Source organism: Homo sapiens, chromosome X, assembly GCF_000001405.40.
Source record: "Homo sapiens chromosome X, GRCh38.p14 Primary Assembly".
NCBI classification, from domain to species: Eukaryota; Metazoa; Chordata; class Mammalia; order Primates; family Hominidae; genus Homo; species Homo sapiens.
Genome location: NC_000023.11, coordinates 107,372,016 through 107,623,067, shown reverse-complemented (window position 1 = coordinate 107,623,067; position 251,052 = coordinate 107,372,016). Strand labels below are relative to the sequence as shown.

Sequence of the window (251,052 nt, the reverse complement as noted above, 5' to 3'; positions counted from 1 at the left end):
CGAGAGCTCTGATGGAGATGTACAAGGAGATTAAAATTGTTTTCATGCCTGCCAACACAACAACCATTCTGAAGCTCATGGATCAAGGAGTCATTTTGACTTTCAAATCTTATTTTTTAAGAAATATATTTTGTAAGGCTGCCATAGATAGTGATTCCTCTGATGGATCTGAGCTAAGTAAATTGCAAATCTTCTGGAAAGGATTCACCATTTTATTTCAGTTATTTTTGTGATTGAAAACAACAACTATTTTATTTATTCACAATTCTGCAGTCAGGAATTTGGGCAGGGCTCAGCTGAAATGTTTTTATGCTTCATGTGGTGTCAGTTGGGATATCCTATAAGGTTGCAGTCAGGGTCAGCTTCACAGGCATGCAAGCTGTGTAGCTGCAGAGAGTCCCACACTCAGAGGGACCTTGCAGTTAGTTTAATGCTCTGCTATTGCCATCTTAAAATTCTAAATAACTTTTGAACAATGGATTTTTCATTTCTATTTTGCACTGGGCTCCACAAATTGTGTAGCTGGTGTTGGTCATAATCAGATGGTGGCTGGGGCTGGAATATCCAGGATAGCTTCATTCACAAATCTAGGGTCTTAGTAGGGTTGGCTGGGAGGCTGGGACCTCTCTGTCTCTCTCTCTACATGACTAGCTTGGGCTTCCCCACATGGCAACTGGATAAAAATATTCATAAGCCTTCCATGTTATGAGTTTTTTCCTGTTGTCACCTCCTCCTTTTTCCAGGGTACATGCTGCTGCTGGATTAACCCCATAGAAAGTTTCAGTTCATATAGGCACACCAGATTCACAATTTTAGATACCATTAACATTCATGATTCATGGGAGGAGGCCAAAATATTAACAGGAGCTTGGAGGAAGTTGATTCCAGCTCTCCCAGATGACTTTAAGGAGTTCAAGACTTTAGTGGAGGAAGTAACTGCAGATGTGGTGGAAATAGCAAGAGAACTAGAATTAGAAGTGGAAACTGAAGATGTGACTAAATTGCTGCAATCCCATGATAAAATTTGAATGGATGAGCAGTCATCTCTCTCTCTCTCTTTTTTTTTCCTTTGCTTATGGATGAGCAAACAAAGTGGTTTCTTGAAGTGGAATCTACTTCTGGTGAAGATGCTGTAGGCATTGTTGAAATGACAACAAAAGATTTAGAACATTATATAAACAGTGGCAGGGTTTAAGAGGATTGCGTCCAACTTTGAAAGAAGTTCGGCCGGGCGCCGTGGCTCACGCCTGTAATCCCAGCACTTTGGGAGGCCGAGGCGGGCAGATCATGAGGTCAGGAGATCGAGACCATCCTGGCTAACACGGTGAAACCCCGTCTCTACTAAAAATACAAAAAATTAGCCGGGCATGGTGGTGGATGCCTGTAGTCCCAGCTACTCAGGAGGCTGAGGCAGGAGAATGGCATGAACCCAGGAGGTGGAAGTCGCAGTGAGCTAAGATTGGGCCACTGCACTCCAGCCTGGGCGACACAGCGATATTCCGTCTCAAAAAAAAAAAAAAAAAAAAAGAAAGAAGTTCTGCTGTGGCTAAAATGTTATCAAACAGCATTTTATGCTACAGATAAATCTTTTGTGAAAGGAAGTCAATCAATGTGGCAAATTTAATTGTTGTATTTTTTAGAAAATTTTTATAGCCAACCCACCCTTTAGCAGCTGCCACCTAATCAGTCAGCAGCCCTCAGTGTTGAGGCAAGATCCTCCACCAGCAAAAAGATTACTACTTGCTAAAGGCTTAGATGATCATTAGCATTTTTTAGCAATAAAATTTTTTTGTTTGTTTGTTTTTGGTTTTGGCTTTTTTTTTTTTTTTTTTTTTGAGACAGAGTCTCACTCTGTCACCCAGGCTGGAGTGCAGTGGCATGATCTTGGCTCACTGCAACTTCCGCCTCCCGGGTTCAAGCGATTGTCATGCCTTAGCCACTTGGGTGGCTGGGATTACAGGTGCGCACCACCACTATCGGCTCATTTTTGTATTTTTAGTAGAGACAGGGTTTTGCCATGTTGACCAGGCTGGTCTCAAATTCCTGGCCTTAAGTGATCTGCCCACCTTGGCTTCCCAAAATGCTAGGATTACAGGCATGAGCCACCATGCCCAGCCTACCATAAAGTATTTTTTAATTCAGGTATTGATATGGTTTGGATATGTGTTTCCTCAAAATCACATGTTAAAATGTAATCCCCAGTTGGAAATTGTTCTGGTGAGAGATGTTTGGGTCACTGGGGTAGATCCCTCGTGAATGGCTTAGTGCTGTACTTGCAATAGTGATTGAGTTCTTTATTCTGAGTTCATGGGAGATCTGGTTGTTTTAGAGTGTGGCACTTTTCCCCTTTGTTCCCTTGCTTCTGCTCTTGCCATGTGACATGCTGGCTCCCTGTCACCTTCTGCCATGATTGGAAGCTTCCTGAGGTCCTCACCAGGAGCAGATGCCAGCACCACACTTCCTATAAAGCCTGCAGAGCTGTGAGCCAATTAAATCTCTTTTTCTTTATAAATTACCGAGACTCGGGTATTTCTTTATAGTAATGCAAAAAAACAGCCTAATATAGGCACGTACTTGTTATTTTAGACATAACGCTATTGCAGACTTAACAGACTACAGTATAGTGTAAACGTAATTTCTATATGCACTGGGAAATCAAAAAAATTCATGTGATTTGCTTTATTGCAATGTTTGATTTACTGTGGTGGTTTGGAACTGAGCCCACAATATCTCCAAGGTATGCCTGTAAATTATCATAGAAGCTTGGACTCATTAGTTTAAAACTAAACACAGGCTGGATGCAGTGGCTCACTCCTGTACTGCCAGCACTTTGGGAGGCCAAGGTGGGCGGATCACAAGGTCATAAGTTCAAGAGCAGCCTGGCCAACAGCCGGGCATGGTGGCATGCACCTGTAATCCTAGCTACTTGGGAGGCCGAGGAGAAAAATTGCTTGAATCCAGGAGGCAGAGGTTCCAGTGAGCTGAGATTGCATCACTGCACTCCAGCCTGCGTGACAGAGCAAGACTCTGTCTGGGCAGTGGGGCGGGTTGGGAACTAAACATTCCATTACGGCAAAAACTAAGTGCTGTAATCTGATTTGCTAACTGTAGAATGTAAACGTGTGTGGAAAGAATGTTATCTTTGCTCCTTATTTCTCTCTAGAAAGATAAGCACAATCAGGGTATGTGGGCAAGGAATTACTCTTTGAGAGATTTAATTTTTTATTTTTATTTATTTATTTAGTTAGTTAGTTAGTTGAGACAGAGTCTGGCTCTTGTCACCCAGGCTGGAGTGTAGTGGTGCAATCTCGGCTCACTGCAACCTCAGTCCACCTCCCAGGTTCAAGCGATTCTCCTGTCTCAGTCTCCTGAGTAGCTGAAATTACAGGCACCCATCACCATGCCCGGCTAATTTTTTGTAGTTTTAGTAGAGACAGGGTTTCGCCATGTTGGTCAGGCTGGTCTCAAACTCCTGACCTCAAGTGATCCACCCGCCTCAGCCTCCCAAAGTGCTGGGATTACAGACATGAGCCACCTCGCCGGGCAAGAGATTTAATTTAAATCTCTTTGAGGAGATTTGAATTAAAATACTTTAGGAAAAAAAAATGTCCTCAGCCAGGCATGGTGGCTCATGCCTGTAATCCTGGCACTTTGGGAGGCCGAGGCAGGTGGATCACCTAAGGTTAGGAGTTCGAGACCAGCCTTGCCAACATGGTGAAACCCCGTCTCTACTAAAAAAAAAAAAAAAAAAAAAAAAAAAACCAGAATTAGCCGGGTGTGGTGGTGCATGCCTGTAATCTCAGCTACTTGGGAGGCTGAGGCAGTAGAATTCCTTGAACCCAGGAGGTGGAGGTTGTAGTGAGCTGAGATTGTGCCACTGCACTCCAGCCTAGGCAACAAGAGCTAAACTCCGTCTCAAAAAAAAAGAAAGAAAAAAAGAAAGAAAGAAAAAGAAAAGACGGCCGGGCACGGTGGCTCACGCCTGTAATCCCAGCACTTTGGGAGGCCAAGGCAGGCGGATCACGAGGTCAGGAGATCGAGACCATCCTGGCTAACACGGTGAAACCCCATCTCTACTAAAAATACAAAAGATTAGCCGGGCGTGGTGGCGGGCACCTGTAGTCCTGGCTACTTGGGAGGCTGAGGCAGGAGAATGGCGTGAACCTGGGAGGTGGAGCTTGCAGTGAGCTGAGATTGCGCCACTGCACTCCAGCCTGGGCCACAGAGCGAGATTCTGTCTCAAAAAAAAAAAAAGAAAGAACGAAAAAGAAAAAAAACTCCTCAAACCTTTAGGGATGGATGAACATGGACAAATTAGACCATCAGAATAAGAACAATGTATGTGTCAGGTAGACATTAAGTTCGTAAGAGGTTTTTAAAAACTGGCTGAGTTACATGTAAATCATGGTGAGTTCTGTAAATTTGATATACTGTCATTCAAAAGAAATATGCTGAGTACCTATATACCAGGGCCTCTGGAGGGTGCGCCTACAGAGAATTAACACTACACTATCTTTTCCCTTGAGTGAAGCAGGCAAGACAGATACTTACAGAAATAAGGTTAATAATGGGGGCATGAGAAACATGATCATATTGAAAGAATCTGGGAAGAGTCTTGCAGAAAATGGGTGAGGTAAGACCAAAGATATTAACCTGAGGATACAGAGCAGGGAGAAGAGCTTTAACAAAGGCCATGGGCAGGTGAATGTATGTGTGGGGTGAAGCAAGGAAGGGTGTGTTGAGAGCTCAGGCAAGAAAGACAGCTAGAAGCCTGTGATGGTCAGTTTTTTTTTTTTAAGACAGGGGCTTACTATGTTGCCCAGGCTGGTCTCGAACTCCTGGGCTCAAGTGATCCTCCTGCTTCGACCTCCCAAGTAACTGGGACTACAGTCATGTGCTGTTGCACCCAGCTGATGGTGAATTTTATGTGTCAACTTGAGTAGGCTGTGGTCCCAGTTATTGAATCAAACACTGGTCTAGGTGTTGCTGTAAAGGTATTTTGTAAATGTGATTAGCATTCATAATGGGTCGACTTTAAGTACAGGAGATTTTCCTAGTTAGTCTGGGTGAGCCTGATCCAATCAGTTGAAAAGCCTTAAGAGTGGAACTGAGGTTTCTGTAAGGAAAAATAAATTTCACGTGTGGAGTGCAGCTTCAGCTACTGCCCAGAATTCCAGCCTGCCCTTCCTGATGGCCTGCCCCACGGATTTCAGACCAGCCTAGCCAGCCCCCACAATGATGTAAGCCAAATCCTTACAATAAATTTCTTAATATATGTCTCATACTGGTTCTCCTTCTCTCTCTCTCTTTTTTTTTTTTTTTTGAGATGGATTTTCGCTCGCTCTTGTTGCCCAGGCTGGAGTGCAATGGCACGTTCTCGGCTGACTGCAACCTCTGCCTCCCGGTTTCAAGCGATTCTCCTGCTTCAGCCTCCCAAGTAGCTGGGATTACAGGCGTGTGCCACCACGCCCGGCTAATTTTGTATTTTTGGTAGAGACAGGGCTTCATCTTGTAGGTCAGGCTGGTCTCGAACTCCTGACCTCAGGTGATCCACCCACCTCGGCCTCCCAAAGTGCTGGGATTACAGGTGTGAGCCACTGTGCCCAGCCTGGTTCTCTTTCTCTAGTTGACCCTGACTGATATAAAACCAGATTGTGGAGGGCTTTGAATGCCAGTTTGAGAGTGCTGAGTGCAGTCCAGATGAGGGGAGCTCTGATCTAAGACCTAGAAGGAAAGGGAAGGGAAGAGCATTGATAATTCTAGAAAATGCTGAGGGATGCCCTCTTGCCCATATTTCATATTTCCAACTAACTCCAAAGCTCAAGGCCTCTGGGAAAATTATGTAAACACCCTTCTCAGTGGAAGGGCTCCCACCCTCTCCCCACCCCATGGGGTGTTTCGGTCTGGCTGGCTGTACCTCCCTTTGAGATCCCAGGCATTATAGGAGAGTCTAAATTCATCCACTTGTTCCAGTCAGTCATTTCTTCTGCAGGCATTTCTTTTTGTTGCTGTTTATTTACATTTTTTTTTTTTTTTTTTTTTTTTTTTTTTTTTTGCTGGGGCATGATAATTTTTATTTATTTATTTATTTGACAAGGTCTCACTCTGTTGCCCAGGCTGGAGTGCAGGGGCGCCATCTCAGCTCACTGCAACCTCCGTCTCCTGGGCGCAAGCAATCCTCCCACCTCAGCCTCCCAAGTGGCTGGGACTACACACGTGCACCACCACACCCAGGTAAAATTTTTTGTATTTTTTTGTAGAGACGGGGGTCTCACCATGTTGCCCAGGCTGGTCTCGAACTCCTGGCCTCAAGTGATCCACCCACCTCAGCCCCCCAAAGTGTTAGGATTACAGTTATGAGCCACCGCACCCAGCATTCTGCAGGTATTTCTTTCTTTTCTTTTTTTTTTTTTGAGAGGGAGTCTCGCTCTGTCACCCAGGCCGGAGTGCAGTGGCGCGATCTCGGCTCACTACAAGCTCTGCCTCCCGGGTTCACGCCACTCTCCTGCCTCAGCCTCCCAAGCAGCTGGGACTACAGGCGCCCGCCACCACGCCTGGCTAATTTTTTTGTATTTTTAGTAGAGACGGGGTTTCACCATGTTAGCCAGGATAGTCTTGATCTCCTGACCTCATGATCTGCCCGCCTCGGCCTCCCAAAGTGCTGGGATTATAGGAGTGAGCCACCGCGCCCGGCCTTCTGCAGGCATTTCTTGGGCAGCAACTGTGGACAAAGTACTGTACAGTGCTCAGCTTCCAGATTACAGAAATGAATAAAATGTGGCCCTTACCTCCAAGAAGCTTTACAAACAGACTTGTCGAGCACTAACTTTAACAGCAGACAGAGAGAAAGAAGCCCCCTCCTCTCCTCCCTGCAGGACCAAATCATCCTTTTCTGAGCCTGCCACTTTGATCCCTAGCACAGTGGGCTTCTTGCAGCCCAGTGGAAGATTTGACTAGCTGGGCTTCCTTTTCATCTTCAAGCAACCTGGCCCACTCCTGGGTATTAGCATTTCTTTCAGGGTATTTTCTCTTTTCTATCTCCTATGTCTGCTCCAGTTTTTCCCTCTCGAAGCTAGTGTGACCTGCTCTCATTGTTCATATTCCCTCCTTGGCCTTGTCAGCCAACCCCCAATTCAATGCCAAGTGGTGAGCTTTCAAAGGCCACCACAAAGTCTATCACAGATACAGAGACTGCCCACGCTGCAGCCCATGCCGACCTCACCGCCTCTCAGGAGTTGGCCCTTCTATTGGGGCACAGACTCCCAATCTTTTTTTTTTTTTTTTGAGACGAAGTCATGCTCTGTCACCCAGGCTGGAGTGCAATGGCGGGATCTCGGCTCACTGCAACCTCCGCCTCCTGGGTTCAAGCGATTCTCCTGCCTCAGCCTCCCGAGTAGGTGAGACTACAGGCACGTGCCACCACACCCAGCTAATTTTTTGTATTTTTAGTAGAGACGGGGTTTCACTGTGTTAGCCAGGATGGTCTCGATCTCCTGACAGACTCCCAATCTTACATTCTGAGTCTTCAGCAAGAGTGCAGGCTGTCTGAGGGAAGAGGCTATATAGCTCTTACAGTCTCTAGCATAGATCGGCCTCAGAGAAGATGCATTTTAAACACTTAAGGATTTGAATTGAAAATCTGGATTGACACTGACAGATATCTCAGGAGGTGACTTTATATATATATATTTATTTATTTATTTGAGACAGAGTCTGGCTCTGTCGCCCAGGCTGGAGTGCAGTGGCACAATCTCAGCTCACTGAAACCTCTGCCTCCCAGGTTCAAGCAATTCTCATGCATCAGCCTCCTGAGTAGCTGGGACTACAGGCACGTGCCACCACACCTGGGTACTTTTTGTATTTTTGTTTTAGTAGAGACAGGGTTTCACCAGGGGTAACGGGGTTGGCCAGGCTGATCTCGAACTCCTGACCTCAAGTGATCAGCCTGCTTCAGCCTCCCAAAGTGCTGGGATTACAGGCGTGAGCCACCATGCCCTGCCAGGAGGTGACTATTAATGGTTTCTCCAAAGACTTCAACGTAGGAGTCCTCTGAAAGAGCAGAGGACTTATACATGTAAATCATAGTTTTATTAATATAAGTCTATCTTAAAATGAGTCCTGTTCTGGAAGATTTATTTATCTCATAAAGTGAAGCTGGCTTGTTTTACCTTAGATAGGATTTGGCTGAAACCTTTAGATGTGTCTCACTCTTCAAGGGTTCCCTCGAGTTGGTTTCTTGTGAATGTAGGTGTTATTGTACAAGGACAGTATGACAGGGAGCTAGAATCATGTAGGGATTTAAAATATGGGAGGTTTCAGTCCTTCTTGACAGGTGATTAGATAAAAACAGCAGGGCCAAGTGAGCTTTGTAGTTTGTTCTGGTGCTTAAGTTTTATGAACTGGGGAGTTCTCCCAGTTTAATTACTGACTTGGGGGAATGTTGGTGATGCTGGAAGTACTTGCCTTTGTTTAAAAATGCTTAAGTGAAAGTATGATGAGAAAAGGTGCTTTTTAAAAGCTAATAGACCCTTTAGTTCAACCCATTCATTTTATATAGTAAGAAATTGATAGCCAGAGAGGGGAAGTGAATGCCCAAGGTCACACAGCTAGTTTTTGGAAGAGCTGCAAGTCGAATCAAAGTCTTCTGGCTCATGGTGTAGGGCTTTCGCTTGCAGCTTTGTTACAGAGCCAAGCTAATATGGGCTCAGGGCCGCAGGAACTGCAAATCAAATAAAAGTCTCTTTCATTGTTCAGCAGGAGAAAATCTGTCCAGTTTCTTCTTAGTTCCTTGAGTCTTTTCAGGTCCCTGGAGGCATTGTACATTCCTGCTGCGCCAGGTTAGGAAGGGGCAGGGATGCTTGTCTTTGCTGCCTTGCTTTACTACCAATTCTGTCCTTGGTGACCAAGGCCATATCGGCTTTTTTGTCTATAAGTCAAACTAAGAAGCAGGAATTGCATTTACTTCCAAGAAACTGCAAACGGCTTGCCCATAATGCAGATTTATTCTCAAATTTATATGAGTGAATCAGGGAGGGGCAGTTGGGATCCTTAGTTTATAAGGGAGCAGGCCGAGGGATTGAGTGAGTAGGGCTCTAGAGAAGGCAGAGAGAACAGATGTTACCTCAGTGGCTTGGGCACTCCCCACTGTCATAATCACATAATTGAGAGAAGGGATTTCTGAAGCCACATTACCAAGGTAACACAGGATGCATATCAATTTAAGAACATTCCATGCTCATGGGTAGGAAGAATCAATATCGTGAAAATGGCCATACTGCCCAAGGTAATTTACAGATTCAATGCCATCCCCATCAAGCTACCAATGACTTTCTTCACAGAATTGGAAAAAACTACTTTAAAGTTCATATGGAACCAAAAAAGAGCCCGCATCGCCAAGTCAATCCTAAGCCAAAAGAACAAAGCTGGAGGCATCACACTACCTGACTTCAAACTATACTACAAGGCTACAGTAACCAAAACAGCATGGTACTGGTACCAAAACAGAGATATAGATCAATGGAACAGAACAGAGCCCTCAGAAATAATGCCGCATATCTACAACTATCTGATCTTTGACAAACCTGAGAAAAACAAGCAATGGGGAAAGGATTCCCTATTTAATAAATGGTGCTGGGAAAACTGGCTAGCCATATGTAGAAAGCTGAAACTGGATCCCTTCCTTACACCTTATACAAAAATCAATTCAAGATGGATTAAAGATTTAAACGTTAGACCTAAAACCATAAAAACCCTAGAAGAAAACCTAGGCATTACCATTCAGGACATAGGCGTGGGCAAGGACTTCATGTCCAAAACACCAAAAGCAATGGCAACAAAAGCCAAAATTGACAAATGGGATCTAATTAAACTAAAGAGCTTCTGCACAGTAAAAGAAACTACCATCAGAGTGAACAGGCAACCTACAACATGGGAGAAAATTTTCGCAACCTACTCATCTGACAAAGGGCTAATATCCAGAATCTACAATGAACTCAAACAAATTTACAAGAAAAAAACAAACAACCCCATCAAAAAGTGGGCGAAGGACATGAACAGACACTTCTCAAAAGAAGACATTTATGCAGCCAAAAAACACATGAAGAAATGCTCATCATCACTGGCCATCAGAGAAATGCAAATCAAAACCACTATGAGATATCATCTCACACCAGTTAGAATGGCAATCATTAAAAAGTCAGGAAACAACAGGTGCTGGAGAGGATGTGGAGAAATAGGAACACTTTTACACTGTTGGTGGGACTGTAAACTAGTTCAACCATTGTGGAAGTCAGTGTGGCGATTCCTCAGGGATCTAGAACTAGAAATACCATTTGACCCAGCCATCCCATTACTGGGTATATACCCAAAGGGCTATAAATCATGCTGCTATAAAGACACATGCACACGTATGTTTATTGCGGCACTATTCACAATAGCAAAGACTTGGAACCAACCCAAATGTCCAACAATGATAGACTGGATTAAGAAAATGTGGCACATATACACCATGGAATACTATGCAGCCATAAAAAATGATGAGTTCATGTCCTTTGTAGGGACATGGATGAAATTGGAAACCATCATTCTCAGTAAACTATCGCAAGAACAAAAAACCAAACACCGCATATTCTCACTCATAGGTGGGAATTGAACAATGAGATCACATGGACACAGGAAGGGGAATATCACACTCTGGGGACTGTGGTGGGGTCGGGGGAGGGGGGAAGGATAGCATTGGGAGATATACCTAATGCTAGATGACACGTTAGTAGGTGCAGCGCACCAGCATGGCACATGTATACATATGTAACTAACCTGCACAATGTGCACATGTACCCTAAAACTTAAGAGTATAATAAAAAAAAAATTAAAAAAAAAATAAAAATAAAAATAAATTTAGCTTCCAAAAAAAAAAAAAAAATCATGACCGGGCATGGTGGTTCACGCCTGTAATCCCAGCACTTTGGGAGGCTGAGGCAGGCAGATCACCTGAAGTTAGGGGTTCGAGACCAGCCTGGCCAACATGGTGAAATCCCGTCTCTACTAAAAATACAAAAGTTAGCTGTGTGTGGTGGTGGGCTCCTATAATCCCAGCTACTTGGGAGGCTAAGGCAGGAGAATTGCTTGAACCCAGGAGGTGGAGTTTGCAGCGAGCAGAGATCGTGCCATTAAGAGAAAGAACTGCACTCCAGCCTGGGTGAAAAGAGCGAAACTCCGTCTCAAAAATTTTTTTCATTTTTTAATACAAAAATTAGCTGGGTGTGGTGGTGCATACCTGTAGTCCCCGCTACTTGGAAGACTGAGGCAGGAGAATCACTTGCACCCGGGAGGGGGAGGTTGCAGTGAGCTGAGATCGTGCCACTGCACTCCAGCCTGGGCAACAGAGCCAGACTCCATCTCAAAAAAAAAAAATCAGATTCATTGCATTCTGCATTGGATATGAGTATATCTGACATTGTAGGAAGCCCTTATGCCCAGCACAAAGTGCTTTGTTCAGTTAATCAGATGGCTGAAGTTCATTACGTTGCCCTGGCAGAGAAAATGGGGAGATGTAGTTCAAAAGATACAAAGTAGCAAATATGTAGGATGTAGGATGTAGGATGAAGTCTGGAGATCTAATGTACAACATGTAACATGTCCATGCTACCAGTTTTTGCTTGGGGAGAGGAAGAGAAAAAGGTGGGTTTTTGTTGTTGTTGTTTTTTTGTTTTTGTTTTTTGAGACAGAATCTCACTTTGTCACCCAGGCTGGAGTGCAGTGGCACGATCTCGGCTCACTGCAACCTCTGCTGCCCAGGTTCTGGCGATTCTCCTGCCTCAGCCTCCTGAGTAGCTGGAATTACAGGCATGCACCACCATGCCCAGCTAATTTTTGTCTTTTTAGTAGAGACAGGGTTTTGCCATGTTGTCCAGGCTGCTCTCGAACTCCTGACCTCAGATGATCCATCGGCCTTGGCCTGCCAAAGTGCTGGGATTACAGGTGTGAGCCACCGTGCCTGGAATGAATATTCTCTTTAAAAAAAAAAAAAAAAAACCAAAACCAAAACCAAAACCCTTTCCTATTAAGCCTAAATGTTGAGGAAAAATTAGAAATTCAAGCTCCCTTTATTACAGCTGCTTTTAGCAAGGAGGATGAGGATGGAGGAAGAGCAGGAAGATGTCAGAGAAACATGTGAGGGGTATTGGCCAAAGGCCAAGATGAGCTTCGTGTTCACCAGACTGTGTCCACTGAGGACAGGGATTCTCCATTGAGGAAGTGAGCTGGCTTAGCAATTTCGAAAAAAAGGCCCAGGGAAAAAGAGGTCTTGCAGGTCCTTTTTGAGGGAAACTAACTGAAAATGGCTTTGCCTGGGAGCAATGGATATTTGGAGAAAACAGTCCCCCAAAGCTCTGCTGGCCAAGTTTCTAGTTCCAGGCCTTTGGTGCAAGCTTAATTAGTTTCTGTGGACCAGCTGCAAATGGGGCAGTTCTATTTGTACTTGTTAAGTTGTACAGCTAAGACTCAGGATTTTTACAGCTGCGTTTTCAGCACCACCTCATTAATCCTCACAGCCATAGAGGGAGGCTGAAGACTCAGTCATCTTCGTTTTAGAGGAGAGGCCCAAAGAGGTAAAATGACGTATACCCCATCATATGGCAAGTCAGTGGCTGGGCTGAAAAATAGAAGTGAGCCCTGATTCTAGGGTGAGCTGCTCAGCCTAGCCCACACAGCTTCCCTGCTTTGCTTGCTCATTGCAGATGCAGAAATCTCCGGCTGGTTCCCCTCAGTCTGGGCTTGGGGCTGACCTGCTGCTAAAGTGTGTAATAGGCAACAGTTGGGGGGCAGGGGCAGGGAAGGGGAGGGAGCCTTTGATAATGCTGCCCCATCTCCTCTTGGGGTCCCTTTCTGACACCCTGTCACTTCAGGTCTTTCTCTTTTTTTTAGATACAGGATCTTGCTCTATCGCCTAGGCTGGAGTGCAGTGGCAGTGTGACTTCCTGGGCTCAAAGGATCCTCCCACCTGAGTCTCTTGAGTAGCTAGGACAACAGGCGTGTGCTACCATGTCTGGCTAATTTTCTTTAAAGAGATGGGGTCTTGCTATGTTGCTCAGGTCTCCAACTCCTAGGCTCAAGCGATCCTCCTGCCTTACCTCCCAAAGTGTTGGGAAAACAGGCATGAGCCACCCTACCTGGCCATTCCAGGTCTCATATCCCTGAACAAGCACTTGACCCCCACCCTGTGCCCAGATCCACGGAAATAGACGGGTCCCAGCTATCCTCCCCTTAAGGCTTATGCAACCAGCTGGCTCATCTGATGGGCCCCAAGTGTGTCAATACTTCCATCCAAGCATGTCTATTAGTCGAAGAGAGTGAACTTGGATGCTGGGTAGATGGCTATGGGAATGTCACCAAAAGTATCAGACATAAGACTCAAGTGTCTTTGAAATGATATGTATCTTTAAAAGGCATTCATGTTTGCATTCCTCACATGATGCTTTTAGATAAAAATATTTAATGTGGGCCGGGCATGGTGGCTCACGTCGGTAATCCCAGGACTTTGGGAGGCCGAGGTGGGCAGATCACCTGAGGTCGGGAGACCAGCCTGACCAACATGGAGAAGCCCCGTCTCTACTGAAAATACAAAATTAGCTGGGCGTGGTGGTGCATGCCTGCAATCCCAGCTACTCAGGAGGCTGAGACAGGAGAATTGCTTGAACCCAGGAGGCGGAGGTTGCAGTGAGCCGAGATCACGCCATTGCACTCCAGCCTGGGCAGTGAGAGTGAAACTCTGTCTCAAAATAAATAAATAATAATGAGTCATCAGAATGATATTTTCCTCCAAAATCTTGGAGAAAAATTCAAATGTGTCAGGAGTATGGGCCACATTGTAACTGTGGCTTTTTGTGTCTGCCAGCACATTGCCACATACTCTGGGGGGCTCAGACCCCAGGTGGAGGAGCACAGGGAGTCCCATATCAGTGGGCAGATGGTAGAGGATGAGGGGACCACCTGAGAGCCACGTGCATATTTTGAAGGCTGCTTTTTGGACATAACGCTCAGCCCACAAATTTCCATGCACATATACTGTTTCATCCCTGGCTCCCTCAAAGAGGCATGAGGCACAAGGGCAGACCAGAGAAGATAGGTTAGGGGACAGGTGGGCTTGCACTCACATTTCAATGTCACAGGCCACCTGTTACACACAGGCCGCCTGGACCCTGAGCAGCAATTACAGGTCATCTTCTGATGAGTGTGGCTGCATCCATGCCTCTGTTTCCGGGAGAAGTGATTAGCAGGTAAGGTTGAAGTCAGGAGTGGTGGCTCATGCCTGTAATCCCAGCATTTTGGGAGGCTGAGGCAGGGAGATCACTTGAGCCCAGGAGTTTGAGACCAGCCTGGGCAATATGGCAAAACCCTGTCTCTACAAAAAAATAAATAAATAAAAATAAAAATCAGTTGGATGTGGTGGTGGGTGCCTGTAGTCCCAGCTACTTGGGAGGCTGAGGTGGGGGATCACCTGAGCTCAGGAGGTCTAGGCTGCAGTGAGCTGTGATTATGCCACTGCACTGCAGCCTGGGTGACGGAGTGAGAACCTGTTTAACAACAACAACAAAAACCCCACAAAGGTAGGTTCCTCCCTGCACTTCCAGATGCTGCGGAGAATGACCCTGGGTCCACAGAAAGGTGGGGTCAGGCTAAGTACTGTAGGGTAGTAGTTGAAAGCATGATGGGCTGGGTTTGAAAACTGATAGGCTTACCATTTACCAGCTGTGTGACCTTGGGCTAGTGACTTGTCTAGGCTTCAATTTCCTCCTCTGATAAATGGAAATGATAATAGTACCTCTCTCAAAGGATTATTGTGAAGGTTAAATGAGATCATGTGTGTAAAGTACTTAGCAAGGTATCTGGCATATGGCAAGTGTTCATACACAGTTGTTTTTGCCTATTTAAGGGCAAGGTTCAATTTTTCTGTGTTGTGGAAGACTCCCAACATAGTACAGATGCATATTCCTTTTAGCCAAAGCCTTGAAAATGAGAATGAGGTATCAATACCCAGAGGGAAGGACATCACAGACAGGAGAACAGGAAAAGCTAAACCCGAGCTTATTCCTAAGTGGTAGGTAAAAATCCTGCAGCTGAAAACATCACACAGACACCAGAACATGTCCCTGTTATGCTGGGGTGTGGCATCAACCAATGACTTGGTGCGTGGATGCGTAGGCCTTTGTGGGTGTCACTAGAAACGCTCATGTGAAACAAGAAGTTCTGTACCTGCAAGAAGGCAGCCTTCATCATTTCCACTTTACAGTGGCTTCCAGCCGGTCAGGACATTGAACCCAAGAAACCCGCCTGGAGTCCAGGACATTTCTCCAGGGACCAGGACTGAATCCTCAGAGGTCATTTCCTCCGACTCCATGGAGGACTTCCTTCTCGCTCCAGATGTACACCCACAGTCTGGCTTCCAGGCTGCAGGATGAGGAATGGGATGTGGCTATTACCTTGGAATCAGATGTGGTTATTACCCTTACCCTACTGGCTGTTCGGAGGAATTCGATCCTAAGACATAAATGTATGCCCCCTCCCAATGCTGGCAGTTGACCCTCCCCTACCTCTTTGGCAGCAAAAATTCTGGCGGAGGCAGGTTCTTTCAATTCATTGCTGATGAAATTACCTATTATCCACAGTGCCTTCACAACAGCTTGAAAAAAATGTGATTGTGCCAGCACCCACTGGCATTTTGGGTCCACGCCAACAGTATGAACCCATTTTCCTTTAAGTGGCTGAAGTCAGAAAGGCAGGAATCAGGCTCTGGGACACTTGGATGGGGTGACTGGAGAGCATCAGCTTCAGGTTCAGGTTGAGGCCAAAGATGGCAAGGAAGACACTGGTGGGAATATGGCCTTTCCCTGCACTCCCAGATACTGCAGATAATGACCCTGGGTCTGAGGTGACTGTCAGTCACCTCAGGAGAGTTTCAGGAGCTTTTGGAAAGTAGTTGGTGAAACTCAGCTGAGTTGGTGGGGCATGGAATGATGGCCCCAACTCCTCATCTTTTGATAGGAGGATGCCAGGCTGTCTAGCCATGTCCAGCTACACTGCCCCAAATCAACCACTCCCAGAGGAGACAGAGCCCTTTTCACTCACACACAAGTCTGGGATGGCTCTCTCATGACAGTCATCTCCTTCAACACTCATTTATTCTACAAATATGTGAATACTACTATGTGCCAGATACTGTGTGGGTGGGTACCCAGGGTGTAAAACTAAATAAGAATGTTTTCTGACCTTAAGGAGCTACCAGTGTAGTTAGTGCAGGGCCTTAGGGCTCCTGAGTTTTCAGACTGTCCAGTTGGGTCATTTTGAGTGGCAGTGGGCTTCAGTTTATCATGGCATTGACTCGCACTGAATCCCAACCTTAGTGCTGTGGGACAGTATGCCTGGCAGGCAGCACCCAGAAGAGCTCTGCCTGTAGTCCAAGGGCTGCTGCCTGTGGTTCCCTCCCATGTTTAAAGAGGAGCTTTGGCTTGGTGTTGAGGAACATGCAGAGAATCCCAGCCTGACTGTGCTGCCCCTGACTGTGCTGCCCCTGGCTCCTCTTCAATGCTTTGCTTCCAAACCTCTTTAGCCATAACCTTTGCAGACATGGAAAAAAAGGAGTCTGTAGGCCGAGTGTGGTGGCTCACGCCTGTAATCCCAACAGTTTGGGAGAATGAGGTGGGTGGATCACCTGAGGTCAGGAGTTCGAGACCAGCCTGACCAACATGGTGAAACCCCGTCTCTGCAAAAAAAAAAAAAAAAAAAAAAAAAAATTAGCTGGGCGTGGTGGTGGGCACCTGTAATCCCAGCTACTTGGGAGGCTGAGGCAGGAGAATCACTTGAACCCTGGAGGCGGAGGTTACAGTGAGCTGAGATGACGCCATTGCACTCCAGCCTGGGTGACAGAGCGAGACTTTGTCTCAAAAAAAAAAAAAAAAGAGTCTGTTATCAATCTTTGGAAGTGACTAAGTAGGATCACTGTACACAGTTGGGTAGCTTGTATACATAGCCAATGAGGCAAGTCGGGCTGGACAGGGCTGAAATTACCAAGCCATGTGCCCATCACACAGAGGGTGTCATGGTGGGGGCATGGGCAGCAGGAAGAACCTTTTTCTAATTTGGACAAAGATGCCTCAGGCTAGTGAAGAACTGTAAGTACCAGAAGAAAGTTAGGAAACAGGAGAAACAAAATAATTTCTCACCCTTGGGTAACTCTGAAGAGCCAGAAGGGTTAGCTCTGATTAGGGTCCTAATGCTTCCATACTATGGAAACAATCCCTCCTTCCCACCCCACTACATGGCCAGAGGCTGTTGCAAGGGATTCCATAGCCTAAACTGCGAGGCAGTCAGGCTGCACTCTGAGAGCAAGAAGGCACAGTTCAGAGGGAGAGGCCCCATTTCCCAACCCCAGTCTGAGGAGTGGCCTAAAATCCTAATTCCCAGGCCATCTGATACACTAGGCACAGAGCACACTGTGTTTCTCCACACAACCCCCCACACCACCTCCAGCCCTTCAGCTCTGAGGTCACAGCCATGGGGGCCAGGTGAGCCAGAAGCCTCGTGGTCAAGAGAAAGAGGTAGACAATTTCCAACTCCCATGAGAAACAGTAGGCTTCAAAGAGGAGCAAAGGGGATCCCCTGTGTGTTGGGGAGGTGGGAGGAACAGGGTCCTTAGCTCTCATCACCCACCAGTGCCCAGTACATAAGAGCAGGGGCCCAGGATGAGCACACAAAGGGCCACCACCAACCAACAATTCAAGGACACAAGGACACCCACAAAGAGGCACCGCAAAGACTTATTGGGATAGTAAGATGAATAGATTTAATCATTCTTGTTTGAAAAACAAGACATAAATTAGTATATATATAATTTATATATTTTATGTAGTATATATACTATATACAGACATTAGAAAATGTTTCCTCTCCATGAGGCTGAGGGAGAGGTGAAGGATGGCGGTGGAATGACACAGGCAGGGGCTGAGTGGCGAAGTTGGGAGAAAAAGAAGACCATATCAGCACTCCAGCTTGCAGTGGCTGAGGGGAAAAGGATTCCCCACTGGCTGCATCTCTGGCCCATTCAACAACTTGGTCCTGGGGGAGGAGAAGCAAGGAAGTGAGGGGCTGGATTCTGCAGAAGAAACTCCCCTCCTCCTTGCCGGGAGAACTCACCACTCAGGGAGACTTTATTGCACTAGGGGCTACCAAGGATGGGCAGGGATTAAGCACAGTGTACATCTTTATAAAACTCACATCAGAATGAAAGATTTCACATGGGCCTCTGACACAGTGATGAAACAGAGGCAGACACAGGGCACAAGGGTGTGGGAAATGGGGAGATATGGAGAGGCGGACGAGAAGCAATCTATACAGAAGAAACATTGGCTTTCTTTGTTCCCTACAGTGGGACAGTTGGTAGGGACTCCGTGTCTTCACTCCCAGGAAGGTTGCGGGGGTGGGGGGCGTGGGGGGAGGGTTGGCAGCGGTGGTGGCGGTGGTGGTGGCAGCGGTGGTGGCAATAGGAGGTGTGTGTCAAGGTGGATGTTAAACAGTGTGAATTCCCTTCCAGATGGCTCCAGAGAGGGAGAAAGGTGCAGGACTGCACCGGGTAAGGCGCTCAGCTTCTTTTCTTAGAGAGACAAATCCACAGGGTCAATACACAGCCAAAAGCATATACTCAGGATTAACATATCACGCTAGCTTCCAGAAGTTTAAGATATAGTCATCAACACCCCCCACCCCTACCCCTTTCCCCCCTCCCCCCACCCCCCTCCCCGATCCACAGCTAAGTCAAACTCCCAAGGACAGTCTGTCTGGTAGAGAGATGTTGAGAGAGAAGCCTCATGCCTGCAGCAACAGCCCCTGAGCTGGGCTGGGCCGGGCTAGGCGGGCTCCTAGGCCTGCACTGGGTCTCCCCAGGCAGACGTTTTCATCAGGTACCTTACCCAAAATGAGTGGGGTGATCCCAGATGCTTGCTCCCTAGTGGACTGAGCTGCCCTGCCCATCAGTGAGGGGCAGGGCACTTTGGGGATGGCTGGTGTGGAGCTACTGGACCTGGAGGTGAGGGCTCACCAGGCTGCCGGCCAGTTGGGCCGCTGCAAACAGCCTAGTGTGGCTGTTTTCTGCAGACATCTCACCCAGGCACAGGCCCTCAGGGTGGCATCTACCAGGTGAGTGTGAGCCCAAGGTGGATGGGGACATCTGGACTGAGCGCCCTCTCCCCTCGGCACGGCAATGTGGCCTGCTGCTACTGCCACTGCTCCCAGCAGGGGAGCCGATGCCACGAGGAGCTCAAAGCCTGAGGGTCCGCTTGCTTCAGGCCCTGGCTCCCCCAGCGCCCAACACGGATTGAGCAGGAAGTGAGCCTGATGTCACCTCTCAGCCCCAGAGAAGAGATAAAATACAGCTCTGCTGTGAGCAGAGTGAAGAGGGGCCTTTGCCCTCACAGTGAGGCCCAGAGGCCAGGGAAGGGGTGAGGACACCCAGGGCGGCAGCTAAGCCTGCAGCCCTTAAGAGAGAGCCTCAATCAAGAGAGTTTCCACTCCCCGGAGACTGATGGGCTCTTGGACCCTGACTGGCCCAGCAGACACACACACACTCACCACAAGATGCAAGGACCACAAAGCTCAAACCTGGGGCCATGGTTGGGGAAGGGGGACAGGTGTGGGCAGATGCCCTACTTAATAAGGGTTTTTAAGGAGTGGGTGAATGTGCTCATAACAGTCGCCGAAGTTGGGGAGCCTGGTGGATGCTCTGTGGCTGCCCCTGCAGCTGCTGCCACCTGCTGCTGCTGCTGCTGCTGTTGTTGTTGCTGCTGCTGTTGTTGTTGCTGCTGCTGCTGTTGTTGTTGCTGCTGCTGCTGGTTAAGGTTACGGGCTGTGGACTCCTCAGCTGCACGCAGCAGGAAGGTGTAGTTCCTCACCACCTCTTCTACCTTGGCCAGCAGCTCTTGGCGCTGGGCCTCGGAGCGCACAATGAACACCAGCCGCACGAAGGTCTCAATGAGGCTGCTCAGCACCTGGAAGCTGCCCGTGATGGCTGCCAGCATGTGAGTTGGGCTCTTGTCCACATTGGCCACACGGCGGCAGGAGGCCCGGAGCTCCTTGAACTTGAGAGCTAGCTCAAGCTTATACTCGGAGATCTGAGACACATAGGGCTTGGGGGCACGGGCCTCGGGGCTGGCCACACACTGCCGCAGGACTGTCAGCAGCTCGTTGGTGTCCAGCCGGGCAGCCAGGAAGCCATCAGGGAGGCCATAGGCATGGGCCCGCAGGGCATTGATCTTGGCCAGGCTCCCCTCGAAGGTGGACACACGGAGGTCAATCTCCTGAGTGCGGGAGGCCTCAGGGCTGCTGCTGCTGCAGGTAGCAGCATCCAGCACCTGCAGGGTCCTGCTCACCACAGGCACCACCTGCTCGTCCAGCTTCATGCCAGGCAGGATCTTCATGGGGATAGAGTAGGAGAGCTCATCCTTGCCATCACTGGCATCATCTGCCATGTCACACTTGCGGTAGTAGAAGCAGTAGCGGATGGAGCAGCACTTGCTGCTCTCACTGTCCTCGTCTAGCTCGGCAGGCTTCCGGTACACCTCCTCGGGCAGTGAGAACACGGCCATCTGTCTGGGGCCTTTGGTCTCTGGGGCAACCTGGACGTAGGAGGGGTCTCCCAGCGTCGGTGACTCCAGAGACCTGCTTTTGGGACCCAAGGCTATGGGGAGGCTTGCCTCTACCTCCTTGGCCTCCCTGGGCAGCATGCCCAGGGGAGGATGTGGGTAGACATCCGAGGTCAGCGAGGCCCTGTCACCCTGGTCCAGCTCACTGATACTGTAGCGGCGCATCAGTTTCCTGTAATTGGGAGCTCCCAGACACTCGCCCCCCGAGGCACACGTGGTCAGGCACGAAACACCACTCTCAGGGTCCGATCGGCACTCTCGGGACTCCAGGCTGGTAGAACGAATGCGCTGGACATTGATGGGGCTGCTGAGGCTCACGCCTGGGCCAGCCTCTGGCTGCCTCTGGCTAGGGAGGACTCTGTCCCTTTCCCTCCCCCGGAGGCTGGGCACTGGTGTCTGGGTGGCTTGTGGCCGGCCCCCCCGGCAGATGCGCTTGCAGTCACAGCTGCGCCTCTGCTCACGGGACATGCCAGGCCCCTGCTGCACAGGGCTGCTGCGGAGCTGGCAGCTGCAGCGGCCAGGTGCTGGAGGTTGCAGGTACTCGGTGCCTGGCAGCTCCCCCTGGCTTGGTGGCTTTAGAAGTTCCTCAAGGAACTCCAGTTCATACTGCTTTACCTTCTGCAGTTGGGCCTGCCGCTCATCTGTCTCCTTCTTCTGGCGGGTTGGGAAGGTGGCAGAGAATAAATTGCGTAGCCGGAAAGGACCTCGGGATGACTTGGGTTTGGCAGGGCCTTCAGAGGTCGAGTGGGCTCCATTGAGAGTTGTTTCAAGCTTCCTAGAGGGCATGGTGCTCACCTGCCGGCTGGCAGCCTGAGACCTCAGTGGGCTCTGGCCTCGAGGTTGGCAGCTGGGGCTCTGACCTCGAGACTGGCTGCTGGGGCTGTGGCCATGAGGCTGGCAGCTGGGGCTGTGGCTTCTTGACTGGCAGCTGGGGCTCTGCAGAGCCATGGGGTAGGTAGCTCGGGGAACCAGGCTGGTCTCTTCGAGCTTGCTTCTTTTGGGTGTGCTCTCCAGCTGCGCCTTCTCCCCTTGGCTGGAGATGGTGCCCTGCTTCTGCAGGGTGGGCTTACCACCCACTGGCCCGCCTTTGCCTGCCACCTCCCCTGTAGCTTGCTTGCCCACTGACTCTCGGCTTGTTCGCAAAAGATAGCTTTTGGGAGGGAAATTTTGAACAGGCAGACTGTCCTCTTGTTGGGAGAGGTGCAGGCTGTCAGCCCGGCTGCCTGTGGGTGCTCTGGGGCTGGAAGAGACCTCTGCACCCAGCTGATGTTGAGAATTCCATGAGGTCTCTGGAGCACTGGGGCTAATTTTGAACTTCAGATTCTTACTGGCACTGCTGCTCATCATGCTAACCTCTGGCCTCCCCATGCTGGCCTCCAGCCTTCTCTCACCCCTGCTGGGGGGGTTCCCCAAAGCCCCACCAGCAGTGACTAGACTCTTATTGTGAACCACTTGCTGTAGGGCGGCCGAGATGATGGCAGGGGTCACACTGCTCTTTGGGTCGAGGATAAGCTTGGGGCTCAACCTGACCTCCTTGGGCAGGTTGTCCCTCAGCTCAGAGACCTGCTCTTCACTGAGGGATGATGTGGCTGCCCTCAGTGACATTTCTAGGCCTGCCCTAGTGTGGCCAGGCCCTTTGTCCTCAGGAACTGGGGACAGCAGACTCAGATTCTTCTGTTCACTAAGCTGTGGGGACAGTGCTGGGTGCACTGCCAAGGAGTATGTTCGTTCTCCCTGTACCTGGCCCTCTGACTGGGGCAGCTTCCTCCGAGCGCCAGGGGGGCCAGGACTCTGGCCTGTGGCAATGGGTTGGAGAGATGGGTTGGGATCCGGGCGCCCAAGAGAGTAAGGGGCCGTAAGAACGGCCTGGGCTGCACAGCTCTGGATCCGGAAGGGCAGGTCCTTGCGGGCAAGGAGGCTGTCCTTGTTGAGGTGCTGGGCCAGGAAGTAGGTGGTGTTCTGGTGCTGCTTCATGGCCGACATCATCTCTGACATGTCTGTGAGCTCTGAAGAGTTGGTTTCATGACCTGAGTCCAGCGATGATTCAGGAGTGATTGTGGCCAGCACAATCAGACCTGGAGGAACAGGGATAGGGCTTGTTATGCTTACTGAAATCAAGTTCTTTTCCAGCTCTACACGGTTGTCCCTCGGTATTCATGGGCGATTGGCTCTAGGACTCCTGAAGATTCCAAAACTTGCAGATGCTCAAGTCCCTGATACGAAATGGCATAGTATTTGCATGTAACCTATGTACATCTTTCCATGTACTTTAAAGCCTCTCTAGATTACTTATAATACCTCACACAATGTAAATGCTATGTAAATAGTTGTTATACTGTGTTGTTTAGGGAATAATGACAAGAAAAATCTGTACATGTTCAGTATAGACATATTTCTTTTTTTCAAATATTTTTGATCTGCGGTTGGTTGAATCAGTGGATGCAGAACCCTCAGATACAGAGGGCTGACTATATAGGAAGTGCATAGAAGCCAAGGTTAGCCAGCAGTATTTCCAGCTGGAGAAAAACAGACAGGCCTGGCGAGAATGCAGGGCTGAGGGTGGGAAGAGTGGAGGGGAGGGGACAAAGAGGGGCAAGCTATAAGAAGGGGATGAAAGGCCGGAATCCAAAACAGAAACAAAAGAGGTGGCGAGAGGATCTGGGCAGTTTTATGGCAAATTACCATGTGAATCACATGCAAAACAGCATGCTAATCACAACTATTTTTAGATTCAACAGCTAGGAAATTTTTGTTAATTGTCCTAAAGAGGGGCTGGCAAAGAGAGGTCTCTCTCTATCCCTCCTCATCTGGCCAGGCCCGCCTACAGTCATTGCAGCTGAGGCCATTTAGCTGAGCTTGTCCTCTCTCCAGCAGCCACGTGGGACTCAAGCCTGGGAGCAACTAGCACTCTCTCCAGACTCTAAGCAAAGAGAAATGCCAGCCCTGGGGGCCAAATACATGGGGGTTGTCCAATGTCAAGGGTGTCCTCACACATGGAAAAGGCAGGCTCTCTCTGACCCCAATCCCTCGTGGTCCCTATTCCTCCCTATTCCTTTTCTGTTGCTGTGTCATTTACCTCTTCTCTTTCTTTTTTCTTCTTTTTTTTTTTTAGAGTCTCACTCTGTCACCCAGGCTGGAGTGCAGTGGTGCAGTATCGGCTCACTGCGACCTCTGCCTCTCAGGTTCAAGCGATTCTCCTGCCTCAGCCTCCTGAGTAGCTGAGACTACAGGTGTGCACCAGCCCACCCAGTTAATTTTTGTATTTTTAGTAGAGACAGGTTTTCACCATGTTGGCCAGGCTGATCTCGAACTCCTGACCTCAAGTAATCTGCCCACCTCGGCCTCCAAAAGTGCTGGGATTACAGGTGTGAGCCACCACGCCCAGCTCTCTTCTCTTTTTTTAAGGTGTATGTATATGGAGGGACATATGTGTGACTATGGGTATGTGTCTGACATGTGTTTGTCTACAAGATGGACATACATGTGTTTATAACAGGGAACAGCATGCATGTTGTACGGTTTTCCTGTGAACTAATACTTAGTTACAATAGCTACCACTTACTGAGGCCTTACTGTGTGCTAGGCAGTGCTTACATGCTTTGCATGAATGATCTCATTCAATCCTTGTGACAACCCCATGTGATAGAACTACTTTTATAAAACCCATTTAAGATGATGGAATGAGGTTCAGAGAGAGTAAGTGCCTTGCCAAAGGTTACACTGACAATGATTGAAGAAACCAGGACTTCGGTGCATCTGATTCAGAGCCCATGTTCTTAGGCAGGATAAAGACCTCAGCCATGAGCAGTGATGGCCCTTGGCTCCCCTGGTCCCAGGTCACTAGGTAGTGAGTTGGTCGTTTTCCTTTTCTTTCAATCATGTGCATGCTGGATGTTCTGTTCTTCACCTGTCTTCTACATCTCTCACAGTTTTTCTCTGATCCTCTATCCTGGCCTGCATCCATAGCTGTCATGACCCCAATCCCTGGGATCTATCTGTAAGGCATTTCCAAAGAGATGCAATGACGAGAGCCAGAACTCTAGCTAGAGCTGAGCAGCTGCTCCCTGCTGTAACATCATTGCTCCTCTGACCCTATCTAAAGAACCTTTGGTACATCCACTGCCCTGACATACCTCAGTGACTCTGACACCTATTTGGGAAGACACAATGTTACCTACTGGCCCTTGTTGGACAAGAGAAGGGGGTGGAAAGAGGGAGAAGGAATCGGTCATTACCTGCAGTCTGTGGGGGTGGTGGGTGTGGTCCATCCTCGGATGCAGCCAGGGCTTCTAGAGCCTGCAGAGTGGACACCAGGGCATCATCTAGCTCCTGGGCATGATCTCGAACTGTCCGGGTCTGCACACTGTCAATCAATGTCACTGGAATCTCATCGTACAGAAGCCCACGCAGGTGGCGTCCTTGTTCCTGGCTCTGGACAGCCCGGCGCTTGGGGTCATCCTCATCAGAGCTGTTGTCTCGGAAACCAGGGGGTGGGGCAGCAATGGCTGGCAACAGAGAAGTTGTCTCATCTTCCTCCTCCTCCTCCTCCTCACTCCCAGGTGGTGGGAGGGACATCAAATCTACTATATTGTCACGAGAGGAGCCAGGCTTCCCACCTTTGCGAGGGCCCAGCTGCTCCTGAAGTTTGGCTTTGCAAGAGTCACAGTAGAAATTCAGGGCTTCAGCCCCAAGGGAATTGTCCAAGGTGTAGGACCGGGCCCTGCTGGCACAAGGCTCGTGGTCTAGGCTAGCTGCATCAAAGTCATCAGGGACTACCTCATAACCTTGGCCAGAGCTTTTGGATGTGGGGTCAGACTTGGTTCGGGGCCTGGTCTCCTCAAAGAAGATTAGGTTCTCGTTGACATCTGTCCGGCTTTCCTGCTCCTTCCTTTGTTCCCGCATATGGAGGTAGCAGAAGCTGACAAGCTCAGAGTCGGCAGGTGGGGGCGTGCAGCGGCTCGATTTCCTGGGGCTGGTGCCCACGCTGCCCACATAACTACTCTCCTTTTTCCCCAGGTGGCCCCCAGTGACAGGGCGGTGGGCGCTGTGCATGTAATCTAAACCCAGAAAGAGAATCAACAGATGAGCCCTGGTGCCAAGGATTGTGAATGAGCTCCCTTGTTGTCTCTGGCCCATGTCTCTGTAGCACAATCAAGTGGCAGGTCCCAAGACAAAGCATTACCTGGCTGCCAAAGATTAGAGGTAGGGAAGTTGATGAGCTATGTTACTGCTGACCCTGAAAGTAGAGTGAATAGAGTCTAATAACCTGAGCTGCTAATAGCCCCATCACCTCTGAAATGGGAAAAGGCATGGGGTATGGTAGGGGTCGGGGTGAACACCCTGGTTTAGGGCCTGGTATCTGGGCACAGCTGGACTCTTACATGGATACCCTCTATCTGAAAGTCAGCTGTAAACGTATGTCCCACTTGGAACTGTTCCTACCCCTGTCCCCACCCCTTTTCAGAGCTTTTCCACCAGTGCTCTGTTGTTCTTGTTATCTTGAATCTCTTCTAGCAGAAGGAAATAAATCTGACAAGTTACTAATGCTTTAGTCAGAACCTGTTAAACAGGCTACATATAATGCCGAAGAGTTTGCATTTCAAAGAGGCCTGTTGATGGAGGGATCCTAAAAGAATAAGGCTCTATATTAGAATTCCGGGGTCTGAATGTGTAAAGTATATGGGAGATATGCTGGGATGTGCATATGTGGGAGGAGGGCAGGGGAAGCATTCTTATAATTCTTCAAATTTTATTCTTTTCTGCATTCATGCAGGGCCAGCCCTACCTGCTACACATACATATGGCAAATGCTCTCGTCAACCGCTCTTAATGATGGTAGGTGTGTGCATCTGAGAATTATCTATAGCAAATGCTTTATCTGTGAATACCTTCTCTCACTGTTTTTGGAGCTCTTCCCCATTTTATCTGTGAGAATATACTCGGACAGCAGACAGACAGATAACAAACAAGCACTAACTTAGGCTAAGGTCCTAATATACATGATCCTACTTATTCTTCATAACAACCCAATGAGGTAGTTATTATCATTATTCACATTTTAAGGATAAAGAAACTGACTCACCTAAGGTTACATAGACCAAGTGGTAGACTGGATTTCCGCCTAGGTCTGAAAGACTTCAAAACCCATGTTTTTAGCCATTACCCTTATAACTCATCATGGTGGTCAAGATGCTGGAAAACAAGCCTTCAAAATGCCACTCAAACTCCAGTTTGACAGAGTCAATATGCCAGTGTTGCCTTTCACTAGAGATTACATCTATGACAAAAGTACAGCACTGGCACCTAACAACAAAACTCCCAAATACAGGAAGAAAAAACTGACAGAATTGAAGGGAAAAATACACAATTCAACAACAGTAGTAGGAGACTTCAATACTCTACTTTCTTTCTTTTCTTTTCTTTTCTTTTTTTTTTTTTTTGAGACGGAGTCTCACTCCGTTGCCTGGGCTAGAGTCCAGTGGTGCGACCTCGGCTCACTGCAGCCTCTGCCTCCTGGGTTCAAGTGATTCTCCTGCCTCAGCCTCCCGAGTAGCCAGGATTACAGGCGCCTGCCACCACGCCCGACTAATTTTTTGTGTTTTTGGTAGAGGCGGGGTTTCACCATGTTGGCCAGGCTGGTCTCAAACTCCTGACCTCAAGTGATCCACCTGCCCTGGCCTCCCAAATGCAGGGATTACAGGCGTGACCCACCGCACCCGGCCAATACTCCACTTTCAATAATGGATAAAACAACTAAGCAGAATATCAACAAGGAAACAGAGGACCTGAACAATACTATAAATCAAACTAGACCTAACCGAAATCTATAGAACCATCTACTTAACAGCAGCAGAATATACATTATTCTTAAGTGCATATGGAACACTGTTGTGAATAAACCGTATGTTAGGATATAAAATAAGCCTTACTAGATTTAAAAGGAATAAAATCATACAAAATATATTTTCTGAGCACAACATAATTAAATTAGAAATCAGTAACAGAAGGGAGTCTGGGAAATTCACAAGTAGAAATCAAACAAAACACTTTTTTTTTTTTTTGATACAGGGTCTTGCTCTGTCACCTAGGTTGGAGTGTAGTGGTGCAATCTTGGCTCACTGCAACCTTCACCTCCTGGGCTGAAGTGATCCTCCCGCCTCAGCCTCCCAAGTAGCTGGGATTACAGACACCTGCCACCACGCCCAGCTAATTTTTGTATTTTTGGTAGACATGAGGTTTCACCATGTTGGCCAGGCTGGTCTCAAAATCCTGGCCTCAAGTGATCTGCCTGCCTCAGCCTCCCAAAATGCTGGGATTACAGGCATGAGCAACCGTGCCCAGCCAAAACACTCTTAAATAACCAGGCTGTCAAGGAAAAAAATCACAAGAGAAATTAGAAAATACTTTGAGATGAATAAAAATGAAAATACCACATACCAAAATTTATGGGATCTAGCTAAAGTCGTTTTTTTAAATTTTTTATTAATTTATTTTTTGAGATGGAGTTTTGCTCTTATTGCCCAGGGTGGAGTGCAATGGCACGAACTCAGCTCACTGCAACCTCCACCTCCCGGGTTCAAGCGATTCTCCTGCCTCAGCCTCCCAAGTAGCTGGGATTATAAGCATGTGCCACCATGTCTGGTTAATTTTGTATGTTTAGTAGAGATGGGGTTTCACCATGTTGGTCAGGCTGGTCTCGAACTCCTGACCTCAAGTAATCTGCCTACCTCAGCCTCCCAGAGTGCTGGGATTATAGGCGTGAGCCACCGCGCCCGGCCTAAAATAGTTCTTAAAGGGGAAATCTGTAGCTGAAAGTGCCTACGTTAAAAAAGAGGAAAGATTTCATATGAATTACCATAAACTTCCACTTCTACCTTAAGAAACCAGAAAAACAAGAGCAAACTAAGTAGAAAGAATGAATAAGACCTACTATTTGATAACGCAATAGGGTGACTACCGTCAATAATAACTTAATTGTACTTTTAAAAATAACTAAAAGAGCCAGAGTAATCAGACAAGAGAAATAAATAAAGGGCATCCAAACTGGTAAAGAGGAAGTCGAATTGTCACTGTTCACAGATGATATGATCATATACTTAGAAAATGCTGAAGACTCATCCAAAAAGCTCCTAGATCTGATAGATGAATTCATTAAAGTTTCAGGATACAAAATCAATGTACACAAATCAGTAGCACTGCTATACACCAACAGTGACCATGCTGAGAATCAAATCAAGAACTTCACCCTTCTTACAATAGCTGCAAAAAAAATAAAACACCAAGGAGGTGAAAGACCTCTACAAGGAAAACTACAAAACACTGCTGAAAGAAATCACAGATGACACAAACAAATGAAAACACAGCCTATGCTCATGGGTGTGTGCAATCAATATTGTGAAAATGACCATACTGCTAAAAGCGATCTGCAAATTCAACGCTATTCCCATCAAAATGCCATCATCATTTTTCACAGAACTAGAAAAAAAAATCCTAAAATTTATATGGAACCAAAAAAGAGCCCGCATAGCAAAAGCAATCCTAAGCAAAAGAACAAATCTGGAGGCATCACATTATCAGATTTCAAACTATACTACGAGGCATGGTACTGGTATAAAAATAGGTACATAGGCCAATGGAACAGAATAGAGAACCCAAAAATAAACCCAAATACTTACAACCAACTGATCTTCGACAGAGCAAACAAAAACATAAAGTGGGGAAAGGACACCCTTTTCAACAAATGGTGTTGGGACAACTGGCTAGCCCCATGTAGGAGAATGAAACTGGATCCTCATCTCTCACATTGCACAAAAATTAACTCAAGAGGGATTAAGGACTTAAATCTAAGACCTGAAACCATAAAAGTTCTAAAAGATAACATTGGAAAACCCCTACTAGACATTGGCTTACACAAGGATTTCATGACCAGGAACCCAAAAGCAAAAGCAATAAAAATAAAGATAAATAGTTGGGACTTAATTAAACTAAAGAGCTTTTGCACAGCAAAAGGTACAGTCAACAGAGTAAACAGACAACCCACAGAGTGGGAGAAAATCTTTGCAAACTATGCATCCAACAAAGGACTAATATCCAGAATCTACAAGGAGCTCAAACAAATCAGCAAGAAAAAAACAAACAATCCCACCAAGAAGTTGGCTAAGGACATGAATAGACAATTCTCAAAAGAAGGTATACAAATGGCCGAGCATAGGGAAAAATGTGCAACATCACTAATTATCAGGGAAATGCAAATCAAAATTACAATGCAATATCACCTTACTCCTACAAGAATTCACCATAATGGCTGGGCGCGATAGCACATGCCTGTAATCCCAGCACTTTGGGAAGCTGAGGTGGGCAGATCACAAGGTCAGGAGTTCGAGACCAGCCTGACCAACATGGTGAAACTCCGTCTCTACTAAAATACAAAAATTAGCCAGGCATGGTGGTGCATGCCCGTAATCCCAGCTACTCAAGAGGCTGAGCCAGGAGAATGGCTTGAACACGGAAGGTGGAGGTTGTGCCACTGCACTCCATCCTGGGTGACAGAACAAGACTCTGTCAAAAAAAAAAAAAAAAAAAAAGAATGGTCATAATTTAAAAATAAAAAAAAAATATGTGTTGGTGTGGATATGGTGAAAAGGAACACTTTTACACTGCTGGTGGGAATGTAAACTAGTACAACCACTATGGAAAACAGTATGGAGATTCCTTAAAAAACTAAAAGTAGATTTACCATTTGATCCAAGAGTCATTATATGAAAAAGACACTTGCACATGCATATTTATAGCAGCACAATTCAATTCACAACTGCAAAAATATGGAACCAGCCCAAATGCCCATCAATCAACGAGCAGATGAAGAAAAATGTGGTACAGTTGGGCACAGTGGCTCATGTCTGTAATCCCAGCACTTTTGGAGCCAAGATTGCACCACTTCACTCCAGCCTGGGTGACAGAGCGAGATTCCATCTAAAAACATTAATAAATGAATATTAAAAAATTTTTTTAATGTGGTTGATGAGATTGGACACATTCAGGGAGGTATGGCTGTAGACTAAAATGTGGTAAATATATACAATGAAATACTACTCAGCCATAAAAAGGAATGAAATAATGGCATTTGCAGCAACCTGGGTGGAGTTGGAGACCATTATTCTAAGTGAAGTAACTCAGGAATGGAAAACCAAACATCATATGTTCTCACTTACAAGTGGGAGCTAAGCTATGAGGATGCAAAGGCATAAAAATGATAGGCTGGACCTTGGGGACTTGCGGGGAAGGGCGGGAGGGGGTGAGGAATAAAAGATGATTACACACTGGGTACAGGGTACACTGTTCGGGTGATGGGTACACCAAAATCTAAGAAATCACCTCTGAAGAACTTATCCATGTAACCAAACACCACCTGTTCCCTAAAAACTATTGAAATAAAAATAAAATAAAATAACTAAAAGAGTATAATTGGATTGTTTGTAACACAAAGAAAGGATAAATGCTTGAGAGGATGAATACCCCATTCCCCATGATGTGCTTATTTCACATTGCATGCCTGTAACAAAACATCTCGTGTACCCCACAAATATATACAACTACTATGTACACACAAAAATTAAAAACAAAACAAAAATAAAGGCAAAAAAAGAAGAGCAAACAACCCAAAGCAAGTGGAAGGAAATACATAGAGGATAGAAAAAAGATAGAGAAAATCAATAAAACTAAAAGTTGGTGTTTTGAACAGATTAGCTGGAAAGATCAAACAAAAAAGAGAGAAGACTCAAATTACTAAAATCAGGAATGAAAGAAAGAATATCACTACTGACCATACAGATATGGAATTGATTATAAGGGAATATGAATAAGGATATATCAACTGGATAACCTAAACGGTATGGACAAATTCTTAGAAATATACAACTTAGGCTGGGTGCAGTGGCTCACGCCTGTAATCCCAGCACTTTGGGAGGCCGAGGTAGGTGGATCACTTGAGATCAGAAGTTCAAGACCAGCCCAACCAACAGGGTGAAACCTCGTCTCTACTAAATACAAAAAATTAGCTGGGCATGGTGGCACATACTTGTAATCCCAGCTACTTGGGAGGCTGAGGCAGGAGAATAGTTTGAACCCGGGAGGTGGAGGTTGCAGTGAGCCAAGATTGCACCATTGCACTCCAGCCTGGGCAACAAGAGCAAAACGCCATCTCAAAAAAAAAAAAAGAAAGAAAGAAAGAAAGAAAGAAATATACAATTTGCCAAAACTGATTCAAGAAGATAGAAAATCTGAATAGACAGTATCAGGAAAAGAAATTGAATTAGGATAGGAATTAAAACTCCTCCCTCACCCCCGAAAAAAGTCCAGGCCCAGGTGACTTCACTAGTGGATTCCACCAAATGCTGAAAGAAGCACTTATACCAGCCTTTCACAAACCCTTCCAAAAATCAAAAGAGGAGAGAACACTTCTTAACTCATTGTATGAGGCCAGTACTACCTTGATACCAAAACCAGACAAAGATGTCACAAGAAAACTACAGACAAATGTCTTTCATGAATACAGACACAAAATCCCTCAACAAAATACCAGCAAGCTGAATTCAGCAACATCTAAAAAGAATTATACACCATGACCCAGCAGTGTATAAATACTAACAAACTGAATCCAGCAACATATAAAAAGAATTATACACCATGACCAAGTGGGATTTATTGCAGTAATGCAAGGTTGCTTTAACATCCAAAAATCAATGTAATACACCATGTAAATAGACTAGAGGACAAAAACTACATGATCATCTCAATAGATGCACAAAAACATAAATAAAAACATAAATCTAACACCCTTTCATAATAAAACACTCAATAAACTAGGAATAAAAGGGAACTTCCTCAATATGATAAAGGTTACCTATAAAAAACTCACAGCTAACATCATACTTGATTTGAATGAAAGGATAAAAGCTTAGATCAGGAAGAAGACCAGAATGTCTGTTCTCACCATTTCTTTTCTTTCTTTCTTTCTTTCTTTCTTTTCTTTTTAGTCTGGGGTCTGTCCAGATGTTCTCACCACTTCTATCCAAAACTGTACTGACTGAAAGTTCCAACTGGGGCAATTAGGAATTAAGATGAAATATAAGACATCCAGATTGGAAAGGAAAAAGTAAAACTATCTCTTGCAGGATACAAGCTCAATGTACAAAAAATCAGTTTTTTTTGTATTTTTATTTTTTGAGATGGAGTCTTGCTCTGTCGCCAGGCTGGAGTGCAGTGGCATGATCTCGGCTCACTGCAACCTCCCCATCCTTGGTTCAAGCGATTCCCCTGCCTCAGCCTCCTGAGTAGCTGGGACTACAGGCGCACGCCACCACCCCACCCAGCTAATTTTTTGTATTTTTAGTAGAGACAGGGTTTCACCATATTGGCCAGGCTAGTCTTGAACTCCTGACCTCAAGTGATCCACCTGCCTTGGCCTCCCAAAGTGCTGGGATTACAGGCGTGAGCCACCATGCCCGACCTCAATTCTATTTTTATACACTAGCAATGAACAACCTGAAAATAAAATCAGAAAGCCCTTCTATTTACAATAACATAAAAAAGAACAAATAGTTATAAATACACTTATTTTTTATTATTTAAATCTTATTTTACTTAATAATTTGTCTTTTTAAAATTTGACTTTGTCTTTTAACTAGTTATGAATTTAAAAAGGAGGACAGCGCAGGGTCAAGATGGCTGACTAGAAACAGCGGCAATCAAGTTTCCCATGGAAAAGAACCATAAGCATGTGAATCCTTTAACGGCAACCAACATATCCAGGTTCTCTCATCAGAACTGACTAGTAGGTTGGCATGATCCATGGAGAGGAAGGAAGAATAGTGTGGTCAGGTGGCCCACCTGAGAGCCACACAAGGCAAAGGAGCCCCCATCCCCCAGCCAAGGGAGGCGCCTCCTTGAGTGACATCTCCAGGTGCAGGAGTGAACCAGATGAATAGGGCCTGACGTGAACCCCCAGCAAATAGCAGCAGCCGTACGGAAGAGGGACCTGACCATTGAAAGAAAAACAAACAGAAAGCAACAACAGCATCAATAACAACAGCATCAACAACAACAAAAGCTCCCACCAAAACCCCATCCAAGGGTCTTTGAGGCTTCAAAGATCGAAACTACACAAACTCATGAAAATAAGAGAAAAACAGTGAAAAAAAGCTCAAAACTCAAAAGGCCAGAGTGCCTCTTCTCCTCCAAATGATCACAACATCTTTCCAGCAAGGGCACAGAACTGGATGGAGGATGATAAGAACGAATTGACAGAAGTAGGCTTCGGAAGATAGGTAATAAAAAACTATGCTGAGCTAAAGGAGGATGTTTTAACCCAATGCAAAGAAGCTAAGAACCTTGATAAAAGGTTAGAGGAGCTGCTAACTAGAATCAGTTTAGACAGGAACATAAATGACCTGAGGGAGCTGAAAAACACAGCACAAGAACTTCATGAAGCATACACAAGTATCGATAGCTGAATCAACCAAGTGGAAGAAAGGATATTAGAGTTTGAAGACCACCTTGCTGAAATAAGGCATGCAGACAAGACTAGAGAAAAAAGAATGAAAAGGAATGAACAAAGCCTCCAAGAAATATGGGACTCTGTAAAAAGACCAAACCTACAATTGATTGGAGTACTGCAAGGAGACAGGGAGAATGGAAATAAGTTGAAAAACACACTTTCGGATATTATCCAGGAGAACTTCCCCAACATAGCAAGACAGACCAACACGCAAATTCAGGAAATACAGAGAACACCACTAAGATACTCCATGAGAAGATCAACCGCAAGGCTGGGTGCAGTGGCTCACGCCTGTAATCCCAGAACTTTAGGAGGCTGAGGCAGGCAGATCACCTAAGGTCGGGAGTTTGAGACCAGCTGGACCAACATGGAGAAACCCCATCTCTACTAAAAATACAAAATTAGCCAGGTGTGGTGGTGCATGACTGTAATCCCAGCTACTCGGGAGGCTGAGGCAGGAAAATCACTTGAACCTGAGAGGCGGAGGTTGTGGTGAGCTGAGATTGTGCCATTGCACTCCAGCCTGGGCAACAAGAGTGAAACTCTGTCTCAAAAAAAAAAAAAGAAGAAGAAGATCAACCACAAGACACATAATCATCAGATTCTCCGATTCTCCAAGGTCAAAATGAAGGAAAAAATGTTAAGGGCAGCCAGAAAGAAAGGCCAGGTCACCTACAAAGGGAAGCCAATCAGACTAACAGCAGACCTCTTAGCAGAAACTCTAAAAGGCAGAAGAGACTGGGGGCCAGGCTGGGCGTTGCGGCTCACACCTGTAATCTCAGCACTTTGGGAGGCCGAGGTGGGTGGATCACTTGAGGCCAGGGGTTCAAGACCAGCCTAGCCAACATGGTGAAACTCTCTCTCTACTAAAAATACAAAAACTAGCTGGGTGTGGTGGCATGTGCCTGTACTCCCAGCTACTCAGGAGGCTGAGGCAGGAGAATCACTTGAACCCTGGGGACAGAGGTAGCAGTGAGCCAAGACTGTGCCACTGCACTCCAGCCTGGGCAATGGAGTGAGACCCTGTCTAAAAAAAAATATTGAGGACCAATATTCAACATTCTTAAAGAAAAGAATTTTCAACGCAGAATTTCATATCCAGACAAACTAAGCTTCACAAGTGAAGGAGAAATAAAATACTTTCCAGACAAGCAAATGCTGAGGGATTTTGTCACCACCAGGCCTGCCTTATAAGAGCTCCTGAAAGAAGCACTAAATTTGGAAAGGAAAAACCGGTACCAGCCACTGTAAAAACACACCAAAATATAAAGACCAATGACATTATGAAGAAACTACATCACCTAGTGTCCAACATAACCAGATAGCATCATGATGACAGGATCAAATTCACACATAACAATACTAACCTTAAATGCAAATGAGCTAAATGCCCCAGTTAAAAGACACAGACTGGCAAATTGGATAAAGAGTCAAGACCCATGGGTGTGCTGTATTCAGTAGACCTATCTCATGTGCAAAGACACACATAGGCTCAGAATAAGGGGATGGAGGAAAATTTATCAAGCAAATGGAAAGAAAAAAAAAGCAGGAGTAGTAATCCTAGTCTCTGACAAAATAGACTTTAACACAACAAAGATCAAAAAAGACAAAGAAGGGCATTACATAATGGTAAAGGGAATAATTCAGCAAGCAGAGCTAACTATTCTAAATATATATGTACCCAAAACAGGAGCACTCAGATTCATAAAACAAGTTCTTAGAGACCTACGAAGAGACTTAGACTCCCACACAATAATAGTGGGAGACTTTAACACCCCATTGTCAATATTAGACAGATCAAAGAGACAGAAAATTAACAAGGATATTCAGGACTTGAACTCAGCTCTGGATCAAGTGGACCTAATAGACATCTACAGAACTCTCCACCCCAAATCAACAGAATATATATTCTTCTCAGTGCCACATGGCACTTATTCTAAAATCAACCACATAATTCGAAGTAAAACACTCCTCAGCAAATGCAAAAGAACTGAAATCATAACAAACAGTCTCACAGACCACAGTGCAATCAAATTAGAACTAAGGATTAAGAAACTCACTCAAAACTGCACAATTACATGGAAATTGAATAACCTGCTCCTGAGTGACTCCTGGGTAAATAATGAAATTAAGGCAGAAATCAAGAAGTTCTTTGAAACCAAGGAGAACAAAGAGACAATGTACCAGAATCTCTGGGACACAGCTAAAGCAATGTTAAGAGGGAAATTTATAGCATTAAATGCCTACATCATCAGAAAGCTAGAAAGATCTAAAATCGACATCCTAACATCACAATTAAAATAGCTAGAGAGGCAAGAGCAAACTAATCCAAAGGCTAGCAGAAGACAAGAAATAACTAAGATCAGAGCAGAATTGAAGGATATAGAAACACAAAAAACACTCCAAAAAAAAAAAAATCAATGAATCCAGGAGGTGGTTTTTTGAAAAAATTAACAAAATAGACCACTAGCTAGACTAATAAAGAAGAAAACAGAGAAGAATCAAATAGACACAATAAAAAATGATACAGGGGATATCACTACTGACCCCACAGAAATACAAACTGCCATCAGAGAATACTATAAACACCTCTATGCAAATAAACTAGAAAATCTAGAAGAAATGGATAAATTCCTGGACACATACACCCTCCCAAGACTAAACCAGGAAGAAGTTGAATACCTGAATAGACCAATAACAAGTTATGAAATTGAGGCAGTAATTAATAGACTACCAACCAAAAAAAGCCCAGGACCACATGGATTCACAGCCAAATTCTACCAGAGGTACAAAGAGGAGCTGGTACCATTCCTTCTGAAACTATTCCAAAAAATTGAAAAGGAGGGACTCCTCCCTAACTCATTTTATGAAGCCAGCATCATCCTGATACTCAAACTAGAAAGAGACACAACAAAAAAACAAAACTTCAGGCCAATATCCCAGATGAACTTCAATGAAAAAATCCTCAATAAAATACTGGCAAACCGAATCCAGCAGCACATCGAAAAACTTATCCATAACAATCAAGTTGGCTTCATCCCTGGGATGCAAGGCTGGTTCAACATATGCAAATCAATAAATGTAATCCATCACATAAACAGAACCAAAGACAAAAAAACACATGATTATCTCAACTGATGCAGAAAAGGCCTTTAATAAAATTCAACATCCCTTCATGTTAAAAAATCTCAACAGACTAGGTATTGATGGAACATATCTCAAAATAATAAGAGCTATTTATGACAAACCCACGGCCAATATCATATTGAATGGGCAAAAGCTGGAAGCATTCCCTTTGAAAACCAGTACGAGACAAGGATGCCCTCTCACCGCTCCTATTCAACATAGTATTGGAAGTTCTGGCCAGGGCAATCAGGCAAAAGAAAGAAATAAAGTGTATTCAAATAGGAAGAGAGGAAGTCAAATTGTCTCTGTTTGCAGATGACATGATTGTATATTTAGAAAACCCCATCATCTCAGCCCAAAAACTCCTTAAACTAATAAACAACTTCAGCAAAGTCTCAGGATACAAAATCAATGTGCAAAAATCACAAGCATTCCTTTACACCAACAATAGACAAGCAGAGAGCCAAATCATGAATGAACTCCCATTCACAATCACTACAAAGAGAATAAAATACCTAGGAATACAGCTAACAAGGGACATGAAGGGCCCTGTCAAGGAGAACTACAAACCACTGCTCAAGGAAATGAGAGGATACAAGCAAATGCAAAAACATTCCATTCTCATGGACAGGAAGAATTAATATTGTGAAAACGGCCATACTGATCAAAGTAATTTATAGATTCAATGCTATTCCCATCAAACTACCATTGATGTACTTCACTGAATTAGAAAAAACTAGTTTAAATTTCATATGGAATCATCAAAGACCCTGTATAACCAAGACAATCCTAAGCAAAAAGAACAAAGCTGGAGGCATCATGCTACCTGACCTCAAACTATACTACGAGGCTACAGTAACCAAAACAGCATGGTAGTGGTACCAAAACAGACATATAGACAAGTGGAACAGAACAGAGACTTCAGAAATAACACCACACATCTACAACCATCTTATCTTCATTGAACCTGATAAAAACAAGCAATGGGGAAAGGATCTCCTATTCAATACATGGTGCTGGGAAAACTGGCTAGCCATATGCAGAAAACTGAAACTGGACCCCTTCCTTACACCTTATACAAAAATTAACTCAAGATGGATTAAAGACTTAAATGTAAAACCCCAAATCATAAAAACTCTAGAAGAAAACCTAGGCAATACCATTCAGGACATAGGCATGGGCAAAGATTTCATGACAAAAATGCCAAAAGCAATTACGACAAAAGCCACAATTGACAAATGGGATCTAATTAAACTAAAGAGCTTCTGCACAGCAAAAGAAACTATCATCAGAGTGAACAGGCAACCTACAGAATGAGAGAAAATTTTTGCAATCTATCCACCTGACAAAGGTCTAATAACCAGAATTTACAAGGAACTTAAACAAATTTACAAGGAAAAAAAACAAACAATCCCATAAAAAAGTGGGCAAAAAATATGAACAGACACTTCTCAAAAGAAGACATTTACGCGGCCAACGAACATATGAAAAAATGCTCAACAACAACAACAACAACAAAAAACAAAACAGGGCCAGGCGTGGTGGCTCACACCTGTAATCCAAACACTTTGGGAGGCCAAGGCAGGTGGATCACCTGAGGTCAGGAGTTCGAGACCAGCCTGGTCAACATGGTGAAACCCCATCTCTACTAAAAATACAAAAATTAGCTGGGCATGGTGGCAGGCGCCTGTAGTTGCAGCTACTCGGGAGGCTGAGGCAAGAGTTGCTTGAACTCAGGAGGCGGAGGTTGCAGTAAGCCGAGATCACGCCACTGTACTCCAGCCTGGGCAACAGAGTGAGACTCTGTCTCAAAAAAAAAAAAAAAAAGAAAGAAAAAGAAAAAAATGCTCAACATCATTGATCATTAGAGAAATGCAAATCAAAACCACAATAAGATACCATGTCTTGCCAGTCAGAATGGCGATTATTAAAAAGTCAGGAAACAATAAATGCTAGTGAGGCTGTGGAGAAATAGGAATGCTTTTACACTGTTGGTGGGAGTGAAAATTAGTTCAAACATTGTGGAAGACAGTACGATGATTCCTCAAGGATCTGGAACCAGAAATACCATTTGACTCAGCAATCCCATTACTGGGTATATACCCAAAGGAATATAAATCATTCTACTATAAAGATACATGCACACGTATGTTTATTGTAGCACTATTTACAATAGCAAAGTCATGGAACCAACCCAAATGCCCATCAGTGATAAACTGGATAATGAAAATGTGGTACATACACACCATGGGATACTATGCATCCATAAAAAGGAATGAGATCATGTCCTTTGCAGGGACATGGATGAAGCTGAAAGCCATCATCTTCAGCAAACTAACAGAGGAACAGAAAACCAAACATCGCATGTTCTTACTCATAAATGGGAGTTGAACAATGAGAAAATATGGACACAGGGTGGGTAACAACACACACCTGGGCCTGTTGGGGGTGGGGGAGCGAGGGGAGGGAACTTAGAGGACGGGTGAATAGGAGCAGCAAACCACCATGGCACATGTATACCCATGTAGCAAACCTGCACATTCTGCACATGTATCCCGGAACTTAAAGTAAAAAGAAAAAAAAAGAAAAAGAAAAAAAGAGAAAAAGAAAAAAAAGACGTGCAAAATTTGTACACTGAAAACTATACAACATTTATGAAAGAAATTAAAGGAGATTTAAATAATTGGAATATATTCTCTGCTCATGGATTGGAAGACTCAATCAATATTGTTATAATGATAGTACTTTCCAAATTGATCTATAGATTCAACATAGTCTCTATTAAAATCCCAGCTGACTTTGTCAAAATTAACAGCTAATTCAAGAATTAATATAGAATCACAAGAGACCCAGAATAACCAAAACAGTCTTGAAAAAGAAGTACAAAGTAGGATGACTCACACTTTCTGATTTCAAAATTCATTACAAGCCATAGTGATCAAGACCATAAAGTGGTGGCATAAGGATAGACGTATAGATCAAGGCAGTAGAATTGAGAGTTCACAAATAACCTCTCACATTTATGGTGAAATAGCTCAATTAAAAAATGGACAAATGATTTGAATAGATATTTCACCAAAGAAGATATACAAGTGGCCAATAAGCCCATGAAAAGATGTTCAACATCATTAGCCATCAGGAAACTGTAAATCGTAAACATGAGCTACCACTTCACACACACTATGACAGACATATTAATAAATGAAAAGATGGTCAGGTGTGGTGGCTCACGCCTATAATCCCAGCACTTTGGGAGGTCAAGGCGGGTGGGTCACTTGAGGTCAGGAGTTCAAGGCCAGCCAGGCCAACATGGTAAAACCCCATCTCTACTAAAAACACAAAAAAATTAGCCAGGTGTGGTGGCACATGCCTGTAATCCCAGCTACTCAGAAGGCTGAGGCAGGAGAATTGCTTGAACCCAGGAGGCAGAGGTCGCAGTGAGCTGAGATTGTGCACATGCACTCCATTCTGGGTGACGGAGTGAGACTCTGTCTCCAAAAAAAAAAAAAAGATGGACAGTAACAAGTGTTGGTGAAGATACGGTTAAAATTTAACCCTCCAATATTGCTGATGGAAGTGAAAAATGGTACAGTCTCTTTAAAAAACAATTCGGCAGTTCCTCTAAAAGTTAAACATGGAGTTACCATTTGACCAGTAATTCCATTCCTAGGTATATACTGGAGAGAAAGGAAAACATATGTCCCCATAAAAACTGTCCCCATATAAACATGAATGTTTATAACAACATTATTCATAATAGTCAAAAGGTGGGAAAAAAACAAATGTCTATCAACTGATGAATGGATAAAGGAATGTGGTATATCCATACAATAGAATGTTATTCATCAATAAAGAGGAATGAAGTACTGGTGCATGCTGCAACATGAATGACCCATGAAAACATGCTAGGTGAAAAAAGCAAGTGACAAAAGACCATATATTTTATTATTCCATTTACACAAAATGTCCAGCATAGGCAAAGCTATAGACTGAAAGTAGACCAATGGTTGCTTAGGGCTGGGAGGTGATTAGGAGGGAAATAGGGAGTGACCGCTAATGGGTACAGAGTTTGTTTTGGGAGGGGCAAAAAATGTTCTAAAATTAGATTGTGATAATGGCTGTATAACCCTGTGAATATATTAAATATATTAAACAAAATTGTATTGTGCACTTCAAATGGGTGAATTTTATGGCTTCAAAATTATATCTAAACAAAGCTGTTTTTTTTTTTTAAAGCACAGCTCTGGGCACATGATGAACTCTCAGTCTTTGAAAAAACAGCAAAAGGCTAGGCGTGGTGGCTCATGCCTGTAATCCCAGCACTTTGGGAGGCCGAGGTGGGCGGATCACCTGAGGTCAGGAGTTTGAGACCAGCCTGGCCAACATGGTGAAACCCTGTCTCTACCAAAAATATCAAAAAATTAGCCGGGCATGGTGGCGGCCACCTGTAATCCCAGCTACTCAGGAGGCTGAGGCAGGAGTATAGCTTGAACCCAGGAGGCAGAGGTTGCAATGAGCCGAGATCATGACACTGCACTCTAGCTTGGGCAACAACAGTGAGACTCTGTCTCAACAAACAAACAAACAAACAGAGCAAAAAAGGGTACTCTGTATTGTGAAGGGACTTTAGGTGGTTTATCTCACACAATCCTGTCAAATTCCTCATGAGGTAGGTAATAGTATTATCCTCATTTTACATATGAGGAAACTGAGACTAAGTTTCTGGCATTTAGTTATGATCCCATAGCTAAGATATGGCAAAACAGGGACTGGAACCCAAGTCTCTGTGACTTCAGATCTCTCTTGCAATTTTCCATAGACCATGTTGCCGCTTTAAATACAGAATCAATGAGTGGGGTTGGTTCAGGCCTTACTGGGCTTTACTGTATCTAGGGAACTCTGGGTCAGTTGGAGAAATATTATTTAATTACCCTCCATCCAGGCCTCTGAGACTTAGGGAATAAGTGCTCCGGAGGAGCAATCAGCCAGGAGTATGAACTATAAGTTCATTATGTCTCTCTACACCAAGACATTGTCCACAGGTCCTGGGGATGTACCAGGTGCTAACTACGTATGAGACAGCTGAGCAATCAGGATAGCCAGCCTGGCAATAAGCTGCCATCAAAGGTGGCTCCCAGTGGCATGCCCAATAAGAAGATGGTGACTCCTCTCAGGCAGAGGCTGGAGTTCTAAGGGTGGCTTCCCTCCCTGCAAGATGGAAACATCTCTAAGCACTAGACTGTCAAGGCCAGGTAATGCCCTGTCCACCACTTGGTACCATGACTTCCAGATCAGAGGACAAAATGTGCTTGAAGAATCCCAAATCTCCTCCTGGCAGAAGATTAGAAGTGCCAGTAAAATGCCAGGTGTGGCTGGCTGATGGTTCAGGACAGTATGCCTCCCATATTGCAAATATGTTGTAAATTGCTCATCAGCTTTCCCCAAGGGGATTGCCCTAGTCTATCCCTCTGTACTCAGTCACTCAGAAGACTGACTAGAAAAAAATGCTTGCAAAGAACAGGAGGGTGATTCAACTGGAGTTATGTTTGAAAATATATGCAGCTTATTTTTATATATATAAACATACGGTCTGTGTGACATTGACTCAGCCAGCATTCTAGTACTTGGCCCTGCTCTATTCTATAGTCCAATAATCACTGGTCATAATGACGACCTAGAGGCCTTGCAAGAATCTCATGTTCTTTCTGAATCACCCAAAACAAGTCTACTACGTTCAGTCTTACTTTAGTACTCTGTACATTTTGCTGGGTTTTAACTACATGAAAATTGGTAAGCCACTCATGGGATATATAGTAGCCATTAACCAAAATATTCAATTCATCAGACCAAACTGTTTTCTAACCATGGTAGAAAACGTAGAGTGAGTTCCTCCAACTGAGGCCCTCAAAGCCTTTTTTTCCTGGATTACCCCAGGATACAGAGAGCTCAGGGCTGCAGAAAGATGGTAGCTGCCTTTAGATTGCCCACAACCTCATTACAGATAGAGAACTGGCATTTTTCTGGACCTTTCTCTAAGCTCAAAGCCTTTCTGGGCCCTCAAACCCAGGCGCTGCTCTGTTGTATCTATTGAATCTCTTATATATAAATGCAAAAGTACTTACGTTATTAGCCTTATCCTTTTAATCATCTGTCAGTATTTCCCCTCTACTAGATTGTAACCTATGTGAGGGCAAGGATCATAAGGACTATGTCTGTTATTCATGGCTGCTGCTTCTGCACCTGGCACATGATGAGTGCTTGATTTGTTAAGTGAATAAGTGTAGTACCTTTGGTGAAGCTACTGATAAAGCCCAAGAGGGAGTCCCTTCCCTACCATGTCCCCATTCTCCTTTTTTTTCTGAGACTTGAAGGAAGGTGATGTTTTCACTTTCCCAGTTGCTGGTTTAACTTCATCCTTTAGGCCCAATAGGCTGAGCCCTGAGTTGGACTTGCTGACAGCCAGTAGCTGCTGTGGGACAAGAATAGAGCTGGCCAGACCTCTTCCTCCCTTTTCTGAGAGACCAGGACCTAACCAGGCTGTGGCTTTGGACCCTGGGGGAAAAGCCCAGATAAGGTTGGGAGGATGCCTATTCCCTATTGGCCTTTGTTAAGGAACAACAGTTGGCATTGGGGCTTCTGTTCTGGGATGAAAGTAAGGGCTGGTGTAGGAAACTGATCTCAACTTCGGACCTTGGTCCTAAAAGTCTACAATATCAGGAACGGATAATCCCTTCACTGTAACCTGAGCTGAGGTCTCCTCAGTTGTGCCCTTCCCTTCTTAGCGGCCATGAGACAAAATGTGCACACCAAGTCCTAGAACTTTGCTGGGGCAGTGGCAGCTCAGTGAACCCAGGTAGAGCTGTGAGGCTCACTCTGCCCCACTCCACCCACCAAGAGCACCTAACAGTTCAAAAAGCTAAGTAACAGGGCCCAAGATTTAAACCATGTACCTAGGGAGATGATGCCTAGTTCAAGTTCTCATGTTTCTGGCCAGAAGAGATGGCGAAGGAAGAGCAGAACTTTCTGTAGGTCTCTGCCCCTAAGCTGATTATTTCTACCCCAAGAGGGAGAAGTACCACAAAAACAGAGACATCACAGTGGTCCATCTGGCTCCCGCATGGACACAGAGGCCCTGTGCTAGAGGCAACATGAGCCCCCATCATTCTGCAGGCCGAAGGCGGATCTCAGAAGTCAGGAAGGTGGTGGGGGGTGGGGTGTTTTAAAGCCACACCTAGCCCATAGAGAATGCAAGAAAACAGATTTGCCTTTGGAAAAGCAACATGGCATGTTGGAATGTGTTCAGTGAGGCTGCACTGAAGCACATATCCCTCTTGTGCTTGGTGCCACTATCCCCAGAGCAAGGGGAATACTTGGGGCCAGCATTGGCTAGGGTGCTGATGGGATGACAAAAAACTGTTTGTTAGGTAGGGTGGGACTACAGAGCCACCTCCAGTGCCTTCTGAAAGTGGATTCCCTCCAAATAATCTTCACTGTCACATTTGGTCTTTGGCTGGGCTCCAGGTTCTTCACTTTATCTTCCCTTTTCATTTTCTCCCTCTCTAGCCTGTTCAGTAGGAGGTATAGTTTACTTGGATGTGATTAGAGAGAGGAAGAGCAGAAGTGACAGTGATAATGCTAATGCTGGCTTTTTCATCATTCGGCCATCTGTAGGTTTGCTAGTATGGCCGCCCCTTCAGAGCTGTTCACCTGGAGACTTGAAGCAACTCAGCCCCCTGGTTTCTTACTATCCTAAGTCAGCTCCTTTGCTTTTCTATGTGGAATCTCCTTCATATGCCTTGGGGCCACCTATCCTTTCCCAAATCTGTGTTTGGTGCATTGCCATTTAGTTCCTATGGACAATGTCATGAGATGTAAACTCAGGCATGTCATGATGATCGTGATGAAGAGACAAGAGGTGAGAAGATGTGTGTGGGTGGGGGGTGTCCACAGCCTTCTAGGTCTGGGCCATCCATCAGGAGTATGTGTCTGCTCTCAAACACCTCGATCGAGATCTGATCTGACTACTGTTTGTTTGTTTGTTTGTTTTTGAGAGGGAGTTTTGCTCTGTCGCCCAGGCTGAAGTAAAAAGGCGGGATCTCGGCTCACTGCAACCTCTGCCTCCAGGGTTCAAGCGATTCTCCTGTCTCAGCCTCCCGAGTAGCTGGGATTACAGGGACCTACCACCACACTTGGCTTTTTTTTTTTTTTTTTTTTTGAGACAGTCTCACTCTGTCACCCAGGCTGGAGTGCAGTGGCGTGATCTCAGCTCACTACAACCTCCGCCTTCTAGATTCAAGTGATTCTCCTGCCTCAGCCTCCCAAACAGCTGGGACTATAGGTCCACACCACCACGTCCAGCTAATTTTTGTATTTTTGGTAGAGATGGGGTTTCACCATGTTGGCCAGACTGGTCTCAAACTCCTGACCTCAGGTGATCTGCCCACCTCAGCCTCCCAAAGTGCTGGAATTACTGGTGTGAGCCACCATGCCTGGCCTATTTTTTGTATTTTTTTTTTTTTTTTTTTTTTTTTTTTAGTAGAGACAGGGTTTCACCTTGTTAGCCAGGCTGGTTTCAGACTCCTGACCTCAAGTGATCCGCCTGCCTCAGCCTCCCAAAGTGTGATATGACTACTCAGAAAACCACAGCCTTGAAGAAAGAAATAGTCAAGCAGCAAGGGCAAGTGGGTTGAGAGTATTCAGCATGTGAGGAGAGCAAACTACTGGATGTCAGTCTCAGCTTCACTCATTATTTCTGGGTGCTGGGGTTGGGGAGCACTTACTGCATCTACATGAGCCTTAGGTCTAATATGTGAAGTACCTGTTCTTTGAGCCACCTCCTTTTCATCAGACCTTTATATTCATTTTCATCTTCACTTCAACTGAGCCAGAACACCTGTAAGTTTCCTCTAGATCTCTGCACCGCTAAGTTTGCCTTAGATCCAATGCAGCCATTTAATTGGCTCTATTTATCATGTTTGCTATTTTAATAATACATTCATTGGCTGACTCAATCACAATGTTGTCACAGGTATCCTTTGTGAAACAAGTACATGTGAAGGCCAGCTGTCTTTCCCACTGGGCTGTGCCAGCTAGGATATAGTGGTACAGTGTTGGCTCCTGGCAAATCAGGCACTGTTGGCACGGGGTGAGCACTAAGGCAGAGAAGCTCTTCCCTCCATGTCTTCAGGGTCCAAAGGGCCTCTGGCACAGCAAAAACCAACCGAGGTTGAGCCCTACCTGCCTTGATCATTGGAGGTGGAAGTGGCTGGCTGGCAGGCCTGGAGAAGACCATCTTCCTGGAATCCAGCAAGAGGCGGCAGTACCCCGCGATCAGGCAGGCAAAGTTGGTGGCTTCAGGCCACTCCATCAACAGCACCAGAGGCTGCAGAAGAGAAGGGAAGAAACATGAAGACATGGGAAGGAGGGAGGCAGATGCATTTTCAGAGGCATGGTAGCTAGCAAAAGATGACTTGCATAGTTAAAGGAACCATACTGTCTGAACCAAAAATTGAGGCACATGGCTTGACAAATAGTTTATTCTGATTTGAGAATTTCTTTGTAATAACCTCTTACCCAGGTATCAAAATTAAATCAACCTTTAATTATACATTTAATGAACCACCTTTGCTGAAAAGGACTAAAATTATATAACCTCATGTGACTGCTGTGTAGCTGTATTTGTGTTTGCCAGGGCTCAGCAGATACACAGGCCAGCCGGGAGAGCGGGGTAAAGCTGGGAATTTAGATTAGACTTCAGAATGGCCTAGAACACCCTCGATTCTAAGTCCCTTGGGTGCAAGAGCTATGTCTTGCTCATCTTCACATGCCCCTGTAACACCCAGAACACCTCCCTGGACATGGAGGAATCTCTGTGGAATCAAGTTGTAACTCTGCCTTTTGGGCCAAAGTCTTTCTGGCCTGCAGCTCTGCTCAGAGCGTCATGCTCGGCCCGGCGCGGTGGCTCATGCCTGTAATCCCAGCACTTTGGGAGGCCGAGGCAGGAGGATCATCTGAGGTCAGGGGTTCGAGACCAGCCTGGCCAACATGGTGAAACCCCGTCTCTACTAAAAATACAAAAATTAGCCTGGCGTGGTGGCAGGCGCCAGTAATCCCAGCTACTCCAGAGGCTGAGGCAGGAGAACTGCTTGAATCAGGGAGGTGGAGGTTGCAGTGAGCCAAGATGGCGCCATTGCACTCCAACCTGGGTGACAGAGTGAGACTTCGTCTAAAAAAAAAAAAAAGAGTCATGCTCTATCCCCTTTCCTTTATTTCCCTGTGTCCTTGAGATATTGTTAATTGGTGCTTATTAAAAGAGCTCCTTAGTCAAATATGTTTGTGACATTGGGTTAAATAACACTATGCAGATAGTTTTACTATGAGAATTCATAAGACCCTTTAATATATAGTTGTGCACTGGGAAACCTCAAAAGAAAGGCTTTAATATTCTAAGTTTTCTGAATTTATTAGACCACAAAGATCTATTTTTATAGAAAATCTCATGGTAACAAGGTTGTTGTTGTTGTTAACCCACCTTGGGAAATACTAGCATACATTGTTGACTTCTGTTCCTAACTCTAAATCAGTCAGATTAGTCCTGGGGTTAACTGGTTAACTGCTTCAGAGACCAGGCAATGCTATTCAAGAAAATCAGCACTATTTCAAGAAAACCTCCTAGTATCTGTATTGTAATTTTAACTATGGCTTGACCAAGTTTGAGTCAGACTGAAGTCAGCCTTGGGAACATTCTCCTTGGAATAGGGCAGTGGTTTCCAGATAAAGATCACTGAAGACTGGCTAAAGAGGGAGCCATGGGGCTGTGGGTCACCCAGACCAGGCATTAAGAAATAGGAGAATTAGGCAGAGGAAATGAGGCCCTTCTCTGACCAATGAGGAGGCTACTGCAACAGTCTAGGAGAGAGGTGGTTAGGGCCTCCACTAGGGTGGTGGCTGGTCCAGTGAAAAGGAAGGGACATTATGAAGACCTGACAGAACTTGATCACTAACTAGATTAGCCTTCCTTGGCTGAATCACCATTACCTTGGGCTCAATTCTGATTCCAAACCAGCTCAGCTGTTAGCTAAAGTTGCAGTGGTTTTCTTTTTCCCAGGATTCCAACACAGAGCCTGAGTTGAATATTTTGTAGTTCATATAGGCCAGGGGTCAACACACATTTTCTATAAAGGGCTAGTGAGTAAATATTTTAGGCACTGTGGGCCATACGGGCTCTGTCACAACAACTCTGCCATTGTACATAGTGTGGAAATAGCCACAGATAATCTGTAAACTAAACAAATAGGCATGACTGTGTTCTAACAGAACTTTATTTACAGAAACAGGCAGTGAGTCAGATTTGGCTCATGGGCCATAGTTAGCCACCTGATCTAGAAGTGAAACTTCTTTTTTGCCTTTTTTTTTTTTCAATAGAGACAGGGTCTCACTATGTTGCCCAGGTTGGTCTTGAACTCCTGGGCACAAGTGATCCTCCTTGGCCTCCCAAAGTGCTGGGATTTACAGGCATGAGCCACAGCGCTCGCTGAAGTGAAACTTCTTTACAGCTAGAAACAACTGTATTCATTCATCACACATCTCAAGTTATTACATTTGCTAACAGCAATCACCTTCTTTGGAAATTCTTCTCTTGGCTTCTGTTTCTGTGAGATGTGTTCCGGTTCTGTAATCTGACCATCTTCATCTCTCTCTTTGGTTGGTTCTTCATGTGCAACCTCCTCGCCCTAGCTATATCCTAGGCTCAGTCTACAGCCCTCAATTCTTCTCCATCAGGGTGTCTGCTTTAACCTCTATGCTGGAGATTCAAAAATCAACATGCCCAGTCTACTCCTTTAAATTCTTTTCCTATTGCAGAAATCATATGGTGCTATGTCTATACCACACAGTCTTGTGTTGGATCAAATACTAACTTGAATTCTTTCATAGTTGTTGTACATTCAATTACAATGCATGCCACAATAAGGCATTTGGACTCTGCCCCAACTTTAAGGCAACAAGTTAGTGATGCTCCTATGGAGTTCATGCAATACCATTGGGAGGAAAAAGGAACAGTTTGTACCTTGAGGAGCAATGGCTTTTTTTTCCAGTGAGAAAGGGGCCAGAGACAGGTATTACTTTTTAGTCATTATTAGGAAGGGGTAGAAGGGACTTTCGTACCTCCAGTTAATGAATGTTTCTCAGTCACAACAGAATGGCCAAACTTGCATACAACAAAATAAAGACAAAAAAGTATGGAAAGGAAATGAACTTGGGGGGCAGGGAGTCAGATACCCCTTCTTGCTGTCTTGCTGCCACTGTAGCCCTGCCACTGATGGCAGAAGGATATACAGATACAGAGGTTTGAGTGTAAATGGCGGCTACCACGAGGGCCCAAGACTCACTAGGCTTGCCTCAGGTGTTTTCACATCGCGGCCATCCCTACTGCCACTGCTTCATTTCAGGACCTTATCATCTTCCTGCCAGATCAAAACTCCTCAAGGTACTTGTGAGTGGGTGGCCTGTGTGCTGAGATACTGAGCCTCTCGGCTTCTCAGTCCTATTGCCTTTGGCCGCAAGCTGCCTCATCTGGTATATATGTATGCCTCGTTTGTTTGTATGTTTTGTTATATAAATTGTGACATTTCTCATGATATGGAAAAGGTTGGGATACACTAACCCAAGAACCTCCAATAACCTCTTGACTGGCCTTTCTCCCTCTAGTTTCTACCCACTTGAATCCACTTCACCTCCATATTGTTGCCTGAAGATTCTTTTCTACTTTATTATTATTATTATTATTAGTAGTAGTAGTAGTAGTAGTAGTAGTAGTGGAGATGTGGTCTTACTATGTTTTCCAGGCTGGTCTCAAACTCCTGGCCTCAAGTGATCCTCCCACCTCAGCCTCCCAAAGTGCTGAGATTACAGGCATGAGACACCCTGAATGACCCTGAAGGCTTTTTTATTTTTTTTTTGAGACAGAGTCTCACTCTGATGCCCACGCTAGAGTGCAATGGCAGAATCTCGGCTCACTGCAGCCTCTGCCTCCTGGGTTCAAGCGATTCTCCTGTCTCAGCCTACCAAGTAGCTGGGATTACAGGTGTGTGCCACCACATCTGACTAATTTTTGTATTTTTAGTAGAGATGGTGTTTCACCATGTTGGTCAGGCTAGTCTCGAACTCCTGACTTTCAGTGATCCACCCGTCTCAGGCTCCCAAAGTCTGAAGGCTCTTTCTAAAGCACAAGTCTCATTGTTATTTAAAATCTTCAATAGCTCATCACCTGTAGAAAATCCAACTGCCTTACAATGGCATACAAATCCCTTCAGGACCTGGACCCAACCTCCATCTCCAACCATATCTCCCATTAACTCCACTGGTGCTCCCCTCCCATCACTGTCCCTCACCTTATACTCCAGCAATTACAAATACAGTTCCTCATGTTCCTTCACATCTTCATACCTTAACCTATGCTGTTCCCTCTGGCTGAAATGCTCCTGTGCCCTGCTTTGTCCACCCAACAAGCTGCCATAAACTGGCTAGATGCCTCCTGGAGAACATGACCAAGTGAAAGATGCATCCATTCATTCCAGGACTAGGCCAACCTAGTTCCTGCCCTCATGGAGCTTACAATCGAGCAGGAAATAAGACATAACCCAAATCAAATAACCATGCAAATAAATATGATTGCGAGGTGTGATAAGTACTTTGAGGAAAACGTATAGAGAGCTACCCAAACGTAGAATGTCCTGGAGTGGTACGTGGGTGGGTAAGTGTGAATGTGTGCGTGTGTGACTAATTTGGTTTCAGACACTGGAGACAGCTTTGAGAAAATAGCATTGGCTGACAAATATAATGTGAGACCATTTGACCAAAGTAGAGGCTGAATGGCTGGCTGACTAATGAGCTGGCCGGCTGCAGGGCAGTCTGACTCACTCATGCCCTGGTTGACAAGCCAGCTCAGGACAGACAGAATGCCTAACAGCCTCACATTCTGACCGCTGAGCTGCCTGGCTGGCTGGTTGGCTGGCTAATGGACAGAATTACTGACTGGAGGCTGGGAGAATGGCTGATTGACTTCATTGTCTGACCACTTCAGTTTCCCCTCTTACCCCCAAGATAGCCCAGTGCCAGTAATAAAACAGCACGAAAGCAAAATCCCGTGCACAGAGAGGGCCAAGCACAACCCCAGCTGGCTCAGCACAGCACAGCTCATCAGGAGCCTCTCCTTGTCATCCCCAGACAGCCAACTTGGCCCCAGCATGGGCCAAATGCAGCTCGCAGTAAAAGGAACACAAATGCACTTTTTGCCAAGAGAAAAATGAAATTTTTGCCAAGAGAAAAATGAAATTTTTGCCAACAGGTAAAAATGAAATCAAAAGCAGGCAAACAAAAAGGTTGGACAGGTTCCTTAGAAACCTTCAAAAACAATTTTTTATTTTAGATAGGATTTTAATGATCATGACGTGTAATGTAACGCTTGTCCCTACAGAGATCACTAGAGAAATAAAGCTCAAACATGAGAATAGGACACATACTGGGCCACAAGATATCCCTTGGGACATTCCTTTGATGATTTCTTTTTCCACCTTATGTGCTTCTGTGGTAATGGGGTATGGTAATGGCCCAGGTATGCCTCAGTCCCAGGCTGCCATCTCTTGAAGAAAGATATTTGAATACTACCTCATGTTTGCTCCACTAAGAGCAAGTAAGCTGAGTGAAAACTAATTAATATGCCCAGGCCATCTTCAAATGTAGCATGAGGAAAGGAGAATGGAGTTGGAGGCATGAGCCAGCCAGAAGAAGGTACAGCAGGGATTAATTTGACATGCTTCAGCTACATCTCCTTCCCAGGGTGCCCTGGGAGCTAACAGGCACTTAGCACTCTGAAATGCCAACTAGGAAAAGGATTTTCCCTGGGGTAGCCTTCGCTCACTCTAGCATCCCTGAAAACAGGAAAAGGATGGAATCAAGGGGCCTGGAGGGGAAGGGTAAAAGATGATGGTCTAGAGACCCAAGGGATCAGTATATTTGGTTCTTGCCTCCACAGCACTGGGAAAGGCTAATTGGGCACAGCCAGCCAATTTGGGGGCAAGGCAGAATATCACTTAAGGTAGTGGTTCTCAGGCCAGATACAAATTAGAATCACCTGGAAGTGGTAAAGACCTGTATACCCCTGGGCCCCAACCCCCCAGAATTCTTATTTTAAATGGTCTGGGAGGAAGAGTCTGGGCATCCAGTGGTTTTTAAATCTCTACATATGATTCTAATGTGCAGTCAGGGCTGAGAACTACTTTAAATGAACCATCTTAATTTCACCAGACCCTTACAGAATATTACCAGACCAGAGTGGCCTGTCTAGGGGGAAATGGGCCAAGTCTGGTTTCTAACTTCCATGTCCCCTGTTAAGGATGTTCAGACAGTCCTTCTTCAGTGTAACCTATGCAGTTGTGTGCTGGTAAACATTTCACAAGCAGTTCTTTCTTTCCTTTCTTTCCTTTCCTTCCTGCCTCCCTCCCCCGCTCCCCCCTTCCTCCCTCCTTCCCTTCCTTCCTTTCCTTTCCTTCCCTCCCTTCCTTCCTTCCTTCCTCGCTCTCTTTTTCTCTCTCTCTTTCTTTCTTTCTCTCTTTCCTTCCTTTCTTTTCTTTTCTTTTCTCTTTCTTTCTTTCTTTCATCTTTCTTTCTTTCCTTTTTTTTTTGACTGTCTCTTGCTCTGTCACCCAAGCTGGAGTGCAGTGGCATGATCACGGCTCACTGCAACCTCTGCCTCCTAGGCTCCAGCCATCCTCCCACCTCAACCTCCTGAGTAGCTGGGATTACAGGCGCAAGCCACCATGCCCAGCTAATTTTTGTATTTTTAGTAGAGACAGAGTTTCGCCATGTTGGTCAAGATGGTCTGAAACTACTGGCCTCAAACAATCCACCCATCTCAGCCTCCCAAAGTGCTAGATTACAGGCGTGAGCCACTGCACCCAGCCCACAGCCAGTTCTTTCAAGTAGTAATTTGTAGCATTGGCCAATTTCCCTGGTGTACATACACCCACCATGGCTGCTTTCAAACTATTAACATGATGGCACTGAACAAAGAGATGGGGAGAGATGTGCCCAGCTGGCTCTGATGCACTGTGTGAGCCAGCTCCAGCACACCACTGGCTCGGTGGGTAGATTCTTACTGAGCCCAGGGAAGCCATTCTCTAGTAAGAAGCTTCCCAACCCTGCTCTCCCAATTCCTTCCCAGAGCCACCTCTTACTAAACACAAATATTGCTGATATAAGCACCTCTAAGAAGCTTTCCTTAATACCCCCAGCCAGAATTTTGTCCTTCCCTGTACTCCCCTAACATGCTCTTGGTAGCTCTCCTATGGCACTTCCTTCTGTGTGCCATGTATTTGTGCTTTTTTTTTTTTTTTTTTTTTTTGAGATGGAGTCTCGCTCTGTCACCCAGGCTGTAGTGTGGTGGCACAATCTGGGCTCACTCCAACTTCCACCTCCTGGGTTCAAGGGATTCTCCTGCCTCAGCCTCCAGAATAGCTGGGATTACAGGTGTGCGCCACGATGCGTGGCTAATTTTTGTATTTTTAGTAGAGACAGGGTTTTGCCATGTTGGCCAGGCTGGTCTTGAACTCCTGATCTCAGGTGATCTGCCCGCCTCAGCCTCCCAAAGTGCTGGGATTACAGGCATTAGCCACCGTGCAGGGCTGTATATGTCCATTTCTATCCTACAAGCTAGGTAAGCTTTTTGAAGGCAAGGAGCCATGGTTCTCTCTCTCTCTCTCTCTCTCCCTCTCTCTCTCTCTCTCTCTCTCTTTCATTTTTGTGGAGAACAGGGTCTCACTATATTGCCCAGGCAGGTCTTGAACTCCTGGGCTCAAGTTATCCTCTCACTTGTGCCTTCCTAAGTTCTGGAACTACAGGCATGAGCCACTGCACCCAGCAAGCCATGTTTTTTTCTGTCTTTTAATTTTTTTTCTATTTTTTTGAGACGGAGTCTCACTTTGTCCCCCAGGCTGGGATGCAGTGGCATGATCTCGGCTCACTGCAACCTCTGCCTCCCAGGTTCAAGCAATTCTCCCGCCTCAGCCTCCCAAGTAGCTGGGATTACAGGTGTGTGCCACCACGCCCAGCTGATTTTTTTTTTTTTTTTTTGCATTTTTAGTGGAGATTTAGTGGAGACAGGATTTCACCATGTTGGCCAGGCTGGTTTCGAACTCCTGACTTCAAGTGATCTGCCTCCCTTGGCCTCCCAAAATGCTGGGATTACAGGCATGAGCGACTGTGCCCAGCCTCTTTATTTAAAAAACAAAAAATTCTGGAGGACTGTTGTGGGGTGGGGGGAGGGGGGAGGGATAGCATTAGGAGATATACCTAATGCTAAATGACGAGTTAATGGGTGCAGCACACCAACATGGCACATGTATACATATGTAACAAACCTGCACATTGTGCACATGTACCCTAAAACTTAAAGTATAATAATAAAATAAAATAAAATAAATTCTGTGTTTAGCATGCTTCCCAGCAACAGCAAGTTCATACTAAATGACTGTCAAATCTAAACCTTGATCTTTTTTTCTCCCTCAATCTTCCCTTTCTCTTTTCACTACAATATCATCCATTTTGCTTCTGCTGGGCACATAGTACCATTCTTCAGAGTACTTGGGACCCATGAAGTAGGCAGAAGGGCTAGGTATAATAAGACACGTGCATTGTCTGTGCAAGAGTGGTATGCAGGGGAGAATATGCACCCACATCTTACTGATTTTGCATATTTCACATCTCCTCTTTTTTTCTCATTACCACTGCTGTCCCTCCAGCACAGGCCCTTGTCCCTTCACTCCTGGACTAGTGCCATGATCCCCTCCTCACTGCCCTAGCTCGACATTAGCTTTGCTCTCCCCCATCTTGCACCCTGGTCCAAATCAACTTTTATTTGATCACCCCTCTGCTCAAAGACCTACTGTGGATTCTCACTGTTCTACCACATTGAATCTAAATTCCACAGACTGGCCTTTGAGGCTTTTAACCAACTTGTTCTGCCCACCCCCAATCTCTTCAATCTCTTTTCTCGTTATTCTCCTCTCCAGCCAAGCAACTATGCTTATCGACCTGCACATATGGCTTGCTTATTTCTGTGCTTGCTCCTTGCCTTTGAACACATCCCACTTCTCTCTGCTAATTCATGCCTATCACTTCAAGATCCAGCTTAAAACACCCTCTTGTGGGAAGCCAGATCTGATTAACTCCTTCCTGTTCTTTTGTTCCATATTCCACATCACACTTGTCTGTAACATTTACTTCATATTACTTTTTCTTTACTGATGTTTTGCTTTTGAAAAAATAACAGGTCTCATTCATTGAGTACTTACTGTGTGCCAGGCAGTATGCTAAGACATTTTATGTACATTTTTTCATTTAATACTCACAACAGGCCGGGTGCAGTGGCTCATGCCTGTAATCCCAGCACTTTGGGAGGCCGACTTGGGAGGACTGCTTGAGCCCAGGAGTTCAAGACAAGCCTGGGCAACATAGCAAGACCCCCATCTCTAAAATTAAAAATAATAATAATAATCCTGATAAAAACCTTTTGAGATAGGCATTCCATTTTGCAGTTGAGGGAATCGGGATTCAGAGAGGTTAAGACACTTTCTGAAGGTCACACAGGAAGGCTGGGATTTGAGCCTTGTCTGATTCCAGAGCTCTATACATGTTCTGATATTGTGCTTTAAAGGCAGGTCATGTGTCTTTGTGAATCTAGTCTCCCCAATGACAATGTAGCCTCTCCAGGGCAGCATTCATTCCCACAACTGTGGCTGGATCACCCCTAGAAATAAGCATAGTGCTCCTCACTCAGACAACACCCACTGATCCCCTGTTCAGCCTGTTTCCTCCCAGAGCTCTGGTAATACAGGTCTCAAGCCTGTGCATTCTCAAAGTGGTTGCATTACACAGTCACCTAGGAAACTGAAAAAAATAAATAAATCCTGATGCCTGGGTTTCACCCATGACCAAAGAAATCATAATCTCTGAGAGTAGGACCCAGGCATCTGTTTTTTTCTTAAAGCACTTAAGGACATTCTATTGTGTAGTCAATGTTGAGAATCACTCAGAACATAGAAGACTCAGTTGGAAAGCTGTGTCTCTATTTTAAACCCCTTTTATTTCTCAGGAAGCCACATCTCCCCTGCATGCCTTGTCTTCCCTGCCCCCTTCTCTGCCCGTCCATTTGGCTTTTTACCCAACAACATCTGAGGAGTGCAGCAACCATTGGTTGAGGAGGTAGCCGCAAGCCAATTAAACATCGGCTCCAAGCCAGTTCCTAAACCAATGGGAATCCTGTGAATCACAGGTGGAAAAATCAACACATTAAAGCTTTCTGGGTTTCACAAAGACAAAAATAAAGCAAATAATTTTCTCTTTTAGAAACAGCAAACACTCCACCTCTTAATCTGCTACCAATATCTCCCCCTGGGAAATCGTTTAAGAAAGGAAAGTTGCAACTCCTCTAAGAGCTTCCGCCAGCTGGCAGGCAGGCCTGCCCCCCACCCACAGTGGTCACTGGTATTCAAACAGGAGAGCTGTGGAGGGGGTGGCTGACCAAGACTGCCAGACTTTGCACAGGCGACAGCTGCTTGCCAGTCCGAAGGAGTTGATCTATGGGAATGAATCTAAGGTTCTGGAAGGGCTGGACTCTGGGAGGTGAAATAAGGACAAGGCTCTGCATGTTCCCCTTCTTCCCAGGCCCCCTCTGTTCTGTTCACATGCTCAGACACCCTCTCTTCAATGACTCAAGGTGCGTGTCCCTATGGCAGGGCCCCCCAACTGCTGTGCACATGGAATGGGTGAAGATGGGCCAAGATATTCATTCCTATAGTTTCTGGGGCAGCCAGGCAGAACCTGGGGTGGACAGAGTCTCTGGGGCTGCTACATTTACCCCAGTGTTCCACATGAATATAATTTTTTTTTCTTTTTTCTTTTCTTTCTTTATTATTACTTTTTATTTATTTTATTTTTTTTTTTTGAGACAGGGTTTCACTCTGTTGCCCAGGCTGGAGTGTAGTGGTGCAATCACAGCTCACTGCAGCCTTGACCTCTCTGGCCCAGGCAGTCCTCCCACCTCAGTCCCCTGAGTAGCTGGGACCACAGGTGTGTGCTACCATGCCCAGCTAAGTTTTGTAATTTTTTGTAGAGACAGGGTTTCACCATGTTGCCCAGGCTGGTCTCAAACCCCTTGGACTCAAGTTATCTGCCCACCTTGGCCTCCCAAAGCATGAGATTACAGGCATGAGCCACCATGCCGGCCTGTGAATATAATTTTCTGTGTGCTATGATATGAGAAAAATGGGAAGCAGTGGTCTGGGGGTAGCTCCAAGTTCTCCAGTTTCCCTGCCCTGTGCTGAAGAACTGTCTCAGGCTGATCTGACTCTCCATAGCATTCCTTAGTGCTGGCTGACCTTATTATGTGGTCAAAATGGCATGTCCCAGAGGGCTGAGAAGAGACATATTAGCCCAAAGAGTCCCAGGGTTGAACCACTTCAGAATTACTGAACCTCACCTAACAGATTCCAATTCTCTTTCTCAAGTTTACTTCTTCCTCTATTCCCAAGGCCTGTTCCTAAACAGAAGGAGGCCCTCAAAGCAGGGCTTACCTTGGCATCCATGATGCTGGTCTCCACCCGGGCCACGCCCTGGTTCTCCCGGAACAGCTGGATCTTGCTGATCTTGCTGAACTCGGACAGCACAGTGGTGAGGTTGGTTTTGAGGTCAATAACATGGCTGATGCCATGACGGGGTCCCACCAGGAGCGTGGTGGCCGACTGCTTCTCATCCTGGTGCCCAAGAATGGCAGGCAACGTTCACAGAAGGAAGGGTGGAGGAGGTGGGGAGAGGAGGCAGGAGGAGGAAATAGAAAACATGCATTGGACTCTCTGGTGGGGTCTGAAAATATCTGGGGCTCAGTGCCACAGTAGGACAACCTGGAGGGGAAAATGGTCTGGGACAGAAAATGGTTCCTGGGATAGAGCCCCAGATTATGGGTCCAAATGAACACCTTAGCCTCAGCAGCAGGTTGAGTAAAGTGCACAGGCAGAAGGGCTAGCTCAAGCAAAACCGTGAAGTAGGTGAGGTTTGTTTGGGGGCCTTTGGAGCACCCTCCCCTTCCAAGCCCCAGGGGCTTTCCATTTGTTGCTGCAGGCCATTTGAGGCCCCCACCCAGTGCTCTGCCTGAGAAGGCGGCATCCTGTGTCTGGTCTTTACCCTCCCCCCACCAACAGCCACTCAAACTTGCACTTCTCACCCAGGCCAAAAACTAAACTGGCACAGTAACTCTGCCTAAGGTGTTGAGGGTTGATTGGGTACTTCATGGCAGCCTCCCTCGTTAAGCAGAGATTTGCCTTTTAATGGGCACTCCAGCAGGTATGGCCAATAGAAATTTTAGCAGTGGTAGGTGGGTGGAAGAAAGATTTGACAGTGTATGAAGGAGGTGGGAGGGGACAGTGGGCTTTCAGTGTTCTGCAAATCCCAGTATGTAAATGGCTACCTCTCGGCCTGAAGGACTGGATTCCCTTAAGAGGTCTTGACAGATTCCTTGGAGCAATCAAGCTTGGGTCGTCTGGAGGCCCATTCCCTGGTATTAGCATCACCCTGAGGAACCTCTTGTGCCTGTCTATAGGCACTTTGATAAGTGGCTTTCCACCGATGTGCCGCACTAGCTGACAATGTGCTCCTGGGAGCAAGACAAGCACCTGGATCCAATTAGCAAGGTGATTTGAATTTCCTTTCACCAGGGTAAACTAGCCTGGGGCACAGTCTTAGGGTGGGACCAGCTGTGCCCTGCCCCAGAGCCTTGTTCCTGCAGCAAAGGTGCTGAGCAAGCAGGGGGAGAAGTAGAAGGACTCAGGAAACCTAGGGTAGGGGACTGTGGGAGTATGTGGAACAAAAATGAAATAGAGCAGGGGTTGCCTAACCATGGCCCATGGGCCAAATACCACCCACCACCTATTTTTTATGGCCCAGGAGCTAAGAATGGTTTTTAGATTTTTTAATGGTAGGGAAAAAAAATCAGAAGAGGCATGTTTTGTGACATGTGAAAAGTACATGAAATTCAAATTTTCGTATCCATAAATAATTATTGGTAAACAGCCACACCCATTTGTTTATGCATTGTCTGTGGCTGCTTTCATAATCTGACAGCAGGGCTGAGTAGTTGCCACAGTTGCCAGTATGGCCCGCCTGCAAAACCTAAAATATTTACTATCTGGCCCTTTATGGAAAAAGTATGCTGCGCCCCCAAATCGAGGAAGAGGAACAAAAAAAGGTCATGGAGGGATACTCAAAACAAATATCTCCTCCCACTTTATCATTTTGGCAGAGGCAGGGCCAGGGAGGTAAGAGGTAGAAGGAGGAGGAAGAGGAACGAAGGCCTTTAGAAATATTTGCCCCTCCTGCCCCCACACCCAAGGACAAGAGCCAACAAGGGGCTCCCTCCCCACATCCCCCAATCCTGCGCCACTGACCAGGCCTACAGTGTTGAACAAAACGCCCGTGAAGGTAGGAAGTTCATTCAGAATTCGTAGATACTGGAGCTTTGCCTGAATTGCAGAGCCCTGTGGAAAAACCCATCCAGAAATATGAGAAGCCTGAGGGGCACAGGAAAAGCAAACCCATGTTCTCAACGAGGAGTCTCAACATCCTAGGACAGGCACCAGTCAGCAAGTGACACTGTGGAGATGTGAAGATGCCCTTCTTAAAACAGCAGCAAGGTTCTAGTTTGGACAGCTCTTCCCTCTAGTATCTCATCTCCCTTTCTAAAATCTTGTCCTACCTCCTGATCTTCATTCCTAAAGTATCCAGCTTACTCATTTTGTTTTTGGTTTAATTCCAACTAACTGACGCCCCACCTAATCCATACCTCTCTCCTGAGATGTTTCAGACCCCTAGAGTCATGTACATGCTGGTCATTCCCCAGCTGGGGGTCCCACTCAATACCGTTCATACTAAGCATTCCTAAGTCCCAAGCCTGCACTTCAGGCATTCCTGGTCTATATCAGCATCCCCTGGGCAATCAAGCCAGAAACCTGTGAGTCACACTGGACTCCTCCTTAATCGCCTCATGTGAGAGCCAGCAGTTACCAGATCATCTGGATACTTACCCCCTAGCTCCTTTTCCAATCTATCCATCCCTCTTCTCTAGCCAGTCATTGCCTTGACATTCCCACCTGTGTCAGGGTGACAGCCAGGTTACCTTCAGGACTGACACTTGTTTCCCTCTTTCCCTCAAGTGCCTCCACACTGTTAGAGGGAGCATCCTAAAACATAAGTTTAATCACATCAGCTCCCTGCTTTAAACCCTTCAATGGCTCCCAGCTGCCTAGAGGATGAAGTACAACCTCTTTCCTTGGCACACAAGGCCCTCCATGAACTGGCTCCTGCCAACCTCTCTGGCCTCTTCTCTTGCCCCTATCTTCACCCCTTGCACACAGCTTGCATTTTCTGTACTTGCTTAGGCTGAATGATTTGCATTTCTGTCCTTGCACCATGGTTTCTCATATCTCTGGGCCTTTGTACAGATGGATCTCTCTGCCTGGGAAACACTTCCTCCCATGACCCATGCCCACGGATTAATCTAGACAAACTCTTATCTGTCTTTCAAGACCCAGCTCTGGCCTTTTCCACCTCCCTCAGGCTGGGCTTAGTGTTCTTCCTCTGTGCTTCCAGAGCACCTGTGCCTAATGCACTGTGTTGGGACTGACTAATGTGTTTCCCCATTAGACTGTGCCTGACTCAGGGGCCAAGACCAGGCCCTCTTCATCTTCATATTTCCAACCCAAGCACTGGGGTGCCTCGAAAAAAATGTTACCTGAGGAGATGGTGGTGAGCACTGATGCTCTCAGTTGAGAAGAAAACAATCTGATTAAATATTCACAGCAAGGTGGGAATGGCTTAACTCTCCGGGGAAATTTGCATCTTAAAAGAGAAGCTAGTTGGTAATGCAAGAAATCTGGAATGGGAGGAATGTATGGGGCGATTGCGTCCCATATGTACATCTGCATGCTGATTCTAGTGCGTCTCACCACTCTCCTGCTTCTAGGGCAGGAAGCACAGGCAGATTGAATCTTACAAAGCTAAGAAGCTGCTGCGGGGCTTGGGAAAGCAGACAGTGGGAGTCCCTCAGAGCACTAGAAAGTGGAGGCAGTAACCTGATCCCTCACCATTCCACCCAGTGACCCATTCTCCAGGTCAGGTCTTGTGCCCCCAACTCTCCCACTTTCCCCTGGGCTGGGGTTTTGTCTCCCAGAATTCCACACCCTAGGACTGATGAATTAGAGGTACAGAGGTACATTTCCTTTTTTTACATTTTTTTTAAATTATTTTTTTAAAAGTAAAGACGCTGTCTCACTATGTTGCCCAGACTGGTCTCAAACTCCTGGGCTCAAGTGATCTTCCTGCTTTGGCCTCCCAAAGCGCTGGGATTACAGGCATGAGCCACCACACCAGCCTAGTCATTTCCATGGAAAACATGTGCCTCCCTAGGGTCCAGTGCTTTCCACATGATACATGCTCAGTCGGCACTGACTAATTGGTGAAAAGGACCTGAGAATTATCTCCTGCATCTTGGCCCCTTTGCTTTGAGGACCCTGAGCTCTCTCAGTGATGTGTCACTCAGCTGTCTCTTTGGGATGCTCAGGCTTGGGGAAGACTCCTCTCCACAACTGCCCCACACCTGGCCAAGCCGTATGTGCACCTGAGTCAAAAGCAGTGGTGAGGATCCCTAGAGGACCAGACTCTGCTGGGAAACCACCCAGGATCTCCCTGTGGCCAGTAGTGCCTGGAGCACCATGCCCAGTGGTCTACTCTGGATACCTTGGTGCCGCAGGAAGGATGTGTTTGGTGAGCCTTCAGTTGCTGAGAGAGAGATTTCCGGAGGTTCTTCTCTTTGATGACCTGCAGGAGGGAGGGGGGAAGAAAGGGTTCCAGGCCCCACTCCTTCCTAAAAGCAGAAGAAAAGTAAGAGATTAGTGAGAGAGGCAAAGTGGGACAGAGAGAAGATGGTAAGACAGAAATTGACTGAATCTGAGAGGTAGAGATGGAGGAATAGAGACTGGGAGAAAGAAAAAGGGACAGGGATAGGAAAATAACATTAGCCACAGCTCCCTAGTAGAAGCTGTAGCTCTAGGGCTTCATAGTCTAGATATGAGGGACTCCAATTCTCACTCCCATCCCATGTCCTACATTTCTGAAAAGCATAGCATAGCTCAACCAGTGTACCTTTTCCCTACGCAACTATTCGCCCCCCATCCCAACGGGCCGCAGCACAACTCACTCCACATTCTTGAGCGAGATCTTCTGACTAGGTCGAGTGGCTGAGACAGTGATATAGATGTGGAGCGCAGCAAGGCCCAAAAGCATCTCTGGCTTGGGATCCATTCCAAAGCGTTCTCGAATAACATCATTCCGACTCTGTGAGAGAGGGCAGTCCAAACCTATCAGCTGAAGGAGACATTCCTTCCCCACCCCCTGATCTACTCCCTTACATCCCAGACAATACTCATAGTATCAGTAAGGCATGCTAGATCAAGGGACAGAGGAAGGAGCTCCCCTTGGAGAAGAGACAACAGAGGAGGCTCAGGTCTCATAGACACTGTTCACTTTATTCAGCAGATACTAGATAGCCTTCTCAGTGACAGGGGCACACAATGGCAAGGTACAAGCAGACAGTCCAGTTCACTGCAAAAGTGAGACATGGCACCACTCCCTTTCTTTCCTCCTTTTATAAGAGACTTTCCTACTTTTTTTCATGGGGGTTATACTCACCCCCAAGCCATACAAGGCTCCTTTACTAGCTCAGATGGAAACAAGGGGAGAAAGATACTGGGAGGGACTCTCCACAGGGCCCTGGCCCAGAAGCCCAGGGTGAGAGCTGAATTGCAGGGATGGGGGAGGCATTCTTCTTCTTGGTGTCTGAAGGACAAAAATGTTGATGAGTCAATCTTCCCTATGCTATCCTAGAGGAGGTCTCCAGGAACTACTGGCCAAGGGTATGACAACCCCCAAACCCTGAGGGTCACAGCCCCAGCTATCAATGAGTCAGCCTTGGTTAGACCAGTTTCCCATTTTGTTAAAGTGGAACCAGTATGGACTAAGGGACTAGGAAGCCACAGTGATATCACTATAATATAGGAGAGAGTGGAAAAGGAATACATCATCAATGATCATCTATGTAGAAAATTCAGTGGATTCTATTACAAAAAACTACTACAACTACAGTTTTCCCTTGGTATCCATGGAGGATTTCTTCCAGGACCCCCATGGATACTGAAATTTGTGGATGCTTAAGTCCTTTATATAAAATGCTGTGGTATTTGCATGTAACCTATGCAAATCCTCCTGTATACCTCTATCACCTCTAGATTACTTATAATGCCTAATACAATTAAAATGCTATATAAGGCCAGGTGCAATGGCTCATGCCTGTAATCACAGCACTTTGGGAGGCGGAGACTGGTGGATTACCTGAGATCAGGAGTTCAAGACCAGCCTGGACAACATGGTGAAACCCCGTCTCTACTAAAAATACAAAAATTAGCTGGGCATGGTGGCGGGCGCCTGTAATCCCAGCTACTTGAGAGGCTGAGGCAGGAGAATCACTTGAACTCAGGAGGTGGAGGTTCCAATGAGCCGAGAGCGAAACTCCATCTCAAAAAAAAAAAAAAATTGCTATAGTGCTATGTAGGCCAGATGCTGTGGCTCATGCCTAAAGTCACAGCACTTTGGGAGGTTGAGGCAGGTGAATCACTTGAGGTCAGGAGTTTGAGACCAGCCTGGCCAACATGGTGAAACCCTGTCTCTATTAAGAAATACAAAAATTAGCTGGGCGTGGTGGTGCATGTCTATAGTCCCAGCTACTTGGGAAGCTGAGGCAGGAGAATTGTTTGAACCTGGGAGGTGGAGGTTGCAGTGAGCCGAGATCATGGCACTGCACTCTAGCCTGGGTGACAGAGCGAGACTCTGTCTCAAACTAAACTAAAATAAAAATGCTATGCAAATAGTTATTATATTATATTTTTAAATTTTGTATTTTTTATTATTGCACTGTTATTTTTTATTGTTTTTGAATATTTTCAAAATCCACAAATATGGAACCTGTAGATATGAAGGGCCAAATGTAGTGAGTTTACCAAGGTTTCAGGATATAAGATCAATACACAAAAATCAATTGTATTTCTATTCTTTTAAAAATAAATCTTTTTGTATAGAGATGGGGGTCTCACTATGTTGCCCAGGCTGGTCTTGAACTCCTGAGCTCAAGTGATCTTCCTGCTTCAGTCTCCCAAAGTGCTGCAATTACAGACGTGAGCCAACATGCCCAACCCCAACTCTATTTGTATATGCTAGCAAGAAATAATTGAAAATTGGAATTAAAATCAAAATCATTTACAATAGCATCAAAAAATATGAAATAATTAGGGACAAATCTGACAAAACATATGAAAGACCTATATACTGAAAACTACAAAATACTGCTGAGGAAAATTATAGAAGGTATAATTAAATGTAGAAATACTGTGTTCAGGGATTGGAAGGCTCAATATTGTTAGGATGTCAATTGTCCCCAAATTGATCTATAGTTTCAACACAATCCTAATCCAAATCACAGCAGGTTTTGGTAGAAATTATCATGGTGATTCTAAAATTCACATGAAAATGCAAAGGACCTATAATAGCCAAACCAACTTTGAAAAAGAACAAAGTTGGAGAACAAATACTTCCTGATTTCAAGAATTATTATAAAGCTCCAGTAATCAAGAGTGTGATGTTGACATAACGACAGACAAGTAGACCAACAGATCAGAATAGAGAGTACAGGAATAGATCTATATATATATATATATATATATATATATATATATATATATATAGACAACAGATTTTTAACAAAAGTACAAAGGCAATTCAGTGGAGGAAGGATACTCTTCTCAACAAAAGGTGCTATAACAATTGGATATCCATATGCAAAAAAAAACACACACACACACACACACACACACACACGAAACTTTGATGGATACCTTGCACCACATACAAAAGTTAATTCAAATGGATCATAGGCCTAAATATAAAACTGTAAATGATAAAACATCTAGAAAAAAATAGGGGAAAATTCTTGTAACCTTGGGTTAGACAAAGATTTTTTAGATATGACACCAAAAGCACTGTCCATAAAAGAACAAATTAGCAAACTGGACTTCATCAAAATTCACACATTTGCTCTGTGAAAGACGTTGTTTAGAGACTGAAAAGGAAAGCTACACACTGGAAGAAAATATTTGCAAATAATATATCTAACAAACAGCTTGTATCCAGAGTATATAAAGAACTCTCAAAACTCAATAAGAAAACAACCCAATAAAAAAGCAGGCAAAGATCTAAATGGACACTTCCCCCGAGAAGATGCGTAGCATCAAATAAACACATGAAAAGATGCTCAACATCATTAGTCATTAGGAAAATGCAAATGAAAATCACAATGAGATGCCACTACGCACTATCAGAATGACTAAAGTAAAAAAAGAATACTGAAAATACCAAGTGCTGATAAGGATGTAAGAAAATGAAACTCTCATACATGGCTGGTGGGAATGAAAGATGGTACAACTACATTTGAAAACAGTAAAGTTTCTTTACAAAATTAAAGAAAGAGATCTAGCATATGCTCAGACCATTCCACTTCTAAGTGTTTACCCCAAAGAAAAGAAGGCATATGTCCATACGAAGACTGGTACATGAAAGTTCATAGAAGCTTTATTGTAATAACTAAAACCTGGAAACAACCCAAATGTTCATCAACAGGTGAATTAATAAACACATTCTGGAATATCCACACCATGAAATACTACTTGACAATAAAAATGAATGAAATAATTGATACACGCAACAACATAGATGGATCTCAAAATCAGTATGCCGAGCCAAATAAGTCAGATCAAAATAAGTATACATACCATATGATCTCATTTCTATATAACTCTAAAAAGTGCAAACTAATCTATAGTGACAGAAAGCAGGTCAGTGGTAGCCTAGGGCTGGGAGGGATGAATTACAAAGTGGCCTGAATAAACTTTTAGGTGTGTTGGATATGTTCAATATTTTGATTGTGGTGATGGTTTCATGGGCATAAACATAGGTCAAAACGTATGGTATTGTGTACTGTAAACATGTACGGTTTATCTTTTGTCAGTTAGACCTCAATAAAGCTGTTACATGTAAAAAAGAAAGAATACAGCTGAAGTCCATATCATCATGAAGCAGAAGGATAGGATGGACATGATCTTGTCACTAAATTCTAAAATATTCAAACCAAGGTAATCCTTGGAAGCTTGAATTAAGAAATTCAGGGCAAAAAAAAAAAATGAGAACTAAACTTACAAAATTCACAGAGCAACCACAACTCATTGCCTCCTAGAAGGTTGGTAAATGAACCTGAGGCTGTCTGGGAAACGTTCCTAACATTTTAGGTTGTCAGAACAGTCAAAAAGGACAACGACAATGTCTCATAGCACCTCCCTGGATATCACCATCAGAGACAGATGAAGTTTGAGGTTTTTTTCTCTCATTAAGTGCTGTTGTATGTCCTATGGGCACCTAAAACTCAACATTTCCCAAAATGAACTCATCTTTACCCTAAACCCATTCCATTGTCTGTATTCTCTAACTTGGGGAATGATACCACCTCTACAAGACACTTGTTAAGTTAAAGCCTATCCATTCTACCCTTTAAATCTCTCTTGAAACCCATCCCACCTCCTTCATCATGGCCCTGGTTCTAGCCCTTGTCATTTCTTCTGGATAACTGCCATTGCTCCCTAGCTGGTGTACTTCCTTAGCACTGTGTGGTCTTTTGAATTTGCTCATCTGACCAGGCTATTCTTCTCTTTTAATAATTTCTGCTCTCCTACTCTCCCACAGAATTTCTTTACTTTGGCTGCACATTAGGATCACTTGAGGAATTTAAAAAAATACCAGTGTTTGGACCCCACTCCCATAGATTTTGATTCAACTGGTCTTGGATGGGGCACAGCATTTTCCCAAACCTCCCAGATAATTTTAATGTGCATCTAAGGTTTAAACCACCATCATAAAGCAGAGGTTCTCAAAGTCTTTTGGGCATCGGAATCCCCTGGAAGGCTTGTTAAAACACAGAGTACTGAATTCTGCCTCCAGAGTTTCTGACTCAGTAGGACTGGGCTGGGGCCTAAGAATTTGCATTTCTAACAAGGTCCCAGTTGATGCTGATGCTACCACTCCAGGAAGCATGAAATTGCAAAGAATCTATAACAGCCACACTTTAAGAACCGCTGCCCAGGCTCAATCATAAAGTCTATGCTTGCCTTGGCCTACCAAAAGCCTTTGATCACTGCTTCCTGTCTCTCCAATTTTATTCCCTACTCCTCTTTACCTCACATCCTGTACTCTAGCCATAAAAAATCACTCATGCTTCTCTCATGATCCCATGCTGTTTCATGCCACCATGGCTTTGTAAATGCAAGGCCCTTTGCTTAGAGTATGCCCCCTCCATTCCATCTCTCTACACAACAAACTCTCATTCATTCTTCAAGGCTAAGAGCATGCATATATCACTTTTTCCATGAAGCCTGCACCATCTCTCTTGTGTAGAGTTGGAAAAATGCTTCCTGAGTGCCCTCATCTTCATTGCACCCTGCTGCTGTCATATTTATTCAGGCACATATAAGCTCTAGTGAGCCAGGACAGTTCTTCATTCACTTCTGATTGCTAGTACCTAGCATAGGGCTTAACCCAGAGTAAGTGTCTAGTAAATGTTTCTGGATAAACTGAATTGGGAATCATCTCATACTGGAGCTAGGTATTGGGGGTTGGGACCCGTTGAAACCGAAATGGGCTTGTTAAACTTTAGGATCCTGTGAGGATGCCAGAGTTACTGGGATTGCTTGTTTCTGAAAACTGATGAGATCTGAGTGGACAAATAGACAGGACTTTGAGCCACAGCCAGCTCAGGTCACCAGGCCAGCCAACTTGGCCATGGCCTACGATGGTAGCAGAAAAGGAAGGAAAGGGCCTTCAGGGCTACCTGGAGGTTGGAAAAACTTACATAGCTATTTCATTGTGATGGCAGAACAGCCTGCCTGCTTCTTTGTCCACTGGTCTGTCTGTGTATCCCCAAGCCAGACTCTACCTGGATGTATAGGTACTCAAAAGCAGCAGGATCCCGACGCAGCAGCTCCACAGGGTCTTTGGGAAAGAAGCTTATTCGGAAGAGGCATTTCATTCCATGATAGTGTGTCCGCTGTACCACCTGAATTCCAGGGATGAAAGGGGAGAAGAAAAGAGATCTGGAATCAATGGCTGGGGTGTTGGGCTGGCAGCTCAGTGGCTCTTTAAGGTGGGGCTTGGGGCAGAGCTAAGCTGTTGTTTCCTACTCTGTCTCCGACCTGGCTGATTCTAATTACCCTCAGAGGAAAGTAGTGAGGAGTCAGGTCTTTTCTACACTTCTGACCCAAAATAAGAGGAATTTTCAAATCACTTATCTAGGACATGACCTTTATCAACCATTGGGTCTAAAGCCCAAGACACTAGGCAGGAAGGGAGGGCTCCTGGCAATGGCTCAGACTCCTCTTTTCTTGCTGTGGGATTCATGCCTTTACCTTACAGAGGGGCTCAGCCTCAAGCAGAGTAAATTGCTGATTAGAGTAAATCAAAGGTTTAAAATATTATTTCAAGGTACAGATGAAACATCTTGGCACTGTATTGATAATTGTTGAACCTGGGAATGGGTAATAGGGTTAATGATACTATATTCCTCCTACTTGTGTGTATGTGTGAAAGTTTTCATAATAAAAAAGTTTAAAATCCCATTTGGAACAACAGACCAACTGAATTCAAAGGGTTGCTTGGGGGTGAGGGAGGTGCTTAGGCCTCCCTCCAGGCAGGACTCCCACAACCTTTCCTTCCCACCAGTGAGTCTCTGTATTGCATTTGGCTGAGAGCTAAACTTGAATCTCTCTTTCCAAAAATCCTTTCATCTTTTTGTGTCTGATTTGGGGTTTTGTTTGGCTTTCATGTAGGCTCTGAAAAGGTATTTCTTCCACTGTTCCTTTCCAACTCTGTCCCACCCTACTTGGTAGTACTGATTGGCTTTGATTGCATCTCTGACACTTCTTGGTGCTTCACTGTAGATGAAATGCTATCCAGGAATCCTGGATTTCCCCAGCCCTTTTCCATATGGTGAGGGCTAGGAAGACCGGATACTTTTTCCTACTCTACCTTGTAAATTGATGTGGGTGACATGCCGCCTATTTTTGGCTCTACTCAGCCAATTCCCAACTCCCACTTGTCCTAGGATAAGTGGGAGTTGGGAATTGGCTGAGTAGGATCCACTCCCTGACCCTTCCATAACAGCCTTCATGCAAAAGGCCAAGTTTTCTCCCAGAAAGCAGAAAAATCTATCATGTGGGGTTTCCAGGAGACAGGAGACTTGCAACTGCTCCTTATCTCAGCATTCTGGGTGCCATGTGGTGAATCACCCCATACTCTTCCCCCTAGAGACCAAGACTAATGATCTTCATGCTCTTCTCAGCTCACAAAGGCCACTGCCAAAAGCCCTCTGGAGGTGGATAATACCAGCTTTGGGTGAGAACTGTGACTTCTGGGAACCGGCTGAGCATATCATTATAAATTTTCCAGACAGGGAGTGCCTTGGGTCTTCTCTACTAGAGGCCACATGCAAAGCTATCTGTAAAAAAGAGTTACTTACATAAGCCAGGGGTTGCTTGTCCTGAAGAAGCAGAAACTTGTGATTCTGTTCTGGCCCGGCATACTCAAGGACAAGAGCAAAGTGCTCAATGAACCTCAGGGAAAGGCGGTCCTGTAATGTCAACATCACATCCTGTGGGACAGAAAAGAGCCTTGAGAGGGAGATTAGTTCTGGCCCTAAGCTATTCTAAGCATCAAACATGGGAGGGGGGATTAAACACCAAGAAAAGAAATATAGTCCTGGGGAGAAGGCTGCAACACTGGCCTTTATAGTAGCCCAGGCTCTGTGATCCACAATGAGTAAAGTGACCCATGAGTGCTGCTCAGAGGCCTGGGCCCTGGGGAGAGGTGCAGGGGGTTAGAGGTAGGTGTTTCTGAATTTCACCTGGCGAGGCTTATGGCAAAAGAAGGTCATGTCTCTCCCTCCCTACCTCTCTCCTTCCACTCAAAAAATTATCTTTTAAATGCTTACTAAGTGCCAGGCACTGTGTTGGTTCTCCCTTCACCTTCTCTTATAAGTCAGAATATCCACTTGGGATAGTCTGTCAACTCTTAGGAATGAACAAAAGCAAAAGTGACATTTATATGATTAAAAAGCATACTATTTCTGGATTCATAATTTAAATCAAATGACTTGAGTTACTGGCAAAATGTTCATTTTTGACCATAACTGGATTTTATAGATGATCAATTTAGCAACTCGAAAAATGTATCCATGCAGAGGAACTATGTCATGTGTTTTGTGTACAGTCATAAATCTGACTACTTCTGGGTTCCATCTGCTCTGCTGCCCTACTTTTAATATTAGGGTGTCTGAAAACATTTCAGAAGGGGCTGCACAAATGTCAGTTCTGAGACTTCTGCCACTGATTTGCTGTGACTTTGGCTTATACACTGGGCTCCAATGTGTGTGTTCATGGAGTCAGCATCTCTCAGCCCCCAAAGGCTGGAAAGAATCAAGCTTGGGAATATAAAACATCTTTACAACCGCAGTTGCCAAACAAGCCCCTCAATGAACACTGAAAGACGTTCAGTTATTCAAATGTTAAGCTGGAAATTGGTGGGTACTTCAGAGCATCTCTTGTGTTGTCCAAGTAGTCACAGAGGCGCCAGTGTTGCTGGAGCTCTGTCAGGGACAGATGAGGTTTTCTTTGCAGTTTGGCTGCACTGGGATTGTGGACAGCCAATCCGGCGATTGCCAACTGGTGTTACAAGTGTAACAGCCCCTGTGCCAGGCTGTCAATTCACCCAGGTACCTCTCTGGGACAAGTGGCTTGGCAGCCTGTCAAAGCTCCAATAAGTCGCCAGCACACCCTTCCTGGAGTCAGATTGAGATCACAAGCGAGGGGAACACTGCTGTCTTGGAAGGCTGGGGCTACCTGGAAGCCACAATGGCGCTGATGATGTGAGGTGGGAGAACTTCAGAGAAGACTCCAAAGGGAAAGAGAGGGCACTAAACACTCCAGTATGGAGACAGAGTCCACAATGGACATACCAACCCATGAATAAACCACCAAGGAGGATTCTGACACAAAGCGATATTCACATCTGGAGAAGGCACATTTGGACACCTCCTGGGTGGTCTAGTTCTGTTTCAATGCCCCCTCCCATGCCCCCTTCAATAGCCAAAAGAACATTCTATGGCACCCTAAGTAGTATGTTTTGGTCCTAGGTCCCCTGGGGGACCCACCTAGGCCTAAGCCTTTCAAAAAAATTCTCCATTCAGGGACTGTCCCACTCCCTGCAGAATACTTAGCATCTCCGACCCTAAAACACAAAATGCCAGTAGCACACCAAATCATTAGGATGACCTAAAACACCCTTAGACACTTCCAAAAGCTCTCTAAGAGTGGGAAGTAGGAATCCTGGTTGAAAATCACTGGCAAGACCCATTCTGAGTACCTGATAACTCCTCTTAGCAAACGTTTGTTGGTCCAAGAGTTTCTTTACTTATAGGATTGCCTTGGTCCCAGTATGGGAACCACAGGGTACCTGTGGACCAACCTAGGTTTTCTGGGTAGACACCGTAGCTGCCCAGCAGTTTGGGCGGCATTAGTTGCATTAAAATACTCATTCTGGGGATGGCATTCTCTTTCTGGAGAGAGTCCAGAAGATGCAGGAATGGATATTTCTGTCCCAGAGCAGAGTTGAATCTGGGGGTGAATCATATCATCACTTCTATTCCTAAGGATTAGAGGAAAGTCACTAGGACTTTCTGACACCTGGCTGAGCTGTGAAGAATCACAGCTCAGTAATTGCTCTTCCTGTGAAAAGAACAGCCAAAGAGGCTGTGGCTGGACATTTCAAATCTTGGTTCAGTGCTTGAGATCAGGTTGTTATTTAAAAAGCAAGCCATAACTAAGCTAATCTCCCAAGAGACTGTGTTTATTTCTGTGCATAAACTTGTGTAGGTGTTATGGTATCAATATAAATCACTTTTGCTTTATAAATGGCTTAATGATCTTCATATTCTTTAGTTCTTAAAAGTCCTGAAGGACCCCATGTAACGCAAACACAGAGCAGTTCACAAGTATAAGTGCACACACACGGTTTAACAATTACTAGCACACAGTTGGGCATGCAAACTTCTACCACCACTCTCATCTGGGACTGTGCATTTTTGCAGCCTTGTGCTAACAAGCATCCAGAGCTTAAAGGCCACCTTACTCCAGTGGCAAGCAGCTATGTGCAGACTCAGAGGAACACAGGACACACAACTGCATGTACTCTGGAGAGGGCAATGCTGACCAGGGGGAGGAGACTGTATGTACCTTAACAGTGGTCCGACCATCAAATGTGAATGACTTGATCTGCCCATTTTCTAAGAAAACCTTCAGGACATTAGGGATGAGGAGGAGAGCTTCCTTCTTCATCATTTTCTGTGAACAAGCAGGGAAAGGACAAGGAGACCGGCTCATTTAGAAGGAAGTAGGAAGCCAGAGGAAGGGTGTGAAAAAGGAGAGAGAAAAGGTGATGGAGACAGAGAGCCAAAGGTGTAGGAGGGCAGAGACAGAGGAAAGAGCAGATCAATAATACATGGGGACCAGAACCAAACTCCCCAACAAGACACTGAGCCATATCAAAAGCCCGCCTCCATTTGACATCACGGAGCACCCACATTCTACTGTAGTTCAAACCTCCACAGATCAGAGCAAAGGGATCACCACACACCCGCTGAAGGGCTGATGAGAGGCCTCCTTTGGAGTCTACCTCACCCACCTGATCTTATCTCTGACATTTTTTTAAACACCTTCTACAAAGCTTCTAGACTGATCTTATCTCCTGATACCTCCCTTTCCCTGAGGCCCTTCACAAGCCAAGATCACGTCCTGTCAAGGCCTTTGCTCTGCCTTTTCCCCTCCCTAGGCCCTTTCTGACCTGGCCCCTGCCTAGTCTCCAGAGTCACGTCTTGCTATTCCTAGTACCCACACCTCTTTCACACCTCCATACCTCTGATGATTCTTCATTATTCAGGGATGTCCCCCTCCCTGCACAACACTTAGCATCTCCGACCCTGAGACATGAAGTGCCAGTAGCACACCAAAGCATTGGGATGACCTGAAACACCCTCAGACATTTTCTTTTTTTTTTCTTTTTCTTTTTTTGAGACAGAGTCTCGCTCTGTCGCCCAGGTGGGAGTGCAGTGGTGTGATCTCGGCTCGCTGCAACCTCTGCCTCCTGAGTTCAAGTGATCCTCCTGCCTCAGCCTCTCTAGTAGTAGCTGGGATTACAGGCGAGAGTCACCATGCCTGGCCCTCAGACATTTTCAAAAGCTCTCTAGCAATGGGAGGTACTGACTCTGATTGAGACATTCTTAATAAAAATTCATTAAATAAAGACTGTTCTCTTTCTCTGAGGACTCTAAAAGAAAGAAAGAAAAAAAGCTGTTCCCTCTGCCTTTCTCTTTTCCTCTTTGGCAAACTCCTATTTATCCTTCAAAACCCAGCTCAAATATGTATTCTGTAAAGCCTTGGTCTAATATCATCAGATACTTGGACCTGGTCTTTCCATGCATTCCTATAGCAATTTATGCACGCTTCTCACAATGCTCTTACCGTATTTTGTTTTGTTTTGATTTCTTTTTGAGACAGGGTCTCGCTCTATTGCCTAGGCTGGAGTGCAGTGGTGCAATCACAGCTCACTGCAGCCTCAAACTCCTGGGCTCAAGTGATCCTTCTACCTCAGCCTCCCAAATAGCTACGACTACAGGCATGTGCCACTACACCTAGCTAAATTTTTTACTTTTTGTAGAGACAGGGTCTCACTATGCTGCCGAAACTCACCTTTATCATATTTTTGAAGGATATTTGTCTTTCACAATCAAATGGTGAAATGAGAGCACAAAGACCATGTCCTATTTATCTTTGTAGTCCCAACACTAAACAAAGTTCCTGGCACACATTTGGTGCGCAATAAATGGCTGCTGAATGAATGGGCAGTAGGTGCTTGATGTGCACTTACTGAATGATCACTCTCATCCCAACCATTTCCCTGGGCCAACATCATCATCAGTTCTATAGGAATGGAAAAGCTGCAGAGATAACCAGATTCCTTAATTCACTGGGCATTCATTGAACCTCTACTGTATGCCCAACACTATGCTAAGTCTCTATGAGAGCTACAGGAGATTTAAATCCAGTCTTAAATTCTTGTTGTAGTGACTTGGCACACATACACATTATAAAACCAAAGCAAACCAACAGGTATAAGATGGCTAAAGTTTCCTAGATAAGGCAAATTGGATTTTGATTTTGAAGGAGACAGTGGGTGTGGATGATTTGAGAAGCCAGATGAGAACAGTCTAGACCTAGAGACTGTCATGGATCATGGACAAAGCATGGAAAGAGGAACAAGCAAATCCTCCTGGGTTGGGGTATGGTTGATGGTGGTGAGGAGCCAAGAGACAAGCTTGGCTGTGGAAACAAGGTGGGAAGTGGTGGGATATAAAATTGGAAGAGTGTGACTCCCTGGTCCCCTCCCTGATCTTGAGATGCCTTGCTCCTGCCAGGCCCAGCGGCCCCGGATCCCAGTGGTGGCAGGTTTTATTTAGCACACTGGGTTGGACTCAGATAATTACTTAATTGAATTTGCTTAAAAATAGAGCTGGCAAGGATCACCCACAGGATTTATTTTTGCTCTGGCTGCTTAATAAAGCCTTGGAACACGAAAGGAAAGGGTTGATAGGAGAGCCTGGAGTCACTTGGGCCTGGACTCCCCCGGCTCCCGACCTGTGATGAGGCTGCTATGGTCCATACTGGCGGCAGCATGGAGGAGGGTGATGTTGTAACACCAGGTAATTTCACGAGTGCAGTGAGAGTTGGAAGATTGATGTCTGTCTCTCACCCAGACAAGAGCCTCACACTATGCCTGGTGGCCTGTCCGAGAGAATGAGGTCACTCTAGGTGGGTCCTAGCTACTCTGTGGCATTTGCATTCAGAATAGACTGGAGTGGGGGGCATCGTTACGCCTGTAGACTAGCTGTGCCTGTAACCTAGCTGTGACGTATGGAGAGGGGAATCATGGTGGAAGAAGGAGAAAGTGGAGAAGGGGAAGTAGAAGGGAGAGGAAGAGAAGAGAGGGGAGGGGAGTGGGGAGGAAGGGAAGGAGTTCTTCACTGGGTGGCCTGCCCTTGACTGATTACTCTGCAATGTTGAGATGGCATAGGATAAGCCTGTTCATACTTACCAAATCCAAGTCATACGTCCTCTGGGTTTTCAAGCATTCAGGACACACATATCCTCCTGGTGACTTGGACCTCGGGGTCTGTTTCACCCTGATTTGCAGGGACTCCATATTACTCCTTTTCCCCTCTGCTCATCAATGATCACTTCTCTTAAAACTTTTCTTCTAGGATTGACACAGATCCCAACCATCAATTATTCAGACAGCTTGCCCAGTGGGGTCCTGTAGTCCCCTGGGTTTGCCAGCCTTCCTCATGCAGAGATGGAGGAGGGCATAGACTGAGTTTGGGAATGAGAGTCAGGGAAATGGAGATGGAAGACACCTGTGTCCTCTATACCTTCTTCTCACTAATTCTGCCTTAAATAATATAGAAGCGCCTGGCACCCTGCTGATTTCCCTGCTCTGGGCCTGCTATCTTCTCCCAACAACTGTGGCTGTTCCTCAGTACGTAAATGCCAAGGGCCTCCAGACAGCTCTGCCCATCACAGCTATCAAAAGCACACAAGTGCCTGTTAGCTCTAGCTATCCCCTCTGTCCCCACCAGGTTATCACTAACTTCTGCAGATTCCTGAAGGACTCGGCCAGAATGCATGACTGCTTAACACACTTCTTTTCTGCTCTTCACCTGCCTCTTCTCATTTGCACATCTGGAGCCGACAGTTCACTGCATGTAAACCTCCCAAAGCAGTGAGAAACACTGTGGCTGGCCAAGACTCCCCAAATTGGCAGCTGCATGGCATGGGCTGTCAAATATTACCTGTCTTTCGAAACAATACCACCCCGTAGTAGATTTTGTATTGTCTCAATCTGAACCTCTTGTCCCCCTCAACATTGCTGAGAGGTATCTGGTAGCAGGGAACAGGTATTTATTTTGCCTCCCCTCTGGTGCTAAGAACATAGCAGGTGCCTAATAAAAACTTGGTGACTTAATGAGAGTCTGTATCATTTCCTTTAGGCAACTTTACTCACCACTGCATGGCCTTTTCTGGTCAAGATGTGGAGTTGCAAGATCACTTAAATGTGAAGAGAGCTCAATTTCACCAGCCACTCATTCCCTGAGTCTTCAGGAAGCCATTATTTCCTTCCTGTTTCTATCAAGTAGCAAAAGATGTTTATGGAGCACTTGCTTTGAGTGTAAGCTACTGTGTTAGGGATGGAAATTTCTCTAAGCATCAGAAGGATCTTGAGTGAATCAATATATATTCCTTCTCCCCACAATGCCTGGGGCCTCTCTGGATGTCACGTATCCCTCTTCACTCACTACTTTTCCCCCTCCAGCACCTGGACGCTCCCACTCTAACCCATTCGGAAAGCTGTCCACTATAAGAAGCCCCAGAGCGAGAGCTTGACAGCCAGGCAGATTATGGCCAGGGGCTGAGGAGAGGGAGCCAAAGCTACACTTACTGCATCTGTTTCTCCAACTGCCACCTGCTCAGAAAATCGAACCTTCACAGGATTGGACCTCAACTTGGCCTTCTTCGCAGCACTGATGAAAGCAGATTTGGGGGACTGGAAAAAGAACAGAGAGATGGTGAGTTCTCCATATCTAGGGAAAGCCTAACCTTTGTCACGTCAGAGTTAAGATGTCCCAGTACAGGTACACTTTGCATTACTGATCAAGGAGTCAATAAACAAATATTAATTACCTATTAGTTGCAAGGCAATGTGCTAAATGCTTCCCTATGTAATTGGTGTGTTCTGAAACAGCTGGGCATGAATTGAATTTGGGTAGATTGAACCCCATTATTAATACTCTAGGCCTAGGGGAGTTTGCAAAAGTTCTTTAGTAATAACATACATTGAGTTTTTATATATTTGGTTTTCTTACAGTGAGATAGACCTAAAGGGTGTCTTTTTATTATTATTATTATATCTGAATATAAGCATCCCAAATAATTTACAGAAATGATCTTGTTCACCTCACAGACATGTCCTGCCCCTAGGAAGGAGTTGCATAATAAATACTATTTTAGATGTGGGAGAAAGGAGACCTAGCACTCCAAAAGGATTTATCCACAGTTACTACACTATTGGGGAATAGAGATGTGAGAGATTTAACCCAAGTCTTCTGGCTTTCTAGTTTTGGGCTCTGCACCACTTTGTTTATCCAATTCTGTAAGAAATGCCCAAAAAATCAGCCAGGCTTGTATTTATTTATTTATTTTTAGACGGAGTTTCACTCTTGTCGCCTAGGCTGGAGTGCAATGGTGCAATCTCGGCTCACTGCAACCTCCGCTCCCTGGGTTCAAGCGATTCTCCAGCCTTGCCTCCTGAGTAGCTGGGATTACAGTCATGTGCCACCACACCCAGCTAATTTTGTATTTTTAGTAGAGATGGGGTCTCACCATGTTGGCCAGGCTGGTCTTGAACTCCTGACCTTAGGTGATCCACCTGCCTCAGCCTCCCAAAGTACTGGGCTTACAGGCCACCATGCCTGGCTGGCTTTTTAGTTCTTGAAAACTCTCCCACAATTTTATCAGAAGCATGATTAGCAAACACTGGAAACTAAGCCTTTCCTGGGTGCCCCTTGGATTCTAGCTCCCTGCTGAGCTCTGTAAGGCCCAGCAATTAGGAATACAGGAGTCGTGCTGAGGGGCATCCTCATTGTCTTTGGGGGGGCGTTTATTCATTCTTTTGACAAATTTAGCAAGGGCCTACTACATGCCACACACTGTTCTAGGTGATGAGGGATAGAGCAGTGAATAAGACAGACAAAACTCCCTGGCCTCATGGAGCATCCATTCCAGCAGGAATAGACAGACGATAAATATCTTTTAGGTAGCAAAGAAGGACTTTGAGGAAAAATAAGGCAGGGTAAAGGACTACACAAGAGAATGAGTGAGTTAGAGTGGGAGTAGTGAGGGTATTATTTTAGCAATTTTGAAATACATAATACATTATTATTAACTATAGTCATCATGCTGTGCAATAGATCTCAAAAACTTATTCCTCCTGTCTAACTGAGCCTTTGTATCCTTTGAACAGCATCTCCCCACTCCCTCCCAACCTTAGCCTCTAGTGATCACCATTCTATGCTCCACTTCTATGATTTTGACTTTTTTAGATTCCGCATGTAAGTGAGATCATGTGGTATTTGTCTTTCTGTGTCTGGCTTATAATAATTATTATTATTATTTCACTTAGGATAATGTCTTCCAAGTTCATCCATGTTGTAGCAAATGACAGGATTTACTTCTTCTTAAAGACTGAATAGTATTCCACTGTGTATTTATACCACATTTTCTTCATCCATTCATCTGTTGATGGCAGACACTTAGGTTGTTTCCCTATCTTGGCTATGGTGAATAGTGCTGCCACGAACATGGGAATGCAGATGGCTCTTTGGCATACTAATTTCAATTCCCTTGGATATATATCCACAAGTAGGATTGTGCGGGTTATATTTTTAATTTTTTTTTTTTTTTTTTCTGAGAAGGAGTCTTGCTCTGTCGCCCAGGCTAGAGTGCAGTGGTGCGATCTCGGCTCACTGCAACCTCTGTCTCCGCGGTTCAAGTGATTCCCCTGCCTCAGTCTCCCGAGTAGCTGGGATTACAGGCAGGCATCACCATGCCCAGCTAATTTTTGTATTTTTGGTAGAGACGGGGTTTCACCATGTTGGCCAGGCTGGTCTCGAACTACTGACCTCAAGTGATCCACCCACTTCGGCCTCCCAAAGTGCTGGGATACAGGTATGAGCCACGGCGCCCGGCCACTGGGGGAGGTTATTTTAGACAGGATGGTCAGGGAAGACCTCTCTGAGGATGAGACATTAAGCAGAAACTTAAGGAAGTGAGGGAGAGACAGCCACCAGGTTATCTGGAGAAAGGCTTCTGGGCAGAAACTACAGTAAAGGCCCTGAAGTGAATTGAGGTGTATGAAGAACAGCAAGGAAGGCCAAGGTGGCTGGAGTGGCGTGATGGAGGGGGAGCAAGAGGGGAGATGCTCAGAGAGGCAGCTGGGGGCTGGGTCATGTAGGACCTTGTAAACCACGGTGAGAACTTTGGATTTCACTCCACTAGAGGGATTTGATTGAACAGAGTCTGATGTGCATTTTAAAAGGAAGCCTCTGGTTGCTGTGTGGAAAACAGAGTGTAGAAGGGCAATGGCAAGAGCATGGAGACCAGTTGGGGGTCTCTAAGTACAATATTTGTAACTGCAATAATATGGTTAAAACATAATGGAGGCTTGGGCTAGGATGGTACTGATGGAGTTGAAAAGTGAATGAATTCTGGATATATTTTGAATACTGAATTAGGATGATATGTTGACTGATTGGATATGAGAGTGAGAAAAAGAGAGACTTCAACTGAAAGAATGGACTTGCCATTTACTGAGATGAAGAGGACTAGGGAGTGAATCAGGTTTGGGGCTACTTCAAACCACCACCCCTATGGGCCTTGCCATGGAGCCTGAGTCCTACAATCAGGAATTTCTTTGTGTTAAGGCCCTGAAGGTCCCTGCCAGCTGGGAATACGTTAAGCTATTATCTACCATTTACACTGCAGTTGAGATTCATTTACCCAATCAGCCACAGGAGGGCAGGGCCCTAAGATACACATCAGAAACAAACGTCCTCATTGTGTCTTGGGCCCTGGTCCCAGCTGGCTCTGTCAGAGCCAGCAATCTCATTCCCACAGAGGGGAGATTGCAAAAAACCACTTCTTTCACCTGAGTCCAGCAGGAACTCAGGCAGTGAGTGTCAGTCCTGGCTGCATAGTAGAAATGCTGGGAGGAGCTTTTAAAAATCCTGAAGCCCAGGGCCCACCACAGACCAATTACATCAGAATTCCTGGGGGTGAGGTCTGAGCATCAGTATTTTTTTCAAGCTTCTGATGATTTCCAAATGCAGCCAAGATTAAGAACCATTGAGCTAAAGGAACCTTAGACTTCTCATCCTGAGCCAAAGGGGCAATTTGTTGGCAGCAGACAATATAGCACAATGAAATCCAGAGCTGGAGATCACTGCAGAAAGTGATTACAGTATTGATTATACATGGAGTTGATAAATGCCTTTGTGTGTTGCACAGCCTGGTGCTCCAATCCTGAGCAGGGGCTGCAGGCTGAGGCAGAAGCAAGAGAAAGGGGCAAGATAGAAAGATCTGTAGCTATGCTCAGGCAGCTGTGTTTGATTCCATCTCCACAGTCATCCAAAGTTCCACCAAGGTGCCACAAACATGAGGCAAGTGGAATCTTTCTACCTGACAGTCACCTCTCTTCTCTGCCATCATCTGCCCTCAGATGCCTGCATGGCACAGTGTGTAGAACGAGGCATCTCTAGAGACCTGAATGGGCCATGCAGCTCAACCTTCATTTTTCACATGTGAAACAGAAGCCTGGGAAGAGGATATACTTTACCCAAAGTATTGAAATAATTGAGTAGCAGAGCCGAAACCAGAACCCAGGTTTCCTGAGCCTTTGCTTAGTGGTTGTTCCCCCACAGCAGGCTAAAGCTGGGAGTCCTTTCCTGATCTTTCATCCACTGGTTCTGGTTCTACCTTGGTGTTATGTAATGGACTCAAACAAATGAAGAACCCCAACTGGTATCCTTTTATGTATTCACCACAGTGAAGAGGGTGGCATCCTTGCTATCCCTACCAAAGATGCAAGATTAGATCCTGTCCTAGAGAGTTTCTGTTTGTACCACTGAAAACCAAAGATTCAGTTAATTATAGGCACAAACCACAAAGGAGGAAATGAAATTGCCAATATTTTCAGGGATTATAATCATTTCCAGGTGTCTGTTTCAGAGTTATTTTCAGCTTGTTTATACTTCAGTCCTCATTGACCCTTGTCCTGTTGGTCTCTAAGATTCCATCCTATTCTCAGTCTTCAGCCTTGATGCTGGTGACTCATTCATTGCCAGCTGGTCTGTGCTAGATGTCATGGAGTCACATCTAGCCTTATGCTCAGACACAGGTGAGGCCTGCTTTGCAGTGTGATATGAGGAGCCTCTCAGAGGCCTCCGTGTCCCAAAGCATCTTCAAAGCTCAGCTCTGGGGCTTGAAGTTCGTAATATTAGGGGCACTCCTTTGAATTACAATGTTGAGAATTGGGAAGGCCCGGGTCAAAATGTGAATGCGGTAGCAGGAAGGCATAATACACTTCAGGGGCCAGCAAATTACAGGCCTACATAGGCCAAATCTTGCTCACCACCTGTTTTTGTAAATAAAGCTTTACTGGAACACAGCCGTGATCTTCATTTATGTATTGCCTATGGCTGCTTTTGTGCTACCACATATGGCCTGCAAAGCCTAAAATACTTATTATATGGCCCTTCAGAGAAACAGTTTGCCAACCTCTGCACTAATTCATAACCATGCACTAACCAGCTGTTTTTAAAACGTGCCTGATGATAAGAATCACTGAGGAGTGCTTGTTAAAGCACAGATGCCTAGGCTCACACCAGATTTTAAAAGTTAGAATCTCTGGAAGAGTGGGGCCCAGAAATTGACATTGTTGAAGAGATCCCAATCCATTAAGCATAGATTAATTGAGCACCTTAAGGCTGGAATGTTTGAGCTCTTCACTGACCCTATTTTTTTCTCCAAGCAGCTGGGAATCTCACTTTGCAACAGGCACCCTTTCTGGCTAAAATGAATTTTGGCTTGAAACATGGGACTAGAATTGCTAAGTACCTCTGGGGCCACTGCAAGCTGCTTGAAGCAAATATGAAGCCAGCAGCTTGGTGGAATAAGGAATAGAAGAGAGTCTGCCTTTCCCTCAGTGCAGAATTCAGCAGCTGGTTATTTTTTGACCATTTTTTAAATTTGTTGTCTGTATTAGTACAGATGTCAGGGTTGTGATCACTCAAATCTTGACCAAAGTCAGATATAGGGCCAAATATTTTAGAACAAGATAGGGCCCCGCTTTGGTAACTGAAAAAAAACGAAACTCAGCTTCTTGAAGCTTTGACTGATTTGCCCTTCTGGCTACACTGCCTTTGACACCTGAGCCTACTTATAACCAATTCCTATAGCAACCACTGTGGGAGCCTAGGACAATGGAGGACCATCCTGGTTTCACCAGATCACTACTAGGGGAACCAGGGGGCCTTCCTTCCCACACTCAAGACTGCCTGGACATGAACATATCCTCTGCCTGACTTCCAAAGCCCGCCACAAACTACACCTGACTCTCTAACCACCTCTCTCCAAGATCACCTTTTGCTGCACTTGGTAGTTCTATCCACAGCTCCCTGCACACACTGGGCTTGTTATCATTCCTGGACCCACCTCACGCTGTTTCCTCCCTGTCCCCATCCTTCAGGGTCTAGAGTGTCCCTTTGACTAGCTAAATGCCATCACTTTACAGCTTAGTTCAAACTCTACCTTTATCCTCAATCCTTCCCCAACTCCTCAATTCCCCTTCTTGGATTTCCTATAGTACTCCTGTTAATCCACACTGCCATTGCTCACATCCCCAACCAGGCTGTATAAGCAGAGATGCCATTTTATGTTAATATGTCTCCCCCTAGTACCAAGCACATAGTAGACATGGCATAAAATATATTAGTTGATTGCTAAAATTAGTAATGAATTAGTTCATTAATTCAGCATATATGGTTGGAGTATCTACCATCTGACAAACACTATACGTCAGGAAGCTCTGTAGAAAACCAGTTTCTCTGAGGTGGTTCCCATTATTTTGGCTTTCTTTTTCTGGGCAGGTGGCTCCAAGCAGAAGGGATTCCAGTTCTTTAAGTACAGGCTGTTTTCAGAACCAGAAAACTGGGTTTCATTTGAAACAGATTGTCTGTACTTGCTTTATCAGGGTCATTCTTGGTCATAATCCGGTACTTTATCCGTTTAAAAATATTTACTGAGTGCCTACTGTGTGCCAAGGTCTAAAGATTTCAAGATTAATAAATATCCAGTCAGTCATGAGGACTAGTTGGTAATTCAAAGATTAAGGAATACCCTTAAGTACACAGAAGCTTATTAAGTGGCTATCTATGCAGTATGGTTTGAGGGGCCCTGGGAAAGAACTCCTGTGACCCCTCTCCCCAATTGTCTGCCATGCTATGAGTCACTCTTACAAGGAAAATGTCATCTGAGAGAGACTCCATATCAGAATCATTTGGTGAGCCTTTTCAAAAGACCAATACCAGGGCCTCATCTCCAGAGCTTCTAATTCAATGAGTCAGGGCAAGAGCCCAAGTATCAATATTTTCATGTTTTCTTTTTTTTTTTCTGTCTCTGCTGCTCGAATGAATCAGAAGTGACTATTAATAGTTTTCAGAGCTTCTCAGATGGTTATAATGGATAAACAGGGTCAAGAACCATTACCAGGCCAGGTGTGGTGGCTCACGCCTGTAATCCCAGTACTTTGGGAGGCCAAGGCGGGCAGATTACTTGAGGTCAGGGATTCGAGACCAGCCTGGCCAACATGGCGAAACATCGTCTCTACTAAAAATGCAAAAATTAGCCGGTGTAGTGGCACATGCCTGTAATTCCAGCTCCTCGGGGGCTGAGGCAGGAGAGTCACTTGAACCCAGGAGGTAAAGGTTGCAGTGAGCTGAGATGGCACCACTGCACTCCAGACTGGATAATAGAGTGAGACTCTATATATATAAAATAAAATTACCAGCCACAGTATGTAGGAGTAGGTATTAGGCCATTATCAGCCACATAATGTAGGAGCTATTAATAGAAGGAGACTTGCAGATTGTCTGGTCCAGTGGTTTTTTTTTTTTTTTTTTTTTTTTTAACAAATATAGATTCCTAGGCCACATCCTGGACCTATTAGGAGGTTGTCTTCTGGAAGTAGTGGTAATCAAACTTTAACATGACAAGAGTTCTGTAATAGGTAGCAGTCTCCTTGCACCCATGAGATGCCAAGTGCCTGCTGTGAACACAGTAGTATTTTCTGTGATGTAGGGGGTATAACATTAAACACATATTGGGGGTCTTCAAGAAGCTTTCAGTATAGCTAAAGAGAGAAGATCTGTCAATGGAGACTTGTTAAGGTGGTTACGTTCTATGACATTTCCATAAACACTGAATTAGTGAATACTGAACTGTTGCTCCAATATTTCACATAAATTATGGTGTTAAAATGTAAAAACAACTCATCCTAGTAGCTTCTATGTTCTTTATTTTACAAAGAGAAAATGAAGTTCAAAAGTGTTAAGTGACTTGCCTGAGGCCACTCCACTCACAGGTGCCAGAGTCAAGATTCAAACCCCGTCCAACTGGCCCCAGAACTGCAGTTTCTTTCTTGCACTACACTGCACTGCCCCCTATCGTCTTCATCCTCTGATTACCTCTGTATGAGATCTGACACAAGAAGGCAGAGCATCACCTTGTCCGACCTCGGCTGGGAACGTGTGCATGGGGTAAATCAAAATTTTCACACTCTGCACATGTCTGCAAATGACCAGGAAAGTGCCGTGATTATTGATTTTGGGGGTTATAAATAAATTTTTGGGAGTAGGCAAATTTGCAAATAGGGAATCTGCAAATAATGAGGATCGACTGCACATGTAGGTAAGGCTGACATTCAATTGGCATGCACTGGGATGGCCATACCAGTTGTAAAATACAGAGAGATTCTTTCACACTGATTGGTAAATAGGCACTGCCCTATGCTTCCTGGATGCCACCTGACCTCTCCCCCTGGACCTCCTTACAAACGTAGATCAACTACAGGGTTAACATCTGGCACAACTAGGAGGCCTTCAAGATTCTGCTCCGGTGTTATTACTGGCTTATATTTTGACTGGATTGGCTCCTACTGTACAGGTCATTAAATGTTTTGACAATTAGCCCCGTGTGTGTGTACTCGTCCACTTCTATGCTCCAAGGATTTAGAGAGCACAAGACTGAGAACTAGAATGTAAGCTCTGTGAGGGCAGGGACTATGTTTGTCCTGTGCACTGCTATATTCCCAGCCTAGAAGAGTGTCCAGAATAGTAGGTATTTAATAAATGCTTGATGAGTGAATGAAAAAATTAGGGAAATGCTCATTGAGATTAGTCAGGCAAAGCTGTTTGGAGAACATGAGTATCAAACAAGGTCTTAAAAGAAACAGACATGTATTAGAAGAGATGTGGAATAGCAAAAGGACAAAAGTCCACGGGGCAGTAAGACCTAAGAAGGAAATGTACCTAAGAAGGAGAAGGAAATCAGCCTGGCCGCAGCAAAGGGGCCATGGGTTGGGACCTGCAGAGTAAGCAGAACAGGGGGTAAGAAAATGTTGGAGGCACTGGGATGGGAAAGTCGAGATAGAGATTGGGGTGAGTGTTACGCCCTTTATTCTGCACCTAAGTTTGGACACTTGAGTTTTGTTTAGGTTGCTTTGTTGGCTAGAAACTGGGTTTCCTTCCTTCCGTCAACCAATATTTATTAGCACCTACTCTGTGCCAGGTGCTGGGGATACAGCAGTAACAAAACACAGTCTCTACCCTCATGGAGCTGACATTCTAATGAGGGACAGAGACAATAAACATGTAAATATAATATCTCATGGGAATGTAAAATGGCACCGCCACTTTGAAAAACAGTCTGGCAGTTTTTTAATAGGCTAAATATACACTTACTATTTGATCCAGCAATCGTACTCTTGGGCATTTATCTCAGAGAAATGAAAACTTATGCCCACAAAAATCCTGTACACAAATATTATAGCAGCTTTATTTGTAGTAGTTCAAAACTGGAAACAACCCAATGCCCTTCAACGGGTACATGATTAAACAAACTGGTACATCCACACCATGGAATACCATGGGTACTACTCAGCAATAAAACGGAACAAAATATTGATACATGCAACAAGTTGGATGAATCTCGAGGACATTTTGCTAAGAGGACATTTTGCTAAGTGAAGAAAGTCAATCCCCAAAGGTTACATATTATATAATTATATTTATATATTATTTTTGCTTGTTTTTTAGAGAAGTGGCCTCGCTCTATTGCCCAGGCTGGAGTACAGTGGTGCTATCATAGCTCAAAGCAGTCTCCAACACCTGGGCTCAAGCAATCCTCCTGCCTCAGCCTCTCAAGTAGCTGGGACTACAGGTGTGCCCTACCACACCTAGCTAAATTAAAAAGAAAATTTTTAGAGACGAGGTCTCATTCTATGTTGTTCAGGCTGATCTCAAATTCCTGACCTCAAGTGATCCTCCCATCTCAGCCTCCTAAGTAGCTGAAATTCCAGACAGGAGCCACAGTGCCTTGCTTCCATTTATATAATATTTTTGAAATAAAATTAGGGAAATGTAAAGTGGTTGACAGGGATTGGGTGTAGGCGGTGAAGTGAGTGTGGTTATAAAAGGACAACACGAGGAATCCTTTGGGTGACAGACTTGTCCAGTGATTTTTTTAAGTTTTAAATTTTTGTGAGTACATAGTAGATATATGTATGTCTAGGGCACATAAGATACTTTGACACAGGCATGCAACGTATAATAACAATATTATGGTAAATGGGGTATCTTTACTGTGTTGGTGGAGACATAAACCCACATGTGATAAATTCATATTGAATCATATACATACGTTGTGTCATTGTTGATTTCCTGGTTTTGCTATTGCACATAGTTTTTGTTCTGTTTTGCCTTTTTTTTTTTTTTTTTTGAGATGGAGTCTCGCTCTGTCACCCAGGCTGGAGTGCAGTGGTGCAATCTCAGCTCACTGCAACCTCTGCCTCCCAGGTTCAAATGATTCTCGTGCCTTAGCCTCCTTTGTAGCTGGGACTACAGGTGCGTTCCACCATCCCAGCCTAATTTTTTTTGTATTTTGTGTAGGGACAGGATTTCACCATGTTGGCCAGGCTGGTCTCGAACTCCTGGCCTCAAGTGATCAACCTGCCTCGGCCTCCCAAAGTGCTGGGATTACAGGTGTGAGCCACTGCACCCAGCCTATTGCACATAGTTATGTAAGATATAACCACTGGGAGAAACAGGGTAACAGTACATGGTATATCTCTGTACTATCGTTGCAACTTCTTGTGATCTACAATTATTTCAAAAGAAAAGTTAAAAAATATAATATTTCAGCTCTGATGAAAAAGTAAGCCATATCAGAAGATAGTGAAGGTAGATGCTATTTTAGAAAGGGTACTCAAGGAAGGCTTCTGCAAGGTGAGATTTGAGAAGAACTGACTAACAAAGTAAACCCACATTGGGTCTCTGATCGCAGTAGTAAATTCTAACCACACATCAAGCATGTTTTAGTGGGAGAACTGGTGGTCATTTTCAAGACAGGAGGTTGGGAGGTTGGGACTGACTGCCTACTGCCCACTAGGCAACTGCACACATGCAGCAAAGTGGTGGGGAGGGGACTATTGGTAACAACAATGGAGTGGTGGGGCTTGCCTGCCCAGAGACAAGAGAACTGGAACTGAGAAAGGCCTATCTGCCTGGGACCATTGTGTGTACATATGTGAGAGAGCACATGAGTGCGTGTATATGTGAGTAGTGTGTGTATATGTATGGGTATGAGTGGGTGAGTGTATGTGTGTGAGTGTACGTGTGAGGATATGTGTGAGTCTATTATGCATGAGGTTGTGAATGAATGTGTGAGTGTATTGTGTGTGTGTGTCAGTGTGTTTGTATATGTGTGTGAGTGTATGAGTGTGTGAGTGAAGTTCACACTGATGCAGAAGAGGTCTGGGAGCTGGGGGCCATGGGGAGAGGCAGTTAGTTTGAACCAAGATTGATTTGAATCTTGCTCTTGCCTGGTGAGCCCATGCTGTGCACCTGTGTTCCATCCCTCGCTGTGTCATCTCTCTATGGAAAATCTTGCCCCATCCCTCAAGGTCCAGCTCAGGTGCAGCCTCCTCCTTGAAGCCTTCCCTGATTTCATGTCCCTCACCCCCAACAGATGTGATCTCTCCTGTGGCTATATATTGAGGGTATGGCATCCATGCTGGGGTGCAGAGGACTGTTGTTGGGGACATTAATAAGGGGACAGGTAGGCTGGAGGTAGAGTGAGGGCTCTGAATTTTGCACATGGAAGTTGTGCACCTGGGTTTGTGCATTTAAGTTAAGATTGCTATAAGGGTACAACTAATAATGGACACTGAACTTTCTAAATCCAACTCTTGAGGAGAGGGGGCTAGAAATTTTTACTTTTAATAAGTAGTCCTGGCAACGATTATGATCAGGCATGTTTAGGTAACACTGTTATACTTTAAATCTCTCAATGTACAGATGATGAAACAGGTCCAGAATGGGGAACTGACTCATTCAAGGTCACACAGCCAGTTAAGTGACTGTACCAGGACAAAAATGAATCTGTTTGTCCAAGGGTACCCCCCAGCAAATTTATATTAAATTCTCTCACATATGGTGCTGTGTCTCATACATTGTAGGTAACTTATATGAATGAATAAGATTGGCACCTATCATCGTCCAGGACTTTATGAGAGTTCACATTGGACAGATACATTTTAATGGAGTACAGCCAAAAAGAAGTGGAAACTGTATTTGGAATTGAGGCAGTGGGCAGCTTAAGTGGGTAAAGAAGAAGGCACAGGACAGAACACAGCACAGCACAGCCCTTCAAAGTCCTCAGCTTTGGACATGAGCAGAGACATGCTGTTCAGAAGGTATTCTTTAAGTTCACTCCTAAATCCTTGGCTCATATGTTGGTTGTAGTCTCTGAACCCCCAACCCCATCACTGTTGCTTTCCAATATGGAAATGTCATCTCTTCTCAGTCAGGAGGAAGGGCAGATGGCAAAGAGGCTCACTCACCTGATGAGTGTGCAGAACTGTAAGAACGATGAATTCCTTAGCGCTCCTACAGAGAAAAGAGGGAATAGGAGAGTAGTGTATCATGCACTAGGTATTCATCTAGTACAAGAAGCAACACCAGAATCTTCCCCTGGCTTTATTCAGGTATATGGATTAGGATAGAGGGCAATCTGAGTGTCTGCATGGACACTTCACCTCCCATCATTTGTGGAGGCTGACACAAACCATCCATATTAATTCACACAGGTATCCGAAGATGGTATAATCATTACCTCTGGGGTTGTCATTTTTTAGGTCTTCTTTTCATATTCCTTCTCACATACTCTCTGTAGAAATCTCCAAACCTTAGTAGCAATTTTATCTGTAGACTACAAAATTCTCAAGGAAAACTAAAAGCCTGCATTATGGAACTCAAAATCAGAGAGTCCTGGGAACCACGTACAATGATTATTGGTAATTTGGTATTTAAGTGAGAAGAGAAATTCAAAGGAAAAACCCAAAGGAGGTCATTTGGTCACCATGACTCATACTCATCAGATTTGTTTTAATTGAGGGACCAAAAAAGAGAGCCAGGGAGCAACAGATGGAAGCCAAAACTCTCCAGATAGCAAATATTCAAAAGAATGAAGAATATGAAACTCTTCTGGCAAGAATTATGCCAGTGATCAAACAGGCTGTGAAGTATGAAAATTCTCTCCCAGGAATACATAATCTTTTAAAAGAACTAAAAGAAATGGAAATAGTTTGCCCTGAAGGAGCTTCCCCTCTCCTTATTGGCCCTTTTCAAATGTTTATGTGAACAAAGTCATTTAAGAAGTAGAGTCAAGCTGCCCTTGATTCTGGATATTCAAGAAATGCCAAGGCCCGCAGCTCAAGAACTTTGAACATCTCCCACATTTGGTGAGGCAAATTACAGGGATTAATCAGCCCCAGGGTTTGGGAAGTTACCAGAAGTAAAGAGTTATTCTCCAGGAAAAATACTAAAGAAAATCCTTTATCTTGAACAGGGAAGGGGCATAACATAAGTTGGATTATGTGACTCGTCTCCTCCAGCCCCTTGCCATGTCTCCCCATTTCATTTATAACAAAGCCACAGTCCCTATGGTGGCTTCAAAGGTTCTCCATTATCTGGACTTATTTTCTACAACTCTCCTCTTTCCTTACCAACTCCAGTCCTACTGGCTTCTCCCCTGTTCCACAATCGTGCCAAACACACTCCTGGCCTTAGGGCCTTTGCACTGGCTGTTCTCTGTCCAACACCTTCTCCTCCTTCAAGTCTTTCTTCAAATGTCACCTTTTCAATGAGGCCAACATTGACCCTACTGTTTAGTTGCATTTTGCACCCCTGTGCCCAGCACTCCTGATCCTCTTTACCTAGATCTACTTTCTATTCTTAATAACATTTATCAGCTTCTAATATGTTGTAGAACTACTTATAATCTTTTCTGCTTATGATGTGTCTCCTTTCACTAAAATGTAAACTCCAGTGAGCCAGGGATCTTTGTCTGTCTTATTCACTGCTGTATCTTCGGTGTGTGGAACAGTGCCTGGTGCATCGAGGACAACAATAAATACTGGTTGATTGACTGACTGACTGAATGAATGAATGAATAATCCACTGGCTCCCAAGGTTATCAAGAGTGTGCTCTGCTTTAACCCTGAAGGAGCTCTGGAACCCCTCACGAAATCAGCATACCTTGTTCTAGAGGGCAAAGAAATCTACTAAAAACAAAGCAGTGACTTCTGAGGGACCAGGCTGAAAAAAACCCAACATGCCCTAATAGGATAGAAAGAACTCACCTCATATTGGTGTGGTAGCAGAGGGTGGAGGGTGGAGGGTAGGGAAATGCAATAGACAACTGAACTTGGAGAAGAGTCAAAGAAAAGGTCATTAGGGATCAGACACATTTCATGGTATTGAGCTGGAAGGAGCATGCCAAGGAAGACATGCTCTGGACTTCAGGAGGGAACATTCCAAAGCCCTCCAGAGCTAGTTAGAGGGTGCTGTTCCATACACAGAATGCTATGTCTGCCTTTGAAGGCAAGGGAAGAGCTCTGGGACCAGGTGGGCTTTTGGGAGCCTGGAAAGATGAGTGGGATGAAAACACTCTGAACCAGGAGGACTTGAAGGAGATGGTGGCAGAGATGAAGTCAGACTAAGCAAGGGGGTGAGAGAGAGGAGGAGAGAGAGAGAGAGAGAGAGAGAGGGAGAGAGAAAAGGAGAGTGAGAGAAAGAGCGAGCATGTACATGGTTCCATTTGGAGTGAGATAGCCAAGCTCCCCCAAACTGAGGTTAGCCCATGCAATTTGGAGCCTTTACCTCTTATTCTCTAATTCCTTTTCAACAAATCTATGCCAGGGTGTGTGTATGTGGTGTGAATGTGGGGTAGGAGAGTGTGTATGGTGTGTGTGTGTGTGTGTGTGTGTGTGTGTGTGTGTAATGTGCACAGGGGTAAAGGATAGGTAAAGACAATGTGATTACTCTCCATGTACAAACAGTGGTAATCCCACAATGTTCCTTTTGTCATCTGCTCCCATCTGCGGAGGGCATTTAGGGGACACAAACACTATGGACAGTATCCACATTGGGAGGTTCTCTTCCTCAACCCATTGGCCAGGGATTCTGAGTTTTTTCTGGAGTTGGGGAGTTGGTCAATATCTTGCTTGCACTGTGCATATCTAGGATGTTCTTTTAATGGCTTGATTCTCATCTGTCACTTGGTCTGTCCCGCTGGAAAAAAACAAAGGGGCTGGGGTGAAGAGATTGTTTGGGTGGAAGGAGGTAGGGGTGAGACTCCAGCAGGGAGTTCTTTGCGTCTGTTCACATCATTGGAGATGCTAAGCCAGTGTGTATGAAGGCTCCTGCTGACCCTGAATAGCTGGCCCCTGAAGTTCTGGGTTAGCCAGGAGCCCTCTATAGGGCTTCTCTGCCTGGAAGGATTCTGCTCTCAGAGCGAGGGGGGGATAGTGGTGGCCCCATGTCACTGGTGAGTCAGGGGTGGGGATACTGATCAGTTCCTGCCAAAAGGCCCCTGTTACCTGATAAGTTCTATGAGTCTCTCCCTCGGGGCTTCACTCACGTCTTCCTCATTAATAGCCACAATCTGGTCACCAGCCAGGAGCTTGTTCTCAGAGGGGCCTCCTGCAAAGGAGAGGAGAGAGGTGTGAGGGCTTAGGGTTACTGCTGGGAAAGTCCAGGTCTGGGCAAGTCCCCTGTGCCTGTAGGAGCTGAAGCAGGTGCTGAGGCCTGGAGATGGTGCAGGCTGAGCTGTGGTGGTGTAGAGGGTGCTATTCGAGCTCTCTGCTGCTGTTGCTGCCGCTGCTGCTGCCTATAAGCAGATAGAGGGCAGAGGAATGAAGACAGAGAATGGAGTGGACCTCCTTTAGTTCCATGCCAAGAAAGACATGCTCTGGACTTCAGAAGCGAGCATTCCAAAGCCCTCCAGAGCTAGTTAGAGGATGCTGTTCCAAACACAGAATGCTAAGTCTGCCTTTGAAGGCAAGGGAGGTACTCTAGAACCAGGTGGGCTTTTGGGAGCCCCAGAAAGATAAGTGGGGTGAAAACACTTTAGCTGGGTATGGTTTGGTAGCAAAAGGTACCAAACTCAGATAAGGTCAATAAACATTTTACTGGCTTGCTTCTTAATGAGGAACGCAGACTTCCATTTCACAGGCGGGACTTGCTTAGGTACAAGGAATGACTTCCAGACTACTGGAGGTGGTCAGGCGAAAGGAGGACGAGGAAGGATCTTCTTACTTGAATATTATTCATACTTACTAGTCTGGAAGGACTTAGGCATTCACTTGTCTGAAGACAGAGGAAAAAGACCTAAAGGGTTATTTTTTTTTCTACACTGAGAAATGCCACTGTCCAATAAATGAGGGGAACAAAGCACATACTTTTGGGCAGTTGGATATTTGTTTTTTCTCCCTCCCATTTCTTTTCTTTTCTTTTTTTATTTTTTTGAGATGGAGTCTTACTCTGTCACCCAGGCTGGAGTGCAGTGGCGTGATCTCGGCTCACTGTAACTTGCCCCTCCCAGGTTCAACAGATTCTCCCACCTCAGCCTCCTGAGTAGCTGGGATGACAGGTACACTCCACCATGCCCAGCTAATTTTTGTATTTTTAGTAGAGATGGAACATCATCATGTTGCCCAGAGTGGTCTTGAACTCTTGACCTCAGGTGATTCACCCACCTCAGCCTCCCAAAATGCTGGGATTACAGACGTGAGCTACTGTGCCTGGCTCTCCTTCCCATTTCTACTGCAAGGTTAAGAAAGCAGACCTATCTGAGGGCTGTACCTTCTTGGTTGGGGCAAAGGGTGAGGGTAGAGGGATACCACAAGGCTATGCTGCTTCTGATGTTTAGCAAAGATCTTCTTGGAGAAAAGCTTCTCAGAGACTTGGAGAGAATGAGAAGTCAGAACCAGCCTGACTCAAATTTGAAAGAAATGTTCACTGACATTACCCAGTATCAAACCAGCCTTGACTCTAGTTTGTGTCCACTTTGAAGGGCCAGATCCCAACTTCTCCCTCTCTCTCCAAAGAAGGGGGCTGCCCAAATTCCAAAAACATGAACATACACAACAAATACATCACTTGAGCACAGCTCAATGGCTCTGGAGTGTAGAGCCTATGTGCTGAGGATGGCTGTGCCAGCACAGGCAGCAGGATTCATTGCTCGAGGAGCAATTGCCCTAAACACACTAGGCCAAGTCTCCTGACAGTGCACTGGCTTCAGGAGCAAAGTGTGGTGGCTAACAGAACACTCTTTACAGCCAGACAGACTTGGACTCTAACTCCAAATCTGCAATTCACTGGTTGTGTGACCTTGGGCAAGACATTTAATCTCTCTGAGTCTCTCTTACCTCATCTATAAAATGGGAAAATAACAGTACATATGCATCATAGAAATGTTGGGAGGATGAATGAGATGATAAATATACAGCACTTAAAACAGCTGATTGACATTGCTAAGAATTGGATAAATGGTAGTTATTATACCATCCAAGGGACAATTCCTTCAACTCATTTCATTCCTTCTATCTACTTCTGCCAAAAATGTCAGTCTCTTAGGTGGAGGCCACTCTATCTATCTTCTTCTTCCCTTCCCTCCCCTCCCTTTCTTCCGTCTAACAGAAGAGGTCCTCATGGAACTCAACCTCCTTTATGGGCCTTGGCCCTTTGATGGTACCGGTAACATCAGTCTACTACTGCTTTCACAAATGGTTTGTTGGCTTGATCAACCATAATTGCTCCTCTGTAGGACACTTTTTTTGTCTTTATTACGGCCTCAAATAAAGAACCAAACAAGTCCTGTGCATTCAGGAGCCACCTGGGCCAGAAGCAGCACTACGGATCAGCTTTTTATAGGGCTTTTATAGGGCTATGCATGCCAGCCCCATGGCTTTTTGTGGTTCGTGCCTGGGGATTTTCTTCTCTTGACCCCTCCAACTCCTTCTTCATTGTTATACCTTTGGCAGCTGAACCCCTCTAGGCCTGGGGGCTTCCTTCAGCTGTGCAGATTCTGTCTCATTTGAAGTTAAAGTAGGGGCTCCTGGTGGTCTATTACTGAATGTTAGCTGGTCCCCCTTTCCTCTGATTTCTGATCAGAGATTCAAAACCTTTTTGCCAAACTGCATGGCTGACTCCAGAGCCTTAGGTCAGCCACGGACTCCTGTACTAAATTGTTGTTGTTGTGTGTGTGTGTGTTTTTTTTCCTCTGTGCCCTCTAGTTGAAGAGAGAGCTTACAAAAATCTTTTTCTTTCCCTTGGAGGATTGCAAAATTCATCAAATTTCTGCAAGACCAGTTTGTACTCTGGCTGCTCCTCTTGACTGAGCGAGAAACTGTTGTAAACATCTAAAGCCTCAGGCCCAGCAAGTCAGGAATAAAGCTCCATTCCGTCTGTCTTTTTTGTCAATGCCTAGCAGATTCGAAACAAAACAGTACTTCAGTCTTTTTCCATTTCATTCATGATAGCAGGGCTTCATAGCTTAGGTGGGGCTTTGCTTGTTCCATCCCACATGGTCCCTTTCAGGCCCTACTTCCCCTGCATGGCATCAAACAGGCCCAGGTGCAAACCCTGGCTCTGTTGCTTTATAGCTGAGTGACACTGGACAAGCCACTTCTCTTTCATTATGCCTCAGTTTCCTCGTTTGCAAAATGGGAATGATATTACTTATTTACTTTGCAGGGGTGGCTGTGAGAATTAAACAATATGATGTAAAGCACATTGTAGATGCTTAATCAATGGTAGATGTTTGTTACTGCCACTCAAGCATTCAGAGATTCCATTATCCTCTCCTCTCCTATCCCACCTGTGGTCTGTATCTTGATTCTGGTCTTCAATGGCTGACCTGTTTCATGAGTATATACATGTCTCCACAGCCTGATGGTTAGGTTCTTGAGAACAGGAACTGTGTCTTGTACTTCCCGACAACATTGCTGGGCTTAGAGTAGGCAATCTATAGATACTTGTTGAATTAAATAGAATAGGTACATTTTTTTTTTGCAAGACATTATGGTTCTTTTATGAATGTTCTATGCAAAGGGAAGCTTTATTAAGACCCAGACACTGTTAAACAATCAACTGCAGCCTTTTTCTAGGGCCCCAAACAGCCTCAATTGTTGTGTCTATCAGTCTTAAAAGGCCAGCTCCCTCACACAGTTATTGGTTGGCAAGTCTTCAACCAGTCTTCATGAATTCTTCAGCAAGACAGTTAGAATGCTTGGAAGCTCTGCTTTTTGGGAAGATATGTGGGTGTTGGGAGACAGGAGTCAGGGCTAGGGGAACACTCTGAGGGACACCTACCTGGCCTCACAGATCGAACCACCACAGGCCTCTCACTGCCAGCCACGAAGCCAAAGCCATATATAGGGTCTCGGTGAACGGTCACTTGTCGCAGTATCTCTGCTGGCAGCTGCTCACATTCCATATCATTTGCGCTCTCTTCCTGCATCACATGACTGGGGAAAAGGGAAGGTGGGAGCAAAACAAGATGCACAGGGAACTAAGCCTCAGAACCAGCAGGGAGAGATGCCAGTTAGGGTTCTGGCCCTGGCACCCAGGAGTTTACAGCTTAGCTTCCTACATCCTCTGGAGCCAACAGAGATGATGACTGCCTCATATTTCAGATTGGAGAAAGAGAAATCTAGAAAGTAGAAGCTACTGTCTTCAGGGCTACAGCCAATAGAAGAAACTGACGTCATGAGCCTGAAATTAGAGTCAGACCCTTCCTCTCAGATATTGGAACTCCAGAAGGAACCCAATGCAAATATTCTGCAGAAGTTAACTGTCATCCTCCACTGACTTAGCTATTAACTCCGTAAAGGAAACCAAAGCCTTGCAGGAAGAGACCACAAGACAGGCAAGTAAGTGGCGGAAGAAATGTAAAGTTGTTCCAGAAGATGGAGCATCTTCATGAAGCCCTGATGCAATATTTTAAATTTTTTTTTTAATTTTTATTTTTTTTGAGACAGAGTCTCACTCTGTCACCCAGGCTGGAGTGCAGTGACACGATCTTGGCTCACTGCAACCTCCACCTCCCGGGGTCAAGCGATTCTCCTGCCTCAGCCTCCCGAGTAGCTGGGACTACAGGCATGTGCCACCACGCCTGGCTAATTTTTGTATTTTTAGTAGAGGTGGGGTTTCGCCATGTTGGCCAGGCTGGTCTCGAACTCCTGGCCTCAAGTGATCCTCTCACCTCAGCCTCCCAAAGTGCTGGGATTACAGGCGTGAGCCACCATGCCTGGCTCATCTTGATGCAATTTTAAACTTGAATACATCTTAAGTTGTATACAAAAATAAATGATTTAAGTAGCATATATAAATAAATGTGCTAATGTCTGGGACCAAAATTGTCCATAATGCCAACTTCTTTCAGTTAATGAGACACCTGGAAAAGAGTTCCTGTTGGCCAGAAGGGGAGCTGCATCCTGGGGCTGCCAGCAGGCCTGAAAGCCCAGAGGAACTGGGAGAAGAGAAATTACTGCCCTAACTCCAGGGAGAGATTACACATTGTTCTCCCGATTTCCACAACTTAAGTAACTAAAGCTTAGGAATTCCACAAAAGCTTCATAAATGTTCTCCATCAAGGGCCAGGGGAGGCATACTGCAGGCAAGAAGGGGTCTGAGTGTAGTATTCAAACAAAGAGCACTGAAGGATAAGGGTGTAGAGACACTGAGGCCTGTGATAGCACTGGTGCCAAGGCCAGGGAAGAAGGTAAAAGGAGGAATGGATGGTCAAGGAGAAGGGCAGGGCAGGTGGAGATGGAGGAGAGAGGGCCAGGGCCAAGTGGCCCAGAGCCTTAGCTCACTCATCTGGCACCACTACAGCCCCAGAATTTTAGGCCTTCTAGATAGACGGGTTTAAGTTTTCTAGCCTCAGTATGTGTATTTGCTAAAATTATGGTTCCAGGCAGAGCCCTTTGGAACAAGATACAGAGGGCCAGTAGCTAATTAATGAAACTAGTATAAGGTTTGTAAAAGAAGTAGGAGGTTTTGACATTCTGAGAGCAATGCAATTCTTTTTTTTTTTTTTTTTTTTTTTTTTGAGATGGAGTCTCCCTCTGTTACGCCAGCTGGAGTGCAGTGGCACGATCTCGGCTCACTGCAACCTCCACCTCCCAGGTTCAAGCGATTCTCCTGCCTCAGGCTCCAGGAGAGTAGCTGGGATTACAGGCGTGTGCTGCCCTGCCTGGCTAATTTTTATATTTTTAGTAGTGACATGGTTTCACCGTGTTGGCCAGGCTGGTCTTGAACTCCCGACCTCAGGCGATCCACCCGCCTCGGCCTCCCAAAGTGCTGGGATTACAGGCGTGAGCCACCGCGCCTAGCCGAGAGCAATGCAATTCTTTATTAGCTAAGAATATCAAATTCATCAGTAGCAAATGCTTCAAACCATTTAGGTTATTTATCAGGACACAGTTTCAGTAATAGAGAGAAGCTTTAGGACTATTTATAGGGGAAGGGGAAAAGATTTAGAATAATTGTATAAAAGAGAAATTCATAGTCCAGCAAAGAACTCTGAAGTTGTCTCTATCATATGAGATCTCTCTGGCTACACCTCACACTGGCTTGGAGTCTGTCTGTCACCCCTTCGGGAGGTGGAAGGGGATGCTAGGATGAGGTCAAGTCTCTGGAAGGCAAATTCAGAAACTTGCTCCTTCCCTCTCACACCACTAAGATAAATGGTCACTTTTCAATAGAAAGTCACTCCGAAGCTGGAATGTGGCTGATTAGTGTCCTGGACAGGCACACTCCTAGGACAGGGACCCTCTGAGGGTGGCCACAGGCTGGCGCCTCTTTCATTTTGGCTCCTGGTGGCAGGCAGGAGCTCGTCCTTGAAGGAAGCCAGAGAACATCTTCCTGCAGCTGCCGTCTTGCCTCACCCCTAGGGCTATTTGGAAAATGAGCCCTTTGCTTCCTGCCACCCGGACTTGTTGGCGCTAAAAGGACTTCTTGGGATGGCACCAGCTCATTTCCGACATGGGCATCAGCCAGGGAAGGCTCTGCAGACTGTGGCGTGGGGAGAAGGAACTCCGGCAAGGAAGACAGACACAGGTGTGCTGCAGAAGCACTTGGGATACTGTCCTACGCTCAGTGCTCCCCCTTGATCCCTGCCACTGCAGCCTCCCCTTTGCCCTTTTTTCCTTTTTTGAAGCAGAGGACATCTCAGTTTCCACTGGGCCTTGAGGTACTACCACTTCTGAAGAAAATGGGCACTCCTGGAGCCAGAGGAATCAATAAGCAAACAGCGTTTTGTGACACAAGTGCTTTGCTTTACTCTTTTGACTCATATTAATTAATCAACAAGTATTTATCAAGTGCCTACTCAGACAGTCCAGCACTCTGGGGGACACAGGAGAAGTGACAGGTCTCTGCCCTCAAAGAGCTTTCAGTCTAGCTGGGGGAGAAAAGACAAGTGGGCATACTGAACAAGACAATTACAGTGCTAACTGAGACTGGTAGATGAGATCTACAACTAAGTTCCAACTTGGGTGTTCAGAAGATGGGGCAGAGAAGCTGGAGAAGACTCCATGGAGGAAGTGGGGATTGTACTCACTGGCCAAGAAAGGGCAGAGTTGGGGAGAGAGGCAAGAACCAAACTCTGTCCATAGGTGCATTCCATCTTCCTGCAGGTGGCCCAGCTATGTGGTTCATAGGTGCAGGCATATCTCCAGGTGTGGCTGGAGCACATTCATCCCTGGGTTGTCCCTAACTGAGCTGGACTAACTGCCCTTAACTGCCTTCAATTCTGCAAGCAGCCCTTTCCTCACACCACTCCCAGGTATCTTGGGACAGGGGAGAAACACCTCCATTAACAGACCAGAAGGCCATTTTACAATTCAAATGGAAGTTGTTCCTTCCCTCCTGGGGTTTGCCTTTTTCAGTGTCTGCAGCTCAGTCCCTCTGAAATTTGCTAAGTGCCTGGAGACTTGGGAGTGACACTGAAGGCAAGCAGTGATGGATGACAGGAGCTCAGCTGTCCATGGGTCACATGACTATCCTCCTGGGGGAAACAGGCAATTTGACTTTGAAAGATGTTTGGCTTCTGGTCCCTTCAAATAGGGCATCCCTGAACAAAATTGTGAAGCAGCCAATGCTTATCCCCCACCCCCCGCCACCCCACGAGGTTTGTTTCTGAGGCCTGCTATTTGCTTCTGTTATTTGCCCCAAAGTATGTAGTGCCTTCATTCTCTCCCCTTCTTACCAAAGTCCCCAAAGGCATTCCCTCACCTTGTGCCAGGCTTGCCCTCTCTATTTAGTGACCTGGGTAAAGGCCTAGCCTTTCTCTTCTGCCTAATGATAACAACACTTTATATTCGTGTGGTTCTTTTCATTTTTACACTCATTACTTCATTTGAGAAAAGATGCTTTCACATCCATTATCTCCTCTGTCCTGCCAAATACGCTAGGTGACTGTTCCTCCTCCATCCCAGCCTTCTAGGTAGGAGATGAAGAGGCACAGACCCACAGTGGCTAAGCACATTGGTGGCCCAGCTGGGGCCACATCTCTATGCTAGGACCCACAATTGCAGCACCCCCTACCTGCTCCCACTCACGGTCCTGGACCCTCTGGCTATCCAGAGTCTCCATTGCAAGCTGCCCCAACCCTACAGTCAGCAGCACTCTACGTCCTAGCCCAGCCTGTATGCTCAGCCCACATCATAATTAACCTGTCTCTGAGCCTGTTCACTCCGTGTTGTTGGGAGAATGAAATGAGATCATGGTTACAGAAGCACTTAGGAAGGTTAAGCATATCACACAAATGTAGAGGTGGCGATGTTATTGATAGCATTATTCGGGGTGGCTGGAGGAGCAGAGAAGGGGAGCCAAATATAAACTTCACCCGCTTCACACAGCCGAAGCCCTACCCCCAACTCCTTGCCTCTAAGAGACAGCCCCGCAACGTACTCTGTCCGCTCATTCTCCCAGCAGCTCTTTCCCTGACCCAACTACGAGACAACCTGGCTCCCTCTAGATGCCCTGATTCCTCCGTGGGCTAAACTGATCCCTCCATCACTGTCCAAAGAGGGACTGGTAGCTCGAGCTCATGCTAACAACTGTTGCTAGGCAGATGTGGCTAAAGGACAAATGAACCGAGAAGAATATGGAATGATTCTAAGCTGATGCTCTCCCTACTTGTGCTCTCATGCAGGAAGATGGAAATGTAACAGCTAAATTTCCAGGCATCCACTTTTAGTTCTCCAGCCCTCTTTGCCTTTGGCTCCTTTTTCTTTACATTTGGTTGGCTCCTTGGGGAGTCTTGTCACTCCCCTCAAGACTGGCAGGATTTGGAACCATGTGGGGCCAATTAGCCCTCTGATTCCGGTAACAGAAGCCTGACTCTACTGGAAGCTCTAGAGATCCAGCATGGCAGGCTAGCAGCTGGGCCCCCATGAGATGCAACATTCCCCTGGTGGCAGAGATGGCAGCCCATCCCCAGCGCTGTGAAGTAGCTGCTCTGTGTGCCCTTTTGTAAGGAGCTTGGGCACAAACCTTTCTTCCTGTAAAGGAGTACTTGCTTGTTATTTTGGCTAGCTGCTCCTTATTCTAGTAGTGTTGCTCAAACTTTAAAGTACATACAAATCACTTGGGAGTATTGCTAAAATGATTCTGATGCAGTAGGTCTGGAGCAAAGTCTGAGACTCTGACAATTCCAGGGTCGTGCCCAAGCTGCTGGTCCACAGACCACACTTTGAAAAGCCAGGACTGAAAAGAGTGCTATTTTTAGACAATGGAAGAGCTACAGTCAGGTGGGAAAACTGAGGTGCTTTTATTCCACTGGGTTATGGCATTGAAGGCCTGGGTTAAAACATAAATGTTATCTTTTGTGGACACATAAATTCATGCAAACAAAGGACTTGCTGGTTGAATCAGATTTACCCCAGGAGAGAACAGGGAGGGCTCTAAACTGACATGAAATAAGACAGATATGGTTGCACTGAGGAAAAGTAGAGAGAAGATCTGAAAGACTGGGCACTGTTTAAGTCCAGCTGAAGAGTTTGGTCAGCAAAAGGACAGCCTGAGAACACTGGCATCTGGGAGGAAAGTGAGGAAAATGCTGAAAAAAGGGACAGTGCCGAAAACAATAATATCAGCTGCCATTTATTGAGGACTTACTATGCTCCAGGTGCTGTCCATAAATTATGTCACCCCATTTTCACTATAACCTCATGAGCTAGGTGGTATTATGTCCATTTTACAGATAAGGAAACTGAGATTTGGGAAGAGAGATTAAGTAATTTGCTGAAGGATATACAACTATATATATTGTGTGGCACCAAAATGTGAACCCAGGTCTGCCTAACTCCAGGGCCAATCATCTTCCACAATTTGTGCCAAGAACCTGTGCATAAAGTAGGGGTTTTGTTGTTGTTGTTGTTGTTTTGTTTTTGAGGCAGCGTCTCACTCTCATTGTCCAGTGGAACCATCACAGCTCAAGGCAGCCTCGACTTCCTGGGCTCAGATGATCCTCCCACCTCAGCCTCCCCAGGAGCTGGGACTACGGGTGCATGCCACCATGCCTGGCTAATTTTTGTGTGTGTTTTTTTTTTTTTGTATTTTTAGTAGAGACAGGGTTTTGCCATATTGGCTAGGCTGGTCTCGAACTCTGGGGCTCAAGTGATCTGCCAGCCTCAGCCTCCCAAAGTGCTGGGATTTCAGACATGAGCCACCACACCCAGCTTAAAGTAGTTTTCTAGAAGGCAATGAGATAGGCTTCGTAGGAGGATTTGGCAGACTACTCTTCCCTAAGTGAGCTGAGGGCCACTTCAATGCTGTCTGTAAGAGCAGCCTCCCTTGAAGCCCCCACACCCAGCGGCTCACCTATTAGAGACTCCAGCCCCAGAACTGGCTTTCTACATGCCTCTAAGCCCACCCTCCCATATGTGAGACTCATCCCATAAGGCCTTGCCTTTCTGTTCACTTCAGTCACCACCAGAAAGAAGTCTACTTGCCTCTGGTCCTTAGAACCCTGACTCTCCTCCCCATAGCAGTCTGTTTACACTCTTATCCCATTTTTCTCCTCCCTTTCAAATCCTTCCAGTGTGTCCACTGGAACTCTCAGTCAACAACAAACTCTCCTATAGCCTCAATTTATTCTTGGAAAGTGTCCTTCACCTTCTTTCCCGGTTCAGACCTGTGTATTCCTTGAGGGCACCACTTCCCCACCAGCCCTCTCAAATGGAAACTGGGGTTTTTGGTTTTGCTTTGTTTTGTTTTTCTTTTGCAAAATTCAAGTCCTCCGGGACCTGCAGGTGAGATAAGTATCCTCCTTGCTTGCCAATGCTGCCTCCAGGCCATTACTCCTCCTTCTTTCTGCAAAATATCCTGCGTCTTTGAGGAACCTGCCTGCCGCCCACCTCTACCACTCTCTTTCTCCTCATTGTTATCTACAGATTTCCTAAGTTGGTCCCACATTCACTGAGGACTTTAGTTCCCAGTCACATGTGATTTTTCCTTCCACTCCTTAAAAGAAATCATGGTAAAATATCCATAACATAAAAGTTACCATTTTAACCATTTTTATTATTGATTGATTCGATTGATTGAGACAGGGTCTCACTCTGTTGCCCAGGCTGGAGTACAGTGGCAGAATCATAGCTCACTGCAGCCTTGACCTCCCAGGCTCAAGCAATCCCACCTCAGACACCCAAGTAGCTGGGACCACAGGCGTGTGCCACCCTGCCTGACTATTTTTTATATTTTTTTGTAGAAATGGGGTTTTGCCATATTGCCTAGGCTGGTCTTGAACTCTTGGGCTCAAGCAATCCACCCACCTCAGCCTCTCAAAATGTCAGGATTACAGGTGTGAACCACCATGCCCAGCCTACCATTTTTAGAAGTACAGTTTTACAGCATTAAGTACACTCACATTATTATGCAACCATCACCATCATCCATCTCCACAACTTTTTCACCTTCCCAAACTGAAACTCTGTACCCATTAAATAGTAATCCCTCATTACCCCTCCCTTCCCAACCCATGGAAGCCACAATTCTACTTTCTGTTTCTATGAATTTGATTACTGTAGGTATCTCATATAAGAGGAATCATACGATATCTGTCTTTTTGTGACTAGCATATTTTGCTTAGCATAATGTCTTCAAGGTTCATCCATATTGCTGCATGTGTCAGAATTTCCTTCCTTTTAAGACTAATAGTCCATTGTATGTATGTATCACATTTTATTAATCTGTTGATGCATATTTGGGTTGTTTCTACCTTTTGGTTGTTGTGAACAATGTAGCTATGAACACGGGTGTACAAATATCTGTTGCAGCCCCTGTATTCTTTCAGGTACATACCTAGAAGTGGAACTGCTGAATCGTAAGGTAATTCTATGTTTTACTTTTTGAGGAATCATCATACTGTTTTCCACAGCAGCTGTACCATTTATGTTCCCACCAGCAATACACAAAGATTCCAATTTCTCCACAGTTTGCCAACATTCCAATACTTATTATTTTCTGTGTTTTTCATTTTTTTTTATAATAGCCTTCCTAATGGGTATGTCCACTCCAACTCTTGATATCATTATTGGTGAATTCAACATTCACAGGGTGACGAGGAGACCTCTAACAATTGCTTCTTCCGCTTCACTCACTCCATCATCACCTACCTAGACTTTGGGTTATCAGATATTGCACTACCCCCAAATCTCAATGCCCAATATCCCACTCTCTACGACACCATCCATTCTTCCAGTTTACCTCCACAAGGGCTCCCACTGCAGGAAGCATCTGAACGCGTCATGATCACCTATTCACTTCCCACTTGATATTCCCTTTTACTAGAAATCTCTTCCCTCATTTTTCACAGAGCTGGCTCTTCATCCTTTAGGTCTCAGCTTAAATGTCACCTTTTCATAGATGCCCATCTGCCAGCACTTTCTCCTACTTATTACCATTCTTACTCTCCTTCAAGTTCCTTTTTATTTTCACTTCTCTTCATGTCCAGCTTAGAGTTCCTGGTCTATCATTATGATCATTCCCTTCCAAACACCTTCAACTTCCTTACTTCCTCTCCCCCTGCTATATCTCATCCCTCGATGAACTCAATTCTCCATGCCTGCATTGGAGTAGCTGAAGGGTGCTGGAGAAAAATCACACAACTGGGTAGCTGGATTTCACTTTAAAATCCATGGGTATATGCTCTCAATTCTGTCTGGCCATTTATCTCCCTCCCTCCCTCCCTCCCTCCCTCCCTCCCTTCCTTCCTTCCTTCTTTCTTTCCTTCCTTTCCTTCTTTTCTTTTCTTTTCTTTCTTTCTTTTTTTTTTTTTCCCAGAGTTTCGCTGTTGATGCCCAGGCTGGAGTGCAATGGCACCATCTCGGCTCACTGCAACCTCCACCTCCCAGGTTCAAGCAATTCTCCTGCCTAAGCCTCCTGTGTAGCTGGGATTACAGGCACCTGCCACCACACCTGGCCATTTTTTGTACTTTTTAGTAGAGACAAGGTTTTGCCATGTTGGCCAGGCTGCTCTCAAACTCCTGACCTCAGGTGATCCGCCCTCCTTGGCCTCCCAAAGTGCCGGGATTACAGGCGTGAGCCACCACGCCCGGCCATGGTCAACACTTTCTCTGTCTCTAAAATGACTATTTCATCACTCGCCCTCTCTCCTCCATCTTCCTCACTTTCCCATTTTCCCCAAGAAATCTCAGCTGACGACCTCATCCCATAGATTACTGAAAAAAACAGAAGCTATCAGATGAGAGCTCCTTCATCTTACCGCCACCAAATCTATACACTACCCTGTCTACATCTGTACCCATGTTTTATTTTTTCCCTATTAAAATGGAGGTACTGGTACCAAAACAGAGATATAGATCAATGGAACAGAACAGAGCCCTCAGAAATAATGCCGCATATCTACAACTATCTGATAAAAACAAGAAATGGGGAAAGGATTCCCTATTTAATAAATGGTGCTGGGAAAACTGGCTAGCCATAGGTAGAAAGCTGAAACTGGATCCCTTCCTTACACCTTATACAAAAATTAATTCAAGATGGATTAAAGACTTAAATGTTGGACCTAAAACCATAAAAACCCTAGAAGAAAACCTAGGCAATACCATTCAGGACATAGGCATAGACAAAAACTTCATGTCTAAAACACCAAAAGCAATGGCAACAAAAGCCAAAATTGACAAATGGGATCTAATTAAGCTAAAGAGCTTCTGCACAGCAAAAGAAACTACCATCAGAGTGAACAGGTAACCTACAGAATGGGAGAAAATTTTTGCAATCTACTCATCTGACAAAGGGCTAATATCCAGAATCTACAAAGAACTCAAACAAATTTACAAGAAAAAAAAAAACAACCCCATCAACAAGTGGGCGAAGGATATGAACAGACGCTTCTCAAAAGAAGACATTTATGCAGCCAAAAAACACATGAAAAAATGCTCATCATCACTGGCCATCAGAGAAATGCAAATCAAAACCACAGTGAGATACCATCTCACACCAGTTCGAATGGCGATCATTAAAAAGTCAGGAAACAACAGGTGCTGGAGGGGATGTGGAGAAATAGGAACACTTTTACACTGTTGGTGGGACTGTAAACTCTTTCAACCATTGTGGAAGTCAGTGTGGCGATTCCTCAGGGATCTAGAACTAGAAATACCATTTGACCCATCCATCCCATTACTGGGTATATACCCAAAGGATTATAAAACATGCTGCTATAAAGACACATGCACACGTATGTTTATTGCGGCACTATTCACAATAGCAAAGACTTGGAACCAACCCAAATGTCCAATAATGATAGACTGGATTAAGAAAATGTGGCACATATACACCATGGAATACTATGCAGCCATAAAAAATGAAGAGTTCATGTCCTTTGTAGGGACATGGATGAAGCTGGAAACCATCATTGTCAGCAAACTATCGCAAGGACAAAAAACCAAACACCACATGTTCTCACTCATAGGTGGGAATTGAACAATGAGAACACATGGACACAGGAAGGGGAACATCACACACCAGGGCCTGTTGTGGGGTGGGGGGAGGGGGGAGGGATAGCATTAGGAGATATACCTAACGTTAAATGATGAGTTAATGGGTGCAGCACACCAACATGGCACATGTATACATATGTAACTAACCTGCACGTTGTGCACATGTACCCTAAAACTTAAAGTATAATTTAAAAAAATGGAGGATGTTTCTTTTCTTCTATCATGGCGAATCTCCTTACTTATGTTCTGGTACCATCCCCTCTTATCTTCTCAAGGATTTTACTCCTTTGGGCATTCATTCTCTTTCCTAAATTACCAATCTCTCCACCGCTCCAGAATCATGCTAGCATGCTGATGGAAATAATCCATCCTTAAGAAAACAAACAAAATACACCTCCCTCTACTCCACAATTCCCTTGCAGTGTCTGCCCCATTTTCCTGGTCCCTTGGGCAACAAAATTCCTCAAAAACGTTTTCTACACATATGTCTCCACTTCATCTCTTTTTTTTCTTTTAAGGACATTGCATTAAGGACACAAGACTTCTTCATCTCTTATTTGCTCCCCAATCCACTATCCCCTGGCTTCCACATCTATCACTCTGCAGAGTTGCTCTTGTTAAGGTCCGCATTGGCCTCCATGGTCATCTCTCGGTCCTTACCTACTCAACTTCTCAATAGCTGTAGACAGTTAGCCACTTCATCCTTGCCGAAACATTCTCCTCTCCTGGCTTCTAGGACTACCTCCAGACTGTCCTCCAACCTCTCTGGCCACTTTTTCTTAGTCTCCTTCGTGGGTTTCTCCTTCCCGACTTAATCACTAGATATTGGGGTTCCTTGGAACTCAGTTCCAGGCCTTCTAGTCTCTCTCTATTCTTTTTCCTAAGGTGATCTCATCCAGTCCCCTGGTTTTAAATACAATCTATATTCAGACAACTCCCAAATTTGCATTCTAACCACACCTCCTCTGTGAGCTCCAAAACTCATATACTCTGACATGTTTAATTTTATGCCTCACAGGAATCTCAAACTTATCATGTCCAAAACTGAACTCTTGATTTATTTTCCCTCTCAAGCCTAGGCTTCCCTCAGCCTTCCTCATCTCAGCATATGGCACCATCATCTCTTTAATTACTTAAGCCAGAAACCTGAGAGTCATTCTTGAGGCCTGTCTCTCCCTTTCCCTTACCTCCCCACCTAGTCCCTCAGTATTGTATAAGTATTGTCAGCTGTCACCTAAAAACCCATCCAAGACCGGGCACAGTGGCTCACACCTGTAATCCCAGCACTTTGGGAGGCTGAGGTGGGCAGATCACCTGAGGTCAGAAGTTCGAGACCAGACTGGCCAACATGGTGAAACCCTGTCTCTACTAAAAATACAAAAATTAGCTGAGCGTGGTGGCACGCACCTGTAATCCCAGCTACTCGGGAGGCTGAGGCAGGAGAATCACTTGAACTCAGGAGGCAGAGGTTGCAGTGAGCCGAGATCGCACCACTGCACTCCAGCCTGGGTGACAGAGCAAGATTCTGTCAAAAAAAAAAAAAAAAGGAAAAGGAAAAGGAAAAAAGAAAGCTCATCCGGGATCCGACAAGCTCGCTCCCTCTCCATGGCTGTCACCCAGTTCAAGCCACCATCATCTCTCCTGTGAGTTGCTGCAGCAGCCTCCTTACTGGTCTCCCTGTATCCACTGCTGTCCCTTTCCAAGTCTGGTCTCTACAGATATTGCAAAAAGTCCATATCAGATCCTGTCACTCCCCCGCTTAAAACCCTTCAGACATTTCCTACTGCAAGCGAATAATATCCAAACTCCTTTTGTGTGGCCCATAAGGCCCTGCGTGATCTCTTTCTGCCCTACCTGCCAACTCCCCCACCCCTCCATGCTACTCTTCCTCTTGCCTACAATCTGGCCCTCCTGGCCTCCTTTTAGTTTCTCAACACACCAAGGTCTTTGCCACCTTAAGGCATTTCCACTTGGTCTTCCTTTTTCCTGGAAACCTCTTTTCCCATTCTTCATATGGCTGAATTTATCCTTTAGGTCTCCACTTAAATATCACCTCCTCACAGAGAACTTCCCTGGAAACTTCACCTTGGTTATTCTCTACTATTGCAACCTGTTCATTTCATTCTGCAGACTCATCACGATTTGTAGTTATATATTCATTTGTGTGATTATTTGGCTTTAAACCCCATAAAAGTAGGAACTCTGTCTTTTTTGTACAACAGTATATCTCCTCCACTTGATATGATACCTGGCACACAATTAAGTGCTTAGTATTTTTTAAATCAACCAATGAATGAATAGAAGTGAATTTGAGGCATACAGATTAGAATCCTCTGGCCTTTACATGCAGTTTATTATCAAATGCCTACGGTTTGTGTCTCAGCCTGTGAAAGGCAGGTTTCTGAATGGGAAGTCTGGCCCATGGGAGAAACCCCTCAACATCTCTGTGCAAAGACAAAGTCAGAGAGAGAATGCAGTCAAAGAAAGAGTACAGGGAGGGCTACAAGCTAAGAAGGAATGGGAGACGGCATGGTTCCAGCCTTTTTAGGGGAGTGACAGTGGGAAATCCAACAGCTATTCCTTCTCAGGGAAGGAATTTTTTAAGGGTAGACAACTATCCTTTCAGAATGGCAAGGGGCAGGAGGATGGGCAGGGTGACTTTGAATAGTCCTTCCCACTCTGAGAGTCTCTGGGTAGATGATTTGGTTACTTTCCTAGGGCTTTCTCTCTATTTCCCTTGCAGGTCTTCATGGCCCTGCAACTTCCTCTTCAGCTGAGCTTGGAGAGGCATCGTCTGGAAAACATGGTGGTATCTGGATTCTTTTTCTGGTTGTCCAAACAGTTGCTTTTCCCCAGTGGGCTGGAATGGAGACACCTGTCACCCATTCTAGCAGGTCAGGAGGGAGCAGGGGGAGAGACCAAGGTCATCTTTCCTTTCACAAATACCTGGAAACCTGGAGTCACCTTGCAAAAGACCAACCCCATAATGCTTCAAAGAGGGAACTGCAGAGGACCCTCTATACAGCTGTCCCCTCCCCTGTCCCCTCCTCCCTCCTGAAGCTATAGTCAATAAATTCAGACATGTTGTCTAATAGGTCCAGACATGCTCCTAAACCCTGCCTGTTGGGGCTGCCAGCCAGGTGACAGATGTGAGGGCTGTGCCAGATGTGAGGCTGCTGCCATATGGCACTGTGTGTCACAAGGTCTGAAGCTGCTGCCACTGAGCTGTGGAAGAATTAGTGGGGAGATCCTTGCGTTTTAGCCTCCACTCACCTGTCACTGGCAGAGGCAGCAAGGGGGAACTGGAGCAATGAAATATTCATAGGAGCTTGAAGGAGTTGTCATGTCACACCAAGGAGCCCTGGGCACCCCAGCCCCCACCCTCCATGTACCACACCAACTAATTCTGAAAGAGGCAGAGATATATAGGGATTGACTGAGCCAGAACGGGAGAGATGAGGAATGAAGGGAAAGACACAGTCAAGAGGGGAAGACAGCTGAGCAGGAAAGGGGACCAGGCAGAGCAAAGGAGGAGAGGAAAAGAGAGGCCATGAAAACAAGACAAAGAGGAGAAATGAGACAAGAGGAGGGCCTTGCAGACGGTGAAGAGGAAAGTTTAGGCTTGGGGAAGGCAAGCACTGCAGAAGCTATGCAGCCACTTCTGATTGTCGTGGCTTTTTGGAGGTGCTCCCCAGTTCTTCACCTGCTCTTTTAAAAATGCTCTTGAGCTGCCCCCCACCAGCTCTGCCCTCAGGGCTCCCACCACTGCTAAAGGGCCACATGGTAATGACAGTCTTCTGGTAGAGGACCTTGGGTGATGAAGCTCTAGGGGAGGGGACTGCTATTTTGCCATACTGAGAGCCTAACTGCACCCTCCCCATCTCACAGATGGGGATGCAGCAGGCAAGGGGCAAATCAGAAACGGCATGAGGAAGAGACCCAGGACACCTTCCTGACTTAGGCCAATTTCCCACTCACCGGAGGCTGTAGTGTGAGTGTGAGTGTGTGTGTGTGTGCGCGTGTGTGTGTGTGTGAAAGAGGAGATCAAAAAAAAAAGAAAGTAGGAAGTGGAGAGAATTCCAGAAGGTGGAGGGAATGGTCATGATGGGAAAAGTGGAGTTGGCAGGGAAAAGATCAGCAGGCCTGAATTCTTCCCCTCAGTGAACACATCTCTCCGAGGCCAAGCTGGGCTGCAGAGCCCTGGCACAGAATGCTAAGCCAGAAGAGGGTCCCCGGCCACCCAGATCTCTCTCTCCTCTTAGATCTCAGACTTCAGCCTGTCAAAGGCCGAACTGTAAACAAACCTTGGAGGGCAGACAGGGGGAGCAGGTGTGGGCAGGAGCTTCTGGGAACTTCCCAACAAGTAGCTGCCTCCAGCAGCCAAAGACCCAGGGCTCAAATAGCACCCCTCTGGGGGCTGTTTGGCAGGTGCCTGCTGCACAGGGCTCTGGGCAAAGCCTCCTGAAGCCAAATGTGGGCCTACTCAGCTGGCTGGCTGTGCCATCTGCTTCCTTCCTGTGAGGCTACTAAGGCATCGATGGCCTGGGCCACCAGCCTTCCATGCCCCCAACCCCTGATGCTCATCAAACTCCTGGAGAATCTCAGAGTTGGCAGGGAGCTTGGAGGTTACTGACTTCCCCCTTGCCCACCCTCTGCTGATTTCCAGAAGCAGCAGGGGGAAGCTTTCTAGAAGATGACTGCAGCTGGGTATGGCAGGAAGGGCCAGATTTGAGCAAGTGGAGACGGAGGGCACTGAGAACAGGCCCAGAGACAGAAGGGAACAGGCATATGTGGCACGAGGCATGAACACAATAGCCTGAGTAGATGAGGGGGTTGCTGGGGAAAGATGAGTTGGGAAGCAAGAAGCATAGCTGACCCGGCATAGACAATGAGTAGGCCTTTCTCTCACTCCCTCTCTCATGTCTGGCTCCGTTGGGACTCTAGGTTCTATCCTCCATCCTCAACTCCCATGCCCCTTTGGGGAACTTGTGAAGAGAGGGGCAGGCCAGTCTAGCCTGAGCTGGACAGAGAAAGGCACATCTATCTCAACGCTTTGCCTAGATGTCTACCTGCTCCTCCCTCTTGCCTGAGATGATGCAGGTTGTATCTGAAGCCAAGGACTTACGCCCAGCAGTTGCCAAGCTGACTTCCTGTGAGGGAGCAACCCCTGACTCCTTCCAGTGCACCATCTCTGAATTGTCCAATCAGGAGCACAGTCCAGGGACAGGGCAAAAATTAGGCCAAAAAGCCAGTGATCAAAGGAAGGTACATGAACAGAGGCCTGGTAAACTCATGTCACCTTGTCTGGAGGCAGCCAGAAACACCAACAGCAGCCTCAGGACAATGAGACACCTTTTATTCTGCCTAATTGCATCTTCCTGCTGAGAGGGAGGGAAGAATTATAAGGTCTTTCTTAAACAGTGGTCAGAAAAGGGGAATGAAGTTGGTGAACCCTCCACCTAAGAATAAAAACCAAGGGCAAGAGCACGTGCTATGCTGAACCATTAGCACAGAGGGCATGAGTTAGCACCAAAACACTCTGTACCTCCCCCACGTTGGTAGCTGGGAAAACCCTGTCTGTTTCCTGAAGGTGAGTGACAGAGAAATTACAAACCTCAGAGCACCTGTGGGCTCGTCTTTGGATGCATCAGGGACAGGCAGGGAGTGGGTGGGGAAGAAGATTGCATCCTACTATACAACCAGGCTTGGGAGAAACAGAATCCTAAGGAATCCTGAGAACCCACAAGCTCTCTATCTGGCAACACTGATTTGATGATGGACCCCAGACTTGACTCACTAAGGTAGAAAAGCAGACCCAGGCATTTTAGGAAGAATCAAAAAGAGTAGGAAAAACGATTTTTTTTTTGGCCCAACCTTCAGTTACTCAGAAACAATCTATTAATCAGAAAATCCATTCCCTAAGTATTCAGGTTTGGGGATTACAATTTTTGTTTTGTTTTTTGTTTTATTTTTTTCTTTCAATAATTAAAATCCACAGAGCTGGGGCTCTCTGTTATGGAAGAATGCAAGCTCTGCTCTGATGTCTCCCTTCTTATAAGGGTAATAATAGCAGAGTCCCTTACTGTGAATCAGGGCTTCCTCCACCAGCTTTTAGATAGCATTCATTCATTCATTCATTAATATATGTAATAAAAGTTTACTGAGCACCTACTATGTGCCCAGCATAGTGCTGAGATATGGAGATAAATTAAGGCCCAGTCTGTTCCCTTAGGGAGATTGCAGTCTAAGGTGGAGGCAGGTATGTAAACAGACTAATATAAAACCATGTGTTACCTGGTACCACAGAGGGCAGCAGAGGATGCTATGTAAGCACAGAAGAGACTATGCCCCAACTGTGCTGTGACTCCCAGCAGAAGACCACCACTCCCTCCTCTCACCAAAGGTGAGAAGGACATTCCAGGAAAGGAATGTCAAACCTGACAGCAAATGAAAAGTTAAGAAGATTCAGTAAAGAGGGAAACCTCTAGGTGTTTAAGTCACTACAATCATAAAAAGAAATCATAGAAAAAATTCAGGCAAAACTGAAGGGAATGTTTAATTCAAGGAGTAATGCTACCCACTGACTCCTTTCATGTCACCTTATGAAATGGTACAGTGCACTCTGAAGAGGCCACAGAGACAACCGGGGCACAGCCCAGCACTGGACTTGCCAGCCACATATCTAACGCACCACCCCAAAGCTACACATGGAAGGTCTCCCTCTCATGAGAGGAGGCAGGAAGGGTGGACCACCAGCAGATGCATTGAGATCCAGCCAGAGTAATAGAGACCAAAGCTATAAAGCTCACATACCCCATTATGCCCACATTGAAGAGGGTCTTTGCGGAGCCAGCTCTATGAATGGGCCAGGGCCAACAGTGAGGAGCTATAAATAACCCAGCTGCAGGGCCAGATGTGACACAGGAACATCAGCAAGGGACCTGGCCACATTCAGGTTTCAGGTTTCAGCTCACAGAGGCCAAGCTGGGGGGAGCGGGGCGAATATCAATGAGCACAGCAATACTATTACTTATATCCAAGAAACAAGTCCCCCCTCCCTCCCCAGGAGGTAGGAAGATGGCTTTGCCCAGTATTGCAAGTAAGGCTCTAAAAACTTTTCAGAAAATAATTCCTAATAAAGGTACTCAGATAGAGCCATAATATCGTATTAACAACTCCAAGCCAGCAGACCAGACACTTGTCTAATTAATAAAAATTATAAAGCAGAACAACTTATTGATGTTACAGGCATGGCACTTAGTACAACAACAAAACCCAAATCCATGCAGAACACTCCATCTTCTCTAGGAAGCCCTCTCTCCGCCAACCTGTACAATCACTTCCTTAGTGCAAAGAGGGGCTGGGGAATGGAGAGCATAGTGTAGAGCTCTGGGCAACTGGCTTGGGGGAGGAGGGGACTGTAGGGAAGACAAATCTCTGTCTCATGCACAGATCTTCTAAAGGGTAGTTCCAACTTGAGCTCTGGAGTTAGTGATCTGGGCTGGAATCCCAAATCTGTGGCAAATTGGTTAACCTCTTGAGCCTCAGTTCCTTCATCTACAAAATGGGGTTCATGGGGTGCCTACTTCAAAGCACCTATGTGAAGATTAAATATACATGAAGTGCTGGTGCAAAGTAAGTGCTCAATCAGTAACTGCTATTAGCAATTACTGTTATCATTATTACTAGGCACCTACTAATACATTCTGCTGTCTTGTTATAGCGCACTCGGTTTGCCTTTCTCTACAGGAGAAATAATGGGGATGATTTGAAAATTGATTCAAAACTCTTTGCACCTGGGCCATGACTTTAGATCTACAGAATAAATACACTTTGCTGTAGGGACAGCAAACTCGATTTTACTATTTCATTAAAGCCAAATTCTCATCATATTTCTAGTAGTTAACAGTGAGAGGGCTGAAGTAAAACTGTTTTGAGATCCCAGGTCTGCATCTCACTGGCTGTGGGACCTTGGGCTTGTGGACCTCTCTGTGCTTCAATTTCCTCATCCGTAAAATGGGGATAGTATCTACCCTATAAGGATGTTGTGAAGATTAAACAAGGCAATGCATATTAAGCACTTAGAACTGTGCCTGGCACACAGAAAGCACTGAGTGAATGCCAGCTACTGCTCTTACTGTACATGGACTAGGTAAAGAGCTTAGCACAATGTCGGGCACATAGTTATAATAGTAGCTACTAGGATCATCAGTACTCTAAGTAAAATGAGTGACTGGGGATGGAGGAACAGAAGGAAGATCTGGGTGTTCTCTGAGAAGGGACTGAGTTAGGATAAACTCGCCTTTAGGATCTCAGGCCCCTCTCCCCTGAGTTTTACAGAGCTTAAGAAAGGAAAGTGATAGGTATGCTCCTGCATATTCCCGATTGCTAACATTTCTGTGATTGGTGCACCACCTCGAAGGGTGGTCTTGCTTCTCCACCCCGCGGAGCTTCGCGAACGCTGAGGCTCCAACCCGCCCTACCGGAGGGCAGGCCAGCTAGGGTATCCCGGCCCCATGGAAGCAGAGGCGCTGAGGGGCAGGGGTGGGAGAGGCAGCTAGAAGTCCCGGACACTTCCGAAGCGTAACGGCGGGGAGAGTGGGGTCCTAGCACTCAGAGGGGCCGCCTCCGCCCCTGCTCCACTCGGGTGGTTTCCCTCCCAGCTTCTGATTCCCCTCGCCCCTTATCTCCCCGATCCCCCGCACCCCGCAGCGGAAAACTTCCCGCTCGCGCCGCCACTTTTCCAACAGCGTCCAAAACTTCATCCCCGCGTATCTTGCCTTCCAATTTCCTCTTTCGTGGCCTCGAAAGGACCGGAGGGCTGCCAGGCAACCCAAACGAATCCTTGGGATCTCGGGGTGAGGGACGGAGATGGATGTCTGCTTCCGACGCGCCAACTCACTCCAAAGACCAGGTGGAGGGGGGCCCATGCCAGCGCCGCCCTCAAGTCACTTTGAGGGGCCGGTAAGGACCCTAGCGCTCGACTGCCGACCCCCTAACCCCACAGACCCCTGCCTCAATGGTCAGGTGCCCCCCAACCCGGCTGCTCAGAGCGCAGTACTTACCGTCGGGCCCCCCTCCGGGCCGGGGCTGGGCTGCTGCCCGGCCCGGGAACCCTCTCGTTGCCTCCCTCTCGCGCTGCCCCTGGCTGTGCCCAGCGCTGAAGGTAGCAAGGTAGCAGCAGCGGTGTCTGTAGGAAGACACCTTAGAAACCTGCCTTAGAAACCCAGCCCCTGCTGTGACCAGAATCTTAAAGAAGGAGGCGACTGGCTCAGCCCTAGAGCCGCGGCTGAGGTGGCGAACTAGCGAGAGAGCTGTAAACACGGCGTCTGCTGCCTCTCACCCACCCGCAATCCGGCCGCCGCCCGGGACAGTCGGCGCCCCCAGGAGGACCCCTCCCCTCGCCACCGGGGACCAGCCCACTCGGGGGACCTGGGAAGGGATAGGCTGGGAGGACATAGATATGCAGACAATCCAGCTGCCACTTGCTTACTTACTAAGTGCCAGGCACTGTGCTTTACATCCATTATTTTCTCATTCCAGCATCCTCTCCATTGTACGGAAAATAAAATTGAGGCTCAGAGGAGCAAAGCAAAGAGCCCCCAGTACAAGCACTAATAATATGTGGTGGGACTGATTTAAACCCCAAAGGATCTCAAATTCCGGGCTACCTGTCTCAAAAGCTACCTTGTGCTATTGCAAAGCAGCATTTGAATACCTGTGTCCCTACCTCCACTTTCCCCATTTTTTTCTGACTGGATTGGGAACAAACGGCAACTCTAAGTCAGTTTGCCTGTGGAGATGGGGCCCTGGCAGGCAGGATCCTGACTGCAGTGCCTAGAGCCAGGGAGTGGCCATCCCTCTTTACCTCAGACAATTCATTAATCCCATATTTATTATGGACCTACTATGTGCCAGACGCTATGGGAGACAGAAAAAAGAAAAGGAAGAAGTCTCAGTCCAGGTGGCATTCCAGGAGACAGTCACTGAGTCTTCGAGGTCTGGGTTATGCTAGAAGTGTCTAGGGGGTGACGGTGCAGCAGTCCTAAAGGAGCAGGCAACCAGTGTTCTCAGACACCCCTTCCATGGCAGAACTTCTGGAGCCACTGTTAGGGGACATGGGGAGAGACAGGGCTTGCAGAGACAACGTGGAGAGAATCCTCGTCCCATGGGGCTGATTCTGACTCCTTCCTGCTACTGGAGTAAGGACTCACACCACCCATTCCTTTTTAAAGGATGAGTGGAAGGCAGCTTTGTTGGGACATTAAGCTCCATGGCCTCTGTATGGGAGCTACCCCAATCTTCATGCCTTGGCAATGGCATTTGTGAAATGAGAAAGATATCTTATGCCTTCCTTCTGGTCAAAATGATGAAATAACACAACATTTCCTGCCCCTTCTTAGTTTGATAATTTTAAAAAGAGCACTTTTAGAACTCGTATTTCTTTCAGCTTTGCCCCAGCTTATTCATGCAGTCATTCATTTAGCAAATATTTATTTAGGTATTTATTTATTTTGAGACAAGGTCTGTCTCTATTGTCCAGGCTAGAGTGTAGTGGCACGATCTCAGCTCACTGCAACCTCTGCCTCCTGGTCATTTAGCAAATATTTACTAGCATCTACTTTACGCTAGGCACTGTGCTAGAAGCAGGGCACCTTTGTGGTTCCATGGAGGGGAGTCTGCATGGAGGTGGAAAAATTACAGGGCTGGAAGTTAGGAAACACATTTGAATCACTAGTTCTTTGACTACATAACTGTGTGACCCTGGATGAGTCATGTATCCTTTGGGGACTTCAGTTTTCTTGTTGGTCAAACAGGGATAATAACACCTTCTTATCCTACTTCATGGGAGTATTTGTGTGGTTCGATGGAGATAATAGATGTGAAGGAGCTTTGAAAAGTATAAAGCCACTAGACAAATGTCAGGGATTAGTCTGTCTCCAAGGTGGGAGGGGGCTGCTGGAAAGTAAAGCTTAAAAGAAATCCTGGCTGACTGTCCCAAATTGATTGCACTAAATTCCATCTTCCTTGAATCACTCAGCCTGCACCTGGGTGGGAGTCTCTGCTCTGTGAAATACCGTTCTCCCTCAGCAGTGCCCATGACACACGAGTTAGTGATGACTTGGCCTTAAACCTCGGAGATTGTTTTGGGGACGTGAATGGAACCAGCAGGGCAGACTTGGCTCTGGTTTTCTGATTATTGGCAATGGCAATCTCCTCTTCCCACTTGAGCCCACCCAACTCAAGGACTGCAGGTGTCTGGGTAGAAACCACTTGAGGCCTCCAAAGACACCCATTTCAGAAAGCACAGGGCTCATGTCAGACAGCAGAGGTTGGCCATGGGGCTGGATGCTTTATTTTGTTGGAAGCTGGGGGTTCTGTATTCTGCCCAGATGGCTGAGATATACAACAGAACTAGTGGAGACTTTGGGAAGGTCTTTAGCTTGCTCTTCTCACCCCCTATAAGCCACCCCAAGTATACGTACAATCTAAATTACAGTACTATGCTTGCTATGCAAACATAGCTTCAAGACAATTTCCCAAATTTCCAGAAGCACTCTTTTCTACTCTCTCCTACCCCAAGTAAATTCACACTGTAAGGAAATATAGGGTCTTGCCAGACAAAACCAGTTTCCAGACAAATCCACTAGCCTCCTCCCTTCCCCTCTCCTTCCCACTAGTTTGTAATCCTGAAGCCCCTTGGATATAAAAACGCTAGAACTGATGGCAGAGCAGAAAAGGAACCTGGGAACCACAGGCAAGCCTGGAGTTGCACTGCACAGCTCTGGAGCAGAACCAGAATGGAAGTCAGAGGGAGCAACAGAAAGCACCCGGCCTTGAGCCAAGGCACCTGCAGTCAGCAAGTCCCTGGGGGAAGTGTGGAACAGACAGACTCCACACCCAGCCTCCCTTGGCAGTCTCAGAGCCTGTTCCTCTTGCGGCTGAGGCTCCTCTCAATGTCTTCATAGATTCCCTTGTCACATCCATCTCATCCAGGCTGTTCCTCTTAATAAAGTGCCACTGCGGCCACTCCAGACAGGCTGATGTTATCCTTCACTCTCCTGCCCTTCTTCCCAGCATGGGCCACACAGCAGTGATTCAGGCCTCCCAGGTCACTGTGCGGTCTCCTGGGGAAATGCTTTCTGAGTGCTCAAGCTAGGGTTTGATGGAAGTTTTGGATGTGGGCGTATCAAATACTCCTTCCTTGCCCATCAGGGTGGCCTGAACCCTGGATTCACTTTTGCCCTAAGTTCCCATGCCTACCCCAGCTTGCAACTTCTTCACTGGACCAGCTGCCACTGCTCTCCCCAACTGTATAACCTGTGTCTAATTTGCGAAGCCTTTCTCCCAGTGGTTGTCAGGGGATCTGTGCCCCCATGAAAGACCAGAAAGCTTCAAGATCCAAATGAATGAATCACTGATGGTGAAATTTCAGGCACAATGACAGGCAACTGAGGAGACATTTGATCACATCATGTTTATCTATGTGTAAGGCTGGCCCTGAGGATATTCTGGTATTTTCCCTCAAATATAACGAAGACTTGGGATAGATAATAGCAAAGAAGGCGATAGAAAATACACCAGGCTGGGAACAGGGACATCTTGCTGCTCATCCCAGCTCTTACACTAATTAGAGGTATGACCCCACACCTTCCCTTCCTAGGCCTCAGTTTCCCCCATATATCAAGAGATCACTGACTTAGCTAATTTCCAGGGTTCCTTGTTGTTTTAATAAGCTCACATTCTAAGCTGTGTGGCATGGAAAGGGAGTGATGTTCCTCCAAGAGTGGGCCCTGATTCCAGGACTCTGGCCATGGCACTGTGTAGGCATGGGGGTTAAACAGAGAGGCAGGGCTGGCACTATGGACATGGGCTTGGTGCTGCTATTCAACAGTGCAGCCAGTGTCTGACCCACCCTTTGCTATGAGAGCAAAGGGAGAATTCGTTCATTGCCTCCACTCTTTCTTGTACCCCTCAGCCTCCCAGTGGTAGCTATGTGCCTGTGAAACCCCCCCATTCCCCCCATGACTAATTATATCTGCCCTAGGATGAGGGCTGACATTCCCTCCATGAGCACCTATACCACCATCCCACTTGTTCAAATCTTACATTCCTTACTTAGTGATGGGTAAACAACTGCTGCTTCAAACCCCTCTGAGTGTCCCTAATTGTCCTGGCACACCCCCAACACTGCTTCAGATCCGGCAGCTTAGGGGTTAATGCCTGGCCCCATAGGGGCCTTCCAGAACACTGCTTCGTCAGTGCACCTGCCATATAGGCAATACAAGATTTTAAATATCACTCTAGTCCAGGATTCCATTCTAGTTCAATGCCCCTCTCCATTCCCAGGCCATTTCTCTATGAAGATTTGTCAAGGGCTTTTTTTTGGTGGGGATCCTTTCGTTGTTGTTGTCATTGTTTTGGTTTTTTTTAAGGGCTTTTTTGAATTGGTGCCCGACTTCCTGCCTCTGAGTCAGATGGACCCTGGTTGTTTCACAGAATGAAGGCAAAGTAGGCAGCAGGGGTGGAGGATCGGGAGGGGACTGGCTCCGTAGTTAGTGCAGCTGCCCTGGTGACCCTCAGCCCTGTGTCCTGGATCCAGTTGCCAGGGGATGAGGCCAAATATGTTGAAGTTGCAGGGATATTCCTTCTTGCTATTACCCCTGCAACAACTGGTTTCCTCATCCAAGGGCTGTCAGGTGTTCCTGACTGACCCCCAGGCCCACCTGGGGTACTTGCTGCTATTCTTTTTCCCTCCTTCATAGCTAACCTCTTCCTTTCTGCTCGTAGCCGGAGCAAGCCTCCCTAGCACTGAAAATCCCCCTCACTTGGCCCCTCTCTTTCCTCCCTCTGCAATTCCACATCCTTCTCCCTGCCAAGGCCTAGCTGCTCCAATGGGTGCTTTGCCCCTGTGGTGCGAATGTTCTGTTCTCGCTGGGCCCGGTATTAATTTGCTCTCATTTGTGAGCTGCTTTGTTAACGTGCATGGCCTTTTCTCAATGTGTAGTGCTGCTCCCTGCTGCCTCTGTTGCCTCCCCACCCACACCCTCCTTAACCTTGTAATAATGTGCCCTCCCCTGTGGAGAGGGGGGCTGGGCTTTTGAAAACACTTCTTATATGTTATGTAGTAAGTTCACCACATCCTCAAAATCACCAGAGGATATGAGGCAGGAGTGATTCCTGATCCCTGTGGAATGAGTGAGGAAACTGAGGCTTGGAGAGGTGAGAAGGCTTTTTTGCATGGATAGCTACTGTGTGATGTCCAAGCTGGCCTAGAAGCACAGCTCATTCCCATGGCACCCCACACGCTTATGTCATTCATCTTCTGCACTGCCCCTTTGAGGCCCCAACTGAGTCCCCAGAAAAGTGTACATACGCACACAGACACATATATATTTTGCTTACTATTGTGTAAGCAGTCATAAAACCTCTGAGGGTCAGGCCCCTATGTCAGTATTTTTTACAAGCTGTCCAGGTGATTCTAAGGTGCAGCCAGGGGTGAGCACCACTGCCTGAAAAGAAGATATAAAAATAGGAGACAGGCCGGGCGCGGTGGCGGGCGCCTGTAGTCCCAGCTACTCGGGAGGCTGAGGCAGGAGAATGGCGTGAACCCGGGAAGCGGAGCTTGCAGTGAGCCGAGATTGCGCCACTGCAGTCCGCAGTCCGGCCTGGGCGACAGAGCGAGACTCCGTCTCAAAAAAAAAAAAAAAAAAAAAAAAAATAGGAGACAAGAGAATTGGCTTTAGTGGCCAAGAGCTTTCTTTAAAAACCTTTGGCCTCCCCAATAGGAACTGAAGGTAGAGTGGATGTGAACTATGGCCCTAGCTTCCATGCCTCAGTTTCTTCCATTCTGCAGGCCTTTGCAATCCTTCCCCCATGCTGTGGACTAGCTTAATAAATTAGACATCACTGAGGTTGCTGTGGGAAGGGGTATAAAGAAAGAAACACATCTCTCTCCCCATATGCACATGCTTGCCAATTGCTGTGTAAGTGTATCTTTAATATTTTCTGCCTGCAAGGGTGGAGCTAAATTGCCCTGATTAAGGAAGCCATGGGGTCTAACTAGAGGTGAAGGATAGATATTTGCTGTCAATCAACTAGAAAGAGGTGCTCCTCAGGTAAGAGATAAACTTTTAGGAATAATAATCATCCTAATAGCTATCATGTATTAATCACTTACTATGTGACAGGCATTTCAGTTATAGTACCTCATTTAATCCTCATAATTAGTCTCTGAAGTAGGCATTGCTTTTTTTTTTTTTTTTTTTTGACAGAGTCTTACTCTGTCGCCCAGGCTGGAGTGCAATGGCACAGTCTTGGCTCACTGCAACCTTCGCCTCCCAGATTCACGCGATTCTTTCAAGCAATTCTCCTGCCTCAGCCTCCTGAGTAGCTGAGATTACAGGTGCCCGCCACCACACCCAGCTAATTTTTGTATTTTTTAGTAGAGACGGGGTTTCACCATGTTGGCCAGCCTGGTCTTGAACTCCTGACCTCAGGTGAGTCGCCCGCCTTGGCCTCCCAAAGTGCTGGGATTACAGGCATGAGCCACGGCGCCCAGCCTGAAGTAGGCATTACTATTATATCTATTTTACATATTAGGAAACTTAGGATCAAGAGGTTAAGTTACTTGCCCAAAGGCCTCCCGGCTAGGAAGGAAGGGTGTTTTGTTTGACCTACACAGTGTTTTCAAAGCACTTTAATTCATTGTTAACACTTTAAAATCCTCAGATTTTATATAAGAATCTGGATGTTTGTCTTCTCTTGAAAAATCCTACCTGGCAACCCTGGACCTGAAGGGCCCACCCAACAATAATTAGCTGACGCTAAGTAGCAGTACCCCTTATGGATGAGGGATGGGATCTCCAGGTCACCCCAGTCCTCGCCACTCTTTCCATACCCTCATCATGGGGCCAAGTGTCAGCTGGCATTTAATATTGTATTTGTACTGTTGTGTTGCCGTTTTTATTAAAAGAATAATAAAGAGGAAAATGGGACATTTCTACGGCATACATTTGATCTTCCCCTAGTGAGTACATAATCCCTCCCCTCCATTCCCTTCCACCGCCTCTTTAACATGGTGAGAGGAAAAGCTGGGCACCCCACTCTTGGCCTGCTCCTCCCAGAGTATTGGTGTTTTGGAGGGCAGTTATAGGTGGCTGAGGTTATAGACAGTCTCTGGCTTGTGGAGGCAGGCCCAGAGTTGGGAGGGAGGAATAGGTTCCCAGAGGACCTCAGCAGTAGAAGATAACTGAACTACACTTTCTAAGACCAATTGTCTAGTCTGGCTTCCTGGTCCTCATCTGTAAAACAGGCATAGTAACAATAACAGCACTATGTCTACTTTATGGTTATTATGAGGGTTAAATGAGTATATGTACACATACATGTATATTTAGAATCATGCCTGGCTCAGAGGAAGTGCTTAACAAATGTTAGCTATTTTTATTATTATTAAATGCCATGTTGATTTCCCTTTTGTCATCCCTTAGCCTTTAACATATGGTTTTGTCTGAAAGTTTCAGCCGGATCTAAATGATACTGTGGATTATTAATGGACTCCCATGATGAGTCACTATTATGGGGAAACAGGAATATTATGGATGCTTTTTCCCACTGAAACAGACTCCTTCTAGAGCCAATCATGGAGGTTCTGGGTGACATTTTATTAAGAGGATGGCATTTCGTACTCTAGAGAGAAGGTAGTCTTGCCTTTCTCATGGGGACCATACCAGGCTTTCATACTTCCATACTTTCACACTTGCTGTTTCTTTACCCAGAATGCCCTCTGCTACCTTGTTTACCTGGCAATCTCCTACTTATCCTTCCGGACTTAGCTCAAGAGTCACCTTATCTGCGAAACCCTATCTGAACCTCATCTGCCTCCTTAGGCAGAGTTAATTTTAAAGGCTACCTTCCACTAGAATGTGAGTTTGTTGAGGACAGGGTGGGACATATGTCTTTTTTCTTTTTTTTTTTAGTGGGACATATGTCTTGTTCACTGTATCCCTGGCACAGGAATAGGTACTCGATAAGTGCTCTTTGAATGAACCGGAGGGGAGAGGGATGTGTGGGGAAGAGAAAGGTTCAAGATGACACCCTAGCAGCCACATTTTGGTTGGGGTCTCTCTGGCTCCCAGCAAACCTCCTAATTCTGCTTCTGTCTGGCACCCCAAGTTCTTCAAACTAACGTCATAGATTCTCTGCACTCCTCCTGCACCTGTTCTAAGTCTCTCCTGTAGAATAGGTGGACGTGACCATTTGCAGAGCCTTTTCCCACTTTCAGCATGCCCCTTCTCCTTTGGACAGCCTCTCATTGTGATGGATCCATGCGCTCCTCATTCCCCAGGCTTTGCAGGGTGTCCCCAAAGCACTGAGAATTTCTTGGGGATCCTCCTGAGCATCAAAATGATGTTTTATGTCCCCATTCCCTTGAGCTCTACTCTCTCACTAGGTCTTCCTTCCCAAAATATCTGGATCTCCAATGCCTCTATCTGAAGGGGATTTCCAGCATTGGGATGCTAGTTGGGGAGCTATTTCTGGGTGAGTGAGGTTCCAGTGCTCCTTCAGTCACATCCCACAGTCTGCCCCCTAAATTAGGAGAGGATTTTCTTCAAGTCGTTGTAAGTACCAGTCTTGTGTGGAAGACTAGGCTAAAACAGATGGGTGAGATTTGTATCAGCAATCCTGCCACCTCTGTTAACAACAACACAGGGTAGCCATGGAAGCCCCTCAGCCCTGCTTAGCAGTCTTTCTCCTTCCACTGCTACCTAATGTGGTCCTGGTCACCATCTCCTATGTCATGGCACCTTCCCTGTCATGTTTCCTTCAGGCGATCTGAATTCCTTTGCCAGGAGCAGCCTGCCTGCGTGCAAAAACAACTTGAGAGCCATTAACAGGAAAGTGCATCTTTTTGAAAAGCCGGATGATTCTAAGGCATTAGTGGACACCTTTGCAATCCTGTTTCAGAAAGAGCTAATGTCTCTTAAACTGGCTGGCACTGAGCCGAGAAGTGTTCTGATAGCAGCCTCCAACTATGAGAATGTGACCAAGGACCCAGGGTATGCTAGGGGAGCCAGGTAAGATCGGGGAGCAGTGAGAAAACCCAGGACATGAGTTCCCATAGAGTGACAATCCCAATGCCACATGCACGTGCATGCACACACACACACATCCAGAAACACAGGCAGGGCCACACGTTGGCACGAAAACACCACCCACGCTCTTGCTACAAGACCCACATGTGATTTGCCAACAAATTGCAAATTAATCTCCTAGTGAACAGATTAATGGTATTCATGGTAATTTACACTCCAAGTTTCATAGCAACAGACTGAGCATTCTGGTTGTAAGAATTCAAGGATTTTTAAGTTCTTGGAGACACTGTAGTAATTAACCTAATAAGCCTATGCAAACTAGCCCCAGTTTGACACTGTCATTTTTGAATCCAATATCCAGGATATTTGCCCAGAAGGTTGCCCATCGCCACTCCAGATCATTGGCTTGAGGTGCTAAGCTGACAGATGCCAGTCTGCATTCGTCTATGCAAATGAGGCCCCTGAGCAGAACTCCCCATCAGGCCTGGAAAGGTACTGGACAGTTACAAATGGTCTGCTGCAGGGCAATGAGAATGGAGTCAAGGCTTCCAGGAGAAATGGGGAGGGGGCCCCAGCCAATTTGCACAGGTCTGACAGCTATTTCTTTAAGGTCCATGGATTGAGCATGAAAACTCCTTACTTGGACAAGAATTTGGGTTTTCCACCTGAAGGTCAGGAAGAAGCAGCCTCTTTGTGGCATACTGCCAAGTGCCACTAGAATTTTTTATCTTTTCCAGAAAGATCAGCTTCCTAAAATAAAACCAAAAGCTGGGGTTCCCAGTTTCTTCCCTGGGAAGGTGAAGTTTAATTGGCTCTGTTGCCCATTTTGAGCAAAAATCACAGAACGTACTCAACTCCCTCATCAAATCAATCAGCCTATGGGCACAGCTTGTGTGCTCTCTCTGCGGGTGGACTGGTTCCTGTCTAATAATGTGTAGCCTCAGGGGGTGGCCACTCCTCCTCCCACTCCCACACTGAGCTCCATCCTTGACCTCATTCTTGTTTGATCTCTTAAACCACCAGGGCTCGCTGAACTCCCTGGTAAATCCACCCTGTGTTTCCTGCTCTGCAGGGCACAGCAATGAAGTGCCAGAGAGGAGATCATTCTTGCCCACTGGCAACCCACTGCTGTTGCCCAGCTCAGCTCTCCCCAGGACCTCAGGTGGCTGTGGCTTTTTCAGCTGCAGCCCCATAGAACAGCTTTGTTGAGTCTTCACTGAGGGTAGGGGAGAGCTGCGGAGCTCTCTGTGCATGGAAATACTGCAGAGAAACTGTTCAAGTCACCCAGACCCAAAGCCCCCACTAACAGGTTACCACCTAGAACTCAGAGCGCTTTCTGGAATGCACAGTCAGACACAGTGGTGATCACAGTGGCTTTACCATGCTTAAAAAGCTAACACTCAGAGGTGATAAAACACTTGAAACTTTAGAGCCATTAGGTAATAACTATCTTTATCTGTCTTCCTGACTAACCTTTAGCTAAATCAGGATTTCAAAAGTGTTAGAAGGCCTCCCATGCAGCTGCTGGCTTCTTCTCTGAATGTGTACATGGAGCCGTCATTCCAAGTTGCTGCCTATGGCCACTCTCAACTCTTGTCTACCTTCCCATTCTCACCATGCCCAGGCCCCTATGTACCCAGGCTCCAACCCACCTTCTTTGACTCCCAGCAACACTTAATGTCTGTGGCACCATCTCCCAGAAGTATAAGCCAAGGACCCCAGGGACTGCAGAGTACACAGTACTGCAAGAGGGATGCAAATCCATACACCTGGAAGCATTGTCTGTGGTCTCAAATAATAACCCACAATAATGATGACGATGATGAGAACAGCTTCCATTTGGGGAGCATTTACAGGTCAGTCACTTTACATGAGCTCTACATGAAGTATCTCACTGAATCTTCACAACTCTGTCAGCTTGATACTATCATTAGCCCCCTTTTGCAGACAAGGACACTGAGGCAAAGGTTTAAGAAACTTGCTAAAGATCACACAAGGAAGAGGCAACACTGGAAATCAAACTCCTAGCTGACAGATGCCAGAGACCGGGCATTTAAGTGCTATCCTGAAACATCTCACACATGTATGTATCACTATTTACCAAACTTTAGGCAGATGTCATAATGTTTAAAAAATACATTTCTATTTTAAAATATCACTGCATTCATATTAGTTTGTGGTCATTATGTGTTTACTAAGAGTAAAGTTGCTGTGAAGAGTAATCCAGATTATGGGTCCGTGGCTTTGGCTGGATTGAGAACCAGGAACATTTTGTGCATACAGTATGCCCACCCTATGTCTTCTTACCCATGAAGTCACACATTCATTCCTCTTATCTGCTCATCTTCTATGTTATCTCAAAGGCCCCATGTGTCTCTGTATATACGGCAGGAGTAGGAAGCCATGTCTACAGCTATCTGCATATTCAGTCACTTGTCATGCAAATATTTACTGAGATCTTATGATGTGCCAAACAGTTCTATACATTAGGGATACTCAGTGAACAAAATAGATTTTAAAAAACATTCCTGTCCTAATGGAGCTTGCATTCTAGTGAGAAGACACAGACAGTAAAAAAATAAATGGGCAAAATTATGAGACAGTTCAGAGAATAAGTGGTTTGGAAAAAATACAGCAAGGAAAGAGGGTACAGGTTTGGAGATGATTGGCTGCAATATTTAAAAAGGTGGTCAGGAAAGGCCCCACTGAGAAAGTGATGACTGAGCAAAGAGCTGAAGAAGAGAGGGAGCCAGCCATGTTGATCTCTGGGGCAAGAGCCTGTCAGGCACAAGGAGTAGCACGTGCAAAGGTCCAGAGATGGAATGTGCCTGGGGAGACCAAGGACTGTGAAGAAGTCCAGTGTTGCTGAAAGAGTTTGTCTGTGACAATGTATGTGAATGGTTGTGTGTGTAGCGATTCAGCAGTAGGCTGTGTCATTAGATTTCCAAGTGGGCTATGAGGCCCACCTTAACGACACTTGCTTGCTGGACTAGTCTTAGGTGAAATTATGAGGCAAATGTGCATGCCTGTTGATCCTCAACCCCCTAGTCCTTCCTTTTTGTCTCTCTAGGAGCCAATTTGCCTCCTCAGAATTCAGGGCCTCTGCAGTGCTCTCTGCCATCACAGCCAGTCCCCAGCCTAAGGAATAAAGAGTACAATTGGGAGTTCCACAGATCTGGGCTTGCTTCCAGTTTCCACTACTTATTAGCTCTGTGACTTTCTTTGGGTAGGCACATCATCTACTTTTCTGAGCCTCAATTTCCTTGTCTGTAAAATGGAAATAATAAAGTATTGTGAGGATTGAGGTAATGTATGTAAAGTGCTAAGCCCAGTACCCAGCACTTAATAACTGCTCAAGAAATTATAGCTATTACTCATCTACACCCAAGCATGAGTTATAGAGAACAATCTGTGCACCTTCAGTCCCCCGAAAAGCCTGTGGATTTTGTATAAGGAAAATTCTTGAACACGCCAATTGTGGATTGTCAGTAGACAGAAAAAAAATCAAGTAGAATCATTATTGTGGGAAGTGTCCTAAATGTTTAACATTACAAATGGATTTTGATACTTAGAAAGGTTAGAAACCATTGGCATCAATGGTTGCCTTTTCTAGGTGGGTTTGCATTTAGCTTCAAGCTGATTGGGCCTCTGAGTGGTATCATTTCCAGCATCACTGAACAGGTAGGAAATTCAAGTGAAGGCTTGGCTCACCATATCCAGCTCAAGGAAAGTATTTACATAGTCTCTTCCCCCTATACTTTGTTGCTTCTGCTCCGATGGGAATGTAGGAGAGGTAAGAATCACTGTTCCAAATGCATAAATGCATAGCAGGCAACCTCTGGGACTGGTAGACCTTCCAGCCCTAGGGGCCTAATGGTGTAGTCTTCCTCACTTTCACATATCTCTAGGTACCCTCCTGCTGGCTCATCTTCCTCTTCTGCCTGCACTCTGAACGGATGATCCTGGCCAACCACAGAGAGTGGCCACTGAGAAGGTGTGTGGTGACAATCTCCAAGAAACCTTTCTGAGAGCTTTCTTGAGCTTGTGCATGGCAGAGCTTGGTCACAAGAGCACCTTACTGTACAGAATGGATGCATCCTGGACAAGTTTCTTGCAAATCAAATTTTCACATATCAAAGACTATTTTCCATTTAACTTTTAACATATAATTGGAGATGTGTTTCTCCAAGGGCAAAAAAATGGGGCCCTGAGACTTAATAAAAATCATATTTATGAATGCAATGCAGCAACACACTTGAAAATCACAAATGTGAATGGAAAAAATGAAAATTTTCTTATAAAATATTAACAATGCCCCCAAATGAGTCGCAAGATCTGAATAAAAAATAGCTAACGTTATTTTGATGTTTGGCACAATAGCTTAAAGGCCTAAAAGAAAAACAATTACAGCTTAACCGAACAGAACACACTGGACTGAAAAGTTGCCCAGTTTCTATAAAACTGCCTTTCTAATGTTCTACAGCAGGAGATCTTGCAATATTCTTTGGCTGCTCAAATCCTGAGCTTTAGCACTCTGGAGAAGCTGCTGGGTTTAAGAAACAAACAGGTTAATCCAGACCAGAGAACAGACCAGGAAGCACAGACATGACACTGCTTTAAAATGCCCCAGGAAATGAGTTAATTGGGAGCAAGAGGGTATGGGAAGACTTTCTGGTAATACAAGATTCAGAAGACTTGAAACTTCTGTAAAATGAGTCTCTGGGTAACATATAATGAATCAGTTCCCCAATTTCTAAATGTTGCTTCGGCTAGTGTCTTTTTTTTTTTTTTTTTTTTTTTGACAGGGTCTCGCTTTGTCACCCAGGTTGGAGTGCATTGATACAATCACAGCTCTCTATAGCCTTAACCTTCCTGGCTCAAGCAATCCTCCCGCCTCAGCCTTCCCAGCAGCTGGGACTACAAGCATGCACCACCAGACCAGGCTAATTTTTTGTTATTATTGTAGAGATGGGAGTCTCATTATGTTTCCCAGGCTGGTCTCAAACTCCTGGGCTCAAGCCATCCTCCTGCCTTGGTCTCCCAAAGTGCTGGGATTACAGGAGTAAGCCACCATGCCCTGCTGCTAGTGTCTTTCTATAGTCTCCAAACAATGAAAACTCCCATGAAAGGGTTTCTAGCTGTGGTATTTCCCCAAAGTGTGTTCCAGGGAACACTAGTCTTCATAAGAGGGATCCATGGGCAAAAACGTTTGAGAAATGTGATGTACTCTAAATCAGTGCTTCTCGAAATTTAATGTGTATACAAATCACCTGAGGATGTTGTTACCATGCCAATTTTGACTTGGAACCTCTGAGGTAGAGGCCTGAGATTCTGCATTTTTAGCAAGGTCCCAGGTGATGCCTATGTTGCCATCCTCAGACCACACTTTGGCAAGGCTCGAAATGTCTTCTTGGATATTCATGATCCTCATTAGACTATTAAGGGCTCTGCAGTAAAGTTTAGCTTATCTAACCCAGCATTCATCAAACTCATTGGTACCCAGAAACCCTTTTTTCCCCATGGTACCTATTAATCTCTCACACTCAGGGTACCATGAAAGCCAATTTGGGAAATGCTAATCAAGCTAATACTACTCTACCTGGAGTGACTTTGCATCATCTGAGAAATGTACATTTTGGGTCATGGCCATAGACCTCATCTACAGCTAGTTAATAGCTCTGCAGAGACATAGGGATGCGAGGGCTGTGAATTGCCATTGGTTTTCAAAGACTCCAAGCTCAATGACAGCAAAATATCATAAAACTCTACTTACTATCCTGCCACATTCACTACTTTCCAAAGTGCTTTACAACCTTAATGTGGCTTGAACTGAAATGAAAGCAGGGAAAAAAGGAAGAGATTTGGAGCAGAGAGGAGCCTGGCATTTTCAAAGGAGGTATGAAACAAGACAATGAGCAAATGATACTGAAATTAGACAGGAGGTAAGGGACTCAGGTTAGCTGGGGTGAGGAGAAAGAAGGAGGCATCAGCAAGGGATGTCAGTGGGCAGGGTGTCTCGGGGGTGTAATGAGGAGAGAACAATTACTCTGTAAAGTCCTACTCTATCAAATGAGGAGGAAAAAAACCACGAAGGGAAGAGTCATCTTGTTTACCTGGTCTCCACCTATACAGGTTTCAGCTACTGTATTTGTTTTGCTGTACAAATTGTTTGGCCAGGAGGCCCTCTCTGGGCAGATTCCTTATTCTCATTGCATTGGCTGCCAGATGGAAAGGGTCTGGGTTGTCAGTTCTTCAGGAGGGCATTTGCTCATGCCCATGGTGGCCCGCCACTCCAGCCCCTATCCAGTTAGCAGATGGGTCCGAGAGAGCTCTCCGATTATCAGAAGCCAGTGGCAGACAGTGCTCCCAAAAGTGTAAAAAGGGAAAGACAGAAACCTCTTTGTAGGCAGAGCCCCTAATACGAGAGGTAGTACAACACAGAAGGTTCTGGTGTCAGACAGAGGTCATATCCCAGCTCTGCTACTCACTAGCTGTGAGGTCATGGGGTAATTAACCATTTGAAACCTCAGTCTTCTCTTCTCTAAAATAGGGCTAAGAATAGTATCTATCTCATAGCAACATGGTGAGGAATGATTAATGTAATCCCTGGAAGAGGTTTAGGACCATACCTGACATATAATAAGAACTCAGTAATTACTAATGGCTATTAATACTATTTATTATTATTAAAAGCATTTTAGTACAGTGCTTAGCACAAAGAAAGTGCTTCACAAATGACAGCTGATATGATGACATTATGACAACAAGCACGACAACAGTGATGATGTTGCTGTTATTGATGATAAGGGAGCTTGCTTTCCCTCAGCTCTGCTTTGGAGGTTGGCATCAGGAGATGATGTAATTTGAAAGGTTCTGGGGTCAGATAGTCGTGGGTTTCAATCCTGACTCTACTACCCAATAGTAGGTGGTCAGTTTTCGCAGTTGTAAAATGCAGATGATAACACCATCTACCTCACCGCTGTGAGGATGAAATGAGATGATGTATGTGAGGTAGCAAAGCCCAGTGCTTGGTGCACTGTAAACACCAAAAGCTATCAACCAGCTAGCTAGTCATCCAGCATCTGAGAACTTGAGAGAGCTCCAGGAAGGAAAGTTTCAGGAGTAAAAGTGCCCTCACAGTCCAATTTGAAAATCATGGACAGGCCCATGAAAGGCTTATGTACATACCACACACCTTTCCACACGTTACCATTTCACACACACAGGGAAATAACGTATTCAGGCCCACAAAAAGAAACCCACCTGTTTTCAGAAGAGACTTTCCAGTGTACAGAAGTTCTTGATTCAGCACAAGCATTCTTATACACCAATAACAGACAAACAGAGAGCCAAATCATGAGTGAACTCCCATTCACAATTGCTTCAAAGAGAATAAAATACCTAGGAATCCAACTTACAAGGGATGTGAAGGACCTCTTCAAGGAGAACTACAAACCACTGCTCAATGAAATAAAAGAGGATACAAACAAATGGAAGAACATTCCATGCTCATGGGTAGGAAGAATCAATATCGTGAAAATGGCCATACTGCCCAAGGCAATTTATAGATTCAATGCATCCCCATCAAGCTACCAATGACTTTCTTCACAGAATTGGAAAAAACTACTTTAAAGTTCATATGGAACCAAAAAAGAGCCTGCACTGCCAAGTCAATCCTAAGCCAAAAGAACAAAGCTGGAGGCATCACACTACCCAACTTCAAACTATACTACAAGGCTACAGTAACCAAAACAGCATGGTAGTGCTACCAAAACAGAGATATAGATCAATGGAACAGAACAGAGCCCTCAGAAATAATGCCGCATATCTACAACCATCTGATCTTTGACAAACCTGACAAAAACAAGAAATGGGGAAAGGATTCCCTATTTAATAAACAGTGCTGGGAAAACTGGCTGGCCATATGTAGAAAGCTGAAACTGGATCCCTTCCTTACACCTTATACAAAAATTAATTCAAGATGGATTAAAGACTTACATGTTAGACCTAAAACCATAAAAACCCTAGAAGAAAACCTAGGCAATACCATTCAGGATATAGGCATGGGCAAGGACTTCATGTCTAAAACACCAAAAGCAATGGCAACAAAAGCCAAAATTGACAAATGGGATCTAATTAAACTAAAGAGCTTCTGCACAGCAAAAGAAACTACCATCAGAGTGAACAGGCAACCCACAAAATGGGAGAAAATTTATGCAACCTACTCGTCTGACAAAGGGCTAATATCCAGAATCTACAATGAACTCAAAGAAATTTACAAGAAAAAAACAAATAACCCCATCAAAAAGTGGGCAAAGGATATGAACAGACACTTCTCAAAAGAAGACATTTATGCAGCCAAAAAACACATGAAAAAAATGCTCAACATCACTGGCCATCAGAGAAATGCAAATCAAAACCACAATGAGATACCATCTCACACCAGTTAGAATGGCGATCATTAAAAAGTCAGGAAACAACAGGTGCTGGAGGGGATGTGGAGAAATAGGAACACTTTTACACTGTTGGTGGGACTGTAAACTCTTTCAACCATTGTGGAAGTCAGTGTGGCGATTCCTCAGGGATCTAGAACTAGAAATACCATTTGACCCAGCCATCCCATTACTGGGTATATACCAAGAGGATTATAAAACATGCTGCTATAAAGACACATGCACACGTATGTTTATTGCGGCACTATTCACAATAGCAAAGACTTGGAACCAACCCAAATGTCCAACAACGATAGACTGGATTAAGAAAATGTGGCACATATACACCATGGAATACTATGCAGCCATAAAAAATGAAGAGTTCACGTCCTTTGTAGGGACATGGATGAAACTGGAAACCATCATTGTCAGCAAACTATCGCAAGGACAAAAAACCAAACACCACATGTTCTCACTCATAGGTGGGAATTGAACAACGAGAACACATGGACACAGGAAGGGGAACATCACACTCCGGGGACTGTTGTGGGGTGGGGGGAGGGGGGAGGGATAGCATTAGGAGATATACCTAATGCTAAATGACGAGTTAATGGGTGCAGCACACCAACATGGCACATGTATACATATGTAACAAACCTGCGCGTTGTGCACATGTACCCTAAAACTTAAAGTATAATAATAATAAAATAAAATTAAAAAAAAGAAGTTCTTGATTCAGGACTTAAAGTGTTTTTTTGTTTGTTTGTTTGTTTGTTTTTTTGCCCCTCAGAGAATGCTTTTTAGTTCAAGAAGAGGAGTTTAAAAAGCACATTAATAAAACCCACTGGACTGAAAGTGCCGGGTTGCAATCAAATCCAAAACACCTAGCCCAGTGGCTGGCATATGATGATGCACAGTACATATCCACTGAAGAAAACGTCACATTTTCATCTCAAAATACTTTTGTGGTAACGGTGTCTCTATATTGTTTTAGGCCATGAATCAAGGATGTTTTTCTCTGCACTTGGGAAAGTCCTGTCAGTCTGCAAATGGGCCAAATTTGAATATTAGCCATAAGGGCTAAACACCCACAAGTACACAAAGACTCCCTCAAGTGGATACACAGACAGTCACTTTCCAAATGCTTTGCCAACTTTGGGCCTCCCCTGCAAGATCTGGGCCCTGGTTCTTTGGACGGAAATAGCAGAGCATGCGGCTGTGATGGTTCTCAGAGCAAGTGGAGACATAATGATGAGGCCATTCAGGGTCCTTGTCAAAACCATGTGGATCTGGGGTGAAATTTCAATCATCTTACCAGCTGGCACCAGAATCCTTCTTAGGGAGGGAACTGGGACTGTCTTTAGGAAAAGGTTTTGATAAGCTGCTTGCCTTGACAGCATGGGTAGGCAGGAGCCAAGGCAACGGAGGAAAGAGCTTAACGCTGTGTGGTAACATTAAACAGGACTCAGAGATTGCAGAGAGAGCAGAGAGGAGAGGAGGAGAAGGAGGAGAAAGGGGAAATGAGGCACTGGGTGTGAGCCTAGAGCCTGACTGAGAAAATGACCAAGGGACTTCTTCAGCCCAGGATTGCTAACTTTAAATGTTCAGTTGTTTGTGCTGCTGCGAGGAAAATCCTTTTGTCACTCCTAAGCCTTCTACACACATTTCCTTGGGTGAATGGTTATTCGGGTGAGATTAAGGAAGAGAGTGAAGCTCCACGTTTTGGGTGACATGAAAAGATACAAACAAATGGACAACCGGCACTTCTTAACTCTGGCTACACATTAGAATCACCTCAGGAAGCATTTAAAACCTGGGGATGCCCCCAGGGAGTCCCCACAGAGATTCTGGTGTAACTGGTGTGGGATGGGGCCTGGCATCAATATTCAAGTGGAAGTTTAGAAACTCTGGTCTCCGTGGAACTCTTTCTTTTCAGAGAACCATAAATAAGCCTGTGGTGGGGTTGGGGGCAAGGAGAATGGAAGCCCTCCCTGGGAATGCAGAGATCTAGGAAAGCATGGATTTTGAAGGAAACTTATCTCAATGTGAAGGGCAGGGGAGACCATGAGAATATCCAGACTACAGGCATAACTGATGCCATTCACCTCTGACTTCCCTCTTGGCTGTCCATAATGCCTCCCAACCCAAGCAATTATGACTTCCAACTCAACCCATTATGCCTCACCATGTTGCATTGCAAACATCTCTTATCTTTCATTCTTACCAAGCATTATTTTCCCTGGATCCCATTTCTTTTTGATAATTATTTTTTCATTTTTTAAAAATTTTTTTGAGATGGAGTCTTGCTCTGTTGCCCAGGCTGGAGTGCAGCGGTGCGATCTCAGCTCACTGTAACCTCCACCTCCAGGGTTCAAGCAATTCTCCTGCCTCAGCCTCCCAAGAAACTGGGATTACAGGCGCCCGCCACCACGCTCAGTTATTTTTTTTTTTTTTTGTATTTTTAGTAGAGATGGGGTTTCACTATGTTGGCTAGGCTGGTCTCGAACTCCTGACCTCAGGTGATCCGCCCACCTCAGCCTCCCAAAGTGCTGGGATTACAGGTGTGAGCCACAATGCCCGGCCCTAGATCCCATTTCTCAGTGAGCCTACTCTTTGACAGGTAAAACCCAGTGAATCTGCTATATGAAAACTTTCCTTAGACAAAACAAAAATGTACTTTTTTTTTTCAAAGACTGAGAGTTTTTACTTATTTCTTTTTTGAGCTCTTGGTATTCAAGGAAATCTCTGTCAAAACACAAGATGACCACATCCTCTTAAGGAATAGAGATTTCAAAACTTACTACAAAGTTGCACTAATAAAAACACTGTGGTACAGGCATAAGAATGGACATATGCAAGAATGAGCATCTACAAATAAACCCATTTATCTACAGTCAATCGATTCTTTGACAAGTGTGGCAGGAACTTTCAATGGCAAAAGAATAATCTCTTCAACAAATGGTACTGGGACAACTGGATATCCACGTGCAAAGAAAAAGTTGGACCCTTCCTTTATCCCATATACAAAGCTCAATCCAAAATGGACCAAAGACCTAAATATAACAGCTAAAATATAAAACCTTCAGAAAAAATATGGATGTAAATTAAAAAATGTACATTTTAACAAAGGTCTTTGGAGGACAATGCCTTGACCCAACGCAATAATTTTCAGGGATCTTGGCAAAGCATGGAGAAAATATTTTGTGGTCAGAAGGGACCTGTGGAGATCCTCAAAGCACACCATGTGGGTAGATAACCATGAAGCTGATTACTGAAGATGTAAGTCTGAGAAATATCTGGAACAGTTGAGCCCATTCTTCTGGGATCACTGGAGATGGCACCCAGGAAAGGGTCAGGCGTGTCCCAGGCCTCCAGGGCTCTTTTCACATCCAACCGTGTCTTCCTCCCCAATCCTCCACAGTCCCTCCTAGCTCTTTACTTTTCCAGCATTTTATGCAGCTTGAATAAAGTAAGCTTGATAGGCCAAGCTACCAGTTAAAAGCTCACTCCGTCATGGACAAGGCAGGAGTCAGCATTTTAGCAGCAGTTTAGTCGCGGCCAGAGAAGACAAAGGCAGAGAATGGCCGATTGCAGGTGCCAATTCCCTGGTTTTTATAGGCTGGTGCCTGAGGGATGGATCATCCTGCCTTACCCCCTGGAACTAAAGGTGACAAATGAATGCTCTTCAGTGGGAAAGCTATTAAGTGGGATGGGACCAAGCAAAAAGGACCAGTTCTCTTTTCCCTATATCCCTGCTTCCTTCCACTCCTGCCCTCAGCACTGGGGTAATGGCCTGGCTTAAGGGGATGAGATAAAATGAGGCCTCAGAGGGTACTGGCAGGGACCAGGTGGTCACAGCTCCCCTTTCTCAAGATAATTTACTCAGGGGCAGGAGCTAAAATTGATCAGATGAGGCTCTAAGTCAGAATGAAACCTGTTAATTTGTTACACCGTTTTAGAACTTCACAGATACCTATCTTATTGAACACAGCACTGAGGTGCTTTTTAAAACCTAGGAAGCCAATTAAACCCAGGAAGAAACCTGCATATTTTCTAACGTGGTTGAATAAAATTGAAACTGTTGCTACATCTGAATAGAACTGAAACATAATTTGGTCCAGGATCCTTCTCAGTAGCTGGGACATGCTTGTTTGGGAACTCTTTCCTTGGCCTCAATCTTTTCCCCAGAGCCACCCCTTCTCCCGAAAAGAAAATCCTGACAGGCACAGTCCTGCAGTCTTTGCAGTCCCTGCAAAGACTCGCCCAGTCCTAAATCAGTTTCCTGAGGAACTGTCTCACCAGCAGAGGAACCCAAGCTCCATGCACAAGAAGCTCACTTCATTCGTGTGCCTTCCCCTTTCCTTCCCCCTTACCAAGTTACTTGGTTGGCCTAGCCCACTGGCGTGACTAAATTGGAACATTCTTTCAGGGTATGCGGTTCTTTCCAAGAGAGTTCAGAAGAACCAGGAAACAGACATTTCTGATACAGAACAAACAGAATCTGGGGTTCCCTTCCCTTCATAAGTCTCGCATCTTGCCACAACCAGATCTTTGGCTTTCCCAATTAGCCAATCATATTCTTTGGGATTGACACCCACCTCTGGGAGGTTGACTGAACTGTCAGTAGTCCTGGAGGTGAAGGGTGATGCTGAAGCAGGCACGGGGAAAACGAGCAGCTTCTATTCTTCAGAGGCAGCAGAGACTATTGCTGGACTCTACAAAGCATGGCTGCCTGACCAGTATCTATTCCCAGTTGGACCTGCCCTGGTCTGTACCCTCCCTAAAGGACCCCAGGTTACTGGACTTTTCTATTTTTGGCGATCCATGGATAGGCACCTCAGCCTTCTGCCCTGGCTCTAAGACCCAGTACCTGGACTACTTCTCATCTCTCTTTTCCCCTGCTCCTCCTAGTTAAGACCCACACCAGGCTCCCCTCCCCCTAGCCCCAGGGGAGCCAGCTGGAGCCAGCGATGACGCAGCTTGTCAGGGCAGGAGATTGATGGCAGGCCCTCTGCTTTCTTTCCCCGCCCCTTCTTCTACTGTCTTGCTCTCTCCCTTTCTGGGATTTGGGGAGGAGGGAGGAGGCAGAGAGGGAGAATGCTTAGCTGTTCCATTCACATTCTTCTTAATTCAAGGGCTTTTGCTAGTCCTCACTTGATGGAGCTCAGCTGAGAAGACGCTAGCCTTTCAGAGAGAAGAGGGTTAGGGAATCCAGCTCCCTCCCTGTTACCTCCCTGCTGCCTGGCCCAGTGCTGGTTCTGACCGGAGGCCCCTTTCTTCCCCAGCAGCACTGGGTTGGGCAGTTTGCCTTGGGCCCATCTGGCACCATAATCCGCAAGCCCCTGGGAGGGCCCAGTGAACTCATTTGGAAGCTTTGGGCCTGTGCTATAGGAAAGTGGGGGCAGTGGGCTTCGAGCGTAGCCAGAAGGAGCTACTCTGATCTCAAGGACCCACCTGACTCCCCACCCCCACCACCCCATGGGGGTTTCTACAGCCAGTTCCTGGCCCTGCCACAGCCCCTCCCCTGCAGCCCAGGGAGGGTGAGTGAGTGTCTGGTGGGGTCTTGATAGGGCACTATGTGGACATAACAAAGCTCTCCAGCTGAGAGCCCCTGGCCACTGTCACCCCCCTTGCACACCCAGTGTATATGTTCTTTTGCAGTGAAAAGCACCAACAGGAGGCCTCCATCCAGATAGGCAGGCAGAGAGCAAGAGAGGGAGCTCAGCGAACCCCACCCCTACCCCACGCCCGCATTAGGCCCTACAGACCCAGGATGTGTTCTGGCTGTGACAGCTGATTACAGAGGGGCAGCTGGGAGGGCAGAGCACAGAAAACAGGGGACACAGCAGTCAGAGTCACGATGCAGACAGACAGTTGGCACCATTCTGCCAGGAAGAAAACGAGCATCCAAGATGTGGTGGCTGAGCCAAACAGGTGGGTAGAGCACAAGGGCAGAAAATCCAGGGCTGAGAAAGCCCAGAATTCTGGGAGCCATCATGAGGGTGAGCCCCAGACCCCAAGAGACCTGCCTCACTGGATTTTCTGCTTTTGTGCTCAGAAAGTGGCTGCCAAGAACAAAAGGTCTCAGCCTGGGTCCAGGGTACACTGGAAGAGCCTCAGTGGGGGAAGTTAGGAGCCTAGGGATGGGTTGCCATAGGGCACTGGCTGATGGCAGTAGTCTACTCAGTGCCTTTGTGTAAAAAGCTCAGAAAAAGTTACTCCTTCTGGGTGAATGCAGCCCCACAAACACTATAGCTTTATCAGATGAAAAATGTATCCCTTCATCCAGGTCCACTTAGTCTTGCACCAGGGAACATGGTTTGGGGAGCAGAACATGGGCTGGATTTCCATTCCTACTTAACCCTCTTGGCTGAGTACCTTTATGCAGTTCACAGCCTGCACAACTATATATGGTAGCCCTATCTGCAGCAAATAACTCCCCTCCTACTCCATACTGAGGCTGAGAGAGACTGAGCTGCCAATGCCTTGCTCGCATCCCATACTCATTCGTTCCAAAGCATGGAAACAGCTGGGTCTATAGACGGAGACAATGGTGAGCCTGACTGGGACATCAGACCAGTGGGTTGAGGTAGTGATGCCTTTTTCTTTTTGAGGGAGTTTTTTTGAGAACTGCCCTGTTCCTTCTGCCCATCAACAACTTTGCAACTTTCTGTTTTTACTGTGTTTTATTCTATTGTGAAAATCATGCATGCCTTTTGCATCCTTCAACCTCTCTTGCACTTACCTCTTCAAGAGCTGCCACTTAACTGCCCTGCTCAATAGTGTTGATACTCCTACTCAAGCAAACTCTTTGGTGACTCTGCTCTCTCATAGTCTGCTCTAAAATGAAAATTAAGCTACATTATTGTGATAGTGATCCTCCATTTCCCTATATATACATTGGATATGGAGTAAGTTCCTTCCTGTTCTGGGGTCTTGTGACTCTGAAGAGCCCCTATTCCTCCTGCCCCAAGGTTTGCTCCTTAGTCCTCCCCTCCAGCAACCCAACAGAGGATCATGTGGCCCTGGAGGCTGGGGTGAAGAAAAACATGGGCCCCAAGGCAGAATCTGGTGACCCTTGGGCTCCAAGTCAAAAGTAAGAAGAGTTGGGCCAGGTGTAACAGACTGAGATCAGGAGCTTCAGACTGAGACCAAGGGAGATGGTCAAGCCTTTATTCAGCCAGCAGCTACCTACTAGCAAGCACTTCACTGACATTATCTACATTTTGGAATGGCCTTTCCAGTAAGCCTCTGCTGACAAAGGAGAAGGAGGGGGAGCAGGCTGGAGAGAGAGTGAGGACCTACTGGAGCTTGGCCTGACTCCAGAGCATGGCCACCTTGCTGTGGGAAGACCGGGGGGAGGAGGGGAAAGCCTTTTCCAAGACTGGGTTTCAGTCAGTGCCGCCTTGCAAAGATGTTTGAGAGAAAAAAACAAAACAAACAAACAAAAAAACCTCTCAGCTCACGGGGGTTTTGCTTGCCAGCACAATGTATCTCATGATTTATAAAAAAGGACTGGACTGGGACTTGGGGGCTCTACCTGGACTAATTAGCTGGGTAGCCTTGGTTAAGTCCCTTCCCCTCACTGAGTCTCGGTTTACTTATGTGCAAAATTAGGAAGGAAATTGAACTAGTAAATAATCTCTAACATTCTAGCCTATCCTAGTCTATCCAATCTCCCACCTACATTCATGTGTTATAACTACACTGCATTAACCCTTGCTTACAGCCTGATTTCTTTTAGACCCAGCCTCAATTATTTTGGAACATGGTTCTCAAACATGACTTAGAAAGAGATCTAATTTTCAAGAAGGGTGAAGTCCTACAGATTCAGAAGTTGAGGTGAGGGCTCACCAAGGATTCATTCTGACCAGCTCTTCTCCAGACCAGCTTCTTTCCTTCCATTAGGCCCCGCTGCTTGCCCAAGCGCTAGCTCTCCCTCTCTCTTGCTCTCTCTCTCCCTCTCTCTTCATTTTCTTTGTGGCATTTATCCTTTATGGTGATTAATGTAGACACCAGGCAAATGCTGGCCAAGGGAAAATGTAAATTAAGTCCCTGTCCCTCTTCCTTGTGCACTAGGAGGGTCAAAAGCCTATCTGCTGAGGAAGGATGAGTCCCTGGTGGGCAGGTCTAGCAAAGCAACATTGGGGACAAAGGGATCCCTACAAATTACAGTTCATCATGTGGTTGGGGAGCTGGACTCCAACCTAATGACTCTGTTTGTTGGTGCTGAACTCACTCTCAGGCCCTGCCAGCACTGAGATGGATGGCACCTTTATACTCCAGGCAAGAATATCTGGAGGGCCCTAGTGCTGGAGCAGATCTTCCCCTTCTCCCTCATCAGCAAAGCCTCAAATGGCCAACAGATCACACACAGGGAGGTCCGGGTGACTGAGTCACAGGTCCGTCCTTTTGACATTTCCTCTCACCCAAGCTTGGGCTATCAAGCCATTCTGGGTCACCTTTCAGAGAGCCCTTCTGACCCCCACCTAGAAGATGTGTAGTTTGATGAGATTTCGAGAGTAAAGCTGGGTGGCACAAAGCTAATCTAAATGAACTGGTGATAGTTTCAGCAATGTCTGTTTCTTTCTTTCTTTCTTTCTTTCTTTCTTTCTTTCTTTCTTTCTTTCTTTCTTTCTTTCTTTCTTTCCTTCCTTCCTTCCTTCCTTCCTTCCTTTCTTTCTTTCCTTCTTTCTTTCTTTCTTCTTTTTTTTTTTTTTTGACGGAGTTTCACTTTCGCCTAGGCTGGAGTTTAGTGGTGTGATCTTGGCTCACTGCAACCTCCGCCCCCCGGGTTCAAGCAATTCTCCTGCCTCAGCCTCCTGAGTAGCTGGGATTATAGGCACCCGCCACCACATCTGGCTAATTTTTGTATTTTCAGTAGAGACAGGTTTTGCCACGTTGGCCAGGCTGGTCTCAAACTCCTGACCTCAGGTGATCCACCTGCCTCGCCCTCCCAAAGTTCTAGGATTATAGGAGTGAGCCACTGCACCCAGCCAGCAACGACTGTCTCTCTGCTTCATTCACACATAGAAACCACAATCACCACCATGGCCCATAGGAGGTATGAGGCAGAAACTGCATAGTCAGCTTCTGAGTAACTCAGAGCCCTTGAGAAACACGTAACTGTGAGCTATGTTATGCTGTGACCTAAGTACCCTCCATGTAACAACTTTCACTCATCCCAAGTATCAGTCAGAGTTGACGACTGGCTCAGCTTTGCCATTTTACCTATCAATGGATCAACAATGCTCAACTGCACAGGGACTCATCTATTGCCTCCTCTCCATCACCACACTCCAATCTTCCACATGCTCTTAGAGCCTGCGACTCATCTTTGGTACAATCTTTGGCTGCTATGGATAGCCTGGTGTCTATTTCTCCAGAAGCCTGCTCACATTAAGAATTTCTTTTCTTCCCTACATTTTATTATGAATATTTTCAAATATACACAGCAGCTAAAGTATCCTTAAGACCAATACAATAATCATGGTTTTTTTTTTTTTTTTAAATGAGACAGGGTTTTGGTCTTGAACTCTTGGCTTCAAGCAATCCTCCTGCCTCTGCCTCCCAAAGTGTTAGGATTACAGGCATAAGCCACCATGCCCAGCCTTGTAATCACCTTTTTAATTCAACATTTATTAAAATTTTGGCCAGTTTTGCACCCTCTCTCTCTCTCTGTGTGTGTGTGTGTGTGTGTGTGTGTGTGTAATCATGGTAAAATATACATAATATAAAATTTACCATCCTAACCATTGTTAAGTGTATGATTCAGTGGAATTAGGTCCCTTCACAATGTTGTGAAACCATCACCACCATTCATCTCCAGAGCTTTGTCATCACCCCAAACAGGAGCTCTGTACCCATTAAACAATAGCTCCCCACCCCCAGCCCCTATTTATATCTAAATGCTGTACCATTTTAAAGTTTCAAACATCATATTTCAGCCCCTAAATATTTCATCAGTCATCTCCTAAAAATTAGAACATTCCTACATAACCACAATACTATTCTCACACCTAAGAAATTCACAGCAATCTACTATCCAGTTGTCAGGGTCTTCCTAAATAAACAAAAGTTTCTACACTTAAAATGAAGGGAATGAGTCACATTTAGTTGTTTCATATACTATGAAGTGCTATGTAAACGTGAGGCATTAATAATCTTATTAGATGATCTTAAAAGTTTTTTTCAGCTCAAAATTCAATTAATGTTTATGATTTTCCAAAGGGTTCCCCCTCCAGAGCAGTTGATGTGGCCAGGAGCCACTCTCAACACCTTCCCAGCTCCCTAAGGCAGGGAGGCAATCCCTATGGGTGGAAGCAATGGCCTTCCTTAATTCCAGCCCAGCCTCCTATATCCTTACAAGTGATTAGCAATAAACAAATACATCAAATAAATCCATACAAATCCCAGCACTGTGATGCCACAGAAAAGTATAAAGGCCACGAAACAGGTTCTCCAGACTCAAGCATGGAGGAGCCTTAAGTCCTTGGCCACAGCCAAGTGGGGGGCTTCAGCAGCACAGGGAGGACTGCAGCAGCCAACTTGGTCATTGGTTCGGGGGTGGGGTGGAGAGACAGGTGCCAAAGAACCTAGTGGGGTGCCGAGCAGCCTCATTCTCCACCTCTAGCACTACCCCCACCCCACCCCAAACCAGATTCTCAGCTCTGTTAGCTTAGCACAGAACACAAGCCCCTCACATGTTTGAGCTGCTTAGTCTCTGTATTTGTCTCTGCCTCCAGATATCTGCACACGGTCACCAATCACTTGAGTTTTCGGCTGCTTTTTACCCAGCCATCTTAACAATCAATTTCTGTATGATTGCATGGCTCGGCTTTACAATCTAGCAAAACCAGGCATGGAGTCAAACATTTTTTTTTTCTTTATTTATATTGTGTCTTGTTTCAGAAAGGATTTAAAACGAGGAGACGAACATTTAGTAAACACCCTGGACCAGATGCTTGAAACTGTGCTAGGTTTTATGGAAAATGCAAGAGAGAACACACGGTTTTCTTTTCTTTTAAACCCTCAGTTGAGTTTACAATTCACTTGGGGAGACAAAACTCTCTGAGGAGACAACTAAACCACAACTGCACTGGCCTGGGAACTGGGAGCCTGACATCTAGGTCCTACTTCCAGCTCAGCCACTTGTCAGCTGTGTTATCTTGGAAAAGTCACCTTACCTCTCTGGGCCTCAGTTTCCTTATATGTAAAACAAAGGGGCTGTATATAAATGTCCATATGATCATAGAGACACAACATGGAGACTTGCAATACTGGTTTTCTGAGAGGATGGGATTTGAGAGGCTTGAGAGGGAGATTACTTCTCTAACCCTCTATTTTTTGACTTGTTATAATAAGCATATATTACTTTTGTGGTTAAATAAATCTAGCATTTACAAATGAGAATGAATGGAACTAGCTAAATTCTCATTTAGCTCTAACCATAGTCTGTGATTATCTGTTGTTCAGATGACACAGAGCCTTCTGAGTTGGGAGAAGGGAAAGCTTACTGAGGATTCTGATAGCCAGAGGAGGCTTCCTGGAGGAGATGAGGATCTAGGTGGGTCTTGAAGGGCCGGCATGCTTTGGATTAGTAGAGACAAGGAGAGGGCATCTCTGGCATAAGATGGAGATGAGTAATAAAACTGGCTGAGGCCATAATAGGGGGTGGAGGGCAAAGATGAGAATAACTCTTTCCCAAGGCCCAGACACATCCTAGATTGGAGGGTTTCCTGGGCTGTGGAGTCTGAGAGCTGGAACAGCTTCACTCAGTCCCCCTCTCCAGGGGGCAACCCCCAGGCCCACCTACCATCGCAGCAGCTGCAGAATCTCAGCAGCAGAAAGTCTAGAGTCCCAGCCTGGTGCTCTTGGATCACAGAGTAAGCATAACACTTGGGTATTAGCTAATCAATCTCGTAAATTCATCTCCCTTTTACTGGGATCTGTCAGGAAGCTGATTAAATGCTGTGCGAGTGGGATTTGGCTCAGATGCTAGCCGGGAGCTTGGGGCTGAAGTTTTTCAATGTTCAGCTCATGCATAAAATTCATAGTTTATCATTACCCAGACTTGCTTCTCTAGAACTATCCAGATGGGAATATTTCTATATGACAGTCCCATCCTGGGTGAGCCAGTTGCCTGGCCTCTCCCCCAACAGTTCTCTCTGCAGTAGGTTCTCCCCACCCCCCAGCCCCCCTCCTGCATTTCCACCAGCTCAGCTCTGCCTGCAGAATCACTGAGCCAGGATGCCAGCAGCCCTAGGGCACCCAGCTGGCTCTTCCTGTGTCCTGGGGCACCAAAGGGATTCCCTGGGGCAAGGCCAGCACACTACAACTCCAGTATCCTTAGGCAAAACTAGGGAATAAGTTGGATATCTTTAAGAAGAGACATATATGCTACCACTACCACCCCCTTGTACCAGTCCCTAGCTAGATGCCCTCTGGCTGTCCTTCTAGCTTGGCTTCCCCATTCATTCCTGCTTTCCTTTCTTAAGGCCCCAGGTTCTCTCAAGTCACCTAGGCTTGGAATCCTACCCTGGAGGCCGGTCCTTCCTCTATCCCAAACCCTCAGCCTAACCAGGTGAAGTAATCCCAGCCAACGGGCAGATGGGAAAGAGATGAGGGAAGGGACTGAGCTGAGACTACAAACTTCTTCAGCTTTTTCCTTTCTGAAGAGAGAGTGGTTGTACTTGCCTCTTGCATATGGCCTGAGTTAGGAATGTCCAGCTGTAGCTTCTTCATCTGTAAGGTATCTTCCTGATCTAACATTCTCCTCACCATGATTCTGCATATAACTCTGGCAATCGCAAGAGAATTGGAAACTCTGCATTCATTTCCACTGTCTTCCTCAGTTTCTGGGTAGCCCAAAAGAATAATGATACCAGAAATAGCAGCTACCATTTACTAAGCACTCACTGAATGCCAGGCACTGTGCTAGTCCAGAGATATCAATGTGAGGATCCTGTCTGAGCCTACAGCCTGGCCCAGTAGTAGGGTGACAAAGGCATCAGCACTGGCACCATTACTAAATATGACTAAGCATTGGTGACATGTTTGCAACCGGGAGCTAAGGGGTCTGAATGGTTTGGACAGATACAGCATGTCCTCAGTGGTTAAGATTCTAGTGACGAAATGGGATAAATTATAAAACTTCAGCCAACAAAATCCAATGTATTCGATCTATTGATTGATCATATACCTTTTTTCCTTCACTCAGCTGTTTGGAGAAAGAGGCAAAGAATAATGAAGTAAGCCTGCATAAGGAGATAATTCAAGTAAGTAATTTCCAAGAGATGGTCTGAGTTCAGTCCACATTTTTACATATACTTTCTCCATCTTATAAAAATAACACCACTTCAGGCTGGGCGTGGTGGCTCACGCCTGTAATCCCAGCACTTTGGGAGGCCGAGGTGGGCAGATCACCTGAGGTCAAGAGATTGAGACCATCCTGGCCAACATGGTGAAAACCCGTCTCTACTAAAAATGCAAAAAATTAGCCAGGCCTGGTGGCAGGCACCTGTAATCCCAGCTACTCGGGAGGCTGAGGCAGGAGAATCGCTTGAACCCAGGAGGCGGAGGTTACAGTGAGCCGAGATTGTGCCACTGCACTCCAGCCTGGCGACAAAGCAAGGCTCTGTCTCAAAAATAAAACAAAATAAAATAAAAATAACACCACTTCATTTTACAGGTGAGGAAATTGAGGCTCAGAAATGATAAACCACTGCCCAAAATCACCTGTTAATATGCGGCTGCACTCAAAGTGGAACCCACATCCTCTGACTCCTAGAATTCGGTGTTCTAACTGCTACACCATACAACTTTCTATAAGACTAAATATTATGGCTGATATTTAGAAAGCAAGGTCCTTAGTCATCAAACACAGAATCCATTTCACTGGGCCTTACATTCTAAGACAAGAAAGAGGTTTCATACTTTAGAGAGAACTTCAACAATGAATCAAAATTATAACCCTGATTCACCGGAAAGCTGTGTAATTATCTGCCCATCCTCAAATATTCTGGTCAACAGAGGTTTTGCTCCATCTATGGATAATTCTCCTTTAGGCACCTGGAAATAATAGCTGAGCTGACATTTCATTGGCTCAGAGATTCTTCTCAAACCAATGATTGCTTCCCCCTTTGGATGCTGTTGAGAAAATAGCAGCTCAGGCTAAGGTTGGGGCAGAGGAAAAAGGAACCGCAGAAAACAAAAACACATCCCCAATCAGGGCCCCTCTTCCACAGAGCAGAGCAGACACTTGAAAGTAGCTCAAAGAGGGAGGAGAGCTGGGATTAAGGTGGCTTTCATCGGCCAAATGAAGACCTACTGACACCCGGACAAGAGAGAGAATAATCTCTCTCATACACACATATTCGTATGTGTTATCCATAGATGTGTAATGCATCTGTGTTCCAGGAGAGGAAATTTTTCTCCCTATGAACATACACACACACACACATACACATATTCAGACACATTTGGTGTTCTCTACTCTAAATTCAGAGCTGGTCCCCCTGTTGGAGGTGGGCCTGATAGTACTCTAAAATAAGATTTTGAAATATACACCCGTTCTCCACTTGTAGTCTCCCATACTGAACCTTCATTTAGTCCATTTGTCCTCCTTGGGCTGCAGAGCACAAAATCCCCATCACCAGCCCTGCCAGGGCAATTTAATCTATTGCAGCCTTTGAGCCTTATCCTTTTTCCCCCCCGTGTACTTTCTGCTGTTTCATTTTCTTCAAACTCATATTTTCCAGCACAGAGTAGGCACTTTGCAAATGTTGTTCATTAGTGGCAGTAGTGGCAAGGGGTGGCTTGCAGAGGAATCAGCCTTCCCCCATTAATCCTTAGCATCACCTGCCACTCACCCCCACAAGCTATTTCCAGTGAATATGCAACCTATGTAAAAACCATGTGGCAAAGGGAGTTTTCAGAGAAGCCTCCTAAACCCCCTACCAATGAGATTTTTGCCCCCAAATTCTTCCTATATGACAATTCTGGAAGCCACCTAGTATTTCTCTACATTTTGCTCTTTGAGTTGCCCTCTTTATCTTTTAGCCATTCCTTCATATCTCTCAAACTCCTCTCTTCCTTGATTTCCTCTTTTCCTATCTCTTGATCCCTGTGCTTTTTCTTCTTTATTCTCCTTCCACCTCTCAGGCGTGCATATTCTTCACCTAGCCTCCCTCTCTCTAGACCAAGCCTCAATTCTGGAATCTTCTCTATTCCGAATTCCTTACCTCAAGCTCCAAGGGTTTCAAGCTCTTCCTTCTCTGCAGCTATTGTAAATAAAGGAGAAGCTGCCCTAAGCTGCACGGCCAGGGCAAGTTGTGGCCAGCCCAGATGACCTCCTCCTGCTGTAGGGACTGAGGTTCCCGTGGTAACAGGGAAAGGATACCTGCATCTCTGGGAGGAAGACTGTGTACTTGGAGCTTAGCATTTTGGTTTTGTTTCGTTTTGAGAAAGAGTCTCGCTCTGTAGCCCAGGCTGGAGTGCAATGGTGTGATCTCAGCTCACTGTAACCTCCGCCTCCCAGGTTAAAGCAATTCTCCTGCCTCAGCCTCCCGAGTAGCTGGGATTACAGGTGCCCACCACCACTCCCAGCTAATTTTTTGTATTTTTAGTAGAGACGGGGTTTCACCAAGTTGGCCAGGCTGGTCTCGAACTCCTGACCTCAGGTGATCCACCCGCCTCGGCCTCCCAAAGTGCTGGGATTACAGGCGTGAGCCACCACACCCAGTCCCGAGCTTAGCATTTTGAACAGGCCCTCAAATACACACACCCACACCTGCATCCCTATTTCTTGGACTCAGAAATGTGTTCAAAAGGAAACTGGCCATTTGGGAGAAAAGTGTGTGTATGTTGGGGGTGAGGGTAAAAGAGTGTCATATTACACTAATTAGAACCTCTACTCCTGGCTCTGCCATGTGGAAGTGTAGTAGAAACTTCTCTGCAAAGTCAAGTTTGTGGGGCTCCAAAAGGTCACATGATCTGGACCTAAAGCTTTCTACCTTTGTAGCTAAACTCTGGCAAGGTATCTACCTCTATCACATCCTGAAATCATGTTCAGGGCCAAACAACTGTGGGGTAGAATAGAAAAAGGACAGATTCCGTGCCCGCAAAGGCAAACCTGGCATCTACACAAAAGTCTGCAAATACAAGTGCATCCAGGACATTATGGCCGCCAACTGAAAGGTTTCCAGCCTCTCTGGTTCCAGGGCCTGGAATCCACTGTAACTTTTTCTCACCTCTGCAGCAGCTCATATCTCTCACATAGAGGTGTCAATCAAATACTTTCCGTAGAAAAAGAGAGAAAGGCCAGATTTGGGACCATAACAGATTTGAGTTATGGACCCAACTCTGCCACTTATTAGCCATGTGCCCCTGAGCAAGTCACTACACCTCTCTGAGCCAGTATCTTTTTACATAAACTGAAGATCATTAGAGTGCCTTACTCATGTAAAGTTCTCCGCAAAAGAAGCCACTTAACACTCAGAGAGGGTTTTTGATTGGCTTGGGTAAGGGGTCCTGTTCCAGGAGAGACCTGCCCCTTTTGGGCTGGGTGGTCTGAGTCAGGGCTGGGTAAATTAAGTAACAGCAGCTACCATTTATTAGTGCTTTACCTACATGAGCTCACTGATTCCTCACACCACTTCTGTAAGCTAGAGACTATTTATCTACATTTTGCAGAGGAAGAAATGGAGGTGCTGAGAAATAAAGTGACTTGCCCTAAGTCACAAAATCAGCAAGTGGTAGATCCGGGATGGGAACACAGAAGTGATAAAGGGAAAAAGGAGATGTCAGCAGGTAGTTGCTGGCCTAGTGCACTGTTTTGCCTGGGGCTGGCTGGGCCCCTCTACCTAGCGCCTCAGACCCAACAGGCCCAAGGGAGCCCATGCACCTTTCATTACTGTGAGCCGAGCTCACCCTCCCATAAAAAGTGGCTTGGATGAGAGAACCTGGATACCTTGGTTGCCGGTGAAGGATTCACACACTTATTATGGTTTTCTTTTTTTTTTTTTTATGGGAGCCTCCAAACGCCACTGCTTCTAGTTGGCCACCTTGGCCCTTATACAAAAATTAACTCAAGATGGATTAAATACTTAAATGTAAAACCCTAAATCATAAAAACCGTAGAAGAAAACCTAGGCAATACCATTCAGGACATAGGCATGGGCAAAGACTTCATGACTAAAACACCAAAAGCAATGGCAACAAAAGCCAAAATTGACAAATGAGATCTAATTAAACTAAACAGCTTTTGCACAGCAAAAGAAACGATCATCAGAGTGAACAGGCAACCTACAGAATGGGAAAAAATTTTTGGAATCTACCCATCTGACAAAGGTCTAATATCAGAATTTACAAGTAATTTAAACGTATTTATGAGAAAAAATCAACCCCATCAAAAAGTGGGCAAAGGATATGAACAGACACTTTTCAAAGGAAGACATTTACGTGGCCAACAAACATGAAAAAAAGCTCATCATCACTGATTATCACAGAAATGCAAATCAAAACCACAATGAGATACCATCTCACACCAGTCAGAATGGCGATTATTAAAAAGTCAGGAAACAATAGATGCTGGCAAGGCTGTGGAGAAATAGGAACGCTTTTATACTGTTGGTGGGAGTGCAAATTAGTTCAACTATTGTGGAAGACAGTATGGCGATTCTTCAAGGATCTAGAAACAGAAATACCCTTTGACTCAGCAATCCCATTACTGGGTATATACCCAAAGGAATATAAATCATTCTACTATAAAAACACATGCACACGTATGTTTATTGCAGCACTATTTACAATAGCAAAGACATGGAACCAACCCAAATGCCCATCAATGATAGACCGGATAAAGAAAATGTGGCACACATACACCACGGAATACTATGCAGCCATAAAAAGGAATGAGACCATGACTTTTGCAGGAACATGGATGAAGCTAGAAGCCATCATTCTCAGCAAACTAACACAGGAACAGAAAACCAAACACTGCATGTTCTTACTCATAAGTGGGAGTTGAACATTGAGAACACATGGACACAGAGAGGGGAACAACACACACCAGGGCCTGTTGGGGGGATGGCGGGTGGGAACTTAGAGGACAGGTCAATAGGTGCAGCAAACCACCATGGCACACCTATACCTATGTAACAAACCTGCACGTTCTGCACATGTATCCCGTTTTTTTTTTTAGAACAAAGAAAGAAGGAAGGAAGGGAGGGAGGGAGGGAAGGAAAGAAGGAAGGAAGGAAGGAAGGAAAGAAGGAAGGAAGGAAGGAAGGGAAAGAAGAGGCTTGGAGCAGACACTGCGACTGCGGCAGTGGCCTGTGGGAGGCAGCCAAGGGCTAGCTCAGCATAAATGACAAACCCTCCTGCTTCAGCCCCTTGTGCGAAGCTAAAATTAACAACTTTCCCAACTGCAAACAAACGCAATTGCTGAACCTGCATTCCCCTCTACTGCTTCTGCTGCCAAGGAGCTTCCTGGGCCTCATCCTAGCTTTCTCCTTATTCCCTGGCCACGCCCATAGCGCTGGGCTTTCTGAGCAAAGGCAGGTGATACTCTACACAACAAACTTGAGCTTGGATCTTAGGAGGGTCCCAGGACTTCAGCAACCCTGGGTGTGGGTCAAATACCTTCCAGGTACCACCACCCACCCTTTGGTTCCTCTCTTTGCTCTTTAGGTACCCAACACTTTTGGCTACCACTAAGTCCAGTAATTATTTATGCTGGCTTCCAATTAGCCAGGAGATTCCAATTTTTCATTTCACTAGGGCCTTTTCTTTTACCTCCTACCATCAATACTTATCCATCTGTGATAGCCAGCCTGTAAAATGTTGCCAAATAATCCCCACCTCCTGATGTTCACACCCTTGTGTATCCCCTCCCCTGAGCATGGTCTGAACCTAGTAACTCACTTCTAATGAATAGAATATGGCAGAAGTGATGGGATATAACTTCCAAGACAAGGTTATAAAAAGACTGTGGCTTCTGCCTTGGGCTGGCCTAGGTGTGCACTCTCTCTGTCTCATCAATCATGCCACAGAAAGCAAGCTGCTGTGTTGTGAGGAGCAACCTAATAGAGAGGCCCAAATGGCATGACAAGGAACAGAAACTCTCAGTCCAACAGCCTGTGAGGAAACGAAGCCTGCCAGCACCACATGAGTGAGTTTGGAGGCACATCCGTCAGCCCCAGTTGAGTCTTCAGATACTGCAACCTTGACCCACAGCTTGAATGCAACCTCATGAGTGACCCTGAGCCAGAACCACCCAACTAAGTCATAACCAAGTTCCTGATCCAAAGAAACTGTAAGATGATGTTTATTGTTGTTTATTGGCTAAATGTTGGGATAATTTGTTATACAGAAATAGTATCCATTTCCTCAAAGCTCTGCTTTATCCCAATTGACAATGGCTGGTGATCTAATGTTCAATTTCTCTTTTTTTACTGCCAGATAAGAGGAGACCTTAATTCAGTTAAAAATACTTGAGTCTTCAGATTGCTACTAATGAACACTGGGGATTTTAGATGCTGGCGGAAGGCTAATAGAAACGATTACTGGGGCAGAGTGTCCACCGTTACTTTGCATACAGTGAGTCCTAAGCCTAGGCAATGTTCACAGTGTCTTAGAATCCTCAGATGATCAAACTTTGACCCAAATATACAAATTAAGGGCAGTATCCAGACTGTACCCTCCTCATACCAGTTTCCTCTTTGGATAATGATAGCTAAAGTTTATTGAGTACTAACTAAATAAGCACTGTTCTATGCACTTCACAATTATTAACTCATTTAATCCTCATAACCACCCCATTCTAAAGAAGAATAAACTGAGGCACAGAGGAGTTAAGCAACTTGTCCAAGTTCACAGTCACTAAGTGGCAGAGCTGGGATTTGAGCCCATGCTCATAACCATATTACTCATGGGAAGTCCACATGTGTTGGGCAAAAGGAAGGATTCTGGTTACCAAGAGGTATCAGAGCCCTTTCTTTCTATCCTTTTCTTCCTTTCATTTTGATATGGTTTGGCTCTGTGTCCCCACCCAAATCTCATCTTGTAGCTCCCATAATTCCCACATGTTGTGGGAGGGACCCAGTGGGAGATGAATGAATCATGGGGGCAGGTCTTTCTCATGCTGTTCTCATGATAGTGAATGGGTCTCATGAGATCCGATGGTTTTAAAACCATTTTAAGCCATCTTTGCCTGCTGCCATCCACGTGAGATGTGACTTGCTTCTCCTTGCCTTTTGCCATGATTGTGAGGCCTCCCCAGCCATGTGGAACTGTAAGTCCAATAAACCTCTTTCTTTTGTAAATTGCCCAGTCTCAGGTATGCCTTTATCAGCAGTGTGAAAATGGACTAATATACATTTCCTTGCTCAAAAACCTACAGCAGTTTTTCAATGCCTACTGGATCAAGTCCAAAGTCCTCTTCATGACCCTTACCATAATCCACCACCACTCTACATATCTTTCTCTATTCTCCACCACATAACTTCTACCTGTAGCTACAATAATCCCCTGGTTTCCCCATATATCATCTTCCTGATTTTCTCCCACCTGAAAATCATCAATGTTTGTTGGAAACAATTAGGTGTGAAATATGAAAGGGTTTTATAGTCAGATCATCTGGAGAAATGTTGAAGACCCTTTCTCTTACAGTGGTTGTGTGAAATTCCAAAGAGAAGACTATGGATCCTCTACCCACGTGGAGGTGTATCTCTCAGTTTTGCCAAAGTGAGGCCAATGCTGCAAAGCAGGTGGCCAAAGCTCTGTCTCATGCACTGCACTGAGCCAGACCCCATCTCCTCCCGAAAGTCTTCCCCAGTTTTTCCTGCCCACATTTTTCTTATTTCTGAAATCTGATGCTATCTGTAGTCTGAGGCACGCAATGTAGACTGTTCTCAGGCCATTCAATTCTTAATTCAAATGTCACCTCTTCAGAGAAGCCTTTCCTGGCTGCTCTAGCTGAAGTAGCTCCCTGTTACTCCTCAGCACAGCCCCTTGTTTCTCTCCTTCCTAGCACATGTCAATACAAATAGTGATTATTTATTTGTTCACTTTTAAACACGTGTCCCTATTGAAACACATGCTCCAGCAGGGCAGGGATTTTGTCTGTCCTGTTCACCATTGTATCCCCAGCATCTAGAACAGAGCCTGGCACATAGGAGGTGCTCAATGAATATTTGTTCGTTGAATGAAAAAAATATTTCACCTGCAAGTTCGTTTGTGTGCTTTTCCCTAGCTAGAGAACAAGTTTCATAAGGGCAAGGCCTATGTTATTGTCTTCAGTTTTCCATGGCATCTAGTAAATCCTGAGACCATACTTCGGGGAGTAAAATTGTTCTTGCCCATGCCTCAATGTTTTCATTCATTTAACCACACCACCCTGCCTTAATAGACTGCCTAGGATGGGGAGAAGTAGAGTAGGGGTGGGCTTTTTGACTGCACAAAGTTCTAGTCTTGAACTTTCCAAAGAGGTGATCTGCAGAAACCCAATGCGGGAGTGGGAAGATTGGCAGGTTTTCTGCAGTTTCTGGGTAATGGGAAGAGTCTTTGTAGTGGAGAAGCCACAAAGAAGTCAAAAGGAAAGATAGAAGGGCCTACCAGACAGGAAAAAGCTGAAGGCCATCAATATATGTTGAAGGAAAGGAAATCTAAGGAAATCTTGGTCTTAGAACAGGAGCTGGCATTCGGTACCTAAACTGCAGGGTGGCTAGGACATTTTGAGGCTGCAAAGCAAACTGTGGGAGTCTCTGTCTGAGTAGGAATGTGGAATAATACTGCAGGCCTCAGTGACCTTGGTGTGGGTGAGGAAAAATGGAGAGAGAGAGAGAGGCCTAGACTCTTCACATCTAAAAACAGAAATAATCTAGTGAGAGAGGGGGAAAAACCCATTTCCTAACCTTAATGCAGTTAGGGAGCAGAATAAACTGCCTAGTGAGGATCTTGAGTCATTGGTATTAGAATCATTCAAACTAGGGGAAATCGGCCAGACACGATGTTCCATGTAAAAGGAACTATGATAAATAGACCTTTAGTGATGTAGTCATAAGGTGTGAGGGGAAAGGAAGTCCCCTATAAGTAGCAAGGGACTACTTATCTATAGTCCTATGCTTAGGTCTCTTGGTGAGCCTGTGCCTATGGACTGTGAACGTGGTCAGTGGGGGGAGGTGTTGGAGTCAGTCCTCGGAGGCCACCACACATGTGCTTGCACTCTCTCTCTGTCACACACACACACTCACACTCACATTTACACTTTTGCACACTAAATGGAAAAAAACAATTCTGCTCCATCTTCCTACAGCTTATCTGTTTCATTGATGACAAAAGGGCTATCACGCTATAAAGAATGTATTACTTCTCCTCACTGACAAGTGACTTCTTGTGATCCTGATGTACCCCTGCAAAATTCTGGGTGTCTCTCAGGCCTCTCCAGTCAGGAAAAATTCAACCTTGCAGATTTACCTTCAGACATGTATACTTTCTCTCTCTTTCTCTCTCTCTCTCTCTCACACACACACACACACACACACACACACACACACCTCCAACCTGTCTCAATTTCAACAGATATCAGCTGGACTCCAGCCTCATGTCTTTCTGGTTCCCAGAATGCTATGGACTGTGAATGTGGTCAGTGAGGGGAGGTGTTAGAGTCAGTCCTTTCTTGGCCTTTCTGATGTCAACTCCTCTTAGAGTCTCTTGGCTAAAGGTGGGAGTTTTCTTTGCTTCCAGAGGAATCTATGGTACCCCTTGCCCCAAGGCCCAGTGGTGACTATAAAAGGGCCCATTCCTGCTCTGAGGGTCCAGGGAAAATACAGACTTGCTCCATGCACTGCAGAAGAGGCCATGTGATTTTCCTTGCCTTTCCTCTCACTCCATCCTCTCTTTCTTCCCTTTGGCAGCAGCAAACTCAAAGGCCTTCTCAGTCCCACTGAAGGGAAAAGGAAAGAACAAGACCTAAATGAAATGGATCAACTAGTAGACTGGGAAATTGAAAATGCGCCAGAGGCCCAGGGAGGGAAGTGGAGAGCAGCAGGACAGGGAGTGAAAGAGGAAAGCCCCCAGCTGAGAAGCCAATGACCACAAACGGCCCTGCAGGGTCCTAGCCTGGCCAAAGCTGCTCCACTCTGTTCACTGTTGGCTCAGTGCAGAGAGCACAGAATCTATCAGGGCTGGTCAGTGGCAAAACTGTGAGGTTGGGGGAGCTGGTCTCCAGCATTCCCTGTCTGGTCCTCATCTCCATTTTGAGGTCCCCTCTCCCAGACTCCCAGGGATTTCTCCCTGTCCCAAGAGTCTTGCACAACCTCCCCACAAAACAAAATTCACCTGTCCCTGTCCCATTTCTGCAGAACGTTGGGTGCATTGAGTCATTTGTGCAGCAAGGTGTGAAATGGTGGTCATGGCTGAAAGCTTTGTTCTCCACAGCTGTTATGTGGCTGTTAATAAGGTGTATTTGAGGAGGAAAAGAAGGAGATGGCGACCTATAGTCAAATAAGTATTGGAAGCCACAAAACTATGTTTTTAGCAAGTTTCTCTACTGCAAAACTTCTCAGAGCCTTTCATATGCTAATGTGCATTACAAAGCTCTAAGAGAGGTAGGTATACAGCATTTCTCAAACTTATTTGGCCAGCCACGGATTTTTTTTTTCTTTTTTTTTTTGGTAGAGCAGCTTAAAGGACCAGTATTTTATTTGATGTATTTTCCCTCTCAGATAACTTAGTTGCATTTCATAACAGTCCTTAATATTTAAACTTTAAACAGTGACTGTAATGGTGGGAAAGTCAGGCACCCTTACAGTTAGAGAAGGCAGTGATGGTTAGACTGGATCAACCACCAGGCCATAGGGAAGATATAAATGACCAGAGGACCCTGGTGACCTGGCTGTTTTGTGCCACACATTATAGGTGGTTGTCACTTACCAATTGGCCTGCTCCAATCTCATACAGTCCCAAATGTCTTTAATACTTTTTTTGTGTGTGCTGTGTCTGGGAGAGTAGTGTGGAGGGAATAGAGGAGAGCCTATCTCAAGACATATCTATTTCTTTTTTCTTTTTCTTTTTTTAGACACTGTATCACTCTGTCACCCAGGCTGAGTGCAGTGGTACAATCTTGGCTCACTGCAACCTCCGCTTCCTGGGTTCAAGTCATTCTCCTCCCTCAGCCTCCTGAGTAGCCGGGATTACAGGTACGCACTACTATTCCTGGTTAATTTTTGTATTTTTTGTAGAGAGGGGTTTTGTCACATTGGCCAGGCTGATCTCAAACTCCTGACATACAGTGATTTGCCCGCCTTGACCTCCCAAAGTGCTGGGATTATAGGTGTGAGCCACCGCACCCAGCCTAGACATGTCTATTTCTCACGTTGATACACTCATGTTTGATAGATGAATCAGGTCCTTCCTGAATCATTTGCCATTTGTGACTTTGTTCTTCACTGACACCACCAATCCCCCAAACTCCATTCTCTAAACCCCATTGGGCATGATGCCTCAAGAAAGACTAGCTGGGAGCACTGGTCCTCTCTCTGGGTTCTCCCATATATGTGCATGAACGAGTCACTTCTTTATTGTGCACGGTATTAGAAAAATGGGAGGCATTGGAGAGAACTTGAGGGCTGTACTCAGTCACACTGCTTCTCTGCCAGCTTATTAAGTGTCCTGACCAGATAGGTCCCCAAAAGTGACCTCCAGTAGCTCCCCTTAAAATAGCTGAGATGCTCATCAACCTGGTGAACTGAGCAGGGTGGACACCAAGGTGTTCTTTTGAATCAGGTGACCTAATCTTGGGAAGCGTCAGCTACCTAAGAACAGGAAGTTCTCATCCATTAAATTGAGAACTCTGCAAAGTTGAGAACTGTGCAACATCAGGCAGCTAATAAAAGCACTCTGGCTACTGTACTCTGTGCTACTCTGAGTACTCCAGGAGTACTGTGCTCAGTTCTGGAAAGGACCCCTAAGAGGCAGCCTTACAAATTGGAGTGTTGCCAAAGGAAAGTGACTAATATGCTAGTGGGTCAATAGGCTAGGACATTTTCTAGACATGGAGATACAAGCCAACATTCTACATAAAATTTCAGGAGGTTCACGGAACCCCAGGTTAAGAAGCTTAGCTGTGGAACCATATCACAAAAGGAATCACTGAGCAAACTGGGTAGATTTAGCAAAAAAAAACAAAATAAATAAATAAATGAAATAAAATAAAAGTCAAAAGATAGACTTGAGGGAACGTGATAGCTATATTCAGATATTTTAAAGGGGCTGCCAACAGGAAGGAGGAAAGAAGTATAAGATTGCTATCAGCTCAATATCAAAAAATGTGCTAATTAGAGTTGTTCAACAGGATGGGCTACCTTGGGAGGCAGTGAATGCCTTGATGATGAGAGTTAAAAATTTGAGGGGGAGAGTGGATTAGATGATCTCTAAGGTCCAACATCCCTTCCAGCTTTGCATTTCCTCCCACCCACATGTTTTTGTCTATGTCACTGAGACCCTTTCTAGTTTATCACAGAAAAGAGCCACAATCTTACCTACAAACAAATCCCAAAAGGCAAGATTAGATTAGAGGTGGCCCCAAACTCAGGACTACCTGGTCCCCTAGCTCCACTTCCACCTGAAATCATCACATCTTACCATCCCCCATACTAGGGCTCTCAGGGTTTGCTTGGTGACAGCTAGTTAATCTGATAAACTAATCTGCACTAATGGGATCAGAAATGCTAATGAATTAATGTGTTACCTTCCCAAGTGACATATTTGCATTTTAACAGAGGTCTTCTGGAGATAATGCCTTAACTCAAAGGAGTGATTAATATTGAAATTTTGTCTGTTTGGCAGTCCAGCAAGGAGACATTTTTAGAATGGGAACCATTTTCCATCCTTCATATCAGACCATCTGCTAGAAGAGGAAACAACATGTTCCTGCCCTTGTGGGGTTTACAGTTAATATAGTGGGGGGATTACAATTGCTAACATTTATTGAGCCTCTACCAAAGTGGGAAGTATAGCACTTAGCCCTGTGCTGAGTGCTATAGAAATATTATCTTTGAGTTCTCGCAACAATAGCCTCCTGAAATAGGTATTTTGCAGATAAAGGAACTGGGTCTCAGAGAGGTTAAGTAACTTAGTACTGCATTTCATTGACTCTAAGATGCTATCAACTGTAAGAGGCAACATTTTCTCAGATTTCCCTAACAAAGAAGAAATGCTGCCAATTAAACTACAATGAACCATGGATCATAGAAGTATTCCAGTTTCAGAAATGTTAAAAATGTGTATTCAAATATGAAATACACAAAATGGTAAGGCTGACTCCAGAGTACATGCTCTGTCTAATGCTTTTTATAAAACCCAAATGGGAAATAGCTGGGGAACACTTTGATATGATCATATAATAGCAAGTACATATTAATATTTTAAAACAAAATAATTACACAAGCATCCAGAAGATTGCACACTGAGTGTGAGGTCAATGGCAGATCATGTTGCTGGGGGTCACAAACCTCAGTGGTGGAGAAAAATAGGGACAGTATTTATGGAAGAAGGACTACCCTGAGCTGCGCCTGGAGCTGAGGTTGTGGGGGTGGTGGCAGACAGCAGATAACTGAAATTCAGTTTTTGAGGAGATGGTACATTGGCTGGCTTGGTTAAAGTGAAGGCATTAGTTGGTGAAATCAGGAGAAATACTTTAGTGAGAAACAGAGAAGGCAAATGAACTGGCAGGTGGTCTGCAAAGACCCAGATGAGAGATTTCCCTTTAATATGATGGGCAAAGGGGGCAACTGTGGATTCTTGCCAGTTAATGCCAAAATATTAGGAAAAGCTGATTCTGGCCACCAGGATGAATTAACGTTTCCAGGGGCTTCCTAAAGGGGTAAAAATCTAGCATGGCAAGGGGATTGTGTCATCAGAGTCAGCAGAATTCCAGGGCATTTTGCACCCTAAGCTTTCAGCCCTCTCTTGATGTGCATTCCCTTCTCTCCAGGTGCATCATTCCTCACCTGGAAGAGGAAGTAACAGAGCCATTGGCTGTGTGGGGCATGAAGCCCCAAGCTCTGATGCTGAAACATGCACCCCTCTACCCTAGGCCATGGTGGAGGGTGCGGAAGATACAGCCTGGATGATGTACAGTTCATCTCCCCTTCCTCTACTAATTAGTGTTTGTTGAGCCCCTGCAATGTGTGTCTGGATCAGGCCTGGAGGATACCTTGATGAAAGAGGCCCCTGAAGAGTTCACTCTCTAGCTGGGGAGAAAGAAAAATTAAAGTAATGTGAGATGGTGGGATCAAGTGTTGAATTGTGGTGGAAAGACTGTTCAGATTCCAAAAAGGAAGAGGTGGAATTGGGTGCTTTTTTTTCCTCTATATTTTTCTGTATTCTCAAAGTTTTCTACTATGCATAGATATTACTTTTATGATAAGGGAAAAATTATAATTTTAAAAACGGGGGCAGCCAATGAGAGCTAGAATAATCAGGAAGTCTTCATAGCAGAGGCTGGACTTGAGCTTGTTGGTTAGAGGATACGATGGAAGGATTTCCAGAGATGGAGCAAAGGGGGCCACTGCAGGCTGGGGGAAGAAAAAAAAAATGACTGCAGGGATAAGAGTAAGCACCAAGTGGGGTACAGTGGACAGGGAGAGTAAGGAGGCTAGGGGAGTCTGGGCATTGGGAAGTGGGGCAGAGGGATACACACAGACAGACACACAGACACACACACACGTATATGTATATGTATATGTATATGTATATGTATATGTATATGTATATGTATATGTATAATGAATTCCAGCTGTTGTGGAAGGCAGGCCTCATATACCAGGAGGAGGAGCTTCTATTTGATATAGTAAGCAAAAGGGCACTATTATAGGTTCTTGAGCAGGGACTGACACGATGAAAGATGTTTTAAGGAGATTCCTCTGGCAGCAGCGTTGAAGGATCACTTGGCGCTGATGGGGAGGCTGAATGCAGAGAGACCAGTTAGGAGGCTGCTGCAGTAATCTAAGCATGAGGTAATGAGAGCTTGGGCTATGATGGTGGCTGTGGGAATGGTCAAGAGGGGGTGGATTCGTGGGGCACCTGTGAGAGATGAACTGCCAAGAGATGAACTGTGGTGACTGACTGGAGTGGGGAGGGAGTGATTGATTCCAAGTCTCAGGCCTTGGGCTATCAAAAGAGTGATGGTGTCATTGATAGAGAGATACAGCCTGCTGAAGAGGGGCAGGAGCTTTCAGCGTGGAGGGTAAGGTTGGAGAGGAGATCCTGAGTTTGCTTCTAGATGTGATGAATTTAAAATGATGGTAAACTCCAAAGAGAAAATGTCCTTAAAGTTAATAATGAAATGCAACTGGAGCTCCGGTTAAAGGCCAGACTTCATCATTTCCAGCAATCACCTAGATTTCCAAAGCAGGACAAGCTATATTTAGACTAAGTGTGGAAATCTCTAAAGCGGGTCGGGGGAAGAAAAGAAAGCAGACCCAACAGCCAATGCTGGTTTGGACTTTGCAGGTGACGGACACTAAACTGTGTGGCAGCAGCGGACTAGTGGGTCTGTTTAAAGAACCCCCTCTTTTTCCTCTGTCAGTGAGTGATTTCTCTACATATTAGAAAGATTACAGCTCGACTGTAGGTGACGAGATGAATATGGAACAACACTCACTTTATTAATCATATCTGCATTCTCTGCAATTTCACGGTGGTGGCAACAGAGCCAGTGCGGCACACAGGACCCTTGTCAGCCCTGTGAGTGGGCTGGTTTTCAGAACCCCAGTCCACAAAAGCGAGATCCAGATTCCTGGCCATATTGATACAGGATTGGAGGCAAATTTATTTAAAACATCCTCTGGGGGCTGGACACGGTAGCTAATGCCTATAATCCCAGCACTTTGGGAGGCCCAGGTGGTAGGATCGCTTGAGCTCAGGAGTTCAAGACCAGCCTGGGCAACATAGTGAGAGCTCATATCTACAAAACATAAACAAAATTAGCTGGGCGTGGTGGCATGGACCTGTAGTCCCAGCTACTTGGGAGGCTGAGGTGGGAGGATTACTTGAGCCTGGGAGGCAGAGGTTGCAGTGAGCCATGGTGGTGCCACTGCATTCCAGCCTAGGCAACAGACCGAGATCCTGTCAAAAAAAAAAAAATCCTCTGGGTACTTCAGTTTCTGAAACCAACTTGCTTGGGTCTAGGTTAGAAGTGGGATGATAAAGAGAACAATTACTGAAGGAAGAAATGTATAAACCAATGACAAAACTTAGGAGACAAACAGTGAGTACAGACTGTAGAAGAATCTCCAAATTGAGAGATCTTGACACTTACCTGGTTGACTCCTAAGCCAGTTGTTGCCATCATGCCCTCTTCTTTCTGCCTTAAATGGGTTTTTCCATCAGAAGGGTAGTAAACATACAAACTACCCTAGTCAGTGACTTGCATTCTCTCTTCTCAATCCTTCACCTGCATAAGCATTTTCCACTCTGGACACCTGCCTACTTCTTAGCCACCAACCACCACCCCTGCCTCAAATCTGCAATCAGAAGACTTTACAGAAATCAAAACAGAAATCTTTAGCAGGGAAGTGCTGGAGGCCGCTGATTGACAGACTATGCAGAGTGTGTGTGTGTGTGTGTGTGTGTGTGTGTGTGTGTGTGTGTGTGTGTATGTATGCTTGCGTGCACGCACGCACACACACGTGTGTTCATCCACCAATCTAGCCATCTGTTCCTCTGTTTTCCCAGTGGGTTTGGATCAGAAGCAAGGAGAAGCCTGTTTGATTGGGTGGTCCTGCCCTCAGAGCAGAGCTCCCTTGGCAGTTAGGAGCCCACAGCCTGAGCAGAACTACTGTACTCATTCATCTTTACAAGGCATCATATGCTCCCACAAGAAGAACAAGTAAAAGGAGACTAAAATCTCACAAATATCCCTTTATCTGCAGTTCTCTATTTCCCTCCAATCCAGGGCTGGCAGACCTGGCCCAGACACCTATCCAGGGCTGATATTCAGTGGATTGGGTGGGGAGGGGAAAGTTGGTGGGGGAGGCAATTTAGCAGGCAGAGGCCCTGGCCATGACTCTCCCATCAACCTGTGGACTCCTCACTTAGTTTCCTTATACCAGCTGCAACAGGGCTCCAGCTGGCATCAAAGTGCTGTGGTAGCTCTTGCCATACTCTGGCACAGGTGTGACCTTCACTGAGATGATTCCCAAGTGCTCAGAAGAGTTTTCAAACTGATTCTACCAGGGAAGTTGAAAGATGTTTCCTCACTCTTACCAGCTCTCAGAAGCCTTGGGGGACTTGAAACAGACCAGACACAGGCATCGCCTGCCTCCGGCCTCCCTGTTGGGGGATGTAATACTCAGCACCCCAGCTTGGCTATCATCTCAACTGCATTCTGCAGCCAGATTCCTCATTGCTCACTCTTTCAGGTCATGGTACTGAAGGCCCCTGTGCGCATCTACTTTACTTGGAAAGGATAACTGATTATAATGCCCAATGTTATCTTAGCTCCAGAAACTCTGCCACCTTAAGGTCCTGAGGGCATGAGGCAAAGAAAGTGTAAGTATTGAGGCTAAGAGGAAGGAGCGAGTGAGACAAAAACAAGTCAAGAAAATCTACTTGGTGGTTTATCAGCCACACCGATGCCTTGAGAGCCTTTTGGATTTGACCCTCCTCTCTATGCCCACTGCCACCACCCTTATCACCTCTCACTTAGATTGCTGTAGTATCTTATAGGCTGGTCTCAAGTCTCTCCCTATTCCAATCAATTCTGCTTCCAACTGCATAGCTAACCATCCTGAATCACTATGCATAATTGTCCGACAGCCCCCAAGGTTTACCCAAGTCCAAACTTCTTCTGACATCAGAGACTCTTCAAATCTGGGAGTCCCATACCCAGCCAATCATTTTTTCCCCACTGTGCCTGCATATACACCCTCTCCTCTAGTCAGACTTCTTTCTGACCCTTTCTTGATAACACCCTGACCATTTCCATCTCCAGCCTTTTCCCTATGCTGTGCCTCCCCCTCAGAAGCCTGTTCCTTTTCTAGTCAACAATCTCAATCTCACATGTTACTCAAAACATAACGCAGGTTCAACTTCTTCTGGGAAGACTTCTCCCCTCATTCCAGCCCACACTCTCATTCTCTCTGTGCTTTGAACCCCTACAGTGCTTACTGTTTAGAGCAAAAAAATGTGGCACATAATTGTTTTCCATCTTGTATTATTCTTAGTTACTTCATATGAATGAGTATTATTTTTCTGTTAAATTACGGATTTCCAGAGAGCAGGGCCTTTGCTTTCCCCTTCTCACCATAACATTAGTACAGGGCTAGATCCTGGAGTGGTCAATAGACTTCTCTTCCCATGCCTTAACTCCAGTATGAAGGAAGGATGAGATAAGTGAAGCCCGCTAAGGATCTCCGCTGTTCATTCCCTCACCTTTCTCAAAAGATGTTCCAGACGGCAGAGGAGCTGAGGCTGCCGAGTGAGACATAGGCAGCCAATCAGCTGTCAGATCCTAGCTTTCAGAACACTCCCACCTCCTAAGGTTTTCTGGGCAATCAATAACGCTACTTAAGTGATCAATCTGAGGCACAATGGGCTGTAGGGGCCAGTGTTTGATTAACTTGAGAGAATAAATGTACGCTGGAAGAGAAAGAGCAGGGAGGGGGGAGCAGAAGAAAAAGCAAGAAGAAAGATGAGCTAGGGGAAGGAAGAGAGAGAAAAGCCTTTATGAAGGAGGGTATGATGGGATGGAGCTGAGAGTAGTTCTCACCTAATCCAATTCAACGAGTTAAGCAAGTTCCTACTGAGGTGTCGAAATAATCTTGGGGCTTTGTCAGAGTCCAGTGAATATCCCAGGGCTTTTAGGCAATTTTTGACTTTGGCAAGAACACTGTTGCCATGGTCCACTGAGGGTCCACACAGCCTCCATATTGGGTGGAAGAGTGGGTGTGGGATAGAGACTTCAGCCAATATCAAGGAAAGACATGGATCTTGAGCTATGCTCATTGGCTGTGTCTAGAGAAATCCCAGGTTCTGGCATCCTACACTCTCCTACCCAAGCCTGATGACTCAGAAACCCATGATGATATGGGACAGTAGGCTCATCTGCAAGGGAGATATCAGCATTACCTTCTCTCTATCCAGAATTGTATATACTATCCTCCCTCTCAAGGCCCTGGAGCTGGAAATTTAACTATTTGCAGTTAACAAAAAATACGGAGTCCCTTTCCAAATGTTTTCCAAACATTATCAAATGTTTAGCTATACCACGAATCAAATTTTTTTCTGGGAAAGATAGTATTATCTGGAAAAAAAAAACAGAGCAGATGGCCTCTTACTGTGAGAAAGTGAGAAAGTTCCTCCTTTAATCTAACCATGATACCTGCTGCTCTCATTAAAAACTCATCCTTCTCATAGGATGACATTGGTACCCTCCTGGTTATGCAGGCTCAAAGCCTTAGAATCATCTTTGACTCTTCCTTCTTCCTCACCCCACGCATTCAATTGGTAGGTAAATCAGGTTTCCTCTACCTCCAAATACATTCACCCATCTTCTTTCTGTCCCCAACCAGCTATGGTAACAACCGGCTAACTGGTCTTCCTGCCTCCAGAATGATCTTGTTTTAATCATTATGCCAAAGCGAGAAAAAAAGAAAAATGAGCTTGAATCTAATCAAGCCCAGAGCTAACTTCCATTTATAGAAAATATAGGGGATAGGTGAACAAGCTAACTGGCAATAAGAGGACAAACCAGAATGTGGGAATTGTGCAGAGCAAACAACCTGATTTCTGTGACAAGTCAAAGAGAGAGGGCTGTTGAAAGGGCCTTTAGAGACATAACAACCAAATGTCACGTGTGGAACTTTTTTGGAACGTCCGTCAAACAAGCCAACTGTAAAACATGTTTTGAGACAATTGAGGGCATATGATTATGGACAGGGTAATGGATAATACAAAGGCATTATTGTTACTTTTGTTAGGTGTATTAGCAGTTCTGTAGTTATGTTAGAAAATGTCCAGTTTTTAAGAAATGCATAGAGAAATATTAGGAATAAAATGATGTGATCGATGTTTGGCATGATAGGTGAAGCAAACATGGCAAAGTCCTGATAACTAGTTAATGTGGATAATGAGTATGTGGGGGTTACTATACTATTTTCTCTAATTTTTTTGAGGTTGAAAATATTTATAAGAAAAAGTAAAGACAGGCTGGGCACAGTGGCTCATGCCTGTCATCCCAGTGCTTTGGGAGGCTGAAGTGGGAGGATTGCTTGAGCCCAGGAATTGGAGACCAGGTTAGGCAACACAACAAGACCCTGTCTCTATGAAACACTAAAAATTAGCTAGCAACTCGAGAGGCTAAGGTGGGAGGATCACTTGAGCCCAGGAGTTTGAGGCTACAGTGAGCCATGATCATGCCACTGTACTCATCTGGGCAACGGAGTGAGACCCTGTCTCTAAAAATAATAATAATAATAATAATAGTCATCCACTATACCCACTCTATCTTCCTAGCCTTATCTTCCATTCCTGCCCTATTTCTCTATGACACAGCCACCCTACGTACTTGCTCAAGTTTTTTCCAGTCTGAACTTCATCCCTTCACTTATTCATGAAGTCATTCATTTGAGTAGTCAACAAATATTTATTAAGTATCTCTTCTATGCACTAGGCACTGTAAATTCAAAGATGACTGAGAAGGAGAAGGACAGGAAGCCTCCTTCATCTTTTGTATTATCCACAGCAACTAGCACAGTGCCTTGTACATAATTGGTGCTCAATAAATGTTTTATGAACTAATGTGCAGGGGGAGATGCGATAGAATCCCTGTCTAATATGAATCAACAAGTATTTGGTCCAATTCAACATATGCCTATTGAGTACCTACTGTGTATTAGGCACATATGCTATGGGGATTTAAAAAAATTAAAAAAAAAGATGTACTTGCCAAATGTATTTTTATTTATTTATTTATTTAGAGACAGGGTCTCACTCTGTCACCCAGGCTGGAGTGCACTGGTGCGACCACAGCTCACTGCAGTCTCGACCTCCCGTGTTCAAGCCATCCTCCCGCCTCAGCCTCTCTGTAGTCCCGAGTAGCTGAGATAACAGGTATGCACCACCATACCCAGCTAATGTTTTAGTTTTTTGTAGAAATAGGGTCTCGCTATGTTGCAAGGGCTGGTTTCAAACTCCTGGGCTCAAGCTGTCCTCCCACCTCAGCCTCCCAAAGTGTTAGGATTACAGGCCTGAGCCACCACACCCAGCCCCAAATGTATTTTAGAGACGGAGGAGTTGAGAGGAGAGAGAGATCACTTTAGTCTAAAATGATCAGAGAAGATTTCACAGAGGAGGTGAATTTGAATGTAGAGCTGAAGGATAGGTATAGTGATATGGAATAGGAGAGAAGCATAGGCAGAAAGGAAAGGGCATTCCTGGTGAGTGAAATGGAATGAACAAAAACATAGAGGCAAAAAAAATGTACAAGGTACGTTTAGGAGATCCTGGGGTAAGAAACTTGGCTGGAGTAGAAGGGTCCATGTAGGGCTTTGTTTCACAAGTAGATCAAGTGTATCAAAATCACTTGGGGAGCTTGTTAAAATGCATATTCCTGGACTCCAGCTTCCAGACCTACTGAATCAGAAGCTCAGGAGGTAGGACTCAGGAATCTGCATTATAACAAGTTCCCTCAAGCAATTTTAAGACACATTAAAATTTGAGAATCAATGATGTGGACCAAGCATGAGAAATAGGGTTGGAAGAATATACAGGGTTAGGTCCACACAAGGAGAACTTTGAATGCCAGGCTAAGGAGGCTGAAATTTATCCCACAGGCAATCAGGTATCACCCTCCAAGGATGATGATCAGAAGCATTATGAATAAAGGATATTCCACAACATTAATCTAGCAGTTGTGTGTATTATGGACTGGAAAGGAAAGAGACTAGTGCAGTGTGGCTGTGAGGTGGTGGCAGGAGTCAGGGTGGACTGGGGCATAGGGGATGAGTCAGAGATGGCTTTGAGGTTTCTAGACTGGGAGACAAGAAGCCTTATGGTAAAAGAAAGGTGAGAAGAGTGAGTCATCTCTGAGAAATAATGAGATGAGTTTGTGAATACTGAGTCTGAGAGCAAGCTATCCAAGAGGAAATGTTTAGCAAGCAGTTGGAAATATAGGACTGAACCTCAGGAGTGGGGTTAAGTTTGGGCTAGAGAAATGGGAATGGTTGGTAAAGAGGTGAGAAGGGAAGCCATGCATGCCTGTGTGTCCTTGTCAATAAAGAAAGTGGAAAGCAGGAGGAGCTGGAGAACACCCAGATTTGAGGGGTAGTAAGAAGAACTAGCAATAAAAGAGAAAAAAGGAGGGGTCACTTGGCTGGAAGGAGACCCAGATATTAGAACCTAGCAGAGAGTTCTTTCAAAAGCTGCGGGTGGCTAGTAGTGTGGCTAATGGCAAAGTGAATTTGAGGCACAGAGCAAAAACACTGGCTACGGCATGCATGCTGAGAAAGCTGCAAGAGTGCACACACCTGCTCATTCTCATGTTCCTTAACACAAACACACAGAAATAGACACACCTGCTCCTACAGATACACAAGTAGCACCTCTTTCCCTCTCTCTCCTTTCCCCGCCCCACGTTATACACATATTCCCATTTCCAGGCTCATTTTCTGACTACCAGGGATTGGGCACTAGTGTGCCACAGGCTGTTAATGTTCTGTTTTAAGGATGGTGCCTCAGGTCTCAGAAAAGGGTGCTCTGCCTGTCATGGGTGGGAAATAATACAGAACCCCAAGATCACTGTCCTTGCCTTTGGCAGCTCAGCTGAGGGGAGGAAAGGAGGGAAAATGGCATGTTTCTCTGGATTTGCTCCCTACCCTACCCCTTTGCCCCTAGCCCCAGGATTTCTCAGCAGACAATAAGGTCCACCCCATTTTGAGAGTCCTTCATTTTGGCTGCCGATAATGCAAGAGAATGTTTTTGTTTCTGAACTTATGGTAAAAAGGAAAATAGAAGTCCTTGAGAGAAGAGCCAGAACAGAATTTTCTGCTGGGAATGCTAATGGCCTTAAGGCTGCCCCACAAACAGAAGCTGACTTGAGTGTGCTTCCTCCCAGGGGGCCTGTCAAAGCTAAGGGTCTTCATCTAGTATCAATAGGTATCAATTCTAGTCCCCCTAGCAATGATTGCTAGGGCCTATATGTGAAGGCAAGAACCCCCCAAAACCAAGCTTGTCTGCATGAGCCTCTCTTTCCACAATTTGCCCCAGGTATGTGTTGGGGTTTGAGGGTGTGTCTGAGGGGTGTGTGTCTTGTGTGTGATATGTGTGTGTGTATTTGTGTGTATGTGTATGTATGTGTGTCTTATGGCTTCATTCAGTTAGCCTGGAGGTGCCACAAAAACAGGGATCTTTCCTCTGTTGCATTGGTGCTGCCCCTCCAAGTGCCTTATCAGGCATTAGCCACGGAGTCCAATCATTTATGCGTAGTGGGGGAGGGTGGGTACAGAGTGCTTCCGTTGTCCTGCATCCACCCATGCTCCCTCCAAGGGCTGAAGTAAGGATTACTGCGGTGGGGCAATTCCTCTCCTCTACTCATCCCACCCGAGACTCCTCTGTTACCCACCCCCACCCCCATCTCCAGCAAGCCTTTCCCAGCTTGCTGCTATCATCAGCAATCCCAGGGCTTTCTTGTTGCACTTTTTCAATCTACTACTGCTCCTAGAGGATGTCGTTGGTCACAAAATCCCCCAACTGGGCCACACAGCTCACTTCTCAAGACCCTCGGACTGCACCACTTACAAGAGGGAGGGGTCCCCTGACTCATTCCAAATGCAGCTCGCAGCCTCATAGGAGTCCCCAGACCTCTCCTCCAGTGGGGTAGAGGCTCTGTTGCACTATCCAAAGAAGCCATAGCACCAACAGCATCACGAGCTTATGTTGGAGGGGGCACTTACTGAGTTCAGGCCAATAGTCTGGCCACTCAGCAGAATGCCTCACATATCTGGGAAACCCTCAGGGCCAGAAGCCTGGGGCAGCTGCCACCCTCCCCTGGCCAGTCTCCTCTCCCTGGTGGCCTTCAGCCCACAACTGCAAGGCGGTTGTGGTGTTGGGTGCCAGCGAGAGATAGGGGATATTCTCTCCACATGCAGCAATGAGTGTTTCTTTCCTGCTTATATCTTATTCCCTCCTTTCTCAGAATCTGGCAGTGGCTCCCAATTGCCTCTCAAGTCAATTGAAACCTTCTCTTTGTGGGCCTCAAAACCCTCCACAATTACATCTCACCTTCTGACACCCTCACTCCCACACACACATCACCCATAACTCTGGCCTAGGCACAGACAGTAGAGTAGACAGATGAGGTTGTCCACAAACTGCTCCTGCCTGAGTCCTGCCACAGGTGCCTGAAAGCCCCACCAACAGAGTCACTCCTCTGTGTCCTTTAAAAATGCAAATGTTACCTGTGAGGTGTAAGCAGTAAACCTCTATCAGCTATTAACACCTTGGCCTGGCAGGGATTCTGTCATCAAATTTGCCCGAGCAGTGAGCAAAGCCCCGCCTAAATAATCTAAGGGGGCGGGGGAGAGGACCCAGAGGAGCCCTGAGCAGCCGACGGGAGGGGCAGGAGCAGGGAAGGGGCTCTGACGTAGAAGCCATCGCCGTCACGATTTTACCACGGTCTACATTCTAACTCCGCATCTCTACTTAAAACAGTAAAACCCACTAGTCCTTGCTCCCCTCAACCTTGTTTCCCCCATCCACAATACATTATGCCTTATTTAACCTCAGGGGTGCCTTCATGACAAGCTGCTAAGGTTGAATTAGTCCTTTCACATGAAATACAAAAACAAACAAACAAAAAAACAAGCCATGAAATTGGGTAGACGCTGGCATGTTTGCTTGGGCACGGCCAAGTCTTGTTGAGGTCTCCCCGGGTAGAGCAAGATCTCTTTGCTCAGCGGAAACAGCAAAGGCTTCCCGAAAAGCCTCTCTTAGCTCCCAAGAAGCTGGCAGCTGGGTTCCCCCTGCTTCTCCTGCAGTGAGCTTCATGGGCAAGGAAGGCGAGGGAGGGGCAGGGCCTCCAAGCTGAGGGCCTCTGTGGCTGAACTGGCACACTATCCCGGGTCCTCTAGGCCCAGGTGGAGTTCGCCATTTACCCCGGTCTCCAGCTGGGAAAACTCACTTGGTGCTTCGCTCTGAGTCAGCATAGAATCCCCCACCCTCCACTTCGAGAAGGGCGCCCCCAAGGGAGCCTTGCGCTTATAGCAGTTCCTCCGAAGGCAGGAGTCCAGAGACTGCCCCGCCCTCCGTAAGAGCTGCAGGATGCTAAGACCACCCGGTGGACTCCAGGGTTTTGCACCTGGACCAAGATGCCAAGGGGAGGGGCAGGTCTAGCAGAATTCGGCGTTTGCTGTCATCTGGGGCTCTTTAGTTGCAGCTGCAAGGGTGGAGGTGCCACCTGCTTCTGGGGGAAGGTGTCAAACATTTGCCCCTGCAGTGGTTTCAGTGTGTGTGTATGGGGCTGTGGTGTGTGTGTGCAGGAAACCCAACAGCTCGAGCGTGGAGGGTATGACTACCAGAGTTGGGCACGCTTTTTGCCAGAATGGGGTTCTTAAGGGCTCTGGTGGAGGTGTCTACAGTAGCTGCGTGTGACGGGGGGTTGCTGGGTGTGTATTGGGGGGAAGCAGCAGGTACTGGATCTGCAGTAATGTGCAGTTGTCATGTAGTTTCTCAAGACCACTCTGAGAAAACACACACACACTCACATACACACACACACTCTCCAACCTCCAAAGCACTAGGCTGGGGAGTAGAGGAGTGTGTTTGTGTGTGCATGTTTTAGCAGCGCTAGGGGGAGGTGCATGTATCTGTATATGTGTTTGAGCTTTATTAGCATCTTGGTGGGAGGGGGCAAGTGTAGCTCGCGCTCTCTCTCTCTCTCTCTGTGTGTGTGTGTGTGTGTGTGTGTGTGTGTGTGTGTGTGGTCTTTGCATGGGGCTGACTGTGTGGCTGAGCGCCGGGTATGTTGTGCGGCTGTGTGTGCGTGTGTGTGCGCCTCCGTGTCCGCTTGTGAACATGGCCCCGGGAACCACGCACATGCTTCAGACAGCTGTTTCTGGCAGCCCCTGGGCTCGGGCTTCGCCGGGCACCCCGGCTAAGTGGCCACCTCCTAGCAGCCAGGCCCCGCGTCTCGCCAGCTCTCCCAACTGTGCCCACAGCCCAGGCGCGCACACAAAGGCTCCATAATGAACGCGCTGCACTCCCCTGCGCTCGACTCCTCACCCCGCACCCGCGGAGGCCAAACGAGCCCGCCAAGCCAGAGACTCGCCGGGGCAGTGGGCACGCAACGGGCCGTTACCCCGCCCGCCCAAACTCCGGGCGGCCAGACGTTCGGCGCCCCCCGCCCTGCCCCCGGCTCCCGGGGGCGCCCAAGCGCCAGTCGCCCCCCAGCCGGCCCGGGGCGGAACGCTCCCGCCGCGACCCACCCCCGGTTGGGCTGAGACAGCGGGCGCGCCCCCCTGAAGGCAGCGCGCCTCTTACCTTCCTCCCCCTCCTCTTCCTCCTCCTCTTCCTCCTCCTCCTCCTCCTCCTCCGCCTCCTCAGCGGCGCGGCAGCGGCGGCGCAGCGGCGGCGGCGGCGGCGGCGGCAGCGGGACTAGGGCACCCGTGCCCCCGAGCCCGGCATGGGCTTGGGGCTCAGTGGCGCCGGGCGGCGGGGCGGGCAGAGGTTGGCAGGGCGGCAGCAGCTGGCCCGGGACGCGGGGAGCTGGCGCGCAGGCGGCGGGCTGCGGGCAGGATGGCAGGAGCGCGCGCGGGCTCCTCGGGCGGGCTTCATGGCTGCGCCGCGGGCGGCACCATCGCCGTGGCTCGCTCGTCGCTCTCTCGCTCCAGGAGTGCGGCAGGCTGCGAGGTGACGGATGGCGGCGAGGCGGCCGGACGGCCGAGGAGGGGAGGGGAGAAGGGGCGGGGGGAGGGGGAGGGGGAGGAAAGAGGGGAGTGCAGAATGAGGGGCCTCTCCGGCGCCTCCCGACCCTCGAGTGCTGGCGTCGATTTCCCCGAATGGGAAAGCGGCTTAAAGGCGCAGTTCCTGGCTCGGGTCACTACTAAAAATAAGCAAAAAATTGACAATTGGGGAAAGAATCTCCCAAGAACAACCCAGCAACCCAGCCACCCAGCCTGGCGCTGCCTCACTTCTTGAATCTGACCGTTACGGCCGGACTCTGCCGGGAACTGCTGGCTGCCGAGAGGGCAAGCCAATTTCCAAAGTGAACCCGGGAAAGGGGGGCGGGGAGTGAACTGCGGAGAAGGGGCAGCAGGAACGCTTGCTTCGGAGACTCCGTTCCCTGGCCCCTGACCTTGCTTCTCGCCCCTTGTTTGCTCGCCTTCTGCTGGGGATGCCCTCCCTGCAGCTCCCCTCCTGGTCACCATCGCAAACATCCACACGCACCTTGAGTTTCGGCTCGGGCTCCTGCTCTCAGCGCCTCTCCCCAGCACTGGAGTGTGAGCGGCTTCGAGCCCAGGCCCAACGCCAGGAGCCCACCTCAGTAAGGGAGCGATCTGCCAGCTGGCAAAGGTCTGCTTAGAAAATGCGATTGGTTTGGTGAAAAGGGAAAAAGGTTAAGGTGTGTGTGCATGTGTGTTCACCAGCAGATGGAGGGAGGGTCCTGGCCACACACACACACCCGGAAGGAGAGCAGCTAGGCACACAGCACAGTGCCTGATGAATGATCTCAGGACGTTTTTTAGAGACATGCTGTGAATACTAAACATGCAGCAGCCGAGATTCAAGAGAAGCTCTTGGTCTCCCAGCGGGCTCCAGACCCCTTCAGAGGAGTTTTGAGGGCCAAGAAAAAAGGCCACTCTTCCTTCCCCAAAAAGGGCAGCCTCAGTGGGGACCCAGAGAGACTGGGAAGCTGGACAGTGGGTCTGGGTGGTGAAGTTAAGGCCAGGGAAGAGAGAAGCAGGAGGAAGCAGTGGAGTTGAGGAGCTCCTGGTGATGCCAAATACATGGTGAATTTCCGGGTGTCAGAAGCACCTCGGAGAGACAGTTAAACATTGGCACATTTGGGCCTTGTGAGTTCTAAGGTGAAAAGTCAGCCCTCCTCGATTTCCTCTGTGTTCCTGAACTCTAAAGGAGGCTGTTGGCACAAAGGGATCCATTCTAGTTGGAATATTTCCTCACTTTCGGTTCTTTTCAAGCACTTGGTTAAAGCTTCAGAAGAGGCCGGAGGGCTACTGAGGGGCAATTGTGGGACAAGGGCTGTTCTCCTAGGCTGCACGGAATTTCCAGGATACAGAGGAGAGCTCCGGGCACAGGGCTCCGTGGCTTCCCACAGCTGGGCTCAGCAGTGGAGTAGCTGACTAGCAGATTTGGCCATCGGTCCACTGAGCACACTTTTGCTTTCTTCCTGGCACTTCCCACCTTGAAAAAAGGATGGAAATTCCCTGCATCTGGATGGGAGTAGCCTAAGCTGGTAAACCAAGCTGATGGAATTATTAAAAGCGGATGACAAGTGAAAGTGAAGACATGCAGGGAGAGAAACACACAACATTCCCTGCAAATGCACAGGCAGAGCCCAACCTGAGAAGATGCTCTGAGGAACACAGCACACACAAAGGGACACACATGGAGTCAGTCACATGTGGGGCCACAGACACACTGAGCTAGTGCAAAAAAAAAAAAAAAAGGCTAGCCAGAAAAGTGACTCAGACTTTATTTCTAATCCTTCTGAAGGAAAGAGATGAAGAGAAACAGGGAAGAATTGGCCTCCCATCTCCAGGGACTGGAGAGGGAGCCAGGAACCAGCTGTCCAGTATGAATAATAATATTTCCAGCCAGACTGTCCCTGGCAGATTTTCTTGGGGTGGTGTCTCAGGAGGTGGGATCCCCTCCAGGGTCTCCTGAGCCTCACCTAGTTCAGTCTTTATTAATATTAATAACACAGGTCCCAACAAATTGGTTTGTATCAGTTATTACAATAAAGCTCATGGGTTAAGAACTAAAATAAATGCCTCTCACGAATCTGATTGGCCCTCCTCTGCTGCTTTCTGGGCTCACTCAAAGCACATGCTCAGGCTCCATTCAAGCTGCTTTGTGGTAAACAAAATAAAGAAGGGGTGGTGAAGCAGGAAAGAGTATTGAGAGGAACTGTGTCACTGGACAAATGCACATCTGAGGGCTCCTGGGTGACCAGTGAGGCACTGTCTGGTTTAGGATAGCGATTAGGTGCATGGCTTTCAGAATCTGCTTCTTACTAGTGATGTGATCTCAGGTAGCTCACTTAACTTCTTTAAGCCTTACCTGTGAAATGAAGACGATGGCAGAATCTACCTTATGGAGTTATTGGAAGTGTTGAATGAGATAACAGATATAAAAGGTCTCAGTAAATGTTAGCTGTCGTTCTTTCTCAAAACGAATTTGCCTCCTAGTCATCTATTTAAAGGTTCCTTTTTCTGTTCATATTCTGCCTAATTCCAGTCTGAAGTGATGCAGCATTTGCATTGTTTCTTGCTCTCGATTAAAGTGAGTTCTCAGGACTTGATGAACACTAGCTTGTTTCACTTCCAAGGAGAGAGAACTCTCACCCCAGAAAATCATGTAGCTGGGATTTTCTTGTTCTTATTTTTGTTGTTTGACAAGTTGTGTGTACTTCCCATGTCCAATAGAAATGATGGAGATGGGGTACAGAGAGAGCATGGTGAAGATTCTTCAGTGTTCTTAACCCTGTACCAAAATGCAGCAAAATAAACACTTTCATGCAAAAGGGAGACCCTGGATCCAGTTGCACTGAAATTTGGTGAGGGCCCCTGGGGCAAGAGTTCAGTCTCTTCAAATCTGAGGACAATTTGATGACAAATGAAGACGTTCCAGCCAGAAGTCTATTTCCCATTGAAACCAATACATTGAGATGAACATAATAAGTGACTGTTTTTCTTCCCTACATACTGAGAGTGAATGGAGGCAGCCTGGCTTCACTAGCACTTTGCTCTGAAATCAGCACTTAATAACCAGGCAACCAACTCGCCATTAACTGAGAATCCACGGATGAATAGACAGAGAGTATCCTGGCCTCTAGTAATAATAGTAATACTGACTACCATTTATTGATCCAACACTTAACTGTGAGCTAGGCATGCTGCTACCACTCCTAGGAAAAGGACAGCAGTTCTTCATCTCAGGGGTACAATTAGTTCAACTCTGCTGGTAGGACCTCCAGCCAGCCCTGAGAGCATTACATGTATTAACTCATTTCAGGATCACCACAGCCCTCTTACCAGGTAACATCATTATTCTTATTTTACAGAAGAGGAAGCCAAGACTCATGTAGCAGTAAGTAGTGGAACCTGGATTCCAACCACATGATAATTCATAATAATAATTATTATTGCTTTTATTTATCACTTTATGGGCCAGGCACTGTGATGGCATTTTACATGCGTTATCAAATTTAATTCTCACAATAAACCCAAGAGGGTAGGCTCACAGAGGCTGCTAAGTAATTTCCATAAGGTCACACAACTAGTAGAACCTAATCTAGGATTTGAACCCATGCTTGTTTGACTGCAGAGTGATAGTATTTCCAAAAAGGCCATGACTCCAAGACTTCAGCTGAGATTACACAGAGAGACAGGTTACTAGCCTTTCTCCCAGACACATTACTAAACTGCCTGCCTCTGCTGGGGCAGCCCGCCCACTCATTAGCACCCAGGAAAGATAAATGCCTGAAGGGCAGGGTGTCATCAATGGCTGGAGTATGAACTGCATCTGCCTAAGGCAGCAAGGGGACTCTGCAGGTTGCTAAGCTGGCCCTGGGATGATAGAAAGGGGATGATATCATCAGAAAGGTCAAGGAGGGAACCCACTTTATAATTTTGCAACCTCCAACCCTTTAATTTCCATCTTGCCTTTCAGCAAGACACCCAGTCACCCCAAAGCATCTAGGGCCAACCAGGGCTCTGGTGTTTGGTATATGGTGGGTGAAGGAAAAGGGAGAGAAGCCTCCTGAGCTACTGAGCTACTGGGGAAACTGGGAGCTAGCAGGAACGCTGGGTGACAGAGAATCCCTGTGGAAAATGTGGAAGAAAAGGACCATTTCAAAAGATTTGTCACTAGGAGAAGGAAGGACAAAAGGCTGGGAAATTATGCTAAGAGGGCTTTTAAGTGGCCCTTTGTGTGCTAGCTGAGCCTGCCTACCTGGTTTGGGCTGGAAGACACTGAAGGGCCAGGCATGGAACAACCCTGGGCTGATGAGCTGCAAAGTGCCAGCCAACCCCTTCGCGAAGCTGGCTGGCAGGCACCCTCTCCCCTCAAATGCAGCTGCTGAGCAGGGCTCACTGCCTGCCAGGTTTGTGTGTCTCAGCTAGCTCCCTGCTTCCCTGTCAAAATTCATCCCTTCCCAGACCCTCAAACTTGCTGGAAAAGTGCCCAGTCATGGGAGGGGGATCCTTGGGTCAAAACTGGGGTTCATACTACCATGGTGCCCCAGTGACAAGAATGAGGTCACTCAATTCCTGGCTCCTCTCTGGGGACTGGGGTCATGCAGCCACTACTTACATTAATAAAGCCCAGGTCTCTTTAAAACAGCCCAGGGAAGCTGGCTGTTTTGATTCCTAGCCTTCCTTGCTTCTGCCCATTTCACTTACTTAAGTATTGGGTTGACAAGATTTCCTTCCAGCATGCAGAGATGCACCTCCCTTCAATAAGCCCTTTGATTCCTAGATCTTCTCTGAGTGCCCTTCCTTGGACAGCACCTCAGGCTTTGGGTGTTTTCTGAAAGCAATTTCTGCCCCCCATCAAAATTTATCCATCCCTAGTCTTAGTCTTAGATAATCTGATAAATGAATCTATACTAAGGTAAACACAGATGGTAATTGGCAATACTTCTCAACCTTTAAAATGAACACACACACACACACACACACAGAGAGAGAGAGAGAGAGAGAGAGAGAGAGAGAGAGAGAGAGAGAGAATCCCTAAACATAGAATAAAGTGAGAATCTGGAAGTGAAAGCCATCGTGGCCAAAAGCATAAAATTTTTTTGAAGCTCACATTTTATTTTGAAAACACGAGAACTTTCACATTTTACTCTGTAGTATACTTGTGTTTGATTTACCATGAAAGTACCGCATGTCTCTAAAATCCTTGCATGAATTGAAGCTCGAAAAAGATGCACTGTGTTGATCTTGTGGCTCTATGTACCTCCTAGAAGGTAGAGAGACCCCCATTTGAGAAGTGCTGAATGAATGCCCAGAACCTGTTTGTCTTTTGGCCCACTATCTCTATTGAAGACAGAAGTGAGCAGAATGAATGACTAGAATCGTTTGGAGTGCTGGGGTGTGGGGGCATGGTGGGTGAGCCTGTCTTCTTCTCAGGCTCCATTTCCCCCCACAGGAATTACAGCAGAGCCAGCCACACCCCTAGATCATAGAAGGTGCATGCAGCCACATACTTGGTGTGATACCAGCCTTCCCCTTACTCAAATTCACCTGCCCTCCAGCTGTGTTTGCCGGAAATTCTCCTTTGGGTTAAAGCCCAATCTCCAGAAGGTCCCGGTAAATTGCACATGTTATCTGGAATGGACAGCACATTAAGTCATTAGCACCCATTAATGCACTCGCCTGAATAAATCTATCAGATTGCCTGTCACCTCTCACAGGAGGGTAGAGCGGTAAAGGAATGAAATACTGACCAGGGACGTTTTCCTGGGATGCCGTGGGGTGAGGTGGGAGAGCTTGAGTGCAACATTTCCCCACCTATGGGCCTTGACCCAGCTGCATCAGAATCCTGGGGATCTGGGAATTCTTTCTACCTGGGGAGCTGTAGAAAGGCTGATTCCTGGGCCCCACCCTAGAGCCCAGGACTCTATTTTTTTTAACAAGCCCCTTGGGTCTAGGTTGCATCTGCAACGAAGCACAGCTGAAGCAGGCCTGAGAAGAGGAATGCTACTCCAGAGGGCATGGGGTCCAGTACTAAGAGGACTTTGTGGGGGCAATCCACCTCAATTCTGACCCTGTTCTGGAGCTTCCTTTTTTCTTTCTTCCTCTTCTTTTGTTGCTTCTTTTTTATTTTTATTTTTTGTCTTTCTCTAGAGAGCTTCCAAGGTGCTGCCTTCTCCTTGCCCACCTCCATTGTGCAGAGGGAGCCCCACAGAGGGAAGGCCTGTGGCTCTGGAAGGCCTTGGAGTGGAAACTGAGTTGACAGACTCCAGGGAATCGCCCATGGCTTCCTTGAATGCCTTCCTGCTGTCCCCCCTGCTGGCATCTTAGGCATGTTTGCCCTCCTGGAGTTAGGAAGCAAAATACCAATTTAAATTGATGCTGACAGAGCCTGTCAGATGCCAAGTGCTTGCTGCGGTTGCCACCAGTACAGCTATTCCTCATGAGGGAGTTCAGGCGTGTGCTTGGGACAGTGCTGCCAGGAGCCAGCCTCCTCCCCCTCCTCACCTGTCTGGGTGGGGCTGAGGATGGGGGGATATTTGCAGAAGAAAAACTGGATGGACAGGAAATGTAGCTAGGCTGGAGAGCAGAGGACTAGGTGCCTCTGATAGGCTCTCAATCCTGGGTAGGGCACTGTGTGATCATGGACACTTTACTTAACTTAACCTCTCTGCACTAAGGTCCCCCTGGGAAAAAAGAACATGAAGGAGAATTGAATGCCTGCCTATTGCTTTTTACCGGGATGCAGACTTAAAGAAGGATGCTCCTGGAGCTTTTGGAGAAAAACAAACAAACAAACAAAAATTACCATGTAGAGACAAATGTCCCTTGAAAGACTGAGGAAGAAAGGGTGTTAAAAATCCATCCAAAGGCCCTGGGGGTCGCCACCAATTTGATAAATGAATTTTTGCTAATGTGCTAGTGAATGGTAATGGACCAATGAGTTAACCTCTGAACAGTTTACATTTTGTCCAAACCTATCTCAATATCTCTCTCTAAAGGCATGATTGGTAGTGGGGATGTTTGACTTGGAGGCAGAAAGCTGAGGAGTTTGAGGGTATGGTGGCCTTTCCTGGTTCACCAAGATAATCCCTTATAGGTACACCAAGTTTTACAGTTTAATTTGATCTTCACAATAACACTGAGAGGTAGGGCAGCTATAATTCCCATTTTATAGATAAGGAAGTTGAGGCTTAGATTGACTAAATGACTGTTCAAAAATCCCACAGGTAAGAAGCAACTGATTTTTTGATCAAGTGCTCTTCACTCTTTTCCATGCCTACTCCACCTGAGCAGAGTAAGGGGCTCAGAAATACCAGGCCTGGAAGAGATCAGCTGGCTTCTCCCGTTCTCTTTTTCTGTCTGTCATCAATTTCTCTTTTCTTCATTCTGTCTTTCCTAGACCCCATCTTCTGTTTCTCTGGCTGCCTTTCACCAGACAGGGAAGAAAAAAAAATCAGCTTTGAAAGGAAAAACAGGTGTGGTTTTATATGTCTCGGTGGGCTAAAGCAATAAATTCCAGAAAGGCCTGACAAGAATATTCTCACCACTGGACTGTCAGTAACTTCCTGTGTTTGACCTGGAATCAATTGATTAACCTTTCTGTCTGCAAGTTCTCATCTTTTCAACCTGCATAAACTTTGCCAGGCTCATGGCAGGGTTGGTGAGAGGGAAAGAGAGGGAGAGGAGAGCGGGTGGGAGATAGGGATGGCTAATGAATAACAAGAGCAGAAAAGCACTTTGCAACCATTCCTAAGTGCTGCATCGATATTTAATGTCATTCTTTGCCTCAAAAGCCATGGTTCAGAAATGGGAAGCATTCGTTAAGGCACTGCAGGCAGGTCCCTGGTTATCCAAGAAGCCTCCCATTTAGGGGGAATGCCTAATTATAGTGTCTTCTTTTCCTTATCTCTTTCTCTTGTTCATTAAGACCCAAGGACCTTTGCTCAGGAAATCAGATCTTGATTTCAGAAGATTTCAACTGCTTCCACAAATTGAATTTCCCACCTGGAGTCAAATTCTCTATTTATAACAAAGATATCATCTGCCCAGAAATCTGTCCTTGGTATGGGCCTAAGTTTGCTGAGATGTGCTGCGAATGATGACCAGCTCCTCGGGCTGGGTGGGCTTGAGGGAACTGAGGCTGTGGTCTCAGAGTATGGAGTCCAGACTGCACCTTTTGGAGAGATCATTGGGCCCCAGCCAGCTTTGTCATCTGAGACCTGGCCCCTGTCAGCACTTGGGCACATTTTCAATGGCTACAGCTGCAGGTGTTTTCTTAGTGACTGTAGTCTTAGGCCTGGTCTCCCCACCTCCACTTCCAGTCCACCATGCCTAGACAGATTGATCTTGCCAAAGCACAACTGGTACCATGACATTCTCCTGCTCAGGAGCCTCAGTGACTGCCCAATACCTGCAGCAGAAAATCCACATTCTTCTGCTAGTGTCCATCTCTCACTACTCCCTTCAGAGAACTGCTCACCCCAGCCAGGTATGGCTCCTCCTTCTTCCTTGCCCATACCCTACCTCCTGTATTTTGGTCTTACCGTTTCCCAGACCTATGTTGCTTTCCACCCTCTCTGCCTAGCCACATTGTGTCCCTCCCCTTAGGCTCCAGCCCCACCACCTGAGAAGATCCCTTCCTCCTAGGAATACTGAACACTTCTCACTGCACCGGTCATTTGGCACATAGCAGCGAGTGAGTTCCTTGTCACAGCGCTTACTTTCTTGGCTTGGATTGTACTTTGTCCTTTTGTGGGTATAGCCCTGTCTCTCTACCTTTGTGGGCACAGGCCAAGCCTTAGGCCTCTTTTGATCTCCCAGAATGCCTGGCCCAGTGCTGGGCCCATGGTGGGGTGCTCAATGAAGGTACCTGGGCCCTGGCTAACTGCCCCTCCTCCCACAGATCCCCGCAGCTCTGCAGTCTCTGGTGGGTGCTTTGCTTTCAGCCTTCAGGGCCTCCTCCTCCCCATCCCCTTTTCTTGTCCTTCACTGGAAGCTCCTAGCATCACTCAGTAGCTTCTTCCTTTTATTAATCATTTTGATGGTTCTTCCCTGGACCCTCTTCAGTTTCTCTGAAATTAATAAATCTAGAGGCAGCCAAAAAAAAAAAAAAACTGGGAAGTTGAAGAAATTTGTCTTTCATACGACCCTCCCTCTTCTGTTTGCTCAGTGTCTGCTATTGAGGCAGACAGCCCTCATTTTCACTTCCTGTTCCCTGAGAGTAAACTTCACTAAAAACAGGCATGTAAATGTCCTTTTTATAATTTACAAATATATATATAGCCTAGCAAGAAGCTAGGAGTTTCTTAACCCTGCGTAGCCAGAAGCTGGGACAAAATGGTTGTTCTAAGATAGACAGAAATGCGTTTCCTGGGTCTTAAAGGAGTCTGGTGGGAATGTGTCCTTAGGGAAGGAAGAACCTTTCTCTGTTCTGGGAGGGATCACTTTCAGTTACATGTTCACTCATGGGCCTTGATGGCCCATTAAGGTATTCAAGTACAACTACTTCAGCCTGGCCTGGAAAATTTTCTCTTTAATCGGAAGATGGGGATGTTCTAGCTGGAGGAGGGGCTGCATCATTGTTTGGTTGAGGAAAAAGAGCTGATATTTACTGAGCCTTTATCAGGTGCAAGGAAGGGATCATGCCCCACAGGTTACATCAAAGATCTAAACAACTCTATGAAGTGTTTTTATCCTCAATTGTAGATGAGGAAACTGAGGCACAGAGAAGCAAAACTTGCCTAAGGGTCCTACTGGTAAGTGGCAGAGTTGGGATTCAAGCCCAGGTCTCTCTGTTGCCAAAGCCTGTGAATTTCATCACCTCTCTATTCTGCCCTGACAAAACTGCCTTTGCAGAGCAAGTATATAAACAAGGGCTACCCTTTGACTACCTTCTCTATGCCCTCAAGGCATGTTTTCAACCTACTACCTGCAGCTTATCTCTTCATCATAGTCTTAACAACTACAATATGCCCCACACCCTGCTCAAATCGCCTTTACTTATCTAGTACAGAAGCATTACAGGCCAATGGATGACAGCACAGAATCTGGAGCCAGACTACCTTAGTTCAAATCTAGACTCTGACATATAGCTTTGTGACACTGGGCAAGTTGCTTAATCGCTCTGTGCCTCAGTTTCCTCATCTACAAATTAGGGCTAAAATAATACCTCACAGAATTGCTAAGAGAATTAAATGAAATAGCAGATGTGTTGGGCTTAGCACAATACTTGGTACCTAGTGAGGTCTCAGCAAATGCTCTGTATCATAATTCTCCCATCTTTTGCCCTTTCTTACCTAGGGTTTCCAGAGGCCTTATGCCATCCTTGGATTATCAAGGATTCCTGTTCATGGCATCCTTTTCAGGCTTGTTGCTGTACTGTCCTCCTTTGAATATCAGCCTTCTCACCTCAAACTTCATGCTGAGTCCAACCCCTTCTCCAACTATTAACCCTTAAAAAAAATCCTAACGTCATCAAAATTAAAAACTTTTGTGTATCAAAGGACACTATTCACAGTGAAAAGGCAGCCCATGGAATGGGAGAAAATATTTGCAAATCATATGCCTGATAAAGAATTGATATTCAGAATATATAAAGAACTTTTACAACTCAACAACAAAAAAAGCAACTCAATTAAAAAACGGGGAAGGGATTTTAATAGATATTTCTCCAAAGAAGATATATAAATGGGCAATGAGCACATGAAAAGATGTTCAACATCACTGATCATTAGAGAAATGCAAGTCAAAACCACACAATGTACCACTTCGCACCCATTAAGGTGGCTATTATGAAAAAAACAAAAACAAAAACAAAAACAGAAAATAACAAGTGTTGGCTAGAGTGTGAAGAAATTGGAACCCTCACATATACTGCTGGTGGGAAGGTTAAATGGTACAGCTGTTATGTATATTTTACCAGAAATTTTTTTAAAAAACAATCCTTTAAATTCCTCAACCCTGTGATGCTGTTAGGCACTGAGGAGGAAATAGTAAACAGAACAGACAAGGTTACTGCTCTCAGGGGTCTTGTATTTTAGAGGAGAGGGAGAGACAAACTGTATTCAACAATTGAATGAATATTTTCAGATAGTGATAAGTGCTATGAAGAAAACAGAGCGGTGATGGGGGAAGTTACTTTGGATTAAATAGTCAAGAAATGCTTCTCCGAGGAAGTGACATTGTGACATTGACCTTAATTCTGAATGAAAAGGAGCCAGTCATATGAGGACCTGGGGGAAGGACATTCTAGGTAGAAGGGACAGCTAGTGCAAAGGCCCTGAGGCTTAAACTAGCTTAGTGCAAACCAAGAACCTAAAAAAGTCCAGTGAATGTGGAGATTAGTTTGGAGAAATAGGCAGAGGCCAGATCCTGGAAGTCCTTACATGATGAGGGTTTGGATTCCAATCTAAATCCACAGAAAGCCATTAAGCAAGGGAGCAACATGATCTGAATGACTGCTTTAAATAAATTAATAGCATCTGTGTGGAGGATGAATCCAGGTGAGAGGTGATACTGGCTTAATGATGGCAGCAGTGGAGATAGAGAGAAGTGGATAGATTCTGGATATATTTGGGAGTTTGACAGGCCCTGCTATTGGATTGGATGTAAGAAGTGAGGTGAAAGGATGACACTTAGGTTCTTCCTGAGCAACTGGATACGTGGTGGCACCACTTACTAAAGTTGAGGAAAAAAGTGGGAGGACTAATTTAGAGGGCAGAAGTTACAAGTTTTGTCTTGGCCATGTTAAGTATGAAATGCCTATGAGACCTCCAAGAGGCAATGCCAAGTTAGCCAGTCAGATACCATCATCATCATCACCATCATCATCATCATCATCTATTTATTGATGCTTACTGTGTACCAAATACTGTCCCTAATGCTCTACATATACTCAATCACTTAATTTTCACAATGACCTTGTAAAATCTGGTATTATTACCCTCTCACTTTACAGAAGAGGAAACTGAGGCAAAACAGTCAAACAACTGACATGGTAAGTGATGGAATCAGGATTTGAACTCCAGACCCTGTGCCAGAATGCCATAAGTTTAGAGCTCAAAGGGCAGGTGAAGGCTAGAAATATAAATTTGGGTGTGTTCATCTTATTAATGCTATTTAGAGTTATTGGGCTGAAAGAAATTATCTTGGAAAGGAGTGAGTGAAAAAGAGATTTAGGGTTGAGCCTGAGAGCATCTCAAATATTTGGAGGATGAATAAAGGAAAAAGAGTCAGCAAAGCAGACAGAGAAAGCACAAGGCAGGAGGCAAGCCACGAAAATGTGGTATCATGACAGCCTAAAAAGGAGAGTGTCCCAGGCCATCTGTGTCCAGTGCTCCTGAAAGGGCCTGTAGGCTGAGGACAGAAACATAACCATATTGGTATGACCAATGTTAAATGAAAGGAAGGGTAGTTTACTAATGTTTACATATCAAGACTTACATAATACATGGTTCCTTCCCTTCCCTTTCTTTTTTTCCTTCCTTCCCTCTTTCATTCACCGATTCAAATATACTGAGGTCCACTTCTGTACTAGTATCTCTGAAAGGTGACCAAAAGGTTCAGATCTAGAATCTCACGGTTTCCTACTCAGTATTTGCTTTGGAAGGGATTTCAGAGTCAGTTTCAGGTTGCAAGAGAATTCAGTCACGCCTGACCCCAAAGAAGGATTTTGGTGGGACAAGACAGCCTTAGGGTGTTGCTAATTTGTTGAAGGTAAGGAAATTGGCACCGATTTTCCTCAGCAGCTTGGGCCTCCTTCCTGGGAACACAGCCTCAGGAGCATTGTATTTTCCACTCTGCTGGACATTTCTTCACAGTAAGCCATAAACAACTACTACCAAGCCTTTCTCAATACATGAAGATTTTCCAGGGAACAAACACGCTCTATACATAATTTTTTACAGTGAAGACCCAGAGTCCAGTTTTGTCTTGCTCAAGGATTCCCTGATTCTGGACTCTTAGTTCACTCTGATCTATTCCTGGTCACGATCCAGCTCTTAGAAAAGTATGTTCTGTTTCTAGGAACATCGACCTCTCATCCAGGCTGAACTTTACTTGAGTAATCAGTAGGTCTCCTCTGCCTTCCAGGTCTCACAGAGACCTATCAATACTTTGTTTTGCTCTCCCTTTATCCTTTACTTAGCTCCCACCAAAAATAGGGGGGGTTATCTTTCATCTGCTTGTAGAATGAGGACCAGTTGGCTACATTCAGGGCCAAAGGGACCGGTCCTCAAGACCGGTTATACTGTAGTTACATTTGTGTGCATATACAGTCCCCATCATTTAGCATAGATATGCCCACTGTACTCCAGGCTAGGGCAGAAGGATGGTATTTTAAAAGGAGTCAGCTCACTAAATTCTTGAAGTGAAACTAATTTCAATTATATATACACATATATGTGTATATGCATATTCACACACATATATAACAATACATATGCAAAACTATATATAAAATATATACATAAACGATATATCTATATATGCTCATATATAGACATAGATCTATTTATGTATTTCTACTTACACAGATATACATTTATAGATATAGATAACTTAAAAAAAGATAACTATAGCTCTATTTATAGATCTATGTATAAGAGGAATGGAGAGCTACCCCCCAAGACATACAATGCCTCATAACCTCCTCCTAGAGCCAGCTTTTCTAGTGGACAAGTGATTTGAAATCATCTTTGTATCTCTCTCAGCGTATGGCCTACTACCACATACAAACACACACACACACTAATAGTAGATCCTTACTGGATATATGTTGAATTTATTAGAATTAAATGTTCAGGCTTTGATGTCTGACATTGCTAATATCTATAGGACTAAGTTGTGATTCTAGTTCAATGTGATCTTTACTAAGTTGCTTTATCTTTCTGGATCCAACTTTTGACAATCTGTAAAAAGAGCAAATTAAACTAGATTATTTATAAAAGACCTTTCCAATTCTGATAATCAGTGATTACCTGGGAGAAATGATGAATACTACAGGGTGGGAAGGGTGTATGGGTGAGAAGGGAGGATAAAGAGAGGTAAGTTAACAGGTACAAACATATAGTTAGATAAAAGGTGTAAGTTCTATCATTTGACAGCAGAGTAGAGTGACTGTTGTTAACAACAATGAATTTCATATTTCAAAGTAGCTAGAAGAGAGGATTTGAATTGTTCCCAACACATAGAAATGATAAATATTCAATGTGATGGACACCTCAAATATCCTGGCTTGATCATTACACATTTTATGCATATGACACAGTATCCCACATGACCCATAAATATGTAAAATATGTATCAGAAAATACAAAAATAATTAAAAAATGATTACCTGGGTATGGGACATACAAGAGATGGAAAAGATCAAAAGGAAACCCATTCTTTTTTTTTTTTTTTTTTTGAGACATCTGTCGCCCAGGCTGGAGTGCAGTGGCGCAATCGGCTCACTGCAAGCTCCGCCTCCCGGGTTCACGCCATTCTCCTGCCTCAGCCTCACGAGAAGCTGGGACTACAGGCGCCCGCCACCACACTCGGCTAATTTTTTTGGATTTTTAGTAAAGACGGGGTTTCACCATGTTAGCCAGGATGGTCTCCATCTCCTGACCGCATGATCCACCCGCCTCTGCCTCCCAAAATGCTGGGATTAAAGACGTGAGCCAACGTGCCCAGCCGGAAATCTCTTCTTTTAAGAACATTTAGCACTGAAAGGCTTGCAACGTCTGGAGAAGGATGGGAGAAGTTCGTTGGGGAGAGGAGGAACAAGTATCTGAAACTAGAGAAGCAGGGGTGTGCAAGAGGGAAAGAAAGACTTTTCATTCCAAATAATAGCTAATATTACTGAACCCTAACTAGGTGCCAGGCTCATTACAATCTCATTTAATCCTCACAACAGATCTATGAGTTAAGTACTATTGTCATTCTCATTATAGAGATGAAAAACTGGCACAGAAAGGTAAGTAAACTGCACAAGGGTGCATAGCTGGCAAACAAGAGTTGGGCTGTGAACCCTGGCAGTGTGACCCCAGAGCATGTACCCTTAAGCACTACTCTACTGCCTCCAGAGATCGGAGAGGAAGAATTTATAGAATATGGATTCCATTTGGGTACTTGATGACCAACTCAGGGAAAAGGAAGCCAGGCCAAGTGTAGGAACTTGGAAGAAACCAGTTAGAAGTTAGGAAGAAATGAAGTTAGGCTCTGAATCAATTGCATATACTAACATTGTCCAACTAAGAGACTCCTCACAGCCCACAGTGAAGTAGTTACTGCTGCTCTCGAGATGTGGGAGGGCCAAGGAATCCAGGGAACTGTGTTCTAAGGGCTGAGGCAAACCTGCCCTTGAACCACCAAGAGTAGTAGTGAAGACACTCAAGCTGTCTGCCCGGCAGCAAGCTGTGTGCTGCCACCAGTTTTTTTCAATCACTGTGAAAGCAGGAACACCATGTCCTGCCTTTGTCCTAGGCCCTGAGAAGTGAGCCCAGCACAGGAGGGGCATTTTTCATGCTTTCTACTCCAAGCCCTCCCCACTTAAGAGAAATGGCCTCAGTGTTCATTTCTTCTCTTACAATTCCCCATCTTTCTGTGACCTGGATGAATCTGCCAGTTGACCCAGCAGCTCCTGCCTTTTTTCAGTTTACTTGGAAGTCTCCCGATGAGAGCCAAAGACTGAGCTACATGCTGCGGTAGTTCAAAATGGATCAAACAAACCCCTGTCTTTGAGTTACTCATTCTAGAAAGATTCTGAGTGACTGCAGTTGCCTATTGACAATTCACCCGGCCCCAGGAATCTGGCCACAGAGAGGTTCCAGTACCTGGTAGACAAAGCTGAAAGACAGTTTGTTGTCTTCCTAGAAAGAGGGAGGCACAATTACAGGTGCTAGGTTTCTAGGCCTGCTAAGCAAGGACTTCTCCCTGTGAGCCATCTTGACTCTAACCCACTTCCTCCAGTGGTGGCGTCGTAATTCCTCATTGGCTTTTTTCCATGCTTCCCTCTTTTTGGTTCCCCTCATTGGAAGAATGTTCTCTCACACTTGGACACAGGAAGGGGAACATCACACACTGGGGTCTGTCATGGGGTGGGGGGAGGGGGGAGGGATAGCATTAGGAGAGTTACCTAATGTAAATGACGAGTTAATGGGTGCAGCACACCAACATGGTGCATGTATACATAGGTAATAAACCTGCACATTGTGCACATGCACCCTAGAACTTAAAGTATAATAATAATAATAATAATTTTTTAAAAAAGAAGAATGTTCTCTCCAGGAAGCCCTAGACAGCCCAAGGGGTCCAATGGGGTTGTCTGAACCTTGAAATCTCCCTGTCTATGACTCTTCAGGGATCATGTGTGAGGCTATGGCCAGGAGGGAGTGGCCTCACAGATCACCTTTCCTCATTTAATCAGGAAGCAAACAGGTCTGCCCATACCATTCACCCCAGCATACCCAAGGTTCTTATGGAAGTGGCTCTAGAAGATATGACAGCCCAATTCCTCTGCTCCATGCCCCAGGCTCTCTTGTTCTGACCACAAGATAATCTTCAGCTTTGCTATCAAGCAGTTTCCAGAGACCTCTTCAGAACTGCCCAGGGAGGACCACAAAAATCAGCTGCATCTACTGGACCTGCCTGTACTTGCTGGCAGACACAAGCCCAGGCAGACTGAGAGAAGCCTCTTTAGCTAGTGTGGAAATGCCAACAGCCTATATCTCCCAGGGCTAAGAGGCGCCTTTGCTATTCCCTCTTCCTTTTACTCCCTGCAAAATGCCCACTTGAAGGCACTCTTTAATGTTCTTTTAAAGAGGATTTCAATGCTGGAAGAATAACCTGATTTGCCCCAGCTCATGCCCTCACCAGGGAAGGTTTAGAACACTTTCTGGGGTACTATTCGGCTGTAGTGCCTTTCTCTGCTCATGGCCATCCCTGCTCTTACCGTTTTGGAGGACACTGCCTTTCCATAACAGAACATCTTCTATCTCAACTGCCGGTTGGTCCTAGAAGAAGCTTGGAGAGGCCTTTGTATAAGAAGTTCCCGGAGTGCTATGCATGGTGTGATCCTGGTTCCTGGGCTACATTCTATGCCAGGCACTGGGGACAGAGTGGCGACGAAGACAGACTCTGTTCTTGTCCTTGCGGAGCTTACAGTCTAATGGGAGAAAAAGACATTAACTGAATCATCAGACATATAACTAAAATAATTACAGATTGTGATGAGAACAAGGAAGGATACAAATGATGCTCAAGTAGAGACTGACAGGGGTGAGAGAAGATGACTTTTTTTTTTAATTGAAATGACACATGAACCTGGTTAAAAAAATCAAACGGTACAGAAAAACTTACAATGAAGAGCAAAACCCTTTCTGCCACCCCATCCACCTTCAGACCCACAAAGCTGCCATTTTTAATCTTTCTCTTTTAATTCTTCTGACGATTGACCTCTAGTTCACTAAATAATATGCCTCTGCTCTCTTCCTTGATTTATCAACTTGAGATACTTATCTATTGAATTTCTACTATGATAGATGAGAGGGCAGTACTCAATAACATACCCACTTCCACTCCTTCACACCCCCAATAGAGTTATGGAATATTGTTGTTCTACTACTAATTACTTTTAGAACATTGAATAATGTATCTGAAATCTTATATATTATACCATAAACTATAGATAGCATCTCTTGACTCCCCATTTTTATCAGATGGAGCTATTCAAGTCCATATGCTTCCCTCCACCTCTTCTCCCCTTCTACTTTCATTTTCTGTCAAATGTTTACTTCTACATTGTCAAAGCTGATAGTATTTACATTTTCTTCTATAACTATGAATACATCTCCCATGCTTTGTTTATAGGTAGATTCTAAAAGTTGACAGCCAATAAATCATGTTTACATTATTGTGACTTTGCCAATATAATTCACTACAGAGAGGAATGTATTATGATTTGCATGGGCCCAAGGAACTTTGGCCTTCCTGCACCCTTCCTTCATTAAACAAACTGTATTTTATGACTGCATTAGTATAAAGATAAGTATATTAATATTATGTGCTGAAACATCTTTGACCTAAAAATCCATTTTTACTTCTGACTTTAAAATAAATTAAAACATTTTCACATTCTCAAACTTCATATAATGGAATCATATGTAGGCAACCTTTTGTGCATGACTTCTTTAAATTAGTGTAATTTTTATAATCTTTTGAAATAGCTTTACTGAGGTGTAAATGACCTACAATAAACTGCACGTGTTAAAGGTGTACAATTTGATAAGTTTTGACATATGTTTATCCTTGTGAAACCATCACCACAATCATATCCAACACCTCCAAAAGTTTTCTTCAGGCTCCTTTGCAAATCATTTCTTTATCCCTAGGCAACCACTGACCTGCTTTCTGTCACTATAAATTAGAATCATGCAGTATGTGTACTTCTGCGTCTGACTTCTTTCACACATCATAATATTTATGAAATTCATGTTGTTTCATGTATCATTAGTCAATTCCCTTTTATTGCTGAGTAGTACTCCATGGTATGGATTTACTAAAATTTGTTTATTCACTTTTATTGGGTATTTGGATTGTTTCCATTTTTTGACAATTGTAAATAAAGCTGCTAAGAGGATTTGTGTACAGGGTTTTGTGCAGACATATGTTTTCCATTCTCTCTACGAGTGAAAAAGCTGTATCATATGATTGGTATTAAGTTTAACTTTATGACACTGCCAAAGTACTTTCCAAAGTGGTTGTACCATTTTAGAATCCCACCAACAATGAAACAGAGTTCCAGTTGCTTTACATCCTTGCCAAACTTGGTATTAACATTCCTTTTTATTTCAATTACTAGTGGCTCTCTAAAGGCACACTTTTGCAGTTTTAATTCTCATTTCCTGAATGATGAATTTTATGTGTTTGTGAGCCGTTTTTGTATCCTCATTTGTAAAGTGACTTTTCAAAAAATTTTTTGCCCACTTAAAAATATTGGTTTGTTTCAGTAAGTTTTATTGAGTTTGATTTTTTTCACAGATGGAGTCTCGCTGTGTTGCCCAGGCTGCAACCTCAAGTGATCCTTCTTGGCCTCCTAAAGTGTTGGGATTACAGGCATGAGCCACTGTGCCTGGCCTCTTACTAAGTTTTAATAGCCTCTTTACATATTCTAGATACAAGTTCTTTGTCAGATATGTGATTTGCAAATATTTTCTCCCAATTTGTAGCTTGTCTTTTTATTCTCTTAACAGTATCTCTCACAGAGCAAAAGTTTTACCTTTTAATAAAGTCCAATTTACCAATTTTTCTTTTTTATGGATCAAGCTTTTGGTGGTATATCCAAAAGTTCTTTGCCTAACCCAAGGTCACAAAGATTTTCCCTTACATCTTCTTCTAAAAGTTTTATAGTTTTAGGTTTTGCATTTAGATCTAATATCTATTTTGAATTCACTTTTATATAAGGTATAATATTTAGGTCAATGTTCTTTTTTTAAAACTGTGGATGTTCAACTGTTTCAGCATTATTTGTTGAAAAGATGATGTTTTCTCTGCTGAATTGTTCTTGCATCTTTGTCTTTTTTTTTTTTTTTCAGACAGAGTCTCACTCTGTCACCCAGGCTCTGGAGTGCAGTGGCACCATCTTGGCTCACTGCAGCCTCTGCCTCCCGGGTTCAAGCAATCCTCTTGCCTCAGCCTCCCTATTAGCTGGGATTACAGGTGCCCACCACTATGCCCTGCTAATTTTTGATCTTTAGTAGAGATGGGGTTTCTCCATGTTGGCCAAGCTGGTCTTGAACTCCTGACCTAGGGTGATCTGCCCTCCTCAGCCTCCCAAAGTGCTGGGATTACAGGCATGAGCCACCACACCTGGCCTTTTGTCTCTTTTTTGTACATCTCTTTCTGAACTCTCTTTTCCATCTCATTGATTTATGTGCCTATCTCTTCACTAGTAACACTCAGTATTGATTACTTAACTTTCTATAAATCTTAAAATCATTCAATGTGATTCCTCTAATTTTATTTTTTCCACAAATAATGTCTTGGCTTTTCTAATTCCTTTGCCTTTTCTTTCTTTTTTTCTTTTTCTCTTCTTTCTTTTTTTTCCCCTCTGAACTTTTAATCAGCCTCCTGCTCCCCAAAGAGTACCCTGCTTCTGCTGGCTTAATGTCTGACATCACTTTATGATCCACTATCCGGCAGATGGTGGTCTTTTGAATGGTTTGCATGGAATTGCTGGTGTCCAGGGCATCACCAAGATTGAAGTCCTTGCCATCTTCCAGCAGGTGGCAGTAGGTGGCGATCTTAGCCTCCAGCTTGACCTTGATGTTCAGCAGGGCCTTGTACTCCTGGGCCTGGCACTGTCCCTCTGCCCGGATCTGTGCCAGCTCCGACTCCAGGTGGAGCAGGATCCCGTTGATCTGCTCCATCTGTAGGGCATAGCGGGCCTCCACTTTCCTCAGGCTGCTCTCCAAGCTTGCCTTCAGATTTCTCATTGAGTCCAGGTCAATCTCCAAGGACTGGACTGTATGTCTCAGTTCCGTGAGCGCCATCTCAGCAGCTCCAACCTCGGCGGACTGTGTGGTGACCATTGTGGTGCTCTCCTCAGTCTGCTGAGACCCGTACTTGTCCAGCTCCTCTTGGTTCTCCCGAGCCAGCTAGTCATATTGGGCCTGGATGTCTGCCATGATTTTGGTGAGGTCCTGAGATTTGGGGTATCTACCTCCATGGACAACCCAGAGCTGGCAATCTGGGATTGTAGGCCTTTTACTTCCTCTTCGTGGTTCTTCTTCATGAAGAGCAACTCCTCCTTGAGAGCCTTGACCTCTGCCTCTAGCTGCAGCTGAGTGACATTGGTGTCATCAATGATCTTGTGGAGCCCATGGATGTCGCTCTCCACAGACTGGTGCATGGTCAGCTCTGTCTCATCCTTGACTCTAAAGTCATCTGCTGATGCAAGACAGGCATTGTCGATCTTCAGAACGATGCGGGCATTGTCCACACCTTTGCCTTTTCATATTAATTTTAGAATAAGCTTGTCTATATCTGCAAGAAACCCCTTGGAATTTTGGTAAATATTTATTATTTATCAAATGATGAATATAAATGATAAATATTGCATTAAATCTATAGCCAGTTAGGGATAATTGACATTTTAACCATGTTAAGTCTTCTAATTCATGAATATGGTATGTCTCTCCATTATTTAGGTTTATCTGATTTCTTTTATCAGCATTTCATAGTATTCAGCATATGAACCCTGACATGGTTGGGAATGTGGCTTTGAAAAACACAACTCTACGAGACATTCGGTTGGCTTTTTCAGTTAGAAAACTCATGTTTTCCATTGGCTTTCAGAATTTTATCATATTACTTCTTTGATAATTTTCTCCCTTCTTTCTGGAATTTCTAATAATTGGATGCTAGATGTTGAACTTCCTAATTTTTTCTTCATTATTGCTTTTCCTTTATTTCTTATCTATTTTTCCCCATTGTGAGGGATTTCCTCATCTTTATCTTCCAGTCCTTTGTAGTAGGCAGAATTCTACGATTGCCCCCAAGATTCCTGACTCATGTACATGTCCTGTATAACCCTCTCCTCTTGCGTGTGGGTGAGACCTGTGAATAGGATGGCATGTTACTTTCATGATCAGGTTATATGGCAAAAGTAAAGGAATTTTGCAGGCATCGTTAAGATCTCAAATAAGTTTATTTTTAGTTAATCAAAAGTGATATTATTCTGGGTAGACCTGACTTAATCAGTGAGCTTTTTTTTTTATACTTTAAGTTCTAGGGTACATGTGCACAACGTGCAGGTTTGTTACATAGGTATATATGTGCCATGTTGGTTTGCTGCACCCATTAACTCATCATTTACATTAGGTATTTCTCCTAATGCTATCTTTCCCCCAGCCCCCCACCCCATGACAGGCCCCAGGGTGAGATGTTCCCCGCCCTGGGTCCAAGTGTTCTCATTGTTCAATTCCCACCTATGAGTGAGAACATGCAGTGTTTGGTTTTCTGTCCTTGTGATAGTTTGCCCAGAATGATGGTTTCCAGCTGCATCCATATCCCTGAAAAGGACATGAACTCATCCTTTTTATGGCTGCATAGTATTCCATGGTGTATGTGTGCCACATTTTCTTTATCTAGTCTATCATTGATGGATATTTGGGTTGGTTCCAAGACTTTGCTATTGTGAATAGTGCCACAATAAACATATGCGTGCATGTGTCTTTATAGTAGCATGATTTATAATCCTTTGGGTATATATCCAGTAATGGGATGGATGGGTCAAATGGTATTTCTAGTTCTAGATCCTTGAGGAATCGCCACACTGTCTTCCACAATGGTTGAACTAGTTTACACTCCCACCAACAATGTAAAAGGGTTCCTATTTCTCCATATCCTTTCCAGCATCTGTTTTTTCCTGACTTTTTAATGATCGCCATTCTAACTGGTGTGAGATTGTATCTCATTGTGGTTTTGACTTGCATTTCTCTGATGACCAGTGATGATGATGATGAGCATTTTTTCATGTGTCTTTTGGCTGCATAAATGTCTTCTTTTGAGAAGTGTCTGTTCATATCCTTTGCCCACTTTTCGATAGGGTTGTTTGTTTTTTTTCTTGTAAATTTGTTCAAGTTCTCTGTAGATTCTGGATATTAGCCCTTTGTCAGATGAGTAGATTACAAAAATTTTTTCCCATTCTGTAGGTTGCCTGTTCACTCTGATGGTAGTTTCTTTTGCTGTGCAGAAGCTCTTTAGTTTAATTAGATCCCATTTGTCTATTTTGGCTTTTGTTGCCATTGCTTTTGGTGTTTTAGTCATGAAGTCCTTGCCCATGCCTATGTCTTGAATGGTATTGCCTAGGTTTTCTTCTAGGGTTTTTATGGTTTTGGGTCTAATACTTAAGTCTTTAATCCATCTTGAATTAATTTTTGTATAAGGGGTAAGGAAGGGATCCAGTTTCAGCTTTCTACACATGGCTAACCAGTTTTCCCAGCACCATTTATTAAATAGGGAATCCTTTCTCCATTTCTTGTTTTTGTCAGGTTTGTCAAAGATCAGATGGTTGTAGATGTGTGGTGTTATTTCTGAGGCCTCTGTTTTGTTCCACTGGCCTATATATCTATTTTGGTACCACTACCATGCTGTTTTGGTTACTGTAGCCTTGTAGTATAGTTTGAAGTCAGGTAGCATGATGCCTCTAGCTTTGTTCTTTTTGCTTAGGATTGTCTTGGCAATGCAGGCTCTCTTTTGGTTCCATATGAACTTTAAAGTAGTTTTTTCCAATTCTGTAAAGAAAGTTATTGGTAGATTGATGGGGATGGTATTGAATCTATAAATTACCTTGGGCAGTATGGCCATTTTCACAGTGTTGATTTTTCCTATCCATGAGCATGGAATGTTCTTTCATTTGTTTGTGTCTTCTTTTATTTCACTGAGCAGTGGTTTGTAGTTCTGCTTGAAGAGGTCCTTCACATCCCTTGTAAGTTGGATTCCTAGGTATTTTATTCTCTTTGTAGCAATTGTGAATGGGAGTTTGCTCATGATTTTGCTCTCTGTTTGTCTGTTATTGGTGTATAGGAATGCTTGTGATTTTTGCATATTAATTTTGTATCCTGAGACTTTGCTGAAGTTGCTTATCAGCTTAAGGGGATTTTGGGCTGAGACAATGGGGTTTTCTAAATATATAATCATGTCATCTGCAAACAGGGACAATTTGACTTCCTCTTTTCCTAACTGAATACCTTTTATTTCTTTTTCTTGCCTGATTGCCCTGGCCAGAACTTCCAACACTATGTTGAATAGGAGTGGTGAGAGAGGGCATCCCTGTCTTGTGCCAGGTTTCAAAGGGAATGCTCCCCGTTTTTGCCCATTCAGTATGATATTGGCTGTGTGTTTGTCATAAATAGCTCTTATTATTTTGAGATACGTCCTGTCAATAACTAGTTTATTGAGAGATTTTAGCATGAAGGGCTGTTTAATTTTGTCAAAGGCCTTTTCTACATCTATTGCGATAATCATGTGGTTTTCTTCATTGGTTCTGTTTATGTGATGGATTATGTTTATTGATTTGTGTATGTTGAACCAGCCTTGCATCCCAGGGATGAAGCCCACTTGATCGTGGTGGATAAGCTTTTTGATGGGCTGCTGGATTCGGTTTGCCAGTATTTTATTGAGGATTTCCGCATCAAAGTTCATCAGGGATATTGGTCTAAAATTCTCTTTTTTTGTTGTGTCTCTGCCAGGCTTTGGTCTTAAGATGATGCTGGCCTCATGAAATGAGTTAGGGAGGATTCCCTCTTTTTCTATTGATTGGAATCGTTTCAGAAGGAATGGTGCCAGCTCCTCTTTTTACCTCTGGTAGAATTCGGCTGTGAACCCGTCTGGTCCTGGACTTTTTTTGGTTGGTAGGCTATCAATTATTGCCTCAATTTCAGAGCCCGTTATTGGTCTATTCAGAGATTCAACTTCTTCCTGGTTTAGTCTTGGGAGGGTGTATGTGTCCAGGAATTTATCCATTTCTTCTAGATTTTCTAGTTTATTTGCCTAGAGGTGCCCTTATATTCTCTGATGGTAGTTTGTATTTCTGTGGGATCGGTGGTGATATCCCCTTTGTCATTTTTTATTGCTTCTATTTGGTTCTTCTCTCTTTTCTTCTTTATTAGTCTTGCTAGAGGTCTACCATTTTTGTTGATCTTTTCAAAAAACCAGCTCCTGGATTGGTTGATTTTTTGAAGGGTTTTTATGTCTCTATCTCCTTCGGTTCTGCTCTGATCTTCGTTATTTCTTGCCTTCTGCTAGCTTTTGAATTTGTTTGCTCTTGCTTCTTTAGTTCTTTTAATTGTGATGTTACGGTGTCGATTTTAGATCTTTCCTGCTTTCTCTTGTGGGCATTTAGTGCTATAAATTTCCCTCTACACACTGCTTTAGTTGTGTCCCAGAGATTCTGGTACGTTGTGTCTTTGTTCTCATTGGTTTCAAAGAGCATCTCTATTTCTGCCTTCATTTCATTATTTACCCAGTAGTCATTCAGGAGCAGGTTGTTCAGTTCAGTTTCCATGTAGTGGTGTGGTTTTGAGTGAGTTTCTTAATCCTGAATTCTAATTTGATTACACTGTGGTCTGAGAGACAGTTTGTTGTGATTTCTGTTCTTTTACATTTGCTGAGGAGTGCTTTACTTCCAACTATGTGGTCAATTTTGGAATAAGTGCTATGTGGTGTGGAGAAGAATGTATATTCTGTTGATTTGGGGTGGAGAGTTCTGTAGATATCTGTTAGGTCTGCTTGGTGCAGAGCTGAGTTCAAGTCCTGGATATCCTTGTTAACCTTCTGTCTTGTTGGTCTGTCTAATATTGACAATGGGGTGTTAAAGTCTCCCATTATTATTGTGTGGGAATCTAAGTCTCTTTGTAGGTCTCTAAGGACTTACTTTATGAATCTGGGTGCTCCTTTATTGGGTGCATATATATATTTAGGATAGTTAGCTCTTCTTGTTGAATTGATCCCTTTACCATTGTGTAGTGGCCTTCTTTGTCTCTTTTGATATTTGTTGGTTTAAAGTCTGTTTTATCAGAGACTAGGATTGCAACCCCTGCTTTTTTTTGCTTTCCATTTGCTTGGTAGATCTTCCTCTATCCCTTTATTTTGAGCCTATGTGTGTCTCTGCACATGAGATGGGTCTCCTGAATACAGCACACTGATGGGTCTTGACTCTTTATCCAATTTGCCAGTCTGTGTCTTTTAATTGGGACATTTAGCCCATTTACATTTAAGGTTAATATTGTTATGTGTGAATTTGATCCTGTCATTATGATGTTAGCTGGTTATTTTGCCCGTTAGTTGATGCAGTTTCTTCTTAGCCGCGATGGTCTTTACAATTTGGCATGTTTTTGCAGTGGCTGGTACCGGTTGTTCCTTTCCATGTTTAGTGCTTCCTTCAGGTACTCTTGTAAGTCAGGCCTGGTGGTGATAGAATCTCTCAGCATTTGCTTGTCTGTAAAGGATTTTATTTCTCCTTCACTTATGAAGCTTAGTTTGGCTAGATATGAATTTCTGGGTTGAAAATTCTTTTCTTTAAGAATGTTGAATATTGGCCCCCACTCTCTTCTGGCTTGTAGAGTTTCTGCTGAGAGATCCACTGTTAGTCTGATGGGCTTCCCTTTGTGGGTAACCCGATCTTTCTCTCTGGCTGCCCTTAACATTTTTTCCTTCGTTTCAACCTTGGTGAATCTGACAATTATGTGTCTTGAGGTCGCTATTCTCGAGGAGTATCTTTGTGGTGTTCTCCGTATTTCCTGAATTTGAATGTTGGCCTGCCTTGCCAGGTTGTGGAATTTCTCCTGAATAATATCCTGAAGAGTGTTTTCCAACTTGGTTCCATTCTCCCCGTCACTTTCAGGTACACCAATGAGACGTAGATTTGGTCTTTTCACATAGTCCCATATTTCTTGGAGGCTTTGTTCGTTTCTTTTTACTCTTTTTCTCCAATTTTGTCTTCTCACTTTATTTCATTAATTTGATCTTCAATCACTGATACCCTTTCTTCCACTTGATTGAATTGGCTATTGAAGCTTGTGCATGCGTCACCTAGTTCTCGTGCCATGGTTTTCAGCTCCATCAGGTCATTTAAGGTCTTCTCTACACTGTTTATTCTAGTTAGCCATTCGTCTAATATTTTTTCAAGGTTTTTAGCTTCCTTGCGATGGGTTCGAGCATCCTCCTTTAGCTCAGAGTAGTTTGTTATTACTGACCTTCTGAAGCTTACTTCTGTCAGCTCACCAGTGAGCTTTTCAAAGGGAGTCTAGGAGTCAGAGACAGAACCTGGAGTGACCCTTTCACTGGCCTTGAATAAGAAAACAGTTGTTTTGTGAACTGCCTACAGAGATGGCAACTTTGAGTTGTAAGGGTCTCATTCTTACAACTTTAAGGAATTGAATTCTGCCAACAACCCACATGAGCTTGGAAAACCCTGAGTTCCAGATAAGGACACATCTTAAGGTTATCTTGATTGCAGCCTCGTGAGGCTCTAAGCAGGGAATCCCTGCTATGTTGTGCTTGGACTTCTGGACCTGCAGAAATCATAAGATTAAAAATGTGGGTTGTTTTAAGCCACTAAGCTTATGGTAATTTGTTATGAAGCAATAGAAAACTAATATACCTTTTATGATATTTTATTTTGCCAATCATATATTTTATTTCCAATAGCTCATCATTTAAAAAAATTAAACTGCCCAGGCGCTGTGGCTCATGCCTGTAATCTCAGCACTTTGGGAGGCCGAGGTGCGTGGATTACCTGAGGTCAGGACTTTGAGACCAGCCTGGCCAACATGGCAAAACCCCGTCTCTACTAAAAATACAAAAATTAGCCGGGGAAGGTGGTAGGTGCCTGTAATTCCAGTTACTCAGGAGGCTGAGGCAGGAGAATTGCTTGAACCCGGGAGGCGGAGGTTGCAGTGAGCTGAGATCGCGCCATTGCTCTCCAGCCTGGGTGAAAGGGCAAGACTCTGTCTCAAAAAAAAGAATTAAACTAATTTATTTCAAATAAGTAGTACCTTTGCGTGGTTCAGACATCAAAGCAATGTACAAATGTTTACATTGAAAAGTCTCGCAAAGAGCTCAATTGCATTCTTTGTTCTTATTTTTTATTGCAATCTATTATTGTTTTACAGATGTAATACTGTCTCAAATTTCTCTGTGGATACTACTTGGAATTTTATTTATAGCACCTTTAGTTCCCTAAATCAACTCTGCTCGTTTCATTAAATCTTGTGATTTTTCTTTAAAGTTCCAGTCTTCCCTCACATGTCTAATTGTCTTATATTCTTTTGTTTCCTGTTTATCTTTTAAAATGAAGCTATAGAGAGTCTGATTGGGAGCTGGGCATATGTGAGCAGACCTTGACAATGGGCAGATTTTGCTTAAGGACAATGGGAGGGGATCTGTATATTAATCTTTTGCAGAGGATATGGGGTGGGGTTTAAATACCAAACTACAAAAGGCCTAACTCTGAGTCACTGACATACAACTAGCTGCCCTAATTCTCTCTAGAGACTTTATTCAATATCTGTAGTGAAGAAACTGTTTGGTTTTAGGCTGGCAAGTAAATATTTGTCTTCCAGGTCATCTCCATGTAGGAACTGGGGGTCAATTCTTCTTTATACAGACCTTCGGTTAATCTCCCTGGTGTCAGCCCCAGTCCTCACTCTTATTTCTGTCGTACCTGTAGTCTTGCTAAGGTTTGCAAGGTAGGCGAGCTGTCTCCTTAGCTGCAGCCCTTCCACACAGAGTTTCAACTGATTGTTTGCTCCACTCGACTTCATCAGTTAGCACTGCTCAGATGCTTTCTGACTTCAGAAATTTATTTAAATTTCTCAGCCACTGATGGCCTCCCTCCTGTTCTCTTTGTTGTGGTGGGTTTATGCATTTTAAAATGTCTGTGCTATTATTTTAATGAGGCCTCTGGAGGGACAAGACTTAAATGTTTGTGCTCAGTCTACCATCTTGAACTGGAAAAATGTACAATGGGGATAATAGTGGTGCCTATTACATAGTTTTTTTTTTAGATTAAATGATTTATGCATGTAAATTGCTTAGCACAGTGCCCGGCACATATTTATTTATAAATATTAGTTATTACTATTCCCTGGACAGGGAATCTTTTCCTAATGCTGTTAAAAACTATGCCAGGCAGGTGACCACTGCAGCCAACATCAAGTCAGGCTTGGTGTAAGTCTGAATTTTACTTCCTTTGGCTCCAGAAATGATGCTTCCAAAAACAGCTTTAAATTTGAGCAAAAGCCATGGGGGAGGGTGGTGGGTGGGTAGAGGGAAGAGCTGCATGCCCCAGGGAGGGTAAGCCCTGAACGGAAGCAGTGAAGCAGAACCTGAGCAACAAAATCTCAATTTTTGCTTGCAGCAAACTGGGGAGCCAGATGTGTTAATGGATGGAGAGTGGTCCTAAGTAGCAGCGGCAGCAGCAGCAGCAGCAGGCTCAAGTAGAGGCCAGAACTAAGGCAAGAAGGCTGACTATTAATACAAAGGCTCAAATTTGTCATTGACCCAAGGAGGCTAAGCAGGGTGGAGGCTGGAACCAGGAGACAAACGAATAAGATTGGATTTGTTTTTCTCTCAGAAGGATTGATAATCTTCCCACTAGCAACTCATTCCCTTCCTTGTTCAGCAAGCTCCCTCACTTCCTCCTGAGTGATTGTGGGCACTGCGCTTGGCTGCACCCACTAACCCCTTAGGCAGAGGCCAGAAGGACCTGCTGCTGTGAACTGTATCCTCAGTCTTCTCCTCCAATGGAGCCAGCTCCCTGAGGATGAGGCTGATCATATATGCGGTAGGAATAGGTAGCCTGCCTAGGTTTTGTAAAATCTTTAGCAGAGCTGCCAAAACGTGATCCTGCCCAGGGATACCTCCCTAACTAGCCTATTATGCTGCCTGAAATTACATAGCTCTTTTGGGTTTGGTGTCTTCAGAGTTCTGAGTTAAAATGCAAATGCCATGGCTATTTGCTGTTCAGGCATGAGTTCATTACCAGCCAGAAGACATTAAGTCTAATTTGTTTAGTCAATCAAATGGCCATCTAGCAGACTTCTCAAAAGGGGAAGAGAGGAAAAGAAAGGGTACCTGTACCTGGCAGAAAGAGAGAGACAGAAAGAGAGAGAGAAAGAAGAGAGAGAGAGAGAAAGAAGAGAGAGAGAGAGAGATCAGGAGCAGGGGTACCCTCGAGGCAATCTTCTCAACTTGGATAGAAGGCTGGAATGCTTTCCAAGATCTCTTCCTTATGTGATTCTACAATTCTAAATCTTTGGAAAGCTAGAAAGTAAAATGATTCATCTATTTCTCTTGCTGATTTGGGAATTCCATAGTATCCAGTCACTTGAAAAAAGAGGGAAAGATAACAGGGGCAAATGTCTGGAAAGGAATTTGGATCAAAGCCTTGGGAGGTCCTTTGCCTTCCCAACACCTTCGGGGAAATACGGTAGAGTTAAGAGAGCCCTGAAATTTGATTTTAGGGTTATGATTCTATCCCAAACCCACTCTATTTTCCAGGGCAATCACTTGCTTTTTCTGCCTCAACCTCTTTCCGTACAATGGGCATGATGATCCCTGCCCTCCCTATCTCCACAGGATTGTATGGAGGATCAAATCAATTGAAGGTCATGGAAGTGGTCCAAATCCTCCAGAGTTCATTAAATATAAGATGCTTTTATGTATTAGGCTTCACAAGGCGTAGTAGCTAGCCTCAATTTGAAGGAAGGTTTTTTTTTTTTTTTTTTTGAGAAAGGATCTGACTATGTTGCCCAGGCTGGTCTTGAACTCCTGGGCTCAAGTGATTCTCCTCCTCCAGCCTCCTGAGTAGCTGGAATTACAGGAATGTACCACTACGCCTGGCTTGGAAGATATTTTTTAAATAACTTTTCCTTAATTGTGAAAGCAGTATATAATCATGGAAAATATAGAGAGGTATCAAGTGAAATATTAAAATCACCCTTAATCCACTCGAACATAGGTATCTTTAATGATATGGATTTTGGTCTATTTCCTTTTAGTCTTTTTTCCTTCATTAGGGCAAAGACTGTTTGGCCCACTGCAATATCCCCAAAATCTATCACTATACTCAGTAGATCTTCGATACATATTTTTTTGAAATAATGAATACATATACTTATTATATTTTTAAATACTATACATTTTGCATCCCGATTTCTTTACCTAATTAAATCCTGAACATTTCCTATGACACTAAATATTATTTTAAAACATGATTTTTAATGTCTGCATTGTATTCCATCATATCAATGTATCAGCCCTCTATTATAGGGCATTTGGGTTGCTTCCAACCTTCCACTATTATAATTAAAGTTTAGATTAATATCCTCATAGCAAAATCTTTGTGCCCATATGGTTTATTTCCTTTGGATAAATTCTTAGCAGTGGGATTACTGGGTGACATGGTAAGCACATTTGAAAGGCTTTTAATACATATACCAGATTTCCCTCCATGAAAGTTGTACCAATTTATTTACCTGCCAGCAATGTCTGTTTTTTTAATACACATAAATTTTTGATTTCAACTTTGTTACATGTATGTATATTTTTCCTTTGTGACTTCCTCCACTGAATTTATGCTTAGAAAGTCCTCAGGGAAGACCTTTTAAGATGATAAAAGGTCAATTTGTATGCAGTTCCTGTTTTTGCAATGCAATGTATTCATGGAAGCTTTATCATATGATAGTCTACATACTGGGAAGTGGACCAAGCTAATGCATACACATGGCTGTATTCATCTATTCCAACCTGATTGTTTTCATCAGTGGAAACTAATGAATTGTGGATAAAGGCAGCAAGGGGTGAAGTGTAGATGTTCAGAAAGCAGTGTTGCAGGGCAATCAGTGAAGAACAGCACTTACCTCAAGGGGCTTCCATGTCTTTCTTGGGTATTAGAGAGACTTCAAGCAAACTTTTCTGGAAACCACTTTCCAAGGCTGGAAGAGTCCTACAACACAGGGTCTATCTGACCAGCAGGTGGAAGGGAGGCTTAAGAAAGGCCTAGGATCATTTCAAGATTTAGGAGATGCTGGAGAGTGATAAGCACTTCAGAGAGGTTTGCACTTGATTCTGACCCATTTTGACTGACTGAGCGTCTTCAGTGGTTTGAGGGTCTGGCTGAATGGTTTGGTTTTGAAATGAATAAAGTTCAAGCTGGACCTCAGCAGGGAGGTGGAATAGTGTCTCTGGCCGGTGTTGCCCAAGAAAGCTGTTTTTGGTTCACTCTGGGGCAGAGAAAATAAAAGAGATTCCAAAAGGAGAAGTTCAGTCATTTATTATCTCTATTCACCCAACATCTAGCAGAGTGCCAAGCGCATATTAGACACTCATTAAGTATGTGTAGAATGGATGAATGGATAAATGAATAGCTGCTTTGTTAGCCTATGCACCTGGAGAGATTCTTGTTCATTTCATGGTATTTTCTATGCCTTGGCTTTCTCCTTTACTGCCCAAACTTCTTTATGCTTTTTCCCATTTTCTCAGGTAGCCTTTCTCAAGGCCATGAAATTAGATGTTCTAATTGTAACACTGGGTAGTGATTAAGAGCATGAGCTCCAGGGCCATGTGAATTTGGGGTAGCTCTCTCAATGTAACCATTGAGATATGCATGACATTGGACAAGTTATTTATCATCCCTAAACCTGTTTCTCTATCTGCAAAATGAAGTTAACAACAGTATCTACCTCTTTGGGCTGTTGTGAGGATTAAATGAGATAATGCATGTAAAGGACTTAGCATAGTATCTGGCACATGGTAAACGCTCAGTGGTTGGTAGCTGAATTAGTTTCCTATGGCCTCTGTAATAAATTCCCACAAACTTGGTGGCTGAAAACAACAGAAATGTATTCTCTCACAGTTATCGAAGCTGGAACCAGTTTCACTGGACTGAAATCAAGGTGTAAGCAGGGCCTCGATCCCTCTAGGGGCTCTAGGGGAAAATCTATTTCCTGTCTCCTCCAGCTTCTGGTGGGTGCTGACATTTTGCGGTTTGTGGCTGCAGCACTCCAATCTCTGCCTCTTTGATCACATTGTCCTCTCCTCTTCTGTGTGTCTAGTTTCCCTCTGCATCCCTCTTATAAGGATACAGGGGCTTGCATTTAGGGTTTACTGAGATAATTCAGGATAATCTCCTATAGTGTAAGAACTAAACTTTCATGTGCTGCCTTGACATCTTTGAGCCTCACAGGGCCTCAAAGCCCAACCATGATTTCCTCCAATCTTGCCTCGTGTGTCCCCTATCCAGCAGGAATGGTTTCCTACCCAGATAGTCTCTCTATCAGCTGTACCAGCTACATACCACCTAGTCCTCAACCTAATGGGTTTCTCCTCTTTGGGAGCCTATGCAATTATTCAGACAAGGCAATCACATCCTCCCAGAGAAACCAGGGGATACCCCACCCTTCTGTTACTACAAAGCCTGCCTCCCAGTCTCTTCTGGTTTACTCCGTTCCCAAATGCAACCCCTGTGTGGCCCTGCATGTCATGTAGTGTCCCTCTCCTTTGGGCTGTGACTGTATGTAACTAATAACTGCTGTCAATCTCATTTGTTCAGTGTCAAGTGTCGTGTATTTGGCCATTACCAGAAACCTAGGGCAGTACTCCCTCTCTCAATAATGGGATGAAGTGGAGGCAGACAAAACACCTCCCCATCTCAAGATCCTTAATTTAATCACAGGTGCGAAGACCCTCATCCCCCTCTTTTGCCATATAAGTTTGCATTCACATGTTCTAGGGATTAGGATGTGAATATTTTTGGGAGGTGGTGGTAGTGTTTTTTAGCCCACCACAGTAGCCCTTATTATTATTTAAGAGAGTGAAAGTTCACATGCCTCTTGGTAACTTTAAAGGGCTAATTATTTAATTTGGCATATCTGAATTCCTGTTGGCTTCTCTGTTAAGGGATACCAAAGACTTATTCAGTTATTATTATTATTACTTTTTAGAGACAGAATTTTGCTCTGTCACCAAGGCTGAATTCAAACTCCTGAACTCAAGCGACCCTCCTGCCTCAGCCTCCCAAGTAGCTGAAACTATAGGCATATGCCACTGTGCCTGGCACACTCAGTTATTTTTTAAAGAAGTGAGGCAACATTGAAGCATAAATAATTTAAGATTATTTTTGAGCATCATTTAAATGGTGAGAATATTTCTCTGCGGCCAATAAACCTTTTACTAATTCTCCCCTCTTACCTGATTTCCAGGGCTGTGACAGAGCCTGCTGGTTACCCCCTCCCCCATATCTATTCTCTTATTCTTCCATTGTAATATAAACTTTAGCTAGGTGCATGGCTTTGGTGTCCCAGAGAAAAAATGTTCTATTTCCCAGCTTCCTTTCTAGATAAAAGTGGCCATGGGTGTATAAGCCATTGGTATGTAAAGTTCAGACCAGTGGGATGTAAGCTTAAGTGATATGTGTCAGCTTCTATGAATATTTTTTGAGAAAGTTGGCTGAGCACGGTGGCTCATACCTGTAATCCCAGCACTTTGGAAGGCCAAGGCAGGCAGATCATTTGAGGCTGGGAATTGACCAGCCTGGCCAACATGGCAAAACCCTGTCTCTACAAAAGCTACAAAGATTAGCTGTGCGTGGTGGCACATGCCTGCAATCACAGCTTCTTGGGAGGCTTAGACACGACAATTGCTTGAACTCGAGAGGCAGAGGTTGCAGTGAGCCAAGATTGTGCCACTGCACTCCAGCCTGGGTGACAGAGCAAGACTACGAAAAGAAAAAAAAAAAAGCTGCCCATGTCCTTTGCCTCTTTGAAACTTCTTTTGTCCTACTGTCTAGAATGGAAATGTGATGAAAGGTACTCTAGATTTCTCCTCCTCCTTCCCCTCCTCATCCTCCACCTCCTCTTCCTCCTTCTTCGGCTTCTTCTGGTTGTTATTGTTATTCTTCAAAAGGACCACTGCCTTCAAGTAGGATTAACTTTGCTTATTTTCCTGTATGACTTCAACATCCATGTGGACAACTCATTCATCTGGCTTCTCAGTTCTTTGGTACCTCATTCTAATAACTTTATTCTCTATATCACCTCAGCCACCCATGACTGTTCAATCTCCACAATCAATAACTCAAACATCCCACTGTTTGAGTTCCTCTCATTCTTGATTAGTTATTTGACTATTCCCACTATGACCTTTTTAAAACCTAATTAGAAACTCCAATATACTAACCCCTTAATTTTCTCTCAGTCCATCGACTCTCTTCTTTTTTTTCTTCCATTCTTATTCAATTTATATTACATGATTCATCATTTTATCATCTTGCCACTGTCTCAAGCTCTCTTGTCCCTCTGAATTTTTGCTGCATCTGTCTGGTAAAACCCTAATTCTGGATGAACTCTATTGTCTACTTCCTTGATGCCTTTACTCAACCACCTAAGCACTGACAAAGAAATTACACAATAGGACAGATGGGATCACTATACATTTTTTATAATAGAGCACAAAATTTTAACATAGCACATTGAACACCTATTCTTTCATTAAACTCCACTAAAATGGGGTTAAAGACTTTTTTAAAAAGTATAAATACATGAGAATAAAGAGAGCATAAAAAGAAAACACAGAGGATAAGAGATAAGAAAAAATTTGGAAAATGGAAAGCAGATAGAGGAGTTAGCAGAGCTGAAAAGGCAGAACACTAAGTCCATGCAAGGAATAATGCCAATGAGAAGCAAACCAATTTACCTGCAGAATCCCAGACAGAGAATTGGAGTAAAGTTGGGTTGGGAAAAGAGTGGAGTTGAAAAGAGTCTGGCTAAAGGCATGTATAAGAAAGAGTTGGCTGGGTGTGGTGGCTCACGCCTGTAATCTCAGTACTTTCGGAGGCTGAGGCTGGCAGATCACAAGGTCAATAGATCGAGACCATCTGGCCAACATGGTGAAACCCTGTCTGTACTGAAAATACAAAAATTAGCAGGGCATGGTGGTGCGTGCCTGTAGTCCCAGCTACTTGGGAGGCTGAGGCAGGAGAATCACTTGAACCCAGGAGGCAGAGGTTGCAGTGAGCAGAGATCATGCGACTGCACTCCAGCTTGGTGACAGAGCAAGACAAAAAAAAAAAAAAAAGAGTTACACCCCTGAGTCTCTTCTTCTATCCTAGTACAAGACAGGAGATTTATTCCATGGAGAAACTGAATCCGAGAGGCTTTGGTTTTGGGGATATTGGGCACACAGCAAGGTACCATTAGAAAACAGTGGGATTAAGTAAAAGTCTACATATTCAATGGTGAGATCCCCTGTAACTCTTGTGCTACTCAAATCCAAATGTTAGCACCTAGATATATAGTCACCAGGCAAGGGATTGAAGGATTGTTCCCCAGAGAAACTGAACAGCCCAGACAGAAGATCTGTAGATGCTGGTAGTTGTTGCTTTCACAGTAGTGCAAGACCATAAAAGTGACCATTGCAAGCTGGAACCTTAATAATCAATGAGGAAAATTACAATTGTTCCATAACCTTTAAAATTGTTTGTCAAAGCATGAACAACTCTTACTGTCAGGTATAAATGTATAGGGAATAGATGGAATAGTAAAAGTGATATTAGTGCACTGTAATTTAAAACAACATTGAGAATTAAACTTATTTTTTAACTTAAGAATTAGTTTGCCCTCTCTAGTAGCAAGCCCTAGGTGCCATTTTGAGAATTTAACACTTGGGCTGCTTCCCACCCTCGGGCTGAGTTCAAGTTGATGTGGATTGCAGCCTGGCTGAGGGGGACAAGGACACCAGGCTCTCCTACGCATACCTAGGACAATATCCACTGCCTTGCAATGGGCTGCTGTGAAACTGAGATTCAAGCAGACCACACTTCCCACGGCTTCTTGCAATGCTGCTTGCCTAAAAGTCCTCCCACTCTCTCTCTGGTCACAAGCCCACAGGTGGCACCATTTTGAGAGTTTAAAGTTGGGCTGTGGCCTACTCTCAGGCTGAGTTCAAAGTTATTTGGCTGCAGCTGCCACATAGCTAGGGTAGGGACACAGAAGACCAAGCTCTCCTAAGCACACATAGCACAATATCCACCACCCTACTATGCATGGCTGTGGGACTGGGGACTAGCTTGCCCAACCTATCACAGCAACCAGGAATACCAACTGGGTTCCACTGGGTTGCTCCATCACTGCTACTGCCATCACCCACATGACCCTAGCTTCCCAGGGGTCTGAGAATCTGGCCACGCACCAGGCCCACGACTCTCCCAACTACTAGCTTTTAAGGAAGCCACCTGGAGGCCCAGGAAGTAGCTCTCCAACACCCACTAACACTGGATCCAGTGTAAGCTGCTCTGGGGCCTAAAACCAGGGACATCAGCCACACTGCTGCCACCACTGGGGCCTGAAGACTGGCTCAGTTGACATCCAAGTCCTCAGAAAAACTTCACCATCACCTCAGCTAATAATTGTACTCTAGCCACCATGGAAATCACAGATACCACTGACTTGTACTGCCTGTGTACTACCAAAAGAGTCATACAAAGGTCACACTATTGCAGATACCTAAAATAAAAGCCAAAGTATCCTATTTAACCAACAATATATATCATTTTTAGCAAAAAATTCTCCCTCATAAAAGCAATTTTAAAAAGTTGGAACAAATGACTGCTACACCACATGTGCAGATATCAATGGAAAGGACACAAGAAATGTGAAAAAGCAGGGAAATATGACAGCACCGAAAGACCACAATTGTCCAGCAACAGATACCAATCAAAGAATTCCTCAAAATGTCAGATAAAGAAAAATTCAAAATATTGATTTTTAAAGAGGCTCAATGAGATGCAAGAGAAATCTGAAAACCAATACCAAGAAATCAGAAAATTAATTCAAGATATGAATGAAATATTAAACAAGGAGATAGATACCATTAAAAAATACAGAAATTCTGGAACTGAAAAACTCGAAGCAAAAACAAAATACATTGCTTACATCAAAAGCAGAAAGATCACAAATTAACAACCTAATGTCATACCTCAAGGAACTAGAAAACAAGAACAAACCAAATCCCAAGTTAGCAGAAAAAAAGAAGTAACAAAAAATCAGAGCACAATTAAATGAAACAGAAAACAAACAAACAAAAAATACAAAGGATCAATGAGACAAAAAGTTGGTTCTTTGAAAAAAAAAAATAAAATTGATAAACCAGTAGCTAGACTAACCAAGAAGAGAAGAGATCCAAATGAGCACAATCTGAAATGAAAAAAGAGACATTACAACTGATACCACAGAAATAAAAATGATCATCAGAGACTATTATGAACAATTATATACTCACGAACTGGAAAACCCAGAGGAAATGGATAAATTCCTAGAAACACACAACCTCCCAAGATTGAAACAAGAGGAACTAGAACTCCTGACCAAACCAATAATGAGCAGCGAGATTGAATCAGTAATAAAAAAAATCTCCCAAGAAAATCACCCAGGACCAGAAGGATTCACAGCCAAATTCTATCAAATATACCAAGAAGAACTAATACCAATCCTCTTGAAACTATTCCAAAATATCAAGGAGGAAGGAATTCTCCCTAACTAATTCTATAAGGTCAGTATCACCCTGATACCAAAACCAGAGAAGGACACAACAAAAAAAGAAAGCTAGAGAACAATATCCCTGATGAACATAGATACAAAAAATCTCAACAAAATAGTATCAAATCAAATCCAACAGCACCTCAAAAAGAAAATACAACATGATTAAGTTGGATTTATCCCAGGGATGCAAGGATAGTTCAACACATGCAAATCAATAAATGTGATCCATTGCATAAACAGAATTAAGGACAAAAACCATAGGATCATCTCAGTAAATGCAGCAAAGGCATTCGATAAAATTCAGCAATGCTTCATGATAAAAATCCTCAACAAACTAGGCATAGAAGGAACATACCTCAACATAATAAAGGCAATATATGACAAACCCACAGCTGACATCATACTTAAGGGAAAGAGTTGAAGCATTCCCTCTAAAAATTGGGACAAGACAAGGATGCCCACTTTCACCACTCTTATTCAACATACTACAGGAAGTCCTCATCAGAGCTACCAGGCAAGAGAAAAAAATAAAAAGGCATCCAAATTGGAAAAGATATAGTCAAATTATTCCTGTTTACTGATGATAAGTTATTATATTCACATCTAGAAAACCCTAAAGATTCCACCAAAAAACTCTTAGATTTGATAAATAAATTCAGTAAAGTTTTAGGATACAAAATTAATGTACAGAAATCAGTAGTATTTCTATGCACCAATAAAGATTTAGTGGAGGGCCAAATCAAGAAGGCAATCTCAGTCGCAATAGCTACAAAAAAAATAAAATACCTAGGAATATATTTAACCAAGGAAGTTGTGATGGTTAATAGTAGGTGTCAATTTGACTGGATTGAGGAATGCCTAAATGGCTGGTAAAGTATTCTTTCTGGGTGTGTTTGTGAGGTGTTGCCAGAGGAGACTGACATTTGAATTGGTGGACTGGGAGAGGAAAATCCACCCACGTTGTGGGTGGGCACCATCCAACTGGCTGCCAGCCAGCTAGAACAAAGCAGGTGGAGGAAGAGGGAATAAGCTTGCTTGCTGCATCTTCTGGCTGTCTCTCTTCCCATGCCAGACACTTGCTTCCTCTCCTCATGCTCTTGGATTGGACTCCAGGCTCTTTGGCCTCTGGAGTCTGAGACTTGCACCAGCAGCTTCTAGGGGTTCTTGGGCCTTCAGCCACGGACTGAAGGCTGCACTGTCAGCTTCTCTGGTTTTGAAGCTTTTAGAATTGTACTGAGCCACTACCAGCTTCTCTCTTTCCCCAGCTTGCAGAAGGCCTACTGTAGGACTTTGCCATATAATTGTGAGAGCCAATTCTTCCTAATAATCTCTCTCTCTCTCTCTCTCTCTCTCTCACACACACACACACACACACACACACAATTGGTTCTTCCCTCTGGAGAATGCTAATACAGAAGTGAAAAATTTCTATAAGAACTACAAAACATTGATGAAAGAAATTGAAGAAAATGCAAATAAATAGAGAAATAGCCTGTGTTCATAGATTGGAAGAATTAATGTTGTTAAAATAACCATACTGCCCAAAGCAATTTACATATTTAATGCAATCTCTATCAAATTACCAAGGTTATTTTTCACAGAATTAGACAAAACAATCCTAAAATGTATATGGAAGCAAAAAAGGCCAAATGGCCAAAGCCATCCTAAGCAAAAAGAACAAAGTTGGAGGCATCACATTACCTCACTTCAAAATATACTATAAGGCTATAATAACTAAAACAGCATGGTATTGGTATAAAAATAGACATATAGGTCAATGGAATAGGAATAGAGAAACAAAGCCATATAGCTACAATCAACTGATGTTTGACAAAGTCAACAAAAACATACACTGGAGACAGGACAGCCTATTCAATAAATGGTGCTGGGAAAATTGGGTAGACATAGGCAGAAGAATGAAATTGGATCCATATATCTCACCACATACAAAATTAACTCAAGATGGATTAAAGAGCTAAACATAAGACCTGAAACTATAAAAATCCTAGAAGAAAACCTAGAAAAAACTCTTTTGGACATTGACTTAGGCAATGAATTTATGACGAAGTCAAGTCCTCAAAAGTAAACCCAACAAAACAAAAATAGAAAAATAGGATTTAATTAAACTAAAAAGTTTCTGCACAGAAAAAAAAACATAGTAAACAGACAAACTACAGAATGAGAAAAAATATTTCCAAACTATGTATCTGACAAGGGCTAATACCCAAAATCTACAAGAAACTCAAATAGCTCAATAAGAAAAAAAAACAAATAAGCCCATTATAAAGTGGGTAGAGGACATGAACAGACATTTTTCAAAAGAAGACATACAAGCAAACAACAAACATATGAAAAATGTTCAACATCATTAATCATCAGAGAAATGCAAATTAAAACCACCAGATACCATCTTACACCAGTCAGAATAGCTATTATTAAAAAGTCTAAAAACAACATAAATTGGTGAGGCTGTGGAGAAAAGAGAACACTTATACACAGTTGGTGGGAATGTAAATTAGTTCAGCCACTGTGGAAAGCAGTTTGGAGATTTCCTAAAGAACTAAAAATAGGCCGGGCACAATGGCTCACGCCTGTAATCGCGGCACTTTGGGAGGCCAACGTGGGCGGATCACGAGGTCAAGAGATCAAGACCATCCTGGCCAACATGGTGAAACACCGTCTCTACTAAAAATACAAACAAATTAGCCAGGCGTGGTGGCGGGCACCTGTAATCCTAGATACTCGGGAGGCTGAGGCAGGAGAATCGCTTGAACCCGGGAGGCAGAGGTTGTAGTGAGCCGAGATCATGCCACTGCACTCCAGCCTGGCGACAGAGCAAGACCCTGTCTCAAAAAAAAAAAAAAAAAAAAGAACTAAAAATAAAACTATCATTCGATCCAGCAACCCCACTACCTAGTGTACACCCAGAGGGAAAGCAATCATTATACCTGCACTCATATGTTTATCACAGGACTGTTCACAATAGAAAAGATATGGAATCAAGTGCCCATCAAGGAAGGATTGGATAAAGAAAATGTAGTATATATACACCATGGAATACTACTCAACCATAAAAAAAGGATGAAATCATGTGTTTTGCAGCAACATAAATGGAACTGGAGGCCATTATCCTGGCTGAAATAACTCAGAAACATAAAGTCAAATACTGCATGTAGTCACTTATAAGTGGGTGTTAAACGATGGGTACATATGAACATACAAGGTAGAATAATAGGCATTGGAGACTACAAAAGGTGAGAGGGTAGAGAGGATGAGGGCTGAAAATTTACCTGTTGGGTACAATGTTCACTATTTGGGTAATGGGCACATTAAAATCTCAGACTTCACCATTATGCAATATATGCATGTAAGAAATCTGCACTTGTACCCTCTAAATATATAGAAATGAAAACATTTAAGACTGGGCATGGTGGCTTATATGTGTAATCCCAGCACTTTGGGAGGCTGAGGCAGGAGGATCTCTTGAGGAGTTCAAGACCACTCTGGGCAACATAGTACAACCTTGTCTCTACGAATTTTTTTTTTTAATTAGCCAGGTGTGGTGGCATACACCTGTAGTCCCAGCTAATAGGGAGGCTGAGGTGGGAGAATCATATGAGACCAGGAGGTCAAGGCTACAGTGAACCGTGATCATGCCACTGCACTCCAGCCTGGGCAACAGAGTGAGACTCTGTCTCAAAAAACAAAACAAAACGAAAAATTGAAAAGAAGCAGTTTGAACAGTGTTTCTCTTCTTCTTGTAGTATAATTTACAATATGAATCAAGCATCTTTTCCATGCCTTGGCATGGAAATTGTCATACTCCTTTCTAAGTTTGGATCAGCTTCCAACATTTTATCCTTTGTACTTTCAATCTTGCAAAATATCTCTGAGAGTTCCTTTAATGTGAAGGTCTTTTCCCCAGTACCTCTTCCTCTGGGACATCTACATCCTTTTTGTCACAACCACCTTCCTCCTTTATGTCAATAAGTTCATCTTCACTAAGTTTCTCTGGATGCATATCTGGAATCTTTCCTTTATGGTCACTTGGTGGCCCTTCATCTTTTGTCGTATAAGTTATTGATGGGGTTGCCTTTCAAAAAAGACCTGTCGTGTCAACATCAAATGGTTGATGATTATCACAACCACCAGCCTTAATTAATCTTTGGAATCTGGGTGCAACTTTTACAGTGGTATATGTGCTAGTAACTTCTCTAGATAGGTTAGCACTAATCAATTCGTGCAAACTTTTGAAATGATTAAAGCAGCCTTTACTGGAAATAACTTCAATGCTTTGGCCTGAACACTAGCCAAACTGACTGGGATTTTTAAATTACAGTCTCCAGTCCAAAGTATTGTTTTAACCATAAGCAGCTTTCTGTTCCTAGTGCAATTTAGATTAAAAGATGTCAATGTGACTTTACCTTTTAAAAATATTCATTGAAGTTTTCAATATTGTTTGCATCATAGGTTTATGCAGACTTTGTCCTATCTTTGCTTTGCTGTCACGTTTTCAAATTACATTCAATTTCACTTCCAGCATTTTCACTTTTCGTTTCTTTGCTGTACTTTCATCTTTGTTAGCGAATTCCCTTTTTGATTATTCATTTTTGTAAAATATCATGTGGGTTTATCACTGGGGGACAAGGAGACAACACAAGAACAGTCCATGCTTTGTGGTGTGTGCATGAACTGGATAACAGATGCACAGTGACCAATCACCTATAGACTTTGGTATTGATGCACATGTTTATTTATTTACATAGTTATTACATAGTTATATACACTTATTTACATAATTATTCATGGGCTGAAGATCTAGCCGCAAAGTTTGTACTTTATGGTATTCCTTGCAGTTAATATTCTGTGATAACTGAAATTTGAACTGTGCTGTTGGGGGACTGGTGTTAACTAAAATTTGTGCAAATTGGGATCATGCAAAACAAGGATCTCTTGTGTTGATAATTGTCCTTCCAATGGAATTTCTGGGTTCCTGCCCAATCATCTATAGTGAAGCCTACCAGTTAGTAAGACTTAAAAATACTTCCATTTAAAAATACAAATAGGTAGTAGAGGATCTTCAGGCATTTGGGAAAAGACTCTAATGTGAAAGAGAGAAAGCACACAAATACATACACAAGCACACACACACACACATACACACACACACACACAAAGAGAACAAAAAACTCTAAGAAAACAGGGACAATGCATAGAACAGAAAACTTTAAAAACTCAATAATTAATTTCCTTAGAGAGATAAAACATTTTTTCTTCTTGTTTATTGCCTTAAAACAACAACCACTCTTATTTGCTCATGATTCTGTGGGTGAGGAATTTGCTCTAGGTTCAGCTGGGAAGTTCTGCTGATCTTGCTGAGGGTTGCTCATTGTGACTGCAGTAATCTAATGATGTTCTTGGGGCTGGATGGTCCTAGATGGTCCCATTCACATTCCGTCAGTTGGTAGTACCTGTCAGCTGGGCCTTTTTTTTTTTTTTCAATCTATTTAGTTTCCTGTCCTCAAGGGGGCTAGCTTGGGCTTCTATTCATGGAGGTTCCAAGGTTCCTAGATGGCAAGAGTGAAAACTGAAAGGCTTCTTGAAGTCACATTGCTTCTGCTGCAATCCACTGTTTGCAAACAATCTACATTCTTGCAAACAGAACAGTCTTCTTTCTTGCTACAATCATTTACATTCATTCCAGATGCAAAATGTACTCACCTCCTCCCCAGCAAAATTCTCATTTTATTATGGTTTCAGATGTGGAGTCCAGGTTCTTACCTAATTGAGTCCAGATGTGAATGAGACACCTCAGGTACTGAACCTCCTATGTGACTCCTCTTAATCTAAAGACCTGTGCACTGAAATGAAAATTTACATGTCCTCATCACACCTCAATATGCAGTGGTGAGAGGAACAGGGTAGCTTCAGTAGACATTTCCTTTCAAAAATAAGAGGAACAGGAAGCAAGTAGAAGGCATTCTGAAATCTAGACTGGGACATGTTGTCAGGACTTCCTTTTCTTGGGACAAGGAGTGTAATTAGGACCTACTTCTGTTTTTTGGGAGTGGTTCCCATTCCCCAGTTCAATGTTCTCCGTAATTCTTGGCTCTGCACTCTGAGATATCTTTTCTTTTCCAAAAGAAATGATCCATATTTGTACCTTAGTAGCTTTCTTAGTCTGCTTCTTGTCCATAGAAACTTGATGGTCCAGAAGCCTCTTTCCATTTTGGAAAGTCTCAGCTTCTTTTAGTTAAAGGAAGTGGTGCTTTTGTCAGTACATCTCTCTCACAACTTTGTAGGGTTTCTTTGGATCTTGGGTTCATTTATAACTCCAAAGACACATTTTTAATTATATATAATAATTAAATTTTAATTCTATATTTAAAAAATTTTTGTAGAGATGGGGTCTCGCTATGTTGCCCAGGCTGATCTTAAACTCCTGGCCTGAAGCAATCCTCTTGCCTCAGCCTCCTAAAGCACTGGGATTGCAGACATGAGTCATTGCACACTGCCTATAATTATTTTTAATAAAACCTCTCTTGATCCTGTATATGTTAGGCAGCTGTGAGATAATGCCCCTTCTATGGATTGAACTGAGTATACCCTAAATGCATATATTGAAGCCCTAACCCACAATGTGATTGTAGTTTGACATAGGGCCTGTGAGAAAGTAACTAAGGTAAAATGGGATTATAAGGGTAGAGCCTTGATCCAATAGGATAAGTGCCCTTATAAGAAGAGACACCAGAGAGCTCACACACACACACAAATACACACACACACACACACACACACACACACACACACACACTCTTTCTCTCTCTCTCTCTCTCTCTCTTTCTCTCTCTCCTCCTACTGTGTGAGCACACAGCAATAAGGTGGCCATCTGCAAGCCAGGAAAAGAGCCCTTAGCAGAAACTGAATTGGACAGAGCCTTGGTCTTAGACTTTCCAGCCTCCAGAACTGTGAAAAATAAATTTCTGTTGTTTAAGCCATCTAGCCTGTGGTATTTTTTGGCGGGGGGAGACATGCGATAATTTAATACATTCATATAATTTATAAAGGTCAAATCAATATACTTGGGATATTCATCACCTTAAATATCTTTTTTAATGCTACAGCCATGCAAATTCTTGTCTTCTAGCTATTTTGAAATGTACAATCGATTATAAAATATAGTCATCCTACTGATCTATTTAACACTAGGTCTTATTTCTTCTACCAAACTGTATATTCGAACCCATTAATTCACTTCTCTTCATTCCCCCTCCCCCAAAAAGAGATAAATTATTTTATTCAAGAAACTGAAATAGGATCCTTTAAAAAAAGGAATATAAGGCAAGAAACAGCCATTAGAAATTTAAAACAGTATTATTGGATGTTAAATAATCATTGGAAAAGTTGTAAGATAAGGCTCTTACCCAGAAAGGAAAGCAAAAAGATAGTCATGGAAAATTGGAGAGAAAAGATAAGAAAAAATAGAGAGTCAATTGAGAAGACCAAAATTCAATCAGTAGGAGTTCTAGGAAGAAAGAAGAGAGAAAATGGGTAGTAGGAAGTTATAAAAGAAATGGTATACATTTCCCATTAATTAAGGACATAAATATCCAGATTGTAAAGGTCCAACAGGTGCCCAGTTCAATTAATGAAAATGAAGCTACATTATGGCAAATCATCACAAACATTGAGAACATAAGGGATAAATAAAATATATTAAAAGCTTCCAGAAAAAAATCCAGGTTATATATAAAGGATTGGGGAGCCAGAATGGCATCAGAATTTCTAGTAGGCACACTGGAAGTTAGAAAACAATGAAAAAATGTTTTCAAAATTCTAAAAGAAAATTATTTTTAAATAAGAATTTTATACCTAGCAAAGCTATTAACCAAGATTTAGCTTAGAATAAATACATTTTCAAACAAGTAAGATCTAAGAAAACTTACCTCCCATATATCCTTTCTTAGGAAGTGACTAGAGGAAAGGCTCCAAGAGGCAGGACTGTTTGGGACCCAGGAAATAGGAAATCCATTATATAGCAGGGGAATGAAAGGAAGCACTAAGATGGTAGCTGTGCAGCAAGCCTAGAGGGCAATCAGTCCAGAGTGGATCAAAAGAATTGAGGCCTGTAGGACAGATTCTCCATTAAAAATATGAAACTGACAGAATTCTAGATTCCTTTGATCATGTGAAAAAGTATTTGGGGAAGGGGAATTTAAGGAATATTGGTGATAAATAAAAAATCAACACTTTTTTAAAAGGGACAAACTAACTTTAGGGAGAAAAGAGACGTAGAAGAGAAGAAATATAATCGTAGTATAACTTGACTCAGCAGTGATAGATATTGACATAGTCATAATAATGTAAACAACAAACATCAGTTTAAATAATAATTGCAACATGACTCTATTGGAAGGATGAAGGGTAGGGAAGTCCATGTTTATGTGTGTTGGTAAGGAAGGGTGTGTTTTACAGAACAAAAATTCTATACCCTCCTTAAATTATTGATGATTTGATCATATTTTCTCTGTTCTATATTAAAGTATTTCTTCTCTCTTGGGTCCTTCAGCTTTTAAACCTGTTTAAAACTCTCTCATTAATACAATAGAGCAAAAATAAAAATAAAAGAAAACCATCCAGCCAAATAATAAAAAACTTTCAAATTGACATTACCCTTCGGCTAACTACTCTCTCTCCTACTCCTTACCACAGCCAAATGTCTTGACAGAACGGTATATAGTCTCTCCCTTCATTTCCTCTGCAAAAAAAGCTACTTCCTCTGCAAAATAAGTTAGTTTATCAAGATTCCAGGCCACAAGATCTATATATAAAAATTAATTGTACTCCTATCATTGTCTGTTTTCTGAAAATTGACCTATAAATTCAAGGCAATCTCAATTAAAATCCTAGCATATTTTTGTAGAAATTGACAAGATTCTAAAATTTGTATGAAAATTCAAAGAACCTAAAATATCAAAAATGATTTTGAGAAAGAGTGAAATCGTGGTATTTATACTACCTGATTTCTAACGTTTTTATTTTAAAATTTTTAATATTCATGGGTATATAGTAGGTGTATATATTTATGAGGTACATGAGATGTTTTGATGCAGGCATGCAATGTGAAATAAGCACATTATGGAGAATGGGGGATCCATGCCATCAAGCATTTATCCTTTGAGTCACAAACTATTCAATTACATGTTTTCAGTTATTTTTAAATGTACAATTAAGTTATTATTGACTATAGTCACCCTGTTGTGCTATCAAATAGTAGGTCTTATTCAGTCTTTCTAATTTTTTTTGTACTCATTAACCATCCCCACTTCCTCCGCAGCTCCCCACTACCTTAAGCCTTACTATTAGACTCTACTAATCTAGGCAATGTGGTATTGATGTAAGAATACACATGCAGATCTGTGGAACAAAATAGCATATGTACAAATAAATATATATAATATATAATTTCAACATATCTAAATGTTAGGTGTATATATATATATATATATATATATATATATATATATATTCAACTTATTTTGGACAAAGATACTACAAAAATTCAACAGAGAAAGTATACTCTCTTTCTTTAAAAATTAAAAAAAATTTTTTTTGGTGATGGGGTCTCTGTTGCCTAGGCTGGAGTCCAGTGGTGTGATCATAGCTCACTGCAGCCTCAAACTCTTGGGTTCAAGCGATCCTCTTGCCTCAGCCTCACAAGTAGCTAGGATGACAAGTGCATGCCATTATACCCAGGTAATTAAAAAAAATTTTTTTTGTAATGATAAGATCTTGCTTTGTTGCCCAGTCTGGTCTTTAACTCCTGGGCTCAAGTGATCCTCTTGCCTTTGTATCAAGTAAATTTTGTCACAAAAACATCATAAAAACATAGAATGTGGTCACATGGCCTTTTAGCAAAAAGTGTTGGTTCAGTTCCATGTCCAAAATACTGCATAAAAAGTACTTCTGGCCAGGTGTGGTGGCTCACACCTATAATCCCAGCATTTTGGGAGGCCGAGGTGGGTGGATCACCTGAGGTCAAGAGTTTGAGACCAGCCTGGCTAAAACGGTGAAACCCTGTCTCTACCAAAAATACAAAAAATTAGCTAGGTGTGGTGGTGGGCACCTGTAATCCCAGCTACTCTGGAGGCTGAGGCAGAAGAATCACTTGAACCCAGGAGGCAGAGGTTGCAGTGAGCTGAGATCGCACCTTTGCACTCCAGCCTGGGCGACAAGAGCGAGAATCCATCTAAAAAAAAAAAAGTCCTATTAAGTAACTGTTATTCTTTTTTGTGTCTTTTTTGTTTTGTCATTCTTTTTTGTCTTTATAAACATTCTTCACTCGTCAATTCTTGAGTTTGAAAAAATTCATCTAAGATATCTTCGTCTGAAGAAGATTCACAATCTGAAATTTCACTTACATAATCAGTTTCACTATCATCAGTCTGGAATGCTGTTATCTTTCTCTTTGTATTCACATCCTGCTTCATCTAAAAATTATAAAACTCCCCTTTGTCAGTTTTTCTTCTATTTGTCATTATGGGAAGAAAATATGAAAAATATCTGTATTCTCAAATGGGTTTATTCCTAAAAGCGAGCTAGAAAACAAAAACAAAATAGCATTGAAAAACATCCAATATCTAAGAGCAAAACCAGAAAAAGTGTACAAGGCTTCTAAACAGAAAGTTCTAAAACATTTTTTGAGAGGAAGTAAATGAGACCTAAATAAATAGGTAAATTGTAAATCTCAATATTGTAAAGACATCAATTCTTACCGATTTGATCTATAGATTCAAGACAATCCCAAATTCCAACAGGAATTTTTTTATTTGTGGAAATTGACAAGCCAACTCAAAAATTTATATGGAAATGTAAAAGGCCAAGAATAACTGAGGCAAATTTGAAGGACAAAACAAGACGTAATACCAGAAACCAAGCTTTATCTAGCTACAAGTATTAAGTTAATATGGTATTGACACAAGGATAGACAAGTAGACCAATGGAGCAGAGGATCTACAAACAAATCCACACATACATTATGTCAAAGACAACATTGCAATTCAGTGGGGGAAATGACAGTCTTTTCAATAATTGGTGCTTTTCAGTAAATAATTACTTGAGTATCCATACAAAGGAAAATGTATGTTGACCTTTTCTTCATATCATATACAGAAATGAATTCCAGATGGTTTGCAGATACAAATGTGAAAAGTAAAACAATATAGCTTTCAGAAAAAAATTTAGGAGAATATCTTTATAGAATAGGCAACTATAGGGAGTTCTCAGTGGCCATATCTGGGACAATTTGAGCAACAAAGTAAATAATGGATTATAACTGGTAGAATAAAAGAAATATACTCGGGTCCACTCTGATAGAAATAAATAATTAAATAAAGTTAGGAGAGGGATAGCTCTTTCTTTCTTTCTTTTTCCCCTTCCATTCTAGAAAAGCCAGGGATAGCTTTTTCCTATAGAAGAATTCCAATTAATAAGTGTATAAAGGATGACGGAAATAGATAATTATCATTAGGCAAACATCACAGTAATAATTATTGCAAGCAAGAAATGTTGATGGATGCTAAAATTAGTGGGCAAAAGTGTAAAGAGAAAAAAGATATTAGTATAGTCTCAAAGTATTTACCCCGCAAAATTCATCAATTGCAAAAGGGAAAATAACAACTTTATAGTGGAGAAACCGAGTAAACACCATCTTAGCCAAGTGATCAAGATTGCCATCAGCAGTAATAAGGCATATTGGCACCACATACCCCCTGACATGATGCATTAAGAAGAGTACAATATCACCTCTGTGATATTCTTGCCAAAAAATGCATAACTTCAATTTAATCATGAGAAAATGTCAAACAAGCTCCAATTAGGGACATTCTACAAAATAACTGACTAGTGCTCTTCAAAAGTATAGAGGTCATTGTATTAGTTTCCTATTGCTGCTGTAACAAATTACCACAAACATAGCGGCTTAAAGTAACACAAATTCATTTTCTTACAGTTCTGGAAGTCAGAAGTCTAAAGTTAAGTCATCAGCAGGGCTGCATTCCTTCTGGAGTCTCTAAAGGGAGAATCAATTCCCTTTTCTTTTAACCTTCTAGAGGCCACCTGCATGCCTTGGTTCATGACCCTTTCCTTACACTGCTCCACCATTTTGCTTCCATTGTTGTATTTCCTACTACTGACTCTTCTCTCCTGCCTGCCTTCCCCCTTATTAAGGACCTTTGTGATTACATTGGGGCTACCTGAACAATCCAGAGTTATCACCCCATCTTAAGATTCTTAACTTAATAGTATCTGCAAAGTCCTTTTTGTCATATAAGACTGGGATTAGAACATGAACATCTTTGGGGCCATTATTTAACCCTCCATAGTCATGAAAGATGAAGACTGAGGAATTGTCACAGATTGGAGGAGACTAAGGAGACATGATAATTAAATGCAATTGGATCCTGGACCAGAAAGAAGACATTAGTGGGACAACTGACAAAATTCAAATAAGGCCTGTAAATTAGTTAATTGTATTGGATCAATATTAATATCATGATTGCTAAAGCTGAACCATGGGTGTTTAAGATGTTAACGTTAGCTGGCATGGTGGCACACTGCTGTAGTCACAGCTACTTGAGGGGCTGAGGCAGGAGGATCCCTTGAGCCCAGAAGTTTGAGCTGTAATAGTGCCAGCCACCGCACTCCAGCCTGGGCAATAGCGTGCGACACTGTCTTAAAAAAATAAGATTCTAATATGAGGGGAATTTAGGTGAAGGGTATCTTGGAATGCTTTGTACTATTTTTGTAACTTTTTCATGAGTCTACAATTATTTCAAAATAATTAAAAGAAAGACATGGACAACAACAGCAAACCAAAGTAAGATACCACTACATTTTCATCAGCATGGCTAAAATGAAAGAATAAAAAAAAAAAGACAATGCCAACTGTTTAGCAAGGATGAAGAGAAACTTGAATTGTTATTCATCACTGGTAGGATTATAAATTGGTACAATAATTTGGAAAACTCCTTGGCAATATCTTTCAAAGGAGAGTATATATCCATACTGCATTACTTAATGGTTTCAATTCTAAGTATAAACTCAACAGAAGTGCAACTATGTTTACCAAAAAATATGTACAAGGCTACTATTGCTGCTGCAGCACTTGGGAGCCTGAAAAAGGGGAAGTGAGAGGAATCTCTCAATTCTCTTTAGATGGTGGCTGCAGTGGTGGTCAAGGCCATTGGAGAAGCACAGTGGCCAGGGTGGGGCTCCACAGTTGCAAAGAGGGGTGGGCAGGAGGAAGCAGTTCAGCTGTGGGGAGTAAAAACAAAGAGAAAGAACCACCAAAAGTGGGGAAATGTGGGAAAAATTCAAAAGGACAAAATACAATAGAACCACAGTGCTACAGAGCTTGAAATTACCAATGAAAAAAACTGAAATGTTGGGCTCTTTGACACTTCCTCATAAGGATACCAGAGGCAGAATGTCATATTAAGCTTGATATGTGACAGATCATTGTGTAAATTATTTTGCAGGAATACAAATTGATTCACTTACAGTTCCTCTGAACTTTGAATTGGCACATTTTTTTATAGTTGGTTTTTCTCCCTCATTTTCACCATCCTATTTCCACCCACTTCTAGTACCACCCACCTACTAATATGATTGACTCATGCATGTGAATTAAACCATTATTGTACATGTTTTTACTCTCTTGTCTCTCAACATTACTCTTAATTTGAACATTTCAACCTGAACATTTCAAATAGGTTTGGTATTTTCATGTCACTTTTCAAACTTTAAAATCTCACATCCACTTTCACAATCAACAGCTGCTCAGATTATCCTGTGAACTCACCTTTATTAAGATAGTATATTAGCCTTGAGAGGTGTAGAAAGCATGTACCAGTCCAGGATGTTGTAGCTTGAAAAGCTTAGGAAATAACACTAACAAAGAAAATATTAAAGAACTTGGACACATGGATAATTGTACTTCAAGTATCTGAAAGGTTTTTTTGTTTTTTTAGAGACAGGGTATTGTTTTGTTGCTCAGACTGGAGTACAGCGGTGCCATCATAGCTCACTGTAGCTTTGACCTCCTGGACTTAAGGGATCCTCCCACCTCAGCTTCCAGAATAACTAGAACTACAGGCATGCACCACCACACCCAGCTAACTAAAAAATACATATATTTTGGAGAGGAGGTGGAGCAAGATGACCAAATAGAAGTCTCCACCAATCATCTGCTCCTCAGGAACACCAAATTTAACAACTACCTGTACGAAAAAAAGCACCTCCATAAGAATAAAAATTCAGGTAAATAATCACAGTACCTGGTTTTAACTTCATACTGCTGAAATAGGCACTGAAGAGGATAGGAGAGATAATCTTGATTACTGTCACCACTCGTCCCCCACCCCCTGACAGTAACCATTTATCACTGAGAGACGATCTGTTTGCTTGGGAGAGGGAGAGCACAGCAATCATGAGACTTTGCATTGAATTCAGTGCTGCCCTGTCACAACAGAAAGCAAAACTGCACTGAACTTAGCTGACGCCCAATCACAGAGGGAGCATTTAGATGCGCCCTAGCCAGAGGGGAATTGCCCGTCCCAGTGGTGGGAACTTGAGTTCCACCAAGCCTCACCACTAATGGCTAAAGGTGTCTGCGGCCCTAAAAAAAAACTTGAAAGTAGTCTAGGTCACAAGAACTGCAACTCCTAGGCAAGTCATAGTACTGAGCTGGACTCAGAACCAGTGGACTTGGGGAACATGTGACCTACTGGGACACCAGCCAGGGTGGCTAAGGGAGTGCTTGTACCACCTGTCCCCGAACTCCAGAGAGCACAGCTCACAGCTCCTAAAAAGACCGCTTCCTTCTACTTGAGGAGAAGAGGGGGAAAAGTAAAGAAGACTTTGTCTAAACCTAGAGAAAGATATCAACATCCAATTACAAGAAGGTTATAGAACACCAACTAAATATATACACACCCAACACTGGAGCACCCAGAAATATAAAGCAAATATTATTTGAGCAAAAGAGGGACAGACTCCAATACAACAATAGCTGGAGACTTCAACACCCCACTTTCAGCACTGGACAGATCTTCCAGACAAAAAACCAACAAAGAAACACGAGACAATCTATACTATGAAACAAATGGACCTAATATACATTTACAGAACATTTTATCCAACAACTGCAAAATATGCATTTTTTTTCCTCAGCACATGGATCATTATCAAAGATAGAACATATGTTAGGTCACAAAACAAATCTTAAAATATTAAAAAAATTGAAACAATATTAAGTATCTTCTCTAACCAAAGTGGAATAAAACTAGAAATAAATAAGAGGAATTTTGGAAACTTTACAGACCCATGGAAATTAAACAATATGCGCCTGAATGACCAATGAGTCAATGAAGAAATTAAGAAGGAAATTGAAGATTTCTTGGAACAAAATGATACTGGAAACACAACATATGAAAACCTATGGGATACAGCAAAAGCAGTAGTAAGAGGGAAGTTTATAGCCATAAATGCCTACATAAAAAAGATGAAACATTTCAAATGCATGATTAGTAAAATCAGTAAAATTTCAAATGCATGACTAGTAAAATTAGAAAAATTAGTAGAAGAAAAGAAATAATAAAGATCATAGCAGAAAGATTGTAAATGAAATTTAAATGAAGAAAACATATAGAAGATCAACGAAACAAAAACTTTTTTTAAACATAAAGAAAATTGACAAACCATTATTCAGAATGACTAAGAAAAAAAGAGAGAAGACTCAAATAATATCAGAGCTGAAAAAGGAGTCATTACAACTGATACTGCAGAAATTCAAAAGATCATTGGTACTACTATGGAAATAAATTGGAAAATCTAGAGGAATGTACAAATTCCTAGACACATACAACCTACCATGATTGAACCAGGAAGAAATCCAAAATCTGAACAGACCAATAACAAATGATGAGGTAGAAGCTGTAATAAAGTCTCCCAGTGAAGAAAGAAATAAAGGGCATCCAAACTGGAAATGAAGAAGTCAAACTATCCTTTTTATGCAGATGATATGATCTTATATTTGGAAAAAAACCCAAATACTCCACCAAAACACTATTAGAACCGATAAGGAAATCAGTAAATTTGCAGGATACAAAATCAACATACAAAAATCAGTAACATTTCCATGTGTCAACAGTGAACAATCTGAAAAAGAAATCAAGAAAGTAATACCATTTACAAGAGCTACAAGTAAAATTAAATACATAGGAATTAAAGAAATGAAAGATCTCTACAATGAAAATGATAAAACACTGATGAAAGTAATGGAAGAGGACACAATAATGGAAGGATATTCCATGTTCATGGGTTGGAAGAATCAATATTGTTAAAATGTCCATACTACTCAAAGCAATCTATAGATTCAATGCAATCCCTATCAAAATACCAATGATATTTTTCACAGAAATAGAAAAAACAATCCTAAAATGTATATGAACTACAAAATACCCAGAATAGCCAAAGCTATACTAAGAAAAACAAACAAAACTGGAGGAATCACATTACATGACTTCAAATTATACAACAGTGCTATAGTAAACAAAGCAGCATGGTACTGGCATAAAAACAGACACATAGACCATTGGAACAGAATAGAGAACCCAGAAATAAATTCATACATTGAGAGTAAACTCATTTTTGACAAAGGTGCCAAGGACATACATAGGGGAAAGGACAGTCTCTTCAATAAATGGTGCTGGGAAAACTGGGTATCCACATACAGGAGAATGAAATTAGACCCCATCTCTCACCATATACAAAAACCAAATCAAAAGTGATTAGAGACTTAAATATGAGACCGGAAACCAGGAAACTATTATAAGAAAACTTTGGGGAAGCTCTTCAAGACACTGGAGTGGGCAAAGATTTCTTGAGTAATACCCCACAAGCACAGGCACCCAAAGCAAAAATGGACAAATGAGATCATGTCAAGTTAAAAGCTTCTGCACAGCAAAGGATACCATCAACAAAATGAAGTGACAATTCACAGAATGAAAGAGAATATTCGCAAACTATTCATCTGACAAGGGATTAACAACCAGAATATGTAAAGAGCTGAAACAACTCTATAGGAAAAAAAATCTAATAATCCAATTTAAAAATGGTCAAAAGATCTAAATAAACATTTCTCAAAAGAGGGCATACAAATGGCAGTCAGATGAAAAGGTGCTCAATAAAACTGATCGTTGGAGAAATGCAAATCAAAACTACAATGAGATATCATCTTACTCTAGTTAAAATGGCTTATATGCAAAAGACAGGCAATAACAAATGCTGGTGAGGATGTGGAGAAAAGGAACCCTCGTACACTGTTGGTGGGAATGTCAATTAGTAAAACCACTTTGGAAAACAGTTTGGAAGCTCCTCACAAAACTGAAAATAGAGCTACCATATGATCCAGCAATCCCATTGCTAGGTATATACCCAAAAGAAAGGAAATCAGTATATCAAAGAGATTGCACTCCCATGTTTAGTGTAGCACTACTCACAAAAGCCAAGATTTGGAAGCAACCTGAGTGTCCATCAACAGATGAATGGATAAAGAAAATGTGGTACATATACACAATGGAGTACTATTCAGCCATGAAAAAGAATGAGATCCTGTCATTTGCAACAACATGGATGGGAATGGAGGTCATTATGTCAAGTGAAATAAGCCAGGCACAGAAAGACAAACTTTGCGTGTTCTCACTTATTTGTGGGAACTAAAAATTAAAACAATTGAACTCATGGAGATAAAGTAGAAGGATGGTTACCAGAGGCTGGGAATGGTAGTAGGGGATGGTGAGAAAGTGGAGATGGTTAATGGGTACAAAAAAAAATAGAAGGAATGGATAAGACCTAGTATTTGCTAGCAAAACAGAGTAACTATAGTAAAAAATAATTTAATTGTAGAGTTTAAAATAATTAAGAGTATAATTTGATGGTTTGTAACATAAAGGATACATTCTTGAGGTTATGGATACCCCATTTACTCTGATGTGATTATTACTCATTGCATATCTGCATCAAAATATATCATGTAACCCATAAATATATATATACCTACTATATACCCCAAAAATAAAAAGTTAAAAAATTTAAAAATTCTATGAGGTAATAAAGAGATGAAAACCAGTGTAAAAAAATATTTTTTTAGAGATGGAATTTCGCTGTGTTGCCCAGGCTGGTTTCAAACTCCTGGCCTCAAGCCATCCTCTGGCCTCGGCCTCCCAAAGTGTTGGGATTACAGGTGTGAGTCACCGTGCCCAGCTATGAAAGGTTTTTATAATAAAATCCTGACTGACTGGGCCAGGCACGGTGGCTCATGCCTGTAGTCCCAGCACTTTGGGAGGCCGAGGTGGGGCAGATCACGAGGTCAGGAGATCGAGACCATCCTGGCTAACACGGTGAAACCCCGTCACTACTAAAAATACAAAAAATTAGCTGGGCGTGGTGGCGGGCGCTGGTAGTCCCAGCTACTCGGGAGGGTGAGGCAGGAGAATGGCGTGAACCCGGGAGGCGGAGCTTGCAGTGAGCAGAGATTGCACCACTGCACTCCAGCCTGGGTGACAGAGCGAGACTCCGTCTCAAAAAAAAAAAAAAAAAATCCTGACTGACTGTTTTCTAGCCTTACCAAAGAATGTACAGGGGAGAAATTGGCTTAAATTGCAGAACACTTTTGCAGTTAGAAGCAAGGGAAAATTTGGTGGTATGGATTTTTTGGTAAGGAAGCCAAAGTCTTGGAGATTAGTAGTAAAAGATAGAGTGGTGTAGTGGAAAGTGAGTGGTTAGAAAATAACACTGCCAATTCCTGCTTCTCATAAATGTCACCACATGCAAATCACTTATCTTCTGTGGCACTGTTTCCTCTTCTTTAAAATGTCTTGAACTTAAAATTTAGTTGTTTTTAATATATTGAATAGATTAAGGTCCTTCTTGAAAGAAATTTCCCTGCAAGATGTATGGACAATTAAGTTTTCCAATGTTACAAAATATTGTTCAAGGTTATATTGCTGTTATGTGATTTTTGACTTTCCCTATTCTGTTTCTTGATTAAAAAGCATTGTTACATTTTTCTTTTTCCCTTTCAAATAGGATGTTTGTTATAGGCCAATATCCTTTATGATTATAGATGCAAAAATCCTCAGAAAATACTAGCCAACTGAATCCAACAGCACATTAAAAGAATTGTTCTCCATGACCAAGTGGAATTATCCTAGGAATGCAAAGGTGGTTTAACAAAGGAAAATCAATCAATGTAAACCACCACATTAATAGAAGGAAGGAAAAAGACCACATGATTATCTCGATTTCGTTAAAAGAAATTATCAAGAAAGTGAAAAGACAACCTACACAATGGGAAAAGATACTTGTAAACCATATATCTAGTAAGGGTCTAGTGTCCAGAAAATATAAAGAACTCTTACAACTCAACACAAAAAGACAAACAACCTAATTATAAGTGGGCAAATAATTTGAAGAGACGTTTCTCCAAAGAAGATATATAAATGGCCAAACAGCACATGTAAAGAAAAGATGCCCAACATCATTAGTCATTAGGAAATTTAAATAAAAACTGGAATGAGGTTTTCACATTCACTAGGATGACTGTTACCAAGAAATGAAAGGAAACAAAACAGAAAATAGTAAGTGTTGGAGAGGATGTGGAGAGACTGTCTTAAATTGCAGAAGATTTTCTACATTTCTGGTGGTAATGTAAAGTGGTTGAGCCACTATGCAGAAAAGTTTGGTGGTTTCTTAAAAAGATTAACATAGAATTATGATATGACCCAGCAATTTCACTCCTAGGTGTATACCCAAAAGAATTGAGAACAGGTACTATAACAAATACATGTACACTCAGGTTCCAGCAGTATTATTCACAATAGCCAAAGTGGAAACAGCTCAAATATCTGTCAATGAAGGAATGAATAAACAAATTGTGGTACATTCATACAATGGAATATTATTCAGCCATGAAAAGGAATGAAGTACTGATATATGCTGCAATGTGTGGTTGAACCTTAAAAATTCTATGCTAAGTGATGGAAGCTAGACACAAGAGGTCACATATTGTATGATTCCACTTATACAAAATATTCAGAATAGGCAAATCCATAGAGACTGAAGGCAGGTTGGTGGTTGTCAGGGGCAGAGAGAGGGGGTAAGGAGGAATGCAGAGAATCTGCTTAATGGGCAAAGGGCTTCCTTTTGGGATGATGAAAATGTTTTGGAACTAGACAGAGGTGATTGTTGCACAACATCATGAATGCAATAAATGCCACTGAACTGTTCGCTTTTATAAATAAATGGTTAGTTTTATGTTATGTAAGTTTCACCTCAATAAAACTTTTTTAAAAAAATAAGATGTTTGAATTTGACTTGTTGCCTATCCACATAGGTCCTGGAAATCGAAGTTTCTTTCCAGTACTTAACTGCTGGCTTATGTCGTAGCAAACATTTAAGGAATGTGGCCATAAATGGGCTTATGGATTACTTGAAGCTGGAAAATCATTTGGAGATTTACAGAGGGGATTAGGTTTTGAGCAGCTCTTTCACTGTAACATTCAAATATATGGAAATATAACTAGAAACATCTTATGAATATTTACAATCTTAATAAATTGCTCTGATATTCGTGAAGTTATTTTACAAAATCAGATCATAGGATAGTCTTTAAGATTTGTGTATTTTTTTTACAAAGCTATGTTTTTTAAAGTTTGAGTGCTTTGTGAAAAATCACTTGTTTGAAATACATTCAAGGTTCATTTGAGTATTTAAAAGAAGAAACACATACAAGAATGTACTGCTTGTAATGACCTCAAACTGGAAACTACCCTAATATCCTTTAGCAGTAGAATGGATAAATTAACACACTGGGATAATATGCTACAATGAGAATGAATGCAATGCTATTACATAGTATTACATACTATACATAGTAATATGGATGTATCTCACAAACAATGCTGTGTGATAAAAGCCAGACACAAAAGAACACATAATGGATGACTCTATTAGAGTTCAAATATAAGGAACATTACTCTGTGGTGTTAGAAGTTAGGATAATGGTTACCCTTGTAGGGGCTAGTTACTGAACTGGTCACAAGGGGACTCCTGGAGTGTTCTTTTTTTTATCTGGATGCTGATTCCACGGATTGTATTCAGATTGTGAAAATTCATCAAACTGTACACCTGATTTGTGCTTTTCTTTATGTATGTTACACTTCAATGAAAATTTCCAAAAACAAGTAAGCCAGCAGATAAGCAAACAAATTCTTCAAATTCACATACCCTTTCAGCTAACTGCCCCATATTTCTTTGCCCCTTCTTAATCACAACCAGTTTCTTGAATATTCTATACTCACTGCCTTTATTGCCTCACTTTCTACTCATTATTCAACCCACACCAATGTGGCCTTCTGCCCCCAAAATTCCCCAAAATGAGCTCTCACAAAGATCACCAATGGCTTCTCATGTTGTTAAATCCGAAGGAAAAAATTCTATTCTCAACTTGCTTCACTTCCCAGCAATATTTATTTATTTATTTATTTATTTATTTATTTATTTATTTATTTTTCTTTTTTCCCCATACATTCTAGCCCATGAAGAGCCCAGCAATATTTAATTCTGCTAAACACTTCTTCATTCTTTAAAGCGTTCTCTTCCCATTGCTTTTGTGACACAGTATTCTTGTGGCATTCTTCCTACCTCTCTGATTACTCCATCTCTGTCTCCTCTTTGTCCTCTATCCAGCCATTAAGTGCTGAAGATTCCATGAAGACTCAGTTCTAGGTTTTCTCTTCTTATTCTGTACTCCCTTCTTAAATGATCTCATTCATTCCTATGCCTTTCAACACAATCCTAAATCCCAAGTAACCGAAATATCCTAGACTTCTCTAAGCTCCACACTCATATATTCAATTACCTAATTTACATCTGCATTTGGATGCTTCACAGACATCTCAAACTTAGCTTGTCCAAGACTAAAATCTTGATTTCTCTCTACCCTAAGCTTTTCTCTTACCCATCTCAATAAACTGCACCAACATCCATCCATTTTCTCAAATCAGGGACTTTTTAACAAGTTCTTTAGTTGGGCTGGGTGCAGTGGCTCATGCCTGTAATCCCAGCACTTTGGGAAGCAGGTGGATCACTTGAGGTCAGGAGTTTGAGACCAGCCTGACTAACATGGTGAAACCCCGTCTCTACTGAAAATACAAAAATTAGCTGGGTATGGTGGCACACACCTGTAATCCCAGCTACTCAGGAGGCTGAGGCAGGAGAATCACTTGAACCCAGGATGCGAAGGTTGCCGTGAGCCAAGATGGTGCCACTGCACTCCAGCCTGGGTGACAGACTGAGACTCAAAAAAAAAAAAAAGTTCTTCAGTTGCTCACATCCAAAATCTGGGAGTCCTGTAACTTTCTTCCTAATTGTCAATTCTAGCCATGAAAGAATGTGGGAAAAGAGGTGAAAGGATTCACAGCAACCTGTTCTGAAAGCTTTCTCTGAGGTTTGGCCAGGTAACTTGTCATGGGTATCGTAGTGCACCACCTAGATCTCCTCCAGCTGCTGGAAGTGTTGGCTGCTGATGATTCACAGCTGTGTCCCTCTTTAGGGACTTGCTCTTAGCCTAAGGTGGCCTTGTCCATGGTTATGTCCTCCCATGAAGGACAGAGGTGGTAAGCATCATGCATCCAATGAGAGTACAAAAACTCACACTCCTTGCCTCAGTTTCAGACAACTCTGAAAGGCCATTCCAGTTCCAGAGCTCCACGTGGGAGCAGCTGGAGCTTTCCATTTTAACTTCTCCCTCCTCCAAGTCCTGCTTCCCTCACTTCCTCACAGGCATTGATCCCAAATGTATTCCCTAATAAAACTCTTGTATGCAAATCTCTCTATCAGAGTCTGTTTCCAGGAAACTTGACCTAAGATAAACTAAAATTGTGCCTACCTAGAAAAGTGAAGTAGCCAGAGGCAACATCCAATTTAATACAAAGGGACACATTAATATAAGTGTGGGGTGGAGGGAGACAGAGCAACTCTACTTACAAGGAAGCCAAGATGCCTACCGTTCAGGGAACGAATAGGGAAGGCTGTGCTATTACAGGCATAGCTTAGAAAGATCTTACCTCTGCTCATGAGCAGATTTCAGCTGAGGTCCTTTTTATGCAGCTAGTCTAGGTTACCCCTCACTGCTTTTTTCTTATGAAAATAAACTCCTGGCCCAACAAGCTCAGAAAACAGCACTTTGCTAATAGCCACAGTGTGAAGCAGGAAAAGACTGATGGTGGAGGGCTCCTTCATCCTCTGTGTGCACCTTTCCTTAACACACACACAGACACACACATACACACGGACACACAGACACACACACACACAGTATTGTTTGCTATAGATCAAGGTCTAAAACAACCTATTTATATACCTGTCTGAGGGTAGTTACAGTTTTGAAAAATCATCAATGGGGAAGACAGTGCTCTAAGCCCAAAGAATTAATAATTTTCATACAAGTTTTCTGCAAATAATTTTATAGTTTTAGCTGTTATATTTAGGTCTTATATTTAGGAATTTATTTGGAGTTAATTTTTGTATATGGTGTGAGATTGGGGTCTAAATTCATTTGTTTGCATGTGAATATTCAGTTGTTTCAGCAATATTTGTTGAAAAGACTATTCTTGAGCCAAAATTTTTACTCTTGTCAAAAATCAATTGACCATAAATGTAAGGGTTAGCATTCAGTTCCTCCTTTAAAAATTATGTGTTATATATTTTCTTAAGGCAAAAGTAATGTATGTTTACTGCAAAAAAATACATGTAAGAAAAAATGAAGATCACGTATTTTTCCATCAATCTCAAGGTCACACATTCCACTATTGTTAACATTTTAAAAATACCCTTCCAGACTGTTTTCTGAAGAGTAATGTTACCATATAATGTTGATTTTTATTCTGCTTTTTAAAAAGCTTTACAGTGCCATGTGTATATTTCCATGTCAATAAATATAGATGAACATCAAATTATTTGTTTTATTGACTTCACGACAGTCCATAGTATGATTGTGCCTTAATTTTTTTACCTCTTCCCCTATTGTTAGATATTAGGTAGTTTCCAGCATATTCCCACTGTAACCTAGCTCTATGAACACCCTTATGCATACATCTTTCCACACCTGTCCAGTTATTTCAGAGGTAGAAAACTGCTAACCCACAGGCTGATTTCTGCTCACAGATATGTTTGGCTTAGATAGCACACCTTTTTAAAGAACAGTTATTCTGGTTTGGGGGGATTTGCTAGGATACATTCTTAGGAATAAGACTGCTGGGTCTCGTGGCACTTGGTTATGATTTAGCAAGGTTCTTCTACTTGCTTGCTCCAGGATGATTGCTGGACACTCTTACTGGCTGGGCTGGTGCATATTGGGTGGGTGAAAGACTGAGAGGATAAAGGGAGGCAAGCCTTCGCATTGTTGCATGAGGTTACTGATGACCCAACCAAGAAAGGTCTCTGAGGATACAGCATATCAAACTAGAAGTACAACTGGATTACGCATTAAAAGACACGGATCTAGTTCTAAGTCTACTATTATATAGCTCTATCAGTTTGGGCTAGTTATTTAACCTCTCTAAGTCTTATTTCCTTACAGGGTTGTTAGGAAAATCAACTGAGATATTGTGTGAAACATGTTTGGAAAACCACAGAGTCCTATACAATTGTAAGGCAGTACTATTCTAAATTGCCCAAACTGTTTACACAGGGTCAAACAAATCTAAGCTTAGAGTGTAAAGCACTGTCTGCTCTCAGAACCTTGCTTTTAGAGGAGCTACTTTCCAGGGATAGTCATGATTCTAGGTTGTGGAGAACTAATCTGGTACACTTCAGTTCCACAATCATTTATGGATGATTTCACATGCCAGATACTGTGGGTACCATGATGATTATGATTAGTCCCCGTCTTTTCAGAGCTTTACAGTCCACTAGAAAGAGACAAACACGTGTTGAGGTCATCAGAAAACAGAGGGATAAGGAATGTAATAGAGGAGAGAACCAAGACTGCAATACATAAGAGAAACACTCAAGGCCTGAAAGGGAGGGGGAGTGGTTTGAGGCAGAGTTCCACAGATAGGGTTGAGGAGGAGAAAGGACCAGATGTGTATATGTGTGTGTATGTGTGCACATGTGGGTGAGTGGTAGTCTATGCCAGTCGAGTTAATCTGTGGCTAGACTTTATCTTAGAATCTGTGTTCATTTCTATGCATTTGCATTTTCTTTTTTTAGTTTTGTGTTTCCCTTCATTTTCTAGTCAAGTTCTTTTTGAAAAATGCTAATCTGGTGTTAGCTGTACTAACAGGAAAAAAAAAGATCTGTCTACACCCATTCCAGGAGACTTAGAGAATCCAAAGTGTTCTTGAGGCCACTCATGCTGGTAGAAGTAAAGAGCCCATTTGGAAACTGGGGAAGAGGTTGGTGGCGCTCCTTCTTCCCTTGCTGCCTGCTTCATCTTGCGTTTTTCCCGGATCATATCCAAACCCCTTACCTTCCAACCATTTGTCTGCTGCCGCTGCAGCAGCAGCAACTACAGACTTCAGAAAAGGCCAGCTAAACAACATGTCCTTCCCTCTAGCCCACCTCCTTCCCTCTGTTTGGGTCATCTGAACTTTTCCCTTAAAGATAAAAAGCCAAATGCAATGGTTATTGAAGCCAGAAGAAATAAAAGATGTTGTTCTACTCTTAATGCTTATTAAACTCGGACTTAATCTTCTTCATCGCAATTAAGCCGTTAAACCAGCTAATATACTTACACGAGGTGAAATGAAAAGACTTACTGTAAGAGATGACAACAGGCTCTTCGGGAAATTAAAATCTTCAGAGATTTCCAAAGTGAGAGTTACTGAGCCAGGAAGGGGAAAGAAAGAAAAGGATTTTTAAAGCTTAATAAACAGGATGCCAATTAGACCACGGGATTAAAAAGCTAGGTGATGTCAGTGTTATCGATGGGAGGAGGGGTTAACTCGAGCGAGGGAATTAATAAGCACTGTGTTGCTTCCAGATCCTTCTTTGATTCAGTTTCCTTTAACCTGGACAGGTGTATCTTTTCTATCTTAGTTTACCTTCTGTGACGTGAGAAGAAACACGTGGTGATGAGGAAATGCCTGCTGAGTTGTGTAAAGATTCTAAAATGGTGTTTCTTCATTTTCCAAGTCCTTAATACTGCTCTGACACCTTTAACGCTATTAACTTGAGTGAGCTCCCTGCCTAGTGACCACAGACTGAAACTATGTCATCTCAGGAAAGATAAGGCTAAGGTTCTCCAATAACCCAATATGGGTTTGGGCTGGGAAAATGACCTCTGTGGTTCCATGGGTGCTTGATATTCTGTCATCTTTTTGGACAGACAGCCTTTTCCCAGAGGCCAGAGGTCCTCCCTTCCCCACTTCACACTTCCCCACTATATCAGGGCAGACTAGAAGCAGCGCTAAGGCGTAGGAAGGACGCCTCCCAACTTGGGAGGTTTTCCAGGGCCCCAATTTCCACCAGCCAGAAGTTTGATTTACTGGCACCATCTGTGGGAAGACAAATGGCCCCTTCTGGCTCTGCTGGTCAGATGCAGGGAAGGAAGGAAAGAAAGAGAAATAAATGGAGGAAGGCAGATTAGTACATCAATAAATACCCAAGTGACATATGATGAGTGAACAAATAAAAATCCCTCACAGGAAGGTGGCAGGTGTCCTGTGATGGTGATGTTGAAGTGAAAGGGGTGACACTTTCCTTTTTTTTAGCCCAAGGATAATCTCTTAAATTCTGGGTACAAACAATACAGTATAACTCTTATGGTTGCCATGACAACGTGAATCCCTCTCCTCTGATGTCAGGCTGCTCTTCCCCCTCCTTTAGAATCCGAATGCCAGTTTTCTTTCCACAGTAAATGCTGCGCACGGTTTCAAGGGCTCAATGATGGGCTCATATAATAACTCCCTGTCTCCCAGGACTGTTTGTTCTGGAACCCTAAGGTCACATTCTTTTTGGGGCAGAGGGAGCCCGACATGTGGGAGACTAGACCAGGGAAGACAGATTGTTCCAATTAGCCACGTGACCTAATTTTGCTGATGTCTGGGCCAGCCTCTGACCAGTCCAAGGTCCACATCTCTCCTTCCTCCACCTTACACTGACACCAGATCTGCCTTTAGGAGAGCACAGTACCAGGACCTGCTTTGGGGAGTAACCTGGGGACTACGGTATAATTTGAAGCCTTTCTGCTAAAATCTCTTTATCCGTTGGCCTGCACAAAACTCCCATTATTAGAATCACTTATATAGATGAAAGCCTTAAAAATAGCTGCCAAATTAAAATGCTTCCTGTGTATGGAAATAAGAACTAGCTTGTAAAGCCTTAGAGTAAATTAGAAAGGGAGGACAGAGCTCTTGAGGGCCTGGGACACAGTATAGATCAATTTGATGCAGGATGAGGAATAGGTTCATAATACTGGGAACTCCTCAGTACACACTGATTTTTCACATTCCTCCCAAGTCTATTCCCTTTTTATCCTAGCTCATTAAACCTAGAAGTCATGCTCGATACCTCCCTCTCAGCACTCAAGTCCAACTAATCATTACTTCATGTCAATTCTAACGTCTTCAAACCTCTCGAAACCATCTACTTGTCTTCACATCCATAATCACTACCCTAGTCCAGGTCATCCTCATTTCTTACCTGCATTACTTTATTACACAAGCCTCCTAACTCATCTCCCTAGTCCTATTTTTTCCCCCTTTTGCCACCCATTCTCCACCCTGCAACCATTCTCTAACATGAGAATGAGATCATACCACTCCTGTACTTAAAACACATCAATGCAATCCTATTGCTTACTGGGTAGAGGTCAGCCTACTTAGCACAGCGCTCAAGACCCTCCACACGTGACCCAGCTCTTGCATCCCCAGCCATATGTCACATCTCTCACCCCACCCCAACACTTCCCACATGACCTACGCTTTAGCCACAACTAACTACTCTTTGTGGTTTGTTGAACTTATCAAGTTTCTGATCTTTTGCACAAGAGGCTTGCTTTCCCTGAAACATGCTCCCATTTCTTTCCCCTTTATCTAATTTACTCCTATTACTCCTAGTCCTTCAAGGGTAAGCTCATGTACTACCTCCTCCAAAGTCTAGATTAGTTACTTTTCTGCCAGGGACCCACAGTACTCATGTATCTTTCAGGAAATGCAGTAACTAAATTGCATTGTAGTTATCTGTTGAGTTACAGATACAGATATCCCCCAGTGGGCTGTGAGTTTTGTGAGGACAAAGACTGTGTCTTTATTTACTTTTATATCTATAGTCCCTAACAAGGTATCTGTCAATTGGCAATTCTCAGTAAATATTTGTTGAACAAATGAACAGAACTCAGACAGTATGGATAAACTAGGGGAATAGCTGCTGCTCTTGGTGGGGGAGAGAAGGCAAAAGGGGAAACTGAAACCCAGGGAGAAAAGAATAAATAAAATTCAAGAAAACTCTGAAAAATAGCATTAAAGAGGAATAAGGCCTATTAGATATTGAAGCATGTTATGATGCTACATTAAAACAGTTGGGTTCTGGAGAGAAAAATAGAGCAACGTCTATTAACAGTCCTAAACACATGTGGGAAATTAGTATATTTTAAAGATGGCATATCAAATCAACAGAGGGGGGAAGATGAATTATTCAAAAATTATACCTGTACAACAAGCTAGCTGAATTCTCAAACTAACTTTTTACACCAGAATTAATTACGGATGAATCAAACATTTTAACATGAAAAATGAAATCTTAAAAGTGTTAAAAGAAAATAATGGGGAATTTAAATATATACAATCCTGGAGAGGAGTGGGCCTTTCTAAGCAGGCCATAAGTTCAAAAACCTTAAAAATAGGATAAATGTGACCACATAAAAATTTAAAACCTTGCCACAGCAAAAAAATACAGAAACAAAGTCAGAAGGCAAATGAAAAACTACAAGATATTTGCAACACTTAAAATTTCCTTAATTTCCAAAGAGCTCAAAAAAATCAAAAGAAAAACACCAACAACCTAGAGACAAATGAGCAAATGATATGAATAGGCAGTTCAAATAAAAAGAAATACAGGCCAGGCATGGTGGCTCACGCCTGTAATCCCAGCACTTTGGGAGGCTGAGGCGGGTGGATCACCTGAGGTCAGAAGTTCAGGACCAACCTGGCCAACATGGTAAAACCCTGTCTCTAAGAATTAAAAAAAAAAAAATTAGCTGGGCATGGTGGTGGACACCTGCAATCTCAGCTACTCCGGAGGCTGAGGCAGGAGAATTCCTTGAACCCGGGAGTCAAAAGTTGCAGTGAGCCGAGGTTGCACCATTGCACTCCAGCCTGGGCAACAAGAGTGAAACTCTGTCTCAAAAAAAAAAAAAAAAAAGAAATACAAATGGCAAATACACATATTTTTAAAGTTCAACCTTACTTGTAAACAAATAAATGCAGATCAAAACAGCAAGATGCTTTTTTTTTTTCCCAAGCATAGTGGCAAATTTTTAAAGAGATTGGTAATATCCACTGTTGATGAGAGTATAGGGGAATAGGCAATTCAGCTACTAAAATTTTTAGGGTACATATTCTCTGACTTAGCAATTCTACTTATATTGCATAGTGATTAAGAGCACAGGCTCTGGAATAAGACTGTCTACATTCAATTTTTGTCTCTACAACTTAGCTTTGTGATCTTAGGAAAGATCCTTAACCTCTTTAAGCCTCAGTTTCCCCATCAGCAAAATGGGGATAATAAGAGTACTTACCTCATAGAGTTGTTGTAAAAATAAAATGAGATAAGGCATGTAAAGTGCTTAGCGCAGTACCTAGCACATAGTAAGTGCTCAATAAGCATTAGCTGTTATTATTATTGTTGCGCTTAGAGGGGCATTTATTAGGATATTCATTGCAGCCATTGTTTATCATGAGAAAAACCCCTAGAAACAACCTAAATATCCATCAATAAGGAATTGCTTTAATAAATGATAATATACTTATGCACTATCATTATGCAGCCATTAAAAAGAAAGAGATGAGATACATCTATATGGACCAATTTGGATAAAACTTGAAGCTATGAACTGTGTAAAAATATGATCTCATTTGTGTAAATAAAAACAGGAAATATGCCTTTCTTTCTTTCCCTTTCTCTCTCCATATATGTATATCATACACTTTTTTCTTGAAATTTATTCAAGATACTGAAAATAGTATCTCTTTGGAGAAAGGATCTGGTGAGTATACATGGGATGACGAACGGGAGAGTTTTGCTTTTCAGTTCATATTTTTATGAACTATTTGATCTTTTGATCTTGTGTGTGTGTGTGTGTGCGCGTGTGGTGTGTGTGTATATGAAATGGCCTCATAAACTCGAAACCTGGCACTGTTCACAATCTTCCAACAGCTTTCCCCCTCACTCTGAATGAAAGCTTAAATCCTTCCAATGGCCTACCAGGTCCTCATGATCTGATCTCTTGCTCTGCCCTTCCCTCTCCAAACTTCTCTCTGGCTGCTTTCTCCCTTGCTTACTCTGCTCCAATCACACTGACTTTTGCACTTTGTTGCAGACATGACAACCAGAGCCCCATCTCAGGACCTTCATCCTTGCTATTGTCCTCTGCCTTTGAAGTTCTTCCTGCAGCCATTCAACTGGCTTACTCCCTCACCTCCTTTAAGTCTTAACTCTAATGCCACATTCTCAGCAAGGCCTTCTATGCCCCTCCTCCATTTAAAAATTGCAACTCCTGACATCTCTTTCCCCATATCCTGCTGTATTTTTTCCATAGCGTTTACAACAATCTAATATACCATAAATTTTCACTGTTACTTTATCACCTATCTCTGCGCTGTCATGTAAGATCCATGAGGATAGAGATTTTTGTCTGTTTTGTTCATTTGTCTGTTCATGCTCATTGCTCTAACTCTAGTGCCTAATGTCTAGTATCTCACAAATAGTAGGTACTCAAAAAAAACTTGTTGAATGAACGAGCATTCCAGACAAGAAGGAGCCTAAGAACCAAGTCCCGCTTTTTTCCTTATTCCAATTCCTCTCTGGCTTTTTTCTTTTTAATTCCTTCTCCCCCTTGTATTTCTAACTTTCCCTTTAACCTTTGCCCGACAAACTAAAAAAATAGTTGTTGAAAAAGTGGATTTTGTATGTCCATTCTGAGATATTTGTATATCCATTCTGAGTACTTAGTTATTCACTGATAACTAAAGAGTAAAAATTCCAGGAATATTTTCATTTTAGTAGGGGTCAAAACCTATAGGCAAAGGGATTATCCACCTTCTTGGAGTCCCTGAGATCTCCTCACACTTGGGGTGCACTTGTTACTAACTTTGAGGGCACAGCACCTCTACTTTCCCCCTCCCACTTATTTAATGGCCCCCATGGCCTAGCAGTTCCTTTAAGATTATTATTTTATTTTCACAATTTCCAGGGCCTAAAAAGAGTGCATAATGTCAAGACCCTTTGGTGTGCTGTATTCAGGAGACATATCTCATGTGCAAAGACACACATAGGCTCAAAATAAAGGGATGGAGGAATATTTACCAAGCAAAAGGAAACAAAAGAAAAAAAAAGCAGGGGTTGCAATCCTAGTCTCTGATAAAACAGACTTTAAACCAAGAAAGATCAAAAAAGATGAAGAAGGGCATTACATAATGGTAATGGGATCAATGCAACAAGAAGAGCTAATTATTGTAAACATATATGCACCCAATACAGGAGCACCAGATTCATAGAGCAAGTTCTTAGAGACCTAAAAAGAGGCTTAGACTCACACACAATAATAGTGGGAAACTTTAACACCCCACTGCCAATATTAGACAGATCAATGAGACAGAAAATTAACAAGGATATTCAGGACTTGAACTTAGCTCTGGACCAAGCAGACCTAATAGACATCTACAGAACTCTTCACCCCAAATCAAAAGAATATACATTCTTCTCAGCACTGCATCGCACTTAGTCTAAAACTGACTACATAATTGGAAGTAAAACACTCCTCAGCAAATGCAAAAGAACGGAAATCATAACAAACAGTCTCTCAGACGGCAGTGCAATCAAACTAGAACTCAGGATTAAGAAACTCCCTCAAAACTGCACAACTACATGGAAACTGAACAACCAGCTCCTGAATGACTACTGGATAAATAATGAAATTAAGGCAGAAATAAATACATTTTTTGAAACCAATGAGAACAAAGACACAACGTACCAGAATCTCTGGCACACAACTAAGGCAGTGTGTAGAGGGAAATTGATAGCACTAAATGCCCACAGGAGAAAGCAGGAAAGATATAAAATCGATACCCTAACATCATAATTAAAAGAACTAGAAAAGCAAGAGCAAGCAAATTTAAGAGCTAGCAGAAGACAAGAAATAACTAAGATTAGAGCAGAACTGAAGGAGATAGAGACACAAAAAACCCTTCAAAAAAATCAATGAATCCAGGAGCTGGTTCTTTGAAAACAAAATAGATAGACTGCTAGTCAGACTAATAAAGAATAAAAGAGAGAAGAATCAAATAGACACAATAAAAAAATGATAAAGGGGATATCACCACTGATCCCACAGAAATACAAACTACCATCAGAGAATACTATAAACACCTCTACGCAAATAAACTAGAAAATCTAAAAGAAATTGATAAATTCCTGGACACATACACCCTCCCAAGACTAAACCAGGAAGACGTCAAATCCCTGAAAAGACCAATAACAAGTTCTGAAATTGAGGCAGTAATTAATAGCCTACCCACCACAAAAAGTCCACGACCAGATGGATTCACAGCCGAATTCTACCAGAGGCACAAAGAGGAGCTGGTACCATTACTTCTGAAACTATTCCAAACAATAGAAAAAGAGGGAATCCTTCCTAACTCATTTTATGAGGCCAGCATCATCCTGATACCAAAACCTGGCAGAGACACAACAAAAAAAAGGAAATTTCAGACCAACATCCCTGATGAACTTCGATACGAAAATCCTCAATGAAATACTGGCAAATCGAATCCAGCAGCACATCAAAAAGCTTATCCACCACGATCAAGTGGTCTTCATCCCTGGGATGCAAGGCTGGTTAAACATACACAAATCAATAAACGTAATTCATCACATAAACAGAACCAATGACAAAAACTACATGTTTATCTCAAATGATGCAGAAAAGACCTTCAATAAAATTCAGCACCCCTTCATGCTAAAAACTCTCAATAAACTAGGTATTGATGGAATGTATCTCAAAATAATAAGAGCTACTTATGACAAACACAGCCAATATCATACTGAATGGGCAAAAGCTGGAAGCATTACCTTTGAAAACTGGCACTAAACAAGGATGCCCTCTCTCACCACTCCTTTTCAACATAGTGTTGGAAGTTCTGGCCAGGACAATGAGGCAAGAGAAAGAAATAAAGGGTATTCAATTAGGAAAAGAGGAAGTCAAATTGTCCCTGTTTGCAGATGACATGATTGTGTATTTAGAAAACCCCATCATCTCAGACCAAAATCTCCTTAAGCTGATAAGCAACTTCAGCAAAGTCTCAGGATATGAAATCAGTGTCCAAAAATCACAAGCATTCCTATACACCAATAATAGACAAACAGAGAGCCAAATCATGAGTGAACTCCCATTCACAATTGCTTCAAAGAGAATAAAATACCTAGGAATCCAACTTACAAGGGATGTGAAGGACTTCTTCAAGGAGAACTACAAACCACTGCTCAAGGACATAAGAGAGGACACAAACAAATGGAAAAACATTCCATGCTCATGGATAGGAAGAATCAATATCATGAAAATGGCCATATTGCCCAAAGTAATTTATAGATTCAATGCTATCCCCATCAAACTACCATTGACTTTCTTCACAGAATTAGAAAAAACTACTTTAAATTTTATATGGAACCAAAAAAGAGCCTGTATAGCCAAGACTATCCTAAGAACAAAGAATGAAGCTGGAGGCATCATGGTTACCTGACTTCAAACTATATTATAAGGCTACAGTAACCAAAACAAGCATGGTACTGGTACCAAAACAGATATATAGACTGATGGAACAGAACACAGTCCTCAGAAATAATGCCACATATCTACAATCATCTGATCTATGACAAACCTGACAAAAACAAGCAACAGGGAAAAGATCCCCTATTTAATAAATGATGTTGGGAAAACTGGCTAGCCATATGCAGAAAACTGAAACTGGACCCCTTAACTTAAAATGTATTAAAGATGTAAACGTTAGACCTAAAACCAGAAAAACCCTAGAAGAAAACCTAGGCAATCCCATTCAGGACATAGGCATGGACAAAGACTTCATGACTAAAACACCAAAAGCAATGTCAACAAAAGCCAAAATTGACAAATGGGATCTAATTAAACTAAAGAGTTTCTGCATAGCAAAACAAACTATCATCAGAGTGAACAGGCAACCTATAGAATGGGAGAAAATTTTTGCAATCCATCCATCTGACAATGGCTAATATCCAGAATCTACCAGGAACTTAAACAAATTTAAAAGAAAAAAACAACCCCATCAAAAAGTGGGCAAAGAATGTGAACAGACACTTCTCAATAGAAGACATTTATGCAGCCAACGAACATATGAAAAAAAGCTCATCATCACTGGTCATTACAGAAATGCAAATCAAAACCACAATGAGATACCATCTCATGCCAGTTAGAATGGTGATCATTAAAAAGTCAGGAAACAACAGATGCTGGAGAGGATGTGGAGAAATAGGAATGCTTTTACATTGTTGGTGGGAGAGTAAATTAGTTCAACCCTTGTGGAGGACAGTGTGGCGATACCTCAAGGATCAGAACCAGAAATACCATTTGACCCAGCAATACCATTACTGGGTATATACCCAAAGGATTATAAATCATTCTACTATAAAGACACATGCACACATATGTTTATTGCAGCACTATTCACAATAGCAAAGACTTGGAACCAACCCAAATGCCCATCAATGATAGACTGGATAAAGAAAATGTGGCACACATACACCATGGAGTACTATGCAGCCATAAAAAGGGATGAGTTCATGTCCTTTGCAGGGACATGGATGAAGCTGGAAACCATCATTCTCAGCAAACTAACACAGGAACAGAAAAGCAAACACCACATGTTCTCACTAATAAGTGGGAGTTGAACAATGAGAACACATGGACACAGGGAGGGGAACATCACACACTGGGGCCTGTCAGGGGGTGGGGGGAGGGTAGAGGAGGGATAGCATTAGGAGAAATACCTAATATAGGTGACGGGTTGATGGGTGCAGCAAACCACCATGGAACGTGTATACCTATGTAACAAACCTGCACATTCCATATATATATCCTAGAACTTAAAGTATAATTTTTTAAAAAAGAGTGCATAACAAGAAGAGTAGCCAGGTGTGGTGGCTCACGCCTATAATCCCAGCACTGTGGCAGGCTGAAGCAGGTGGATTGCTTGAGCCCAGGAGTTTGAGACCAGCCTGGGCAACATGACGAAACCTCATCTCTACTAAAATACACAAATTAGCCAGGCCTGATGTCACATGCCTGTAGTCCCAGCCACTAGGGAGGCTAAGGTGGAAGCATTGCTTGAGCCTGGGATGTCAAGGCTGCAGTGAGCCGAGGTTACACCACTGCACTCCAGCCTGGGCAACAGAGTGAGACCTTATCTCAAAAAGAAAAAAAAAAGGAAAGAAAGAAAGAAAAGAAAAAACTCGTGGTGCAAAATAATAATGAGTATTCTTGAAGAAATGTGGACACATGACTGTAAATACATACATGCCTGTAAATACATATACACATTTACATACACCAGTTGTCAAAAATATATCAAGGCAATTTCTAAGCAATATCCTACAAACAACAACAATATATCTTATACTTAAAACAACAAAGTCCTTGAAAAATTCTCAGTCTTGCAAAGTCCTGTATCTTTTATGAGCCAATAAAAATGTAATCCCAGATCCAAACATTTACAGATCACTCAAATTGCTGCCTTCCTCTACAAAAAGGCAGGAGACAGGATGAACTCTGTTAATAGGATTACACCTGAATATGTGTGGGAGGGCCCAGGGTCAAAATCAAACCATTCAGTTTTATTCAGGGGAAAGATAACCATCGTGTGTGTGTGTGTGTGTGTGTGTGTGTGTGTGTGTGTGTGTGTGTGTTGGGGGAAATAATTTAGATTGAGTTCTGGTGTGAGAGGGTCTTAGAATCCTTTCAGCTCCCATCCACTCTCCATACCAGATACTTTTCTTCCTCCAGTACTGACTCCAATACCTTCTCTGGGCCAGGTCAAAAATCTCTTGTGGGGACTGGTCATTTTTGGGAGGTGAGAATGGTGACTGTGGAGCTTAGAGTCTGATGGAAAATTGAACCATCTGGGATACCCAGCAGGACCTCCTGGCTGAATGCCCCAAATATGTGACTGGAAACAAGGTCATAAGCATCAAAGAGCTCAGAGAAGAGAAGAATGGTGGAGACAAATCTGTCAGCTTAAAAAAACCAAACCATTGATTTGAAGGAACATCTTATTGTTCAGGCCTCAGCTTATTTGATCCTTATGGAGGAGTCTATCTGTAACTCAGTGTTTCTCAACATTTAATGTGCTTGTTAAAAAAGTTTCCCAGACCTCGTTCCCATAGCTGCTTAGTCAGTTAAGTTAAGGTTCATGAATCCGCATTTATAACAAGCCTTTTGTCACCTATGCTGATGCTACTGGTTCTTCAAGAACTACACTTTGGGAATCACAGCTTTTGTTTTAGCTCAGAACTTCTTAAGCTTCAGTGTGCATATGAATCATCTGGAAATCTTGTTAAAATTTAGATTCTGATTCAAAAGGTCTGAGGTGGGGCCTGAGATTCTGCATTTTTAACTAGCTCCCAGGAAATGGTGGTGCTGCTTGCTGGTTTATAGACCACACTTTGGCTACTAAGGGTTTAGCATATGTTCCCTGTGATGGTTAATTTTATTATATATGTCAACCTGACTGGGCCCCAGGATATGGAGACATTTGGTCAAATCCTGTTCTCAGTGTGCTCGTGAGGGTGTGTCTCGATGAGATTAGCATTTGAATTGGCAGACTAACTAAAGCAGATTGCCCTCCCTATTGTGGGTGGGCCTCATGCAATTGATTGAAGACCTGAATACAACAAAAAGGCTGACCCTACCACAAGTAGGAGGAAACCCTTTCCTGCCTGACTGCTTGAACTGGGACAATGGTCTTCTCTTGTATTTGGACTCAGTCTGAAAAACTGACTCTTCTTGGGTCTCAAGCTGGCCACCTTTCAGACTGGAACTACACAGTCAGCTCTCCTGGGTCTTCAGCTTGCCAACTGCAGAGCTTGAGACTTCTCAGCTTCTGTAATTACGGGAGCCAATCCCTTATAATAAATTTATTTCTATATTTCTTTCTTTTTTTTTTTTTTTTTGAGATGGAGTCTCGCTTTGTTGCCCAGGCTGGAGGGCAGTGGCACAGTGGCACGATCTCAGCTCACTGCAACCTCCGCCTCCTAGGTTCATGTCATTCTCCTGCCTCAGCCTCCCGAGTAGCTGGGACTACAGGCACCCGCCACCATGCCCGGCTAATATTTTGTATTTTTAGTCGAGACGGGATTTCACCGTGTTAGCCAGGATGGTCTTGATCTCCTGACCTCATGATCTGCCCGCCTCGGCCTCCCAAAGTGCTGGGATTACAGGCATGAGCCACCACACCCAGCCTTCTTTCTATATTTCTATCTATACCTCTGTCCATATCTATATCTATTTATTGTCTATGATCCATCTTTATATCCTATTTTTTCTGTTTCTCTGGAGAACCATGGTTGATACATCCCCAGATCTAATTTGAAAATCCAGTCTCCCTGTGATTGCGTACTGTGTTTCTATGTTGGGGGATATCAGTCTAAACTGGAATTCTGGAGGCCTAAAAAGTCATACTCTTTGGCATTAGAAGCAGTGACCAAAATCTGCTATGGGTTCATGGGTTCCCTGAACCTTGTAAACAGTAATAATTCATGTTTAGTGAATCTCACATTGTGCCAGGAGTTATGCTAAATATTTACATGCATTATCTTATCTGAAACTCCCAACAGGTAGTACTATTACTATCCCCATTTTATAAATGGTAAAATGAAGACTCAGAGAGTTTGAGTAAGTTAAGTAAGTGAGACACAACCCTACTCTCTCTTTGATTTCCAAAAAGAAATCTTGGTCAATGCTTCAAGAGAATTTTGAACCCAATCTGTCTCACAGCAAGCCTAAGCTTCTAACTATTATATTACACTGTCCTTCCTGCTGACCGGTTATGGTATTGCCTAATTCACATGAGGGGTTCAAGGTAGATTTTGTAGACATGTCTCTCTGCTAGTTTCCCAGAAGATACACTGAAAATACTTACTGAGCTTTTCCTCTTTGTCAATGATTATGGAATGTTTACATTCTAAAATTTGGTGACAGCTCTCAGCTCTGCATGGCTCATTTTTGAGTCATGGCTATATGTTGGGTTTCCTGGTGTAGGCAGATTACATTTAGTACCTTATTCAGGCCCCCATCAGTCCAGAGGTCTAGGGTGGCTCTTTTTCACAGGTTAACAGCATTTATGCATCATCTGTGCATGTCTCAATATTGCAATCATCAGTAGACATCAGTTTCCAGAAGGTAGGCTCTAGCACTTTGGATGCAAGGGGCCTGCAGATTTCCGTACTAGGCAATGTTTCCTATCTGTAGGTGGCAGCAAACAAAGTGATGGGCCAGATGAAACAAATGGTTGCAGGAGTGGCCCAAGTCCAGATCCAATAAGAGCTTTCTTTAAAGCTCCCATTTCTGAAACAACCCATCATTCCCAGAGGAGAGGAGTATGGCTGTTTCAAAAGCCAAAAACAAACTCTCTCTGAACAGATTAATCCTTCTGCCACAGAGGTAAAGCTCAAAACCAAAAACTGGCCAAGGAGCTCTGATGATGTCTATCCATCAGCCAATCCAAGTGCAAATCAGGCTGCACACAGGCTGGAGAACAGAGCCAAACCAGTTGAGTCAGCTGGGCCCTTAACTGTAAGAATGAAAAATATTTCCCACTTCAACTGGTGGCATTATCACAAGGTACTGGTGCTCATTTATGGTGGTAGTGGATACATTTGATTAAGGATCATATATACATGTAAATGTCCTTACCTCTTTTCTGTGCAGGCATCGTCTTTTCCTCATGCAATTGCTGCTGACAAACTCAAAAGACTTTTGGGCAGGAAGTCTGAGTGCCTTGACCTAACATTCACCTTCTGTGCAAAGTAAGGCTTTACTGAGGAAAAGGAACTGGGGCTGGGTAGACTATAAGCTCTGAACAAATTTTTGTGGATTCGCTTGAAGATGCCTGTGCTGTTAACTCCTCCATTTCTATGCATTTGC

The 251,052-nt window shown here is 44.0% G+C and overlaps 1 protein-coding gene, 1 long non-coding RNA gene and 1 pseudogene across 9 annotated transcripts, besides 15 other annotated features; 1 reads left to right on the top strand and 2 right to left on the bottom strand.

Moving 5' to 3' along the window:
- Positions 1-17,816: 17,816 nt before the first annotated feature.
- FRMPD3 (FERM and PDZ domain containing 3) lies at positions 17,817-173,416 on the bottom strand. 8 transcript variants are annotated; one of them, NM_032428.2, is made up of 16 exons: positions 100,585-100,618; positions 97,416-97,473; positions 96,332-96,486; positions 92,557-92,659; positions 89,518-89,563; positions 77,227-77,331; positions 72,912-73,019; positions 70,142-70,273; positions 68,564-68,683; positions 62,675-62,811; positions 62,215-62,341; positions 59,868-59,957; positions 58,002-58,181; positions 46,609-46,753; positions 24,926-25,747; positions 17,817-22,765 (listed from the first exon to the last, which is right to left on the bottom strand). In NM_032428.2, exons 1-16 carry the CDS (start codon positions 100,616-100,618, stop codon positions 19,695-19,697), a joined length of 5,433 nt encoding a protein of 1,810 aa, NP_115804.1. In that variant the 3' UTR covers positions 17,817-19,694. The 8 variants fall into 8 exon arrangements, with proteins under 8 accessions (NP_115804.1, NP_001375388.1, NP_001375391.1 ...); NM_001388459.1 differs by lacking the exons at positions 97,416-97,473; positions 100,585-100,618 and adding an exon at positions 173,063-173,416; NM_001388462.1 differs by lacking the exons at positions 89,518-89,563; positions 96,332-96,486; positions 97,416-97,473; positions 100,585-100,618 and adding an exon at positions 173,063-173,416.
- Positions 21,974-22,519: an enhancer, noted in NCBI's record as "H3K27ac-H3K4me1 hESC enhancer chrX:106843779-106844324 (GRCh37/hg19 assembly coordinates)". NCBI's record gives its function as "activates a minimal SCP1, AML or CMV promoter by ChIP-STARR-seq in naive H9 embryonic stem cells {active_cell/tissue: H9 hESC(naive)}" and the evidence as "EXISTENCE:reporter gene assay evidence [ECO:0000049][PMID:30033119]".
- Positions 22,520-23,065: an enhancer, noted in NCBI's record as "H3K27ac-H3K4me1 hESC enhancer chrX:106843233-106843778 (GRCh37/hg19 assembly coordinates)". NCBI's record gives its function as "activates a minimal SCP1, AML or CMV promoter by ChIP-STARR-seq in naive H9 embryonic stem cells {active_cell/tissue: H9 hESC(naive)}" and the evidence as "EXISTENCE:reporter gene assay evidence [ECO:0000049][PMID:30033119]".
- Positions 23,188-23,687: an enhancer, noted in NCBI's record as "H3K27ac hESC enhancer chrX:106842611-106843110 (GRCh37/hg19 assembly coordinates)". NCBI's record gives its function as "activates a minimal SCP1, AML or CMV promoter by ChIP-STARR-seq in naive H9 embryonic stem cells {active_cell/tissue: H9 hESC(naive)}" and the evidence as "EXISTENCE:reporter gene assay evidence [ECO:0000049][PMID:30033119]".
- Positions 23,688-24,189: an enhancer, noted in NCBI's record as "H3K27ac hESC enhancer chrX:106842109-106842610 (GRCh37/hg19 assembly coordinates)". NCBI's record gives its function as "activates a minimal SCP1, AML or CMV promoter by ChIP-STARR-seq in naive H9 embryonic stem cells {active_cell/tissue: H9 hESC(naive)}" and the evidence as "EXISTENCE:reporter gene assay evidence [ECO:0000049][PMID:30033119]".
- Positions 58,584-59,381: an enhancer, noted in NCBI's record as "NANOG-H3K27ac-H3K4me1 hESC enhancer chrX:106806917-106807714 (GRCh37/hg19 assembly coordinates)". NCBI's record gives its function as "activates a minimal SCP1, AML or CMV promoter by ChIP-STARR-seq in naive H9 embryonic stem cells {active_cell/tissue: H9 hESC(naive)}" and the evidence as "EXISTENCE:reporter gene assay evidence [ECO:0000049][PMID:30033119]".
- Positions 59,382-60,177: an enhancer, noted in NCBI's record as "H3K27ac-H3K4me1 hESC enhancer chrX:106806121-106806916 (GRCh37/hg19 assembly coordinates)". NCBI's record gives its function as "activates a minimal SCP1, AML or CMV promoter by ChIP-STARR-seq in naive H9 embryonic stem cells {active_cell/tissue: H9 hESC(naive)}" and the evidence as "EXISTENCE:reporter gene assay evidence [ECO:0000049][PMID:30033119]".
- Positions 60,976-61,773: an enhancer, noted in NCBI's record as "OCT4-NANOG-H3K27ac-H3K4me1 hESC enhancer chrX:106804525-106805322 (GRCh37/hg19 assembly coordinates)". NCBI's record gives its function as "activates a minimal SCP1, AML or CMV promoter by ChIP-STARR-seq in naive and primed H9 embryonic stem cells {active_cell/tissue: H9 hESC(naive and primed)}" and the evidence as "EXISTENCE:reporter gene assay evidence [ECO:0000049][PMID:30033119]".
- On the top strand, positions 77,247-110,085 carry FRMPD3-AS1 (FRMPD3 antisense RNA 1). Its single transcript, NR_046750.1, has 2 exons — positions 77,247-77,353; positions 109,736-110,085. It is a non-coding gene; the product is annotated as an FRMPD3 antisense RNA 1 (long non-coding RNA).
- Positions 116,386-116,886: an enhancer, noted in NCBI's record as "H3K4me1 hESC enhancer chrX:106749412-106749912 (GRCh37/hg19 assembly coordinates)". NCBI's record gives its function as "activates a minimal SCP1, AML or CMV promoter by ChIP-STARR-seq in primed H9 embryonic stem cells {active_cell/tissue: H9 hESC(primed)}" and the evidence as "EXISTENCE:reporter gene assay evidence [ECO:0000049][PMID:30033119]".
- Positions 138,435-138,993: an enhancer, noted in NCBI's record as "H3K4me1 hESC enhancer chrX:106727305-106727863 (GRCh37/hg19 assembly coordinates)". NCBI's record gives its function as "activates a minimal SCP1, AML or CMV promoter by ChIP-STARR-seq in primed H9 embryonic stem cells {active_cell/tissue: H9 hESC(primed)}" and the evidence as "EXISTENCE:reporter gene assay evidence [ECO:0000049][PMID:30033119]".
- Positions 171,295-172,209: an enhancer, noted in NCBI's record as "H3K4me1 hESC enhancer chrX:106694089-106695003 (GRCh37/hg19 assembly coordinates)". NCBI's record gives its function as "activates a minimal SCP1, AML or CMV promoter by ChIP-STARR-seq in naive H9 embryonic stem cells {active_cell/tissue: H9 hESC(naive)}" and the evidence as "EXISTENCE:reporter gene assay evidence [ECO:0000049][PMID:30033119]".
- Positions 174,044-174,544: an enhancer, noted in NCBI's record as "H3K4me1 hESC enhancer chrX:106691754-106692254 (GRCh37/hg19 assembly coordinates)". NCBI's record gives its function as "activates a minimal SCP1, AML or CMV promoter by ChIP-STARR-seq in primed H9 embryonic stem cells {active_cell/tissue: H9 hESC(primed)}" and the evidence as "EXISTENCE:reporter gene assay evidence [ECO:0000049][PMID:30033119]".
- Positions 179,260-179,759: an enhancer, noted in NCBI's record as "H3K4me1 hESC enhancer chrX:106686539-106687038 (GRCh37/hg19 assembly coordinates)". NCBI's record gives its function as "activates a minimal SCP1, AML or CMV promoter by ChIP-STARR-seq in naive H9 embryonic stem cells {active_cell/tissue: H9 hESC(naive)}" and the evidence as "EXISTENCE:reporter gene assay evidence [ECO:0000049][PMID:30033119]".
- Positions 179,760-180,261: an enhancer, noted in NCBI's record as "H3K4me1 hESC enhancer chrX:106686037-106686538 (GRCh37/hg19 assembly coordinates)". NCBI's record gives its function as "activates a minimal SCP1, AML or CMV promoter by ChIP-STARR-seq in naive H9 embryonic stem cells {active_cell/tissue: H9 hESC(naive)}" and the evidence as "EXISTENCE:reporter gene assay evidence [ECO:0000049][PMID:30033119]".
- Positions 193,548-194,441, bottom strand: KRT18P49 (keratin 18 pseudogene 49; annotated as a pseudogene).
- Positions 224,727-224,776: a silencer, noted in NCBI's record as "silent region_20927". NCBI's record gives its function as "represses an Ori minimal core promoter by ATAC-STARR-seq in GM12878 lymphoblastoid cells {active_cell/tissue: GM12878}" and the evidence as "EXISTENCE:reporter gene assay evidence [ECO:0000049][PMID:35858748]".
- Positions 226,006-226,189: a silencer, noted in NCBI's record as "fragment chrX:106640109-106640292 (GRCh37/hg19 assembly coordinates)". NCBI's record gives its function as "represses an EF-1alpha promoter that drives an FKBP-Casp9 reporter gene in an ReSE screen in HepG2 liver carcinoma cells {active_cell/tissue: HepG2}" and the evidence as "EXISTENCE:reporter gene assay evidence [ECO:0000049][PMID:32094911]".

Excerpts from the sequence above, each read along its gene's own strand:
- FRMPD3 (NM_032428.2), bottom strand. The coding sequence starts at position 100,618 with ATGGAGACTCTGGATAGCCAGAGGGTCCAGGACC. Across the intron at positions 58,182-59,867 it reads TGTTCAACACTGTAGGCCTG|GATGAGAAGCAGTCGGCCAC; the intron begins GTCAGTGGCGCA and ends CTTGGGCACCAG. Across the intron at positions 25,748-46,608 it reads ACCTCCAATGATCAAGGCAG|ATTACATGCACAGCGCCCAC; the intron begins GTAGGGCTCAAC and ends TTCTGGGTTTAG.